The following is a 288,358-nucleotide window of genomic DNA, read 5'->3' on the forward strand; positions in this document are numbered from 1 at the left end:
CTGGCGGTCCTGAAACTTGTAATAAGTATGGCAATGCCGCAGTGCCACCACCTGCATCTTACAATGGCCCTGAACGCCGCGCCACCACCAGGGAATAGCAGTTCACTGGCTGAGTCTGCAGTCCATTATGGTCCGACCACCCAACTCTAAATACGGCGGTCGAACTGCAGGTGCCGTGGTGGCTGGACCACCACCGCCGTGCCACAATGAGTCTGGCGGTGCTCAGACCACCAGATTCGTAATTCGGCACAGTGATTATCTGCTATACCATACACAGAAGAGGATATTTGTGGACAAACTACATCACTGAATAGCTGAGAGAGGGTAACTATTAATGTCTAGGACTATGAACCCTCTAATTTTTGCAGCCATGTAGCTTTCTAAAAAAAACAAAATATATGATTTGTATGAAATGTCTTTTTATTTCAGATGAGACTGCTGCTTACTTCAAGTAACCTCGATGCAGCAGGAGCAGCAGAGCAGGGCCGGTCTTCAACAGAGCCAGCACACATGCTCAAAAGAGAGCCAGTCAGGACACAGGACAGCTCTTCAAGCCCTCCTCGGTACAGTATCATCAATGGTCATGCTGTGGGTGGGAGAAGTGTGAAAGGGGCACACACTCTGCCAAACTAAAAGTCCAAAATATATCCAATTACTATGTGGCTGCAAAATACAGTCAAAAAGTGATTAGACCAGGGATGTCTTAAGGATTTTGGGGGTCCAGGGCCAAACATATTTTGGGGGCCCCTGTTCCTAACAGCTTTGAATTTATGATCCAATTTCAGCTCTTTCTTGCCCTCTTTGGCTAGGTCTCTGACAGTGCATATTATGAATGTGTTTCCATCTAATATTCAGGGATAGTCACGTGGGTTTTCAATACTATAACAGCAGCAGCAGCTCACTAATATTACTGCAAATAATATCTGTGACCCTCCTATTTTCTCAATGTGAGGTCCTGTTGTGCTCTAAAAGAAACATTTTTTATGGATGTTGCAGGAAACATCAACACAACATTTCTCAGAAAAATATCTGTGATGGTCTCCAACAGATCACCCACATTGACAATAAATTAAAGGAAAACGTTTGTTAAATAACTATTCAAGGTCATCAGGGCAAGGCTCTCTGCTGAACAGAGTTGTCTCTATCAGGGGTCCCCTGAAAGGCTGGAGCCCTGGGCCAGCGCCCACTTTCCCCATGCCTTAAAATGTCTCTGAATTGGACATGTTGCAATTTCCCAGACCTGGCTATACTCATCAGCTATTTTATGCACATCCTAAAAGAATGCTTCTCTTTACTGAGCTAAGGTTCAAGCCAAACCTAATACTACTATCATGGGTTCTATCACAGTAGCATGAGAGCAGCACTAAAATTAGCTGAGCACACCAATCAGGGGCTCAGTTAAAGATGGGGAATGGTCTCTGCTTCCCCCAGCTCTCAGAAACAGTGAAGATGTGTCAGGCTGGGTCACATAGGATAGCATGCTATGACAACTGAGGGACACACCTCCACCTCCTAAGCATGCTTCTCAGATGGTGCAGTGCCTCAGATTGGTGGGCAATAAAAATGTGATTGTGCATGTTTATGATTGGTCTGCAAACCTTTGTAGCGAGCTTTGCCGAACCCCAGGTTCTGCAGACCACAGATTAAGAACATCTGGACTGGTCAGTGATATCGGTGAATAGACCTGTGTACCGCTATCTATCCACTTTAAAATGAGATTTTTGTGGATTGTCATACTAGTGCAGAACAACGTGAAACGCTCCCATTCCTCAACTGCTACAGGATGGAGGTTGAAGGTTAGCGTACATGGAGTAATTTTAGCACCAATCAATGTCCTGCGGTTGATAACTCAGTAAAACTGTCTCCAAGAGAGCTTATAGGAGTATGGGGCATATTTACAAGGTGGCGATATAAAATTATCGCCGCTTTTGCGGCCGTTTTCGGCCGAAAAGCGGCGATAATTTTATCGCCAAATTAGCAAGGTCACGCTAACGTGTGAAACCTTGCATTAGCGTCGGGATTCCTAATGCCCAGCTTTGCATCTCTAATGAGATGCAAAGTGGGCGTTCCTGACCTAACATGACAGGTGAAATGTCGCTAAGCGACATTTCTCCTATCATCAAGGCACACGCTATGAAGCTTAGCGGCAGGAAAAGTAGCGATAACCCCTGTTATCGCTACTTTCCTTACGCCTGCTTCAGGACTGACTTAGCCATGATATCCTATGGAAGGTGGATATCATGGCTAAGTTTGTCAGTCCCTATAAACAAGCTCACGCCACATTTTGTGAGATTATCGCTGGGCTTCCAGCGATAATCTCACGTTAGCCAGTTAGCGCTAGGATTTTTATCGCTTTTGAGATAAGCGTTGCTAATAGCACGCTATCTCAGCGATAAAAATCCACGCTAGCCGGCGATAATTATCCTAGCGCTAAGTGCGCTTAGCGATAATTATCGGCCGTTGTTGCTGATATGCCCCTATGTCCTGCCACTCTTTCTTTAAGTAAATTGTTTGTAATGCACAGGACATCGCATAGTGCAGAGATGTGAGTGCTAAGGAGAGAAAAACAATTCAGAAGAGACTGAAAAGAAACTTGCTTTAGTACTAGAATCAGAAAGACCATTGATCAGGCAAAGTAGCTTAGTGCTTGATAGAAAACATGGTTTTCTCTCTTAGCCACCGTTTTCACTATATCATTTGTTTTCAGTGAAAATAAGCATAGTTAAAAGTGTTAATAGCAGTAGGGAATCAATTTGGGACATATTCACTCACTCTCTATGCTTAACGTCTTGGAGATATATCACACCGAAGCAAGCTTTCAGGTTTGAAAAACTGTGGCAGCATACCAGCAAGATACTCGTGGAATGAGATGCTGTAATAATCTTTTTTTTATTGGTGAGGGCAGTGCTTTATTTGTGCAAGAGGTTGTAGGTGCTGGCAGTGCTTGATTTGTAAAAGAATGAGTGGCAGTGCCGTCCAGTGCTATTAAGGGGACAATTGCGATGCTGGGCGGACTTGCGTCAGCCCAACACTGTCTCGTAAATGTGACCGACCTCCAGTCGGCGGTCTCACCCACCTCATTAGGATGCGACCGAACACTGTTCGCCCTCATTCAGACATTTCCCTATGGAAGCATGTCTTACGCCCATAGACCGGCTGTAAAACATGCTTCCATCGGGAAATGAGAGGTGGTGTTAATCCCTGCACCCCGTGGCAGGTACCTAAACCTGAGGCCGCGCACACATGGGGGCCCTGCTAGGGGCCCTCAAACACGCTTTCCTACAGGGTTTCTATGTCAGAAAGGCCAGCATGGAAACCCTCCTGGACACCGTGAATTGTAATCTGAAGGGCAGAAAGACAGCCTTGAGCCCGTCTGAAGCCAGCCGGAACGACCGGCCGATTTTAATTCCGAGTGGCTGATACATAATCAGCCGGTCGGAAATTATACCTATGATGGAAGCCGGAACTTTCCGAACTCCATCGTATTAGGCCCCTGAATGTCATCATGCCAAAGCTGCACAGTGTTGAATTTATCCCAGGCATGTTTTTCCTTTGAAAAAGTGTACCCATACACCAGTGACAACTATTCTCCACCGGAATTTAACAACAAGGGCAGGAGATACGGCTCCAATTATTCATCCTCAGGAAGCGATGACTGCTCGAGCGACTCAGACTTGGATACCAACAACGGACCACAACCTTAAAGGCCAAGGGCGCAACAACAGAAACAATTGGAGGAGTGATCCACCAGGTCCCCACCAGGCACAATGGTGGCCTCCCACTCCTTGGGGTTATCCTAACCTGCCATTTCAGCCGCCCTTGTTACCATACCAGCCTCACCCTCAATTCTTCACTAACCAGCCTTTTTTAGAGCCGGGCTGAGGACGCCCGAGAGGCAGAAGAAGAAACCAGCAGGCGCAAGTGCACTAGACCTCTGCAACCTGGGAACAGCAACAAAATGATTTAGTAGGCAATTGATCGACCATGTGCTTACTTTGGAATAACAGACCGCACTCAATAGAGGACTAGGATTTGTTCCCACATATGAAGGGGATTCCTTCCAAGTACAACAGGAACTAGCACAATTCTTCCGGAGAATACGGTTGCACTTCTTCTTCCAGAACAAAACCAGCGAAACCAGCGAAGTAGGACCTTCGAATACCGGCTTGAAAAAATGTCTACCTTTCATCCACTTTCTTACCTGGTCCCCGCCCAGGAGTTGACTTTTGAAAAAGCGGTAACTACGGAAGTGTCTGCCCTGTGTGATAGCAGAAGATGACATTTCCAGAGCCTCCCCAAAAAAGAACAGAAGGCTTTATAAACATTGGCTGTTAATGAATCCATCACTATCAAGCCGGCACACAAGGTGGGCGCCATCGTCATTATGAGCACAGCATCATATCGCACTGAATGTCTGCACCAACTAAAAGCCAGACGCTTCTATTGACCACTCAAGGCGGACCTGACTAACAGACTCACTCAAGAGATCGCCAAACTTACAGAAGAGGCCAAAGACAAAGGTTGGATTACACCTCAAGGGGCAGGCTATCTTACCACCTTACACCCAGTGACGCCTTACTTTTATGTTTTGCCGAAAATACACACGGTACAAAGGCCTCTGCCTGGGAGACCTATCATTTCCGGCATTGGGTCTCTTCTTGAGCCCCTCTCTACCTTTGTTGACCATTTACTCCGCCCGATTGTGCATGAGATGCCAACGTATCTCCAGGATACCAAAGATATCCTTAGACTGCTATCAGACACTCCGTTCGATGTCACCAGAGACTACCTAGTCTCGTTCGACGTTGAGTCACTTTATACCCACATCCCCCAAGATGAGACATTGGCTGCAGTGCGATCACTTCTTGACAACAGAGAATTTGATACGATCTCACCGGTGCACTTCATTATGGAGTGCGCCCCGGATAGCCATGAAGGAGAACTTCTTTCGGTTTGAGAACACTCTGTACTTGCAGACGTCAGGCACTTCTATGGGCAGCATTTTCATGCCCAGCTTGGCTAACCTGTATGTCCACCTATTTGAACAGGAGCATATATTGACAGACAACAATCCATCCATAAATCATATTCTCCTCTGGAAACGCTATATTGATAACGTGTTTGTCATCTGGAGAGGAGAACCTGACACTATTTGTAATTTCCATCAATGGCTCAGTACTAGGAATGAGTTCTTTAAATTCACCTTTGAGTTCAGCAGAACCAGCTTGCCCTTTTTGGATATACGGATCTTCCCTACTGAGGAAGGCTTAGGCACTGAGGGAACCGATGGCACAAAACTCTCTTTTATCTTACAAGAGTTGCCACCCCAAGGTCGCTTTGCAACAACTTGCCATATGGGCAATTCCTCCGCATCAGAAGGAATTGCTCGTCCACAGAAAAGGTTATTGAACATGCCGAAACTCTGTCTACCCAACTCAAAAAGAGGCACTACCCTACTAGACTCATTCGCTGATCTCTAAAGAGGACAGCTAACAGCAACAGAGAAACACTGATGGAATTACCTGTTCAGAAAGTAGAGATGTCAAGGATCACGTGTGTCAACACGTTCAGTAGCCTCTCCAACGGAATATACAGAAGTATTCGTAAAAACTGGAGGATTCTCAATGTAGGCAACAAGCCGATTCCTGAACCTCTATTCGCCTTCAGAAGGAGCACCCATTTGAGGGACAGCCTAGTTCATACTAGACCAAGAAATAAGAAACCCCTCACTCAGGATACTCTGTGGAGTCTACCAGAGATCAAAGGACACTTACCGTGTGGTACATGTGCAGCGTGTCCTCAGACCAAACACACAATCTCTGTTGATATAGGTACAGATAGACCATGGTCTCTGGTTCGCCATACCAACTGCAATAGCGAAAGGTTCATCTACTTGGTCACATGCCCATTTGGACTCCGCTATGTGCGCATGACGACTCGTAAAGTGAAAATGAGGATCTTGGAATACAAAAGCACTATTGGGTGCAAGAAACAAGCTACCAAACTTACCAACCATTTCCTTGATCTTAACCACACAGCGGACGAACTCGGCAGGACAGTTCTTGAACCATCATACATTCCAGCACACATTACGGAAATAGCAATATTTCTATTTATCAGAGAGCAGAAATGGGTTCACAAATTACGCAGTGATAGCAAGGGATTAAATGATTACATACCCTGGACTGCATTATGATCTCCCTTGTTTGCACCCACTAAGCCTTAGACGACTAGCTGTGGATTGACATCTCTCTCACCGCACTTCACATCTCAGACTGTTTACCATAATGAGGCATTGTCCCACTGACTGTGGGACTAGGGTCAAGATAATGTATTTTACACAATGATTGAATTCCATCCAGACATCAACTGTCTGAGTTAGCATACAGTGCGCAACAGGTGCTGAACATTAAATTCCTCATCAAATACTAGCTCATACATGAAACAAACCCGATCTGCATGATAGGCTTCATGTACTGTGGCCAAGTAGTACTACACATGCTTCCCGTATCTGTGGCAATACTCAGGATTGTTATAGCCAGTTGATGCGAAGCATCTATCAGACTTCCATTGTTAAATTTCATCAGGAACGAGCTGCACACATCTGCTTCCCACATGCAAGTCATGGAAAACTAGTTAGTTGATGTGAGGCATTCATAAATGGCAAGTCACCAGACCACACTTCCCAGCAGCCTTTGCTGCAGCGAGACGTCTGATGTACACACGCCCACACGGTCATTGAACAACCGCTGGTCACCAGACTACACTTCCCAGCAGCCTCTACTGCAGCGGGACGTCTGACATACACACGCCCATATGGCTGTTCTGAAGCTTACTTATTCACCAGGAACATGCCCATCCTTACCTCCAGTTGCAGCTCTTCTATCGCCCGGGGTACAAACGGGCAGGTAAGCCGATCCAGCCGCGTGTTAGCCAGTAGTATTATGCACTCGTCCGCCTAAGCGCTCTTATTAAGCTTCATACTAGCACACGCCTTGCACTGTACGCTCTATTTTTTTGCCTAATACCAGCCCATACGTTACAGCGCTAGGGATTGTATTGACATTCTGCCTTTAGTTAGGTACAATTCTGAGCCTACTAACGACTTAGTTGTTTACGGGCAAACTTAGCTACTGCCTTTGCGTGCCTGTATGCTTGAAGTTTTTTTGCACTTGCATGTGCCATCAAGCTCGCATTGCATTAATCTCGTCATAGATTTATTTCACTAATATGACTGCAAAAACGTACTTGTTTGCTTTAGCCACATGGTACTGTATGCTACTTCTAGCCCACACGCTATAACGTTGGGCATTGTGCCTACATCCTGCCTATAATGTTGGGCATTGCGCCTACATCCTACCTATAGTGAGGCACGTTTGTAGACCATGGAACGACGTTGCTGTTTAAACTTATACAGGCATATTTTGCAACTGTATTTGCATTCTAGTACGCTTAAGCTTGTCTGTACCTGTAAGCACGCATTGTACCAAGCTGGCCTTTCAAGGCACGTTTCTGAAGCCACATAAGATCGTGGATATTACAATATATGCATGCAGCTATGCTAGCAGTTTTTTTGCTTGGAGAACTTTGTTCCATTCTTCCACTTGATTGATATGCATCATTGAGACCGGGAACCTTGGCCCCCGATGAGGTATATCATGTTCAGGGGTCAAACTATAATGCCATAACTCTGTTGTCACAAACACAGAGGTGTGCCAACTGTAAATCTTAATAACCACGCTAATCACTACCTTGAATTGGCTTCCCATCCAGTTTATTGAGTCATATATTCGAACAAGGCGTATTGTCCACAACACACTATGTACGCCTCCCATTATTAGAAAGTCGACTTACTGGCACTTCAGTGCCCTGGCCGATACTGTGAACAGTTTTCTCCAATGTGCATGCATGATTGGAGTTGTGTCTGACTGAATATTGCCATATTGGTCTGATTCTTTTAAACATCCTTCATTCAGAGTGTTGCCTCTCCCCTGAGCTGCTGCCAGGCTGAGGTGAAACCTCTTATCTGTAAACAACGTGTAGGACAAAGTTTGACCTTTTTATTATTTGCACTATGGCGGCATGCCAGTGATGAGGACATACGACTCACACGTTTTACAATTGTGTTGACATATGTTTTGAGACACATGCATTTGATTTCTCTTGTTGCGTCTGTTTCCTACAGGTAAAACCAGTAAATCTTGTTCACCAAAAGTGGGATTACTGGTTTTGTATCTATCTCTCATTAGCTTTCACTTTTTCACCTAGTCTATCGCAGTGGCACATTGTTTAGGTCCTGACGAAGGCTGTGACATCTTTGTAACATGCAGTTACTATCTTTCCCATATTGCAGGTGCACTGTTTTTAATCCTGACACTAGGAACGAGCCAATAAAGTTTTTTTTGCTCCCGGCATTTAGTTTTAGTATCACTTACCTCACGTTTTGAGATTTTTTCTTTCTGCACTGCGCCCGTTACCCAACCAGTTTAGTGTTTCACATCTCTAGGATTTAGTATATCCTTTGAAGAGTAGGAATCATAAAACATCCCTGAACTCCTCCCTCACAGTGAGGGGGTTTTAGCCATTGGCAGGGCTAGGAGTCTCCGCCAAGAGGAGAATCCTAGATGATGAAGCATGCCACCTGGACGGGTGATGGGATTTCATCCAAATTAAAGGACTCCCCCCACTAGTGACAGTATCATTGCTGTTGTCTCTCCTGGTGCTATTCTAGCATTTAGACCTGGAGGATTTCTTGTGTTTTATATTAATATTTGGGGAATCTATCCTCGCTGGTCTTTAACCTTCCCTCGTACCCCCTCCCCTTTTGTGTCACTCTTTAATCGACTGCCAGACACCCCCTTCTTCTCTAACTCTTGCAGGTTCATGCTTTCTCCCTTTGTGATGGTTTTTCCGTCTTTCTCCTCCTCTTTCTTTCTGCTTTGTGTGTTTTCCCTCTCTTGTTCTCATGAATTGACTGAAAAGGAAAAATAAACATTGGTCCACAAAAATGTCTGCTGGTGACCTTCACCTAAAACTACCAGCTGAAATTAAGCACTCGATGCTGGAAACCAGTGTTGAGTCTCATGAGTTTATAATGAAAGAATCTTTGTTGCTCCTGACGGACTCTGTAGAACTGTGACATAAGCATTAGAGCATAGTGAATTGAATGCAGGCCTAGAATGTTGAGTTCGCAGTTACCCTCAGAAGAATAAAGATGTGTTATTCTAAGCTCCGTGTGTGGAGTAGCCATTGAAAAATACCCAGGCTGGGGAGGATGTTACAACTGCCAATGAGATAGGGGATAAGTGACCCAAAGATTAACAGTGCTCTCCCAGAGAGTTTTTTGTGGTCCAGCAAACTGCTTGTGTATGCTACATGTGCCTTCGTCAAATTGCGGAATAAACGTTTGGAGTATAAGGAGTCAAAGCGCAGCTCCAGTTCTGTGTAAAGCATTTGACGTTACTGAAAGCTTCACTGAAAATATCACACATCGGTGGCCAAGAACCTGTTGGGAAAGCTGCACAAAGAGGTACTGCACTACTACACAACTCAAAACCATACATTTATACAGAGTGATAATGCTGGGAGGTAGAGAACAACCAGGTGTTACACAGCACAAAGACAAGCTTAAAGGTAAAGTGAAACAAGAAATGGTCATCTGTTTACCAGTACTGAGTAAATAGAGTTATCCTGCCACAGCACTGGAGGGAGTGACGCCAGAGAAAGCACCCAGGATTTGTGTTTGCAGTGCCGTCCATATCTGAAGTGGCACCCCATCAAGGCAGCTGAGTGGGGCTCAGAACAACTCCAAAGTTTTCCAAATTGCAGAAAGCCAAGAGTAGCGATCGGATTCGTGACAGTTTGCTTCTCCAATGGAGTCCAAGAAAGTGGCCCCATTTCCTGTCTTTATCAAAGGTGCTCCAGCGGCCAGCAGCTTGCAAGACCTCAGAGACCGTCTGCATAAACAAGATCACCAGCCAGAGTCAAACAGAACTATACTCTCCATGTCAGTAAGTTCCACCAATAGTTACAATGCTGCTGCCTTCTTGAAACCACCACTGCCATCCAATACTGCCAAAACTTTGAATATTAACAACATATGGATTGTCTGGATAAATACATTTGATGATTTCATTGATGCGATTGAAGAAGCAGATAACAGGAAGATTATCAAGTACCTTAAGAATCTTGCTGGTGAAGGTATGAAAAAAGTCATATGAAAAATGCTGCGAGCTGTATAAATCACATACAAACAAATCAAGGCAGCCTTGAATCCCACGTTCAATTCAATGCCAAATGTAGATTACGACAGGTACATCTTCAGTCAAGAACAACAGAAAGCTGGTGAGACCATCGACAAGTTTGTTGAGAGACTAGAAACTCTCATCAAACACTGTAAGTTCAATTAATTTAATGATGAGGAAGCCATACACCTTAGAGCGATTGATGGATGTTTGTCAGATTTGTTCAGACGACGAAGTTGAGAGAAACTCTTACTCTAAAAGCAAGTTCTCATCGCTGCCAGAGCTGAAGAGCGTGCTGATCGACAAGCTGCTGATTTTGAGTCTGGAGTGACTCAGTTGTGAATCTGAAAAGTAAGCCAAAGCACAAGACCAAGGGACACCAAGTGAGTTCTCCGCAGATAAAGAAGTTTTGCTTCAGGTGTGGATTTTTGTTTCCACACAAAGGAAAATGACCTGCCATTGGGCAGCTCTGCAAAGGCTGTAGAAAGGAGAACCATTTTGTGGCGGTGTGCAAGGTGAAGGAAAAATTAAGCTTGTCACGACACGAAGACAAAATGGCTGCCCAAGTGTTCCGGGAAATGACATACACGCACACCCATAAGGCCAAGATACCACAACAGGTGAGGCAAACCGACACCAAATAAGGTTGATCGACATCTAAATGTTCATCAAACAGCTGTTCTGTATCAAGTGAAAGTGAAGAGGATGGTTGTGCCATGTCAATGTTTACCTCAGAAAAGCATGCACATATTGGACTGCCCACCTGTGAGGAAAAAAACTGGTCCAAGAGAAATCAACGTGACAAAGCAAAAAAGTCATTCAAACATTGTCTGAATATCACACTAAAATCAATGGTTGTTCAATACCTTTCATTATCGATAGAAGTGCGTCATTAAATATTATGCCTGAGGACAAATATAACGAACTGTCTCCATTGCCTTGACTTACACCATAGGAAAATAAAGTGTATACGTGGCTGCATCGACTCCACTAATAAGTCAAGGTTCATTTGTAGCAATGGAGAAGCATAAGAAAACAAAAACACAAGCACCCATTCATGTACTTCAAGGTACGGCGTCAAGTGCCTGTTTACTCAGCTTCAGCACAGCCAATGATCTGGGACTCAACACAAAATAGTCAGTCATTTCCCATCCTCGCTTCATGGGTTGGGAAAACTCAAGACTATGAAGGTCCAATTACACATCAGTGAGAATGTCTGTCCCATTGCTCAAAGACACAGATTAATTGACTTTCACTTACAGGAAGCTGTTGAAAAGATCTTGAATCTTTACTCAAACATGATATAATTGATTGTTTCACTTGTCCAACTTCATGGGTTTCTCTCATAGTGGTCGTACCCAAAAAGGACAGTGAAGGAGCTGAATGCATCTGCATGGGTATGCGTCAAGCAAACAAATTAAATGATGCAAAGGTATTCTCTCACCTGGATCTAAATAAAGGATATCAGTTGGAACCTGAGGAGAATTGCAGGTACATTACAACCTTTTCTCCACATGTTGGTCTGTACAGTTACAAGAGACTACATTTTGGTGTGTCATCAGCTGCAGAGCTATTCCAAGATGTCATTCAACATATCATACAGCATTTCATCAATGCTTTCAATTACAGTGATGACATATTCTTTTTCGAAGCTTCACAGGAGGATCATGACAAAGCTCTTACACAAATGTGTCAGTTGCTCGCTGGTGCCAGTTTAACTTTGGATGCAGAGAAATGTGAGTTCCATAAGACAAAATAAAAATTCCTAGGGCATATCTTTTCTGATGGGGCATTTCACTCAATTCATTTAAAGTGCAAGCGCTTTCAACTGCCAGTCCCCCAAAAGATATTTCCATGTTACATTCATTCCTTAGCATAGCCAGCTATTGCTCTAGATAGACACAAGACTTTGCCACTATCAGTGCGCCATTAAGAGACTTGATGATAAAGAATGTTTATTTTCTTTAGTCAGATGAATGCTAGCAAAGCTTCCAGAAAATCAAGCTAGCTATTGAGAATGCTACTGAAATGGCATATTTTGATCAAGACCTTGAGGTTGTTGTTGATGCTAGCCCTGTTGGATTGGGTGCCATTCTTGCTCAGCGGACACCCAAATGCTGGAAGACATATCGTGGCATATGCAAGCCGAAGTTTGTCCCAAACTGAACGTGATTATTTTATGCATGAACGACTTCAATTGTAAGAGACAAATGGAAGCCTATACAGATAAGTGTTTATATGCAAAAGATGTCATCTTCACTAGAGAAGATCGAATTCTTGTTCGTCAGCATAGAAAACGAAAGTCTAATGCTCCTTTCGATGGTGAAACCTTTCATGTTGTGACCAGCAAAGGACACATGGGGAGTGCCCAGCATCCTGGGAAGTCCATGACGCAAGACTCTCACGACATGCGGCACATCACTTGTCAGGCACTGATGTCATTGTAGAGACTGGGTCTGGAAGGACAAGTGAAGAACTCACCTGCTGCTGTTTCTCTAGTACCAATGTCAGTCATGGACATTTTTACAGCCTGTCCCCAGTTTCCGAAGACATGTTTCGGGACGTGTGATCCAAGCACCAGGAAGACTCATTGAAAAGCTCTAATTGTATTTATTTGCAAAAAAAAAGTTTTTTTACATTTTACAGAGAGGGAGATGCAGTGTTGTGTGCGTTTGTGATGACTGAACCTTTGATGCTCCTGGTGGACTCTGTCGAACTGTGACATAAGCAATAGAGAATAATGAATTGAATGCAAGTTTCAGGAGTGGCTGGTGCCAGGGAACAGTGGCTGGGTGGGGGGTTGGGGGGACGACAATAGCAACACACACAAAAAAATAATTTATCTGCCACCAGCCGCTCTTCTGGCTCCACTGCAGCACAGGCTGAGGTTCGCAGACACACCTATGGCTAACCCAGATGTTGCTCTCATGCTGCTGGCAGCATGAGAGAAGCGCCAGGATTGGCCTGAGCGAGCTGGATTTGTGCTCCCAGAGAGACTGGTAGCCTGTGCCTGCTGTCCCCAACCTGGTAACGCAGCTCGTGTTGGAGACATCTCAGTGTGCATGTCGGTTTGGCCATCCTAAGATGGCCGGCCAAACCCACATGCGTACCTAGCAGCAGTGCCCCCCACTCCTCTTATGCCTGCCATTATGAAGGCCCCATCTCCTAGACTCCTCCCTATGGAGAAAAATTAAATGATAATAAACCTGTTTTTATCATTTATTTTGCACGTTTTGCATCAGCTGGCAGGAGGACCGCTGCTGGCATGTTTAGAATGTTGAGTTTCCAGTTAACCGAAGAAGAATAAAGACGTGTTATACTAAGCTCCATATGTGGCGTAGTCACATGCGAATACCCGGGGTAGGGAAGACGCTATAACTGGCACTCTTGTTAGGGTAACTGGGAACGTTTTTCATCATCAGACTTTAACAGAGCATGAAAGAGAAAGGCAAAAAAGGGTGCGAAAGGGAGGTAGATAAACGTAGGAAAAAAGTGGAAAAGGGAGAAAATGTCAAGACAGAACGTGACAACCCTCTTGGAAGAAAACAGTGGGATGATATTCAAAGATGGCAGCCTGCCCCTTTTGACTTTGCCAATGCTTGAGCTGTATTTCTACAGGGCGAACATTGGCAACGCACGGACGATTGGATTTGCCAATCCTTGTTTAGAGATGCTTTCTCAAAGCAGAAAGACAGGCACTTGGAATGTGACACTAAGAGATGGTTGTGACTATTAATATATTTATTTGTCTCAGGAAAGCTCTTGCAGTCAGCACAGACTTTGTAGGTAGCTAATAGCAAACATATACACTGTTATCTTTTTTTTATATATATATATACATACTATGTGCTGCTTGTTGGTTTTACATTTCAAAACTGCCTGATTCTTGTTTTTCGTTCGCCTCTTGGCATCAGCTGTGCAGAAATCCTGCTTCAAACCCTTATTTAATCCTGTTATAAATGCATTGCCTTTTCATGTAAATCCTTCCATGTAGTTTTTCCCCAGACAGAACTGCCAACCAATACACAATGAAGACAAACACACACAGGGCTTTATTTTCCGGTTTTTAACACTCCTGCCACGAAAATATGTCAGGATCAGTTGCTGCGCTTGAAATGGCTTTAAGAAGCAAACAATACACAGAACTGCAACAGAGGCGCCTCAATTCGGATGGCAAAGCTTTGGGTGATACCAAGATTAAGAGCTTAACAAGTGCAATGGTCTCCGGTTACCGCCTGAGCGTGTCTTGCTCCACAGAGCTATGAAAGAGAAATGAAAGACGGTGGAACTTTTCAAGATTAACTGGCACGATCTCGTGGGTGTTGTTTCCTGAAAACCGGAGGAACATTTGCATCTGGTACTTAGAAAATAGGCAGACTCTGCAGGCCACAGTCCTCCCCCGTAGAGCAAATTTCACAAGATATTGGGAAATGTTGAAAAGTCGTTTTATTTCTAAATCTAAACAATGCTACAATAACAGCACACGACCATGGGATATCTAGCTGTGTCAAAAGGCAGGCATTTTATAACTGTGCGGGTAACTGAAATGATTTCTAATGTAAAAGGTATTGCAGATGGATTGGCAACTACAAGCGTGAGGATTACATACAGTCACCAACTAGAAGGGCGGGCTGGCCAAGGCAGAGGACACAAAAAAGTGAAATTGCTTCCTGCGGGAAATCTCTCTCGTTGTAAGGCGGAAGAACAATAGGGATGCTTTGCTTCAGAAATAAGGGGCAGGCACAGATAAATAAGCAGTACATTTCAACACTGGCAGGACATAAAATAGAGTCAGGACATTCACTTCAAACAAAGGTGAATTTTATAAAGGTAAGGTTTCACCATTCATTGACATTTAAAAACATTAGCGCCTGGGCACGAAATCAGTCTCATTGGCTGTCTTGGAGATAGACTTTGGGGCGGGGATGTGCTCTAAAGCGGCTCCCACCCTTCCTGGACCTGAGTGACATAAACATGGTGGTAGTGAGAGGCAGATCCCTGATCGCTTGCCTGGTTAACTTCTCCTCCCGGGGCCATATATATTTCTACAAATGGATCAAGGAGGCCAAGAGTGATGGGACAGTTTTGTGCTACAGACAAACAAGATGTACCATGGGAATATCTATTTCATCTCTAATGTCAATAAAGTACATTTATATTATTACCCTTTTAAATAAGAAAAACAGGACATTTACAGTAGGTAACACTGTAAAGGACTAAGGGGCTCATTATGATGGGGGGAGGATCGCCAACCCCGGGCCGGCGGTGGCAATACTCCCGCCATCACAATGTGATTCACCCACCGCCAAATTAGGAAGGCGGTGGGAATCACATTGGGTCCGCGGCGGACGGAAGGTCCGTCCGCCATTGTCCCGCAAGGAGGTCTTTTTCCGACCGCCTTTCGGAACCTGGAACCAGGGCATGATTGCGGCGGTGCCGGGCAGGCACCGCCGTAGTGATTAGGATGAGCCCTTCCGCCAGTCTTTTTGTAGCGGATATCCCGCCGCAAAAAGGTAGGCGGAGAATGGCTTTGGGGGCCCATTGCGGGCCCCTTCTGTGGGGGGGTGCACTGGGGTGGTACCCATGGTACTCCCTACATTTCCATGCACAGGGTGGCAGGCACCGTGCATGGAAATACACATTGTGGCCTTTTAACATTGCGGGCGGTGCTGCTGCCAGCAGCACCGTCCGCTATGTTAAATGGCCAGGATGCACCCGCCATACTGGCGGGCGCATCCTAATTGGGCTGGTGGGACCACCGCACATGTGGCGGGTGGTCCCATCACCGTTATGCAGTCCGCCCGCCATTATAATGAGCCCCTAAATTCCAGAATATACTAACCAGTAAAAATATCTAAAAAAGGTTCAACCATTTAACAGATGTTTGGCAGCATTGAAAAGGTTCTAGGCTAGTAGGCCAAAATATGCGAGGTAATATGGGAGAAAGACTGACCACAAGAACATTTTCTACACTCTTATATTGGAGCTCATAGGGTCCTATTGAACTGGTTGTCTCATGTTATTATGTCTGCTGATAACGGTGACAGAACTGACCTGATGTCTTGATTGCAACCATGTTTGCACCAAGAAAATGTATTTTTTCGGCATGGTAGTCGCATATTTGGTCCTTCACTTTTCCATTACTTTGCAGCCATTTGTATTTCATAGAGAGTCCAATTTTCTTCTGCTTTTGAAATCCATCTCATCTCAGCTATAGGACCTCCACAGAGAAATTCTATCTTGCTATGCTTTGATTACTTAATGGTAATCTCATTATTCTTGTAAGAAATTGGATTATTAGTTGCAAAGGATGTGAGCAGTAAGTCCACAATTGTCTTTTTACTTAGAACCAAGTTCCCGCTTTGTAGCACATGATCCTCTCAGGGTAGCAAAGTAGAGTAGTTCAAGGGCTACTCAGGGGAGGTGCTGTGGGTTAGTAATCCCAGCCCGTAGGTACTAACCACAACACTCAATAAATTATTGTCAAATCCTTGCCTTTTCTTTTAAAAAGGAAACATATTTTTATTACACACACGCTACTCAATACTATGCATTGAGTTACAAATATGTACAGTCTACATGGCAGCAGAACAGTTCTTAATACATAGTAGGGGAATACCTAGTCAAGCAGATCAGATAAACAAGTCGAACAAAGCCCAAGAATACTCCAGTGGAAGCACACTTATAAAAATGCTTGGACCAAGTTTGTCATGTAAGGACCCAAAACCAGATGATGACGACCAGATGGTAGGATGCACTCTTGCCACTCCCCAAGGAATACCTATCCACTTCAGATAACAGATGAGGCTAGTCAAGTGGAGTACCTCCAGAAGAAAAGTCCCTGGGGGCAGAAAAACAGTGGATCACTTGAGGAAAGGAACAATGCAGCTGTAGCCACAAATACGTTCATCTCTGACTAGGCCTGGGCGAAATTTAAGAGATGACAGCATCATTAATTTAATTTTGGTAAATTTGTCTTTCACTTACTAAACAAATTCTTGAAACTCCACCAATATGCTACTTTGTGTAATGATATGCTATTTGCAGGAAAAATGTATTGTGAACACAAGGGAGCAACAGATCACAAGCTGCTGTTGTTCACTGTTCTTTTTTGCATTATTTTTTTAAGGCAAAGTGTCCTGACATAAAAAATTTAGAGGAGGATGCATTTCAGGGTAAAATATAGCACTAAAAGACAGATCTGAATCTTATGTAATTTTTTGTCATGTTGCCAACATTTTGCTCAATTTTGCCAAAGCAGATAACGTGGATATCGCACACCCCAACTTCTGACCAGTGCCCAAACAGAAAAACAAGCCAAATCATGCAACCAGACATTACACCAAATATGGACAGGAAAGATCAAATTTAACATGCTGAAATAAAAAGGGCTGCAACATTACCTCTTACTATCACCAAAATGGAGAGGGGAAGCAACAGACCCAGCAGGAAAAGGATCGTGAACTGCCAGAAGCAGTCCAGAAGTATGACCATAACATCCTTCACCCGTTCTCAAAATCTCAACAGACATGCAAGAGGATAGCAGTGCCCAAGCAGAGTGAGCATATGGAGGACGCAACAGAGACAGATCAGACTTGGTGAGTAGACAAAGACATCTCCATCAGCAAGGATCAAACAATGATCACAGGGATGGACAGACAGGGCCATCACTGAAGGCACCAGCACTGCAACCTCAGCAGACTACTGGATGATTAGCAACCTCAATAAAGCACTGGTCTTAGATATAGGTGAACCCACAGCCAGAGTTGCACAGCACCACTAAAAGACCCCCAACAAAGAAAGAGGATGAAAGAGGCTCCTGGGGGAAGCAGGAAAAAGCCACACTAAGTTAATTGCAGTACCCCAAAGCACCCTGAGGCAAGCATCAACAGGGGAAAGAGGAAGGTAATTCAAGAAGAAAGAACCACCCAAGGGACAAGAGAAGCAGACATTCAAAACCTCAGGACCAGAATGGTGCAATGTCATAATGGTAAAAGTTGTGCAGACGTATAACACACAAAAGATTCATGCAGCCGAGAACAGGGACGTCCAGCCTCAGCCAGATATTGGAGAGAGATGAAGCTCAAAGCCTAGAACAAAGACAACAGCCCAAAGGGCAAACAGGATCATGCAAGGTCTAAACTGGCTATGCAAGGCAAGACAGTGGGGCTCACCCCAAAGGTAAATCCTGACAAGGGGAATACAGGGCCAGTAAGTCCCCTAAGAGGTGTGTGGACAATGCTCAATATAACAAAAGGGCCATACCCTAGAGAAGGACAAGGCCCAACACAAATCACATGGTGAAACCCACAGGTCAATCAAGTGGGTGGGGGGGTAAAACCCAGTGAAAAATATGTACCCTAACGCAGTGTCACATGTCAAACCAGGAAAACAGCGCAGTCTCAAATTGCATAACACCATGAAATCGACACAAACATGGGTGGAAGTTTTATAAACGACACAAAGGAGCACAGAGCAATCAACCACAAGCTCCAACAGCAAGTGTGAGAAGTCCACACACAAGTGAACAAGAAGGCACAAGGAAACCCAAACAAAACATGGAAGATGTGGAAGATCTGTCCATACGGGAATTCCTGTGAAGTCAGGAAAGTGTTCAGTGTCAATTTACAGATCATGAGCTGCAGGGTCAGTGTCAGAATGTTACCCCTGACATGTCGGAAGTGAGAGTGGAAGGAGAGTGTCTGCAGCCTGAGGGTGTAACTCACCACTTTAAAACCCATGGGAAATTTTAGAGGCCCCAAAGAGGTTAATTAGCCAGTGAATGTGTGATAGATGATTTTTCCTAAAGGAAACAATGTCAAGAGTCACCTGCATTTCCCTCCCAGGAGACTTTCAAGAACCCTTGTGTGTGCCCAGTGGTGTCAGGCAAGAAGGCTGTCTTAGAACCTATGCTTGATTCTTTCTTGGAAAAATTGACACTGTGACATGTGGTTCCCCCCAGAATTGACTGTGTTGAGAGGGCCTGGACCTGCAGGTGACTACTTGTCAGCCCACAAACTGGAAGTGAAGCCTGCATAAGTAACTGAATTTGAGCATTTACTTGGATGAGGATGGCCAAAGACCAGGTACAGCACACTGGCAGTGTTAGTTTTGCTTGACTGCTGATTGCCCTGTGGACAGAACTGACCCAAGGTTGGGGGCAAAGATCTGACACAGAAAGCAGAATGAACCAGATAACCTGGTTGGCCAAGTGTAATTGTGTATTCATGTTGGTTCAACACTGACAAAATAGCCCAATAGAAAGTATGATATGAGCTGATATTTCCTTTGTTTCTTTAGAAGGTTAGCAGTCTTTCTTTTTAGCATAATACAGTACTTTTATCCAGGTTTTAACAAAAATAGTTTCACATACATCTTTTCCTTATTCTCTCCTCCAGTGGATCTACTGAACTCCTCAGCTTACTTCTGATCTCAGGAGGTTGGGACTTCCTTTTCCTTCCCACCAGGGCCACTTCCTTGGAACATAACCAGGTAAGTATAAGTTAGAAATAATAAATCAAGACTAAATCCTAAAAACAAAACAAAACCCATTTGTCTTTCTTTATGTCTTATTACACAGTTGCTGTCTACCCCAAATATTCAGTAATTCTATTGTTCACTTTTCTTACTTTTTTATTTCAATGTTTATATCTTCTTTATTGTCTTACTATACACTTCATCTAATTTCTACTTTTTCTCATTGTCAGTCCATCTAGTTCAAACAAACCTGTGTTGCTTTCACTTTATTTTTCATAGTTTCCAAACATTTGCAGTGAACGTTCAAGTAAATTTGGAAAAGTTACTCAAATAGGACAAAAAAGGAGAACATCTATTTTAATGTAGCTATAGCAAGAGTTAAAAGTTGAGGCATCCATCCTCCAGACACATTCCGTCCTTCCGCATGTATTGCCCGTGTATACATCTATCTAGTCTAGCCACAGCCATCCATTGCACCATAGTGGGATACTATGTTCACTGGTGGGAGGTCGGGGTCCACCACTCCTCATACTAGGGCTTTATCTCCTCCTCTTCGGCTTTTTTAATGTTGATGTTCCTCGTAGAATAATTTGGCTTCAGTTCTTTCATTCCAGACTCCTCTAATCTGTCTTCTCTATTTTCCTTGTTTTTCTTTATTTTGTAGTCTATAAACTTACTTGATTCCTTTTGATTTTCCATAGGTGGTTTTGGAGTAAGTAGATGCATGTTGTCAGGAAGCACTATATCCAGGAAGTAAACAATAGTGGCAATGTTCACATACTGGTTTTCATCTTTGAGTATGCCTGAGTATGTCCTCTCACTGCTGGGTTCTGGTGATGAGAGGAAGGGTCCCCAATGGACATGGTCAGTGGTTAGGGTAGAACTGACAGAAGGGTACTGGTGGTTCAGTGAGCAATAGAACAGATAAGTGCCACTGTAGAGGCAGTATATTGTCATAGTTCATTAGCATGAGCAGGGAAGTTCATCGAGTCATTGATTAGTCTACCATAGTTCTTGGCTGGAGAGTTCCTGTGTAGCAAAATCACTTTTCGGCATGGTCACAACAGGATGTTTGCATTACTGGGTGCTATTTTTGCTGCTCTTAGGACTCTATGCACTTTATCAAAACAAAACTGTAGCAAAGCATCTACACTTCCATCCTAAAACATGTCTTACACATTAGAACTCCCTCTTTGGACTGTGCAAATTCCCTCTAAGTCAATTGAAAATAATTCTGAAAAGGTGCCTATGGCATGATAGACAAAATCTCAAATATGGACTGCAGTTTGTAATAACTGTCTGGACGGTGCACCAAGGTGCCCTGGCTGGGATGCAGTTCAAATCAAGGGCAGTGACACATGGCAAAGAAAGTGCATTTGCCATGTAGGAAAATCTTATTTTTATATACTCATAAGTGACTCCTAAAGAATTCCTTGTAAACCCAAAGGGCAAGTGATAATTATGTATAAATAGGCCCAGCTACATATCGGGGTTAGTGTGCTCTCATAGTAAATCAAAATCCAAAGGCTATTTCACTGTTTGGCCTTGCTAGCTTTTAAGTGAACAGGCCTTGATGTAATTAAAGTTTTTAGGACCTTTTTACTAACAGCACTTTGTAGTATGCTTAGTGCTACTCACATACAACAAAATGTTATTCACAAACCTACATACAGAGGTCTCCTATCAGTTTTATGTGGAGATCTCCAACCCGCCTGCGGAGATCTCTGCACAAGTACGCAAACATTTTTGTAGTAGTTGCAGGATGGATAGAGGGGAGTGGCTGGAAATTGGGGAATACTTACTACAAAATGGAAGGTTAGGAAGGGCTAAGGTAGGGGTATGGGAGGGGTACAGATGTTTTTAAGTGAGGGACAAATACCTACCCATAAAAGAGTAACACCATTTATTTTCTAAAACTGCACTTCTAGAGATAATGTAACCAAAAATGAACCAAAGCCGCAATATCTACTCCAGCTCAGCCTTTGGAGTAAGTGCAGCACCACACACAGCCAATCACTGGTACTGCAAAACTCTCCCGGAGAATATAATGGAGCAATGAAATAACTGTAGAAATTTATTTGAAACTAATTCCATGATGTTCCCTGCCAGGTTACAGATTATATTGGATGGGAAAACCCATTTCTGTGATGATCCTAATGCTGCCTGGATTTAGCTGGAGGAGTATAAAATGGGGGCAGACCTTCTCTGGTTGAAACCTAGAGCCTCCATGACAAGACCGCAAATCACAAAGTGATCCAGAAGGACCTAATGTGGCGGGATTCTGAAAAACCTGTCACCATCTCAGCTAGAACAGGAATGGGTGGCGGTGCTGCTTGCTGTGGCTGAAGTTGCAATGACTCAACCACAAAGTGAGGAACCTTTCAAGATTAACTGGCACGATCTCGTGGGTGTTGTTTCCTGAAAACCGGAGGGAAATTTGCATCTGGTACTTAGAAAATAGGCAGACTCTGCAGGCCACAGTCCTCCCCCGTAGAGCAAATTTCACAAGATATTGGAAAATGTTGAAAAGTCGTTTTATTTCTAAATCTAAACAATGCTACAATACCAGCACACGACCATGGGATATCTAGCTGTGTCAAAAGGCAGGCATTTTATAACTGTGCGGGTAACTGAAATGATTTCTAATGTAAAAGGTATTGCAGATGGATTTGCAACTACAAGCGTGAGGATTACATACAGTCACCAACTAGAAGGGCGGGCTGGCCAAGGCAGAGGACACAAAAAAGTGAAATTGCTTCCTACGGGAAATCTCTCTCGTTGTAAGGCGGAAGAACAATAGGGATGCTTTGCTTCAGAAATAAGGGGCAGGCACAGATAAATAAGCAGTACATTTCAACACTGGCAGGACATAAAATAGAGTCAGGACATTCACTTCAAACAAAGGTGAATTTTATAAAGGTAAGGTTTCACCATTCATTGACATTTAAAAACATTAGCGCCTGGGCACGAAATCAGTCTCATTGGCTGTCTTGGAGATAGACTTCGGGGCGGGGATGTGCTCTAAAGCGGCTCCCACCCTTCCCTGGACCTGAGTGACATAAACATGGTGGTAGTGAGAGGCAGATCCCTGATCGCTTGCCTGGTTAACTTCTCCTCCCGGGGCCATATATATTTCTACAAATGGATCAAGGAGGCCATGAGTGATGGGACAGTTTTGTGCTACAGACAAACAAGATGTACCATGGGAATATCTATTTCATCTCTAATGTCAATAAAGTACATTTATATTATTACCCTTTTAAATTAAAAAAACAGGACATTTACAGTAGGTAACACTGTAAAGGACTAAGGGGCTCATTATGATGGGGGAGGATCGCCAACCCTGGGCCGGCGGTGGCAAAACTCCCGCCATCACAATGTGATTCACCCACCGCCAAATTAGGAAGGCGGTGGGAATCACATTGGGTCCGCGGCGGACGGAAAGTTCGTCCGCCATTGTCCCGCAAGGAGGTCTTTTTCCGACCGCCTTTCGGAACCTGGAACCAGGGCATGATTGCGGCGGTGCCGGGCAGGCACCGCCGTAGTGATTAGGATGAGCCCTTCCGCCAGTCTTTTTGTAGCGGATATCCTGCCGCAAAAAGGTAGGCGGAGAATGGCTTTGGGGGCCCATTGCGGGCCCCTTCTGTGGGGGGGGTGCACTGGGGTGGTACCCATGGTACTCCCTACATTTCCATGCACAAGGTGGCAGGCACCGTGCATGGAAATACACATTGTGGCCTTTTAACATTGCGGGCGGTGCTGCTGCCAGCAGCACCGTCCGCTATGTTAAATGGCCAGGATGCACCCGCCATACTGGCGGGCGCATCCTAATTGGGCTGGTGGGACCACCGCACATCTGGCGGGTGGTCCCATCACCGTTATGCAGTCCGCCCGCCATTATAATGAGCCCCTAAATTCCAGAATATACTAACCAGTAAAAATATCTAAAAAAGGTTCAACCATTTAACAGATGTTTGGCACCATTGAAAAGGTTCTAGGCTAGTAGGCCAAAATATGCGAGGTAATATGGGAGAAAGACTGACCACAAGAACATTTTCTACACTCTTATATTGGAGCTCATAGGGTCCTATTGAACTGGTTATCTCATGTTTTTATGTCTGCTGATAACGGTGACAGAACTGACCTGATGTCTTGATTGCAACCATGTTTGCACCAAGAAAATGTATTTTTTCGGCATGGTAGTCGCATATTTGGTCCTTCACTTTTCCATTACTTTGCAGCCATTTGTATTTCATAGAGTCCAATTTTCTTCTGCTTTTGAAATCCATCTCATCTCAGCTATAGGACCTCCACAGAGAAATTCTATCTTGCAATACTTTGATTACTTAATGGCAATCTCATTATTCTTGTAAGAAATTGGATTATTAGTTGCAAAGGATGTGAGCAGTAAGTCCACAATTGTCTTTTTACTTAGAACCAAGTTCCCGCTTTGTAGCACATGATCCTCTCAGGGTAGCAAAGTAGAGTAGTTCAAGGGCTACTCAGGGGAGGTGCTGTGGGTTAGTAATCCCAGCTCGTAGGTACTAACCACAACACTCAATAAATTATTGTCAAATCCTTGCCTTTTCTTTTAAAAAGGAAACATATTTTTATTACACACACGCTACTCAATACTATGCATTGAGTTACAAATATGTACAGTCTACATGGCAGCAGAACAGTTCTTAATACATAGTAGGGGAATACCTAGTCAAGCAGATCAGATAAACAAGTCGAACAAAGCCCAAGAATACTCCAGTGGAAGCACACTTGGACCAAGTTTGTCATGTAAGGACCCAAAACCAGATGATGACGACCAGATGGTAGGATGCACTCTTGCCACTCCCCAAGGAATACCTATCCACTTCAGATAACAGATGAGGCTAGTCAAGTGGAGTACCTCCAGAAGAAAAGTCCCTGGGGGCAGAAAAACAGTGGATCACTTGAGGAAAGGAACAATGCAGCTGTAGCCACAAATACGTTCATCTCTGACTAGGCCTGGGCGAAATTTAAGAGATGACATCATCATTAATTTAATTTTGGTAAATTTGTCTTTCACTTACTAAACAAATTCTTGAAACTCCACCAATATGCTACTTCGTGTAATGATATGCTATTTGCAGGAAAAATGTATTGTGAACACAAGGGAGCAACAGATCACAAGCTGCTGTTGTTCACTGCTCTTTTTTGCATTATTTTTTTAAGGCAAAGTGTCCTGACATAAAAAATTTAGAGGAGGATGCATTTCAGGGTAAAATATAGCACTAAAAGACAGATCTGAATCTTATGTAATTTTTTGTCATGTTGCCAACATTTTGCTCAATTTCGCCAAAGCAGATAACGTGGATATCGCACACCCCAACTTCTGACCAGTGCCCAAACAGAAAAACAAGCCAAATCATGCAACCAGACATTACACCAAATATGGACAGGAAAGATCAAATTTAACATGCTGAAATAAAAAGGGCTGCAACATTACCTCTTACTATCACCAAAATGGAGAGGGGAAGCAACAGACCCAGCAGGAAAAGGATCGTGAACTGCCAGAAGCAGTCCAGAAGTATGACCATAACATCCTTCACCCGTTCTCAAAATCTCAACAGACATGCAAGAGGATAGCAGTGCCCAAGCAGAGTGAGCATATGGAGGACCCAACAGAGACAGATCAGACTTGGTGAGTAGACAAAGACATCTCCATCAGCAAGGATCAAACAATGATCACAGGGAGGGACAGACAGGGCCATCACTGAAGGCACCAGCACTGCAACCTCAGCAGACTACTGGATGATTAGCAACCTCAATAAAGCACTGGTCTTAGATATAGGTGAACCCACAGCCAGAGTTGCACAGCACCACTAAAAGACCCCCAACAAAGAAAGAGGATGAAAGAGGCTCCTGGGGGAAGCAGGAAAAAGCCACACTAAGTAAATTGCAGTACCCCAAAGCACCCTGAGGCAAGCATCAACAGGGGAAAGAGGAAGGTAATTCAAGAAGAAAGAACCACCCAAGGGACAAGAGAAGCAGACATTCAAAACCTCAGGACCAGAATGGTGCAATGGCATAATGGTGAAAGTTGTGCAGACGTATAACACACAAAGGATTCATGCAGCCGAGAACAGGGACGTCCAGCCTCAGCCAGATAATGGAGAGAGATGAAGCTCAAAGCCTAGAACAAAGACAACAGCCCAAAGGGCAAACAGGATCATGCAAGGTCTAAACTGGCTATGCAAGGCAAGACAGTGGGGCTCACCCCAAAGGTAAATCCTGACAAGGGGAATACAGGGCCAGTAAGTCCCCTAAGAGGTGTGTGGACAATGCTCAATATAACAAAAGGGCCATACCCTAGAGAAGGACAAGGCCCAACACAAATCACATGGTGAAACCCACAGGTCAATCAAGTGGGTGGGGGGGGTAAAACCCAGTGAAAAATATGTACCCTAACGCAGTGTCACATGTCAAACCAGGAAAACAGCGCAGTCTCAAATTGCATAACACCATGAAATCGACACAAACATGGGTGGAAGTTTTATAAACGACACAAAGGAGCACAGAGCAATCAACCACAAGCTCCAACAGCAAGTGTGAGAAGTCCACACACAAGTGAACAAGAAGGCACAAGGAAACCCAAACAAAACATGGAAGATGTGGAAGATCTGTCCATACGGGAATTCCTGTGCAGTCAGGAAAGTGTTCAGTGTCAATTTACAGATCATGAGCTGCAGGGTCAGTGTCAGAATGTTACCCCTGACATGTCGGAAGTGAGAGTGGAAGGAGAGTGTCTGCAGCCTGAGGGTGTAACTCACCACTTTAAAACCCATGGGAAATTTTAGAGGCCCCAAAGAGGTTAATTAGCCAGTGAATGTGTGATAGATGATTTTTCCTAAAGGAAACAATGTCAAGAGTCACCTGCATTTCCCTCCCAGGAGACTTTCAAGAACCCTTGTGTGTGCCCAGTGGTGTCAGGCAAGAAGGCTGTCTTAGAACCTATGCTTGATTCTTTCTTGGAAAAATTGACACTGTGACATGTGGTTCCCCACAGAATTGACTGTGTTGAGAGGGCCTGGACCTGCAGGTGACTACTTGTCAGCCCACAAACTGGAAGTGAAGCCTGCATAAGTAACTGAATTTGAGCATTTACTTGGATGAGGATGGCCAAAGACCAGGTACAGCACACTGGCAGTGTTAGTTTTGCTTGACTGCTGATTGCCCTGTGGACAGAACTGACCCAAGGTTGGGGGCAAAGATCTGACACTGAAAGCAGAATGAACCAGATAACCTGGTTGGCCAAGTGTAATTGTGTATTCATGTTGGTTCAACACTGACAAAATAGCCCAATAGAAAGTATGATATGAGCTGATATTTCCATTGTTTCTTTATAAGGTTAGCAGTCTTTCTTTTTAGCATAATACAGTACTTTTATCCAGGTTTTAACAAAAATAGTTTCACATAAATCTTTTCCTTATTCTCTTCTCCAGTGGACCTACTGAACTCCTCAGCTTACTTCTGATCTCAGGAGGTTGGGACTTCCTTTTCCTTCCCACCAGGGCCTCTTCCTTGGAACATAACCAGGTAAGTATAAGTTAGAAATAATAAATCAAGACTAAATCCTAAAAACAAAACAAAACCCATTTGTCTTTCTTTATGTCTTATTACACAGTTGCTGTCTACCCCAAATATTCAGTAATTCTATTGTTCACTTTTCTTACTTTTTTATTTCAATGTTTATATCTTCTTTATTGTCTTACTATACACTTCATCTAATTTCTACTTTTTCTCATTGTCAGTCCATCTAGTTCAAACAAACCTGTGTTGCTCTCACTTTATTTTTCATAGTTTCCAAACTTTTGCAGTGAACGTTCAAGTAAATTTGGAAAAGTTACTCAAATAGGACAAAAAAGGAGAACATCTATTTTAATGTAGCTATAGCAAGAGTTAAAAGTTGAGGCATCCATCCTCCAGACACATTCCATCCTTCCGCATGTATTGCCCGTGTATACATCTATCTAGTCTAGCCACAGCCATCCATTGCACCATAGTGGGATACTATGTTCACTGGTGGGAGGTCGGGGTCCACCACTCCTCATACTAGGGCTTTATCTCCTCCTCTTCGGCTTTTTTAATGTTGATGTTCCTCGTAGAAGAATTTAGCTTCAGTTCTTTCATTCCAGACTCCTCTAATCTGTCTTCTCTATTTTCCTTGTTTTTCTTTAATTTGTAGTCTATAAACTTACTTGATTCCTTTTGATTTTCCATAGGTGGTTTTGGAGTAAGAAGATGCATGTTGTCAGGAAGCACTATATCCAGGAAGTAAACAATAGTGGCAATGTTCACATACTGGTTTTCATCTTTGAGTATGCCTGAGTATGTCCTCTCACTGCTGGGTTCTGGTGATGAGAGGAAGGGTCCCCAATGGACGTGGTCAGTGGTTAGGGTAGAACTGACAGAAGGGTACTGGTGGTTCAGTGAGCAATAGAACAGATAAGTGCCACTGTAGAGGCAGTATATTGTCATTGTTCATTAGCATGAGCAGGGAAGTTCATCAAGTCATTGATTAGTCTACCATAGTTCTTGGCTGGAGAGTTCCTGTGTAGCAAAATCACTTTTCGGCATGGTCACAACAGGATGTTTGCATTACTGGGTGCTATTTTTGCTGCTCTTAGGACTCTATGCACTTTATCACAACAAAACTGTAGCAAAGCATCTACACTTCAATCCTAAAACATGTCTTGCACATTAGAACTCCCTCTTTGGACTGTGCAAATTCCCTCTAAGTCAATTGAAAATAATTCTGAAAAGGTGCCTATGGCATGATAGACAAAATCTCAAATGTGGACTGCAGTTTGTAATAACTGTCTGGACGGTGCACTAAGGTGCCCTGGCTGGGATGCAGTTCAAATCAAGGGCAGTGACACATGGCAAAGAAAGTGCATTTATTTTTATATACTCATAAGTGACTCCTAAAGAATTCCTTGTAAACCCAAAGGGCAAGTGATAATTATGTATAAATAGGCCCAGCTACATATCGGGGTTAGTGTGCTCTCATAGTAAATCAAAATCCAAAGGCTATTTCACTGTTTGGCCTTGATCTCTGCACAAGTACGCAAACATTTTTGTAGTAGTTGCAGGATGGACAGAGGGGAGTGGCTGGAAATTGGGGAATACTTACTACAAAATGGGAGGTTAGGAAGGGCTAAGGTAGGGGTATGGGAGGGGTACAGATGTTTTTAAGTGAGGGACAAATACCTACCCATAAAAGAGTAACACCATTTATTTTCTAAAACTGCACTTCTAGAGATAATGTAACCAAAAATGAACCAAAGCCGCAATATCTACTCCAGCTCAGCCTTTGGAGTAAGTGCAGCACCACACACAGCCAATCACTGGTACTGCAAAACTCTCCCGGAGAATATAATGAAGCAATGAAATAACTGTAGAAATATATTTGAAACTAATTCCATGATGTTCCCTGCCAGGTTGCAGATTATATTGGATGGGAAAACCCATTTCTGTGATGATCCTAATGCTGCCTGGATTTAGCTGGAGGAGTATAAAACGAAGGGAGACCTTCCCTGGTTGAAACCTAGAGCCTCCATGACAAGACCGCAAATCACAAAGTGATCCAGAAGGACCTAATGTGGCGGAATTCTGAAAAACCTGTCACCATCTCAGCTAGAACAGGAATGGGTGGCGGTGCTGCTTGCTGTGGCTGAAGTTGCAATGACTCAACCACAAAGTGAGGAACTTGGGACTCCGTCCGAACATGAATCGGTGGCTTAGGATTCGGAGGCCTCCATACTCAATGGTGACACTTTGCCCCAAATTACTCCTCAGACTGCAGACGACTTGATTGGAGGGAAACTTTAGAGAGGATATGAGCCTTTTGTCTTCAAGTGGAGTATTTTTTTGCAACTGGGGGGCTCCTGAGCCCCAGATGGGTACCTGAAGAATCAAGATACTGCTTACACCTTTGGGCTTGTTGGTTCATTGTGTAGAAGATGGTGGCCTGGCTTGCTACATTATATATTTAAATATTGGGACTGGCCTCCATATCTTCGCACATCTTGAGCATTGGGCTAGTGTATTATCACGTCAGTCCGTTTTAAACAGCCCACACCACCCAGTTTAGCCCTTGTCTGTACTCTAGGGGTTGCATACTATTAATAATGTTTTTTCTTTACAGGTTTGGGTGGTCAGCCATTACTAGGCTGCTCTTGGGTTTGGGATGTTGTAGTTGGGGGTTTTGTTCATACGTCTCAGGGAAGCACTGTCTGTCATTTCTTTTGGACAACGGGATGGGAGGGAGGATGGGGAGGGGTGTAGAAACAATGCTTTCATAATGTTCACATAGATAGCGGGCCCTGCGTTCACTGTCACTTTCATGTCCTGGATATTAGGGGGATGAGATCAGACTCCAAACACCACAACATTCATAGATATCTGAAAAGGCGGGGAGTGCAACTAGCCATGCTACAAGAAACGCACCTTACTAGGGTGAAGTGGAACTCCTGAGGTGTTGATGGCAAGGACTGATCTTTTTAACCACTTAATTGGCATATGCCAGGGGTTCACTTATCTGGACTAGGGCAGGGACAGATTTTGAACACACACACTCCAACATCTATAAAGAGGGTCGCTATGTCCTGCTAAAAGGTAGATTGTTAAGCCAAGATATTACATTGGGGAGCATATATTCCCCCAACGAAGATCAGGTGTTTTTTATACAGACACTGTCAACCCAACTGGCCCCAATGGTAGTGAATGATCTCCTATTGGGAGGAGAATTTAATTGTGTGGCTGATGTTGTACTAGAATGCTCCACTCCCCCTCTGTCAAAAGCATTAGCACATACAACCTCGGAGGGCTTTAGAGAATGACTGGAGCATTGGAAGGTAGCAAACGTATGGAGGGTACAATATGGACTGAAAAGAGATGACTCTTATCACTCTCATATATATCACTTACATAGTAGACTGGACATGTTTGTCTGCTTCAATAGGTTTTAGTAAATGGACACTGAATATCTGGGACGCACGCTGTCTGATCTCAGTACATTCCTCTTGAAGTTCAGACCAATCAAGGACCGTGTGGTAACTTAAACCCCTGTCCCTTCAGGATACATGCTTCAGGGAAACTTTAGCAGCCACTATTACTGACTACTTCACAGGTAGTCAGGGGCCTGTCTCCACCGAGTCAGTTGAGCATTTAAGGCAGTAGTATGGGAACATTGTATTGGTCAGCCGGTTGGGGTACGGAAGTAGTTCAATAATGAGCTCCTTCAGCTGGACATCAGGCTACATTAACTAGACAATGCTAAAGGGCGGATGAGCACTTTGTGGACCCGACTCAAGGAGGCCAGGGAATTTTATAATGAAACACTCCAGCGCTTACGTTGTCATGGTTATAAAGATTACAAAGCGAGGGTGCACGATGAGGAAGGCAGACCTGGCAGGCTTCTGGCGTGGCTTATCAGCCCTGAATCTTGAGGAGCGCCTAATATCCAGATTCACTTGAGTGATGCCACAGTACTTTATTCGCCAAGTGCAATCAATATGGAATTTAAGAGATATTATGTACCCCTTTACGGGCTTCCGGAGCCAGTGGCCCCAGAGAACTTGTCTGCCTTTCTAGACAGGGTACCACTACAGATGCTGGGTCCGGAAGTGAGAAAAGAGCTGAAGTTTTCCAGCATTGGCGGTGACGGGTAGGTTAAGAACCACCTCAGACAACATGAAACTATAGCTAATGGGCTAGCCTGTGATACTGCCAAGAGCTGATTGAAGCACTAATACCTGTCGCTCTAGGTTGCTCCACTGCGACGATTGGCACACCTTAGTGGTGCCACACCCAGATAGTGATAGTATCACCCTCTGTACACTGTAGATAGAAACACACACAGGTCCTGACGAAATGCCATGAGGGCATGAAACATGTCGACCACTAGAGTAGGAGACAGTTAGAGACTAATATAAGTCATACTTACTGTCCATCTTCCTCTAACTTTTTAATGAGGTGGATAGCTGTCCTAAATAAACACATTTTACAGTCTATCCAACCTATTTTAAACTCACTCTACTCATCTACACCCCCTTTAGGCCCCTCACACCCACGCACTCAACAGCAAGGAACAAAAGCTCTCCGCTAAAGAGCCCCTTCACGGGTGCCCGTCGGGCATTGCACCGCCAGCCCGACGAGGAGCAGGCCCAGATGATGAAGCATGACACCTAGCTTGCAGGGTGTGTGAAGGCATTAGTTCCGAATATGGGAACTCCCCTTCCCTACCTATAGGTTTCTTGAGTCCAATCAATTACGACGGATTTGAGATTTGACCTCACTGACTAACCATCCTTTCAAGGAACTGCATACCCTTCTTAAACAAAAGATCTGGGATGCCCAGTGTCAGTCCAGGAAATAAGAGCCGCCATTAAAGACATGGCCAACTGAAAGACACTGGGGTCTAGTTGTCTCCCAGCAGAATTTCATGCTGCTTTCACTGGATCTTTGGCCCCTTGACAGAATGCCCTTTATGCTGAACAATAACGTAGGGGTTTCCTACCTGAATCCACCAGGGAAGCTATAGAAATTCCCCTCCCCAAATTTAGGGAATTGGATCCCCCATTTCAGCGTTCCGCCCATTATCCATGTTAAATATGTACTTCAAGCTCCTCAGTAAGGTCTTGCCACTCGGATTGCTGCCTCATATGTTGGCACTGATACATAGTGATCAAAATGGATTTAGTCCGGCAAGGAGTAGTTCCCTTAACCTCCGTAGATTGTATCATGTCTTGTATCACCCAGACATGTTAGCCTGCCATCACACTACTATTATGTCGATTGACCTGGAGAAGGCATTCGATTCAGTTAGATGGGATTACCTTTATGAAGTAATGCTTCAGATGAAGCTTGGTAAAAAGTGGGTGAAATGGATCTGTCTACGATACTCGCCCCCCACTGCGTGGGTTACAACAGACAATTATATCTCTGCACAGTATAATGTTTATTAGGCCCAGGCGGTAAACCCCATTCCACTCGCAGAGCTTGCAGAATTCGTGCACTCCGCGCTCCGCGGAGGAATGTGGAGTTCCTAAATTCTGCCATTCGGGTGCCAAGTAGAGTTTTTTTTCTGTTTATGCACTCAAGTAGTGTTTTGGCTCTCACCCGCGAGCGCCAAGAGTCTCGGGCCGCTTCAGAGCATGCGCAAGACTTCCTGTACCGCTAGTGAGCTCCCATAAGACTATGCGTTCACACGCACAGCTTCTGGCCACGACGGCACCAATCTAGTATTCTTAGTGCCGATCGCAAATGGAGCGGTCGAGCAGTTTTCTGCTGGAGATAGAGCTGAGAGGCATTTTGAGTGGATTTTCTTCTCAAACTGGCTGTGGAGTTATTTTTTGTGCCAGAAGCCATTTTTTTAAAACATTTTTTTCAAATAGAAAGGAAGTGTCTCAGAAACTCCAACTTCCTGTTCATGCAGGCTCATCACAGTGCTTTTTCCCTCTCCTGGTCACTTTTCATTGGGATTTGGAGCTGGAAGGATCACTCTCCTTGTCTGCTGCATATATACAATTGGATTTAAGTGCTTTGTATTTGAGATTTCACAAGTAAGTTGAAAAACTGGTGTATAAGGGAGTTCTTTGTTGTATTGGGGGTATGCACCTGCCTTTATTTGTACTTTGTCCGATTTTTTTAATTTATTCTGGTGGGTGGCCTGCAGTTTGAGTAGGGGCCTGCTATATTTTAGCATTTAATTTTTCTTCTTTTGTAGAGGAACAATGTTGCACAGTCCAGTACATGTTCCCCATGTTTGTTAAAGTTGCAATATTTATTTATTTTACTATGTGGCCTAGTCTGCCAATGGCCCATCCAGTCAGTAGGCCCTGTTCTAGTCACAGGTGCATGAAACAACTGTTTATGTGGTGTCTGTTGAATGTAAACATCATTTATACCCTGGATGGCATTGAATTAAAAAATATGTTTGTGGTATTTTAATTAGTTTTTTTCCACAAACAGTGTATAGGTGGGATACTGCCTTTGGAGGATGTGTGTTGTTGTAAACATTTTAGCTCTGTTAGTTTTCGTTTTCGACTTTGCTGAATTAATGCTGTGTTTTCCATGTTACCATGCCTCCTTTGTCTTGCCAGTGTGTGAGTGTGTGTCCCATAGGCCACCATTTGTCTTTGCTCACCATGCCATGTGGTCAGGAGCTATTTTAGATAGTCAATGTCGATAGGCCTGCTTGTGTTCTTTGTTTTCCAGGCCTTCTTGTTGTTGTTCCCATGTGGCAGGCAGCGATTTTGTGAGCCAGCCATTGTGCCATTACCATAGGCCTGATTGTCTTCTTTTTTGTGGCCATGCCTTCTTTTTGGTTGTTGTTTTTGTGACCATGTGGCTGGGGGGCATTTTGTGTAGCCAGCCAGTGTGCTTAGTTTGCCATAGGCCTGTATGTGTTCTTTGTTGTGAAAGCAACTCCAAACAATACCCAATGAGATAAGGCTGGATAGGAAATTCTGCTGGGAGATTTAGCAGCTTTTCTGCTTGAATCTTTGCTGCCAAATTTCCCAGCGAAATTTCCTATCCAGCCTTATCTCATTGGGTATTGTTTGGAGTCACTTTCATGAAATAGAATCCTACTGGAAATGTCTTTTAGCTCCACCTCTTCTCAAAGATATCTTTTGTTCTATCCGGATCATAGGCTACTTGGGCTCAAGTGCCTCATGTACCAAATCCACAAGCTACACTGTCTATCAATCTACATATTCATATATTCCATATCCATCTTGCTCTGACGACTTCATCATACGGCTTCGGCAAAGGATTTATTGTGGCTTTCCTGATGAAGGCTCTATGTACGCCAAGACGTGCGTGGACAATAAGAAGATTCATCATCAAATATACGGCCACTTCATTATATAATTTTCTGATCTATTGTGTTATTGATTTTTCTATTTTGTTTTGTGTATTTTTTTGTATAATCATAATTAGTTCGTTTTTATGATTGATTATTCTATATTATTATTTTTATAGGATACATGTACATGATTGTTGTATGTAGTTACTTTTTTGGTTATATTGTGATGTTGTTGTCTTATACATGTGTTTCATAGTAATATCGCAGAACCTACAATGGTCATTTTAAATGAATTTGTATTAATAAAATGAATTTTGACTGATTTTGACTATACGCTGAGTCTATAATTATCATGTATTTGTTTAACTAGGTCTTATATATCATATGGACCGATAGTTGTCTAGGGATCTTTCTACAATAATTGCATTTTCCCTGCCCTACGACCCTACATTAGTAGCAGGGGGTCCTTGTTTTGACATTATATGTGTTCTTTGTTGTGGCCATGCCCACTTGCTTGCTGTTTCACCATGTGGTCGGTGGTCATTTTGTGCAGGCAACCAGTGGGCTTCTGCCATAGGCCTGCATGTCTTCTTTGTTTGTGGCCATGCCCCCTTGCTGGTTGTTGGTTTTATTTTGCATTTAATTTGTATTCCTTTGTACATAAAAAATGTTGCACAGTTTACTACATTTTCCCCATGTTTAAAATAAATCTGCAAGATTTATTTAATTCACTATGTGGCAGAGTCTGCCAATGGGCCTTCCAGCCATTAGGCCCTGTACTAGTCATGGGTGCATGAAAAAACTGTTTCTCTGGTCTCAGTTAAATGTAAACATCATTTAGGCCATGGATGGCATTGGATTAAAATCCAAAATGTGATATTTTGTGGCATTTCAACATTTATTTTCCTGCAGACAGTGTATAGGTGGGGTAATGCTTTTGGATGATGTGAATTGTTGTAAACATTTTTAGCCCTGTTAATTTTTGTTTTTGGCATTGCTGAATTATTGCTGTGTTCTCTGTGTAACCATGCCTCTTTTGCTGGCCATTGTGTGAGTGTGTGTGCCATAGGCCACCATTAGTCTTTGTTCCCCATGCCATGTGACCTGGGGCCATTTTATATAGTCAGTGTATATAGGTCTGCATGGGTTCTTTGTTTTCCAGGCCTCCGACGTGTTGTTGTGACAATGTGGCTGGTGGCCATGTTGTGTAGCCAGCCAGTGTGCTTTTGCCATAGGCCTGAATGGTTTCTTTGCTGTGGCCATGCCTTCTTGCTGGTTGCTGTTGTTGTGACCATGTGGCTGACGGTCATTTTGTGTAGCTAGCCATTGTGCTTTTGGTATAGGCCTGCATGTCTTCTTTGTTGTGGACATGCCTCCTTGCTCAGTGTTAGTAGCTGTTGAAGACCATGTGGCACTAACTGGCAACCATTTTGTGCATCCAGCCAGTGTGGCCCTTTGCCATAGGTTTGCATGTATGGTTGAAAATGATAGCAGTTTAATAAATTCATATGCTTGAGGATAATGTCACTCATCTTTAAAAAAATTAAATTATTTTAATTTTAGTTTTATTTTAACATTTTTTATTTTTATTTTTTATTTTAATTTAATGTAATTCTTTTAAATTGTGTTTGTTTTTCTTTAAAAAAAATGTTAATTTACTTGTTTTAAATTTATTTTCTCTATTTTCCTAACATCTGGCATCAACCCCATGTCTGCATTCATTGTCTAAGGATTATTCCATTGTCACCTACACCTCCCTGGGTGCCACATCCCAAAGTGATGCACATAAAGCAAACAGTTACATCTGTATGTTGTTGCTGTTGCTCTTTCTGATCCTTCCTGAGTGTACTGTGTAGCATGAACGTTTATGTTGGTGTGGTTTTATGAATGGACAGTTAGACTGTATTGCTAATTATTTAAAATAACTTAAGTAATCACACTAAATGATATTGTTTGTTTGGACTACCAATTGAACTCCAACAATGCCATGTTTCACTGATGTTCTTCTTGCTTGTTTGCTCTTAGGTGCGCAAGAGAAGAGACATCACCCATAGCACTGCCAGACAGAAGGCCTGTGCGCGAAGTGACGTGTGACTGACTATGCAACATGGGCATCTCTTCAGCTTGTGAAGCTAAGTGCCACTGCCACACTGACAGCCTCAAGATGGCCCCAAAAAAAGGTGCTGCCAAGAAAGTGGCCAGTGGGGAGGAGAAGAAGCAGATTTCCACCACTGGCGTGCAGACCACAACCTTTTTCCGCAAAATAGTGCCTGCCGCAATGGCCTTCAGTGAGCAAGCTGAGAGCAGCACTCCTGCATCCACAGCACCAACCCCCAACCTAAGCCCAGGAGCATGTCTGTCAGTGAGGCAGCCAGTGCAATCATGTAGTCGCCGGCGAGTAGTGATGCTGAACTGGATTTTTTCCTTTTGCAAAGTAGTACACAATTGTTTCAGGAAAAAGAGCAAAGTGGACAGCAGCCGCAGCCAGCACTAGTACATTTGCCTGATGTTTGAGCAGAACAGGAGGTTGAGATTCCTTCTGAGCAAGAAGTTGAAGCTCCTCTTTTAGAATGATTGCCCCCCAGATCTCCAGCAAGGAAAAAGAAGGGTCTACTACACCATCTTCTCCAAGCACCACTTCTGATGATGATGATAGGGACATGGATTGGAACCCGGCAGAGTCCAGGAGACAACAGGAGAGAAGTGGGAAAAGAAAAGTTCCCGAAAGACTTAGATTTATGGAAGGGGATGATGAGAAAGATGACGAAGAGGAGGTAGTCATGGTGGAAAGTGTCACAGAGGAGTCTGACATTGTTATACAAACCTGCTCTGAGGGATGTGGCACAGGTAGCACCGCCACGAGCTCCCATATTTGCAAAGCCCCAGCTGAGACCTGCACCAACCCCTGCCTCAGGAGAAGCAGAGAGGCAATCAACAACACCCCCACCTATCTCTTTTTCATCTTCAGCCATTGGTAGGGGGACAGTAAAAAAGTACTCCTCTCCAGTTTGGGACTTTTTTATGGTTATCAAAGTAGGGGGGCACATTTCGCTGTTGCACCATTTGTCAAACGAATGTTCAGCGAGGTAGGCCTGGTATACATTATGGTACTGGAGGCCAGACGACCCATATAAAAAAAAACACAACATAATCAAGTGTGAGGAACACCGTAAAAAAAAATCTGAACATGGTTGTGGTGTGGAGGAGAGCTACAGGTCCAATCACAAGCATCCTGGGAAGCACCCCTCATGAGCCAGGCTAGATGAGCGGTGTTACCCTCAAATGGGTCCCAGGATGCTTGTTTCAGGTCCAGGGAAGACCTGGCTTGGCAGTTCGGGCTGAGTTGTTCCCATGAGAAACAGGGTCAAGACTGATTTGTATATGGCTGGGTCTGAACTGGGTTGGTGAAGTGAGCTAAAGATCGATGATGGATTCAAACCAGATCTGTGACTGGGGGTGAGTGTGTGAAAAGTTTCAGCGCTCCGTCCATCATCCCATTGTATTTGTTTTGTTCACCCTAAGTTGGCAGGGTATGTCCAGACGTGGGTCCCTCGCTCACTTTGTCACTGAATTCAAGCTAGCCTGGCTGATAAGGGGTGGTATCCCAAAGCCAGTCCCAGGATGCTTGTTTCCGTTCCAGGGAAGACCTGGCTTGGCAGTACAGGCTGGACTGTTCCCATAAGGAACAGGGTCAAAACTGATTTGCATATGGCTGGGTCCAAACTGGAGTGATTTTGACAGGTTAGAGAGTAAGTGGGCAAAGAAACAAGGAAAGAAAAAGAAATGCTTGGATAATAAAGAAGCGTATGATAAGTCACCACCCCCAGTTGAAGATGAGCCGTTAGCTTTTCCTATGAGGGAAATACCAGGTTGAGGGTATGTTCATGTACTGTGGAGTAGAGGTGATCTCGCAACATTTATCAACAACTTTCCAAAGCTGAGAGAGATTCCTGCACAGTGATATACACAAGTTGACAGATTTGTAAAAATATTCAAAGATTTTGTGGTACCAAGTGATAAGTGGGCCGAATGCAAGCAAGATGTGCATTGGCCACGTTCTGAATCTCCAAGGGATGTGTGTACTTGTGCAGCCTCAACTGTGGTAATGACCAAGTATGATTAGGTGATTCCCTTTTTGAGAGGAAAAGTTCCAGCGAGTGACATTGATTGGATAAATATCAATAGAGCTACCCACGTAACTAAAGAATCAGTGCATGATTGTTGCAGGTGTTTAAACAACACAGCAGACATGAAAATCCTGGAAAAGGAGAAATGGGTAATTGTCAGTTTCTTCATGGGTTACGACCAGAGCTCAGTATGCACATACAAAAGAATGTGATGTGGTGGGAGACAAAACCTTTAGATGAGATCTTGAGGTATGCAAAATACTGTAGTTATATCCAGGAAATGAAGCAGAAGAGACATAGCCAGAAGTTTATGATTGCACAAATAAATCTGGTTCAAAATGGCTTTCTCAATCAAGCAATCAAGCGAAAGGAGAGAATGTTGGTGGAATGCAAAGTGTTGGGTTTCAAGGTGGAGGTCAAATTGCTCAAGGTAGAGTTGGTGTTTCACAGGGTAGAGGTTGAGGTGTTCCTGTTCATTCACATTAAGGAATAGACATTGCAACTTTGAAGAAATTAACTTCTTGTCACTACTGAAACAGGCTTGGTCATTGGAAGAGAGAGTGTAGACAGAATCCAAATCGAGTGGGTGATGAGGGGTAATTCAAATGCAAATGCAAAATGTTCCAGTTCAGGTTCCAGCCTAACAAATGCAGATGTCAATGCAATCACAAGTTCCTATGATGAAAGTCCCACAAGCTCCTATGGCCCCACAGAATATGGGTGAGCCCAGATTCAATATGAAGCAGGCATCGAGAGAGAATTAAGGGTTGTTGGTGAACGTCACTCCGCCAGCAGAGCTTGCAGAGTTTTGCCAACTCCGTGCTCCACTGGGAACGTGGAGTTCAGCAAAAACTCTGATTCCGTGGTGTGGCGTAGTTTGCCCCTGCCACCCAACCCTAGCGAGGCCACTGTGGCTTACCTGGTGCATTCTCTGCCGTGCCCGGGCTGTCCTCCTCCTCCTAGCAGTCTCTGCTCCTCTCCAGGCTAGTCAGTGCAGGACCTAACCCCTACGCTGTATGTCTTCGGAGGATTGCACATGCACGCCTGTGTGCATGTGCAGTTGTCCCAAGATGTACAGCGTAGCAGTTTCATTTTAATTGATGAGACTGGCAAGGAGACAGCCAGGAGGAGGAGGACAGCCCGGGCACGGTGGAGAATGCACCAGGTAAGCAAAGCAGGTGGAAGTCTGGGGGTCAGGAACCCTCCAGGTCTGCTGCCTGCATCATGCTGCATGCCGGGGGTAGAGCGGAGCGGAGTGGAGCATAGTGGCACTCCGCCAACTCCTCCCACCCCTGGAGATAATTCAAATCCATTTCAAAACCAGAACCCATTTCAACAGTTCCCGATTTTGGAGAACACGAGTTTCCAATCTGGCAATTCACAAAGATGGTGCCTGAAAAGGAGGGAAGATTGCATACTTGGTGTAATTTCTTTTCGACACAGGAACCATACCTTCCACTATTAGAACACTGGAAGTCCCAGACCTACCACTCTCACGAAAGAATATCCAAGTTGTAGGTGTCACAAATAAACAAATACTGTTTCAAAGAGAGTGTCTGTAAAAATAGATTCATTTGAGGAAGAACATCAATTTGTGGAATGTGATTCAAGTTCTCTTAATATGTTAGGGAGAGATCTTTTCTACAACTTAAAAATCAATTGTTACTATACCCTGGATGATGTTGAATTTCAAATGCATGATGAAGATGCTGGATTTGAAATGGTCAAACAAAGAACAGCTGTAGGGTTGTATCGTGTGACAACTGTAGAGAATGTACCATCTGATTTGAGAGATTTAGTAGTATCTCTCAAATTGGAAGTATGGAATTTTTCAGGCAACGACAGTGCACTAATCAAAGGTGTTGAACCAGTCTGAATAACTATAAAACCAAATGCCATTTTTCTGAAAACACCACCTTATAATCTGACACCAGAGACAGTGGCTGGAATATTGCCAGTGATTGAAAATATATTAAAATAATGGATATTGAAAGAACTTGTCAGAAGTACTTGCAATTCACCTATCATGGGTCTACAGAAGCCAAAGGAGAAATATAGAATTGAACAGGATCCTAGAGAAATCAGCAACATAATTGTCTCATGTTGTAGCATGGTTCTGAATCCATACAGCAATACTGTTTCAGATTCCCTGCACTACGGGGTGGTTTGTCGTTGGAGATTTTTATCAGGCTTTCTTCTCTATTCCATTACATGAGGAGAGTTAATTGCTGTTCTCATTTGTGTTTAGAGATAGAATTTTGACATGTTGCTGAATTCCACAGGTGTATACAGAAAGTCCTTCAATATTTATGCAGATCTTGAAAAAGACTCTTGAGACTCTGCAGATGCCTTGCAATTCAGTTCTTGTACAGTGCATTGATGACTTACTTGAAGCGTGCAAGAAGCTTGTAAATAGGACACAATTGTTCTTTTGAATTATCTAGCTGAGAATGTACACAAGGTGTCCCCGAGCAAATTACAATACTATCAAAAAGAAGTTCTATACTTAGGACTTCTCATTGAAAGGGAATGAGAAATGTGTCACAGGAGAGAATAGAGACAATTCTGAAGATGAGTCCACCCATAACTCAGAGAGAAGTCTGAATGTTCGTGGGAACGGTTTGCTACAGTCATCAGGGGATACCAACACTTCCATTAAATCTTTCCTAGCACTTAGAGAAAGTCTCTGCCATGCCACGGCACTAGGAATGCCCGATTATGATAACATGTTCACATTGTTTTGCAGTGAGAGGGAGGGCGGCGATCTCGCAGTGCTTTCTCAATGCATGGAGACTCTCAAAGACCTGTGGCATATTTTTCAACTACATTTAACCAGGTTGTCAAAGGACTGCCTGACTGCCTGAAAGTGGTTTGTGGCAGTTGGAGTCAGTATTGAGAGATGCAAGAGCATAGTGATTAGACACCCGTTACAGTGATAGTCCCTCGTTGGAGCTATTGTTCACCCGTAAAAAGACGCAGTACCTGACAAATAGCAGACTTACAAAGTATGAACAACAAATACTTGCTGCCGAGAACATTGTTTTGAAAAGATGTCAGACACTCAATCCAGCTACATTATTACCATTGCCTGTGAATGAAATTAATGGGAATGAAATTGACCATGAATGCCTAGATGTTACGGATTTATGCATCAAGAACAGACATTAAAGATGAACCATCATAATGAGCTCGACAATGTAATTTTTGTGGACGGCTCATGTCTAAGAGACAATGAATGGACTTTGTGAGCAGCTTATCCAGTATTCACACTTCAAGAAGTGGTGGAAGCCTACTGGCTTTGAGGTGGTACCTCTTTACAAGTGGTGAAAATAATTGCCCTGGCAAGAACTTGCTGTCTTTCAGCTCAATTGAGAGTGACTATATTTGCAGATAGTCTATATGGCTTTGATGTGGTCCATGATTTTGGGCAGTTATGGTCACAAAGGGGATTTATGACATCATCAGGTTCCTCTGTTAGAAACGGTGAAGATGTCTTGAGATTTTTGGAAGCTTTGCAGTTACCCCTAAGAGATTGCAGCAGTTAAATGTGCAGCTCATAGAAGTGGCAATGACTATGTCACGGTTGGAAATTGATACCCTGCTGGAGTTGCACAATATTGTGCACTTGTGGCATGCACATTTAACAGAGAATACACTTGGGAAGAAATCAAGAGACTACAGGAAGAAGTTTCAGGGGCAGAACAGCAAGGGTGAATTCGAGCAGGATGTGTAAAAAATGCAAATTACATTTGGGTTTCAGCAGATAGAAGACCGGTGATGCCAGATAGTGTGTTGTTCCTAATGACATAACATTTCCATGGACCTGCGCACATTGGAAGGGATGCATTGGTTAGATTGTTTAGACAGAGTTGGAATGACACCAGATTCAAAGTTCTAGCTGAAGAGCTATGTGCTTTACATGTCAACGGCGGAATTCAGGAAGAAGAAACCATGTAACACTTAGCCACATTGTAAGAAGGGGGTAAACTTTAGCAGGCTGCAGTTGGACTTCATCAAAATGCCTGTCTGAAATGGGCTGAGATATGTCCTGTTTATAGTGTGCATTTTCTCCAGATTGGTGGAAGCCTATCCAACGTGGAGCGTCTGTTGAGTGAACTAATTCTGCGGGCAGATTCCCGGTTTCTCTGGAGTCAGACTCAGTGACTAATTTAAATAATTAGATCCTTAGAACATGGTGTGTGACTCTTCAGGTGAAGTAGAGAATACTCTGTAGGTATCGTTCCAAGGCTTCGGGATAGTGGAGCAGTTAAACAAAACATTGAAGTATCAATTGGCCAAAATCTGTGAATCTACTTCATTGAGATGGGTAGATGCTTTACCATTGGGTCTTTGAAGCACCCCTGACACTGCCTCCTGTACCTGCAAATGCACTTGTAAAGATCACAGATGACATGATACTTGATTACTGCAAAATATTAGCTGATGTGATGCATTCTGTTTCTCAACAGGTTGGAGCTATCACTGTCAGTCCACAACAGGAACAGTGCCACAACCTTAACCCAGGTGACTTTTGTTTGGAGCCAAGGTGGAAAGTCCCTACCAGGTCATTTTGGTTACCAAAACTGCTGTCAAATGTGCTGGGATACCAAATTGGGTACATGCTTCACACACTCAGAGAGTAAGGTGCCTGTACGAAGAAGTAGTGTTCTTAGAGCCAAATCCAGTGTGTCAGTTGAACGTATACCACAAACCATTATCGAAGAAACATAACCTAGTAGTATAAGCAAAACAGATACCAAGTAGATCCAAGAGAGCAAGAGTACCTTTGCGTAGGTATTCTGCATCTGAATGGACCTACTATGAGGAGAATGTGGCAAATGTGTCAGGTCAAAATTCGAATGAACGGAGATCAGAGACATTTGAGCCTCCATGGTAAGCCACACTGAGAAACAGCATTGATTAAATACAATTTCTGAAACAAATACTATCAAAATATTTGACAAGTACTATGTAGTGAATGCAAAACCAAATCAATTGAGATGACAAATGATGAACTGAGTTTAAAACCGCAAAATAAAAGACTAAAATAAATTAAACTGAAAAAAAACAATTAACAAAAGTGAATAAAAAGAATTAAGAAAAATGCCCTAGGGTCAAGGTTGCAGTACAAGAGTAGGGATAACACATTTAGATTTTTTTTTGCATGTTTGCACAAGTAGAAGTCAACACAAAATAATTAAACCTGTCTGCAGCTATATTCTATTATGGTCTGACTGTAGAAAAGCATGTGCATCAATACCAAAGCTGAGTGTAGAGTAGTAATTATTAGCTATTACAATCCTTTTAGTTGAAATGAGTTTTACACCAGAGATAGAAACACTTATGACTACACCTCCATCTACAACGTCTGCACGCAAAATAGACGCAAAGAAATAAAAGGCTGCCTTTCTAGATTATTCAAAAGAAGAGATTTGACTAAATCTTATTCTCGAATAGTTCCGGAGTACACTCAAGTTTTAAATACTAAAGACTGCTACGTTTACCTACACTTACCTTCTTCAGCTGCTGCTGAAGTGACATATCATCATATCTGACTGTCAAATTCAACCACATGTAGTATCTTACTTAGTTTATTTTGAACGTTCTGAATATTATTTTTCCAATTATGAAATGATTCTTTCTAAAGTTCCCCTTCATAAAAGAATTAATCCTTACTGAGAAGCAAAATATATGCAAATTGCATGGTATTTCTTTAAATCACCCACAGTCATAGACACTGTTATGGCATACAAAAAGAATCTAACCTCTTTAATGAGGCCATTAGAAAAGATGCTCATTTTAGAGAAAAGAACAGCTCACATTTTTCGTAGTGCAAAAAAAGGGGAAGATGTCTTGAATAATGTTTGGAAAAAGGAAGAAGAATATAAAAAGAAAATGGTTTACCCCAAATTACAGTTAGATAGATGACACAAAGGGAAATTATGTGTTTACAAAAGGAGAAAACTTGTTAGAAAAAGACACATTATGATTAATAATTGTGAACACACTTTTGAAGTTTTGTGAGGGCATGTTCACATTTTGACAGGGGAAGAGGAAGTTAATCCTGTAGTTTATTTTGTGTGTGGACAGGTTGCCTATTTCTAGTTACCAACTGATTGGGAGGATGTTTGCTATTTAGCTTTATTGTTTCCTAAGATGAATCATGTAAATAGCATAGTTGCCTTACCAATGACACCACCCCTTAGGCACCCAAATAGTACAAATGATGGGACACAGTAAGTGGGAGATATTTTTGGAGCAATCATACCACCTGTAGGAGCAGTCTTAAACAATGAGAAGATGATAAAGTTATCAACAGTAGTAGATAAACTAGCTACTAGAATATATGTTGCCTTACTAGCTGTTACCACAGAATAAGTGGTCATTAGATCAATGGTCTTGCAGCATCGATTATCTTATATAAGTTGTTGGCAGAAAAATGCAGAGTAGGCAAAATGCTGAAAGCTCACCATTGTTGTTCCTACATCCCTGATAAGAGTAGAAAGAGAGAAGAATTTGCAAAGAACATTTCTGACCTGAAACCTGAATAAGAACCTTAAGAAACCACTAGTGTATTAGGATGCTTAGGCAAAGGAGCTTCTACATTGGCAAGTAGTTTGCAACAGTGGTTGGAGGACTTTTTAGGGTCAAATTGAGAACTGTACTAATCATTGGTGTGAGAAGGCGGTTATGACCATCTAATCCACCTGGATTTTTTGCTTTTTGATCACCTGATTTCTGACCTTTTACTGTGGGAGAGTCTCACAATCTGGAACTCACCCATGGTAAACTAATGGTAAAATGGTCTGCGCATGTTCACCACCAGTGTCTGCCTTGTGAGATAAAGCTGCTGCAGTGCAGCCTGGGTAAGGGGCACTGGGCTTGTTACATATGGACACGTGTGCACATGCATGTGCACATGTGTGCGGGCTGCGCAATGTTGTCTCCTATCATGCGAAGCCCAAGAACTGCACACAGGTAGCCTGCCGCAGAAGGGACTATGCAGAGTTGGTTAGTGACCTGGAATAGGCCATATAGTGGGGTGATACAGATATAGAAAAGTTTGTGTGCTTTACTGTCTTAAATTTAGTGGCACTCCATTATACTCTAATGGGAAAGGTAGCCTTAGGGTGTAGCTTCAGTTTACTTTGGTCCACAAACTCTAGAGACGCACCAATATACACTGAAACCTGTGTGAAAAAAACATTTCTGTAAAGTCCAAAGGCATATCTGTCCAGCTCAAGTGATCATCTAGAAATGTCATGTTTCCTCAGCTCACATCAGGATCAGAGCCAAGGCCATTTGTGACCCTGCTGGTCTGGGTTAATTACTCTTCTCCTCAGCTGCAGAAACAAAGGCCTCACCCCTCCAAGGAAGCAATTACCATTGCTTGGGTCAACCATTGAGGAGTAAGGGAATGGGTGAAATTGCTCTGCATCAATCAGCCCACTCTCATCCTGTGCTATTGAGAGGGCCTGCCAAGGCCCCTCCACTAAGGAAATAGCCAAGACCTCTAGAGGCAGACCACAGAGGGGGGCTCCTTTCTGGATTTGGTGGGGAAAAGACCATGGCAGTGATATCAGCAAGGGAGGGAGCTGAGACGCCCAGATCACATGTGTCAAGTGACTCCTGGGTGATGCCATCATGAAGTATCCCAGAAGTCTTGCAGAAAGGTTGAAACAGGGGTGAAGATGGTGATGTGGCACCTCAGGATAGGCCAGAGGTTCATACCAGCTGACACCTCCCCCCCCCCCTTAAAAGGTCTTCCACAGGGGAGAGAGCTCTTTCTTGGTTGTGCTCTTCTGAGGAACACTGGGACTGGAGGCTGATGCCATGAGCAATTGGAAGGAGGGACTTTCTAACTGTCCCCTGGACTAAGGATCTTGCCCCTGATTGACCCCAGGACCAATGGGGTACATCCCAGGACCAGGGAAGCTGGTACTCTTAACCCCATGAGGACCAGTTGGGGGAAAGACTAAGCTTTGCACAAGGTTAAAGAGCTCAAGAGAGAACAAAGCAAAAGGTTGGCACAGGGAGCCAGTGAAACCAGCTCCCTGCAAGGTTCATCAACCATTTAGGCAAGGGGGCCTGAAGAAATTGCTCCAGGTAGCAAGGGCTTGCCACCAGGAGCAAAATGAGACCAAGATTAACAAAATTGTTATAATGCGGCCTGAGTTATAGGCGTTTGAATTCCTGCGACCTTTCATTTCATTCTCCCAGCGAAGAAGCGTGTGGGGCTTCGCTGCTGTCACCACCAAGGCCCCCGGGGTGGGCCAAAACCTAGGGACTGCCCTCAAGAAGAAAGCATGCCAGGGAGCTCCGTAGCACATCCCCCTGTAAGAAGAAGAAGACCGGGAGCGCCATCACTCCTCCCGCAAAGCTGCACGCTGGCCCATGACTCCATCCCTGGGCCCCCACGACACCAAGGAGTGCTGCCGGGCTCCCCCTTGCGGTCCGCTCAACCGGCCTCACAGCAAGCATCTGCCAGCTGGAGCGAGCAGACCACAGGGAAGTGCCGGCTATCACAGCAGCACCGGAGTGTGCTGGCAATGAGGAGAGCCAGCAAGAGCAGCCGAGGTGGGCTCCACAAGCTGCTCTCCAATGCTGTGACTGCACACGGAGTGTCTGGGTTTGACGGGCACCCTGAGAAGAAGGAGCGGCGCAAAGCTGCCAAATAAACCCGCATCACAGCTCTCCCAAGAGCAGTGAGAGAGCAGCTGGTTAAAGATGCACTTCACTCACGAGGAGCCCCCACAGGGCTCGTCAGTATTGTCTGCTGTGAAGATTTGAAACCACTCATTGGTGGCTTGTGGTGACCTCAGGAGAGCAAGTTCACCACCAGAATGGAGCTAAAGTGTGGAGAAGCTGCAGGAGAAGCTCAGCCTCCCCCCTTAATCATTCATAAGCTCCCCCAGCTAAAGTGTAGGGTGACTACACAAAGATAACCCCTCCAGGGTTTTGATGGATTATCAAGCACTACCTATGCTGGGGAGTTTTTACTATAGCGTTGGAGTGATATGCCCTCGAAGGGTAAGCACTACGACTACAGTGCGTGTTGCCTGCAAAGGTGCAATGTGAGTATTCATGTTGAGGGACACCCTCTGGGATGAAAGGCGGTAATTGCACCCGTGGGTAGTAACAAAAGTGAAGTCCTTTAGACACCATATTTAAAGTGCAGTCTTTTTATTTCTGAGGATAGAGTTTATGCTGCAAACACCCTCCAGGGGTGAAGGAGTATAAATACATAGATGTTGTAATAATAAATGTGCTTAAATTGCGTTATTCATGTTGACGGTTATGATGAGCACACCGCACTCCCAGTCATGCTGAGACATTGATTCTTGCTAATGCTTTATTTGAATAATGAGACTGACAGCCACGTGTGATTAAAGTTGCATCCATTATTGCCAGAATTAGGTGCCCTCGGTCATGGCTATATGTAATTACTACATCTATTTCTATGGTGAAATGCTTGTTGAAATAAGGAGGTGGACAGCCACTCGCTTTGGTGCCAGTATTAAGTGCTCTTATTCCAAGTTATTCCAAGTTATGTTCAACCTGTGGCATTTAGGGACAAGATAGTGTTTAAATGTGTGAGTTGTGGTACTAGTCCCCCACTTCCTTGGCAGGGGTAAGAATTATTATGCAATGTTATCCAAAAGTAATTGCATCAGGTTGTGTATATTTGTAAATTGATGCATAGTATTGAATAGTGTGTGTGTAATAAATGTACTTTTCTTTTTACAAAAGAAAAAGCACAGACTGGACAATCATTTATTGAGTGCCATTATTGTGTATCTGGGTATGATGGGTATCTGGGTATGATGATTACTAGCCCGTACCATCTCCCTTAAGATGGTCCTGGACAGTAGTTGCTACCCTATGAGAGCCCAGCGCTACAATTGGGTGTTTGGTTACCAGTGGAGGCCAAATGTGGCACCATTTCTTGTGCAGGCCACACAACGCTGCCACCTTGCCTTCTGTTGTGCTGGGTGCCCGGCCCCAATTCAGCGACACCGCTATGAGAATGGACATCACAGCAGCAATTCCCCGGAACACTCTGCCCACCCTGGAGCAGGCCTCACAGCTTTTTCTTTACCATGTATTGGAGACTCCATCCGACTTCCTGGTGAGGCCTGTACCCCATGCTGCCTGACATCCGCTGGCTGGCCAACACCTCATGGAGTGCCGGCTCAGTGCAGGCCACCACAAACCCCTGCATAGCTTCCTTCTTGGCCAGCCCCAGTACCCCCTCTACTTGCTGCTGGACAACTGCCTGAGATTGGTCGGGTCACCTCTGGGGTGCAACTCTGGGATTGAGTAATGCCCAACTCAACGATTCACAACTCTTGCTTTCCCCCCGCAGGGTTGACTTTTACTTTAAAGGCTCATACAGGCTGGTTGCTGCTGATTAAGAAGTGCTCCCCCAACACTGTTCTTTCGTCAGCCCAACCGAATGCTCCACTCATCCCTTATGGTTGGGCTCAGTGGCTATTCACCCGGGGCTGGACATCCTCCCTCCCCTTCTCTTACTTTGTTGTCGGTGGTCAGAACACAGACCTACCTGATTTTGTGACTACAGTCTCGCCTCACACCACCCCGACATGATGGGTAAGGACAGAACTGACCGCTCTGCACCTCCACAGACAAAAATGGACCAGTACATGACTGCTTTTCCAGTGGCCCTTCAGGCCCCCCTGATGGTGACAGATCTGCCTCCTCCGCTACTGATCTCACTGTGATACTGCAAGTGATCCAGACTTCACAGGCTGTGGTGGAGACCAAGATCGGTGAGGTTAGAATGGATGTGGCGTTGCTGCCCTAAGATCTCCATAACACCACAGCATGATTCATGGAAGCTGAATCCTGGACATACTCAGCTGAGGATGGCATTTTGAACCTCAAAACAGGTCTCCACTTTACTCACTCAAACTGTCAAACTTCACATGCATGCCTAAGATGCAGAAAACTGCTCTCAGCACAACAATATCCGAATGATGACAGACTTCGTGGAACACTGGACCAAATCCTGGATCCCTGCTGATCATCTATCCTCGTGGTTCGACATTGAGAGAGCCCACTGACCCCTGACCCCTACGCCCCCACGGTGGCTTCGCCCCACCCTATAATTCTTAACTACTGGGACAGAGACGCCATTCTCTGAGAGCCTCAACAGTACCCCGACCTCTGCTGCGGAGAAACCAAAGTTCTTCTTTTTTCGCGACTATACTTGTGAGATCCAACAACGCATGTACTCATACACAGAGTTTAAACAAAAACTAAGGGCTATGGGGCTTCAATACCAATTGCTCTTCCCAGTGTGACTCTGTGTTATCCACCTCAATAAGTCACACTTATTTGACACTCCCGGCTCTGCTTGAGGGTGGCTCATGGAAGATCACCCAGTGCATGTGTTAGACCTGGCAACATTGGAGTGGGTTTCCCCTGTATTTTGTGCCTCGACCTCCTGTGTTTTTGCTGTGTGTTGGACTCCGTTTTGCTGGTCTAGAGGCTGTGGGCACTTTGCCACTACTGTTGAGTGCCAAAGTGCAAGTGCTCCCTTTGTAAATTATTGTTATGGATTGGTGTTTCCATGATTGGCATATTTGATTTACTTGTCAGTCCTTAGTACAGTGCTCTATGTGTGCCCAGGGCCTGTAAATCAAATACTGCTTTTGGGTCAGCAGCACTGATTGGACTACCCTCATAAGCAGCTTGTAAATGTAATTCAGTCCTACCATTGCAGAGCCTGTGTGCAGTCTGGTACTACCATGCCGACTTGGCAAGTGCACACACTTGCCAGTCCCTAACCTTCCCTATTGTTAATCACCCCTAATATAGGCCCAAAGAACCCTTGTGGGCAGGGTGCAGTGCATGTGTAAGGTAGAACAGGGTCTGGTGTGTGTGGCATGTCCTGATAGTGAAATACTGCCAATTCCATTTTTCACTATTACAAGGCTATCTGTTCCCATAGGATTGGGGGGGTTTGCTTATAACATCTTATAAGCCTAACCACCCCTGGAAACAAGGTAGGAAAATAAAGTTTAGTATGCCTGAACTCAGAATGTTAAAATGCATCTTTTAGTGAGGGTGATTTCTACATTCTGTATTTTAAAATACCACTTTTAGAAAGTAGGTATTTTCTTGCTTATCCATCCAGCGTGGATTAACTGTCTGAGTTTGGAGTGTCGGGGGCTGGGGAGGTGCAGTGGCTCCAGAGAGTCTGATGAGTCAGGCCTGGTCTGAATAGACCTGTGCTGCATTTAGTGTAGGGGGAGGAGATTTACTTTCACCTGAATGGGCAGGTCTGCCTTCCACAATGCTGTTTCCAGCTCCTGCCAGGAAGCTGGACCAGAGAGGACAGAACTTGTTTTGACTGAGCACAGAGCTTCTCTGCCACCAGAGAACAAAGGATTTTGTAGTATAGACCCCAGAACTTTAGATCAATTCTGGGAAGTTAGAGGAACCGTTACCAAGAAGAAGAACCAGAGAAGCTGAGGAGGAATACTGCCCCTGTGCTGTTTTGCTGTCTGGGGTTGGCCTGCAATTGTAACTTGCTGCCAAGGAAAGGAGAAGGACTTTGCTGTTTGCTGGGTCCCCTGCTTGAGGAAGATCTCCAAGGGCTTGAAATAGAGCTTGCCTCCTGTTCTGAAGTCTCAGGGACACAAAGACTTCATTTCTTCTGTATTCTACATCTGGCACTGCTGTTTTAGCTGCAACAAAAGGAAATTGCAACACCAACGCCGGCAAGCGATGCCGTAATCTCTCACCGAGGCCGTGGGCACTGCTCATGAAGAGCACGATGCACCGCCCTGACTTGCACCGTCGGATAGACACAGGGCCTCATCGACTCCGAAGCTGTCACCAAGGCCGCTGCCTGCACCGGAGCTGAGGACACCACTAGTGACGTACACGATGCACCGTTTCAACTTGCACCGCAGCCCCGACTTTACCAACGCCGATGCATCATCAACATGGAGCCGATACTCGACATGGGTGGCTCCCGAATCCATTGACACCGCACCATCGTAAGGTGTGGTGTCCATTTGTAGTGTTTTCACTGTATTACTGTATGTGTTCACAATTGCTTTACACACTGCCTCTGAGATAAAGGGGGTGAGCAGGGGTTATTTTAGAAGTGTATCCCCCTTACCCTGACTAGGAAGAAGGGACCCAATTTGGATAAAGGCAGTGCTTAATTTGTGCCGGTGCTTTCCGGTGCTAAGCACCGGCACTTATTTCTCAGGGCCGGGTCTATAGAATTGAGAGCCATGGGTATGCTCCAGAGGAGTGCTGTAGGTGCCCACTTTTTAATGGTGTAGTTTCTTTTCATTGCTTAAGCCTCAATCAGAGTCAGTCATCTGCGGAGAAAGGAGAAGCAGTGAGCAGGTTGTGGTCGGAGGCAGCTACAAGGTTCTGCAGGGACAGGCAGGCCTCGCTGCGAATGGAACAGGCAAGCCTCACTGCAAATTGACTTCCGGGACACTCCAGGCAGCGCTGAGAGCTGATTGAGTGTCCCCATCCAAGACCCCGGATGCGGCAAGAAGGAATCTTTCAAAATACAGAAGGAGCAGTTGGACACTGAGCAAGTGGCAGAGGAAACCGTCGTAAATCCCCCTAAACCTCCTGTGAGCAAGAGAGCGCTGGATAAAAGGTCAGTGCAGTTGGAGGTGAGAGAGTTCAGACAAGCAATGCTAATACCAGAAAATGGATAAGCCCTCAGAACTAAAAACATCTGATGATCAGTCTTCTTTGTAAAACGGGGAACATGTTAAATTTATATTCATTTTCGGTTTTCGTCAAGGTGACCCGGCTTGTTTATGGCAGGAATATAAACAACCTTGATTAGCACAGAGTTCAATGCCATATCTTGTGTACGCATCAGGAAAAATGGTGCAAAGTAATTTTTGTACACTTGTATACAATTACAGTAATGCTGTTAAAATGGCGCCTTCTATGGATGCGAGGAAGATATGAGTGAATCATTGGTATCATCGTCTGATTCCTAGAGTTTGCATAAGTGCCTTGTGGATCTCCATTCATAATTATCCTCACACATTACGCGCCCACTAACAGTACTGTGTCACAATCAGCAAGCCCATACACAACACAATGCAATGAATGATATGACACTGTTATAATTAAATGCCACTCCGGGGAAGAGATAAGCGGGGACAATGATTCCATGAAAAGCCAAATGTTCTCTGATGAGCTCTTTTCTTTTGTGATGGACATATGTTTTAAAGTCTACTTTTGAAATATCTGATCAGCCATAACAAATAAAGACAAAACAATGTGTGGCATCACTCAGCAATTGCATAGGAGATCCTTTCTTTATACTTTTTAGAGTGGTTCACCGGAGAGAATAAGAATACACTTAATTAAGGAGACCAGAGGCTGCCAGAACAAGGACAACAGTTTATAATTTTGAAGTTAAGACATCTGTAATTGAATTCCTCCCCACTCTTCACTAAGTTGGCTGGCCTGTCATTCTTTCAGTGATTGCTCTATAATAATAAATTCCAAAGTATAAATCATTAAGGGCCCATATTAGCTCTCCGTACATCCAGTGGTCTCTCTGTATATGTTTTAGCCTGTCTTCTTATCTATCAGGCCATGCGTCAGCTTCATTGTATGTTTCTATGACTCCAGGTCTGTGTCCTAGTCCATTTTAGGTAGAGCTTTCAAGACAGTCCACACACTGTTGTGACGCATATTATGGGCTTTCTATGAACATACAGACGCTTAGAGCCCTCACATTGATTACCACTGATTGGCTTTCCTGCCATTCTCTTTTGCCTGCTTCTTATTCAATAGATTTCCTTGTCCATCTTGTGTCTGCCCCTCCCAAGATCACTGCCAATTTATTTGCGTCGTTCCCAGTGCCTAATTTGTGCAGGTGGTGTCCCACAAGAAAGCCTAGGGTCTCGAGCTTACAGCAATTCCATCTCTGACACCGCAGGGTTTGGTATCTGCCCCATCCAATTGGTCAGCGATAATTATAACTCTAGGGAAAATCACCCCCTCTCTATGCTCCTCCTTTAAGGTTCAGTCCAAAAAGGGAGAAGCACATAACTCCATATCTCCTTAGTCGTCTCCTAGTGGTCAGAGCAGAGTCACAGGAAAGCTACACCAGAACTGTGGAGGGGCATGGGAAAAGAGGGATCTCCCTCAGTATCTGCTTTTCTTCCACCATTCACACCTCAATCCTTTGCTTCTCTCCATTCATCCTTCACTTTCTGTCCCACGACCACCTTTCCTCTTAATCGCCGCCTCCCTTCATTAACTGCTTTTCATTTTTCACCTTTCCATCTTTCATTTCCACTCTCCTTTTACACGCTCCCCGGTGTCTGCTCTTCTTCCCTTGCCTTTCTCTTCATTCCACTTTTGATCCTTGTTGGACTTGGCGCTTTTTGGCAGGATCACCCCTAAACTTTTTGCCTTTTAATGTGACCTAATATTAGATGTTTTTTGCCTCTGCGCACTTTAGCACTGTGGCACAGTATAAAGTGCGTGCGCACTCTGAGTGCATGTGGTGAGATTGGCCTGCCCTCCCATAGGAATGCATGGGGTATATGTGTGTCCATAGGAATTCCAGGGTCGAGTTTAGTATGTGCAAACTCTTGAGAATAAATGCTGCGCAATGGCGTGCGCAGATTTATTGTGACTGGTGGAGAAGTGCCACTTCTAGAAGCTGGCCTTTCTGTGTACTGTGTGTCTGCCTGCCTGATGTGGAGTGCATGTCTGGCTTATGATTGACAGGTGCTGGATGGTGTGGGGAATTCCAGGAGCCAGGGTGAGTCAGCCCAGTGGTGAATAAAGAGATCTGCATCTAGGTGGGAGGGAGGAGTTGCACCTGGGACGTGAATAGGACTGTGCCTTCCCTCCACAATTCTGGCTCCGCCCCCTATGGTGCGTCTGAGCACCTAGCCCCCACCTAATAAAGGAGAGAGGAGCTGAGCAAAACAAAGTACTCCAAAGCTCTCCCCAAACCAGTTGCATCTGGTTTTTCCCCCAGCCCTGTGCTGTGACACAAAGGAAATAAGTAGTATAAATGAAGGGGCTGTGACTCCATGAAAATGTTCTGCTGTGCTTGTCCTGATGCTGGGTGCTGCTGCTGGGCTCCAGGAGGAACTGCCACAAGGGACTGCCTCCCTGCTGGAGGGCCCTGTGTGCTGGCCTGCCTGAGCTCAGCCCTGTGCACCACCTGAACTTTGCATATATTTTGAAGAGCGCTTTGCTCTTCATTATTGCTTGGTGCGCTCCTATTTTTCATTTGCAGCTCTGGGCTGCTGCCTGGGGATTCCCCCGCAACTCGTGCTTTCTGGCGGGAGCCCACCCCGCATCTGCCACAAAAGGAGAGGAGTGCGTGCCTGCAGAGCTGAGCTGCTCTGTCATAAAGAGGGAATCCCCAGCGTCGGGATTCCCCCATGCTCAGCAGGGAAGCGAGAGCCCACCCCGCTTTATACAGTGAAAACGCGGGTGCCCACCCCGCTTTTGTATATTTAATTAGAGGGAGCCTACCCCTCATTGCTGCCAAGAGCAGACCCCCTGCCGCTGCGATCCGCGGCCCGCCTGGTTGTGGGCGAGGCCGGCGGACGGAAGCGGAAGAGGCCAGGAGCGTGAGTGGCAGTTAGAAACCTGGGCGGGAGCCTGCCCTGTGCCGGGACATACGGAGGAGGACGGGAGCGCTCCAGTGAAAAATTACTGGGTCCCAGGTGGGGGCCCGGGTGAAGAGGAGAGGTGTAGGGAAGATGGCACCTGCCTGCGCGGGGCTCCCGGGAGTGAGGGAGAGTCCCACGGGTGCCAGCAGCGAGAGGACAGAGGTTTCCCCCACCGCCTGCAGCGAAGTCAGGAGGTGCCGAGGGGAGAGCCTCCACGTGCCGCGAGAGCAGAGTTGCCGGCAGAAGAGGAGACCAGGAAGAGAAGAGTCCTCCCCCCGCCAAGAGCCGGTGAGTTGAGACGGCTAAGGGGGGGAGGCTAGACGCATGCAAAAGGTGCCGATTTACTGAGCGGGCCCGCAGCGGTGGGCTGCTCCAACGTGGGGCATAGTTGTTGGCAGAGCCCTGCGTGGCTCCAACGGTTGGCATAGTGATTTCCAAAACCATACGGGGCTCCAACATGGGCATATTTGTTTAAAGAGCCCCAGGGGGGGTCCCAACGGCCAGTGGTGCCCATGCCGCCACGTGTTGGGGGCAGTTGTTGTGAAGAGCCCTGGAGCAGGGCTCAGGCCATTTTTCCCCGCTGCCCCGCCTGATAGAAGGCAGCGGCCATGTTTGGCGCAGATTGGTTCAGGAGTCCCTGAGAGGGACAGAGAAGGCACAGTGGTGCCAGGCCTTCACAATTCTTCACAGCTGCCCAGGAAGTAGTGGGCAGCTGCAACGTTTAGGCCTGATCTTTTGCGCCTTCTGCTTTTGCTGCATGCGCAACCAGCCCGGACATTCGGGACATTGGGCATTTTGAGCCCCTGTGAGGGCCAGTTGGCCTTGGGCCAGTTTTAGTGTGTGTGCCCCCGATTGGGGTACACCGTGTTCATGTTAATGATTGCCTAAGGTGATTCATGTGGTCTATGCTAATGTGATCCATGCCTTATATGATGTAGGCATCCTATATTTTATGTTACAGGATCCAGTTCTCAGTTCAGTATTTTACCAATAGTTACTGGTTGTGCTCTACATTTACTATTTGTGCTACCTTTACAAGTGGTGATTGGTGATGGTTTTGACAGTGGCCCCATTGGCCCTGTCGCATGTAAATAGTACCCTGTAAAAATTGCCCAGTGCCAGTTGGCAGAGTGTATACTATGTGATTATGTTTCTAATGTGTTTATGACAATACAAAGGCTATTTTTATTTATAACCTTGTGTGGAGTTCCTTTTGTGGTGTACCTAGAGTGTTGTTGCTGTGTGTGTTGCGCAAATGCTTTACACATTGTCTCCGGGATAAGCCTGACTGCTAGTGCCAAGCTACCAAGGGGGTGAGCAGGGGTTATCTTTGGCATGTAACTTCTTTGCCCTGACTAGAGTGGTGGTCTCTGCCTGGCTTTGGCGCACGCCTTAGCCAACTAGAGATCCCATTTCTAACAATCCTCATCATGTTTCACTCCAATCTTGCACTCCCAATCTCTGCTTTCCCCACTTCTTTTCACATTCTTTGTCTACCTTTGTATCTTTGTATATATCCTTGCCTTCAGACCTCTCCTTCTACCTCCCTTTCCATTTTATGTTTTTCCTTTTTGTACATATCTTTATATCCACTCCAGGAATCTGTGTTTGATCTCAGGGTCATACATTTAAATCTTGGTGTCGCCACTCAGTCTTTCATCTTTTGGGGGTCGATAAAATGAGTGCCATTGACAGGATATCAACATTTTTAATTTGGTGTCAAGGCCCCCTCTGGAGAATATGTGCTTTACAAACATACGTGGTGTGTTAAGGACACAGAAATTATTTTAATCTTTTGTTTTTCAATTTCTTTGCAATATTACGCTGTCATTATTCCCTCTGTCCCTGTTTCATCCAGTTCCTTTCAAACTCGCATCCATTCCCTTGACCTCCTTTCTTTCCTTCATCCCGTCTTTTTCTTGTTCTCTTCCTCCGCACCTCCAGCCAAACCTCCTTTCTTCTTTCCATTCTTGCTTCCATACATCCTCATTCATTCCCCATCCTTCCTCCATTGGGGCATTTTTTCATCCATTTATTCCTTAATTCTTTTTTTTCCATGCTCCTTTCTTCACCCCTTCTTTCATTTCTTCTTTTCTTATCCTCAATCCTTCCTTCTGCTGTTCTTCCTCCTTTCCTTTCTTCTTTCTATTCATCCATTACACATCATTAACTTCTTGTCTCGCACTATTCCTTAATTTCTTCCTTTCACTTTCTTTTCTTTTTTCTCCTTCTTTCATCCATTACTTGTTTCCTCACTCCAGTACTCCCCTTCGCACCTGCATTTGTTGCTGTCTTCTTTAATATATTCCTTCCTTCATCCCTTCCTTTCTTTTGAACAGCGCACATTCTCTTTAGTTTGCAAAACTGCTTCAAGTCCTCAAATGACCTTTCCTGAAGCTGTATTTTGAGATTTACACACATTCTATAATTTGAGTTCATTTTTAAGTTGTTATCATTGGCTTCCTATATGTTAAATAATTTTTTGTATTATTGATTTGTATAGTGAACTAATCACTCAAGATGGTATCCAGGTGCTTGTGTAGGTATGAAGACCCCGAGGTGCTTATGTGAAGAGCCAGGGCTACTGCTTCTTGTGGAACTTAAGAAGTGAAGAGGTAGCTCTGATGTGTTGAGGCTTATAGGTGTGGGTGGAGCCAATACATGAAGTGGGTGTAACCTCTGGAGGAAGGGGGAGGAGCCGGTGAGTAGGTGTGGCCTCTGAAAAGAAATTGAGCACCTGCACTTAATATTTTACAAATTAAGCACTGGACAAAGGTTGCTACCTCTGCCAACTAGAGACCCCCATTTCTAACATCATAGATTTGTCACCTTCCCCTCACAGCACCGGAAGGCACCTGGCACCCTGGGAGCACAAGTGCTGCCTAAACAACGTAGACGTTGTACCCAATCACGGAGAGGGCACAGAGTTGGCCAGTCACTTTCAACCACGAGGTCCCCTCGGGAGCAGCCACACTTATCTTTGACATGCCTCAAATATTGCCTCTAGGGGAGAGGGTGAGGACGTGGAGACTGACAGACAGAGGGCCTCACTCCCTGACCCAGCTACCCTTCACACCAACTCGGATTCGTCCAGCAGCCCCTCCATTTGACTGCCTTTGACCTCTACTGGCTGCACATCCTCCTGACCCGGGCCTTGTCTGGTTTGCCTCCCAACTCATTTTTCAGTTTGCTCACATAGCCGCCAAGGACACTTCTCCGGCTGGGAAACGATGGCTGCTATCCTCAGATGTTCTGGTCCACTTCAGGGCTGGCATCAACAGAAAGAGATGACAATACGGAGTTGAGGGCTGAACGGCCTCCTTTATTGTCCCAACTGATCTGTATGTTGGGTCTGATCTGCTCTACAGCCCTGCAATTTGATGGTGCCTGACTCTACTGGCTATGCAACCTCTTGCTTTAGATGTTGTTTTACTCCCTTTTCTGCCATGATGTTTATCTATCTCTCTACTTAGGGGTTTCCTATTTGCTTGCACGATGGCGGCTATGGTCTTGTCTTATCGACTTTTCATGCAATGATGGGCTTTTCTTCCCTTGAGAAGTACAGGATGTTGTGTTTATTGTTTCCTCTAATGTACCTTCTTTACAGAGTGAAAGGGGCTTCTAGGGTAGAAGTGTGGGGAGGGTTGGGAGTTGGGGGTGGGTTTTTCTTAGTATTTTGTTGTTTGATGTATTTGCAAACTTCTTGCTTCTCTTCTTAGGCTTTGGCACACACATTTGCTTTGCTCCCACACACAGTCCTGGGGTAGCATCCCCGCGCAAAGCACCACTGGCAAGCTTTCCAAGGTTCCACCAGTCCCGGCGGGCCCCACTTTTGGGTTGGCCGTCATCCACCCCTTACAATAGTCTCCACCCACCACTTATGTGACCTTTCGAATCCTGTCTTGAAATGTTAACGATCTACTAGACTGAGTGAAATGAGTGACGATTTTTACTTTTGCTCACCGGCACCACCTTGTTGTCCTGTTGCTACAAGAAACCCATCTCATGGGGCAACACTGCCTCTGGTTGGGGCGTAAGGGCTACGATAGAGTCTTCCATGCTGGGTACTCCTAGGGAGCCGGGGGGTTGCTGTTCTTCTGCTCCATTCCCTTCTTCTTGTAGTCACATGAGGACAGGAAATCCACAGAGACACTTTATTCCTTGGAGCTCTCATTAGAGGGATGAGTAGTCCTGTTGGTATGTGCCTATGTGCCTCTCTGTCCCCTTGTCTTCAAGACCTTTCCTGTCTTCTCGCTTGCCTTCCTTAGGGGCTCAGAGTAGTAAGGAATGACTTTAACCTAGTACCAGATCCCAACCTGGATAGTACTGGAAGCCCCACTGCCTTCCGACGGATCGATGCCTGCCGTCTCACTGATTGGACCATGACACTGGGTCTCTGTGACAAGTGGAGATCATCACACCCCCAACATTGGTAATTCACACATAACTCGGTGGCTCACCACAATCACTCTCGAATAGACCTTGCCTTTCTACCCACCATTGACTGCCAATTGACTCCAGATACTGCCCCGCAGTATTTCGGACCACTCTCCTTTGCTCCTTCATTTTGAGTGCCCATCTACGGGACAGAGCCCTGCATGGCGATTAAATGCCTGGTACTTCCAAGATAAGAGGTTTGCCCACTCACTCAGGTCTGAACTCTGTACTTACTTCCACAATAAAGAGGGCTCAATTACGTGTATGGGAACCCTATGGGCCGCTAGTAAACCAACAATATGGGGCTCTGCTAAGAGCTATATTAGGGCTCAAGAACGTGATTGTTCTGATCTTGTTGCTCGGTTGGAGGCGTACACCCTTCGTCTTGAGCAGCAGTTTGAGTCTAACCCACAGGTGGATATTTCTCACCAATTAAGCCTCATTTGCGAGGATATTAGTCTGCAATCCCTTGAAGCAGCCAAACACCTCTGGCGTGCCATGATGACTAGGATTTACGGCTGGGGAAATAAAACAGGAAATTACTTTAATTGGTTGGTCTCCCGTCAGCTGGCCAACAGGATCGTCCCTGAGATTTTAGATGACTCTGGTCAGTCTCAGCAATCCCTTGCCGTGATAGCCAAAACTTTCACCCAATACTATCATACATCATGCGTGTAGCAGGGCCTGTCGCGGCTCGCATTGTGAGGAAACATCTCGCATCACCGGAGAAGAGGATCGACGTCGCAGCAGATGCTGCCGCATCACCAGGAAGCGTGTCGCATCAAGAAGAAAGCGCCATCTTTGTTTCTTTGCACCAGATCTTCAACACATCACCATCCTTGCAACACTTTCGTTGTTGTGCGTTACGCATCTTAAGGTACATTGAACCCTGAGTGTCGCATTTAACATCTTAAGAGAACTAAGCTAATTCTACCATTTTAAAGTACAGTATTGTGGATTTTTGTCGTTTGTGGTCTTGTGATAAGTCCATATAAAAAATACTTATTTTTTATATAAAACTGGTGTGGTGTCTATCTGTAGTGTTGTCACTTGATTACTGTATGTGTTCACAAATGCTTTACACACTGTCTCTTAGAGAAGCCTGTCTGCTCGTGCCAAGCTACCAAGGGGGTGAGCAGGGGTTATTTTAGGAGTGTACCCCCTTACCCTGACTACACGCAAGGGTCCCTATTTGTCACAGGTACCTACCTATACCAACTAGAGACTCCCAAATCTAACAGTGGCCCTTCGACATGTACAGTGGGAGGCCACACTTACACCACAGACACTGCTTTGGCACGATACCTGGTTGAAAGAAGTGGCCGCACTTAGCGGTTTCTGCTCCTGGGATTTTATCGGTATTACACGACTAAGCGATATATGGTCTGGGACACACATGCATTCCTTCCAAGACCTTTGACATACATACAACCTCACATACACCCAATTTTATAAGTACCTCCAACTCAGACACGCTCCCATGCTTATTCCCTGCCCGCCTACACTATCCCAGAGTTTAATCCCCTGGAAGACAAGTAGCTCGTGGGAAGCCTGGGCCATGGAGGAATATCTCAGATCTACCGCACACTCATTATCAACTCCCCTGGCTCACTGGACCACCTTAGAACCCATTGAGATGGTTGGATGGGCCCCGTAGAGGACGAGGACTGGCAGGACACCCTGACGGACCCTCATGAACTTACCACCTCCTCCAAACTATGACTCATTTTGACCTACTATCTTTATTCTGTATACCTTTCCCAATTCGCCTGTACCAGGCGGGCTTATGTCCCACCTCCATGTCATCGATGTCGAACTGGCCAGACCGATTTCTATCATATGGCATGTACCTGTGCAGTGGTGCTTCAGTACTGGACTAGGGTGACCCAAGAGTTGTCAGAGGCGCTGGGACAGAAGGTTCCCATTTCCCCCTTATTGGTTCTTCTTTGGGTGTTGGAGGGCTCTGGGGGTACGAGAGCCGAGAAGGCATTCCTGGGCATTGCCTTCCTGGTGGCGTAGCGAGACATCACTGCGTGATAGATATCCCCCAGATCCCCTACCCTGTTCAGGTGGAGACAGGGTGTGGATTGGTGTGCACACAACAGGAGTGCATGGTTTTCGAAGCCTGCGGTTGTCCCCAAAAACATGGACGGGTGTGGGGAAATGACTAGGTCAGTTTGCTTAGCTGAATATGGATTTGTGCTTGTGGATAATCTTTATATTTACTGTCCTATATCTACTGGATGTTCTGCCTTGTATGGACTGTATACCCCATCTTGTAATTGTCAAGTGTGTATCGCACTTTTCTCCACCAGGTCAGCTGGTCTAAAATTCGATAAAGTTTGTTTAGCAAAAAAATAAACAAAGTGCTGATTTAAGTTAGCCTCATTGCGATGCCATGTTAATTGAGAAATAATGTATTGAGAGACCTGTTTTTGAACATTGAATAGCTGTCTGCACACAATCTTTTTTTTTTTCAAGTTCAAATGCTGTATTTTCCAGAAACCTTCTGTTAGCTAGTGAACAGACATTTGTTATGTATTACAAGTGATAGGGATGTCTCATCAAGAGAAATTAAGGTAAACAGAAGACTTGTTCACGAGAAGATCTGTCTGGACCACAAAACATCAATGCTGTAACTTTCAGTGTCTGACAAAATGTCTGACACTATCACAAGTTCTCCATTTCAGTGTACTCCAGTGCTTCTATTCATCCTCAGTCTCAAATTATTACAGAGACAATGCATTAAATGTAACAGCTCCACCCGGTAAAAGTGTGGCCTTGGTAGTGTGACTGTCATGCTAAGACTGCGAAAGAGGTGCTTCGCTAAATCACCTCTTTGACGAAGACTGTCTCTGCTAGTTATCAGAGAAGTTAAAGGAAAACAGGGTAACAGTACTAGACCATCAGGAAACATATGGCCTAATACAGCTATACTCTAAGGGCCTGATTCAAAAAGTCACTTGCACACTAAGCTGGATGTTGTGATTGTAAATCCACATTTGGGATTCATGAATCTTGATTTTAGACTTGCAAAGTGATTTATTCAAACATAATGTTCCAAAAGTACGGTGTCATATTATAGCATTATACCCCACTGCAGAGGGCTATAACGGTTAATAAAGGCCCCCTTCCCATTTATAAACCTGAGCCATAGAAAAGGCATTTTACGTGGGAGCGCAACTTTAACAATAGTTACAGCCAGAATCATGTCTTTAAACTATTAGAACATTCCATTCACTGAGTGCAGAATATTTTAAAATGAAAAGGGACAAACAGAAAGACGAGCATTGCAGTGGTGGAGCAGCAGGTATATCCCAGCACCTGTACGGCTTTGCCACTCTATTTTCTTTACTGGAACTCCCCATATTCCAATGTTCTAATTAATTTTAGCACATCTGGTCCAGGATATGGGTGTAGGAGCCTTGAAAAGTGAGTTGAAACCATAAAATTGATACGTTTTTGGGGTATTTACAACATTGTGCAAGGCACTTCCCTGCTCATAGCATGGTTGTAGAATTACTAATGGGCAAGAGTAAATCTGTATCCAAGGTGTAACTGAAGTAAGAACACCCTCTAAATTGGCTGGGGTGCAGAGAACAGCGTTTTCACACGTGTCTCTTTGAAGAATAAACAGCTTTATGGTGAATTTACACTATTGTGGGGTGCAGACACATGCCTAAATGTACACCTCTTACATTTGTATCTGCGAAAGTGACTTTGCCTTATAAGGATTTGGGAAATCAAATCATAAAGAATTCCAAAACTAACTCCTAGGAAAATGGGACTGATACATCATTCCATACGTACTACTGAGATCCTCTCTGAATTTCAAAATTGAGCGAGATTTGCTCCAAACATAGGAGTAAACCGTGTAGGGGACATTTCAGAATATTATGAATATATGGACTCACAATGATTGGCAAATTAGAAATAAATTCACCATCTAGAAGTCCCAGATAGGAAAATGGAAGCTTTCATTTATTGTGGGGTAAATTAAAATCTCTGAAATCAAACGAATGATTGAACAATATATTTCCCCTGCCAAACTTACATTTGAGCGAAGCATACTTGTTGTTCTTCCCAGAGGTGTTGAGTCAACCTGTCAAGATCATCTGATACGCACGTTCTTCTCTCATACCAGTTTACCTGATACCTTTATACCCAACTCCTACCTACCTGCACAAACATACTCAACCCCTTACATAAGCAAGTTACATTCTTAACTTTAATCTATATTCATATTTTTTTCTAAATACATTTGTTTCTATTTCCAAAGCTGCAAAGTGGATAACTGTGACAAACTCTCTTAGACACTGGAGAATATATTACTGGAAGTTCTATTTCTACAAAACTACACTCCAGAAATCTTTACTGTTAATAAAATCTATGGCTTCAAATTTGTATTGATCAAACAAGGAATTGTTGGAAATTCTGAAGACATTCCCTTGAAATGTAATGCACTCAATGGAAAACCAAACAGACCAGAAATATTTTGGGGAAAGCATTTTTAGGATAAAGATACTTAAAAACGTTTTTTATCGTAAGCCTCCGCTGTAACGTATTAATTACATATCTTCAAGAATTTGAAGATGTAAAAATGTATTGAAAAAATAAAACCTCATGTTTGCATTGACAGTTTTATTGTAGAGCATCTACATAATAATACTACTGTCTGTAGATAAGTCAGTCAGTATGTTGTTTCAAGCTGCTAACAAATTAACACAGGAAAATTACCACACAAAGAAGCCATTTGCTTGAAAACATAAATGGGGGAAACCTTTGATTAGTCAAGTGAGAATCATGTTGACAAAACCAATTATTTAAAATGTACATTATGAATTAAATCATCATTACTTTAGGTCTAATGACTGGAAACAATGTGTTATTGTGATTACACTACACGCCTGAGAATTTGCATGGGTTTTACAGCAGAAGAGCCCTGGTGGCCCACGATGTAATGATGTATTATCTGATGACATGCACATGTTCTCTGAATGTCCTAATTTGCATGCGCATCAGCAGGGGATCTTGTCAGGGATCACCAAAGTGATTACCAGGACATCACACCTGGAAGTAAACTTGAATTTCAACAAATGCACACAAATGTGTGTTCAAAAGATTACTTCCCCAACCTCCACAAATGGAACTCTAAAATATTAAATTATTGGTTAATTGAACGATTTGGATATTTTCCATTTAAGTGATCCATTAAAAGATGATGGCAGCACAAGACACTAATATGGAGCTCGGAAGCAACTGAAAATCCTCTAATTCGATCCAACTCTGAAAAGAAACTCTGACTACTGCTGGGAACCCACTAGCTGAACCTCCCCCCTCCATACTACTCCCTTAATTGAGGAAATCCAACCAGTGAATTTCACTCTGCAGTTAGGGTTTCTCCAGGAGTTTCCAGTACTAGAGTTGGGGTGGGTGAGGAATTCTTGCATGACTCTGGAGAGCTTCAATGAGAAGCCCAGTACACGCAGCCATCATGGATGTGAGCACTTTTGAGACCCAGAGATGGTCTCTGTTGTCAGAGGGGCACACCATGTGCACTCTTCTTTGTATGGGTGTGTCTACTATTAACTTGCCTGGCTATACAGGACTAACAGTGGTGGGAAGGATATGCTTCTAGAACAGGGGTCTTCAAACTGTGGGGCGCGACCCCCAGGGGGGCCGTGGAGCGATGCAAAGGGGGTCGCGCCTTCCCAGTCAAACTTCTGCCCAAGGGCTTCAGCCCCCCCCCCTCTTCCCCCGTCCTGTGTTTCAGCCCGGGTGCTGCAGTGCAACTCGAGCTGCTGGGGGCTGGGCAGTGTCTGGAGTCTTATCTCCGGCGCAGAGTTTTTCACAGGTCTTTAAATACCATTTGCATATTTACATGCCTTTGTAAACTGGTTACAGAGGCTTAGTTTTTTTCTGGGTTCTACAAGGAGGCGCCATGAATTGCCTAAATCCACATGAGCCGTACCCATCTTCACCTCTGATTTTTTTGTATTCTTGACTTACCCTGACGTTTCGTACTCTACATCCTTCTATCATATTCTCTGGTTACGTTTTCTTTACCGATTCTTATTTGATCCTTGATTCATTTGCAGTTTTTCAAATGTTTCCTCTACTAATACTTCCCTCTCCTCTCTTTCATTGTCAGCCACCGATTGCCATTCCACGGGCACCCCATAATTTCACTTCTCCTCTCAAGACCCAGGGATAGAGACAATGCATTTCCTGTGCACCACGATATTAACCACCGACTTGAGTGACAGAGGACTTTGGTCTAAGAGACCAAACGAGCTGCAACTAATGCAGAAGATGCAGTAGCAGCCACACACAGCGCAGAGCATGGCAGACACGACGCGGAAATAACAACCCCTGCATCTAAAGCACATTTAAAAAAACGCAGCATAAACTTCAATGTCTTCATTTTCAAAACATATAATGGGCAGAAATTAGGATGGAGACGAGCTGTTTGCTTTGAACCAGACAACCAAATCCAATCAGAGGCAAAAGCACGACTAAATGAACCGTTTTTCAAAATGTGTTGAATTTATTGGTGTCAGAAGAGAAGAGTCACATCTGTGAGCCGCTGCCTTGCGACAAAGCTTCAGCAGAGCCCACGTTTGACACTAATTTCAAACTCCTTTAACCACTGATGTGCTGGAGGGCATTTAGGGGCACTCAGTGCTGCATGAGTAAAAATAAATAAATAAAAATAAGCACAGAAGCCACATTTGTTAATGGGAGCCAGCCGCCATCGTTGCCGAATGCCCGAATTGCTTGATACAAAGACTGCCTAATGTTCATTCCTCCTCATGCCTCTTTCTTCCACCCCTTCCCCCCCTCCACTTGCTCTCTCTCCTTGTTGCTCCTTTTCATTCCTGCGTTCTCCTCGGCACTGTTATCCTAACTGTCTCTTCCTACTCTCCTCTCTTTCCTGCCTTTCTCACTCTTGATCTCGGTCGAAGTCAAATGATAATAAAAAATAAGTCCTAACCCCACAAAAATGAGTGACGCTTCCCACCACCTGCAACTTCCAGCAAATTGTGGCATCTCAACAAAGGAGCCATGATAGAAGTAGTGTGTAGAGATAAACAAAAAGACCTACATTCTCATCGAATGCAAAATGTAGAACATGATTAAAGTAGAAAAAAACTTTATCAAACTTGTTCAAAAATTCTCTAGCTGGTTTTCATGAACGGCTTAATGTACTGCTGAGAAGTGGGGGGCACTGGTAAATGCAAGGGCTTGAGCAATCCTGGAGGATCATAGGTATGTCTCTGTTCAAAACGGTCAATATTCCATTTTAATATAGATTTGGAAAGTTTGCAGATAAACTTATCTTATTTTACTACTAGAAAAATTGAACCAATGTTCTCTTGCATTGGCAAAACCTCACAACATCATTGTACTGAAGTTACGATGCACCTCAACGTTTTCAGTTTTAACTAGTATCTTTTAAGATGGGGTGGTAGGTGTGGGATAATTGGTGTTTACCGACAAGCACCTTCAAGAGTAAAATTTTCTTTGGTCCTTTGTGTTGAAACCTTTGTGAAAAAGCGGATTATTAGTTGAAGTGGATGGTAGTCCAGTTTTGTGCAGGAAGGAGCACCTTCCAGCACAAAAACAATCAATTGAGGTGATTTCTTCTTCCAATGCATGCTGTAGAATGTAGCACACATTGGAAGAGGAAAGAAACAAGGAGAAATGAAAACATTTGCACCTCGCAATGCCACCCCTAGGGTGGTGTAGCATTCTGACGCATTTCCAGATTCACGTTTGCTCATTAATCTGGAAATGTATCAGAGGACATGGGTGTTGCATGGGAACACCCACAGGAACACCGGAGCGACATTTACAAGCAAAGGTAAAGCCACACAAGGTGGCTTTACGTGTGCTTGTAAATATCACTCAGCAGGTTGCGCCGCCTGTGCGACACACTACGCGATGCAACGGTAGTGCAAGGGGCTTGTAAATCTGCCCCCATGGGGTTTACTGTAAACTATCACAGAGTGCCCCTTTCTACCTAAAAGAAATATGGCAGGGCCTTTATTCCCTTGTGCAGAGCTTCCTGGGCCCCTCACTGCTCAATATGCAACTCACTCAAACAAGCCCATCAGTAATCATACATTCATTCATCCCATTCTGAACTTGCATCCGCACCCAAATACATACGCCACCTCACTCACCCTGCAGTCACTCCTCTTACCCTACTCTCACACTGTTGCATCGCTCACCGTGCACTCACATGGACACTCTTGTCACCTACACAGTGCAGATCACAGAAATGAGTGTGAGTAAACTATGAGTTGCGCTATAAAAAAATGAAATGCTTATCAGAAAGGTGCTATTGAGAGATGAGGTGCATTGTTGGTGAGTGGCAGTGAAGGAATTCATGGAGAAGGAGGAAACAGGGGTGGGGCATCAAAAAACACTGTTGCACGGTGTGCGACCAGTGTTAGGACCAGCCCTGGCTGGGAGTGTTAGCCCCCCCCTCCGAAGTTCTGGTCTAGTGACTCCCCTGCTTCTGCCTATTATTTACATTTGTAGTGTGCTACTGTTACCAAAAGGTGTCCTGGGGCTAATAACCATCTGCTGCACGAAGGCAAATGAGCAACACACAGAAGGGGAACCAGCCAAATGGGGTAACCTACAGAGCATAGAGAAAGTTTTTTATATCTTCCTAAAGAATAATAGATACTTGGTGGAGCGAAGCAAAGGAGGGAGCAAGTTCCATAACTGCGCGGCCTGCATCAAAACAGCGAGACAGACAACTCATGCCTTCTTGAATTAGGGAACAATAAGCAGAGTGGCACATGCCGAGAGGAGCATACGTGTCCGACCCGTATGCTTGGTGAGGAGAGATGAGAGGATGAGAGAGGACAGCAAGGGAGTGAGAGAATTTGATTGAAGAGGTCAGGGATGACGAGATGTGCGAATTGCCGAAGAGAACTGTGGACACGCAAGAAGTGAGTGTGAGCCAAAGGTGGGGGCTTCTGTTAGAACAAAGGGGAGACGTGAAAGAGGAATGGGGGGGACTGGAGAGGTGTAAGATACAAATAGACAAACATTTGAATGGAGAGACTTGAGGTGAATGAGAAGTGCTGCGGGGGCACGGGAGGTGACGGGGCCAGAGAGGTCATGAGATAAATGCGAGAGACTGTTCGAGATGAGGGCAGTGAAAAGACAGAATGGCAAGAGGTGATTAAAGGTGAAGTGAGAGGCTGAATGGGGAGAGTTCAGAAGTTGTAAAAAGGGGTGAAAGAAAATGGCCTGCAAAGTGAGAGAGGGATCTGGGGTTAGGAGAGGAGAGAGGGATGAAAGGGAGGGGGTGTGAGGAAAGCTGCATGGGTAAACTGCTTAACTCTGCACAAAACCGCCAGAGTTTTAAGGGACCCCTGCTTCTCCCGGCCAGGGCCAGGTGAGCTTCTAATATGGCAGCACATATTCCTGCAGAGTGGAAGGTCCTTCACAAAGGTTGACTAGACATTTTTCTGATGATAATTGCTGTATTTCTGTTATAAACGGGTACTGATTGGGTGAAATCTTTCCTTAGTGTTACTGTGTGTAAAAAATGTCAAACTAATGAAGCAATGCTATCCCAAAATACGCGGCATCACATAACCTCATTTACATTTTCATCCCACGCAATTTAGTCAAACCTGTCGCCTAATTTGGTCCTCACCTGCCTCATAATTCCAGTAGCCCTGCCTACAGGTTTAGAATTTTTTGTCAGGAGGGGGTCCTTACGCCTCAAAATGTTGACAGGGGGGTCTTGGCATCCAAAAGTTTGAAGACCTCTGTTCTAGAAGCAGAAAAGGCAATTGACCTGTTGTCTGCCAAGGGAGGTAGCTTACTGTCAAGATCGCACCAACCACGTAATCTGGATTCAACAGGCCTACTACTAATCTCTTTGCCTCCCTGAACCCACTGTAATGTAATGTGCACTTATAAAGCGCTCTGCAACCCATCGGGTATCCTGGCGCTGACATCCATGCAAAGAATATTATGCGGTCAGTATTAGATTCAGGGAAAGGGAGGGGAGCAAAAGAGAGAAACAGACACCCTGGAGGTCTTGCTATTTCACTTTTGGCTCAGCTTACACTGCAGAGGCACTGCTATGTAAAACAAGAAATAACGTGTTTAGTAATTTACCATTTAAATTCCAATTAATTATTCCTAATATGATTTATGTTGTACCTTGCCACAATCTATGTATTTCTGACTTCTTTTCACGGGTGGTTCAAACTCTGGAACTTCCTAGAGCTGGAATACAAATGAAATATTTATAATAGATGTATCTACATTAACAAGCATTTTCAGCGAGCTATGAATAATATTCTGGGCTCTGAATAAGTTTTAATTTAACAAGTGTATGAGCTGCAACATTATGATCAGACATTAGTAATGTGCCTTTCATCTTGACAAGAATCAATCACTTCCCAACCATTGTGAATACCTTAATAGCAGTTAGTGGTTCTAAAGGAAATTATGTGGAAAAACTGTTCAAGGTGAAGTTTAATTCTAATAAACCAGAAAGTGCAATTAGAGTTCATATATTGGTAATAACAGCAATATTAGCATCCTAAATAGGTGAGTCCAAATATTCTTCAGAGTACTTTTCTCTCTGTAGTAAGTCTTTCATAACTTCAGACTCAGAGGTCTGGGTTCTAAACTCTGGCAACAAGAGTCTATGAAAAGGATATTGCACCAGTCAATGGTAGAAGCATATGATAGTTACATTTAGCTGGGAATTATAGCAACAGTAGTCACGCAGTAATAAGGGAAATTTAGAACCAGCACTAAGTCCAATAGAGCTAATGACAGTAATCACATTTAGAAGATGGCGGAAGCGGGTGGTTCCCACAACTAGAGCTCCTGAAAGTGGGAAATTCTGTATATGAAAAGGAAAGTAATTGTGTAATTCACTTGTAAATGCATGCAAATGAGAAAATGGCTTATAGGAGGAAAATAGATGTTCAGTTAAGATTGGGAATGGTCTGTGCAAGAAGCAGTGAGGAAAACACGAAAACACGAAAATAACATTCAGGCCCGGAGGTGTGGGATACAGGAAGTAGTTTGAGCACAAGAGGAAGGCTTGGGAGGGTACCGTATTGGAGCAGTGTGATCTCGGTGTGTTAGCATGTGAAGAGTCCCAAAGCAATATGCAAAGCTGAAATATCCATAAGGATGAGATCAAGTCATAACTAAATTACATAAAGAAGGTTTTTCTGACGTGTATTGCTGTGTTAAAATGTCAGTAGCTACAGTGGAAGGGAAGTAAAAAGGCAATGAGGCAAAGAAGAGAGACAGATCTATGTTTTATCAGCAACAATATTTTTGTCTGAGACTTGTCAGCCTCATAGTAATAGTAAGGTTAATTCCCTTGACACTATTGTAAAATGTAGGACATAAAAAGTGTAGAAGGAAACGCAAAGTGAAGAAAGGTTTACAGAAAAAGAAGTCCCAGAACTAATGTACAGACATAGCGTATAATGCTTGGTGGTCTAATGAGTCTCAAGACCCTTAGCCACGTTTTGGGAAAAACATTTGAAATTCAGATAATAAAGCCCAAGAATGTGATGGAAGCCATATTATTAGTCCTTGAAGTAAGCATAGCCTCGGAAGCAGATGTGAAGTGTGAGATTTCCCCCAGAACATTGCTGGGATCCTTTCTAGTGGGTCATACTGGTGTGTTAAGGAAAAGATACAGCATGCCCCTTTGAAGCTACATAGTTTCTCACTGCTGTTTCCTGGTCATTTTCCTCTGGATTGCTGACCCCCTACACGTTAACACATAGTTAAGTTGGGCACCTTCTTCCTGAGTCTAGAGGCTCAAAACCAGTTGTGACTGAGAAACACTGAGATCACGTGTTGGAGGATTTTCTTCTAATTGCCATTACTTGGTTTGGGACCAGTAATCTGAGAAAATATGACCATTCTACCATGAGGAAGCACCGGGACCCACTGCGTGGGAGAGAGCAGACTGACTACTCTGGCAGGGCTTTGTAGGAACACTTGCACAAGAAAGACAATACTCTGAAAGAGAGTGACTGCAAAGGAGCCAGGGTGAGAGGAATCAATGATGACGCAGAGACAGAGTGAGAGTCCTGCATTGCTGTGCTGAGGATGACATCCAAGAACCCTGAGATTGTTGTTGAACCTTCTAGGGTGTGAATTCTGAAATGGCCATCCATCACTAGAGGAATGTGAGTGCTAATTAAATTCTAACTACAGTTTGAGGGTGCACTGTAAAGTACAATTCCCAAAATAAGATTGACGCCAGCCAAGAAGACTGAGCCTGCAGTGGGGCATTCACAGTTTAGGGCCAGATCAGCTCCTAGCTTGTGTGAGTTGTACTTTTTTTGCAACTGATCCTGAGCAAAAACTCAAGCAGCAGGATTCCCAGGACCAGAAGTACCATGACCCCACCGCATTCCCGTCTCGACTGGTGATGATGCTACTGATGTTGACCAGAATCACTGATTGCCTGAGCCCTTGTCACAAAGCAGAGCTATGTTGGCTGTGGTGAAAGTCACAATTCCGCTGAATGGTGGGCAATGCAGAAAGCGTACACCTAGAGCGGCAATGGCCTGATTGATCAATAACATCCACAGGCACAGAATTACTAAAATATTAAATGGGAGAACCAAGGTACTCTACAGCAGATAAAGCAAGCCGATATAGCCAAAAGTGGGGAAGGGGGAAAGTAGATAAGCATCAGCAATAATTACTGATAGATGCCACTACAGATAAGTTTTCACAAGATCTCCCCCAAAGGGATTCCTCAGAAACTGCAATTGTCTTCTTGAGCAGAGTACCGAAGACAAGTTCCCCATGAGAGCCATCATTCAGCCATCCCAGAATCTGTAACACATATTGCTACCTGACATTATGTACCGCATTTTGTTGGGTATGAGCTGAGACAAAATACTTCTTTTCTTATGAGTAAGTATTTGCTGGAAATTGATTTGTTGACCTGCATAGCTTGTCTTTTTCAGTTCTGAGTCTCTAACCCCTAACACCTCCCAGAGTGAGCCTTGAACTGCTTCACTTCAGTATGCTGATGGTCAAGTGCTATCAATGTGTATTTGGTGCTCAGTTTAAGGCTCAATAGTAAGATTAAGCCTCAAGATGAGTGTAGTGAAAGGCTTTGATTATAACAATGGAGCCCAGTAACTCTTGTCTGCCCTGGGACTCCTGAAAAAATTCCCACTACCATACCAATTTTTATCAATCTCTGAGGCCGTAATGCAGAGATAGGTATCAATGGAAATCCCCCCAATTCAAAGAAGAGGTAAGTTGACAGGAGAATCCGAATCTTCTGGAGGACTTTCCTCTATCTTAGAGATAGACTGCTGGAGGAAGTTGCACAAGTTGACTTTATCACCACCCAACTTTTAATCAGGCATTCATGACTATAGGGGGGGATTTTGCAATGGGTCCAATGTAGGATCCAACAAGAACAACTGATGTCCCATTCACCCTATTTAGAAAGTAATTCACCCTATTTAGAAAGTACAGACATTATCCTTGCACTCTATACAGGGTGGCTGGAACCTCTGCCACTTTAAGATAGATGCTCGCCATCCTTCAAACTCTGAATCAGCTCCATTATTTGACAGAAATTATTGTCTTGCACGGTCCCCACTGCCTGTATGTTGTCCTGGTGAAATAGCAGGACCAGTGTGTAATGACTGCACCAGTAGTTAATCATATTACCATGGAACCGAGTCACTTGCAAAACAGAAGGAGCAAAAGAAGTATTTACAATCTACTGGTTTTGCCCTGATTGATCAATTTTGAAATTTGTCATTATGCAAGTTTGTGATCAATTTAAGTTGCCATCGTCTAAAAAGAGATATTTCTTCATTGGTAGTCCTGATTACTTTTACATGATAACACCAATAGGTGGCTGGAGTTCATGTGTCATTTGGCTAGAAAGATTCAGTGCTGCTGCATTCTATTCACGTCTTGTAGCACGTGTGGCTACATGAAAAGGGCTTCATGGAGCTATCTGCCCTAGCTAGAGTGAAAATATTTAGGAATAGAGGTATGTTTTAAATTGTTTTCTGAAGCTCGTTAAGTAATCATCCAATCTCAGGCTGGTAGGTAAAGAGTTCCAGAGTTTTGGCACAAGAAATGTGAACAATTGACCATTGCCTCTAGCTCTCTTGACCCTGGGTACAATGAGAAGGCCTAGCTTGTTTAACCTGAGATCTCTGTTCATCCGATGGGGGGGTGACAAGCTAATAGAGACTACCTGGGCCTACTTTATGTTTTTCCCAGTGTGTAATACATAATGTTTTAAATGTCATTCTATAGTTTATTGGCAGCCAGTGAAGGGTTTTGGGTGTTGTGTGTGCTGATTGAATTTTAGGAATACCCAGCAGTATTCAAGCCGCAGTGTTCTGATGATCTGGTGTTTTGTAATGACAAAAAATGGGCTTCCCAGGTAAAGTGAGTTGCCAAAGTCAAGGTGAGAAAGAATTAATCCTTTAATCACTGTCCTTTGGGCCTCCATTGGGAGCCATTTCAGAATCTTTTTTGAAGCTCCAAAGAGGCAACCTTCTTTCCCTGGGGTGTCATGGCGAGATGTTTATCCAGAGTAATCCCCAGACTTTTAACTTCCAACTAGGGGAATGGATGTTCCCCTAGGGACAGAGGACATTTAAGTTGGTCCCAAAGTGATGGATTGTTGCTAACTACCAAGACCTCTGTTTTGTCTCCATTTAGTTTTAAGCAGCTGGCTGTCATCCATGTGGAAATCTTCCCAAGACGACTATTACATCATAAAGAGGTGGATCCAAAGATTGGGAGATAGAGACACGATAATCTGCATAACATCCACATAGGATACCATAGTGAAACCTAATTACCAGATGATATCAGATAGAGGGCTCTCGTACAGATTAAAGAGCGAAGGCTCAAGGAGGAGCCCTGTGACACCACACATTTTAGCTGATGAGATGCAGAATGGAAGGGCCCCTCACTAACCTAAAAATTCTGCTTCTCCAGAATTGATTCAAGTCATTTGAGGGTGCTACCTGTAATGCCTGCTTCTTCCAAACGATAGAGCAGGGTGGGATGGGAAACTGTATCTAAAGCTGTACTTAACCTCTTCTGTGCCCATGACGAGATAGTCTCGTCATGGAGCACGGTTGCGCTGTGCCCATGACAAGACAAGACTATCTCGTCATGAACCCCGCCCGCTAATGTAACGCCCGGCACAGGGCGGGGAAAGGGCGTGGCACTGAAAGGGTTAAGTCAAGAAGAATCAGTGCCGCTGACCCATTCTGGTCTAAGACCTTTTAAGATGTGCCTTTAGGAGTGTTGTTCCCATACTGCAGCCTGTGCGAAATACTGCTTGGGTGGGGTGAAGGATATTTTTAGCTTCCAGGTATTCTAAAAGTTGCCTGTTTATCACCTTCTCTAAAAAAAATGTTTTTATTGCACTCGGTTATTGGTCTTTCTTTGGTTTGTATTTGCAATCTTACTTCTATTGGTAATATCACATATTTTAGAGTGGTTTGTCACACACCATTTTTTATTTTAGCACTATCTGTACTGGGTCCTGTTTTTGAATAACCTTATCCAAATCTGGATTTGTAAATTGCTGATTTAGTCTTATTTTGTTTTTGATGTTTTTCTTTTGTTAGAAATGGGGGTTCTGGTTGGCTAGTGTATGCACCTACGCCAGGCAGAACCCACCACTCTAGTCAGGGTAAAGTAGTTATACACACAAGAAGTAGGCATTTCTGTGTGCTTATTATTCTTTGTGCCCTGCCTGGTTGTGTATTCAACGTCTGGTTTAGACTGACAGGAAAAGGGGATGTGCATTCACTCTAGACAGTCACCAGGGGTGTTGAGTTGTGTTGCTTTTCCTGGGTGAATCAGCGCTAGACTGAATAGACCTTGGCTACATTTAAAGTGGTGGGGAGAATTGCACCTGCACCTGAATAGGGCTGTGCCTGACTTTCACAATGCTGTCTCCGCCCCTCTGTAGTGTGTCTGGGTCCAGGGCTTGGAATGTGAATAGGGGTGTTGTGCATTTCTAGAAAGTGTTTGAAGTGCCCCCAGAACAAAGACTTGTGGAGTAAAAATGCAGGGTCTGTGGCCTCATATTTTTAGAGACTGTGTGGGACTTATAAACAGACTCTGCTGGCTCTACAGACTGCACCAGAGGATTGCTGTGCATAAGGAGGAACCACCATTTGGAGTGCTTGCCTTGTTGAATTTGTCTGCTGCCTACTGATCGTTTGGCTGAAGAAGGGCCTGCCACTTTGCAAATTGTTGCCTTATGTGCTGGCCTGCTGCCGCCCTCTGCCTGTGCTCCCAGTGCTCTCCAAGGGCCTGATGGCCCTTGCTACCTCAGCGCTTGGTGAGCGCTGCTTGTGATCCCTACTTATGCCAAGAGTCTTTTTTGAAGGTACTGTAAGTCGGCCCTGCCCGATTGTCAGCTGGGCTCAGCTCACCATAAATTGAGTGCTGTTTTGTCTGGTGGTATTCCCTGAGGAGTGGCCGGGACCAGAGCATGCAGGAGTACTGGAGCTGCCTCTGAGTGCAGGGGTCACACTCTTCACTTAACGAAAAAGACCCTTCCTGCCACCCCACGGAGAGGAGAAGCAGCATTCATGCCCCAGCCCTGCCTGCCCCTGTGGACGAGGTACTGTGTGGGGAGCCATGTAGGCCAGAGGATATGGCCTCACCCACTGCCCAAGGAAAGTACAGCGGTGTCCTTGTTAATGCCGCAGAAGCCGCACTCAAAGCCATTATCAAGCAAGGCTGCCGGCCGCACAGCAGGAAGCCAAATCTTTCAAGCGAAGGTGCTGGGACCATGCTGCATCCGTAGTAGCTGAGCTGCCGGTGGGAGACGGAGAGTACCGGGCACATCACTGGGCTCATTTCCTGTGTGAGGGAAGGTGAAGCCCACCACAACTGTAGGAAGTCCCCGGGGGAAGCAGCTGCACGGCACGTTCGCGGGCAGCTGCACTTGTTGGTATCCTGCCAGGGGGGACCCAGGGAGGTCTTCCCATTGTCATTGGCAGGGTGGCTACCTCTCTCTGTGCCCTGGTCACGACGCCTGGTGAGCCAAAGGAGAGCTGGCCCTCTGTGTTGGCAGCCGCACTGAGTGCTTGCAGGCAACAGCCTTTGGTTATTCAGGAGCAGGCAGCCAGGAGGGACAAAGAGGTATCCCTTCCCCGCTACAGGCGCAATTCCCCTCACCCGTGGTGTGCACATACCTTGGAAGCATTTCTCTTGTTGGATGCCCATCCTGGGGGAATCCTCGATGGCGGTCCTCCCCCCCCCCCCTTCTGGGAATAAGGAACTTTCTGAGAAGTATCATAGTGTCCCTGATGGAGGGCAGGTGTCACTGCACTCTTTCAGGAATCTAAGATTACTATATTGGCTGTAGTCACATGGCAGGTGTTCCTGCACTCTCTATGTGAACCTGGGACTGTGCAAGAGCACTATCTTCACGGTAGTGGCTGGACAGGTGCCCTGTAACCTACCCTTGGTATTCCCATCACCGCAAAACATATGAAAGGGTGCATGACTAGCGGTTATAGGCTTTCTGACCGACATTGTAATCAGCCCCTTAATATGGCTTAACGACACCTTTTGAATAAGGCCCCCTTTCACAAAGCACTTAGGGTGAAAGGGGCATGCAATGGGTGTTTTGGTGGGTGTTCCGCAACACCTATTGTTTTTTGATGCTGCCCCCTATTTACAAGTGTGGTGTAAATATGGGGCAGCATCAAAATTAAGACCAAAAAAAAACCTGGTCTTAACATGGCAAAATGAGGAGATTTGATTTATTTATCATTGTTTTTGCTGTGTGATGCATTGTGCAGCACGCATAGAAACAGCAAATCGCCATGAATTATTGTTTATGTGCAGGAAGGTGTTCCTTCCTGCACATAAACAAACATTAAAAAAATGATGTTTGCATCTTCTATGTGTGCTGCACAATGCACCATTATTGATTGTTTATGTGCAGGAAGGGACACCCTCCTGCACATAAACAATCATTCCCTCAATGCGTTGGGGCTAGGCAGCTGAATTTAGCACCAGCCAAAGGGAAAACGCAGGGGTATGCTGTATCATTGTAAACATGGTGCATCCCTGCGTTTTCAGAATGGTGGAGCGCAGCATCACCAACTTTGGCTTAACGTCATGCTCCGCCATTCTCTTGTAACTATGCCCCAGTATGCTTTTAGGTCTGGCCCAGGACAGCTTTAACCTTTTCACCAGCTTCATGTGTTCCAAAAATTTTTAATAAAAATGCATTGTGTCACTTCTCTTCAAATGTAATTCATATTTTGCTTCTGCCCACAACAGCATGCTGGATGGACCATGGGTCAGCCACTTCAGCTATTGGCAATCTTGACGGTGAGTGATGAGATAGTGAGTGTTGATATTTTTCTTGTGCACATGTGTTCATCCTATTTTGCAAACATGTGAACTTTAGATGATGGCATGCTTACTTTTTAGTACTTTACATGTTTATTGTCTATTGAATATATTTAATAGAAATAACTAAAATAAACATGACAGGCTTGCCGAAGCCAGAACTACTCGTTTGCTAATGGTTTTTTTAAAGAGGTACTACCCTTGGGTTACTGCCCTGACCTGTTTGCATACATGCTAACATTTTGTGGACAGGAAAGTGAGACATTTTGAAAATAAGACTCAGGTGAATTAATTTTTCCCATTGACTACTTATGAACCAGAGGCAATTTCAGGCGGGAGATGGCTAAAATAAAGTGATTTTTTGCTTTAAAAGTCAGGACTCTCCCACCTGAATCGGGTCTATTGGCATTATGTAAAAATAAATAAAATAAAGCAGAGACATGCAGGTTTATTGTTTAACCCCTTCGCTGCGGCGCGAATTCCGTCGCAGCGCTGGGGGGGTTTGGGGGGTTTGCGGCGCCGCTATGCTCATGACGGAACCACGCCGTCATGAGTCACGGGCGAGCTGTGCTCATGACGGCGTGGTTCTGTCATGACTCCACCCACTGCGCTAATCGCCCGCACAGGTGGGGAATTAGCACCGCGTGGGAGGAGCGGCCGCCAACGGCCGCAGCATGACGGAACCACTCCGTCATGAGCACACAACGCCCGTGGCTCATGACGGAGTGGTTCCGTCAAGGGCATGCAAGGGGTTAAAAACAGAAACCAAAGTCCTTGATCTGCAGAAAGGTTTCAGGGACCATGGAACCATGAATCATCTGAAAACGCAGGTAATTCCAGTTTATCAAGATTAAGGGGCATATTAACAAGGAACAGGGAAAATTAACGCTAAGGGCGCTTAGTGTTAATTTTTTTAATGCTCGCTATCGCTGGATAATGTTGCCTGGTTAGCTCGTTATTAACAACGCTAACCGCCTAGGCAATAAAAAATCCAGCGATAGCAGCATTTTGGGAGGTTATCGCTGGTAATGCAGCGACAAAACTACAAGGATAGGGATATCCTTGTTGATAGCCCATGGTGGACTTAGCCATGTAATCCACCTCCAATTGAATTACATGGCTAAGTCTGAAAATTAGCAGATGTAAAAAAGCAGCGTTAACCGTGGTTAGCGCTTCTTTTTTTGTCTCTAACAGGGTTAGCGTGAAGCTTGATAATAGGAGAATTGTCACTTAGTGACATTTCTCCTATTATTTTGCTCTGGAACGCCCACTTTGCATCTCATTAAAGATGCAAAGTGAAGCGTAGTGAAAAAGGGTGCTAACATACGATTTTGCATGTTAGCACCCTGTTGTTGATAGGGCGATATTTTTATCTCTGCTTCTTTGGCTTTTAAAGCCAAATGAGCAGAGATAAAGCCCTTGTTAATATGCTGCTTAGTTCACTCTGGACTCCAGTGCACCACACAGTCACTGTACTGCACAATCTGCACACCAGCATCCATGCAACAAATTGTGACCTGGGTGACAAGACAACTCTGGCTTGCGTTATCCACTTGGTTACACCCACTTCCATTTCAAGCCATCTAGCCAAAGGAAATGCATTTGCCTGCTTTTGTCTGCATTTGTCTGCTTGAAAAGCAGCTTTGTAAAACAATTTAACTCAAGTGTGCAATGCTATCAAATGAATTTATTAATGCATGTGTCAAGGTTTTATACGTTTAATATTTAAATGTATTGGAATGCACTTGAATTATAGGCTAACAGTGTTTAATAAATAATCACATCGTAAAATAGCAACTATTATGTGTGTGCAATAAATTTGGTGGTTTATCGAAATGTTCCACATATACAACCTGTGAATAAGAGATTCTCTGACAGGTTTTCCTACTCTAAACTCCACCTCCCACTCAAGATTAGCTTAGTGGGGGTGGAGTGAGAGGCACTTGGCAAATGTTCTTTCCTCCACAAAGGCTGTGTCTGCTTATAGGGCTTAGGGTATCTCCCATGTGTGACCCACATACATTGGGTGTAAAATTCAAATACCGCCACTGTAACTGATTAGATTTCTGAGGAAGGTTCAAAAGTTGTTTGGATGTTTTGGCTGTCCGGACTCAGTTCCAGAACCTTCCTGATTTTGTTTTGATTATTGGGTATTATGCAAAATTATAATCATCTGAAATCACATATTAAAGCTGATTCACAGATATACTCCTGTGAGCAGGAGGGCTTACTCTTGAAGGACTCCTGGCTCACTTCTGAATTCCAGGAATAAGCTAGGTACTTCAAAAATAAGTTGCTGCAATTGTTTATGAATTAGGCACAAAGGGGCATATTATCAAGGGGAGTATCGCCGCTTTAGCGGCACTTTTTGCCGCTAAAGCAGTGATATTCTTATCGCCCTATTAACAAGGCGGCGCTAACATGCATCAGCGCATGTTAGCAGCCGATTTTCTAACGCTACGCATCATAGTGATATACAACGCTAATGAGATGCAAAGTAGGCATTCCTTACAATAACTTCATTGAAAAACATCGCAAACACAACTTCGCTGTATTATCAACGCTGCCCCTGAACAGCGAAGCGATGACAAAAGGCGCGCTAAGCCCCCATTATCGCATGATTCTAACGCCTGAATAAAACCTGTCTTAGCATTATTGCCTATGGGAGGTGGATTGTAGGGTTAAGTACGCACTCCCCTATTACCAAGCTTTTCATTAGCGCTGTGAAATCATCGCTGGATTTCACACGCTAATGCATCGCTGGATTTCACACGCTAATGAGGATTACCACAGTCTATCGCTGGATTGTACTTCGCATGTTAGCAAAGCGTTGCTAATACGCCGCTAACACAGCGATAGAAGGCGATACTGAAAAACACGCTAAGCGTGTTTTGCGATATTTATCGCAGTTTGTAGATAATATGCCCCCAAGTGTTTTTCTACCTGCATTACTTTGCACGCATGGCCAGAGGGACTGCTTTCATTAGACATACACCTTTGAAAAACGAGCCAAGTGCGTCTTCAGTGTGTTGAGTTAAACCAAGCTGTGCATGTCTTATACCAGTGTGTTTGGAAGGCACAAAGCAGCTAAGAAGGACACTGTAGCAGTGATTCACATTCATTAGTTTAATCCCGAAGGTCCATACTTTTGTCACACAACCTGCAAAGCATCGATATTTTAGGGGCACACTCCCAGATGGCAGCAGTTGGCTATACCCTTATTTCTGATTATGCCCTGCTACAGACCTTCAATTCATGGCTACACAACCCTTAACACTAATAAACAACATGAATAATGCTCCTTCAAGGAGCTGTCCCAGTTACTCGGAATTGTGTGGTTGCAAGAATCAATAATTCTCCTGAGGATGTCTTTTGTCATTTCGCCTGGCTTGGCAGGTAACTTACACTGAAACCCAAAGTTTACTTACAAATAGTTTGCACCAACAAAGCCCACTGGAAATTGACTGCAGGTAGGGGTTGTCTTGCGTGGTCAATATGACCGTACATAGGACATGTGCAGTGCTCACAGAAGCTTTTACTCTGTTGAGCAGGGCGAATGCTACCTTATGGCTGCAGGAAGCAGTTGAGTAATGGCACCAAAATAAGAGTCCACAAATGGGCACCAGGTGGCAACAAAACCCCTTGATGCTAACTGAAGGGTTGTGCATAAATGGCAAACTGTTATATTGCCGGAATCTCCAAAAATCATTGCACTATAGTTCCCATTTTGTGTGATTGTCCTTGATCGCAGTCTAGATTATTGAGTAAAGTATATTGTTAAATCCTAAAATTGTATTTTTGTCATGGGCGAAAATATCGAAGGGTAAGTGCATATAGGAAAGTATAAATCTACTATTCTTAACTCCTCATTCTACGTACCTTAAAGATATATAAACCATCACGCACAAGTATTTGAAGTTAGTCATAGAAAATGTATATATACTTACTTGTTGATATTTTTACCCTCAATATTATGAATATGATATTAAGGTATAATGATAATCCCTAATCCGTATGCCGGGCCCTCACCACTGCCGACAACTTCAGAAGAAAAAGACCCACCTCCACAAACAGATAGGCATGTACGTACAATCAACTGTGTATGACGAGAAGCCGAGAAGGAATACTTGCATACACTGCTACCTTTCACTCACATTCTGAAAAAGGAGTTAGTTGCTCTCATTGGTAGGCCCCATGTTAGAAATGGGATCACTGGTTGGCTAAGGATTGCGCCAAAGCCAGGCAGAGACCACCACTCTAGTCAGGGCAAGAGAGTTACGCGCCAAAGATAACCCCTGCTCACCCCCTTCGTAGCTTGGCACGAGCAGTCAGGCTTATCCTGGAGGCAATGTGTAAAGCATTTGCGCAACACCCACAGCAACAACATACTAGGCACACCACAAAATGAACTCCACACAAGGTTATATCAAAAATAACCTTTGTATTATCATAAAACACATTAGAATAGTAATCACACAATATACATTGTGCCAACTGGCACTGGGCAATATTTACAGGGGATTATATACACATAACAGGGCCAATTGGGCCACTGTCAGAACCATCACTTAGTAAATATAGTAAATGTAGAACATGTAATAGATGTAGAACACAACCAGTAATTACTGGCAAACACTGTACTCAGCATCATCCTGTAACACAAACCATATTTTGCACAGTATCACATTAGGCGTGAAATATGTTCTGCGCCAGCCTCATAAACCTAAACATATTAAACCATAACCTCCTAAGCATAACTCATGTTTGAAAATATTCTCACTAGAATAAACCACAGTAGGCAAATAACCTCATACCTAAACCACAGTAGAGAATAACTCAACTATAAACACAGTATGCAAAAACCTCATAATCATAAAACCACATTTAGAGGCATAAAACAGTGTGCGTAAATCATACTACATAAATCACATTTCCTAGCACCACATAAATCACATTAGGGCCTGGCGCCCTATAGACCTAACAGTTCCCCTGGCCAACTGGCGTGCTGCCAATGCAGCAATATCCAAAAGCGCGTCCTTGCGCTGGGGCAGGAGTGTTTCTCACTCCTATCTCTCACAAAGGTGCCCCCAAAGAAATGCCTAAACGTTGCAGCTAACGCTAATTGCCATGCAGTTGTCAATGAAATGTGGACACTGGCACCTCTGTGCCCTCGGGGTACTCACTGGAACTCTCCAAGACCAATATGCCAATTGATGCAGCTGCTCGCTCTGGTGCGGCCCAGCTGAAGTGAAGAAATCAGAACTGGCGCAATGGTGCCGCCTGAGCCCCTGTCTGGGACTCTCTAACAAGAATGCTGCCCAATGGTTGCAGCTGCCCGCTATGGCGGTGCATCTGTGACTACACAAAGAGGCCCTCTGCTCTGGGGCTCTCTAAAAAACACATATGCCCCTCAAGCACTGGTACAACCATGCCTTTGGAGCCCCAACACCCTGTGAGGGTGCAACTGCCCCCAACAGGAAATCAGCACTGGAAGCTCTCTTCACTGGGCTCCTTCCAGTGCATTTCCGGGCCCCCACGAGTCCCTCGCGTCGGGGCCCTAGTCATCACAGTGCCCCCTTCCCCTGGGCACCTCTGGGGCACTTCCCTAGAAGAACTGGCTCCTATACAGCCCCACTCACTGGGGCTTGGAACGGGCACTCCTCTCCCTCTCCGGCTCTTCTCCAGTGCGGCGGGGGCAGGCTCTCACCTCGGATTTCATCCGGGCCGCCTCCTGGGACCTGGGACCTGGGACCTGGGACCTGGGACTTCCACATCAGGCTTGCGGGGCAGGACCACGACGGCGGGGGTGGGCTCCCACTGGACCCACACTCTACTGCTTGCGGCCATACGCAGGGCTCTCCTCGTCCTTCCGGAAGCCCCGCCAACAGCAGCCGCACCTCTCTGCTTCTGGTCAGCCCGCCCACAATCAGACTTCTAGGATGCCTGACTTCCTGTTTCGCACCGGGCCGCGGCGGCGATTCCCTTTCCAGCGCAGAAGTGCGTGGTGTGCTCCCGCTGCTTAAATTAAAGATAATAGGGGGGTGAGCACTCGCTACAACAAGAGGCCATGCGGGGTGGGCACCCACTTTTCTTCATGAGCACCACTGCGGATACAATCGCGTGGTGGGCACCCGCAGAATAAAAGGTGAATGCGAGGTAGGGTCCCACTTATGAAAACGGCAACTGCGGGGGAATCCCCATGGCCGGATTCTTGCTCAAAGGGGGCAGCAGCTCCATGCTGCAAAGCCCCACGCTCCCCTCTTTCCTGAGCAATTAAGAAATAAAGCCCAGCGCCTATGATGCAGTCCAGTGCTGCAGATGCCAGCTCTTCCTCTCTGCTGGCAAGTTAGGCATGAAGCACTCCCCGCTGTTTCGTCTGCCAGATCAAAATATTGGCTGCAGGAATTATCAAAAATCAAAAGATCAAGGAGGCCGCATTGAAAATAGATACGCCACAAGATTTCGGCATCATTGCTCTGTCAATAAAGATACCAGAGCAAGGCCAGGAGCACCAGTGAGTGCCTTTGGAGTCCATATAATACTGTCAAGGTCTTATAGATTGACCGGTTTGTTAAAAGGGTCATTGGTAAATGCAGATTCTGTTGTCCTGAAGATGGTCTGAGGGATTCATACGATAGAAGACCGAAACGTCGACTGTACTGTCCATTTCCTCACGTATTGATGTACTTCAAGTGACTGTTTATTTATGAAGATATATGTCACTTCTTTGGATTGTATTAGAAATGGATCTTTTTACTTATGAATTATAGGTCAAAGTGTATTGTACCTTTTTCATTTGTATGCATTGAAATCAGCTTCAGTGTTGATTGTACCCTATGAATTTTGAATTATAAATGAAAAAAATTTATTGATCAAAAGATATCCCCGTGTTTGTTGTTACTGATTTGATTCTTTACGCATTGATTGCATAAGTTACTAAATCTATTTGTATTGGTTCAATATTTATAGACATTGAATTTCCTTTTTTTAATTTAAATAGGAATCACTCTTTCTGAACAAAATCCCTGTACCTGATATAACTTCTAAAAGTGGCATTTCTCCACCAGTCATCATAAATCTGCGCACACCATTGCACAGCATTTATTTCAAGAGAAATCCGACACCAATTTATAAAAATAGCTTTGATTTTGATATATTTTCAGAAACCAAAACTAAATCAATACATACAGTATAAACGGAGTTATCAATTTAAAGCATTAAATAAATCAGTACTTTTCAATGTGAAAACATTAGTGTTGCAGTCAATGGAAAAAGCATATATATGCAATTGTTTACTCAGAGAGTAAATTCACTGGAATCCACTCAAAGTTAAGGTCTCGTGGGTCCCTATACCAGTTCACAGCAGCTAGCACAATTTTACCTGGGTCAGAGAAGCAGAGTGCAGTGGTGACTTTAGCTGTCAAACAGAGCTGTCAATCAGGCTTGCGGTCTTGGAATGGTTACCTTAGCAAAAAGGTACTTGCAGGTCAGTTGACCAGAACTCTTTGGAAACAAAACAAGGAGCTGGTACTGGACAAGGAGTCTCCAGGCAGATCCAATCTACCTGTCTTGGGGTACTCAGATGCAGAACTGCTCTTGGTATCTGTGGTGCTGAACTGGATCTGATGACAGAAGAACTGGCAGGCATACCAAGAGAGGGTGAAAACAGATGCAAGATATTCACAATGGAGCCAAAGGGCTGGTTGGTCATTCATGCAGGTGATTCTATTCTCTTGAAGCTTCGAGTAAAGCAGGTTGTTGTCAGATTGACCACCAACAAGCCTTGGTACATACAAGCACTCAGGTTGAGGGAATCTTTATCTAAAGGATCAGGGGAATGATGTAGAAAGCTGAGCCTCACTGAGGGTCAGGACTACAGATCCCAGAAGGCACCTGCCAAAGGATTTTCAGTGGGCACACAGGGCGACTCGAGGAACAGGACTCCAAGGTCGTGGACTTAATGGCTTGTGCCTGGCGACTTCTAGGGACTAGTACCTAGTACCTAGTACCTCTAGTCTGAGCGAGTTTTTGAGAAATCGTTAGACTGAAGAGGGGTTCACCTTTCTTTTGAAAACAGTCTCTAGTATTGGGCGAGTCATAGTCCAGCGAGTGCAGGGTGACAGTACTTCGTGTCTTTCTTTTTGTGCAGTCGTGCTCTTATGCAGACAAGGATCTCTTCTTGTTTCACATCCAATCTGGTGTCTGAAGTGCCACTTAAATCCAGGATTTAGGTGCTGTTAGATGGTGTGAGGACTAGTAGCCAATGGGCATCTAGTCCTGCGGCTAATCTGCCCCAGTAGTGCCGATATCCTAAGTGTATGTCATTAAACATAGTCAGAACCTGATTTTAAGGCTAAGTTCAAGCTGGCCAAAACCATCCTCAATCTTACACCTCAGCTGCCAGCCCCCTGAGGAGTGGTCAGCCTTGTGGGGGTGGACACCTTCTGCATAGCTAATTTCCAACCTGCCTGCAAAACACATTGGTCTTTTGTTTATGATCTCTAGGGGAGGCACACACTCCCCAGCATGAGGTCAGACTTCTGTCTTGGCGGTAAGCCTTCGAAAAAGCCCGCCAAGGCACGAGAACACTGAGTTAATTTAGTGGATGCTGTCTTAAGTGCCACCTCGGTACATGCTGGTTAAACCTCGACACCACGATCATGTCATGGTTAAAAAGCATGATGTTTGACACCAAATACGAAATGAAATCTGCTGTGCCATCATGAAGCTGGACATGTACGGAATGCCCATATGCTTGCCCATAGGCCACCCCATGTTATCTGATGGACCGCTAGTCAATTCGAGTAGAATTACATTTAAAATGCTACCAGAGGGCCATATATGCTTGCACACATATTTCCATACATATAATAAAATGCACCTTGCCTCCTGGGCTATATAATAGGCCTACCTTAGGGATGACTGACATATATTGAATGCAGTGAGGGGACTTTGTCACACATGGTGTGTGGAGGGTCCAACTCGAGCAGGCAAGTAACTCGTGCAGGGCTGACATGGCAGACCTGCAGACGATGGGCCTCATTTATGAGAAGTGACGCATCGCTGCGTGAAAGCAGCGATGCGTCACTTCTCAGTGCGCCCTCCTTGCGACACCAATGATGCGTCATATTTATAATATGACGCATCATGTCGCAAGGAAGGACAGATACGTCAGTATAACTGACGTATCTGTCGGTGCAAAAAGTGGCGCATTGCTGGAGTTGTGTCGGAAGCCTGACGCAACTTCAACAATTTTCCTTTCACATGGGGCAAGCCCCATGTCAAAGGGCCTGGGTCACCCTTATGCCTGCCATGAGGCAGGCGTAAGGTTTGACGCATTGGCGTCCTAGAAGTGGCGCAGCAAAATCTCATAGATTTTGCTGCACCACTCCTACGACCCTTTCATGCGGGGGTACGCCCACCCTGCATACATTATACCTGGCGCAGGTATAATGTAGCGCAGGGGTTTACGAAGTGACGCATCTACCTAGATGCGTCACTTCGTAAACATGTTTTACGCCACTGGTACGTCACAAAAAGTGACGCACCGGTGGCGATAAAGTGACGCAGGGGCTCATAAATGAGCACCTTTGTGTTTAGTTGGGTCATTCAGGGTGGCACAATAAGTGCTGCCGGCCTGGTACCTCTTTTACATCCATGCCCTAGGTAAGACTGATACAATATACTAGGGCCTTTCAGGGGTGTACAGGTACTTTCCAATTGGATGTATCAATTCACATTTGCAGTTTTGAGGGAAAGGACACTGGTGCTGGGACTGATTAGCAGGACCCAGGACACGTTCAGATCAATTGCCTCAGCATCTAGAAGTTCAAAATGGGGCAAAAAGTGGGGGCGGACATCTGCAAGTAGCACGGTTTATTACACACTGACTCCACAACTTGTAATGGCGAATAACAAGGGCTACTAGCTCCCATTCCATGGTGCATTTATATGGGCCAGTAAATAATGAAATCAACATAATCGGTTTTAACCAAGCGTGCAATTTACGACCCATTCGAGATAAGACCCAGTAATTAGGAAATGAAAGTACCAGTATATAATGAAGAAGCAGAAACCAACATCCACGAAGTGGATGTAAAGGAGGGAAAATTAGGCTGAGAAAGTGAATTCAGTGGTAAAAGAGACGATAGGGAAAGAAAAAAACTCTTGGCTTACTGTAACATATGGCATAATTATAAAAAAATGCAACATCTGGCAATGCTCATTAATGGGTGTTCTTCTTCACAAGTAACTTACAATTACCTCCTCATTTAGGTTTTATTACATTTCGTTTGAGCTTTTTATGTGTCTGGTAGAATTTGATCCTCGAACATTTTGTGTTTTTTACTGATCATTTGCCACAAACATAAGGATGAATATGTAAACTAGGCGGCACCGAATCAATGCTGTCATTCGTTTGTAGGACTAATTACTCTATATGACTTCTAAAAGTTTGCTGTGAGAGTTAGCGTTTGCCATTTGACTCCAGGGCACTCTGATGAGGTCTCATTATCCTACCCGTTTTGATTTAATGAGATAATCCAGCCATCTGGCTTTATCTAAGGCATGAAGCTAACGTATACCTAAATATGTTAAAGTATGGGTTCAACGTATACAATTCATGTAACACAAAAAGAAGCACATATTAACCGGTCTCACTCCTTAGGATGTGTTTTCCATAGATTACAGTAAAGAATAACTTTTTTTCATATCCTTGTTTGAAGTGCTAATCTCTGTCGTCTACAGACGTGGAAGAGATTATTTCAATTTTGGGGGATTTGACATGTTATTATGGAAGCAAATTAGGTGCATTTTTTATGCTTCGTCAAAATCCTTTTAGCCAAGAATACCAGCTCTTTATAATTAGCATTTTAGGTTGTACAGTAAAAACTCATAGTCAGCATAAAAAAATGCTCCACAGACATTATTTAAGCCTGTCACTGTCAGTAATTATTATACACAGGGGCGTTGAATTACCAGAGGCAGAAACATGCATAGGTGGCTCTTGTAACGATGACCGCCAGCAGATAGACCCCAAGCTGTAAGGGTTATTGAAGCTTGGATCCCATAAAAAAATCACGCTGAGGGCCAGCAACTGCCTTTCACCTTGTTTATCCTGACCTGTTGTGCCCCAGTGTGAGGGGATCAAACAACGATGCTTCGACATGCTGTGGAGCGCACCGACGGCTCACGTAGACACAAGGAAGTGGATTCAAATTCAGCTCATGTTGAATGGCCAGGCGCCCCCTTTTTAGGTCTCGGCTAGCGAAGGCTGCGCTTGCGCAGTCTCGCTCGCGCGATTTAATGACTTTGAGAAGAGGGGCTTGCACCCGCCCCTCTTCTCTCCTGTTCTCCATTGGCTGGCCTCTTAAATGCTGGCCAGCCACTGGAGAAGAGGTCCCGTCACTCCGATTATGCCCCGTCCTTTTCGGATCGGGGGGCGTGTTTTTTGCGAGAAGTCTCAGGGAGGAGACAACAGCAAAACACGCCCCCAAATCCGAAAAGGACGCTCCCTTCCTCCGAGGCATTTCTGCTGTGCCTCGGAGAAAGGCGGTGGTGTCTTTCGGTGCCCTCCATTAAATTCGATCATTTATGTAGCAAAGAAAATAAAAGTAATTGTCGCTTGCAGATTTTAACTCTTAATGTCTTCAGTCTCTCACATCAACATTTGTGCACGCTCTCTCGGCTCGCGGGTCATCGTTACACAATTCAAGCTGTTTTACCGAGCGCCAGGCACGTTTTACGAAACCCACCCCCTCCCTCACGAACATTTATTTTATAGAACTCTGGTTTCTCTGCCACAATGAACCGTGCTTGGACTATGGTCTCCGCCCTGGCAAACAGTACTTCGACCTTCTTAACTTCCTTTTATGTTGTGGTGCTACAACTCGGCGTCTTGCCTCATTTCCGGTTCTAGTTTTCTTCCGGTGCCCTGGGCTTGTTTTACACTATCCCGCTTTGTGCTCCTGCGGAGATCCCACATAGGCAAATAACCAAAGATTACGGCCGTGTCAAGCCGTCCTATGTCGACAATCACAGCCATGGCTCGTCTGCCATTTTGCGACGAACCGCGTACTTCCACCACAGCCTCCGAGTGCAATGGCCAATCCGTCCGGGTTATTACATGACTCGGGACCAGCACGTCCCCGCACTGTCCCCTAGTGCACTTCAGTGCGGATCCGACAAGCTCCGCAGTCCGGGTCCGGAATCGGCAGGCCCAGCCGATAGCTTTACATTCGGCCGTTCGAGGCTGTAGAGTCAGCGTTGAATGCCTGCACCTCGAGGTGACTCGGGTAATTTGCTCTCCAGGTCCCGCAGCAACTTCGGTCCTCTGGGGTTGCTGCTGGTACTTCGCTTGTTGTTTCAGGCCGCAAGCACTCGCAAGTTCGTATCCTTTCAAAGTTCCCTTTTCAAACAATCATTATCAACGCCAAGTCTGGCCCTGGCACGGTAGTGCGATTTTTGTTTAGTATTAATAAAATGTGACACTTCAGACAGCAGTTTCAGCAGAGAGGACAAAGAAGGAATGGGCATGGAATCCAAATACAGAAACTGAAACTTCTCTATCAAGGGGAAACATCACTGCCAAAGTTCAGAGCTTGTGAAAAAGCGACCAGCGAAATCACTTGCTAGTTAATGTTCGGGGGGGGGGGGGGGGGGATAATCGAAAATTTCGGGGGGGGGCTGAATCTTTAAACAGTAGGCAGAGTGGCGCTGATTTTGGGGGTGGGGGGCTGAATCTAGGCAGAGTGGAGCTGCGGGGCTTCTTAGAAGGGGTGAAGCAACAGCGAGGCCTCATTAACATGCAAATGGTCTTTTTAAAGACCTGTGAAGTGCTCGGCGCGGCTTTGTGTCTGCCCGGGAAGCGGTCTCATCCCGGGCTGCCACACACGACGGGGGGGGGGGGTGGGCTGAAGCCCTTTGAGTTCAATGGGTGTTGTGCGCCTGATCACAGGTAAATGCGGGAGAGAACGGGGTTGTTGAGCAGGGCCGGGCTGGCTTGCCCGGGCATCGGGCGTTTCCTGTAGCAAAAGTGCTTCACAGTTAACCTCCCCCATGACCCTCCAGCTGGTCCGACATAATTGCCAGGCCTACTTTGGGGTTCCAGTTCGGCCCTGTTGTTGAGTATCCTACCCAGGGCTTTAAGTGGGATACAAACAAATGGGTGGGGGTGGGGGGCGGTGTTGCGCGGGGTCTATACGACTTGTATTTTGCTGTCTCTTTTGTCATTGCATCCAGGCATAATGATACAACAAGTAACATGATACCTACAACAAGTTAGGACTATTGGCTTTGTCAATCGTTGTTAGTTGCATAAGATAAATTAGCAGTAACTGTGGCTTGTATATAATATTGAAAAAGCATCCACTTGAAGCCCTAGTGACACCACGACAATGTTACTGCTCATGAGTTTCAAAAAGAGACAACAATATAATCATGCAGTGGCTGAACTCGACAGATTAAGAAATATTCAGTGAAAAAACCATAGGTTTCACACATGGTATAGTTAGCTGGACATTTTACTCGTAAAAAACCAATGAAATTCCCCCGTTATAGTTAGTTCAGCTAACTATAACTCGCGCGCCCGCAATGCACTGCTGATGACGTCACATATTACATCACTCATGACATGGTCAGTGACATCACTCATGACATCACTGATGACATCTCAAATGACATCACTGATGACATCACTGATGACATCATCCAGTGAATGTGTGTTTTTCTGAAAATTAAATATGTTTTATATATGTACATCTCAAGGTCGATGGAAGAATAAATGGGTATATAAGTGTCTAAATGGATGATTTTTTTTTGAAAAATTGATTGTGTAACTGACTGATTAAGTGTATCATAGTGAATACATGGCTTAGTGAGTAATGTTTAAATATTTAAATATCTGTATCAGTCTCTCTCTTTGTGTATAAGTGGCTGCATGGGTTGGTGAGTAGCTACATGAGTGTCTATATAGGTTATTTGTTGGTTTTTTGAGTATCAGTGTCTGATGTCTGTATGGTTTGGTGGGGGGTATTACGTAGTGCATAGGTGCATGAATGAATGACTCAGTCTTTGTATGTGTTGAAGACAGCATGTGTGCAGGACTCTATGGGTGCATGAGTGTGTGCATGGGTGTGTTAGTGAGTGAATGACTGTCTCAATAGTGTCTCTATGAGTAACTACATATGTTTTAAACTAGTATATGTGACTATTGGTGTATATAAGCGAGTATATGTGAGAGTGAGAGATTGAAAGAGTTCCTGTATGAATAAGTGTTAGAGTCGGGGATCTCTGGTTGGCGCAAGGTTGCCCTTGTGTCAAGCAGGAACCCTTTCCTCCACGTCAGGGCGCAGGATAACCCCTCGCGAATGACCCTTGCTCACCCTCTAGGTGCGTGGCGTGAGCAGCCAAGGCGATTCCTCAGGCGTTGTTGGTTAAGCACTTACAATCATACACACAGTAAATACATCAATCCCCCCAGAAACGGACACCAGCCTTGGATTTATATAAAAATACGATTCTTTATGTAAAAATAAGGTATATATATCTCAGCAGACTTATCACAAGACCAATAACGTTTTCGCTAGGCCACCAGGTTATACAGCAGGCAAATGTTCTTGGTTCGTAGTTTCAAATGGATAGTTTGTAGTCTCTTGCAAATGTTTACTTGTGGTTCCAGTACTCACAGAGATCGGCTCCTGCGAACGGGGAAATAAGGCGTTGCGGGCCCCGAGCCCGATACTGGAACTTCTTTCGTGATGTGGAGAGTCGGTACAGGTCGGTGCGACTCTCAGCTTGGGACGTGTTCTTGGGTCCTCAATCAGCAGGTGTGGGCAAGTAGGCAGGCGCGGCCCGCGACCCTTTGGCACGGCGGTGCAGGAGGGTCTCCACAGCGGGGGCGGCGCGGCCTGAGATGTCCGGGGATAGCGAAGCGGGGTCGCAGGGCACGGTCAGTGCAGCTGGATGACCCGGCGTAGATCACAGTCGTCGGACGGCTTCCGGCGGGAGGGGTGAAAGCGCGGTCAGCGCGCTCCAGTAGCAGGCGGTGACAGGGATGCAGGCGGCCTGGCCCGGGGACAGAGAGCGGCTCTGGACGGAGCGGGGCTCTCACGGGTTTGAGGCAGGCAAGCTTCTGAGTGTCACGGCCCTAGGAGGGGCGATGAGGGGCGCAGTCTCTTTCCAGCGGGATGCACACACGGCTCGAATTGGAGGACGAGCAAAAGCACAGAGAACCCACTGTTCCTGGGGTTCAGTTCAGGGGGCAAGCTCAGATCAAGCCCTTGGAGAATGTTCAAGCACAAAGTAGCAAAGTCTTTTCAGTAAGTCTCTTCCTCTCCTTTCTCAGCAAGGCAAGCAGCAGGCCAGCTCCTCCGGCGTCTTCTTCTCCTTCTAGTCGGGCAGAGGTTCTTTGTGGTAAACAGGATTCCGATTTCCTAGGAGCCAGGCTCCTACTTTTATACCATGATTCTTTTGTTCTTTAGCGCCAGGGGGCCTAGGCCTGGCTCAGTCCAGTTCTGGAGCACTTTGTTATGGTGACTCTGCTCTTTCCTTTCAGCAGCAGGGCAGAGACATCAGCCGCCCCACAGGGGGTGGCGCCGGCTTTGTGGTGGCAGAGCACAGGTCTATTCAAGAGTCAAGGTGTACTCCTCCCACCCATCCAGGTGTAATCTCTCTACCCACCACCTGGCAGCCAACCTGTCTCTGGGGATTCCCCAACCCTGCTCCTTACTGTTGCCAGGCAGAACACATACACACAGCAGAGGCGGACTGAGATGGTCAGGTCAGTAAATACTAACTTTCTAAAAGTAGTATTTACAAACCCAGGATATTAAAATAAACTTGACTACAAGAAGTATTTTATCATCCTGAGTTCAGGCATACTAAACTTGACACTTCTACCATGCTCTCTGAGTCCACTGGGGTCACAGCGTTGGCGGGATCCCAGCAGCCCATTCTGGCCTATGGAGAGCAGGTAGCCTTCAATAGTGAAAAACGACAAGGGCTGTAATTCACTACTAAGACATGCCACACACATCAGGGCATGTCCTACCTTATGCCTACAATGCACCCTGCCCTTGGGCCTACCAGAGGGGTGGCTAATATGTAGGTAAGGGAAGGTTTAGGGACTGGCAAGTGGGGGCACTTGCGCAGTCAGCGCGACGGTCCCGGACCGCGCACAGGGTCTGCGGTGGCAGCCCCTAGACACACTTTACAAGGCTGCTTCCGTGGGTGGCGCAACCAGCGCTGCAAGCCCACCAGCAGCATTGGCATTCACAAGCCCTGGCACCCTCGGTGCACTTTACTGGGGACTGACAGTGAATCCAATAAACCAATCATGAACATCAATTACAGGTACATTTTACTTTGGGAGCACTTGCACTGCGGCACGGATTAGCCGTGGCGCAGTGCCCTGAGCGGACAACACCAGCAAAACAGTCGAGGCACACCATCAAAAGTGGAAGGGAAACTCACGCCAAGGTGCCAGGTCTAACACGTGTCCCCTCCAGCTGAAATGTGGGGAGAACTACCCTTGCCCAGGGGGTTCCTCGTCACTAAGGCGGAAATACCTGGACAGACCGTCAGCGTTGGCGTGATCTGTACCAGGACGGTGTTCCACCGTAAAGTCCATACCCTGTAGGGAGATGGACCACCTCAACAGCTTCGGGTTTTCACCCCTCATTTGCATCAACCATCTGAGGGGCCTGTGGTCCGTCTGAACCCGGAAGTGAGACCCAAACAAGTAGGGTCTTAGCTTCTTCAGCGCCCAGACCACAGCAAATGCTTCTCGCTCAATTGCACTCCACCTACTTTCCCGTGGAAGTAACCTCCTACTGATGAAGGCTACGGGTTGGTCCCAGCCCTCCTCAGTCATCTGCGAGAGAACAGCCCCTACACCATGCTCTGAAGCGTCTGTCTGTACTAGGAATTCCTTGGAGAAGTCAGGGGCCAAGAGCACGGGCGCCGTGCACATGGCAGTCTTCAGGGTGTCGAAAGCTTTCTGACAGGTGTCAGTCCAAATCACGTTCCTGGGCTGCTTCTTGGAAGTCAGCTCTGTCAAGGGGGCAACGATCGTTCCATAGCCCTTGACAAACCTCCTGTAGTACCCAGTGAGCCCCAGGAAGGCCCTCACTGCGGTCTGCGTCTTGGGGGGTTCCCAAGCCAGGATGGTCTCAATTTTGGGTTGCAAGGGTGCCACCTTGCCACTCCCCACTTGGTGTCCCAAGTACACCACGGAACCCTGCCCGATCTGGCACTTGCTTGCCTTGATCGTGAGGCCTGCTCGGCGCAGCGCCATCAACACTTCCCAGAGGTGGCGCAGGTGTTCAGGCCAGGTGGCACTGAACACTGCGATGTCATCCAGGTAGGCGGCACTGAACGCATCCAGCCCAACCAGTACCTGGTTGACCAACCTCTGAAAGGTGGCAGGGGCATTCTTCATCCCAAATGGCATGACTCGGAACTGGAAGTGCCCATCTGGTGTAGAGAATGCTGACCTCTCTTTGGCCCCATCGGTCAAGGCGATCTGCCAGTACCCAGACGTTAAATCAAACGTACTGAGGAACCGGGCAGCCCCCAGCCGATCAATGAGCTCATCAGCTCTGGGGATGGGGTGCGCGTCAGTCTTCGTGACTGAATTGAGTCCTCTGTAGTCCACACAGAACCGGAGTTCAGGTGTGGCTCCCGGCGCAGCAGCTTTGGGGACCAAGACCACGGGGCTGGACCAAGGACTGCTGGAGGACTCAATCACCCCTAGCGCAAGCATTCTGGAGACCTCCTCCTTAATGCAAGCTCTGACCCTGTCAGTTACCCTGTAAGCCTTGTGCTTCACAGGTAAGCTGTCTCCGGTGTCCACATCATGGACGCACCAATCTGTGACACCAGGAACCAGGGAGAATCGGTCGGAAAATTGTCCCAGCAAGTGGCGGCAATCTTCCTGTTGTTCGGGCGTCAGGGTGGGTGAGAGGTTAACTCCATCCACTGACCCATCTTTCTCAGAGGCCACTAAGAGGTCAGGAAGAGGCTCGGTCTCCTCTTCCATTCCATCATCAGTGGCCAGCAGCATGCCCACTTCGGTCCTCTCTAAGTGGGGCTTAAGGCGGTTAACATGTAGGACCCTCAAAGGGTTCCTGGGAGTCTGCATGTCCACCAAGTAGGTGATAGGACTTTTGCGCTCCACAACCTCAAATGGACCTGTCCACTTATCCTGAAGTGCACACGGCTCCACTGGGGCCAAGACCCACACCTTTTGTCCAGGTTGAAGCTCTACCAGAGTGGCATTCCGGTCGTACCACCGCTTCATCTCCTCCTGGCTGGCTTCCAGATTTGCCTCAGCAAGTTGCCTGAAACGCCGAGTCTGGTTTCGGAAGGCCAGCATGTAACTATATACATTCTGGGGAGGTTTCCTGGGAGATTGCTCCCAGCCTTCCTTTACCAAACTCAGAGGTCCTCTTACCGGGTGACCATACAGAAGCTCAAAGGGGCTGAACCCTAGAGACTTCTGTGGCACCTCGCGGTAAGCGAAGAGCAGGCATGGCAAGAGGACGTCCCACTTACGCCTCATTGGACCGTCCAGGCCCATGATCATGCCTTTGAGGGTTCGGTTGAATCTCTCAACCAACCCATTTCCTTGGGGGTGGTAAGGAGTGGTGAACTTGTAAGTTACCCCACACTCCTTCCACAGGGATTTCATATATGTGGATATGAAATTGGTCCCCCTGTCGCTCACCACCTCTAGAGGGAATCCCACTCGGGAGAAAATTCCCATCAGTGCCCGTCCCACCACGGGGGCCGTCACTGTCCTCAGAGGGATGGCTTCAGGGTACCGGGTGGCATGGTCCACCAAGACCAGGATGAACCTGTTGCCCAGGGCTGTCTTGGGGTCCAGAGGCCCCACAATATCAATACCCACTCGTTGGAATGGCGTACCGACCACAGGGAAAGGTTGCAGAGGAGCCTTGTGCTTCCCTCCGCTCTTACCACTTGCCTGGCAAGTCTGACAGGTTCTGCAGTAGGAATCTGAATTCTTGTGCATTTGGGGCCAGTAAAAGTGGGTGACAAGCCTGTCATAGGTCTTGTCCATCCCCAAATGTCCTGCTAAAGGCACATCATGAGCCAGCCCCAGTAGGAAGGTTCTGAACTTCTGGGGTACCACCAGCACACGGGCTGACCCAGGTTCAGCAGCCTTAGGCTCGGAATACAGGAGGTCACTCTCCCAGTACACGTAATGTGTTTTGGCCTGAACACCATTGGCCTGGTCTGCAGCCTGTTGCCGCATACCCACGAGAGAAGGGCATTCTTTCTGCTCCCTGCAGAATTCCTCCCTGGAGGGACCTCCTTCTTGCTGCCAATGGGTCAGCTCAGGCAAGTCTCCCAGTTCGGCAATCTGTTCCCCGGTAGGCTCCAGAGCATCCCCCTCAGGGTCTACTTCCTCCTGGGCCGTGGGAACTTCGGGGGCCGGTTTCCCGCGCCTCCTGCGCCTTCTCCCTAAGGCCGGTTCCTGGACCTCTCCCTCAGGCTCCAGGACCCTCTCAACACCCCTACTAGCTGCCATGGACCGGGTGGTCACGCACGCCCAGTCGGGTAGACCCACCATCCTCAGATGCGTGGTCTTCTCCACCTTTTCCCAAGGGGAGCTCTCCAGGTCGTTTCCTAGCAGACAGTCCACAGGCATGTCAGTTCTCACAGCGACTTGCAGAGTACCAGAAACCTCCCCCCACTCAAAGGGAACTTGAGCCATTGGACAACGACTCTCTACGTTGTCAGCATTGACAACCCTACAGTAGGCATTGGGTACAATCTGCTCTTGAGACACCAGGTGTTGCCTCACCGAGGTCACGCTGGCTCCTGTATCTCTAAGAGCCTCAACCTTCTTTCCATTGATGGTCACCACCTGCCCATATTTCTTAGTGTTAGAGGGTAGGTAGGTTACAGGGACCATCTCACTGTCTCCTAGCGAGACTAGGGTCATCTGCCCGGGACCCCCACCCTCCTGGACTGCTACTTCCTCCCCAAAGTTAACACTAGCTACTTGCCGGGGTGGAGCACCAGTGGGTGCGGTCTTACCAAACAGGCGACACTTAGGATCAGAGGCAATGTGACCCGGATCACCACACTTATAACAATTGAAGGGCCCCTTTGGAACAGGTCTACCTGTCGGGGCCCCGTTCTGCTGCGGGGGTGGGGGAGGCTGAGAACCCTTCTGCTGGTTCCCTTGGGAATTACTTTGGGGGCCTTTTTGGAACCCCTTCTGTTTACCCTTGTCCCCCCCACTCTTCTGCTGGGGACCCTGCCCACCTTTGGCGGAGTCTCCCACTTGACCCTTGTGGACCCTGGTGCTGAGCCAGCGGTCCGCCTCCTCAGCAAGCTTCCTCGGGTTGGACAGCTTGCTATCTATCAGGTGCTGGCGTAGCTCAGGAAAACATTGACTGGACAAGTGCTCCCATGCAATTAAATCAAGCAGCCCTTGATAATCATTCACTTTGCTACCCTTCACCCAACCATCCAGCGCTCTGCAGAAAAAGGTCACATATTCCACATACGTACTCTCAGGGATCTTCTTGGTCTCCCTGAACCTCTGTCGATATAGCTCCGGAGTTAACCCATACCTGGTCATTAAAGCTTCCTTCATATGGGGGTATGAGGTTTGGACTTCTAAGGGCAAATCTAACAGTGTGTCCCGCCCTTCAGCAAGGAACCTTCCCCACAACCCCGCTCCCCAGTCTTTCTCAGGGACCCGGTGTGAGGACATGGCCACCTCGTAGGCCCTAAACCACTGCCCTATGTCATCCTTTCTGAAATACTCCTTTACTACATCTTTGGGGATGTACACCTTGGACTCTACCTGCGCTGGTGGAGTGCTGCCACCAGAAGGAGCGGTGTCCAAACTTTTCGCCTTCAGCTCCAACTCCTTCAATCTGATATCGTGATCCATTTGGCGTTGTTGTGCCTCCAGGGCCAACTTCTGCTTTTCCATTTCCATTTGTCCTGCCAACTTTGCCATCTCCATTGCATGCGCCCTGTCTGCTGCCCTGTCGGCCAGCTCCTCTGGCGACCGGACTCTGCTGGGCTCCTCAAGGTTGTCGGGTGGAACGATGTCCCCCGCATTCCGTAGGTCTCGTGACTCCTTCCAGGCTCTCAACGCCTTGGTGTACTGGGGCTTCCTCTTGCATCCAGCATGGGGGACTCTGAATTTTACACTGTAGCCTTTCAATTGCTCCATCGTGTAGCCTTCCAGTCTCTCCCAATCCACCTCATCTATTCCAGAAATCACAGAGAGCGCTCTTCCAGCAGAGAGTGAGCCAGGCATGGTTGCAGTAATGGCAGATGTTTCAACAAAGTTCAACAATTACAAACCTGTGGCCGCGTTATTTGGTCTGCTCTCACTATCTGGTGATTAATAATTCACTGTATGCAAATTACAAGTGCAAATCCGAAATCCCAACCGCTGCCAACAATGTTAGAGTCGGGGATCTCTGGTTGGCGCAAGGTTGCCCTTGTGTCAAGCAGGAACCCTTTCCTCCACGTCAGGGCGCAGGATAACCCCTCGCGAATGACCCTTGCTCACCCTCTAGGTGCGTGGCGTGAGCAGCCAAGGCGATTCCTCAGGCGTTGTTGGTTAAGCACTTACAATCATACACACAGTAAATACATCAATCCCCCCAGAAACGGACACCAGCCTTGGATTTATATAAAAATACGATTCTTTATGTAAAAATAAGGTATATATATCTCAGCAGACTTATCACAAGACCAATAACGTTTTCGCTAGGCCACCAGGTTATACAGCAGGCAAATGTTCTTGGTTCGTAGTTTCAAATGGATAGTTTGTAGTCTCTTGCAAATGTTTACTTGTGGTTCCAGTACTCACAGAGATCGGCTCCTGCGAACGGGGAAATAAGGCGTTGCGGGCCCCGAGCCCGATACTGGAACTTCTTTCGTGATGTGGAGAGTCGGTACAGGTCGGTGCGACTCTCAGCTTGGGACGTGTTCTTGGGTCCTCAATCAGCAGGTGTGGGCAAGTAGGCAGGCGCGGCCCGCGACCCTTTGGCACGGCGGTGCAGGAGGGTCTCCACAGCGGGGGCGGCGCGGCCTGAGATGTCCGGGGATAGCGAAGCGGGGTCGCAGGGCACGGTCAGTGCAGCTGGATGACCCGGCGTAGATCACAGTCGTCGGACGGCTTCCGGCGGGAGGGGTGAAAGCGCGGTCAGCGCGCTCCAGTAGCAGGCGGTGACAGGGATGCAGGCGGCCTGGCCCGGGGACAGAGAGCGGCTCTGGACGGAGCGGGGCTCTCACGGGTTTGAGGCAGGCAAGCTTCTGAGTGTCACGGCCCTAGGAGGGGCGATGAGGGGCGCAGTCTCTTTCCAGCGGGATGCACACACGGCTCGAATTGGAGGACGAGCAAAAGCACAGAGAACCCACTGTTCCTGGGGTTCAGTTCAGGGGGCAAGCTCAGATCAAGCCCTTGGAGAATGTTCAAGCACAAAGTAGCAAAGTCTTTTCAGTAAGTCTCTTCCTCTCCTTTCTCAGCAAGGCAAGCAGCAGGCCAGCTCCTCCGGCGTCTTCTTCTCCTTCTAGTCGGGCAGAGGTTCTTTGTGGTAAACAGGATTCCGATTTCCTAGGAGCCAGGCTCCTACTTTTATACCATGATTCTTTTGTTCTTTAGCGCCAGGGGGCCTAGGCCTGGCTCAGTCCAGTTCTGGAGCACTTTGTTATGGTGACTCTGCTCTTTCCTTTCAGCAGCAGGGCAGAGACATCAGCCGCCCCACAGGGGGTGGCGCCGGCTTTGTGGTGGCAGAGCACAGGTCTATTCAAGAGTCAAGGTGTACTCCTCCCACCCATCCAGGTGTAATCTCTCTACCCACCACCTGGCAGCCAACCTGTCTCTGGGGATTCCCCAACCCTGCTCCTTACTGTTGCCAGGCAGAACACATACACACAGCAGAGGCGGACTGAGATGGTCAGGTCAGTAAATACTAACTTTCTAAAAGTAGTATTTACAAACCCAGGATATTAAAATAAACTTGACTACAAGAAGTATTTTATCATCCTGAGTTCAGGCATACTAAACTTGACACTTCTACCATGCTCTCTGAGTCCACTGGGGTCACAGCGTTGGCGGGATCCCAGCAGCCCATTCTGGCCTATGGAGAGCAGGTAGCCTTCAATAGTGAAAAACGACAAGGGCTGTAATTCACTACTAAGACATGCCACACACATCAGGGCATGTCCTACCTTATGCCTACAATGCACCCTGCCCTTGGGCCTACCAGAGGGGTGGCTAATATGTAGGTAAGGGAAGGTTTAGGGACTGGCAAGTGGGGGCACTTGCGCAGTCAGCGCGACGGTCCCGGACCGCGCACAGGGTCTGCGGTGGCAGCCCCTAGACACACTTTACAAGGCTGCTTCCGTGGGTGGCGCAACCAGCGCTGCAAGCCCACCAGCAGCATTGGCATTCACAAGCCCTGGCACCCTCGGTGCACTTTACTGGGGACTGACAGTGAATCCAATAAACCAATCATGAACATCAATTACAGGTACATTTTACTTTGGGAGCACTTGCACTGCGGCACGGATTAGCCGTGGCGCAGTGCCCTGAGCGGACAACACCAGCAAAACAGTCGAGGCACACCATCAAAAGTGGAAGGGAAACTCACGCCAAGGTGCCAGGTCTAACAATAAGTATGTGTTTCGTTAAGTGATTGTTTAAAAGACTAAGTATGTGTAAGTTTCCGTAGAAGTAAGTGTGGTGGTGTGTGTATAACTGTATATGCAAGTAAATGGATGTTTGATTCTTTATTAGCATGAGTGACTATGTGTGTCAGTAACTCTATGGATGAGTGGCATTGTGTAACAGGGTGTATAGGTGTATGAGTACATATGATGAGTGAGTACATGTATGAGTGACTGTATAGGGCTGTTGGTGAATGAGTGTATGTGGATCTTAGAATTACTGTATAGGTTGTTGTAACTGGTATTGGTATGTCCATTGTTTTTAAAATTGTAATTTCTATTTTTGAATGTGTGTATCAAAGGTTATATTAGGGGAAGAGGAGGTCTGCCACTCTATCACAAGGATGATGTCATCAGTGATGTCATCAGTGATGTCATTTGAGATGTCATCAGTGATGTCATGAGTGATGTCACTGACCATGTCATGAGTGATGTAATATGTGACGTCATCAGCAGTGCATTGCGGGCGCGCGAGTTATAGTTAGCTGAACTAACTATAACGGGGGAATTTCATTGGTTTTTTACGAGTAAAATGTCCAGCTAACTATAACATGTGTGAAACCTATGGTTTTTTCACTGAATTTCTAAGGTTTTTTAAATGCTAATTCCTAACTATAACGTGTGTGAAACCCATGGTTTTTTCAGTGAATTTGCAAGGTTTTTTAAATGCTAATTCCTAACTATATCGTTTTTGAAACCTTTGGTTTTTTCAGTGAATTTGTATGTTTTTTTATATGCTAAGTTATGTATTTTTAATTAAAGATATTTTTTTTTATTAAAATAAAATTACTATATATTCATTTATATATTATCTGTATTTTTTAATAAAATATTTTTTTTAAAAATTCAATTAGGATATTTTTTTTTTTTTATTTTTTAAATAATTTTATGTCCACTTTTTTTTTTTTTTTTTATAAATTCTTGGGGTGCGCGCACTGAGCGCGCTCCTAGTACTATTTCGTAAGTTTTTTATGAATCCCGGCGTACGTTATTTACGTGCGCAAATATACTTTATGGTGCGCGCTGGGAGCGCGCACCCAGTACGTATGCGTACGTACGTACGCATGCGTCCAACGCGCTCGACGCGGTTTACTTCCGCATACGCTAAAATTATGCGCAATAACGGTCGCGTATACGCATGTTCAACGTATGCGCGCTAGGTACGCGCATATGACGTATGCACCTGCGCGCTTACGCGTTCGTGCATACGTCATCACGGGGTGCGCGCTCGGAGCTTGCGCAGTGCGCGCACCTCGGGTTTATACATAATAAAACAATATTTCTTATTGGTTATCATTACTTTCAGTTTCTAATTGTTTCAATACCACACCCAATCCCCTCATGGCAAGTCATGTGATCAAGAATCATCACTTTTGATTGGTTTGAAGTACTTTCTGTTCCAGATTCTTCCCAAACCACACCTACTCCCCTCATTATTAGTTCTGATTCCTTTGGAGAAGGAGCTATTCTGTTGTTGAGAGACAATGGCTGAACAGCAACCTACTTCAGAGAGTGACCAGGACACTCTTGAGAGGCAGAGGAACAGGAAGCAGAAAGACAGCTTTATATGGCAGTTTTTCACTTTTCCAGATGATGAGAAAAAGGTAAATGCACCAAAAGTTACATGTGTACTTTGTAAAAAAAGTCTTATCTCGTGGGAATCCTAACAAGAAATATTCTTTTAGCATTCACACTATGTTGAGACATGTTTACAAAATGCATCCAGTAACTTATCGTCGAGCTTCTGGAGAAAACCCTCCACCTGCTCAGCCGACGACATCAGCAGCAGCTCAGCCGAGCACATCTTCGGCAGCTCAGGGGAGCACTTCAGCTGCGATGGTGCCTTCACCCGTTTCTATTCCTCTTGTTGGTCCACCTTGTTTGGCGAGGTTGTCTACACGGTGCACTGATTGCGGTTCTCTTATTTCTGTGGGGGAGACCAGTCTTGATCTCCTTCAGAGAAAATTTGATGCGCATCTGTGCACTAGGCCATAGATGTTTTTTCTTTTTTTGCGTTTTTCTCTTCCTGTTTCCCTCCATTAACTCAAGGGCTCTTTTAAGAGCCACTTATAAACTTAACCAAACAAATTTTTTTTTGAAATTTTTTTGAGGTGCGCGCACCCTGCGCGCACCCAAGGTTTTTTTTTTTTTTTTTTTTTTTTTGAGAGACTACAATTAAAAATTGAAAATGTGATTGTAGAGAAGTAGAAAAAAAGGAACCATGATATTGGTGACTTACCATACCCACTCAAAAAAATATTTTTTCTTTTTTTTTTCTAAAAAATTGCTTTAAAAATGGTTCTAGTTTTCGTAAATTTTCTATATCAATCTGAAAAAAAAGAAAAAAGTATTAATATTTTTTAAAACATTTTATAATACAGTACACATATTTACATATTTATCAAAAAATATTTTTGCCTTATTTTTGCTGTTTTCAGAATATATTGCATTTCACTATAAATTGTGAAAGCAATTGCATTCATCATTTAACAGCGGGCAAAAAAAAATAACAATCTCAAAGATTGTATTAAAAAAGCCCAGAATCTCTTCTCACTTAAACTTATCATTACAGAAATGCATAATATTCCAAAAAAAATCATCAAAAAACAATACTTATTTCTTTAAAATACCGTCTGATATTTTTGTTTCAGAAGTATAATCACAATATTATATCTCAAATAACTCCACAATACATCGGGTTCCATTTCCTTTAGGCCAAATAGTAATTTTAAAATTCTTTTTTGATTAAATTTCCAATGGTAATCCAATAAAATTCTAAAGTTTAATTTGTACAGATCTCACCGATTCACTGTAACATTTTGGTTCCCGAAAGACTTATTAATAATTTATTAAGTCCACAATAGAATTGGTTACTTTTCCGCATGGCCAAATAGTAATTTTAAAAATCTTTTTTGAAAAAATTTCCAATGGCACTCCAATAACATTCCAAAATTTAAATTGTGCAGATGTTACCGATTTTCTTTAAATTTTTGGTTTTTGAAAGTTTCATAAAAAATTATAAAAGTCCACATTACAATTGGTTATCTTTCCATTAGGCCAAATGATAATTTAAAAAATCTTTTTTTTGAAAATTCCAATGGTAATCCAATAAAATGGTAAAATTGTTTTGTCCAGATTTTGCCAAGTCTCTCTAAAATTTACTTGTAGGTACCAAAAAACAAACAATAAACACAAGGGCTCTTTTTAGAGCCACCTTATATCTAAACACTTAAATGCGATTTTTTTTAAATTTGTTTTATTAAGTTTTTTTTCGGGTGCGCGCTGGGTGCGCGCACTCGGCGATATTTTTAACAAAATATTAATCTTTTTTTTGCCCTACAAGGTCCTACTTTGACCCCCTTACAATGCCTACTGGGTCTATGTCTACCAACTCTGCCCCCTTTTCAAGTTCTCCCCCTTTGTTTATCACCCCCTCTTTATGCGATAGACAAAATGGCGGCCGCCGCTTCCTGATTTCCACCGATTCGAATGTTTACTAAGATCTAACAACCAATCAGAATTGCGCTCGCGCACGGCGAGGTGCGCGCACCCAGCGCGCACGGAGCGCGCTTAGATATATATATATTGATTTAAAGGCTATTTTCTCATAATCTACTGAACAGATTTACACCAAACCTACAAAAGGCACTTCCTTGACCTGGGGACTACCTCTCTGCCAAATTTCTAGTAATTCTGTTCAGCCGTTCGGGCTGTAGCCCTGTCTAAAGGTCCTATGGAAAAATGCATGGGAAAAACGCGTTTTGGGACCCCCCTTTTATCTCAGCCCCCGCTTCACGAACCCCCCCGAGACTTTCAGGGTAGGAGCGGAGCGTAGCGCCCCACCTATTTTGAGAAATTCGCGAGGATTCGTCGACCGGCGCAAAAGTTATTCCAAATAGAATGTTGCGGATTTCCTATGGAAAAAGGGTCCTAACTATAACTACCTACTGGCGACCGCCAGTAGGTAATATCCCAAATTATATATAACAGTCGGTAGACGCATGCCTCTACAGTGTTGTCTTATATTTTGAAACCAGAATTGTTCAAGTTCGTATCCTTTCAAAGTTCCCTTTTCAAACAATCATTATCAACGCCAAGTCTGGCCCTGGCACAGTAGTGCGATTTTTGTTTAGTATTAATAAAATTTGACACTTCAGACAGCAGTTTCAGCAGAGAGGACAAAGATGGAATGGGCATGGAATCCACATACTAATCATGCATATTAGTCTGGGCCACTGGCATTTTGCGATGCTGCAGCGTTTTCCTCATAATTATGGATTTGCCAAAATTCCCAAATAATGCTCGCATAATAAATCTCGCTTTTGAGAGTGATTAAGCTATTGACATTGTAAATAACAATGCCGTTTCTTTAAATGTTTTAAAAACATAAACAAAAATAATGTCACGAGCAATGCCAATAGCTCTAACTTTAACAATGCCGAGACCGTTGCATTGTAAATGCTTGTTTGCCTTCTGAACAGCTAAATCTGTTAACTATGGTGACTCGTGAGGTTAAAAGCTTTTGGAGGAGTTAGAAGCACATGTGTGGCTGCAATACCAATTGCAAGACATCTCTCGCTCGCATCAAAATGTTAGCCACTCGAAACCATTATCAGTTAAACTAGAAATATTTGTTTAACTAATTGACAACTGTCCCTTTTAAAGGTTCAAAGCAAACTTTGTCACTTTGTTTCAGATGTAGCTGAACAATCTCTCAAAATCTGGATGAGATGTATTTGATTTGTAAAAGGTGAAATTGGTTTTATGGGGGCCGATTCCGATCCGGGTCGGAAAGCTCACCGACCGAGCATGATCTGGAGTGTTTTCCGACTGAGCCAGAGTCCTGCAGTCCGACCGAGTGAGTCCAATGCGGCCGTATGCTGCCAGACTCGGTTCGGTTGAACTCCCATAGAAGTCAATGGGAGCCGGTCGTACGACGCGTACATGGGCTCCCATTGACTGAATGGGTACGTCTCGCACAAGGGCGCCCCCTACAGTGGGTACGCCTCGGTGCCATCTGCACCGTACATGCCTGTGTTGGGGAGACCCTTGGATCTCCCCCTGTGTCCGAGTCGTAGGGCTGCGGGTACCAGGGGGTCTGATGCAGACCCCCAAAAGCAACTTCCCGGACGTTTTGCGAGCCGGACACTCCTGCTCACACCGGCTGTCCGACGCGTGCATCGTACTGGCTCGGTCGTAAATCGCATCCATTGCACGCCACGGTTAGCTTACGGCCGAGACGTGCGGAGCGGTTCGGACCCGGGAACGACTCGGTCGGTGAATTTCACGTAGCTCGCATCGTACAGCTGTACGAGTCGGGCGGAAAACACGCGTACGGCTCGTAGTTTTTCCGGCCGGATCGCGTTCGGTGCCCTTCTGACCCGGATCGGAATCGGCCCTAAGTAGCATATTCAGTTTATCATTTTGTGCAGCATTTATAAAGTCAGGTCCTTGCTTCAAACCATTATGCTCCCACACGCCCCAACGCCCACACCTAACATGACAGGGGAACCTACTTTATGGGGGCTACTTACACTTTGCTAGTCAGTTACCAAAAAAACTTGGAGGTTGGTAACTTTTCAGTGGTTTGCATCCACAATGGCCTTTCTCATGCCCCCTCGTCTTTGTGAATTTTAGAAGTCAGAAAACATTTCCTGGCTCATAAAGTCCATTTAGTTATTGCAATTTCCTGTTTTGCGGCCATAGGACACGAAAACATACATAATGTATCATATTACCATATACATTTCACTTCAGCAATAACTGCTCTTTATTCCCATTCACATTAAAGGGAAACATATGATAAGGTTTTGGCAACATTTCCTATAATGGGGTGATGTAATTGCCTATGACAGCCAGGCTGCCATGCGGTGGTAGTTAGGTCCATTCAAAAGTAATATGTTAATGAACCTAACTCACATGGCATGACAGCCTAGCTATATTTTTTTATGCTGTCTGAAATTATGATTAGTGTCCTGAGACATTGCTGATATTGGATTGCTATGTAGTATTTTTATAATGCTTACAGTGTAGAAACAATTCAGAGCGCACCCAGAAGCAAGTAATGCCCACAATACTGAAGCTGGTGAGTGATGACTGCAGCAGCTAGCAGGTAACAGCAAAATACAAGGATAGCAATCGGATCAATTCTCAGATGCAAAAAACAAAAACAAAAAAATGACAAGAAAGCATAAGATCCCCCAATGTTTAGCAGCTCCATAAACACAGCAAAACGTTGCCAGATCACATGGGTACATTGTTACTTTTGGAAAAAGAACCCTCCTTTCCGTACTCCGTGTTACACATCATGACAATCCACTTATTGATATTTCTTTTTATCTTTATTTCCTTTACATGCTACAAATCTAAGAGCCATCGTGTTTCGTTTCAATTCGTGGAACTTCTTCAGGGCTGCGGAAAATATAAAAATCTGAAAATATATAAATATATTAAAAACCATATACAATATTCCCTTCATTAAATGTTTATCAGATTAACTTTCTTTTCTTTACTTAGAAAACAAGATACAAAATATGCCTAATTCTGGACAGCCCCCATAAGAACATTCCAAACGTAATTAAACTTACTAGGTATTACCACATGTCAATTTATAAATGAATTATAATTAATTACATCATACCATACTGTAAACGAAAACATTTCGGAAATATGGACAATGGAAATACCCTGATGTGTCAGGCTGATGTGTCGGGAAGTTCCAGGAGGGGGAACAAATCGCGTTGGATGTTGGGTTTTGAAGCATGTAAAAGATTTAAGGATAGAAAGACATATCAATACATGGATTGTCATGATTTCGGAACACTGAATAAGGAAAGGAGCGGACTCTCATCAAAAGTAAAAGTTGTATTTTTCTGCATGAATCATAAGTAGAGGTACCTTTGGAGGATTGATACCAGGGGAATGGGCTCCTCTAAGTATGATCAACTAAGGGGCTAATTGTGAAGAGCGTTGACATTCATAATTGTGGCTTCAGGTGCCCATGGTTTCTACATGGATATATTAAATGTATTCCTGTTGAGCAAGGTCATGAAGTCAGACTAGGAGGAGATCTAGCACTGGGTAATTGTAAAGGCCAACACATTGAGCCATATTACATGTACAAGTTAAAAGTATGGGCTAGCATTTAGAAGAAGGCAAAGAGAAAGGAAAATAATAGTAGAGAAGAGGGAAGCTGCACAAGCTGCCGCACCCATCTGATCACACCAGATTGTGTGAGAGGACTTTATATTAATGTCCATCAAATTGGGGCAGCTGACATGACTCTATCATGTGGAGTCCTCAGTACGTCATTCATAAACAAAATGAAATTGCACATGTTGAAACCACAGATTTCATATTGTAACACTGTCGCACTTGGCCCTTTTTGGCTAAAGTTCCCTAAACTTTTTGCTTTACCCCTAGACCTTTTTTATGACATGGTTGTGCCAACTTAGATGCTTTGGACACTTTGCCACAGCTAAACAGTGTCAAAGTGCAAGCCTTCCCTGTATAAACTGTAATGATAATTGGTTGTCCATGATTGGTATGTTTGCCTTGCTAGTAAAGTCCCTAGTAAACTGCACTATGTGTGCCAGGGCTGGTAATGCAAATGCTACTAGTGGGCCTGCAGCATTAATTGTGCCACCCACACACGTAGCCTTAAACAGGGAACTCAGGCCTGCCATTGCAGTGCCTGCACGCAGTTTGTTAAACTGTCATGTTGTTCTGACAAGTGAACTTACTTGCCCGACCTTAGCCTTCCCTTTCTGTGCACATTAGACACCCCTATGGTAGGTCTAGGGAATCCCCTAGGCAGGGTGCAGTGCATGTGAAAGGTCGAACATGTATTAAGGTGTGTGCCATGTCCTGACAGTGAAATAATCTCCATTTTGTTTTTTGCTGTGGAAAGACCATCTTGCCCATACGATAGAATGGGAAGGCTGTGTTATATGTTTTCCAGCCTCTCTTCCTAAAGGTTTAAGATGGAAAGGTGACGTTTAGTATGCCTGAACTCACAAAGTAATAACACATCCTTTTATGAAGGTGGATTTTGCATTGTGTGTTTATAAGCCACTCTTTTAGAAGTGGCTGGGTTTTTGTGCTCTAACATTTCTGTGTGTCTCTGCCTGTTTATGGATTGATTGTCTGGATTTGAAAGCGATAGGATCTGGGGAATGTCTTGACCCAGGGGAGTAGGTGAGACAGCAACAGGCTGACCTGCATCTGGAGTGTAGGGGGAGGAGTAGCCCTTAGAGGTGAAGAGGCCTGGGTTTCTGCCATAAAACAATTGTCCCATCGCCTGCTGAGTGATTGAGAATCCAGACCCCCACTAATTAAAGGAAGAAGGTGTCACTGGCAGGGAGGCACCCAGAACTGGTTTGAACAGGGGTCAGTGCCCCCTGAACACAAAGACTTCAAAACCATTGAGGGATATAACTATGAGAGCTGAAGCCCCTGAACTTTGGAGAATGGCTTGATCAAGATTGAACAAGACTGGAGCTATTTCATGGTCAAGAGGAACCTTTGCCAAGGAAGGAACAACTGAATAGACTGAAGGAAAGGACCGACCCTTGCTGTGTGTTCTGGGGCTGGCCTGCAGTTTGCTGTTTTAACCAAGGAAAGGCTGAAGGGACTTTGCTGTGTGCTGTGTCCCCCTGCTTGAAAGGACTTTGCTGGGCTGTGTCCTGAAGTAACTTATCCCCAAGGGCCTGAGGTGAGCTGGCTCCCTGTTGTGGAAACTCAGGAACAAAAATGTTTCCAGGAGAGTCTCAGCGGTGCTGTGAGCGCGTGCTTGTTGCAGCCTGAGACCCTCGTAAGCAATGCCCTGTGATCATTGGCACCTGGAGTCCAAGCGAGGATCAGTGACACTGTGTGAGTGTGCTTTTTGCAGCCTGAACCTTTTGTGAGGATTGTCCAGTTATTGTGTGCACCGTAATCCAAGTGAGTCTCACGATGCTGTGTGCATGTGCTTGGTGCAGCGTGAGACCTTCGTGAGGATTGCCTTGTTATCGTGCACCCAGAATCCAAGTGAGTCTCATCGACATGGTGTGCGTGTGCTTTGTGCAGCGAGGAACCTTCGTGAGGATTGCCTTGTATCGTGCACCCGGGATCCAAATGAGTCTCCACGATGCTGTGTGCCTGTGCTTTGTGCAGAGGGAGACCTTCTTGAGGATTGCCTTGTTATCGTGCACCCGGAGGTAAAGTGAGTCTCAGTGACACTGCGTGCGTGTTCATCGTGCAACCTGAGACCTTCGTATAGAGTGCCAGGTGATTGTGCACCCAAAGCTCAAGGAAGTCTCAGCGACGCTGTGTGCATGTGCCCTGTGGCAGCCTGAGATCTTCGTAGCAGTATCTGCCTGGACCGGCAGCCCCGGATTAGCTGAGCTGCCAGACCGAGCCTGCCATTGCCAAGTCCCAAAGACTGCATCGGAGGCACAAGCCGCTGGACGAGGAGAGGAGAGTTAGTTCATGCCCCCCAGGTAACATGTGTCGACTCCTGGGGCGGGGCGCAGGCTCGGAGGGAGACGCTCTTGGCCTTTATCTCATTTCAGCAGCGAGAGCCTTTGCTTCGGCTCGCATCGCGGCCGGTATTGCCAAGGGAGTGGCAGTACCGGGGCCGGAGTGCGGAGCTGCACTTTTTCTGTTATACCATACCCGTGTGGGGGGCAACTGTTGACAGACGCTACCTGCGAGTCATCACGAGTGGCGGAAGGACCCCCTAAGGCACTGTGATCTGTGCCGGAGTGTATTACGGATTAATCTATTTCTGCATAACGGGGTACCAGATTGTCGTATTACACATAGCATCATTTCTGCATAACAAAGTACCTGATTAGAGTATTATGCATTGCATTATTCCTGCATAACAAACTACCTGATTAGTGTATGACGCATGGCATTATTTCTGCATAACGAACTACCTGATTGTCGTATGATGAATTGCATTGTTTCTGCATAATGAACTACCTGATTAGCGTATTACACATTGCATAATTCCTGCATAACGAACTACCTGATTAGTGTATTACGCATTGACTTATTTCTGCATAACAATGTACCTGGTGGTTGTATTACCCATTGCATTATTTTTACATTGCAATGTACCTCATTGTTGTATTACGCATTGCATTATTTTTACATTGCAAAGTGCCTGATTGTTGCGTATGCATTGCATTATTTTTACATTGCAAAAGTGCCTGATTCTAGAATTACGATCTGCATAACATGGTGTTAGGATTACAGTAGACTGTTTAGAAGTGCTCATTATTATCGCCAGAACTTACAAGTGCTTGCTGACATTACAACCGGCCAGAAGGAATATTACAAATACGCATATGTTAGATTTATATTGTGTGGTCTTATTGTATATCTTTTTATATAAAGTTTATACTCGTTTTTATAAAACTCGTGTGGAGTCTATTTGTAGTGTCATTATTGGGTTGCTATGAGCGTGGTTGCAAATACTTTACACATTTGCCTTGAAGATAAGCCTGGCTGCTCGTGCCAAGCTACCAAAGGGATGAACGGGGCTATCACAGAAGGTGACCTTCCTTTCCCTGACGTGGAACCGCGGGTCCCTATTTGGCCTAAGGTACCTATCTCAGCCAACCAGGGATCCCGGGTCTAACAAACTCATTATTAGCATGACTTTGACATATACAACCAAGATACATGGTCATATTTCTTAGAACACCTCAGCACGTAGCCCAAGCATAAACAGCCCCTCAAAATCATTCCTAAAGTTCCTCAAAGTAGGGTCAGCTCATCGGAGAAAGTAATTTTTTTTTTTGCAGTTGAAAATAGTGGGAACTTTACCCGAAGGTAATGGAGCGCTTTACATGGCACAAGGCCACATTCACCCTTTAGGCACCGTTAGATAAAGTGAGTTGCTCTGAATCATAGGTTGTTGAGCAGACGCAACACTGAAACCTGGCTTCCCGCTTACAAAGTTGTCTGTTCAATGAATGTACAACATAAGAATATTTTCAGGAATTGAGTCCCAGTTCTAGGTGATCGTCGCTGCAGTGTGCATTAACAGGAATCTCCAGGATAACTATTTCCTTTCACCCCTCTGTACTACATACACAACACAGCAAGGCTCTTAATGTGGCCTTTGAGTGAGCTCCGAAATGCAACCTTGTATCCATCAAATCACACTGGTAGTTTTAATTGAAGCACCTCAAACCAGTACTCCTTCTTTTCCTTCTGAGTAATAAATGAACAACACCATATCTTTTCTACATAAGAGTCACACAGCATTTCGTGATTGCAAAGCTCAGGTAGTTAGAAATTGTCAGTTTAAAGCAAACTTAACTTCCTACTTTATGAATGGATTTCATATGGACGAAGGCAGCATTTGCATACCCTGGGTGACTAAGATTTCAAAACCCACCACTAGCCATCAGGAGAATAAGGTGGGGTAAACTCCTAGCACAAAGAGTGGACCTTCCTCATACTCAATAGACTTTCTCCTCCACTGGGAAGATAGATCACTAGTTGTTATCTCCAACCTGCCCTATCAGAGGAGGGGAAAGCCCAAAAGGCACATGGGATGAGCTTGTGGCTCGCAATAGTACATACACAAGGGGGCCAGTCTGTAGCACCCTGTGCATGCAGAATGACGCATGCCATACTGATGGAAAGGGTGCCCTTGTTTCTTTTTGAAGATATCACTCCAGAAGGGACTGCTTCACAGCGATTGCCGCAGGATCACAGTCCCCTAAGCAGAAACACCTCAAAAAGGCATCAAGTCACTAAAATAGGACGTGTGGAGGACCCCTAGATATGGTACCTGACTTTCAACCATGTCCGCAGACTCAATAGACATTCACCTTTCTTGGAGAGGCAGACCAATGGATTATAAGGGATCTCTCTTCCCAGAGGAGGAAAAATACGAGCAGAACCAGAGACTTGCTCATAGTACCATAATGGCACCAATACAATGAGTGTTTGATATAGATTCCAAGGATTAGGTCAGTAATGCAGTGAAAAGAGTAGAATTTGCTTCTTATTGGTAACTTTCCTGATGATAGTCTGCTTGGGGATTGCATCGGCACCATAAGCTGCGAGCCCTCCACTCAGTACCAAAGAATTAAAGTGAAGAGACACCAAACGGATTTTCACTTCGCCTGAGAAGACATAATAATAGAGATCCATAACCCATAATATGCCCTTGCTATGGAAGGAGCAAAGAGCCTCTGCAAAAAAGAGTTTTTATAGTGTCACATGCAGTGGCAGCTCTGAGAGGTAACGCTGTGGGGCGGTGAGGTGAGGCGGGCTAGGTGAGAGGTTAGTGGAGTTCGACATAAGACGGAAAGTGGAGGGTAAAGAAAGAAAGAAATAAAAACACTTTCCTTGTGCTCGCCGCATCGCCAAGTCAGAGATGCAGCGAGTGCAAGATAAGAGTTTTAATGTATTTATTTATTTACTCTCCACTTTACCATCATATTTTGAACTCCACTACCCCCCACCCTGCCCACCCCTGCCTCAATGCCCCACAGCGTTACCTGTGCGATCCGCCACTGGTCACATGAACGTTCCCTGGGCATGCAGGCATACAGCAGGCATAGCCCTGGAAATCCGATATTTACCCTTTGCAGTGGTGTATATTCTGAAGAGATTCAAACATGGGAATCTCGGAAACATTGCAGTTCCCAATGCAGGAAGCCCTGCACTAGCCACTGGAACAAAAGTATGAGTATTGCCTCCCAGCACAGATTTGTGTTTTTTCAGTCTCACCAGACACACAATTGCCCCATGGGACAAGTGATAACTCATGTGGCATCAGAGACATTTTTGTACTTGGTTGATGGGCAGTTGTGGGTCCATTATATTCATTCATTCATTTCCAACTTTATTTCGACTAATTTAGTCATAAAAGCTCATACAAAAAGTAAAATAGAATAGGATATTTGTCACAAGAGCGAATACAGAGACAATCATTTCAGACCTCCAACCTGTAAAATACTATTAATCGGATGAGTGTTAAATTATACGGCAGACATTCATCATATTAATACAGAAGTCAAGTCATCAAAAAATTCAAGTTGGAGACAGTTGTAATCTTCTTATCCTCCACATTGATGCAAGGAATGAAGAGACTGCAAATACTATTTGCCTAGGTAGGTCTGATTTAAGGACCCTGTAGGCTTCCATGCAGTTTGTAAACCCTAAATTCCTGCAGATAGGTAGGATCCAATATTTCCTGCTCTTTTTATAGGCGGGACAGAAGAATAGCATATGTAAATCAGACTCTAGTTCTGCATCGCAGCTAGGACAATTTTGCAAAGTGGGATAGGACCATTTAGCTGTGAATGCTCTTAAGGGGAGTGTGCCGTATCTCCACTGTAAGAACAATTTCCTGGTAAAATAAGGTCTAATCTCACTTAGGGTCTCTTCAAAATGATAATTGTCTTTAACTTTTAAAAACGATTGGGTTAGGATAGAGGATTGAAATTTAGAAATGGTCTCTGCTAGTTTAAACTCGTAATAAGTATGGGTAAGTTTTGTACGAGAGATAGTAGAACAGGCCATCGCTGGGGCTGACCAAAGATCCGATAGTCCTAGTGCACCCAGTTGTTTCTTTACATACAGTAGCCAAGGAAATTTGGCTGCACTTGGGAGACTCAATATTTCCACTAATTCATTCCTGTAGACCTCCAGCTCAGGTGTTGTCCATATCCTCCTCCAAAAGATCAAGGGCTTCAGGCCAAGAACTTCATCTATTGGTCGTAAACCCAATTCAAATCTTAAGGGGAGTAAAGGGGTACTTTGGGGTAGAGCTGTCAGATGTCTTAAAAACTTGGATTCAACAAGTGGAATCTCAGTGCAGCATTTAGAACCCCAGAGTTCTGCACCATATAGAATCCGGCCACAAGCCTGAAGTTTATAAATTTCAAGAGGTGGCGCTAGCGGTTTTTCAAAGGAGGAATTATAAAACATAAGGATCGCGCCAATCGACTGGGCTAGTTTTAGATGGGCCTTAATTTGATGCGAGGTCCAAGATAATCCTTCGTTTAAGGTAAGGCCTAGATAGTCGAAGGTATGGACTCTCTCCAGGGTGATGCCACCTATGGAGGGGTTTGGGCGTGTTCTAGTTGGAGGATTGAAAATCATGAATTTGGTTTTCAACGTGTTAATTTCCAATCCCTGTTCCAGACAAAATAGCTCAAACCTGTCCAATTCCCTCTGCAAGCCCAAAGGAGATTTGGAGAGCAGCAGGGTATCATCGGCGAACATTATCGCCGGTATCCTGCTGCGATCCAACTTGGGAGCATCGCTATTTATAACCCTATTCAGATACATGAAGGCTCCATTTACATAAAGACAAAAAAGGGTAGGGGCAAGGACGCAACCTTGCCTAACTCCCTTCTCTACAGCAAATCTTGGAGTGAGTGTACCAAACTTCCCGTGCCTTACTTGTGCAAAATTCCCCTTATGTAGGCGGATTATAATGTTCAACAAGGGGGCAGGGACTCCGAGGTTTGCTAAGACAGTCCATAGTTTTGACCTGGGGACCAAATCAAAGACCGCCCGAAGGTCAACGAACACGGTATAAAGAGAACCAGCCTCAACGTGGACAGTCTTCCAGTGTAGAAGCATGAGCCGGAAGATTTGGTCTAGTGTAGATACCTTTTTCCTAAACCCAGCCTGGTAAGGACTGAGGATGGAGCGGTCCTTCATCCAATCTTGTAGTCGATTTAGGATCAGGCGAGCAAAAATCTTTTGGGAGACGTCTATAAGGCTAATTGGCCTATAATTACCAGGAAGTAAAGGAGAGCCTTTTTTGTAAATTGGAACTATCTCTGCTCCAAGCCAAGTAATAGGGATTGCCATACCCTTTAGGATTGCATTGAATAATGCAGTTAGGTAAGGAGCCCATATTAGCGGCTCGTTTTTAAAAAGATCTCCAGGGAGCTTATCTAAGCCCGGGGCTTTCCCAATGGGGAGGCTATTCAAAATGTCTACAACTTCAAGGATCCCAAACTCGTCAACAATTTGGTGAAGACCGGAGTCCTCGAAGTTAGCCTCCAAGTTAACCTCCTCACTCGAGGCATCATGGGATGGGAGAGTATTGCATGCATAAAGAGCTGAAAAATAAGCCTCCCAGACACTAGCGGCTACATTAGGAACAACTGCTGAAATAGGGGCCGATGAGCCCGTATTAACAATTTGCCAAAATAATCGCGAGTCGTTATTTTTTAGTGCCTGTGTTAGATTGTCCCACTTATTAGCATCCCACTCCACTTTAGCTTGGGCAATTAGTGTTTTATATTCCCTACGTTTCTGTTTTATTAATATTTTGTTATTTGTGAATTTAAGTGCAGCCAGGAGCTGGGTTTTCGCTTCCCTACATAGTGCATTATACCAGTTTGGTGTTACGGGGCATTTTCTTTCTTTGCGAATTATGGGATTAAAGACGCTGGCCAGTGCAGTGGTTAGCTCAAGATTTAATTCCTCGAATTTTTTATATGTGCCCTTGTTCGGAGTTCGAAGCGGTAAATATCCAACTGCTTCCAATGACGGAATTACCTTGAGGTAAAGGTCATCAATTGCACCAGGCATGTCGACCAGTTTTTCCCACCTGACCCTTCTTCTGTTGGTAGATAAGAAAAGGCCTGTGTCAATACTCAACATGTCGTTTTCGCTATCCAGAATTGTGCAGACCCCCTGGAGAAAGAACCATAGCTGTAATGGGTTATGGTCACTTTCAGCCCTCGGGTGGACCATAAAATCATGAACCTTGTCCCAAGAGCGGGTCTCCACAAATATATAATCGAGCAAGGACTCATGGCCGGGTTTATTGAAGGTACTTTTTGCGGGAGCATCAGACTTAGTACGAACGTTGCAAGCCCTGAGAGAGTGTTGCAAAGTTAAGGCCATAATCTGGACTATCAAAGGGGTCCAAGCCCTTGGGGGATTTCCAGCAGGTGGTGGTATTTTCCAGTAATCATCCTCCTCCTGGATATTGCCATCTATCATGCCAGGAAGAGGCTCAAAGTGGCAATTAAAATCACCGCCTACTAACATGGTAGAGCACTTGGAAAAGCTGTTTAGAAATAGCGAAAGCTGAGCAATAGTTGTCGACTCCGCAGTCGGGTTTACTGGTCTAGAATATACGTTGACCAGAGTGAGCCGAACATCATTCGGCCAAGCCAGAGTCACACACTGGATATCCGGGGATTCTGAGTTCACTTCAGTCACTTTACAGCCTAGGTGTGTACGAACCCAGATGGTCAATCCCCCTGATGGTCTTCCTCGGCCCTGCCACTGGGCTGGGATTGAAAAGGAAGCAAAAGCGTTGCGGAACTGTGGGGCCCTTGCCCACGTTTCTTGAAAAAGACAGATGTCCATGCTGTCTATGTATTGGACCCAGTCCGGGCACCCTAGTTTATTGGCCAGACCAGCTATGTTCCAAGATAGAATTTTCAGTTGGGCGAGTAGAGGTGGTGAGTCTAAAGTTGCAGTTGGATTATCTACTTCAGTTATACAATTACTGGGGCATGGGCCGGTCTTATTAGCCCCATTATAGATAGCTGGAAAGGGATTCACGTGGGAAGAGCTCTGCGATAGAATGTTGGATGCCTGCACCGCTAACAGCTTATTACTTGCTATGGATGGATTTAAGTGCAAGTTGGTGCTTTGAGGCATCAGCGATGTAATTTTGGCAGCTCCCATTCCGGTTACACCCGGGGTAGGTGGGTTATTATAGTTTGATTTAATGACTGAAATTCCGTAGGAATGCCCTATGAGATCAACCTGGGAATCCACTGTGGAATGGTTAGTAGTTAGTCAATCAATCTCACTAAGACACCTAAATCGATTGTAATCTCTAAGGTATGATATAGGGCCCTGAGGGTCGTGGCCAATTCTGTGCCCAACTGAAAAATCTCTACGTCCTACCCGTGTCCACCCTAGTTCGAGATCTTGTTTCTCGAACTAGGGTGGACACGGATGAAAGATGAAAGAGACTGCACCCTTGTCCCTCATATTAATAATCACGCAGTCCCCATTAAGATCCTTCTTGGTTGGGCCCACCCATTGAACCCTTCGGACCATTAGGATTTCACCCGAAAATTTTAGCGGAAGTAGTCTATGTTTTGAAAGCCAACTTACCACTTTGTTCTTGAGTGAAGCGAAGGATTCAATAGTTCCCTCAGTAAGGTTGGGGACTCCCGCTAGAACAACAACGAGTGGCGCTGCCTCCGGGGGGAGATTTAGATTTTGGTAGCCTCCCGTGGTGGTCGCATTTATAGTAATAACCTGATGCAAATTTTCCACTGTCCTGGGTTCGGGATTTTGGGTTTCTCGGGGGGAAAAAGAAGAGATAGAACTACTAGTGGGAGCAGTGACAACATGGCAGTGCAAAGAGGGAATTTCCACAGATTGTAGGGGTTGTTGGAGTATGGAGACACTTTGGCTCTCCTTTGCAGCAATATTAGTCCGCCCCCTAACTACAGATGGAAGAATAGGACGGGGGTCGGGCTGCAACTCAAGTGCCCTTTCCAGGTTTGCTAGTCTAGCCTCTATTTGGTCCATTTTAATACAGAGGGGGTTGAGTAGAGATTTTAAAAGGACCTCCAGATCTTGAGTTTGGGGTTCAGTCATTGTGGCCATGTTGACATTAGTAACTACAATAGGGAGGTGTTGGGCAGGAGATATCTGGGCAGAATAAATGGTTGGCGTAATTATAGGCTTGTGTGCTGTGACAGAAGTGTTATTCGAGTTTGCAATACTCCCACTAACGGGATCTATGTGGGAGGAGATGGGTACCTTACGAGTCTTATTTCTCTTTGGTGGTGGGCCCATTTTCCTCTTTGAAACTGCCCCCTCCCTAGCAGCTCTGGAGCGCTTACGACCAGCATCAGGAATTTGTAGTGAAGCGGGGGTGGAGCTAGACCCTTTGGAAAGAGTTAGTGAAGCGCTATTGATACCAGGGAGACATTCAATAACTGGGGGAGAAGTAGGCTCAGAAGTAAAGGTGGGAGAAACATGCATGCGGGACATAGGTTCTTTGTCGGGCGTTCTCACATTAGCGATATGCCCCAAGGAGGATCTTTTAACATTTTCAATGCCTACTGAAAGGCGTTTCTCCAGGATAGTTATCTCGTTAGTGAGTAAAGACTTGGCTCTAAATAGGAAAGAATCTAGCGTGCCTGAGATGGGTGCGCTAGTCAAGGGACATTTACTACGAGTTTCCCTAGCTGCCATTCTAAGGGTATATCACAGTCCTGATAAGTACAGGGTAGTTTAGGGAAAAAGATACACAAATCAAGACCCTTCAGCACATGAACGAGGAATAGCCCAGTCCGGTCTTACCCGGTCTGTAACGGGCTAGAACGGGCCCGCCCATGGCCCGGGCTTCGCCCCGGGATGCGCCCCGCACGCGTCCCGCTCACGCGAGAACAGGTGCGGGTTAAATAGGGAAGGGGAGGAGCCGGGAAGAGGAGCCTGGTGCGGGAGGTGAGTGAGTAACAAAGCACCCTGGTCCTCGCAGTCCCGTGTATGAGGAATTGCACAATATAATCCCTGTGCGTTTTAAAATTGAGTTCGTCGCCAAGCGGAGGTCACATCTGCAATGGGGGCCCAGTTGGTGAGTACAGCAAAGTCCAGAGCCTACGAGCGGCGCCCGCGAAGCGGGGGCCGCGAGGCGTTGAGTACTTGACGGGGGAGGAGCCGGGAAGAGGAGCCTGGTGCGGGAGGTGAGTGAGCAACAAAGCACCCTGGTCCTCGCAGTCCCGTGTATGAGGAATTGCACAATAAAATCCCCGTGCGTTTTAAAATTGAGTTCGTCGCCAAGCGGAGGTCACATCTGCAATGGGGGCCCAGCCGGTGAGTACAGCAAAGTCCAGAGCCTACGAGCGGCTCCCGCGAAGCGGGGACCGCGAGGCGTTGAGTACTTGACGGGGGAGGAGCCGGGAAGAGGAGTCTGGTGCGGGAGGTGAGTGAGCAACAAAGCACCCTGGTCCTCGCAGTCCCGTGTATGAGGAATTGCACAATAAAATCCCTGTGCTTTTTAAAATTGAGTTAGTCGCCAAGCGGAGGTCACATCTGCAATGGGGGCCCAGCCGGTGAGTACAGCAAAGTCCAGAGCCTACGAGCGGCACCCCAAGTACAGCAAAGTCCAGAGCCTACGAGCGTCAACTTTGCATATAATCAGAATTAGGGGTCACTGTTGCAAAGGGGCAACTCTGTTAAAAGGATTAATACTGAAGGATTGTTTGAGGATAATGATTCCTGAGCAGGATTCTATGCCAGGACCACCCTATAGGCTTTCCCAGAATGTCTACTCCTTCCATCAGTGTCTCTCCAAAACGCCATCAACCCTACAAATCACCTGGGAGTTTACCTCCATTCTGCCAATTTCATGGACATAAAATAAACCCTGGACTCTGTAGATCAATATATTTTGAGAATGAAAAAAGGGAAATAAACCAGTTAGCTGGGCATAAGATATATTTTCCCTGAACTCCATCTACAATCCAGATTTGAGCTCCTCTGGCAGCACAGACCAGAGGTATTTCAATCGTATTCAACTTCTTCAAAACAAATACATTTGTAGGAGGCGCCTGAGGTAGAAAGCATGTCTCTCTCCGACCTTCCCCTATCTTCTACATTTCGTCTCTCCTTTAGCAGCAGGCCACGGGTTTTACACCCTGATCCAGTGCTTAATTTGAGCCAGTGGTTTCCAGTGCTCAGCACCAGCACTTAATTGTCAGCACCGACTCTAGTGACAGTACACCACATGGTGGCACTGCCCGAGATGAGCACAATAGCCGTGTTTATTAAGTTAAATGGCATTGAAAATGATTAATTCAAGCCTCTCACAACATTATTATAGCTCTGTGTGGCATAAAATAGTCTGAATTGTCACACTTGCAGGAGTGTGATGGTTAGGTGTTAGGTTGGTACTGGCACTGGAGCCCTGACACTTCATGGTTACAAATTAAGCAATTCCCTAATCTGCCTATATGCTCCATCCTCTATTTGGCCACTTCACATCTCCCTGAATCAAAGAAAATATTTTCTTTCTCATGTTTTATCAACTTAAATGCTGTGGGTATCAAAGCTTCCTGGCAGAGAGTGTATACTTTTTTTAACCATCACCCATTACCCCTCCAAGGTGATTAGATCAGACTTTTACTGCTTAATCTGCCTCATTCAGTAGAACTGGAATGTTGCCTAAAAAACGTGAGTCTTTATTTAAAAACAAAGAAATAGCAACAGAGTGGAGAGCTAGGTCACCTGCACATGTCATGTCTCACTGGCATTCAACCACCATCTGCATGTCAGCTTCCTTGGCAGAGCAGATTGGGAGGGTGAAATCTGGATGGAGCCCCTTAGGGGTCCTGCAGTGCCCCTGGACTCAAGCTTTCATTTTTATTCAAATGAAAAACATAAATGTAGTTCGAGGATGACCTCCTAGTAGAAGGTGTGTCTCTTACACACCTCCTCCCAACACCTGCATTTTATCTCCGTTATGGAAGCTGGTCAGGGATGTGCCCCTAGGAAAGCCTCAAATTGCCTCAAGCACCAAGTAAAATGGAGTGGGTAGTAGGGCCTACTGTTGTATCTCTGCACATCTCCGCATTTCAGCTGCCTTAAAAGAGTAGACCAATAGGGTTGTTCTCCTAACCTGTCTATCTAAGAGGCCTAAAATGTTCCCTGGAATAGAAGTATCATTTTTTTTTTATAAAGAGAGAAATAGATACAAAGGGGACAAAGGGCCTTATTTATGAGGTCTTGCGACACTTTTGCGCCGCCATTGAGTCATTTTTGTGATGCACCAGCAGCGTGAAAAATGCGCCACATTACGCCCTATTTATCTAGGCAGATGCGCCACTTTGTAAAGCCCTGCGCTACAGTATACCTGTGTCAGGTATGATGTAGGGAGGGTGGGCGTTCCCCCACAAAAAGCCTCGTAGAAGTGGTGCAGTGAAATCTATCAGATTTCACTGCACCACTTCTAGGACGGCACTGCATCAAAATCTTATGCCTGCTTCACAGAAGACATAAGACTGGCTCACAGAAGGCGTAAGACTGGCAGACAGGCACATTTAACATGGGACTCACCCATGTGTAATGACCCATTGCTGGAGTTGTGTCACTTTTGCGACACACTCCAGCAATGCGTCATTACTGCGCCTACAGATACGTCAGAAATACTGACGTATCTGTAACTTCTTGCAACATGGATCGCTGTACATTAAATATGGCGCATCCATCGTGTCGCAAGGAGGGCTCTGTGAAAACTGTTGCATCGCTGTTTTCACGCAGCGATGCAGCAATTTTCATAAATGAGGCCCAAAGTGAGGACCAGGACCTTATAGCAGAGTTTGGGCTCTCTCTAACTACTACTGACCATATGCCTTCCAAATCCTGGGGAGGAGCAGATTGAGGTGTTATCCTCTAAAGAGCCTCCTTTATGACACCTCAAATACCACCTGACTCCAGTGATCATGTTTCACTCATTTGAAAATGAATCCTGTAATCTATCACCAGGGTTAGTATAGTATTGTATAATGTTGTAATATGAAACAAGTGGCCATTTAGCATGTTGTCTATTTCTTCTGCCTCCATATTTCACTGTCAAAATGGACAAAAGCCTGCCTTCGTTACCCTTTATTTATAAAATAGTAACAGTTGCTTCTCTCAACCTAAGTAAGTTTTATATTAACAAAGGTGGGTTATGTTGGTCCTGCAAAGCCGAAGGAGGCAATCTTTCTTGCACATTTGTATTTGCAAGTACATATATTTTTGGCAAATTATTTGGTGCTAAGAGCATAACATTTTCTACTCAATTAATTTTTTTAAATAATATATTTCTAGGTTATTTGGTTGTTCATAATAGTATTGGTACTAATTATGTTTTCAGTTTCTATAACATCATTTAGGTTTAGTTTAATAGTTTAGCATAAATAATATATTGTTGGCATGAACACTCTTTTAATAAGTATATCTCCCTGTAGTCTTCTATTTTTCGTATGTATTTAATATTTCATCTTTACTTTCTTCTTTCTGTTAATTCTCTCACTGTTATCCTTGTATTCCCTCGATGACATTGGTATTATGTTATTGAGCCAATTTAATTGATTATTTGATTTTCAATTTTACTTTTGGATAGTTTAATATATATGACATCTTTTTTTAACTGAGTTTTATATTGCGCCACCTTGACCCGAATCGGGTATCAGAGCGCTCTACATAGCACCAGTTGCATTGCATGATGATACTTCATCACATGAAGATACATTCAAGACTTCAAACTAACTCACTATATTGTTCAACATTATTAGTCAATACCTAATAATGTTAATCTATTATGACGATATTTCATTTCTGCATCCTTTTAAGTATTTTTTATCTTCTGCTATGTAATTTGCCTTATTATCATTAATGACCTGCCCCCAGGTAGCTGTGAACTTTCATCTGCTCTGGGGACAGCTTATTCAGTGAAATACAGAGCAGCTCCCTGTTTCACAGTGCTGGCATCAGCTGCCTGCATTTTATTGAGGTGAAATAGATTCCCCTGGAGGTGTGCCCTGTTGGCCTCTGCACTTGCAAACATAATATGACTCAAGGGCAGATGCAAAATGATGACCTACATTTGCATGAGGTCATACCTCCATGCAAAGGAGGGAACATACAAGCATCTGTGGCCCCTTCTGTAATACCATAGTGCTACAGGAGTGCACAAAGTGGACGCACATGCCCTTTGCGCCCCAGGGGCAAAATGCATAATAAATCCCCTGGCATTCTTGGAAACATACCCACACTAGCTATTTATGAATAACTGCAGGTTCAGGGATATCCAGGGATGTGTGACTTGCTTGAATCAAACAATTTGCTTGCAAACACGCTTTTAAGTCTTAAAAACCCACTGTGTCTTCATATTTACATGCAGTAAACACAAATATTTCCTGCCAGTAGTAAATGTCCTTCAATCATCTGTTCCCAAACTTATTTTGAAAAAAACGATATTGCATTTGTGTTGATGCATTAAGAACCACAGGAGACACCCATTGTCCCAGTAGAGACCAGGGTAAATGTAGAAACATGCAACAAACTCTCAACAGGTATCAATGAGGGGATAAGATTCAGGAAGTAAATTAATTACAATGCAAACGTTAAAGTATGACATATAGTCCCAGGAACATGATTGAATGCAATTATATTGTCAGCTGATATATACAAATTGAAGTTCACAAATCAAAATGCAGCATCAACCATGCCTTAAAGTTGTGTATTAAGTGAAAGTGTTGAACACTTTGTGCTTGTGAAGAAATATTAAAAGGGCGTAACTGAAGAAAGTGAAAAGGACATAAAGTATGCTAGAGCATACCGGACAAGAATTCAGAACAAAGGGCCTCATTACAATGGCAGATGGACATTAGTCCATCCGCCATCGATACGGATTTGGAACCTGCCGCCTATGAGGCGGCCTCCCCACAATCCTAATTAAGATGCGACTGCCACCACAGCAGTCGTATCACCTATATTTTGTATTGGGGCCGGGAGGAGGTCAGCAGCCCCCGCCTCAATACAAAATAGAGGGTGCAAGCACATCCCTGCATTACGTGGTAGGTACCCTGCAGTGCCTGCCACATAGGGCAGGGATATATGGTGCCCCCTGTGTACATATCAGATTGAGGGGGGGCCCGATACGGGCCTCAAAATCCATTTCCGCCATTCGTTTTGTGGCGGGTCGTCCGCCGCAAAACGAACGGAGGAAAGGTATATTATAATCGCTGCAATGGTGCCAATGTTTTTGTTCTGACAGGCGGTTGGAAAAGGACCGCCTGTCGGAACCGTGATGGGCGGTCTTTACGACCGCCACTCTTCACCAACGATTCCCTCCCACCATCATAATATGGCGGGGTAAAACAGCAGCATGATGGCTGGGGCCCGCCACTGACCGTCTGACGGTGGCGGGCGCACCACCATCGTAATGAGCCCCAAAGTTATGCATGAGACAAATCCATTTATGAAGGAATTTGTAAAATCATGTCATAATTCAAAAGTCCAGATGTAGCGTGTGCAGATCGATGACATTTCAACCTACATCACAGGAGGTCGTTATAAGGACACAGATGACACAACATAGAGTGATAGCTGTCTGGATGGTTTCATAGGTACATGTTGGGATTCTACCAGAAATTAAGAAGCCACAAGCCCGGGCAACAATCAGTCACTGTCGTCTGCACAGCTATGGTCATTTGCAGTCAGGCCAATTTTAAAAGGTTCCAATTAATGGGATTGGCTGGAGGGAGAGCTCCCCTGGGGAGGTGGGAGTACACAGAAACAAGAGCTATGTTCACAGGTTCTTCGCAAGGTCCGTTGGCACCTGGCAATAAATCTGGGTGTAGGTACCAGGTCTACAATCCAAGTGGATCAACAACATTTGGGATAAAGACGGGACCACATGTTCAATGCAGGAAGGATTTTGAGGTCAGGGGTGAAACCAATCTACCTCAGAGTACAACTATATCAGTGTATCAGCCGACGTGTCCTGACATTGTTGAATGTTACTGCATTTGTGTTGATGGGCACAATTATGAGAGATTAAAAAGCTAAAATTACACACTCATAAACTCCATTTTATGAGGTCTTCAGTTTGAGTCTAACCATTTCTATATGATATGTGGAATGCGATTTGTATTGAAAACTATGTGGACATGTAGAATGGCAGGGCATCAGTAATTGGCAGCTGATGTCTCTTTTTAAGTGCACACGCATTTGAGAAAATATTGATTTTCGGTATCATTTGCTAGTTGCAGGAATTTTGAGAACAAAAATGAGCACCTTTCTTACTTTTATTTGGTTTCTGTTTTTCAAAATGTCTGAAAGCTGTTAGGATTTGGTGGGTGCCCTCAACCTCAGGGACTGAAATTGCAGTCATCCTGCATATCAAAATTCAGTGAAAGAATGGTTAAAATTTGACTTGTTATATTTGAGATTTTGCCCCATTCACTGATGTGCCACCTGTAGTCTTATTTTTATGAGGACATATGGAAACTGAAGCTCGTCGGATATTTGAAATGAACATACAAATTCATGTTTTTGTGGACCTTAAAAAAGGAAACACCGTTTTTTAGCTACGGTTTGCCATTATTGTTAAAACAAAGTGGTACAATTGACACAAGTTACACCTTTCTGGATCACCCTGTATTTCCAGTTCTCCAGAAAAGATGCTTTTGAAAACTATAATCAAGCTTCAGAAAGAGCTACTATTGTTCAAGTGCTGCTACGTGCTATAACCTACCTAACAAAATAAAATAAAACATTGTACCTGGAGCACAGTAAGATCAGTGACCAACAAATCAGCATGAGTCAACATCTAGGTGTGCTTTAAAGTTTTAAGGACCTTCAAGAAACGTGTACAATCAGATGTTGTTGAAAGTTTGAGGGTGAGTTTCAGCATTAATTTGGACTCTGGAGACTTAAGGGCCTAAAAGACAGATGACCCTATGAACATGCATCATTGAATCCTTTTGAACATAGGAAGCCAGTTTAAATGCTTTAGTTTAGCTGAGAGTGAGTTAGTTCTGGGAAGATTGAGGAGTAGCCTAGCTGCCAAATTTTGAATCAGGTGGATTCTAATTAGTTTGCTCGGAAGGGCCACGTACAAGAATTGGAGTGATCCAGCCTAGAAGTAGAATACACTTGTTGACACTCTAATTAAAATAATTAAGTGGGTTGAGACTTACGATCAGAACTGATCAGAACTGCCTGAGTCTTCATAAGACTTGGTCCAAGCCAAATCAAATAATCTTATACAAGACTGAATTCCAAGATAAACGTTATAGGTTAATTCAAAAGTAGATCATTAAAGAAGGCAAAATTGAGTTAGTTATTTAACCATGAATTTGTTCAAATAATATAGTCTAAGTCATATTCTGTGAGACAAGTAACATAGTTTAGAATCTGAAACAAGTCAATAGCCAGAGTCAAATATAAAGTATATAAAGAGACTGGCATAAGAACCAGCTCAGTTAGAAAGGCGAAGCAAGTCAATAGCCAGACTCAAACATATAGTAAATAAACAGACCGACTAGGAGTCTGCTCAGAAAGGCAAAGAACGTTTAAATATAAATCAATAAGCAGACTAGCATATAGTCTGCTCAGTTTAAAAGCACAACACCATCTTTTATAGGGTATTAGATCGAAAACCACACTCTATCAGTGGTAATATGTAACATCATAGAGTTCAACTAGCAATGTATTATTCTAATATGCCAATGAACATACTAATACGTAACATTCATACAGTAAGATACATCTATAAACACCTATTCCTACTAAATATTCATGAATGAGCTCTGATTAGGGAATGAAGGAAAGTATTTACATTTAAATACTGCAGAAATATAATACACAGATCAACTAATGAATGGTCTACAGAAAAGACTCAAGCAAAGAAATTTGAAAGTTGCAAAGACAGAAACATCCTGTACATGGCTTCCTTGAGAGTAACCCATATTAATACAATTTAATAATACAGAGACCTTCGTAGCACAGGGAGTGAGAGCCAGCAGCAGGAGCTTGACGGACTCCATTTCCCAGGCTTCCCCACACCGTTGTCACACCATCTTGCGCCCAGAGGCGCATATAACGGATGGAGTGCTCCCGCTGCGCAGGACGCGCTCGGGCCACGCCCAGGCAGAGCCCGGGCCAAGGGCGGACCTGTACTTGTCTGTCACTGAACGAGGTTGCCAGTTGCTTGTGACTCCATACGTCTCCCTTTATAAGTCAAGACCATAACACAGTGTTTGGCCAGGGACTGTGGTTGGGAGCGCCTCATTTAGGAAGGAACTGGTGGAAGTCAAGTACGCTAATGACCTCTATTATTGAGAAGAGTAAGTCCTACTCCTTTCATCTTATTTTTGTACTCTTGTGCGTGCAGACAGGGTTAACCCTTATTATGGGCAAAACGAAAGCTGGCAACCTAATTAGAACTGAAACTAGTGCTAAGAAACCACGGAAACCAGGCCATAAAAAGCAAATGGTTGACTTGGGCCCTAATACTGATACATTGGCTGACATTGATTTACTAATCGAAGAAGTTGAGTCCCTATGAAACCCAGTAGACTCTTGTTAAACCTGGTACCATTGGCGTGAGTCTCCCTTCCATTTTTCACTGAACGTCTCCTCTGTTTTTGATATGTTTTGCTGTTTTAGATGCTTTGGGCACTGTGCTACTGCTATTCAGTGCCACAGTGCAAGTGCTCCCTATTGTAAAATCATGTATTGATTAGTGACTCTATGATTGGCTTATTTGATTTACTTGTCAGAACTTAGTATAGTGCACTATGTGTACCCAGGGCCTGTAAATCAAATGCTGATGGTGGGCTTGCAGCACTGGTTGTGCCACCCACAGAAGCAGCTTGTAAAGTGTGTCTCAGGCCTGCCATTGAGCCTGTGTGCAGTCTGCGACTGCCATGTCGACTTGGCAAGTGCACCCACTTGCCAGTCCCTAAACCTTCCCTTTTCTACTTATTAGAAATCCCTAAGGTAGGCCCTAGGGCAGGGTGCATTGTATGTAAAAGGTAGGTCATGCCCTGATGTGTGTGGCATGACCTGATAGGGAATTGCAGCCTATTTAGTTTATCACTATTGCAAGGCTACCTCTCTCCATAGGCCAGAATGGGCAGTTTGATTATAACATCTTATAATCCTAACTGTTAGACCTGGCATCATTGGCATGAGTCTCTCCTCCATTTTTTTCTGTTTGCCTCCTCCGTTTACGATGTTTTTGCTGGATTATTGCTTTGGGCACTGTGCCACTGCTGATCAGTGCCACAGTGCAAGTGCTCCCTATGTTAAATTGTTACATTGATTGGTGTTACCATGATTGGCTTGGTTGACTTACTGTTCAGACCCTAGTCTAGTGCACTGCGTGTGCCAAGGGCGTGTAAGTTAACTGCTGCTGGTGGGCTTGCAGCACTGGTTGTGCCACCCACAGAAGCAGCGTGTAAAATGTGTCTCAGGCCTGCCACCGCAGCGCCTGCGTGCAGTCCCTGACTGCCATATCGACTTGGTAAGGAAACCTACTTGCCAGTCTCTAAACCTTCACTTTGCCACATTTCAGACACCTCTATGGTAGGCCCTAGGGCAGGGTGCATTGTTGGTAAAAGGTAGGTCATGCCCTGATGTGTGTGGCATGACCTAATAGTGAATTACAGCCATTTTCGTTTTTCACTATTGAAGGGCTACCTGCCTCCCATAGGCCAGACTGGGCAGACGGATTATTAACTCCATTATAATCTATCTGACTCAGGGAGCATGGTAGCGAGTCGAGTTTAGTATCCCTGAACTCAGAATTTAATAACACACCCTTTAGGATGGATGGTTTTTAAATTCTATGTTTGAAAATAGCACTTTTAGAAAGTGGCTATTTTCTTGTCCAACTATCTACCGGTCTCTGCTGGGGTGGTGTGTGTGTCAGGGGCTGGGTGGCTCCAGAGGTCTGAGTGAGTCAGTGTGGGGTGAATGGGGCGTTTACACGTAGAGTGAGGGAAGAGTAGCCTGCCCTGCCTGACACAATACTGGCCCCGCCTCCTGCTGGGCGACTGATAGCCCTGCTCCTACCAGTGACAATACTGGCTCCGCCTCCTGCTGGGCGGCTGAGGACTCTGCCCTGCCCAGTGAATAGGCCAGGTGCCTCTGCCTGGCAACACCCACAACAAACCTGAGATGGTGGGAATCGCCCTGCTTGGACAAAGGGAACAAAGGGAAAAAGGGGTATAAGAGAAGGACCCCTGAACCAAGAACTCAGATCACTTCTGACAAGGAAACCTGTACCAAGGACAAGAAGCCTGCTGATCTAAGGACTTGCCTCCCCTTTCTGCCAGAGTGCTGTTTTGCTGTGGAGGAACCTGAAAGCTGCTTCTTTATTTTTGCCAAGGAACAAGGAGAGAGGAACTTGGTGTGTACTCTCTGAACACTTGCTAGGAAATCTCCAAGGACTGGAAGAGTGCCAGTCTCCTGTTGAAGTCACAGGGCCAAAGGACTTCACCATCTACTGAATTGCTGAATTGCTGGAAAGTGTTGTTTCCAGTACACAAGGGAAAATCTGCAGTCTCGACGCCGCCGGGCCTGATCGACGCCAGCAGCAACGCCAGTGAGCAGTGGGTATCGGCCCCGGCTCCAAGTGACCCCGTCTCGACGCCGGTATCGACGCCAGTGAGGAGTGAGTATCGGCTCTGCCTCCAAGCGACCCCGTCCCGACGCCGCTGCTGATCGCATCGACTCGACGCCCTTCTCGACGCCGTGAGCGCTGCTCCGGCCCGACATCCCTCGACGCCGCTGCGGATTGACCTGACTCCGAGGCACGATCGACGCCGACCTCGACGCCGACATCTCGACGCCGTGGATCGTCGTTTTCTTCGTTTCTCAAGGTACTGTACTTGTGGGGTCTGTTGCGACTCCAGGCTCGACGTAGCGCTCCTCGCGGTCGACGCCGAACCTTGGGAATCTTGTAGACTCGACGTCGTGTGACTCCTGTGGGGGTTACATTGTTGCCAAAGAACTGTGCTCAGAAGAATACTTTGCTAAAGAACTATTTGCCAAGAAGAAACCTTACTTGAACTATTATTCTTCCTTCCAAAGAGTATTTATTAAGACTGTGGTATATTTTTGTCGTTATTTGGTCTTGTGCTAAGCCTTATATAAAAATACTATTTTTATAATAACTTCTGTGTCGTGTCCATCTGTAGTGTATTCACTTTATTACTGTATGTGGTCATAAATGCTTAACACACTGCCTCTGAGATAAGCCTGTCTGCTCTGCCAAGCTACCAAGGGGGTAGCAGGGGTTATCTGAGTGTGTAATCCCCTTGCCCTGACTAGAGTTGGTTGGTCCCTATTTGTCAGAAGTGTATACCTCTGCCAACTAGAGACCGCCGGTTCTAACATTGGTGGCAGCGGTGGGATTTGAACTTTGCATTTATGACTCATGTGCAGTGATTAGTGTACGCTACATAGTGAAAGCAGACCATAGCGCAGCCACAGTCTGTTTGGTAGGATTGCCTATTTTTGTTCTCCGCTTTCCTGGAGCTTATTTTCTTAAACACTGCCAGTTTTGACCATGGAGAGTGCCGGAGCTGCTACACCTGTGGAGAATGTTGTGGGGGAATTCGATAAGGAGAAGATAGATTCCTACACGCTAAAAGATCTAAAAGGATTTTGCAAGCAGTTTAAAGTTCCTACCACAGGTGTCTCAAAGAAAGAGGGCTTCCTCAAAGCGCTGAAGGCCTGGTTAGAGGCCAGAAATCCCTCTGATCCGGTGGTGGTACCGGAAGAGGAAGAAGAAGAGGAAGAGGAAGAGCCCACAGGTGGGCCAGTGTCATCTCCAGGCAGTAGTGCGTCCTCTAGGAGCCTTTCCCCCGAAGAATTAGAAGACAGGGAGAAGGAGAGGGGGTACAAGTTAGAAATGGCAAAACTTAAATTAGGAGGGCAGTTGGAATTAGAGAATGCAAGAAGCAAGAGAGAAGCTGAAATGGAGAGCAAAAGATTAGATTTTGAGAGAGAGAAATTAGCGTTTGAACGTGAGAAGATGGTGAGGGAGATGGAGCTTAAAACTAAGAGTTTAGAGTTGAATCCCTCTGGTGGCAGCACTCCATCCGTGCCTGCAGAAAGTAGGTTTTATTTTCCTAAAGATGTGATCAAAGATTACAGTAAGAATGAAGATATTAGCCAATGGTTTAAAGCATATGAGTTAGCGTTATTGGCCCACCGGGTCCCTGAGAAGGATTGGGGAACGGGGTTGTGGAGCCGCTTTACAAACGAGGGGAGAGATACCTTGTTGAGCCTTCCTGCTGAGGATAGGATGTCTTATACTCATATGAAAGATGCTTTAATGCTGAGATATGGCTTAACTCCAGAAAAGTACAGACAAACCTTTAGAGAATGTAAGAAGTTGCCTGGTACTACGTGGGTTGAATATGTGTCTTTTTTCTGCAGAACCATGGATGGTTGGATAAAGGGTAGCAAGGTTGATAGTTATGATGCTCTTTATGATTTGTTTGCTTGGGAGCACTTGTCTAATAACTGTTTTCCAGAGCTACGCCAGCACCTTGTTGATAGCAAGATATCTAACCCTAGAAAACTTGCTGAGGAGGCGGACCGCTGGGTCAGTACCAGGGTCCACAAGGGTCCAGTGGGAGACTCAGCCAAAGGTGGGCAGGGTCCCCAGCAGAAGAGTGGGGGGGACAGGGGTAAACAGAGGGAGTTTCAGAAAGGGCCCCAAAGTAGTCCCCAAGGGAACCAAGGGAAGGGTTCCCAGCCTCCCCCTGTAAAGAAGCCAGAGGCCCCGACAGGTAAACCTGTTCACAGGGGCCCCATGACCTGCTATGCCTGTAAGCAGGTGGGACACCGTTATTATGATCCCCAGTGTCCCATGAAGGATTCGAATGCACCGCCGCGTGCACCCCCTCGTCAGGTAGCGAGTGTAGCCCTGGGAGGGGAGGAGATGGGTGCCCCCGGTGGGTGGGGTCCCGCAGAAATGTCCCTGGTCTCTTTAGGAGACGTGGAAATGGTCCCTCCAACCCCTCTGCCTAGTAACACTAAGAAATATAGGCAGTGGGTGACCATTAATGGCCATAGGGTGGAAGCTCTCAGAGACACCGGAGCGAGTGTGACAGCTGTCAAGTGTCACTTGGTGTCCAGAGAGCAGGTGGTCCCTCATGCATTCTACCCCGTTGTAGCTGCTGACAACTCACAGAGTAAGTGTGAGGTAGCTCAAGTTCCTTTTGAGTGGGGGGGGGTCTCAGGTACTCTTCAGGTTGCTGTGAGGCCCGCCATGCCTGTTGATTGTCTCTTGGGCAATGATTTGGAGGACTCCCCTTGGGCTAAGGTGGAGAGAAAAGCGCATCTGGAAATGTTGGGTCTGCCTGAGTGGGTGTGTGCGACCACCCGGTCCATGTCAGTCAGTAAGGGTGTTGATGGGGGCCCGGAGCCTGAAAGTATGGCCCAGGTCCCAACCGTGAAGAGAAGAGGCAGGGGGCGCGGGAAACCGTCCCCCATCGTTCCCGCGGTCCAGGAGGGAGCAGACCCTGAGGGGGATGCCCTGGAACCGACAGGAGAACAAGTGGCCGAACTGGGAGACCTGCCCGAGCTGACCCATTGGCAGCAGGATGGTGGTCCCTCCAGGGAGGAATTTTGTGCTGAACAGAAAGTGTGCCCTTCTCTTGTGGGTATGAGGCAGCAGGCCTCAGCCCAAACGACAGGTGATCAGTCAGGATCACATTGGGTCTACTGGGAGAACGACCTCCTGTATAGCGAGCCTAAGGCTGCTGAACCTGGGTCAGCCCGTGTGCTGGTGGTACCCCAGCGCTTCAGAGCCTTCCTACTGGGGTTGGCTCATGACGTTCCGTTAGCTGGACATCTGGGGCAGGACAAGACCTATGACAGGCTTGTCACCCATTTTTATTGGCCTCAGATGAGAAGGGATTCAGATATCCATTGTAGGACCTGTCAAACTTGCCAGGCAAGTGGGAAAAGCGGGCGGAAGCAGAAGGCTCCCCTCCAACCTTTTCCCGTCGTCAGTACCCCCTTTGAGCGAGTGGGAATTGACATTGTGGGGCCACTGGACCCCAAGACAGCCATGGGCAACAGGTTTATCCTGGTCTTGGTGGACCATGCCACCCGGTACCCGGAAGCCATCCCTCTCCGAACAGTGACGGCCCCCGTGGTGGGACGGGCACTGATGGGTGTTTTCTCCCGCATGGGGTTCCCCAGAGAGGTGGTGTCAGACCGAGGCACCAACTTCATTTCGAATTATATGAAGTCTCTGTGGAAGGAGTGTGGGGTAACCTACAAGTTTACCACTCCTTACCACCCTCAAGGTAATGGGCTGGTTGAGAGATTCAACCGGACCCTAAAAGGCATGATCATGGGTCTTGAAGAACCAATGAGGCGTAAATGGGACGTCCTCTTGCCATGCCTGCTGTTTGCTTACCGTGAGGTGCCACAGAAGTCTCTAGGGTTCAGCCCCTTTGAGCTTTTGTATGGTCACCCGGTAAGAGGACCTTTGAGTCTGGTCAAAGAAGGCTGGGAGCAATCTCCCAGGAAACCTCCCCAGGATGTATATAGTTACATGCTGGCCTTTAGGAACCAGACTCGGCGCTTCAGAGATCTTGCTCAGGCAAATCTGGAGGCCAGCCAGGAAGAGATGAAGCGGTGGTACGATCAGAATGCCACTCTGGTTGAGCTTCAACCTGGTCAGAAAGTTTGGGTCATGGCCCCTGTGGAACCTTGTGCGCTCAAGGACAGGTGGACTGGACCGTTTGAGGTTGTGGAGAAGAAGAGCGATGTCACCTACTTGGTGGACTTGAAATCTCCCAGGAACCCCTTAAGGGTCCTGCATGTCAACCGGTTAAAGCCCCACTTAGAAAGGTCCGAAGTGGGCATGCTCCTTGCCACAGATGCTGGGATGGAGGAGGAGAGTGAGCCTCTTCCTGACCTCCTGTGTGCAAAAGAAAAAGATGGGTCAGTGGATGGTGTTGTCCTCTCTGACACACTGACCCCTGAGCAGCAGCAAGATTGTCGCCATCTGTTGGTACAATTCCCTGATCTGTTCTCCTTGATCCCTGGTGTCACTCAGTGGTGTGTCCATGATGTGGACACTGGGGACAGCACTCCTGTGAGGCACAAGGCCTACAGGGTGACTGACAAGGTCAGAGCATACATCAAGGAGGAGGTCTCCAAGATGTTTGCCTTAGGGGTGGTTGAGTCCTCTAGCAGTCCTTGGGCCAGCCCAGTGGTCTTGGTCCCAAAGGCTGCAGCGCCTGGTGCTTCACCAGAACTTCGGTTCTGTGTGGATTACCGAGGACTCAATTCGGTCACCAAGACTGACGCGCACCCCATCCCCAGAGCTGATGAGCTCATCGATCGGTTGGGGGCTGCCCGGTACCTTAGTACGTTTGATCTAACGTCTGGGTACTGGCAGATCGCCTTGACTGATGGGGCAAAAGAGAGGTCTGCATTCTCCACACCAGATGGGCACTACCAGTTCCGTGTGATGCCCTTTGGGATGAAGAATGCCCCTGCCACATTCCAGAGGTTGGTTAACCAGGTATTGGCCGGGCTGGAAGATTTCAGCGCCGCCTACCTGGACGATATAGCAGTGTTCAGCGCCAGCTGGGAGGAACACTTGCGCCACCTCCAGGAAGTGTTGTTGGCCCTGCGCAGAGCAGGCCTCACAATCAAGGCTAGTAAGTGCCAGATTGGGCAGGGTTCAGTGGTGTACTTGGGGCACCAAGTAGGGAGCGGCAAGGTGGCCCCCCTGCAACCCAAGATAGATACCATCCTGGCTTGGGAACCGCCCAAAACCCAGACTCAGGTGAGAGCCTTCTTGGGTCTCACGGGTTACTACAGGAGGTTCGTCAAGGGGTATGGCAACATTGTGCACCCCTTGACCTCGCTGACTTCCCGGAAGCAGCCGAGACTTGTGATCTGGACTGACGCCTGTCAGAAAGCCTTTGACACCCTGAAAACTGCAATGTGTACAGCACCGGTCCTCCAGGCACCCGACTTTTCAAAAGAATTCATTGTCCAGACGGACGCTTCAGAGCATGGTGTGGGGGCTGTTCTAGCACAGATGAATGAGGAGGGCCGAGACTTACCTGTAGCCTTCATCAGCCGGAGGTTACTTCCCAGGGAACAAAGGTGGAGTGCGATAGAGCGTGAGGCATTTGCTGTGGTCTGGGCGCTGAAGAAGCTAAGACCCTACTTGTTTGGGTCTCACTTCCGGGTTCAGACGGACCACAGGCCCCTCAGATGGTTAATGCAGATGAGGGGTGAGAACCCAAAGCTGTTGAGGTGGTCCATTTCCCTACAGGGGATGGACTTTACGGTGGAACACCGCCCTGGTACAGATCACGCCAATGCTGATGGTCTGTCCAGATTTTTCCGCCTTAGTGATGAGGACTCCCTGGGTGAAGGGTAGTTCTCCCCACATTTCAGCTGGAGGGGACACGTGTTAGACCTGGCATCATTGGCATGAGTCTCTCCTCCATTTTTTTCTGTTTGCCTCCTCCGTTTACGATGTTTTTGCTGGATTATTGCTTTGGGCACTGTGCCACTGCTGATCAGTGCCACAGTGCAAGTGCTCCCTATGTTAAATTGTTACATTGATTGGTGTTACCATGATTGGCTTGGTTGACTTACTGTTCAGACCCTAGTCTAGTGCACTGCGTGTGCCAAGGGCGTGTAAGTTAACTGCTGCTGGTGGGCTTGCAGCACTGGTTGTGCCACCCACAGAAGCAGCGTGTAAAATGTGTCTCAGGCCTGCCACCGCAGCGCCTGCGTGCAGTCCCTGACTGCCATATCGACTTGGTAAGGAAACCTACTTGCCAGTCTCTAAACCTTCACTTTGCCACATTTCAGACACCTCTATGGTAGGCCCTAGGGCAGGGTGCATTGTTGGTAAAAGGTAGGTCATGCCCTGATGTGTGTGGCATGACCTAATAGTGAATTACAGCCATTTTCGTTTTTCACTATTGAAGGGCTACCTGCCTCCCATAGGCCAGACTGGGCAGACGGATTATTAACTCCATTATAATCTATCTGACTCAGGGAGCATGGTAGCGAGTCGAGTTTAGTATCCCTGAACTCAGAATTTAATAACACACCCTTTAGGATGGATGGTTTTTAAATTCTATGTTTGAAAATAGCACTTTTAGAAAGTGGCTATTTTCTTGTCCAACTATCTACCGGTCTCTGCTGGGGTGGTGTGTGTGTCAGGGGCTGGGTGGCTCCAGAGGTCTGAGTGAGTCAGTGTGGGGTGAATGGGGCGTTTACACGTAGAGTGAGGGAAGAGTAGCCTGCCCTGCCTGACACAATACTGGCCCCGCCTCCTGCTGGGCGACTGATAGCCCTGCTCCTACCAGTGACAATACTGGCTCCGCCTCCTGCTGGGCGGCTGAGGACTCTGCCCTGCCCAGTGAATAGGCCAGGTGCCTCTGCCTGGCAACACCCACAACAAACCTGAGATGGTGGGAATCGCCCTGCTTGGACAAAGGGAACAAAGGGAAAAAGGGGTATAAGAGAAGGACCCCTGAACCAAGAACTCAGATCACTTCTGACAAGGAAACCTGTACCAAGGACAAGAAGCCTGCTGATCTAAGGACTTGCCTCCCCTTTCTGCCAGAGTGCTGTTTTGCTGTGGAGGAACCTGAAAGCTGCTTCTTTATTTTTGCCAAGGAACAAGGAGAGAGGAACTTGGTGTGTACTCTCTGAACACTTGCTAGGAAATCTCCAAGGACTGGAAGAGTGCCAGTCTCCTGTTGAAGTCACAGGGCCAAAGGACTTCACCATCTACTGAATTGCTGAATTGCTGGAAAGTGTTGTTTCCAGTACACAAGGGAAAATCTGCAGTCTCGACGCCGCCGGGCCTGATCGACGCCAGCAGCAACGCCAGTGAGCAGTGGGTATCGGCCCCGGCTCCAAGTGACCCCGTCTCGACGCCGGTATCGACGCCAGTGAGGAGTGAGTATCGGCTCTGCCTCCAAGCGACCCCGTCCCGACGCCGCTGCTGATCGCATCGACTCGACGCCCTTCTCGACGCCGTGAGCGCTGCTCCGGCCCGACATCCCTCGACGCCGCTGCGGATTGACCTGACTCCGAGGCACGATCGACGCCGACCTCGACGCCGACATCTCGACGCCGTGGATCGTCGTTTTCTTCGTTTCTCAAGGTACTGTACTTGTGGGGTCTGTTGCGACTCCAGGCTCGACGTAGCGCTCCTCGCGGTCGACGCCGAACCTTGGGAATCTTGTAGACTCGACGTCGTGTGACTCCTGTGGGGGTTACATTGTTGCCAAAGAACTGTGCTCAGAAGAATACTTTGCTAAAGAACTATTTGCCAAGAAGAAACCTTACTTGAACTATTATTCTTCCTTCCAAAGAGTATTTATTAAGACTGTGGTATATTTTTGTCGTTATTTGGTCTTGTGCTAAGCCTTATATAAAAATACTATTTTTATAATAACTTCTGTGTCGTGTCCATCTGTAGTGTATTCACTTTATTACTGTATGTGGTCATAAATGCTTAACACACTGCCTCTGAGATAAGCCTGTCTGCTCTGCCAAGCTACCAAGGGGGTAGCAGGGGTTATCTGAGTGTGTAATCCCCTTGCCCTGACTAGAGTTGGTTGGTCCCTATTTGTCAGAAGTGTATACCTCTGCCAACTAGAGACCGCCGGTTCTAACACTAACTAACCCAGGGAACATGGTAGAAATTCAAGTTTAGTATGCCTGAACTCAGAATGATAAAATACATCTTTTAGTGAAGTTGGTTTTAACATTCTGTGTTTGAAAATACCACGTTTAGAAAGTAGGGAGTTTCTTGCCTAACCATCCAGCCTGCCTTTGCTAGCTTGTGTATTGTATGTCTGGTTTTGTGAGTGACAGGGGCTGGGGGGCTCAGGAGACAAGGTGAGTCAGCACAGGGCTGAATAGACCTATCTGCATGTAGAGTGGTGGGAGGACTAGCACCTGGGCCTGAATATGTCTGTACCTGCCTTCCACAATGCTGGCTCCACCTCGTGGGGTGTGTCTGATGACCCTGGCCAACACTGACAAGGAAGAAGGTGTGCAAGGGCAGGATGCACTCTGAACTGGTTTGGAATAGGTACAGGACCCTGTGCCTTCAGAGAACAAAAAGAATAGTAGTATAAATATGGGGCCCCAGACCCCAAGACTTTAGATCACTTCTGGGAAAACAAGACAAACCTTTGACAAGGAGAAGAACCAAGGAAGCTGCAGGAGTTTGGACTGCCCCTCTGCCAGTGTGCTGTTTGCTGGGTTGGCCTGCAGTGGTTTCTTTATTGCCAAGAAAAGGAGTAGGAACTTTTAAGGAACTTTCATCATCTTGCAGAATATTTCTCCAAGGGTTTGAACTTGGGCTTGCCTCCTGCTGAAGTCTCAGGGCTACAAGACTTCACCACCAGCTCCCCTCTGAATTTCCTTGCTGGAAATTCTGTCTGCAGAAGCCTGCGTGTCGCTGGGAGCTGGAAGCACAACTCAACAAGAAGAAGCGTGTCGCTGTCGCAGCTCTGTCGCAGCATCACCAGAGAAGCGCGTCTTTGCCGCAGTTGCTTGCCGTCGCATCACCAGAGAAGCGTGTCGCCAATGCAAGCGTTGCCGTCGCATCACTGGAGAAGCTTGTCACAGGGCCTGTTGCGGCTCGGAAGTTGTCGAGTCACTGCACGGCCATCAGGCGTGCATGCATCGTCTTCACGTCGTCGCATCGCATCAAGGGCACCATCTTATCGCATTGCGCCAGATTGTCGCATCGAGGCGCCATCTTGCCGCATCATAACCGGAACACAGTACGAGAATCAATACATCACCTCCTCTCCGGTAAGGAACAAGACGCATCCCCTACTCTGCGCAAGCATTGAGGAGCGACGCATCGCCTCCCCCGAAGCAAGGAACTGACGCATCACCCTCCCTGCAAACCTTGTGTTTGTTTTGCGTTACTCATTCAGGTACTTTTGTGAGAAACGTGTCGCATTTATCATCAACTTGAACTAAATTACTTCTACCATCATTAAGTCTATTTTGAGTACAGTATTGTGGATTTTTGTCATTTGTGATCTTGTGTTAAGTCTATATAAATAATACTTATTTTTAAACAAGCAGTGTAGTGTCCATTTGTAGTGTTTTCACTGTATTACTGTATGTGTTCACAAATGCTTAATACACTGCCTCTGAGACAAGCCTGTCTGCTCGTGCCAAGCTACCAAGGGGGTGAGCAGGGGTTATCCGGGAGTGTAATCCCCTTTCTCTGACTTAGAAGCAAGGGTCCCTATTTGGTCAAAGGTGTATACCATTGCCAACTAGAGACTCCCAGTTCTAACAACTCTGATAAAGAGAAGGGTGATGCTTCAAGGGTTCCGGATATGTTAAAAAAATGTTAGAGCTAAAAAACTGAAGAAAGCAGTCACTAGAGGGCAAATATGCCCTGCTGCCTCAGGCCACCGGCGTGCAACAATGGAACCTGTTGAGGATGTAATCCCTCTATCACCCAAATCTATGCTTAATGATAGGAAAGAAGATCCCACGATACCAACTTCTAAAACCCCTTGTTAACTGTTTCCCGAAGTCAATATTGCCCCGAGTATTCCCTGCCATAACCGATTTGAAGCCCTCAAACTCAAGGGGATGTTGAGCGGCCAAATCTACCCCAGTCGCAACCTGAAAACAGCCATGCTGATCAAATGGTAAATGGATGCCAACCAGGTCCGGTGATACCTACTGAGCCAGCGTCTCTATCAATATTAACACAAAAGCAGTTTGATTGTTTCCCTGGGGAATCAAGTCTCTTTGCTACAGCAAAGAAGATTGATGTGCTGCTGTAACAAAGAACTAGCTCAAACTTTTTTAAACTCCCAAGTGAACCAAATCTATTCGAAAGCGCTAGCAGCCACAAATAGATTGGATCAGACACAAAATTCTGCTGCCACCTCAAGCACCCTCGATTTACAAGTGTTTCTTCTAGAAACTACTCAGCATGATCTGCAAGGTATCATAATCAAACAGCTGTCAATAGTATGACCACAAGAGTAGCGGATGGTGATTTGCACAAGAGAGCAAGGGCTGGTGCTAATGCAAACCTTTTTCTCCACCGGGGTGTTTATATGAGCCTACTCTTCAGCTCCAAAAAGACTATTCATTAAGAACTCTAACTGACTGTAGTCGAAGAAAATCAAATCAAGACTTTAACAATTCAATCTATATGACGCGAGTGCCCAAACATAAGTCTTGAGACTATAAAGGTACTGGTTAATTTTCAAAGTAATATTCTGGCTTAGGGTAAAGCGCAAGCGCCTCTCTGTAATTATATCAGATATTCTGAGTGCCAGACGGTGCCCTTCTGACTCCCCATACTTCGATTGCATCCAGGTTACTTCTTTTTTTTTAAAAACCTTTATTCAGCATAGGATAACAGTACACAGCGTAATGCCTACAACCACAAGTGGCCGGGTTACTTTATGTGATAGCCAGTTAGCTGAGAATCTTATTAATTTTGAAATTCGGACCTGCCACCTTATGAGAAGTGATGCGATTGGAATTAGATTAACGCTGTCTCTTCCAACTAATAGACCTTTGAGAAGCTCCCTAACACAATCTGATAACTCAACCTTACAAGCTAGTCACCCATCTTCTACTTCAAACCTGAATGCAGTCGATTGACTGAGTGTAAAGCACGCACAGATCAATTGTGGTTCACCTAGTATAGAAAGGTTAGGCACAATATCTGACACTAATGAGGCCATTGATTTCACTGACAATAGGAGGAGAGAGGCAGGGGTGTTGAGGATGACAAACTATGTGTCCCCTAATAGAAATACTTCTACTTACCTGAGTAGGTCAGCTGGAAATCTGGGTAGTGATAACACGGAGGGTGGGAGTAGGCCAGGTGCCATAACTACTATACCTTTGGATGTTAGCTTATGTTCTTTGCATGCATCGGGTCTTGCAGGCATCCAGACATAAGCTGGTATTAATTTCATTATCCTAGAACCTGGGAGGTATTGCTTCTAAGCTGGACGATCCTGAGTGGCTACTGTACATCGGAGAGCATGATATTTGTATATTTCAAGAGACCTGGGTAAATGAAAAAACAATTATTGATGGGTTTACCAGATATAGTGTCGAAACTAAACACCCCAACCATTACGGGAGGGCAATTGGAGGTCTCTTGATTCTTGTCAAGAATAATGCATTTAAATCATGCACATTGTTGCAGATAACATGCTTAGACTTAATGGGGATCACTGCGTTGCTACCATCAGGAATTGTCTTGACCCTCTTAAATGTATATGTAAGATCTACTGCGGCTAGTATTAAATCCCCCATTTTGTCAACCCCGGAAAAAGTGTTGGACTCCCTTCATTCGAACACAAAAGCAATACTGGCTGGCCATTTCAATACATCTTATGAACCATCGGCCTCTATTAATGAAGTCACAGAAGATGAAGATGAGCAGCAGGGTATTAGAGCACTCTGAGTAAATTTTACGGAAACTGGTCGTAAGCTAGGCTCCCTAGTAGGGGGGAATAGGGTTGAGGGCATGTAACGGTCGCACTAGATCCGACCCTGATCTAGCTCCTACCTTCAAAAGCGGTATTCATGCGACTGTTATCGAATTTGTTATTTTGGATGTGAGACTCTGGGCACTTTTGAATGGTATGAAAGTGGATAGGCGAACTGACAGTGACCACGATTCCCTGGTGGTCACACTGGGCGGAGCTTCATTGGCAAGACTATCGAATACACGCTACACAGAGGTACCTGATCCTGTACTTTCTAATTGTAGGCGCTATGTCTCCTGGCCCAAAATTATGACAAATCAAACATTGTTGTCACAGATATATGGGCTTTATGTCATCTCACTGGATAATTATGAAGGTGTGATTGAGCAAAAAATCCCAATTCTGAGTATACACAATCTACTCTTTAAAGAACTCCAAAAGATTTTTTATAAAGACATGACCAGCGTTGGGGAAACCAAAATATCTGGTTTGATTCCCCTTGGAAGCAAGCTAAACATCTACTAAGGTATGCTGTCCTGGAAGGCGATAGGGACCAAATAGCCCAAGCATGCCGCACGTGTGAAACCTCTATAAAAGTGGCAAAAAAGCGATGGGATGACAGAATCTGGAAGGATATGCTGCACCCTGTAAAACCAAATGATAAGTGCTTATTTTGGCACACAGTGTCGCAAACTAGAGTAGAGAATACTATGAACCACCAACATTTTATATCAGCTGACAGGTGGGTGTCCCATTTCTCTGATCTCTATGAGCCTAAGGAAGACAACCCACTGGTCTCCCATACAATGGCATCCAGGGGCTCGTCCTGCTGCAATATGTTACACCTTGATGGTCCAGCTGTCACCTTTAGCTTAGAAGATGCCATGAATGCCATCTCTGCGCTAAAAGCACCTAAGGTACCAGAACCTGATAAAATCCCTGGGGACCTCTATAAATCGGAACCCCAGATTTGGTCTCTTTATTTTAATCTCCTTTCCAATGCAATAGCGCGAGGGGGGGAGATTCCCGACTCTTGAAAAGGGGCTGAGATTGTCACCATATATTAGAAGGGTGATGCCTAATCGACAATTCCCAGAAGATTTTCGCTAAACAAATCCTTGATAAATTACATCACTGTATAGACATAAATAATATAATGTCAGATCTCCAAGCAGGATTCCGCTCCAAGATGGGCACTGTAGACCAGATTTTCAGATTTACCACACTACACTGGAAATATACTCTACTACAACAGCAGAATCTTCATGTGGCATTTGTTTATCTCAGAGCCGCCTTTGATCTCATCCCCCATACAAATCTGTGGTCTGTTCTAAATGCGATGGGGGTACTAGGGAACTTAATCTACCTTATGTCCCAGGTACATAACATAACAACAACTTTGCCATGGAACGATGTGGGCATGTAGGAGAGTCAACTAAGCGTATACCCATACAGCGGGGTTTATGCCTGGGGTGTGTCCTTGCTCCTACGCTCTTCACCCTCAACATAAACAATGTGGTTGATGTCTTGAAAAACTGTACAAATGACTCCCCTTTACAAAACGGTAATAAAGTACTGATTCTTTTATTTGCAGATGACTCCCTTCTCATTTCTAAGACCCCAATGGGTCTCCAGCTCCTCGTCGACAAATTTACAGATTTTTGTGTGGCAAGGGGCTTGGAGCTCAATGCTAAAAAAAACAAGTATATGGTATTCGGTAAGGGAGGGGATAAAAATCCAATCATACGGGCTGGGAGAGAAGTACTTGAGAGGGTCAGGAGCTTTGATTAATTAGGAGGTAACGTAATGGGGAGTATGAAGTGGAATGACCAGCTAAAGAAAAGTTTGTTACTACTAGAGCACAGAGCAAATGCCATCAGTAGGCTGCATAGGCAAAGAAGCTCCCGTGCAGTATCACCAGCCCTGGAAGTCTATCATGGCAAAGCACAAGGGGCAGCCCTATATGGAGCTGAGACCTGGGGATGCACTGATGTTTCTCAACTTACTACTGCAGAAAATAGATTTGCCAGAAGGCTGGCCTCTGTGCCAAGTAGCACACCATTAATTCCCTTGTTTCATGATTTAGGGTTTAAATGAATTGCAGATTTGGCCGCCCTTAGACCATTTGTCTGGTGGATTCGATTATGGGTCATTCTCGACACTGAAGGAATTCAGAGATTTCTTGGCTGAAGTGTTGTGTATAAGGGGTGCCAAATCAATACCTTGGGCCAACTTTGTCTCAGATTGGTTTCATAAGTTAGGATTGACAAGACTATGGATTAATCCGTGAAGAATGTGTAAGACCGACCTCAACTTCTTAAAATCTAGGTACTGGACTCATATCCAAGATATTCATTTAAATAACCATTTAATTGGCAAATTAACAAACAGATTTTCAGATATTAAGCCGTTTTCTCGTTACGAGTAATTTTTAGATTTCATCTTCTCCCCTCTAGTCAAGAGTCTTTCCATCTGTTTCGACTTGCCACTCTGCCCTTGAGATCAGTAACGAGTCATTAGTGCAAGGCCCTCCAATTGAAGCTCAGGTTAGATGTTCTTCACATCTAACATGGGCTTCAATTGGAATTCCATCGAGCATATTATCAAGCCCATTATCGCTGTTTTAGCAGCAGTTTTCTGCCGCTAAAGCGGCGAAAATTTTATCGCCTGTCTTGATAATATGCCCCAAAGTTCATTACTACTACTACTACTACAGAGACCAAGAATTAGGCTTCCATTTTACAGATTTTCTAAAATGGAAATGCACACAGGATAAGCAAAGGCTTGTTCACATAAACAAAAAGTGCACATTTCTTACTGCAAAATCGAACTGATGTCTACAATGCACGCTGAAGCCTAATCATGCCAAAGTACGCTTATCTGAATTAGGCCTTGTTTTTCTAATTAAGGAAAGCACTCTAACACACTTTACAGGTTCACTCTTTTTGCCTGTTTCTTTCTCGTGCCCTTTGTCCATCCATAAATATACGGAACCATTCTTATTGACATTTACTTTCATCACTTGATTTTTAAAAACCTATTAGCAGTGTGTGAACAAAACCATTTTTTGCTAGAACATGTTCATAAATGCAAGGTTTTATGGTTATTTCAAGTGTTTTGGAAAAACTAATGTAACCGTTCTTTGAACTCTAGAATCTATCAATTGATGCATAGTCTGCAACCAATAAAAAATCATTGTAAGTGATGTCTTAGCATTTTCTATGTATACCTCTTGTTTCCAGAACTATAATGAGAGTTATATATCCATGTGACTAGGGAAGCTAGTCAAATATAATAGTCTATTGCGTTTATAGACCTACCATTCAATACACAATATTACAGATGCAACCATGGTCGCCAATGTATCTTTTTTCTAAGTTAAATTGGCTTTTTTGTGAATTCAATGAGAATCGTGCACTGGGAAACCTTCAACAACCCACATAATTGAAAAATATCTTTCTGCAGTATTGACATCTGTACTATATGATAAAGAAGGTCTTTTGCTTATAGCAGCGCTTCATTGACTTTCTCGACTACTCGTGCCACATCAAAATTATTAGTAATAAAAATCCTGCCCTCATCTATTAGCTTTTTTTTAAAGGGACACATAGAAGGATGACGGCAGCGGCACTGTTGTCTCTCAGGCTGAACCTCATCGATGTCTGCTCTGCCAGTGAGAGCAAGCCAGTGTGTTGTCACTGAACTTGGATATTCACTTCCCACAGACTCCTCCTGACACAGCACTGCAGTTCACCCACACGACCTAGGACTGATGGTAGGAGCTAATAAGTTGGCCTTCGGTAGGAGTTGAAAGCTAAAGGCCAGTCTCTGCACCCAGACCTTCCTCCACAAGGTCCAAATTTGTTAAATCCGCATGAAGGTGGGCACACAATTAGTGCATACAGCAACATTTTGGTATGACAAGATTTCTCCAGATACATTCAAAAAGCAAAAGGTGTATGTGAGAAATTGGGTTGTTGGTTGACTGGAGTAATGAATTGTTAAAAACTTTAAGGTAAACACTAGTGGTGCAATGGGCTTGGCAATATTTACAAGGCCATGTAAAGTCACCTTTGGTGACTTTTCCAGGCCTTCTAAAAATGTGCCCCTTTCATGCATTAATCTGTGTGAAAGGGGCCTTCCATGGGTGTTGCTGTGGGTGTTCCCACACAACATCCATGGAACTTGACACATTCCGAGATGTACAACATTTAGTAAAACCGGGAATGCATCAATATCCTACTCCTCCCTAGGTAAGGTGTAGGAATGGCGCAATGGGGAGAAATACTTTTATGTCTCCTCATTTTTTCCTCTTTCTTTGTGTCCTGATAGAAAGAGGAAAATGCCATTAATGATTGTTTTTGTGCAGGAAGATTTCCCTTTCTGCACAAAACAATCATACCCACAGCGCAAGCATCATTGCAAAATGACACAAGGATGCCTGCACTGGCACATGCCAGCCAATTGTGCGCCAGCACACGGGAAAACACAGAGATGCATCATATTGTTGTTAATATGATGCTTCCCTGTGCTTTGAAAATGAAATAGCATGGCACAGCTAAATGGCTTGTGGAGCCTCACTGCATCATTCTATTGTAGATGAGGCCCACAGTGCTCAAAAGTTCAAAGCAGCAACCATGCACATCTAGTGGTTCAAGGCCTGGTCAAAGAAAAAAATATGACGGACTATGATGGTGTGCGAGTTGGATACAAGAAGTGGATTGAGCCGAGTCAGCGCTTACCTTCGGACTTAGACGAAATTTTGAAGGAAATTTTCCAAAAAGGTAAAGTTGGGCAAGGCTGTAGGTAGCATCTTCATTGAGGAGCCGCTAGATGAGGTCATTGTGAAGATTTCCATGTTCCGACTCCAGTTTTTGGAAGTCGAAAATATCCAGCTGGACTAGGCAGGAGGGTGTAGCCCATAAGAGTTCCACAAGGCCAGATACCCCTTGGAGCAAGAACCGCTGAACAGGATTTGCTGCTTTAGAGAAGAATGTAGTGGGATCTACTAAGAAGTCAGGCCATCTGATGATGCACCTTGGAGGGAAAAATGGGCAAGTTGGTCCCAGTCTTCCCTTAGTTCTCAGAGCAGTATTCAGCCAAATAAATTGTGATTGTGGCTATCTGGGCACCTTTAGCACCATCACCGAGGGTATGGGAATGGCGGGGCACCACTTCGGGGGGTTAGAACTCACTCAGGCTGAGTCCCGGTACGCTTTGAAGATGGTTGGAGCCTTTTCTGTCATGAGGCTTTGATTAGAAGGTCAGATAATTAGGCCTTGGAACCACTCTCGTAGCTCTAGGTTCAAGTGATGGAACAGGGCTCAAGCAGCTGGCCAGGCCTCTGAGGGTTGAAGGCAGGCTCCAGGCAGCAAAGTACTCCTTTTAGGTGCAGTAAAGCAGCATTGTAAAGTACACAGCAGGCCACAGAAGCAGGAAGCCTTCCGAGATTCCTTCCACATGTCCAGAAAGTGAACTGAAGAGTGGGTCTGAAGGTATATTATTATACCTGGTGTCTTCTTTGGAGTAGAATTGTTTTCAGAATTTCCATTGAATGGTTTGAAGTTTCCTGACTTTCCTGCCCTAGCTGTCTGCATGAACAATGCCCGAGTGACAAGTCCTTTGTGTGAAGGTTGGGCACAGTCTATTCACTTGCAACTGGGACTGTGCCTGCTCCTTCCCCCATCCTGCCAGTTAAAGGCCCATCCAGGCACACCAAGTCCCTCTAGTGTGTGGCTGCCTGGGAGGGATAAACAAAGACCAACTACCAACTAAACTCAGTCATATGTCCTAGGACAGGCTGCAGGCAGCAAGTAGTCACAGCAGGCACATGCTAACTTTCTAAAAGTGGCTTTTCAAAATTGTAAGTTAAAATCTGACTTTATCATTAAGTAAGATATAGAATTACAATTTCTCGGACACCAAACACAAACTGTTTACAAGTTCCCAATCAAATGTTAGCATTTATTAAATGTAATAAGGCAACTCAATGTTAGCATTGAGATGTGGAAGGCCTCACAGCAGTGACACAATATTTTTGAATGTTTTCATTACCAGGACATATAAAACTTGAACATACATATCCACATTTTAATTGCAATGCACTGCAATAAACAATCATTTAAAACAAATGGCATTGTGCAACTTTTCAAAACGCTGTTTCAGATTGCTTATGTACATGAAGGGACACCTTCCTGCACATAAGCAATCATTCCCCTCAATGCAGGCAGCCTTGCACTATGGTGCAAGGGTATGTGCGTTCGCGCTAGGCAACTAAATTAGCACCAGCGCAGGGGAAAACGCAAGGCTACACTGTATTCTTGTAAATACAGCGCAATCCTGCGTTTCAGAAGTGGTGGAGTGCAGCATTAAGCCAAGGAGGCTAACGCCGTGCTCTGCCACTTTCTTGCAAATATGCCCCTAAATTTAAATTGAGGGTGTGACAGGAAGAAAGATCTCAGGAAATGTAAGCAGTATGAAGGTGAAACAGGAAGGTCTCAGCATAGTGAGGATTTCAGCAGAATTCCTCTGAAAAGGGAACAAGTGTATAACATATAGCTTTACACTTTCATGAATAGGGCAGCAGGGAGGTCTGTACCTCTCAAAGTCCAAGGGTATCTGCTCTAATCTGTAAGGGGGAGATTTACTAAGATTTTGCACCATGTTTGTGTCACAAAAGTGAGACAAGTCAGTGCTAAATCTTTTTTTCCCGAAATTACTTTCTGTCGCTAAACATGTTTAGCACTGGAAATAACGGAAAGGTAATGTGAAGCAGGGCATAGCACTGCTTTGCATTACTTTGCGCCATGGGGGCGTACCAAGGGTGGTGCATGGGCATTCCCATGCAACCACACACGGTTTCTCAGGCTAAACCCAATTTACTAAATAAATTAGATTGGGTTTAGAGTGAGAAAACTGGTCCCTTTTCAAGTAGGTACAAGGAAGGAGAAATCTAGCAAGGAAGGAGAAATGCTTTAATTTCTCCTTCCTTTTATGACTTTGCTTGTGTGCTGCACTTTACAGAACACAAATTGGAAAAATGGTTAAAGTAAGTCTGTGCATTGTATTTTGTACTAGAAGGGTTCCTTCCAGAACAAAAACTATGCTAGACTCACAGAGACACCCTTGCACCATGGCGCAACGGTGTCTCTTTGGCGCACGCTAGCTGATTTCAGTGCCGGCGTTAGTGAGAGCAGAGGAGAGTGTCTTATTTTAGTAAATAAGGCCCTCTCCTCCTCTCTCCTTTTCACGTATTGTAGCACAGCATTTGAGGCTGCCGCAGTGCATACGTGAAAAAATAGTAAATGTTCCCCAGTGTATACATTAATTAAACCTCACAAATATATTCTCAACATCCGATCTTCACACCACCCTTTCAAGGACCAATGGTGTTGCACTTCACGTATACAATGACAACATCTCCAGATTTTTTCATCCTCCGAAACTTGGACATTCACACAACCTTGAGTAGTACACCATGATTGATATGTGATGAAGAGGAAGTTTCTTCAGCTACTGAAGACTTGAAACTGCTTCTGCAGAGGAGAGAACATGCAAGGCATACTGTTAAATAAATTCCAAAATTCAGGACTGGTTCAATTAACTTTCTTAAACACTACAATGTACACTTTAACTGCATGATCTTATGTGCACGTATGACTTCAAAATTAATGCAGTAATATAAATGTAACTTATGTAAATGAGTTCCTGTTTACATTGTGCAATGCACTGTCAAATATATGCAACATCGCTTAAGACATTAGTATAAATAGGTATGAGAACTACATTTCTTCATGGTTAGACTAAACATGAATGGGCACACATTTATAAATCTCTAGTTTGTACCGGGAATTCAATTCAATAATACAATTGAATACTTTATTTGTCATTAATAGAGTTAGGCACACAGAGTATATGGTGCTAAGTACAGGTAAATATTATGCTTCTGTGATCAATAGGGGTGGAGCCAAAATTGCACTGCTCCAACTGCATTGAGGCTGCAATGACAGACCTGTGATACGTTTTAAGGGGCTACTTAAGTTAAGCGGGTGTCACAATAATTGCTGCATTCCCACTAGTAGTATTTAATTTACAGGCCCTGGGTACATGGTACACCATTATACAAGTGACTTATAAGTAAAATAAATATGCCAATCAGATGTAAGCCAATTTTACCATGCTTATAGGGGAGAGCATGAGCACCATCGCACTGGTCAGCAGTGGTAAAGTGTACAGATTTCTAGAGCCAACAACAAAAATCCCAGCAGGAAAGTGGATGGTAAGAGCAAAATGTTTAGAGGTGACCCTGCGGAGAGGACCACATCTAACAACCATGCTCTTAGGCACAGTATTGAGAATAGGACAGACTACCCTGCTCTTGCCCATGGCATTGGTATGAAAATTAGATAACCTCCCATTCTTGGGCAAGGTGAGGACTGCCCTTCTTGTCATTGAGTATTCTGGAAGGTCTTAAAACATATCATGGCTCCACCAATTGGACAAGGCAGGTTTCAGAGTAAAAAACACCTATTTGTTATACTCCCAGTGCTCCCAACTCTTGTAAACATTGGACAGCCGCAAAGAAAATAATGTAAATCCTCCTCATCCTTGAGGCAGGTATAAGGGGGTTTATTTGAAAGCATTCCCTATAACTGCCATAGATGAAGGCAGTTGAAGGGCATTAAGGCAACTGTATCAACATATACAAAAACAAATTCAATGCTATTGTGCCCATCTCCACCTTCCTTGATGGAGGGATTGGAGGGCACACTAACAACCTCTCCTCTGTGACCAACAGTGAGGAATTGGGGTCGAGATCCTTGTCATTCACTAACATCAGAAGTTACATTAAAAAACATGTAGGGGATCAGTACTGTTTCAGACCCATCCAGTAGAAGGGGCAATATATGCTTTAACCTGCTTCCACTGTACAAGGGACTAGAATTCTTCATATACCCCTTCTAACCTAAGAGGTGAAGAGATATTTCTTATTTCTAACCTCACTTTGTCCAAGGGTAGGAATTATGTTCCTTTTCATTGCAGCTACAAACTGCTCTGCTCTCTCTGTTTTCCAGTGTAGGAAAGTGCCCCTTTTTGACATGGTCAATCCCATGTTTTGCCTGGTATTTGATGCAATATTGACAGAAGTGCAGTGGGTTTCTGCTATCCACGGCACCCGTGCCCAATCGCTTTCCCTAAAACTGTATAATTGTTCCCTCAATTAGCAATACCTTTAGCATACCCTGTAAGTCCCTTTCAAATGGTACCCCTGGTACTTAGGGCAGGGAGGCTAAAGAGAGTCCCTAAGGGTTGCAGCATGTATTGTGCCACCGTAGGGACCCCTCACCACAATCATGCGAACTGCCATTGCAGGCTGCATGACATGGTGCGGAGAAAAGTGAATACATGACATGACACCTGTGTGCCATGCCTGCAAACGCTGCATGCAGTAAAGGTAATTCATCCCACAGCAGGCCTTACAGCCCTAAGGCAGGGTGCACTATTCTACATGTGTGGACATGTCTGAATGAGCAGATATGCCCCTGTGATGTCAAAGGGGATTTTTTATTTTATGAGTGACCATCGGAGCCATTTTAAGTGCATGTGCTGGACACTGGTGATTAGGAGTTTCCCAGCTACAAGATGACTTTACTGAAATCAAAGATGTTTGTTCTCGTATTAAAAAACCCACACTGATTCCAATGATGGATTTATTAATACATGCACCCAGAGGGCACCTTAGAGGAGCTCCCTGGAAACTTGCCAACCTCTAGTGTTCTGGATGACCGGTGTAAACCAGCCTGCTACAACAGACAGGTTTCTGACACCCTGCAGAGTGAGAACCCATGCTCTCAGATCGGAGAAACAATGCCTGCATATCAAAGCAGGAGGCTTCAAAGGTCTTTGCCATCATTAATATACTACCCAGTCTTCCCCCAGACAGGAAATGCAACCCCCGACTGTCCTTGGCAGGATACACAACTCATAGTGCAACAAGAGAACACATTTCAAAGAAATGATACTTTTAAGGAGAAAACAAAATCAGAAACAATAATCACCAAATCTGTGATTATCTAAATACAGAGTTTGTAGTGCAACCGGTTGTCGCTGTGGTACTGCGCAAACGCAAGTCCTATCCTCACCGCTGACAACCAATGTTAGAAGTGGGATTTCTGGTTGGCTAGGGCTTGCGCCTAAGCCAGACAGAAACCACCACTCTAGTCAGGGCAAGGGAGTTACACGCTGAAGATAACCCCTGCTCACCCCCTTGGTAGCTTGGCACGAGCAGTCAGGCTTATCCCAGAGGCAATGTGTAAAGCGTTCGCGCAACACACACACACAGCAGCAGCACACTAGGCACACCACAAAAGGAACTCCACATAAGGTTATATTTACAAGCCCCTATCGCAACTGGAGCATCACTTTTTGTGACTCTCCGGTGGCATAGCGGCTTTTCCCATATTTACAAGGTGGTGCTAAGCCACTTAACATGGCTTAATACCACCTTATAAATATGCCCCTTTCCGCTGAAATCCTCTGCAGCAAATGGGTGTGCAATGGGAGTGGCAGTGGGCGTTCCACCTCAACACCCATTGTTTTGGACGCTGCCCCAGATTTATAAGGCTGGGGCAGCGCCAAAAACAAACGCTTGGGAATACCTGGTTTTAGGATGGTGATATGAGAAAATATTAATTTCTCCTAGTTTTTTTGCTCTTTCTATGTGTGCTGCATCATATAAAAAGCAAATCACCATGAATGATTGTTTATGTGCAGAACGGTGTCCCTTTCTGCACATAAACAATCTCTCCTATAGCTCAGGCACCCTTGCAACATTGCAGCACGGTGCCTGCAATGGTGTTAGGTAGCTTTTTTTGCACCAGCGTCAGGGCAAACACAGGGGTGCACGGTATTCCTGTGAGTACAGCATGTCCCTGCATTTTAATAATGTCGGAGCGCAGCGCTAGCAAATCTGGCTCAGATCCACTCTCCGAATTCTTTTTGTAAATATGCCCCTTTGTCTCTTAAAAACTCATCTTCTGGCAGCTGTCAGTTTGTAAAAATCTGGTTCAAACTATGTACGTGTAATGTACAGTAGTGATGATCATTTCCATCTAGTTGCCAAGGCTAAAGATTTTTGTTTAATAACAGTAATAATTGTTAATGTTTAGTTTTGTGTAATAAAATTGGTATATTAAAATTGTACGTTGGTAAGATTTAAAACGTATCAGGAGATCATTTGCAAAGGGGCTCTGACATTTCAACTGCCAAGAAGCCACTGCCAATTTGACAATTTTTCTCCCTTCTTTGACACAATTCCTATATTGTTTTTAGATTTGCCCTTACTGTAGTTGTTGTTCCCTTGAGAATGCCCCACATCAGTTGAAAACAAAACTGTTTTTCCTCCATTGCAGCTGCACTGAAGCCTTTTTCGAACATTCCCTTCACTTTCAGCTGAGGGTCAAACTTTGATTCGCCCCATCTGATCACTGCTCTTGACCTGCTTGTCCTCAGAATGCGAGTTGACGTCTTTTGCCTTCGAAAAATAGAAGTGTGCATTAGATGAGACATTGCGTCAGGATGAAAACAGCATTGAAAAGGTAAAAGTACACACGAGCAGAGCAGTTTCGCTGACCTTGAGTTCAGTTTGAAGATCAGCGTGCTGAATAGGAGGTGAACGTGACAATGGAGCTGCAGTCTTTCATGAATAAAATGTCTCTGATTGAGGGGCTAAACAAAAGCCAGCCATGATTCACATTCGTTTTTCAATCTCATGTTTCTTATAGAAAGTGTCTAACCTTGAGGTAAAGACCAGTAGTACACAAACTGTCCTCACCCTGCACTTCAAAGTGAAATGTTCTTCTTGAATGACTGACAACATGTTCTAAAGTACTGTTTCAGGGCTCACTGAAGGAAGTACGTTTGTATATAATTATTCTAGCTCGCTTGTAAATAATTAAGATTTACAGTGTGAATATTTTTATAGATTATCCAATAAAAATTTTATTAAAATTCAATATAAGTAGTTAAGAAATAATTTCTGATATTTTAAACTGCAAGTGATCATCCACAGGCATCACAGAAACCTAGCGACGTATGCCCAGAATGTGAGCATTTCATAAAAGAACAAATTAAATATGTGGGGCCTGGTGCAGGAAGTGATTGCACGATTGCTAGAGGTGACCGTAATGTGCGACTCCGTAATGCAAATACGCAATGCATAAAGGCACAGCATATCATGAAAAATAAGGATTTACGGTGTAAGGCAAGTGAGTGCTTGTGATGAAACTTCTTTACCGAAATTACAAACCAATGTCGACTAGAACTCGTCTTCGCACATAGGGCCTCATGTAGGTAGCATACAAGTTACCACTTCTTAAATACCGAACGTTACCGAATCGGTATTTAAGAAGTGGTAACTCGTATGTAGGTAATCATTCGGAAAAAATTACCGAATCGGTAAAAATCGGTAATTACCGAATCGGTATTTACCGATTCGGTAATGAGGCATACCTTCCCATTGATGGGAAGGTATGCCTCATTACCGAATCGGTAAATACCGATTCGGTAATGGGGGGAACACATGCAAGGGTGGCAGGGTGTCACATTGACACCCTGTTGCACCCCTGATTCGGCCATGTGTGCACATGTGGCACACATACATACCCTAAGGGCATGTATGTCTGCCACATTGCACACTTCTAAGCGCTTAAAAATGCTTACACACATCCATTAATTATTTACCACCAACTATTAGTTGGTGGTAAATACCGACTCCTAAAAACACCCACACACTCCCCCTACATCTCATTTCTGTATTCGGAATTTACCGAATCGGTAAAATTACCGATTCGGTAATTTTACCGATTCGGTAAATTACCGAATACAGAAATGAGCCCCCTACATCTCAAAAGCCAAAATACCGGTCGGTAACGGTATAATTACCGAAAATCGGCCGTTACCGACCGGTATTTGGCTACCTACATGAGGCCCATAGCCTTTAAAATGCAAGACAAATACTAATTTAAGAAAAAGTGCAAGAGGGTGAAAAGGTGAGAAACTTTTTAACTGGCCAACCTAGACACAAAAAAATGCACACCATGGAAGGCGGTTCACATTAAATAAATATTCAATATCGCTGTACTCTACTTAGTGGTAAGACGCTGGTGCTGACAGGCTGCAGAGAAAGAGCACAGACACGCAATTATATAGTTTAAGTCACATTGTACTCCTGGAAGAATGTTGGGTTAATCTGCACAAAATATAGATTCACAATGGTGAACTTACTATATTTCGTTTAGTCTTTGTCTCAACTACTAATCCATTACACATACACACAGTAAACACACTGCCACCGCATGTGTGGGTATATTCCTTACTATATCTATATGTCACATGCACATATCAACCTGTTCTTGCAATGGCTGGTATCTCACAGATTGCAGTATTCTGCTCTCACCATCAGTTCCTAGTGCCATGGCCATGAACATTACATATTTACTTCCTTGTCACTCCAGATGCCTTACATGTACTATATGAAACTAATTCACAACATAGGAAACTTTTCCATATGTCACTATTCCTACCATCGGCCAACCAACACACATATAAGAAAATAATGGGGTAATACTTAGAGCTTATATGATGTATGACATCATTACTGACATAGTAGCTTCTCCTCATACATGATGTCCAAATGCTCATGCAAAGTGCTATTCACCAGCAACTTCAGTACACCACACATGTGGGGGATTGATGATTCCTTTGCAAGGCTACATGGAGGCATGAGTGGAAATGTCATAACAATATACACAGTTGTAACGTGAACATGAAATACCTTGAAAAAACAAGAGACAAGAGGCTTTTGGCAAAACAGGAACAGTTTGTTTAATTAAACAGTACGGCCAGGCAAACAGTTACAGGTACAGGGTCTGAGAACTGTCTCAACTTACAATCGATCTGAAATGGGTGTATATACAATTCATTGAATGACATAAACAGCACCGGTGATCCCTTTTTTGGTAAGGAATGTGAACCATTGTCTGTAGCGTTATCAATTAATTAATAACTGATAGGGAATCCAGGTGGGCCTTGAACTTGCGTGGACACAATGCGGCCAGTGGGTAACATGTCCAGATGACCAACATGGGGGGGATACGTGATCAGTGTGTGTACTATGTGTGCTGTGTCCTGATTGGCTATATGTTCCTAACTTTATGTGATATCTGACTTTTTGGTATTTTGGGAGTGATTGTTCCCCTCCGCCCTTATGTGCTTTATTAGGGCCACTCTCCCTGGACCATTTTGGTGTCACTGTGCCTATCTGTGGGATTTATCTGGGATTTTCTGTTTCTCTGCTGGCTACGTGTCACCCCACCTATGACCTGTCAATCAGTGACCTCAGGCCTGGGTCACGGGGCCTGTCTAAATATATATTTCTGAGTCGGTGTTGACATGGAGTTCATAACAGGTGAATTCATTAAAAAAGATACAATTTCGTTTTTATACATAAATGTGTCATTATTTATATTGACTTTGACTTTCTCATTATTAACCCAGTTTTTCACGATATACAAAGCAAGTTTTGTTAAAAACTTATATCACAATATAAGTTTGCAATAAATTACAATTTGCACATTTGTGCGATCATATTTACAGAACAGATTATGTATCAGATTATGTGTCACCTACCAGAAAAGGTTTTCACAAAAATGAGCAAGATACCTAGGATCTGATAGGAAGCTAATGAGAGAGCAGAGACAAATACCCCCCAACATATTATACATTGAGCTGATTCATCTTGGAGTTCTGTGACCTGTGTTTCTTATAAAGAACCTCAATGTGAGATTTGTTTCTTTACATGGACATGTACTTACTCATTTACTTGTAATATCAAATTAATTTCTAATGGGGTTACTTCATCTGAGATAGGCATTGGTATTGCTAAAGTACAAACAGAGATGGGGGACAATATAGGGCTGAAGATAGCAGAGGGGGGCTAGAATATATGAGCATGAAAAATAAAGGATAGTATGGGGTGCATTTAAGCCTTCTTTGGAACCATCAGATAATTCTTGGACTACAAAATGCTGTCAACATTCTCTTCAGTCTATAAAGGTTTGACCATGTCACGAACAACCAAAGACAGGTATATTTTCTTCCAGTTAGTAAAAAGATCCAATAGAAATCAGCCTCTCTCGTCAGCAAAGTGTTCTATAATAAAGCCACTAAATTTTCAGCAGACAAATTTAACAAGTACACTTGTCATCATCTTGTCAGGTCTGCAAGGTCTTGATGTGAAAAACTCTATAAATGGGGGTGCTGAATTCATTCCTGTGTAATTTACTGTCTCTTCACCTGAAAGTTGAGCCCAATCTGTTTGAATTCTGAATGCTCCTCAAACTCTGGGTATTTTCTCAACAGACCTTTGCTAGTACCGCTCAAAGTTATGTAGAACCATTTGTGCGTTCCTCTACAGCTCCTGGAGACGTTATATTATGAGTGTCAGATAATGGTGATACGTCAATGAAAAAAGGATATAGGCCTGATTTGTTCTTTGGGAACAGTTATATAAGATATCATAGGTGTGATCTGTTTATTATACAAATTTACAGCAAAGGCAATTATCCATTGTGAAAAACATTTGTTAAAGGCAGAAGGCCTTTAAGGGTAGATTGTTACTAGCCCATGTTAAAGCCTACAGACTGGTATTTTGTTGCATGGAATCTCAGAGGTTTCCTCAACGGGTAACAATTTTGGTATTGGTTATCCCTGGGGAAAGGGTTAGAATATTTGTGCTGAGATAATCCTTGCTAGCACTTCTTGGGAGAGCATGGCAAGTTTGGTTGTTTGGCAGAATCTTGTGGTGAAATAATACTTTAAAACATACTTGCATATGTATACACACCTTCTGGAGGCCATTGAGCTGTTAGAGTGCCATTCACATTCTGCCTCTGCTCATGACTGCATACAGCACGAGGAAGTGGTATAGCCATTCAGTCGTTGGCTCTAGTTCCCTTTATGTGACACCATTTTGCCTAGTTACATGTGCACATCAGCTTAAGTGTGTGGGGGTCAATGTTAGGGTGTGTGGGGGCAGCTGTTCAGTTTTCCAGTTTCTTTGATAGGGCTCATAGCCAGTATTGTGAGTAGATTAAACACCAATGAATTGTTTCAACATGTACCAGGGCAGAGTATTTTGATAGCTGGAGACCAATATTAGTTTGATGAAGGAACAAGATATAGGTTGCATTTGCTGCACAGCTCATCTGATTCGAATGATATTTTGAAAGAAAGATTAGAGCGTTAGTTAAACCAAAAATCTGTTTCCCAATGTACACCCTGAATAAGAGGAGCACAAGGACATAGACTTTCTACACACAGCCAATGCGCAAAATCAAAGTATTGAACTACTTATTTTGCAATCTGATTTGTTCCCTTGTATAATGAATCTCAATAAAAATTGGCGCCCTGAAAATTTTGTGACACCAGTTTTTTTCCATGATATGGCTTGGTGCACTGAATCAATAGGCATGGATTAATGCACTGCACAATGGAGAAACCACACAAGCACCTTTTATCTTCCCAGAGTAGTTAGTGTCACCACACTCTATGTCGTGGACAAACCTACAGAATCCAAATTGGTAAAATGACAAAATACCTGATTAAAGGTCAAGTCTTTTATTTCTAAAAATAGTGACATACATTTATGGCTTGGCGGTCAACATACCTAGTGCCATAACTATGAATAAGTAGCGCAGCACAGCAAATCACGTTGCTGCACTGCGCTGCGTCACAGGGAAAGGGCAGGAATGCACTGTATTTAAGGCAATATTGTGCATTCCTGTCATTCCCCTGCGCTGAATCACAATGGGCTGCCTAAGGCCAATGCAAGCACCCTTGCACAATGGTGCAAGGGTGCCTGCGTTGCATGCATGATTTTTTTTGTGCAGTCAGGGACACCTTCTGGCCCAAAAACCATCCTGAAAGGCTTTTTCCACTTTCTATGTGTGCTGCAGATTACACACATATAGAAAAAGAAACAACGAGGAGAAAATAAGACATTTCTCCTTTTTATACCTCTCCTGGGTAGGAGTATCTTTTTGGCTCATTCCCAGGTTTACATACTCTTGTAAATCTGGGAATGCCTCTAAATACATGGATGTTGTGTGGGAACACCCATGCAACACCTTGCACAGAGTAATGCAACTCAACAATTTGCGCTACGTTACAGTACCGAGATTTATGAAGCCTTGCTAGGTTGGTGCTATATAATTGTGTCACAACAGATTGGATTCTCACTAATGGGATCATCAACAACACATTAATTGCCACCAAATTAACACAATTGTGTGTGGACTTAGAGGGATATTCATAAGAACGTGTGCTATACATCACCAAAAAATGCTAACGCAACTTTACACATCGCAGCCTATCGCGGGAATATAACTGCATCTCAACGTGGAATTCACAAAAAGGTGGTACCATGCGATAGTCTGCCGAAACCGCGGCCAATGTCCGCGATACAACCACCTCGATGGAGATAAAAACACAAACCACAGCACAAAAAAAATGCAATGAGCCCATTTGTGATGAGGAAAGCAGGGATAAGCACCGCCAGGCCCGCGACACACACGGCAGGCGGGAATAAGCACAACAAAATCCTGAGAAAGAAAGAAAAAAAAAACAGAAAACAACAGCTAAGCACAATGGAGGCAACCCGAGCCAGCAGATAACTCTACAAGCCCCACTGGCAACAAAACATTGTACATGGCAGGCCATCTTGGACAAGGGGAATGCGAGCCGGAGAGTGGAGGAGGATAATGGAAGAGAACCAGAACATCTGGAATGATGCGAAAGGCACAAACAATCAAAAACACACCAACAACAAGAAGGCAGCAATGCACACCAGAGGTGGGAGTCCAGCGCCATGACAAGGAGGAAATGGTATCCACCACATCAGTCTGGAGATGGTGGCAGGACTCGGGGACCGGAAACTGCCAAAAACAACAGACACTGGGGCGACGGGGAGATGGGCACAATGGCACACATGCACAATTAAGCACAGCACAACTGCAGACAAACCATGCCCAAGAGTAACAACACCAACCAGAAGCACAAGTTACACAACCCGGCAAAATCACACCACTGAACAAGCGCAGAAATGAAAACCACACTGCCTGAAAGGAAGAAGGGTGAGCCAAATCAGAGCTGAAGGGACATCTCACACACAATGCAGCACACACACATAGGAAGCAGAGCACCCCAACATCGAACACAATGTGGTACGAACACCAACATTTGCACTACCGAACACAGGACACAAGTGCACCTGCCTGTGGCTGGTAAACAGCCATACGCATCTGGCTAAGTACGAAACAAGGACATGATAATGCACAAGTACAAACCCACAGTGCTGATGGGCTAGCAATGCACGCATGGCAGTGAGCCGGAGAGTCTGTGACACACACATTGGCATACAAATCAAGACACAACACAGTTGGAGACAAGTGAAAGTACGGAAACTTTATCAACAAGTGCGTGTCAGTATGGCCATGAGAAGTGCCACGATATGCAGACCAATGCAGCAGCGTGTCTGAATGACGAACGTAGGAAAGCGCCCATGTCCACCTCGGGGGAGTCTATCACCAACACAAGACAGTGGCAAACCCGCGTTGGTTGTCTGCGCCTGGATCATGAGTCCAGACCAATGCAGCCATGTCCACTGTCGGTTTGGGACATGTGACCAGATTCCCAACAAGCAACCAGACGTTGGGACATGTGCAATTGGTCACATCAGGTTGTGGCTGCAGGTACCTTGTCACTCGTCCATGACTGCAAGTGCAGCTGCGTAAGCCAACATCTCCAATAAGCAATCGTTGGTCACCACATCTGACATGTCGTCGACGTAATCCATCAGCTGACCCGGACAGATGTGCTGACTCCAACCACTGGACCCAATGTGCACCAAAGCCCAATCAGGTAGTGGCTCAATGTGCTCACTGCACATGACGACTCGTGCAATCTCCCAGGTCCAGCTTTCAGCCTGCATGCCAAACATCCATGCATGCTATAAATGGGCATCACAGTGACACTCCTGGTCGTGGGACAACAGGGGGCGCACACACACGTCGTATTCCAGGTCAGCTACCGTTACGTTGGAGAGGCAGAAATCCATGGACCACTCGAATGTGCACGAGCGACAGTGCAACACAGGCAACACAGGCTGAACGCAGGTGACGTCCGCAAGGCGGAAGCTCAGCCGGTAACTGATCTGCAGCACTGCCAATGGCATTGCCCCAGTACATGCAGCAGACGTGCATGGTACAGGTCCACATGACTGGAGTCGAGCATGTGTCTGGGATGGTCCACCATTGCGTCAGTGGCTCTGCTTGAAGCGGCACTGGTTTGCCCTGTGCCAGTCCTGTGGATGAAATGGCACAGCTCGGTACAATGAGCAGTGTCTGTGTACAACGGGTGCAGGCCTGGGGTGGGGTGGTAGTATGTGTGAAGGCCATTTAACGCACGCTAACTACGACCAAGGACTTCTGCATGTGGGATGTGTACAGGTTGGTAGCACGTCAGGCAGTGTTTAGTGTGCGAGTCGCAAGCAAATGCTATCGTATCTGTCAGGGGGTGCTGACCACATGCAAGTTCCTGCTCGGAGCTGCAGATGTGCTACCACCTGATACTCCAGACAAAGGACCTTTCATCCCTAGAGTAACTTCACCATCTGCATGCATACAGGAGATGTACAGAGGCATGTCCTAGGTGTGGTGGGATGTCTGAGACCTTGGGAATCATGGATGATATGCCCAGCACATCTCACATAAGCAGCCTCACTGTGTGTTACGTTGTCACACAGCTGCTCCTCCCTCCCAGGAGCCCCCACACTTGTGTGCGCTGCGGGGTGCATTGCGTGCACTCCTATGGCACACCATTGTAATGCCTGTCCACGCATGTCCAGCGGCATGGCAACAACACAGTGATGCTGGCCTTTGAAGGTGTGCGGCCACATGAGTGTAGGCCAATGGTCCGGACAGTGCGGACACAGGTGTACAGCCCATGGCTGTCTGTGATCACGCTGCGAATGAGGCCAGGCAACTGACTCATGCATCCACAGGACTGATACACATAACGCTTGGCATGTGGTCTTGCGCTCCTACATGTCTCCGTACATGCGGGCCCGCCCTCCTGGTGCATGCCACATTGCAACATCGACTACTTTGGCCCTGATGGCAACAACACCCCAACACAGAGACACACTTACCGCACTTCCTGCACAAGGCCAGGTCCGAGCCACGCCCTGCTCCTCCTGCCAAATCAGCACACCCCTGCGCTGAACTAACGTACGCCGGACCAGCACACGCCGCTTGTGCATGCAGGGGGGTGCGTGCAAAGCTACATGTCCAGGGTCACTGCTAACGCTGAGGTGACATGGTAACATTCGCTGATGACAGCCCACTGTGATGTTGCAGGGCCCGTGCCCATCATGCTGACACAATGACCACACGGACACACTTGCTCAGATGGCGTGAATGGCTATGGGCACGTGCGCACGGCCACATTTATTAGCAGGCACACATACCAAGTGACACCTGTGTTGGATGTGTGTGAGGTGTGTGCACACCAGCCGGCAAGGGCTGCCTGGTGCAGTCAGAAATCGACAAAAGAGTACATCGTAAAGGACACAAACATTCAACCATAAAGGCCCCATGACTTGTGCTGCACAGAATTAGTGGCCCCGGATGCACAGCGTCCTGCACGGGCCTACCGCCATGGGCCGCTGACTTGCGGTGAACAGGGTTGATGGCACCAGATCAGTTGTTGATAGTGTTTGATCACCTCCATGACTCTGAGCCGCATCTTCTTCTTACTTCTCTCCGTGCCTTCACTGGTGTGGACTCTGCCATTCATGATTCACGACTATGTGCTGGATGTGGGACCTTCTGGTCCGCAGGGTAGGCCTGAGCCCTCATCCACGTGTCGCCGGCTTGCATTGAACAGGGTTAGTGGCACCACATGTCGCCGGCTTGCGTTGAACAGGGTAAGTGGCACCACATGTCACCGACTTGCGTGGAACAGGGTTAGTGGCACCACGTGTCGCAGGCCTGCGATATGGAATTATGCTTCACTGATCGAAGGGAGTCTGGTGCTGTGGCCGCTGCTGCTGCCCACGAGGCTTAATTTCGTTGTGATTAATTTCACTTTTCCCACCGATGGTGCGCCACGGCGTGTGACTTTGGAGGTATTAATTTCTCCGGTGCGACTTTGATCATAAATGAGTGTCACTCACCCCACCCTCAATTGGAGCCTATCTGCCCCTGCGCCATTTGACGCCAAGTCAACATTGACTATATGTCCACCTTTGAATATGGTGCCATTCCTCCGTGTTACACCATCACCCTTGTCCTGAAGAAGACCCCGTTAGTAAGGAGCCAACTAACCTACCCATGTCTTGGGGTCGAAACGTCGACAATATGACATTGCCAGTACTCTCAACAGTGTAACTTACACTGTGTTCTTCTGTTTTGTACATGGTTTTTGTAAACAATCTATATTCAAACTAATGAACTTCGTCTGGATTTTGTGGCTTAAAAATTGTTTTGCCTTACAATTAAGTTGTGACAGTTTGATATAATTTATATGTCACTTCCCCCTTTTACCTCACCTGAATTCACTACCCCCTTCCTTCCCATGGCACCCCGCACTATTTGACAAATGCCTAATCTATTTATAAAAATGTGTATCTTGCCAACGTGTGATTAAATAACACTTTGACATCATTTTTTTGTATCCTTTGATATCGATTCTGTGTTAACTCTAAAAAGTTTATATATTCTGGGACCATCTTTCCCTTATACTGTCTAAATACCCAGGTCCCAGCGATTTTTGGGTTTACCCTTTGCTTTAACGTTAACGCCACAGACTTGGGGTCACTGCCATTCAGGACTCAGGACACAGTTCCACATGTGGGACCTACTGGGCTGAAGGGGACGCTGGTGGAGTATGTCAATGAGAAAGGAGTAATGTGGGCCAGCGTTGGGGGGGGCCACTGATGGTCTGCGGAGGATGCAGTGGTCGTGGGACTGGTGCTTGGAGCTTGCACCGGCACGTAGTGGGCCCTCTTTGACACATGCCGGTGCAGGCAGGTGAGCGGAGCCTCGTTGGTGCGCTGTGGCTGGCATGATGGGTCTTGGGACCAGCAGTCTGTGGTGCAGCAGACACACAGGGACGCAGACCCCACTGCGCTTGGTGCAGGACTCGTGGCGGGCTGAGAGGCGCTGCCCTGGCAGACACGTTGTCCATTCCAAATGAGAAACACGACCAGTGCGACGGACTTTTTGTTTACACACCTACACAGGCCTGGCGTACGCAGGTCCAACCCACTAGGCAAGCGCATGCAGGGGCGGACGTAACGTGCGACATTTCCGTGTTCACAGCCTGTTGGGACATGGTAGTGTCCACTGGCCACTACACTTCATGCATCAGCAGTGGATCTCCACATGGCAATTTCCGTGGTTTGCACTCTGTGGTCTGTCCAGCACCTCCACGCCACACCTTGCATTGGGTAGGTTCACATTCCTTAGTTACTTGCCGCTCTCGCACATGTCTGCTCCATGCCTCTCCTCACATCCTGCTATTGTGTGTCTGTGGTGCCATGCCGTGGCTAGGTTGTGGGCATGGCAAGGCCAGATTCCCAATGTAGTCGTGTTGTCGTGTCTGGTCGGTTGACATATTGTGTGTCATGTTGAATGTAGTTGTGCTGCGTGTCCATTGGCAGTGTCATGAGTTGCATAACTGTGGGCTGGAGGTGTGTGGTGTGTTTATTTTGGACTTACCAACGGGCACTGCATTTTGATGTGTGCCATCCTGGGAGCGCTGGGTGATGATGGACTGTCGGGAGATGTGAGTTTCATGCACTCTGGTTCAGGAGTTGGCCACGACATTGTTGAGGAGTCCCGGACAGTCCACTATTGCCTGCACATTTATGGTATGCGTGTGCTTTCTGTTGTGGTAGTTGTGTGCAGTGTGGGCAGGGGGAACAAGGAGTACATGTGTGCAGTTGATTGTCCCTGAAACGTGAGGGAATCCAGCTATGGCGCAGGGGCCTTGCTTGGTCTCCAGCTGCTCCTGCGCAGTATGGGTGATGTGGGGGTGCTGGGGTTCCAGGCTGATGTTGGCATCCAGGACAGGTGTGATGACCTTAGATGGGGCTGGTTGTGTGACTCCTCCAACTCTGGCAGTTGTGGGTTGGATGGTACCAGAGGCCGGTATGTGCTGTGCAGCCGGCAGCTTTGTCTGCAGAGGGATGTCGGTTGTCAGCAGGTGGGGGATGTGGGTCAGGATGCGGGATGATGGTTGTACCTTTGGGCCTGTAGTGGGCAATGTCCTCTTCTGGCGTTGGGTCTGGGCGGCAGGTGCGTTTCAGGTAGGTCCACTGTCTTCGTGTACGCTGCCCCTGTGGTGTTCCCGGGGGGGGGCAGGAAGGGTTTTGGGGGTGGTGGCGGGCCTGGGGTGGTTGCAGTGGGTGCTGTGACCCTCATGGGTATCCGCTTTGCATGATTATTGTCTCCATGGCATCTGTGGGTCTTCCGGTGTGGCTCTTTGCTGGGCTCACTTTTATGCTGCAGGTAGTCATCCTGCTTAACACCAGCAAAAGGCAGGTGTTAATTCCCTGCTGCTACCATGGCTTATCGCCTATTTTTGGTTTACATCGTAGACCTAGCAGTTCGCTGTGAAAGTGGTGTTGTGGTTTTTTCGTGTGTTTTTTGCACGGGAATGCCTACTCTGCATCTCATTAGATTTAGTTGGTGGTGTCCACCATGGAGATAAATCTTGGGGCAGTTATCGCGGGAATACTGGCGATGTCTGCAGTTTGCACCAGCTTGTGAATGGGGTGTTAAATCTAGCTCCACTTTTGATGTGTTAAGGTGGAGATAAATCGGAGATAAGTCCTTGTGAATATCCCCCTGAGAGAGAGACTTACAAAACATCCATACATACGGAAACCAGCCAGATTGCAGACTGACAATTTTCACCGTGCTGCTGTCTGACATTTGATATTGGTTCCATCCACACAGTCTCCAAGTGAAAAGCCAACATCGCACATTGGAACAAAACATTATTTGGGTACCCCTGCAAGCAGGGGGGTGTCCAGCTTGTAGTCAGATGCTCTGAACAGCGGATGTCAATTACGGGTTTTGAAACCTCCGCAGGACATCTGCAGCAGTCTCAGAATTTTAGTTTTTTTCATTCCTTTAAGTTGGAGAAGAAAGAAATGCCTCACATGCAGAGCTCTTGCAGCAACAACAAGGTGATGGATGGAATGCTTGAGTTAATCCCAGCCACTGGCAACCCCTCGGACCGCATCCCAGTTCATCCTTCTTCACCCACAATGCCACCTCAGTTTGGACCAGGCATATGCAAATTAGTGTTGATGCTGCTCCAATAACAGTCCAGACCAAACTGCAGTCTGCATATGGCTGGATCCAAACTGAGGTGGCATGGTGTCTAAAATACCAATGGACTCGGATGCGGCCCCGAATAATTAATACCAGTAGCTGGGATTATTTCAAGAAATCCATCCATACCTTTTGGTATACTTTCTATTGTAGAGTTCAGCATAAACGTGCACCTCCTCCAAGTTATTGCCCCCTCTTATCACGTAGTGAAAAGATTTCAGAAGTTGGCAGGTCTGACATAAAGAGAAATTTCTAATAGCTATTATCAAAGTTAATATTTGAAAAGAGAATGGGATTGTCCTCTCGTGTCAGCTATGAATGCCTACCTACTGCTGTGTATCATGACAAATTAAGTGCACAAATTAATAAACTATGAAAAAGTAGAGAATTCACTCATTCTCTCAAGTCATTGATTGTAATATGACATTAAAAATTGCTTGATTAATTGCAAATGCTTTAGAAATGAAATGAAACGACTTTAAATTAAAACAATGTACATTTTAACAGGCTTGTTCGAGAGATTTAATGAAATGATGGAATACCTAAGAGTTTGGTAATTGAGGAACTGACTGAAAAAAAGGCAATTCTATTAAATTGTCATATAAAGACAAATGAAACACCCTGAGGGTGAGATAATAATATTGAGGATTATAGGCGTATAGGTAGTTGTGCTTTAAATAATACAAACAAATATGTGTAATCACAATTATTTTGACAGAAAATACAAAACACATTTTTATTAAATTACTTACTTTCATTCTTAATCAACTTAGCAACTTGCTGAAAACACAATATTGTGCCATTGAGTAAAATGTAGCTGTTGGCCTGGGCTGTTCCAAAATTCAGGCCAGAAATTTGATGGTGCAGAGCTTCCTAGTATGACAAAGGATATGCAGCCTGACTTTGGACAATGGAAGACCAGCAGCCTCCTGTTGGACATATGTATAACCCACACCAATTGAACAACAACGTCGCCCACTTAGGCACAATTGTAATGGTTGTTGCACAGTCTGCTAATAAACGAGCCAGACAGCAGCCATTTTGCTGAATGATTTTCTGTGCAGATATTTACGGGTGCATTGGGCATCGGCCACACATCATCATTTGGTTTGGTTTTAATATTTGGCCTCGCCATGAACCCACACGACCAAGGAAATCCGAAATTTGTGATATTACAGTTTTACTTTTGAAGCAAATTTCTAGTATCAGAATCCATAAATAATTCCAGAAGGGAACTTGTAACTGTCAAATATTCCAAGAAGTAATGACCTGCATAAACATTTAAGCATTGCAAAATGTAGCAAATATATGTTTCTGAATGTCTACATTCAAGGCATACTTGTATTTTCACTTTCCATGTTATCTTTTTTTATGCAAGGAAACTATTTTTTCCAGTGAAACAGCTCTTCCACCACATTGCCAAAGTTTTAGAGCCACTCCGTTCTCTTGCCCAAACTAAAAATAAATTCCCGCTTTCAAAGGAGTATATCCACACTTGTTTCAGTGTATTATTGTGACTTAACAGAAAAGTGTATGTTTGTGAATATTCTCTTGCAAACATTAATGAACACTGGCAAATCTGCACCCTGAAACACCTACAAGAGTGTGTGTGTGTAGAGACAGTGAATTTAAAATTTCACCTTAACAAGCCACGTTTCTGCATAGGTATACTAATTTTTAGGTGTAAAGTTTCATTTGTGAATCATAAACCTAAAGTCATTTTGAAGGGCAAATTATTTTGAATTAGGCCGTACATCCGCTATGCTAATGGTGACAAGATAATTTACATCTTCAGATATGTAAATTTGAAGACCAGAATCTTTGACCTAATTAGAAACAACCTACATTTTTGCTCACTTTGCCTGAAACTGTACTTCTTTAATAATATCATAAGTAAAGTGACACGTCTGGTATTTCAGTAGGGAGGGGCTATCCTATAGATCGATACGTTTTGACTCACACCTCATTGCAGCCTCATTAATACTGTGACACCCAAGTGACAACACTGCAGCTGGTTTACAATCTTATCCTTTTGATGAACACCAGCTCCATTTAATGAACCAGGGTAAAAGACCTTAGGAGTTATAAACTTCAATACATGAATATGAAGCACATTTGCAAATAGTCAAAATGGGCAAGGTGCTTTGCATTGTGCTGTATCCTTCCTCAACCTTTCACTGACCATTTTAAGTGGAGGAGACGGCAGCGAGTACAAGCCAAAATGGCTGCTACGGTTTAAGCTCTGCGCTTCCCTACAGATACCACAAAGCTTTCCGAAGATTGGGGGGCATGTTGTCAGCTGTTTCTGGTAGTGTGCAAGTCCGCCTTAACCGCATTATAGGCCCCTGGGCAAAGCAGTGCACTGGGCCCTGCCTACACAGCCACTCACAGGAATAAAAATGTTTAATGGAAAATTAGTGTTAAATTCTGGTGTGCATGTGGCCCCTATGCTTGTGGTGCCCCCAGAAAACTGCCCAGCGTGCCCATGCATGGAGACGGCACTGGTAGTGTGGACCAATTTTTGTTCATGTTTGCTGTGCTGTTTCTTTTTTTCTATGCAAGTGTTGATGAAACTGGTGCAGCGCTCTTGATGGCTCCAGATCCTCACCGACACAACACTCTTCAGATCTGTGAGTAGAGGCCGGAAGATTGGAGGTGGTCTTTCCTCACAGAGTTCTTCCCCCTTTTTCCAAAAGGGATTTATCTATGATAATCTTACTTGGCTGCCTTAAATGCACAGTCTTTGCTGTGTGTTTATGATGTACAACGAAACAACATACTTTCAGCCTAAATGCTTGCCTCATAGACTCTCATTCCTGTGTAACAGTGCCACAATATTAATGGTAATGCAGTTTTTTTTCTCAGCAATTTACAACAGTTAAACCCATAACATTATTAGTAGTAGTCTTCATGTCATTCGAAATTACAATAATGTAATGTAAATGTAACTTGCAAAGTGCAACTGTTACTCCGTAGAGTGTCCTGGCGCTCTGCACTGACAATGTCGAAACCGTGAAATGAGAGACAAAAGGACTGAATTGGTTATTCATGAAGAGCCATGCTTTCAGCTTCTTCCGGAATAGAGTTGTGGAAGTGAGGCATCTTAGATCTAGCGGGAGGTTATTCCATAAGGTAGGACCCAGAAATGAAAAGGACCTACCTCCCATTCTAGATTTACAGATGAGAGGACATTTTAGTCAGAAAATGATTTGCTGAATGCTGATTTCTAGGAGGGATAGAGGATCCGATTCTTGCTTGCAGGTAACTAGGACCTGTTCCTTGCAAAGCTCCATGGATGAGTAGTAGAGTTTTGAACGCAATCCTCTTCCTTACAGGGAGCCAATGCAATTCTCTGAGGACATGGGTTTTTAGGGGTAGGCTGAGTGTTGTGCGTGCAGCCGCGTTCTGGACCACCTGCAGTCTATTAATCAGGTAGTCTGGGAAGCCCAGGCATACGGAAAATAATGAGAGTACAGTGTGAAATAAGGATACAATATCTGCTCAACCACTTCCATTCAAAAGGAGACAAGCAGATTCTCCTCACCATTCGAGTCTTAAGTGGTAGATTTACAAGGTATGTCACTAAGCAAGACTCTTGAGGAGATTCTTTTTTTCCTAATTGTTCATTGGTTTTCCAAATATTAACATTTTCACATACATATATCAGTTATTATCATCAATGCAGTTGGTGCCGCTTCAGATGTACATATAGATTTTGGTCTTACATTAAAAGGGAGCTGTCATAGTTTGGTACTACATTATAATCATAACTTATAAAAGTTTTAAACAATCTCAACACAACACATGTACACCCATCACCCAACCCACTATGTCCTTCGTGTGTAGACTACTGGTACTAATTGTCGGATTATATATTGCCCACTTTGGTGTTACAAATGATTAATGCGATAAGTAGTAGTCCTGTACCATTACAGACATCTGGGGCCATATTATACATACCGCGCATTTTTCAGTGATTACCCTGGGAGCACCTGTTAAAATGTCTGCATGGTGCAATCAAGGAAAATGCGCCGTATTAGGGTGAATGCACTGACCTGGGGGCAGACCATCCAGATAAAAAACATAGCGGCTGCTTTGAAGCTGCTCCGTGTTTTCACACTGTAAGAGGCAACCCACCTGCACTTTGAAGGGGGATTAGAGATCCCCTTGCAGGCAGGTGCAGTAAGTGACTGCACCTGCCTACCCGGGGACGTCTGGGACCCTCTTCCCCCTCTGCCAGAGGTCTGCAATCAGGGGGTGCACTGTCAGTGTCTTGTGAAAGCACTGGCACTGTATGTGTGCCAGTGCTTTCAGCATTACAGAAGGGGACGCTAAACCATCTGTGGCCCCTTCTGTAATACCAAAGTGCCCAGGGGGCACGCAAAGCAGGCACAAACACCTGTTGCGCCCCCGGGGCACTTCTATAATACAGCCCCTGATGCCGGTATGTGCCAGCCCCCCCTGTCGGTATGAGATGATCAAGTGTATATGTGCTATTTATCAGCAAGGCACTGTTGTGATATAATAATGTACTTTAACCGAGCTCAGTGTGCAGCAGTCATGTGGGCATTTTGTCAAATTTGGCCTGCAATGTCAGGAGTAATGTTCCCCAACTCGTAATCACGGATCCACTCTTTATCTTCTGAAATGCATGCATCATAGCCTGTGTTTCTGCTGGGCTCCAGTTAATTACATCTCGTAGCCATTGTGTGATCGATGGGGGCACCAATATCTTCCAATGCATAACGACCGCTCGCTTGCCGAAGAGCAGTGCCAAGTTTATAAACTTGGAGGTTGTGTTTAGCTGTCTTTTGGCCTTGAGAAGCACCCTATCAGGCATATCCCAGCATTATTGGTCAGTGGCCTGCCAATCAAATAAGTCAACAATGCAAGGATAGTGGTCCAATCGAGAACAATGCGTGGGCAACCCTATACCATGTGGATAAAATCTGCCATCTCAGTTTGGCAGAAGAAAGTCCCTGATATATCCCCTGATACATGTTAGCTAGAGGTGCAGGGGCCAAATATGTTCAGTGTAAGACCTGGCTTTTGCAGCGGGTTTATCCCTAGACTTTTTGCCTTTTGACCTCCTGTTTTGGACCCTGCTTTTGTTGGTTTTAGGACTCTGGGCACTTTACCACTGCTGACCAGTGCTAAAGTGCATATGCTCTCCCTGTAAATTATATTTATGGATTGGTAATTCCATGATTGGCATATTTGATCTACTGGTAAGTCCCTAGTACTGTGCACTGTGTGTGCCAGGGTCTGTAAATCAAATGCTGCTAATGGGCCTGCAGCACTGATTGTGCCACCAACATGAGCAGCCTGTAAATGTAACTCAAACCTGCCACTGCAGTGTCTGTGCACAGTTTGGTACTGTCATGTCGACCTGGCAAGTGCACCCACATTCCAGGCCCTAACTTCCCCTTTCTTACATGTAAGACACCTCTTAGGTAGGCCCAAGGTATCCCTGTGGGAAGGGTGTAGTGCATGTGAAAGGTAGGACATGTAATGGTGTGTGTGACATGTCCTGCTAGTGTATTTCGTTTTTCATTATTGAAAGGCTATCTGTCCCATTGGTTAGAATGGGAGTTTATTTATAACATCTTATAAATATAAATGTGAATATAAAAATGCATCTTTTAGTAAAGATGATTTTTATATTGTGAGTTTGAAAATACCACTTTTAGAAAGTAGGTATTTTCTTGCTTAGCCATCCTGTGTGCCTCTGCTGGTTTGTGAATTGACTGTCTGGCTTTGGACTGGCAGGGGCTGGGGAGGTGCATCTCAGACAGCCACTGGGGAGGTTGATGTGTGTCCTGCCTTTCCTGAATGAGTCAGGGCTGGGCTGAATAGACCTGGGCTGCATTCAGAGTAGGGGGAGAAGTTTTCACTAGCACCTGAATAGACCCGGTCTGCATTTAGAGTAGGGGGAGGAGGTTTCCCTTGCACCTGAATAGGCCCTGTCTGCCTTACACAATGCTGTCTCCACTTCCTGCTGGGCAGCTGCACCAGGGAGGACAGAACTGGTTTTGGATGGGCAAAGACTTTCTCTGCCACCAGAGAACAAAGGAATTTGTGTGATAAAAAGTGGGGCCCAGACCCCTGAACTTTGGATTACTGCTGAACTAAGGAACCTGCCAGGAAGAAGAACCTGGAAATCTGGTTGAGGAGTACAGCTCCTGTGCTGTGTGCTGTTGGGGTTCGTCTGCAATGGTTGCTTCTGTGTTGGGCAGGGAAAGGACTGGACTGTGCTTTCCTTCTCCTGCTGTTAGAGTTTTCTACAAGGGCTTGATGTAGAGCTTGCTTCCTGTTGGAAGTCTCAGGGATAGAAAAGACTTCAGAGATTACTTAGGAATTCAAGGTGAACCTTTGCCAAGGAGAAGAGCTGGAGAAACTGAGAAGAAGTACTGCCCCTTTGGTCTGTGCTGTCTGGGGTTGGCCTGCAGTGGCTGTTTCTGCCAAGGAAAGGACAAGGTCTTTGCTGTGTACTGTGTGCCCTGCTTGAGGAAGATCTCCAAGGGCTTGAAATAGAGATTGCCTCCTGTTCTGAAGTCTCAGGGTCACAAAGACTTCACACCCAGCTTCCCTGAAATACCTTGTTGGGAGTTCTGACCTGCTAAGAGGTGCCTGCTGCTGTTTTGGACCTCTGGAGGTTGTTTGCTGTTGGGAGCTGAAAAGGTAACTCAACTTTGAGATGCACCACACATCCGCATCTATTTCCGACGCATCGCCAAAGAATTGTCGCAGCGCCTGCCGCGGCTCAAGAAATTGCCGGACGCCGAATGCCATGCACCGATCTCTGAAGTCCGAGATCACAGCAATGATTCCGACGCAGGCCAAGCTGTGTGGCTTCAAGAACCAACGCATCATGGGACAGCGGCTGGAGAGAGCCACGCAGTGTTGTTACCACCGCTGGATTGAGAACCAACGCATCCTCGATCCTCACGCATCGCATCTGGGTGCCACGCCTGCAAGGTTGCAGTCAGAAACTGACGCATCACCGCCCCTCACAGTAAGAAACCGATGCATCACCGCCCCTCACAGTAAGAAACTGATGCATCACCTCCCCTACAGTAAGGAACCGTGTCACTACCCCTGCTTGACAGCAAGTCACGACGCATCACCTCCCCTGCAGTAAGGAACAGACACATCACCTTCCCTGGGTGTAAGGAACCGACGCATTACCTTCCCTGCAACAATTTTTGTTTGTGTGCACGACACAGCCAAGGTACATTGTGTGCAACATGTCGAATCTGCAATTTGCTTTGAACAGAACTATTTTCACCTTTTAAAAAGGTCATGTCTTGATTACTGTATTGTGGATTTGTTTTGTTTTGGTCTTGTTTCGTTTAGATAAAGATTACTTATTTTTCTAAGCTGTTGAGGTGTCCATTTGTAGTGTTTTCGCTGTATTACTGTATGTGTTCACAAATGCTTTACACCCAGCCTCTGAGATAAGCCTGTCTGCTTGTGCCAAGCTACCAAGGGGGTGAGCAGGGGTTATTTTAGAAGTGTATCCCCTTACCCTGACTAGGAAGAAGGGTACTTAGACAAAGGTTCAAACCCTTGCCAGCTAGAGACCCCCATTTCTAACAGTAAGTAATTGAGTTAAGTATACTTAAGCATGGGTTCCTGTTCACTACTTTGATATATTCAAGTATTTCCCCCATTCCTTATCTGATAGGTCCATTCCAATCGTTTGACCCTATATGAGTTTCAAACGTTATAGAGACATTAGGAAGGTGGGTGCCTGGGCACAGTACATACATGTCACCGCCTTTCGTTGTACCCCATGAGTCAATAATACAGTTAGCACTTCCGAGTGTGGTGGTTCCACCGCATCACCACCCCATGTGCTTCGGAGCACTCTGCAAAGAGCTTCAAAGGTCAGAAACTGCCCTCTGTGTAAGCCAAATTCCTCAACGAACGCTTCAGATGGGAGTAGTTTGCCATCAGTGTATATGTTGCCCAAAGTGTCAATGCCCACTTGTGTCCACAGCTGCACCGCATGGTTCCCCCTATTGCTGACAATCCTGACACCTCCCACAGTGGTAGGTAGGTGGAGCATGGAGAGGTTCCTCCTAATCTTTTAGTATATTTGTCCCAGCAGGACTTAATGACCCTTTCTACTCTGGGGTAGGTGCGTCTCGCCTTAGTCCAGTCATAAAGTGAGTGCAAGAGCTTCCCTTGGTGTAATAAAGTCACTAAGTCCTGACACTCCTAGTCAGGGTCTATCTCTAACCATTTCACCATCCGTGCTTGTTGAGCGCCTATATAATAAAGTTCTGGGTCCGGGACTCCCTTTCCACCACTATTCAAAGTCTTTTGCCAGGCACCTAAGCTGTGTTCCCTATATCAGTTCTGAAAATAAAGATCTCAGTTCCCGGATGAATATCTGCAGTAAAGTCAGGGGTAGGGCCATAAAAAAAGTAAAGTAGGCGAGGGAGTACAATCATTTTTATGATAGCCACCTGACCCAACGGAGAAAGCGACAGCCGGTGCCGGAATGGGAGGGTGCTACATATCCCAGCCGCATATTTGTCAAGGTTACAATCCCTTCAGCTCTGAATGTGTATTATATCCCCAGATATTTGAATGTGACAGGTTTCCAGCACAGTACGTCCCTTAAGTACAGAGGTTTATCTGCTGATGGGGGCTGCTTCAGCGAATAAAAACAGGACTTCTCCCAATCAACCCTAAGTCATGACACTCATCCGATTTCAGTCAGTATCGGGGTGAGCAGGGGTAGTGCCCCCTCTGGGCATCACAGAAATAATAATACGTCAGCTCCATACAATTTCTCCAACGCAAGGACAAATAGGATGGGAAACAGGGGGCAACCTTGCCGGATGCCCCGTTGCAGTTGCCATAAGTCTGAATAAACTCTGCCAGTTTTGACCCTGGCTTGGAGTCGGGCATAGAGTAATTGTATGCATTTCAAGAAGTGACCTCTGATCCCCATCCCTGATAGCACTTGCAACAGGTATGACCATAGTAAAGTATTAAAAGCCTTTTCGATAGCTAGAGACGGCACATATGGGGCCCCCAAGTCCTCAGTCACCCGCTCCATTATGTTTAGCAGGCAACAAATATAAATGTGTGTGTTGCACCTGAGGATAAATCCACATTGGTCAGGGTGCACTAACTGTGTTAAATAGGGCAAAAGTCTGTTTGTGATGATCTTTCCCAAAATTTTGAATTCCGTGCTCAATAGTGAGACCAGCCTACAGGAGTGGACATCTAAAGGATGTCGTCCTGGCTTGCATAATACTACAAATGTGGGCTCTCTCATAGACTCGGGAAGCAAACCTGTGCGCAATGCTACTACATACATCTGGTGTAATTAGGGTGCCAGTATAGATCGAGAGGTAGAATTGAATTCCGGTGCAAACCATCCACCCTCAGCATTTTCCCCCTTGTTAATTAGTCTATGACTGCCGTCACCTCCTAAACTTTCAGGTCTGCCTCCAGAGCCCTCGCCTGTGTGTGTATCCCTGGTAGCAGGACCTTGAAGAGAAAGCGGAATATGTGAGCGCTCTGCATGGTGTCTGTAAAGGTGTATAAAGTTATGTAGTAGTCAACAAATGCACTATTGATGTCTGTCTGTATCACAACAAATTGGACTGTACAAATGGGCCCTATCATTTGTAATGATGTCTCTGACTCAGCAGCCATGCCAATAGGCCGCCTAAACGGTTGCCTTCCCAGTGCTGCCGTGCGAGGTATTCTTAGAGCTTGATATGTTTTGTCAGTTCTAACAGACGTGCTCTGGTCTGTGGTTTCTCTACTGTTGCCATTGTGAGTTCTCTATGTCACTGTTCTACCGCTAATATTTCCCTCAGAAGTGTTAACTTGACCCCATAAGAGGTCTTGATTCACGTCCCTCGCATGCCGACTTTGAAGGAGTCTCAGTCTATCAACCAGAATTCTCTGCAAAATAATTGTTGATCACTTCACCTACTATGCTCGAAATGGGGAGTCTGAAACTGCCTCTGGTTGCAGTCACAACGTGGGCATGACCATTACTAGTCGCCCAAAAATTAGTGTTGCAAGGAGGGGGCTGTGGCCTGAGTCAGGGCAGCAGAGGTATTCAGTGCTATGTCTGCGTTGTAGTGGATCCAAGTATCCTATCCAGGCATGTGTTAGGGGCATGTACAGTTGAGTAATAGGAGTATTCATGGGTCTAAGGGTGTGTTTAACAGCATAAGTCTTCCAGGTCCCAGGTTGCGACCCATTGTGAGAAACCTCGGGCTAGTGGCATGATTGGGGTGGACAGTAGGGGAGGTAACAAGTAGTCCAGGGCCAAGTCAAGGACCAGATTATAATTACCTCCCGAAAGCCTATGAATATTTATAGTTCTGATAAGATGAGGGGCTAAAATCTAAGAACTGCAGTTGGCCAGTATTAGTCACATATATGCTTACTAATGAGAGATCATCCCAACTAGTGTCCTCTCCAGCTGCGTAAACCTGCCCTCCGTGTCTACCACTGTTCAGTGTTGTAGGAAGGGTACTCTCAGGGCCATCCAGATCAACATGCATACGTGCAGTACTTTGTCCTATATATTTACTCTCTCCAGCGCTTCACTAAATTCTGCAGCTCTGCCACTGTCATATGAGTTTCCTGCAGAAGAGCTTTATGGGCATGGCTATCCTTCACAAAGGCGTATACCTCATGGCATTTTGCTGAGGAACCCATCCCCCTCATGTTCCATGTAATAAAGTTATATTTGTGAAAATCATCGGGGGACCAATGTCATGGTACCCATATGCTATTTGTAGTGACAAGAAGTGTGGGTTACATTGGCAGTAATGGCCGTGCTGTGCACTTCTGTCAGAAAACAGGTGTTAGTGTGTGGATGTGATTGCATACCCCGGTCCAAGCCAAACATGCTTCGACCATGTGATAACAAAACAATCAACACAAAAACAACAGCAACTGAACCATAATGTGGGTCTGCATATGCAGGGGCAGTTCGTTGAGGGGTAGGATTTTAACAGTGTTAACCACACCATGATTCTCACAGCCATCCTCACAATCTCTAAGTCTGCATATCAGTGGCCCATTAAAGAGCAGATTGTGGTGAGCGGATTTCACACCTCAGTCCCCGTGGGCCATACAGAAAGTCAAATCAGGTCATCTGACGCGCATTTGATAATTTGCTCAGCTGTAACGTGAAGGCTCTTTCTTTGCTCTATTTTAACTTTATGTGTTTGAATTTACCTCTGCACTGTGCCGCTTCTTGTTATTTTAGACTAGCCCTGTCGTTGCCTAAAAGATAAAAAACAAGAACTCTCACTGCATTTTACTTTGTGTCTCTGCTTCCTTGCGTCTACTCCCCGGTCCACCACAGCTTGTGTTGATTGCGTGGAGGGAGTATCGACGCGATATTCTTGCCCCTACTTCCGGAGGGACAATAATCGGCCACCATCTTGTAAGGGTGACGGTCTAGCTTCCCGCAATACCATTCCCATCACTGTATAAAGGGAAGGAATGGCGCTGGCGCGCATTTGATAATTTGCTCAGCTATAACGTGAAGGCTCTTTCTTTGCTCTATTTTAACTTTATGTGTTTGAATTTACCTCTGCACTGCGCCGCTTGTTGTTATTTTTAGACTAGCCCTGTAGTTGCCTAAAAGATAAAAAACAAGAACTCTTAATTCATTTTACCATGTGTCTCTGCTTCCTTGCGTCTACTCCCCGGTCTACCACAGCTTGTGCTGATTCCGTGGAGGGAGTATAGACGCAATATTCTTGCCCCTACTTCCGGAGGGACAATAATCGGACGCCATCTTGTAAGGGTGACGGTCTAGCTTCCCGCCATACCACTCCCATCACTGTATAAAGGTAAGGAATGGCACTGATGCGCAGCGGACGTGAGCAGCGGGCGCGCCGGTGGTGCGCCAAAGGCACGCCTAAGGCAAGCTCGTCTGCGCCCGTCCGCGCCCGATACGTGACCAGCGCCAGCCACGCTGCCTGTGGGCTTCCTAGAAGAAATTTGACCGCTTGTTACTTGGAGAAATAGAATAGTAGCAAACAATGCGGACATTTCTTAGATGTTAATAACATCAGAGGTCCTATAAGTTGTTGGAAATGTCAAACACAGATAATCCTAGATGACCACTATATCACAAATGATTCGGAAAAGCAAACCTGTCATCAGGTTTCTATTCAAGGGGGTCTAATAAATGCACGTTCTTTCATTAAGCATGCTTTGGACATCAACGAATAATTACTGATAATGAACTAGACTTCCTATGTATTACGGAAACGTGGTTGAAGGAAGACTGTAATCCGGATATAGTGGCCGCCTTGCCTCCAAACTTCACTATGTGCAGGAAAGATAGAGAGGACGGCAAGGGAGGGGGAGTAGCCATTATACATAGAGAGACCTTACAATGGAAGACCTTTACCCTGCAAGGATTAAAAGGAGTAGAAAATATGGGCTTTTGTTGCACCATAAATCACTCCTTTTCCTTTTCTGGGGTCTTGCTATATCGTCCTCCAGGTAACTGCAATGTCTTCCTTGAATCTTTAGGAGATGCTCTTAGCGAGGCAGTGCTTAGATACTCAAATTTTTCACTGCTTGGGGACATCAACCTACATCTGGAATGCGATAATAGCCCAGGAGTTTCATCTTTTCTGGAAACGGTCACCCTACTTGGCCTGAAACAAGTTGCGCAGTGACCAACACATTGTGCGGGGCATACGCTGGACACGGTTTGCACTAATCCTATGTCATTTCAGATCGGAAATCCAATTCCACAGGTGTGGTCTGATCATAGCTTTATCCCTTTCGTCTTTCCAATTCCTAAAAAGGTCGGTGTAGGCATAAGTAACAGTAACATTATCAGTGCACCCAGGCGGAAATGGCAGTCTTTAGTCTCCAACCCCCTCTTATTAGTAACATCTCAAGATACGGTTCCAAAACTCATAGGGGAACCGGGAGAAGACTCGGTTAGATTACACAACTGGTTAACATCCATAGGGAACAAATTAGACCCTCCCAAAGGCGGAATTTGTGCGTCCAAAAGGAAACACCACAATGACCCCTGGTTCTCAAAAGACCTGGCGGATCTCCATCTGCGTAGTAAACAGCTTGAACGCAAGTGGCGAAGGGGATATGAAGTAACTAACCTGCAAATTTTTAAATCATTTAGGAAACAATATAATTTGGCTATTAAAGCTGCTAAAAAAGAATATTTTCACAATCGAATCATCATGGCAAAGCAAAGTCAAAAAGAAATATTTAAAATTGTAAAATCTTTTACAGATCCTAAAGCTTTACACTCCGTGATCCCTCCGTCATCAACACTTTGTAATGAAATTGCACTTTACTTCGAAAACAAGGTTAAGAACATTCAAAGGAATTTTGAGACTTATAGACCTCAGGACCTCGCCAATGGAAAAGTATTAGACCATGGAATGGACTGTCCCGCCTTTCAATCATTTCAAACCGCCTCATTAGCTCAGACGAAAGAGGCTATATTAGCCTGTAAATCAGGTTCACCATTGGACGCATGTCCTCCAATTCTCCTACATCATATTATTGATGTTGTGAATCCGCTGATCAATAGAATAGTGAATTCCTCCTTAGCCTTGGGCATAGTACCCGATGAATGGAAATTTGCTATTGTGAAGCCCCTCAAGAAAAAACAGAATGTTGAACCATCTAATCTGTCTAACTATAAGCCTATATCCCTTTTAGCAATTCTGGGTAAGATCACAGAGAGAATAGTCTACAAACAACTCTGCAGCTTTTCTGAGTCTACATCTATCTTTCATCCCCGCCAGTCTGCATTTTTGTCAAAACACTTGACAGAATCAGCCTTACTTGAGATATCAGACACCCTAAAATTCATAACGGATAGTGGCAGGAAGGCAGTCTTGATCCTTTTGGATCTGTCTGCCGCTTTTAAAACCATCTCCCATGACATCCTGCTAGCCAGATTAAAATCATGTGGCATTTCCAAACTTGCATTGGCATGGATTACATCCTTCCTGTCAAATAGAAAGCAGGTTGTCTCTCTGGGCTCCTGTCTATCATCTGAACATAATGTGTCTACGGGTGTCCCACAGGGAGCTTCTCTTAGTCCTCTCCTGTTGAATATATATATGGCTCCACTCATCTCATTGATCTCGTCTTTTGGGATCGAAATTACATCTTATGCTGACGATACCCAACTAATTCTGTCATTAGAAGAGAAATCGACGAAAGCTGAAGAAAATTTCAAAGCTTGTTTTACGGCAGTCATCAAATGGATGAATAACAACCATCTCTGCTGTAATACCGATAAAACAGAAATCCTTTCTATTGGAAAAAATAATATTTTCCAACCCAAGGCTTGGTAGCCAGATGATACTGCAGCCCCCCCTCCAACGGTAGAGATCGCAAAAAATCTGGGAGTACTGTTGAATTTGTTTTGTCCTCATTAAAACATTGAAAACATTTTTCAATCTCATCCCGCTTGCAGCAAGCAAAACGGTAACTGTTGCTCTTATATTATCACGTCTAGACTACTGTAATACCTTACTTGCAGGGATGAATAAGGCCTCCCTGAGGAAACTTCAAGTAGTTCAGCATGCAGCAGCCAGATTGGTCTTAGGGCTCCCACGTAGAGCGTCTGCCTCTGCTGCATTGAAGATCCTACATTGGCTTCCGATCCATAAAGAATCCTGTTCAAATTACTGTTGACAACCTTTAGAGCATCTCGCGGTTTGGGTCCTGCTTATTTTTCCACTAGATTTAAATCATATAGCACAACAAGGACACTCAGATCTAGCTCTGCAAATTTACTTGCAATAGCTAGGTTCAAATTGTCAACTAAAGGAGGGAAATCAGCAACGGTCTTGGGCGCAAAGGCGTGGAATAGCTTGCCAAAGGAACTGATAGCGATTCAACGGGAAGAGCTGTTTAGAAGAGCCCTTAAGACTTGTATCTTCGGATTAACAGATGTTTGCTCTCTGGCCCTGATTTAGCCTATATAGTTACAGTCGGACTTAGTTATCTGCAGCGCCAGGAGACTCCGTCAGGAGTGACAGTAGCGCTATATAAGCCACACTTTTCATTTCATTTCATTTCATTTAGTTGGTAAGTCTCAGTCATCTGAAAGTGATCTCTAGGTGACCACCTCTGCGTGACTGGATCCCAAATGAGTGCCTGTCTCCATCCTAGAATGGATGTCTGCATTCAGAGATTCTCTTTCTGCTGCTGCACATGCCCTCTTGGGCATTCTCCACTGTCGTTGTTTAAGAGGCGCCTCCATTTAGACCCTATTGTCGTAGTGCAGTTCCAAGAGACATCGTGCCCCTCTTCCTCGAGCCATGTCCATACCTCATCAGGCGTGGTGAAGAAATGAGACTTAAAGTTCAATGTGACCCTCAAGTTTTCAGAGTTAAGGAAAAGCCGTAAGTGATCCCCATGGTCCTTAGCACCCTTTTGTCCGTCAAGAAACTCTGAAGTTGTTTCTTCACTGTGGCTGTGTAATCTGGGACAATATGCACTTTCTGGCTGGACAAATCCCATGGGCCTGTGCCCTCTGTATGTCATCCCAATCTCTGTGATTCAGTAGCCAGAGCACCATTGGTATTGGTGGTGCACCTGGAGGGGGGAAGTCTGGCTGGCACTCTATGTGTCCGACCCACTGTGAAAATCGTAGACTGTGTGTTCATAAGCACAATGTGGAGCAGCCAGCCCACCATGAATAGTTCAACGGAAGGGCCCTCTGCCCGTTCTGGTAAGACTATCACCCTGATATTGTTGCGGAAGGATCTCCATTTTGCATCATCCACCGTCTCCTGCAGAATTTGTAGGCCTTTTTGAATTTCATTGAGCTGGAGTTACAGCCTGGCCACCGATGGTCTCAAAGTGGCTAAAGTAGATTCTCTTTCATCCGCAATGTCTGTGAGTTTTTTTGTGGCCGGTGCGTAACAGACCTACATCAATGGCTATTACATCTATTATCTTCTCCAGGGCAGCTCTGGAGTCTCGTATGGCCTGCAGAATTGTGCGATCAACATTCGTGGGGTCATTCTCCACTTGTTTGGCAGGGTTCACATTTCCTGCTTCTGCTTGGTTGTCTGTGTGTCCGTCCTTTCGCCCCAGTGCATTCTGTGTTGTGTGTCAATTTGCCCATAGTGGTTGCCGCACCTTGAGCCAGGGAGCCGTGTCCACCACTGTGTGGTCGCTACGGTTGCCTGTAGCTGTAGCGTACCTCTGCGGCCACAAGCAGACACCAATGCAGCTAACCCGGGGCAACCCCATTCAGCCCACATCCTCTCCTGCTCCGCGGAACCCAGTAGCACGAATGCAGGGGGTACCCAAGCTCCTCCATCTCACCTGCCCAAGATGTTGCCAGGATCCTTTCGATCACTAGATCCAGTTAATCCAAGCGCTGCACAATTGTAGTGACAGGAGGGGCCTCATAACTCCGTCCTTCAGGTCAGTGAACTCACAGGCTTGGTATAGCAGACCCTCATCATCACATCAGCTGAAGTGGGGGCAGGTGAGTCAGAATCAGGGGGTTTCGTCGCCACCCATCTCCACAGTCTAGAGGCCCATGGCTTAAGGCCGGCCTAACCTGATAGATCGGAAGCCTGAGTTCTTGCAACACAGGGCATCACTCAACTTCTGTTGGGCTGCCTGCCACCACTGCTCCGATGGATCTTGTGGGCTACGGCCCACCTCTGCACAACACAATTTGCTCCCTTGATTGGGCCATCTCTGTTCCACAGTGGAGTGGAACTCACTCTGCCCGACTCTCAGTCTGCCACAGGTGCTGGTGGGTAGTCCATGGCCCACCTCACAATCACCAGGCTTCACCGCTCATCCAGGCCCACTCGGCTGCTATGCACATCACCACCACACCTCCGAAGCCCCGAAAGTGGTCCGTTACAGAGTGTGGATCAATTGCATGCACATAGAGGTGCCATTGGCAGGTCTTGGCTGAGAGATACTACCAGGATAACTGTGATTGTTCTGGAGCTCTGTTCTTACACATCCACCATCTCGCCTGGTAAAATCATGCCCCGACACTTGAGGAGATTTAGCCCATACATATAAATAGTCAGACCATATGGTCTGATATTCAACAGAAGATTTAGCTGGCCTGTCAATGGAAGTACCTGAAAATTAGATTAAAATAAGAGATAATAAAGTGGCAATTGAGAACATCACTCATATTGTGGTGTGGCTTGCCTTTACTCTCCATTATGAAGGGAACTCCTTATCTCTTTCTCAAGGTGCATTTTGCCACACTGTTCTACTTTTCTGCTAATGTGTGAATGAGCTGTATGTGTAATTGTGATAGTCACTGACACCCTGAAGTCTGTACAGTTAGTTCTAGGGTCGTACCTGAAAAACACAATGCCACCGTTTATTTTCTTTCTGTGCTCATTAGGAGATACTTCATTTTAGCGAGACAAAACCAATTGAGCTGCTCTGTGCCTCAGCCATTGTTGATAAGAATAGCGTTTCAATATATAAACAACTTCAGTGCTAAGACTCTTTCAGAGGAGCACTTCCATCCTGGGAATCATCACGGAACTGCTGCAGACTGTGACTGAGATGAATCCCTGCTGACTCTGACCTCCATCCTGCTAAGGAAGATAACCTGTACCCTGTGACCGGCTACCTGACACCTAAGACCAAGGTATGGGGCTAGACTTTTCCAATTGATCTTGCGGACTAATGCTATCACTATGCTCTCTTTAGTATAGTGTAGGTACAGATAGGAGTAGGCAAACATTAGCAACAATTAACATGGTTGAATTGTTCATAGAGTTTACCATTCTAACAATGTTGATTTCCGTATTGTAGGAAAGTGCTTCTTTTAATATAATTAGCCCCACTTTTTGCTTGATGCTTGATGTGATTTCAAACTGTAAGTGTTCTCACTGGGTCCCTGCTAACCATGGTTCCAGTGTCAGATCTCTTTCCCAGAACTGTACCAGAATGGCACAACTTCAGCCACCCATGTTAGTCCCTAGTAAATGGTACCCCAGGTACCTAGGGCATGGGTACTGAAGAGGGTCCACTGGGGCTGCAGCAATAATTGTGTCACCCCAGAGACCTCTCACCAAGACCATGCAAACTGCCACAGCAAGCTGTTTGTCTTGATACAGAGAAAACCAAAGAGTCGACAAGGCACAGTGCACTGTGTGCCAAGCACTCACACACTGCATTAGATTTAGGTAGGTCACCACTACTGCAGCCTTAAAGCCCTAAGACAAGGTGCACTATATCACATGTGTGAACATATCTGCATGAGCAGATATGACATTGCAATATCTGAGCCATTCTTGGAGATTGCAAGTGCACATGAAAGCCATTAATAGTATATGGGCTGGATACTTGTCATTATGAGTTTCCTAGCTCCTTGATGGCTTCACTGTACCCTAAGATGTTTGGTACCAAACATCTTGTCTTAATAATTCCTCACTGATGCTAGTGTGGGATTTAATATTAAATGCACACAGGAGACCCTTTCGTTGGCCCCCTGAAAACCTACCAAGCTCTGGTGAGGCCTCTGATTAGTCATAACCAGTCTGCCACTACCAGACATGTGTCTGACCTCATTGGGTGGGAGCCTGCGCTCTCAGAGGTAAGAAAGAAAGTCTGCTCTGGGCAAAGTTGCTTCATACCCCCTCCAGGCCAGGATGGCCTTCCAGTGCAAGAAGCTTAAAAGGAGTTGTGTTGGACAGGCCACATGAAGGGCTTGCTCCCTCCCCGCATGACAGGGCCCAAGCCCCGGCCCTCCAGGTGTTACCCACAAGAACAACCCGCACCCCGTCTCCCGACGGAACTCCTGCCCCCGGACATCCATGTATCATGGGGCCAAACCACTACCGGCTCCCCCGGCCGGACCAGCCGCCATCTTGGACACTGCACCACGAGGCCGCGTGGCCTCAGCTCGACCCTAACCCTGGGCCTGGCCAGGCCCCGACATCCCGGCACCACCATCCACCCAAGAGGTGAACGGACCACTTGGCAGGTCAATGGGAGAAAGAAGTGTCGATGGCTCTCCCCCGCCAGGTGCCGATTGCCCTCCAGCTCCCCCGGGCGCTGGCTCCACCCCCCTGCTGGGTGTCTGGACTCCCTCATCCCGGACCTTCCGACCTCCAAGTGCGAGGGTCCGGACATCAAAGGGCGCCAGACCTATAACTAGGGCAGCTCCAGAGCAGGAAGGCAGTTGTATCCTGGAGTCGAGAGACACCGAGAAGAACTCAGCCTTGACGGACTACCGGCGCTGCCGTAGCCCTGCCTTGTGAACTATCGTCCTGCCTGCTGGCGCTGCCGCGGCCTTCTGCATCCTCCATCCTCGTCGGGACCTGCTGGCGCTGCCGCGGACCGTTGTAACGACCACCTTCATCGGGACCTGCTGGCGCTGCCGCGGACCGTGTAACGACCACCTTCATCGGGACCTCCTGGCGCTGCCGCAGACCGTGTAACGACCACCTTCACCGGGACCTGCTGGCGCTGCCGCGGCCCGTCCAAAGCTAGAACATCGAGTTCGAGGATTGTGAGCTATCCATCATACCATCTCAGCTACCAGATTGGTAACCAGACTGTCCCGCTACCCCCTTTCCCAAACCAAGAGACTAGAATCGAGGGGACCCCTGAGTCCAGACCTCCTTGTACCATTCCATCGTACCTTAAGAAATCGCTTATAAAGAACGTTAAATCCTATCCTTGTGTGGTGTATATCTGTGGGGGGGAAGTTACTCATCTGTACGATCGCTGGAGACGGCTCTCCCCGGAGACCTCTCCCCTTGTCCTCGTCCGACCCTCCCGGTCCGTCTAACAAGTTGCCACCTTTAAAGTTCAGCCCAGTCTTCCCCAGATAGTGGGCGATGCCAACCACCCTGTCCTGCTCCAAACTTCGGTGGGAGGACAGGTTTCAAAATTAGTTAGATGAGGTGGAATGTCCACATTCAACTGGCACCACACCTCAGGTGTGGTTGGTGATTGGAGCTTCTCTCCTGAAAATCTACCATCTTGAGATGGTGGAGAAACAACCTATCAGGGCTGGGTAGTTCCTCTTCCCAAAGGAAGTGGTCACTTAGAGGGTGTAGGCACTCTAGAGGTAGGTAGCCCATTGGCTACCACCTGTCTCCCCTGCAACACCCCTAATTTTAGAAGTTAGGTGGGATACCTAGAACTTGAACCTAGATTCGGTGGAGAGGAAGAAGAAAAGGACAAAGAAGACTCGGGGCCCGATTCACAGAACTAACTTAAGACAAAATCCTAAACTTACTACTTTTGGTATTCACAGAAGGCATTTAGTAGTAGTAAAGTTAGGATTTTGTCTTAAGTCTGTCTTAAGTCTGTCTGAAGTCTGTCTTAAGTCTGTCCCAAGTTTGTCTTAAGTTTGTCTTAAGTCTGTCTTAAGTCTGTCTTAAGTCTGTCTTAAGTCTGTCCTAAGTCTGTCTTAAGTCTGTCTTAAGTCTGTCCAACTACTTTTGGTATGTACAGAAGGCATTTAGTAGTAGTAAAGTTAGGATTTTGTCTTAAGTTTGACTTAAGACAGACTTAAGACAGGCTTAAGACAGAATTAAGACAGACTTAAGACAGTCTTAAGACAGACTTAAAACAGACTTAAGACAAACTTAGGACACACTTAATACAGACTTCAGACAGACTTAAGACAGACTTAAGACAAAATCCTAACTTTACTACTGCTAAATGCCTTCTAGGAATACCAAAAGTAGTAAGTTTAGGATTTTGTCTTAAGTTAGTTCTATGAATCGGGCCCTCGCTGTCCGGGACCTGAAGCCTTACTGCAGAAGGAATTGGCCCCAAAACCTGCCTGATGCTCCTAGGACTTGACAATCAGAGAGTGCCATGTTGTCCTGAACCTGTGAAGACTCCAAGAACTCTGGAGTTCCTCTAGACTTTGAGAAATCACCAAGAACCTCCCTTGGATCCTGCACACCGTAGGCACTGATTCAGAGAGTCCAGTTTGTTGATGTGCTAGTCCCCGATGACTTTGAGGCAGCATCTGCACCAAAATAGGTCAACAGCTCTGGAGGGTCAGCTCTGTCCCATCACCAAGTCTGGAGACTCCAGGACCTACCAGAGATGCACCATACCAATACCCAGGGTACTGGACCCTCTAAAGCAAACAGCAAGATGAAGAGTCCATTCCGGACTCCAATGATTCCAGAAGGAAGCAACTATTGAGGGACCCTGACATCCACATCCTGAGTGGCCCAGCTGTCCCGAAATCTCCTCTCAAAGTTGCCTGCTCCAGCCGCAAGGACTTCTCGACGCACGACTCCTGCCTGATCTATATGCTCAGTATAAATCAATAGGGATACCCAGTATAGTGCAGAACCTGGGGACAATTACATGAAACGAACAGTGGTTCTGCCACAACACACTTCTCAAAGCTAAATGATTTCTACGTTTATTATCCCTTTCTACGTTAGGATATCAGTCAGTGTTACACATATCTGTCTAAATAACAGGCCATACACACATTATTATCTGGGGAAAAGAGTGAGACAGAGTGAGATAAAGTGTATAGTTTTTATAAATCACAGGACACAACAAATCCATTGAGTACATGCATAAACGACCTTAACAATAAGGCACAGAGTAAAAACATTTAGTTATTCTCAAAATGACCTCAAAATATTCCTAATCAATTAACTGGTCAAAATGGAATGTAGTGCTTCTGATTTTGCGTCAAAGTTTCGACCCCTGTGTATCTGTGCTACATTTAAGCATCAAATGTGGGTCATCATCAGGACAAAACAAGATAGACTGTGTGTAGACTTATCGATATAGTTCAAAAGGGATCCAATACATGGGCACTTGATTGGATTCCAAGTGGGGCTCCTAAGTAGCTCCTAGGTTGATGACAATCAAAAGTCGGTGGGCACAACGTGCTCTTCAACCATCTCTGGCATCACGCGCTCAGTGTCATCCTTTAATAAAGTAGAGGAAGCTTCAGAGTTTATCGTACAAGGCGACTGACTCATTAAAACAGAGGGAAGTGGAACAACCCTTCCTCTACTTTATTAACTGATGACACTGAGCGTGTGACGCCAGAGATGGTTGAAGAGCACGTTGTGCCCACCCACCTTTGATTGTCATCAACCTAGGAGCTACTTAGGAGCCCCACCTGGAATTGAATCTAGTGTCCACGTATTGGATCCCTTTTCAACTATATTGATAAGGCTACACACAGTCTATCTTGTTTTGTCCTGATGACGACCCGCGTTTGATGCTTAAATGTAGCATAGATAGACCAGTTAATTGATTAGGAATATTTTTAGGTCATTTTAAGAAAATAACTACATGTTTTTACTCTGTGCCTTATTGTTAATGTCGTTTATGTATGTACTCAATGGATTTGTTGTGTCTTGTGATTTATGAAAACTATACACTTTATCTCACTCTGTCTCACTCTTTGCACCAGATAATAATGTGTGTATGACCAGTTTCTTTTTCTTTTGTAAGATGATACAAAAACCTTTTCACTTTAAATAAATTACAGAATAACATAATTAGTTTAGACCTTCACCCGGTCACTCCACTCCGCACGGCCCCCGTGTGCCCAGATTCTGCTGCTGCTGCCTTCTTGGCCTCTTTTTCTGCCGCCTCTCCTTAAGGCCCCTGCTCTTCAGGCTTGCCCAGGCTTGCCCAGGCTTGCCCAGGATTGCCCTCGCTCTCCCGCTCCGTCTTCCTGCTCTTTCCACCCCCCCTTCTGCTCCCCGCCGCTGCTCTCCTGCGGCTCCGCCCCCTTCTCTTGGCACCCGCTCCCCATTCGCCGCCCCGCTCCTGCCTCCCAGCTGCTCCTCCCTCCCACTTCGCCATATATGGCGGGGACCGCGCATGCGCGCAGCAGCCACGCGCAGCGGGCGCGCCGATTGCGCGCCGAAGGCACGCAAAAGCAAGCCCGTCTATGCCTGGACCGCGCCCAGCGCCAGAAACCCTGGACCCTGCCGGAGCCAGCCAACCCGTCAGAGATAAGACGCCGCCACCCTCCACGCACTCAAAACCGGCCGACAGCCAGCCTGCTACCAAGCCAACCCGAAACGCACCCACAGAGCATTCACCTGCCACGCCTGCAACTTCACCTGCACCCGATCCTGCACCGCATCCACCAAGCCAGGCTCCAGCAACGACCACCTCAAGTGCATCTCGCTCAACACCCGCTCCATCCACAGGCACGCCGTCGAACTCTGGAACCTTCTCGACACAACATCACCAGACGTCGCCTTCCTCACAGAAACATGGATGAACGCCTCCCCAACTCCCGACATCGCCATAGCCATCCCGGATGGCTACAAGATCGCCCGGAAGGCCCGCGTCAACCAAGCCGGAGGAGGCATCACCATCGTCCACAGAAACACCATCCGAATCACGACCAACTCCGACGACACCCTCACGGCCGCCGAACACCTTCACTTCCAGATACACACCGACCCCAAGACTACCCTCAGAGGCACCCTCATCTACAGACCCCCAGGACCACGCACACAATTCAGCGAAGCCATCGCAGACTTCGTCAGCCTGCACGCCCTTACCTCCTCAGACTACATCCTCCTAGGAGACCTCAACTTCCACCTGGAGAACAACAATGACAGCAACACCACCACCCTGCTAGACAACCTCGCCAACCTCGGACTCAAGCAACTGGTGAACACCCCCACCCACATCGCCGGCCACACGCTTGACCCCATCTTCTCCTCCAGCAAGCACATCTCCTTCAGCCACTCCACCGGACTGCACTGGACAGACCACAGCTGCGTCCACTTCAACATCAGGAGAACCACGACCCACAACCACCCTCAAAAGGTTCCCCGCAGAAGCTGGAGCAAGATCACCGCCGACCAGCTCACCACCTCCCTCAGCCAGAACCCCCCCACCAACACGACGGACCCCAACGAAGCAGCCCGCAACCTCACACAGTGGCTCACCAACTGCGCCGATGACCTCGCACCACTGAAGAACCCCCCCAGCAGACACGGCAGCAAGAAAGCCTCCTGGTTCACCAACGACCTCAAAAACTCCAAGAAAACCTGCCGTACCCTCGAGAAAGCCTGGCGCCATGACCAGACTACAGAAAACATGACAGCCCTCAAGAACGCCACCCGCAAACACCACCAACTGATCCGCACCACCAAAAGGACCACATTCAAAGAACGACTGGACAACAACTCCCACAACAGCAAGGAACTCTTCAGCATCGTCAAAGAGCTCTCCAGCCCCAGCGCCTGCAACAACGACATCACACCCTCGCAGGACCTCTGCGACTTACTCGCCTCGTTCTTTCACCGCAAGATTGCCGACATACACAACAGTTTCGGCGCACAGACCGCGCACCCTACCACCGATCCAGCGCCCCCCCCACCACCACCCTCCACACCTGGACGACGGTCAGCACCGAAGATACCACCCACACGATGAACACCATCCACTCCGGCTCCCCAACCGACCCCTGCCCACACCACATCTTCAACAAAGCCGACTCCATCATCGCACCCCAACTCCGGAACATCATCAACAGCTCCTTCGCATCCGCCACCTTCCCAGAGAGCTGGAAGCACGCCGAGCTCAGCGCCATCCTGAAGAAACCCACCGCGGACCCCACGGACCTCAAGAACTTCCGCCCCATCTCGCTCCTCCCCTTTCCGGCCAAAGTCATCAAGAAGATCGTCAACAAACAACTCTCCGCCTTCCTCGAGACCAACAGATCCCTCGACCCCTCGCAGTCCGGCTTCCGAGCAAACCACAGCACCGAGACCGCCCTCATCGCAGCCACCGATGACATCAGGTCCCTGCTCGAATGGGGAAACAGCTGCCCTCATCCTCCTGGACCTCTCGGCAGCCTTTGACACCGTATGCCGCCGCACCCTGATACAGCGCCTCAGCAACATCGGAATCCAAGGAAAGGCCTTGGAATGGATCATCTCGTTCCTCGCCGGCAGAACCCAGAGAGTCCGCCTTCCCCCGTTCCGGTCCGTGGCCACCGAAGTCATCTGCGGCGTCCCGCAAGGATCCTCGCTCAGCGCCACCCTCTTCAACGTCTACATGAGCCCCCTCGCAGCCATTGCACGCCAACACAACCTCAACATCATCTCCTACGCCGATGACACCCAGCTGATCCTCTCCCTCACCAAAGACCCCGCCAGAGCAAACCTCCAGGAAGGAATGAAAGACATTGCGGAATGGATGAAGCTCAGCCGGCTGAAACTGAACTCAGATAAGATGGAAGTCCTCATCCTGGGAACATCCCCCTCCGCCTGGGATGACTCCTGGTGGCCCCCTGCCCTGGGCTCCGCTCCAAAGCCAACGGACCATGCTCGCAACCTGGGCTTCATCCTGGACTCCTCCGTCACGATGACCAAGCAAGTCAACGCTGTCTCGTCATCCTGCTTCAACACCCTGCGCATGCTTCGAAAGATCTTCCGGTGGATCCCCACCGACACCAGGAAGACGGTCACCCAGGCCCTCGTCACCAGCCGACTGGACTACGGAAACACCCTCTACGCTGGAACCACAGCCAAACTACAGAAAAGACTCCAGCGCATACAGAACGCCTCTGCATGACTTATCCTGGACACCCCCCGCTTCAGCCACATCTCTCCCCAGCTGAGAGACCTGCACTGGCTCCCCATCAGCAAGAGGATCACGTTCAGACTCCTCACCCACGCACACAAGGCTCTCCACGACATGGGACCCACATACCTCAACAACCGCCTCACATTCTACACACCCACCCGCCACCTCCGCTCCGCCAGCCTCGCCCTCGCCACCGTCCCTCGCATCCGCAAGACCACCGCCGGAGGAAGATCCTTCTCCTACCTGGTGGCCAAGACATGGAACTCCCTCCCCTCCCACCTACGACTGACCCAGAACCATCTCTCCTTCAGGAAACAGCTCAAGACCTGGCTCTTCGAGCAGTAGCGGATCCCCCTACCCCCAGCGCCTTGAGACCCTACGGGTGAGTAGCACGCTTTACAAATTCATTGATTGATTGATTGATTGAGTTTATGCTATTCACTTGGAGCATGGGTTTAGACAGATATGTGATCTATATGCTCTGCACACGGCCCCACCGGCCCCGGTAACGACACACCATCTGTGCTCCCATGGTTCTGCGACCCTTGCAACCTCCTCCCTCCAGTGGGACCCATCGAACTTACCTCTAAGTCCTCCGGTGCAGTGTTTTCCCAAGTGGCCCCCTTCATCATAGCGCACCAGCACCCTGCTCCCGGCCGACTCCGGGACTCTCTCCATCTTCTGATGCTGGATCTTTGGACCGTGTACTGCTATCAACCTAAAACTAGGTGAACTTCAAGAAAGCATTTCATGATTTTATATGCATTTGTCTGCTTTTCCCCCATGGACTTCAATTGTGTGTAATTAAGCATAAAAGTGATATATTTTCTAAAATCTTAAATTTTTTAACTACTAACGTGCTTACTGTAGATCAAAGTTCTTTGTTTTAAAATATGCATAAAAATGTATACCATTTTCATAAATTTGTCTCAGATTTATTATTGAGTGTGTTTCGCATTTATTGCCTCTGTGAGTACAACAAATGCTTAGCACTACCCTCTGATAAGCCTAACTGCTCACCCACACTACTACAAAAAGAGCACTGGAATGATCTCATTTAACCTCTGTGTACCAGTAAAGGATCCACTGGCCTCTCTGCACAGTGTACTTCGTTTTAGTACACTATATAGAGAGTTAGCTTCCTACAAGTAACATGCCTCATCTTTCTAATAATCTCAGCTCATGCTTTTTATGCAAGAATACGATCATTTCAATAAATGTTGGAAAATGCATTGTCGTACCTTTCTTGTATTTACCTTGGGCGTGCATGAGTGACAAACAAAAGGGTTAGGTCTGTTTCTACAGATTCATTGAGAATCATAGTTTCTTATTTACAAGCTCCCTGCTCCGCAGACGTGTCACTTTTAAAATGGAAAACAGTGACATACAGGTGGCGCAAGGGGCTTGTAAATAAGCCACAGAGTGTCATGTTTGAGGTTGCCAACAACATCTTTTACCCTGTTTGTTTTAGGGGTTAGATATGGTACTGTGAACTAGTCAAAGCCCACCAACACTCATGGACAGAATTTGTGGACTATGTCCCTATACTATGAAGTTTGTGTTGGTCTAATACACTGTCCGGCTATATTTGTAGTCAGAGTCACAATGTAATCTACACATTTTTAATACACCTGAAAATGTTAAAGGTCAAAGCTAACGAATACATAGGAGAAGTTGCTAAAACTTGTAAATATTATATTTCCTGAATGATCTGAGACTGACAAAGCTCACTGCACCCCTCCACTTCGGAAACCTAACCAGTGCTAGCCTCGTCAAAACATTTTCAAAGTTCTGAGGAGTCATCATCATCATCATCTCTTGTCCTCATTGAAAAAGGTGCTAGAGGAAGTCTTTTATTACTTGTGGAAGGTAATGTTAGTGTATCAAGATTTGAAGGAAACTGTGAACATTTATAAACAATTTTCAGATCGGGCTTAGACTTAAAGGTGCTAGTTATAAATATAATAAATATAGTTCTTACGATCCATCAACAATGTGGTAATAGGAAAATTATTTCTCCCAGTCATTTTCATCCCCAGCAGATGTAATCTCCAACCTAGATCAACACAATCCCATTATAATAAACTCTCAAGTTGCAGGAAATGCCAGATATATGTAGTATTCCCATTATATCAATTCCCAACAGCTGGTAGTTGTTGTGTATTTTTCCCTGGTTCATAACTCCATACTTCAGTACTTTATTAATATGTAGTTACTATTTAGGAACTCTGTATATTTATTATGACATGTTTGTCTGTTTTCATGACCTACTTGTGTGTTTGATACATTCCTGTTATCTTTTGTTTTGTTATTTATATCTTTATTCACATGCTTGACAAGTAGAATGTAAAAATTACTTTGTTAAATGTTAAAGGTCTTTGTCCTCCTGCTGCTTAGACTGCTGGTAGGCTGCATGTGTTTTTACCTCAATGCTAAATCTTTGAACTGTATTTTATGCCTGTGCCGCTTCTAGGGATTACATTGCCTTCTTCTAAATTTTAATGTAGATTCTTCCCACCTCCTTTGTTGCGTGTCCCCGGTCCACCGTGGCATTTTGCCAATGGAGCGGAGGGAAACAGAACCTCTTTACCTTGAGAAACAGCACTTCCAGCTGGGTTAGCAGCCTAGTGCTTCAAGTCTGCAGCCCCCATAAATTCAGCATGATGGGCCGGATGCGCAGTGGACGCATGCAGCGCATGTGCCAGCGGGCATGCCAAAGGCAAGCCCTTCTGCACCCGTCCACCCCTGGACTGTGCCGTGCACCAGACCCCTGGTTCTTGCACCTGGGAAAAACATAATTCACTAATCTTCTCTAAAAAACAGATTCTTGACTTGCGGCAGCAGGGGAATATTGGGTGTCAGATCCCCATAAGTCCAGAGGCACTCTTGAATTACAGCATCATTTTCTGCCCTGGCTGTAACTAATGGTCAATTCCTTTAAACCGGAATCTACATTAGTCCAAATTCCCCTTTCTCTTCCTGGCCCATGTGGGACTACCTTCTCCGGATTTCTAATCAATGCTAGTTCTTTGATTAGAAATAAAGTCGAGTTTTCTAACTTTGTTTTTCATCAAAAGCTGGATTGGGTGTTCATCACAGAAACTTGGGCTAAGGAATCATAGGGGCCCAACCTGGTTGACGCTGTTCCACAGGGTTATACCCTTTCCCGATTCGATAGAATAGGCATATGCGGAGGTGGGTTAGCTAATATTTATAAGGACTCCTACGCCTGCCATATTGAACCACTAACTATAACTATGGACTCTTGTGAAGCATTATTTTCTCATTAAAGGTATTTCCGACAGAAACTTTTGCTGGAGTCCTGACTTACCGGCCTCAGGGACCTAGGTCTTCCTTCATCATGGAGATATCAATCTTATAGATCCTTACCTTGGTAAAAAAAAGCCTTACTCTTTTGGGAGATTTTAATTATCATCTGGATAGTGCCTCTTGTAAGATTTCAAAGACTTTTAAAGATACTTTGTAATGTTGTGGTTTTTCCCAACTAGTAAAGACTGCCACTAATGACGCTGGGCACATTCTTGATGGCATTTTTCTAGTGATCATCGCATCAGGGTGGGCGAACCCCTTCCTCTCTCTTGGTCAGATCATCATGCTGTTCCTTTTTCCCTTGAGTTCCCAGTAACTTATGAATGTGCAGGAAGGGGAATAATAAGGTGATTAAAAGAAACCATAAACGTATAATCAGTGAATCTCTTCCTCGGGCCCTTAATGATCGACAATGGAATGAATATTATGATCCTGATCTGGAAGCCACAGAGTACTCTAATTGGCTTAGGGCAGCCATTGACTCTCTTGCCCCTCTTAAAGATATTTATATAGATATAAAAAGCCTATGGCTCCCTGGTACTCAGAAACACTTAGAATACTCAGACAAGCCTGTCGCAGCTAAGAACGTATCTGGCGTAAACACTATGACCAATTGGAAACAATAAATCATAAGGCCAGGCTGGCAAAATATAAAGCAGTAATTAATTCAGAGAAATCATCCTTCTACAATCAGATGACATCATCACTCAAGTCCTCTAGTGATCTATTTAATTTGATCAATTTAATATCTACTCTGCCTGCCTCAGCATATAATGAGAGCTCGCAGGATTTTTGTGACGGTTTGGCTAAATATTTCCACTCCAAAATTGCTGAGATTTACTCCTCTTTGGACAGTCTTAATTCTGAGTTTTCCATCTCTGCCCAAAATATTAATCTCCCACCCCTTACTCATCCTCACACTAAGAAGAGGGATGACTGTCTGTCTGCCTTCCTCCCTCTTTCATACAAACAGACCAACTAGCTTCTAAGGGGGATCAAATCAGGCTCCCATCTGGAACCCTGCTCCCCGAAGCTGATGAAGTTGAGTAAGGATATTATTCCTTATTTTACAGCAACTCCTAATCTGGCCATTTCCTCCGGATACTACCCACTTAGCTGGAAAACAGCTGTTATCAAACCTCTGCTACAAAAACAACAACCTCGATTCATCAGAATTTAAAAACTACCGACTCAACTCTCTACTATCTGTTCCCGCCAAGAACCTGGAGAAACATCTTAATGCCCAGCTGAGTACCTATTTGGAGAAACAGCATGTGATTGATCGTTCTCAGTATGGATTTAGAAGTTGCCATGGGTCTGAAACTTCATTAATAACTGTAGTCAACAACATTTGCATCTAGGTTGATGCTGGACACACTGCGCTGTTGATTCTGTTGGACCTATCCGTGGCATTTGATACCATCTCTCCAACAAGGCTGAGTGACCGCCTTCAGGAAATTGGGGTTACAGATTCTACTTGATATTGATAGTTATTAATTTGTAAAATGAATCACCCTGTCAGGGGTATCTCCGCGCTATAGCTACTACAGCGAACCAAGAATAGAGGTGAATCAGAACAGTGAGGTTTTCAGCAGCTTTCTGAACTTCAAGTAGTCAGGGCATTGACGCAGATGAATGGGAAGTTGGTTCCAGTAATAAGGGGCTAGGTGGGAGAAAGCTTTACCACCCAAGCAAGATTTTTTGTAGCGCGGAGTAAGAAGTAGAGATTTTGACCCTGATCGAAGGGACCTAGGTGGCAGATATTTGGTGAATGTATCTGATAGATAGCAGGGACCTAGGCCATTTGTAGATTTGTGAACAATGTCACAGATCTTAAATCTGATCTGCTTCCGCACCGGAAGCCAATGCAATTTTTGCAAAAGAGGGAGGGAGGCCGTTTGGGGAGGAGCATTGGAGACCAAGCGATCCGCAGTGTTCTGGACTACTTGCAATCTATTTAAGGAGACTTGATTAGCAGAGATCAACAGGGCATTGCAGTAGTCCAGACAGCTTAGCACTAGTGCCTGGATCAGAGTTTTCCGAGTGGTTGAAGGTAAAAAAGGGAATACTCTTCAGGGAAGACTAAGTATGTGGAAGCATGCCCCAACAGTGGTTGTGACATGCTCCTTTAATGTTAGTTTCTGATCCATACGGACTCCCAGGTTTTTAACCACCTGTTTTGGAGTTGGTGAGGAGACTAGTTCCTCTGGTCACCATCTTGGGGACCACCTCACCGCATTAAACTGGAGGAAGTTATCCCTCATCCAGCCAGCAATGGCCGTCATACCCTCCGAGAAAGTGGACTGAAGATTGAAATTGTTTTTATCAAAGGTAAATAGGAGCTGAGTATCATCAGCATAAGAGATAGGAATAAATCCTAAATTCCTCAGTAATCCTGGGAGTAACATATATGTTGAATAATGTAGGGCTTAAACAAGAGCCCTGAGGTACTCCCTTGGTCAGTCTTGTGGTCTTAAAGTGGAAAGGGCCCAAATTAATGGTCTGAGTTCTATCAGCCAAGAAATTCAACATCCATTTTAGAGCATTCCCTTGGAGGCCAATTTCCCTAAGTCTCCTGAGCGGAGTCTGGTGAGAGATTGTATCGAAGGCTGCAGATAAGTCAAGCAGCACAAGAAGCACTGCTTGACTGTTGTCCAATGACATTCTGATGTTATCAGTAACTGCAACAAAAGCAGACTCTGTGCTGTGTCTGGGTCGAAAGCCCGACTGAAATAGATCAAGGCAGTTCAAGGTTTAGACAAATTCAGACAGATGTTTATTAATATGATTTTCCAAGATCTTGCTCTGGCGAGGAAGCAGCGAGATGGTACGATAGTTGGATAAGTCCTCCATGGGTGCTTTAGATTTTTTCGGATGGGAATTATTTGCGCCACCTTCCACTCATGGGGAAGTCTGCCTTCTTTCACGGAGCAATTGAGGATTGAGCAGATGGTGGCAGTGAGTTGTTTGGAGAGCAGGGAGGTGGTCTTAGCAGGAATGATATCTAGCAGAAAACCAGATTTAACTATCTTTAGTAGTGACTCTACCTCTTCGGGCGTGAGTGCAGGAAAATGATCCAATGTCCGAGCATTCAAAGTGATCATTGGATGGTTTATCTTAACGTCTTTATGTACTGCCAGCTGAAGTAATTTTATTATAAATCAATTACATTTTCTGAGTGATATGATTTGCTAAATTATCACATAAGGCTTGAGATGGGGTTTCCTCATTGTCTCATGCCTTAGGGTTAGTGAAAGATTTTAAGATCTGGTATAGTGTTCTAGGGGTATTCCCTGCCTGTTCAAGCTGCAATGCAATGTGCATTTTTTATGATATTGAATGAGCACCTGTTTATATCATTCTTTGTCCTGTATATCATGTGAGTGGTGCCAATGTCGTTCCAGTTTTTTACAGTGAGCCTTTTCTGTCCGGAGCTTTGGAGAAAACCACGCTGTCTGATAAGATGCTGGCACTGTTTCAAGGGGGCTAACTGGTCAATGGTGGTTTTCATAATAGCATTAAAACAGACCAGGTGCTCCTCCACACTATCTAGGTCAGGGTTCAGAGGTGTTGGATTTATGTCCAGGAAATGGTCAGGTGTACGTTTATGCCACTGTCTATGCCACCACACAGAGTTTTATTGTAGGCAATTTGTGTCCTGCGACCTCTGATTTGGAACTCAATTAATGAATGGTCTGTCCATGTCATAGGGTAAGTGGCTCCACAGTGGATATTAGGGGAGTTGGCTAAATCAGATCTAATGTATGACCTGCAGAGTGAGTGGGGTCGTCGTTGATCCTAATTAGCTCGAGTGTGGCAAGATCTGCCAGAAGTGAGGAGGCATCTTGATTAGGATTGTTTTCACTATGAACATTAAAATCTCCTAGAATCAGGAAGTTTCTATTCGAAATCCCACATAGAGAAATAAGTTCCATAAGTTGGAATGTGAAGTCTGAGAGGGGTCCGGTGGCCGATAGACAAGCGCGCCTTTCAAACTGTGTTGAGAGTGTAAGTCAACTTTAAAAACTAAAATTTCATGTATATCATTACCTAGTTGATCTAATATGGAAATTTTAATAGAGTCTTTATGAATGATGGCAATGCCCCCCCCCAACCCCGCCTTGCTTGGTCTGTCCAGTTTTTGAATACAATAGCCTTCTGGGAGGGCCACCGCAATTGAAGGAGTGGAACTGGGTTTAATCTAAGTTTCTGTCAGAAATCCAATATCGGGGCGTTTAAAGAGAACAGATCCCAGATGTTAATTGCATGTTTGCGCAATGATCTAACATTGCTCAATAGGCAGTTCGAGCCTTGATTGTCTGGAGGGGTCTGGAGAGAAGGATCTATTTAATTGGAGCAGTGGGGTTGGCTATTACCGAAGTGGGGTGTCTTTCATTTAATCAAGAACTGTTCCAGTTTCATACACTGGAATCTGCAGGACCTGCACGTGAAGGGGCTTTCCAAAACTATGGGGGTGTTAAGCGCGGCATTTACCAAATGTCTGCAATTGTTTGTGTGACTTTGTCTAATTTAAAAAAGTTCATAACTAGTATAACTGCATGAATCGCCAATTCTTTTACCTAGATTTGGGACAAAACCTGCAGGGGTCCTGGAACGGATGGGTGTGGACAGGTGCAGACGGGCTTGCTTAGGGGCGTGTTTGACCCGCCAGAGGCGCATCTGCGCGTTGTGCCAGGCATCATTTTAAATAGTGAGGCTGGCAGCTAGACTGCTAACCTCACCTCCTGTTTCCACCGGAAGTGCCACAGAGTCACTTCCGCTATAGCGTAGTCTCCTTCCACACAAACGGGAAAACCCGCGGTGGACCGGGGAGGAACTCAACCAAGAACAAGCTTCTTTCCTCATTTCTGACAGATAGGTCACAGAAATTAAAGATGGACCAATTCTACTCTGACCCCACATTCACTTTTCTGGAGTCCCACAGGGCTCTTCCTTGAGCCCAATAATATTTAACGTATATGTTTCCTTGTTGGCTAAGCTGAGTAGATCATTTGTGCTGGAGCAATATCCTTTGCAGATGATACACAATTAATTGTGTCCATCACAACGGATATTGAGGTTTTAGCCGCCAACTTTAATAACTGCATGAAGACTGTGGCATCTTGGATGGTAAATAACTACCTTCGACTGAATGGGGACAAAACAGAGGTTCTGGTCTTTGGTAGCCAACAGTCTATGTGGATCCATTCATGGTGGCCAGAAACGCTTGGACCATGTACTTGTCCTGTCGCCTCTTCAAAGAATCTTGGTGTCCTAGTTAAGAACAAGCTGTCCTTCAATCTCCAGGTTAATAATTTCATCCTGTCTCATCCTGCTTCTGGGTTATAAGGACCCTTAGGAAGATATTTCCATTTCTCTCTCTCTTACCGCGCGGAAACAAGCTGCTGTCGCATTGATTTTATCCAAGATAGATTATTGTAATGCCCTCTGTCTGGATATAAATAAGACCTCTATTAGTAAGCTGCAACTTGTTCAGAATGCGGCAGCAAGACTTGTCTCGGACGTTCCGAAATCTCACTCAATTTCTGCTGCCATTCAGAAATTGCATTGGTTTCCAATTGAGAAAATGACCCTGTTTAAGGTCCTATGTTATGTTCATAAGGCACTTCATAATTCGGTCCTGGAGGGAATCAGACACCTCTTCCAACATTATGCCCCCACTAGACAACTGCGCTCCGCCAATAAAAATCGGCTGGTTGTCCCCAGGTTCAGAAGGGTAAGATGGGGAGGTAGAGCCTTTGCTGTAGCAGACTCTAAGCTTTGGAACAATCTCCCCATATCGATCAATTGTCTTCTGTCACATCTTACTTTTCATAAGTCCTTGAAGACCTAGCTTTTTGCCTTGTAACTGTTTTTCACTGAGGCTTGTTGCTCCTGCCCTTTCGGCAGTCGAACCGCTTTAGCTTTATAACTTTATAAGTTGGTCATTCATTCATTCATTCATTCATGTTAAGAGGCGTAACATTTCTGAATATCTAAATGAGCATAAAACTGATATATGTTTTTTTTAAGACACTCGTATAGATCATAAGATGCTCCTCACCTGCACAGGAATGGACATCCCAATGACAATTCACCTGGAATTTGTTATTGTGTTTGTATCTTTTTGAAATTGGGTATTCGGGCAACAAAAACAATGATAAGGTAACTGCATTCTGGTCTTGTATTGTCATGTTGTTTTTATTGTAATTTGAAGATGATCCATGTTTTCGGTATCAGGAAGTTTTAAACATATGAATGAACTCACTGTAATGGATCAAAGTGTCTCTTTATTAGAGCTCGGACATTATACATTTACACCAGCATCTCGCTGTTGTGTTTTTATCTAATAGTATTTTATATCTGTCTATACTATTTTGGTGGTTTTCTTTTATGACCTATATATAGGTCGAATAAAGATTTTGAATTGAATTGAATTGACATGCGTCACAATGCCAGAAAAGTAAGTGGCACATTGTGAATTGGACTTCGGGGAGATCTTGTAGCAGGTTTGTAAGACATCCTTCTGCTGCTCACAGTGCCAAAGATTGGCTGTGAGTAGGTATGACTCGCTTTTGCAGTACCTCTTGCTTTCTTCTAAAGTCGAGGAGTAGGTCAAAAGTGATACTTGCTTACACCTGGTTTACATATGGAATTGAGCAGCAAGCCCAAAGTAGCATAAGAATCAGCCAAACCACAAACGTAGTGAACTGGACTCGCAGCCTTCAAGCTGCACTTTACAAATTGCTTCCCCGTACTTTGGCTGTCAGTAGCCATATAGGGCCAGATGTAGGACCATGACATTTAGCGACTCGCAAATTGCGCCCAATTGCGAGTCGCTAAATGCCATGTACAACAATGTCTGAGACACTCTTAGTGATTCCTAATGGGGTCGCAAATTCCATGCCTCATGCGTATTAATGAGGCACTCGCAATTTGCGACCCTATTAAGAATGGCTGGCCCTCCCAGGTACGGTGGCCTGCTGGACTCAGCAGACCTCCATGTCTGGGACTGCATTTAAATAAAGCAGTTTTTTTCATTTAAATGCAGCCTTTTTTTCCTTAAAGGAAAACGTGATGCATTTAAAAAAAGAAAAAAAACCTTTTCCATTTCATTTTTTAAGGGGCAGATTGGTGACCCTGGGACCACTGCCAGCCCCTAACAAATATTTTCTCCTGCATTTGCAAAGGGGAAGGGGTCCCCAGGGGACCCCTTCACACCTTCCCATTTGCGAGTGCTTTACCACCCTTTTGAAGAGGACGGTACATTGCGAGTGTTTTGCGACCGCAATTGCGGTCACAAAACATTCTTATATAGGCCTCTGACTCGCTATTTGGAAGGGACGCCCTTGGAAGGCCACTTCCTAATAGCGACTTGCAATTCCAATTTAACGAGTCGCAAATAAATTGTGACTCGTTAAATAGGGATTGTACATGGCCCTAATAGATTTAGCATGCGCAAACGGGTCGCAAACCCGTTTATGCATGCAAAATAGGGCCGTACATCTTGTCCTTAATGCTTTGTTATCACAAGAGCAGTCGGAAAGCATATATTTTTTCTAATAATGTTTACAAAGAGAGGCTCTTTATCATCCCCATTGCATTACTATCTGCAAGAACAATGCAATGTGCACATATTAACAATTTCAAAATGTAAGACACTTCAGTGCACTGCGAATTGGTACTTTGCATACGCAAAGTAAGCTGAATTGATTTGCAAACGCTTTGTGAACCTGGCCATATATTGTACTTTATTGAAATACCTGCTCTAATTCAGCAGATTACCTCTGTAAAACTACTCATAGGCTTTCTATTTTTCCTTGGAAAGTATTTAATGTAGCGTAGTGAGTGGGAAGCATTCGGTTTTCGTTGACCTCATTTTCAGGCACAAGATCGCCTTCATTTTTATATCAAAAGTATTTTGTTTACCTGGGTTTGCCGACCTGCTTGATAGAGGTGTGTGTGTGTGCGCGCGCGCGCGCGCCATTGGCTGCCTCTTAATGTTGGTAGCCATTTTTTTTAAATATATTTCGTCTGATAGACCGGCCCAAAAACCGGGCCGTCAAAATCTACTGACCTTTATCCACAGGACGTGACCTATTATAGATATAACCATGTTGAAATTCAGCTTCAAGATAGAGATTTCATAGTCCCGTGGTTTTCTAAGATAAGATTTGATCGATGTCCTTCGTCTGCTCCAGGCCTTGTTTGAATTTCAGACACGTCTCGTGTCTCCTCTGTAGGGGTATGGATATGTGTAGACTGCAGATCGTACATCTCTGTGGAGAAATTCCTCCAAGTCGCATTCTCTGTGAGAAAGTTTCTTTATCGGTTTATTGTAAAAGGAGGAGGAGGTAAAAAAGGCAGAGGAAGGAACCTAAACAAGCATTTGCAATGCAGTAGGTCTCGCACTTGCGAGAGTTAGAGCTATTGGGAATGTAGATGGTTGTCATTTATCTATGTTTTTTTGTTTGGAGTGGAGTGTATGTATGTGGTTTGGAGGGGAACTGTGTGGGTTGAAAAGGATTTGTTAGTTGGGGAATTGCGTGGTGTGAAGTGTATTTGTGTGGAAATTATGTGGCATGGTACACAGTGGAATTATATGGATATTAAATTAGGTGGTGCTGTATCTTGTTGACCCATGCTGGGCTAAACAGTTCTGCACCATGCAGCGTTACAATGTGCTGTGCTGGCCTACAATGTCCTGTGCTATGATGTGATGTACGCAGCTGCACCAGGCTGGCACAGATTGTGCTAAACTCTGTTGTGCTATTTTGAACTGCAGTATGGCATGACTTAATCTATGGTATCTGCTTTACTGTTCACATGATATACTGTACTCTTCTGCTATGGGTTGTTGAACAGTGTTACAAGGCAATCATAGAATGACTGAACAGAACAACAGCGTGTCCGCACTTGACAAATTACACATTTGTGGTGTACTGCATGGAAATATAAAGAACTGTATTATGTTTTAAATGTTTCATCTTCTTTTGTATACACTGGCAAGTGACTACGACGAGCCTCTCTGATGTCAGAGAGCAGTACTGCAATAAAAACATGAGGAGGAATAAGATCGGGAGTAGGGAGGCCTGAGAACAGCGATTCTACTGGAGGTTGGAGGCGGAGTTTGTGATGGAGGGTCTGGCATTCACATATGTTCTTGGTTTAGTGAGTCAGCAGTCTAGCTGACTGCTCTGGCCTCCGTGCCGGATATGTAGCACCCACGCGCTGATGCTGAGAAGGCGGCGTGCATTAACATAAAGGGGCGTGGCCGCTCGAGGTCACTTGGAGCCCAAGGAGTAAACTGTGTGGTCTCCTGTCATTACGCTCAACCTCGGCACGCAACCCAGCGCGATTAGGCCCAAGGCAGATCGCTACGTTGGCGACGAGGAGCAGAGCCGGATCCACGCTCCGACTCCCCCAGCAGCACTGCGGGGAAGAGAAAAAAAAAGGAAAACGGTAAAAAGAAAGGGAAACACCCAACACATTCACCGGCCTGAAGGCCTTGTCGACGGCGGCAAAGCTGCAGAAACCACCAAGACAGCTCACGCCACCCACACGAAGGCGCAGCTGGTTTGCCAAGCCACCCCATATCACCTGGAATAAAACGCCAGCCGCTGCAGATGCATCAGCAAACCTCTGAGTGTGCAGAAGCGGCCGCCAGTAGAAAACAGCCACATGACCGGCTGCCCACGTATCTCGCAGCACGAGGCCTGCTCTCATCTTTACCAGGCAACAACCTGAGTCACGCCCATGCACACGGAAAGGGCACTCCTGACTAGCCCGGGAAGCAGAGCAGTAAAAACGAGGTACCTAGCATCTTCAGCGCCACACTAAGCGAAGCCACCTCCCCACCGCCACAATGAGAGACAACCCAGACGAGAACCAGGCGTTAGCCCGCATGACCCCACAACACCCCCCCACAGGAGTACTACCACCATTTAGTGAGGCAGTCAACCCCACCACTGTGTCCCCAAGATGGAAGATGTGGCTTGGACTTCTCGAAAATTACTTTATAGCCATCAGGGAAACAGACCTAGCTGTCAAAAGATCGCTTCTACTCCATTATGCCAGGGAAGAGATGTACCTGCTCTTCAAATTCCTCCTAGATGTTGGACCCCCGAACGACTATAACTCAGCAGTAACCACACTCAATGCACCTTATGACCCTCAACTGAACCCGGACTTCGAGCAGTTCAAGTTGAGGCAAGCTAGGCAAAGAGAGGGGGAATCAATAAACACCTTCCATGCAAGGCTGAGGGAGTTAGCCAGCATATACCTTGAGGACGAGAGAGCGGCCGAAGAAATCAGAGCACAGCTCATCCAAGGGATACGCAGTAAGGTGCTGCGTGGACTCATCCTACGACAACCAAATATACAGCTGAATGACATACTATTCATGGCCAGGTCGCACGACCTATCAGCAGCTCGTGCTGACGAAATGGACTTAGCCCTAACACGCTCAACCGAGAAGAGTGCCACCATCAAAGTAGAACGTGCCGATGCAGTTAGGACACCTGACGGAAGCAACAAACCAGAGAGACTGCCTGCCGCCAAATCTGAGAGGCCACTGTGGATACTGCGGCCATGAGGAACACCCCCTCCAGTCCTGCCCGGCCCAGGGGAAAACATGCACCAACTGTGGTATACTAAACCATTTTGCATTGGTGCGCAGGAGGAAATCCCCGAATGAAAGATGGACGACGAGCTGCACCTGTGCGGAAGATGGTGCGCTAACTTTTGAGCCTCTCTCTCGCATCCTGACACGGGGGAAGGAAAGGCAAACCACCTACCAGGTAGACACACAACCTCGGAGGAGGACGAAGGAGAGATGTACTTAGACTTTTTTGCTCAAACACTCAAAAGGAGGAGAAGGCCCCAGCTCACATGCATGGTGCGGGTCGCAGGGTCTGAAGTCAGCGCTGTAATCTACACCCGTGCATCAGAATGTCATGGGGGTTCAGCAGTATAACCGACTGAGGCCAAAACAAGAACACAGGCCCTCCAAAACAAAGATCTTTCCATATTGGAATGACATACCACTGCCCCTCAAGGGAAAGATAACTGTGCCCATACGGTCCGAAGATGACGAGATCATCACGGATGTCCGCGTAATAAATCAAGAAGCGGACACCCTACTAAGTAGCCATGCAGCAGATCTCGGATTGGTAACGTTAGCGAGGATTGTACAAGTGGACCAAACAAAGGACCTACTCAACCAATTTGCAAGCTTATTTGAGGGCCTGGGATGGATCAAGAGAAGCCCAATCAGGTTGCACATAGACCCTTCTTATTTTTTTAAATTTTATTTTAGGCATTTCTTAAGCGCACTATCACCATTGCAGGCATCCTGGCGCTGACTGGATCAGAGAGAGGCGTGAAAGTGAAACACAGGAGCGGGAGTTATCAGACAGTTGTTTTGGGAAATAACCAGGTTTTGATCCTTCTCCTGAATGGGAGAAGTTCAGAGATGTGCCTAATATCAGCTGGGAGCGTATTCCAGAGCTTGGCAGTTGTTACCTCGAAGGATCTGCCTCCGGATCTGACTCTCTTGAATCTGGGAACCACTGCCAGCTTGGCCTCAGAGGAGCGAAGCTGCCTGGCTGGAGTGTACCAAGCAAATTTCGATTGTAGGGAGGCAGGGCCAATTCCATGGAGCGCCCTAAATGCTATACAAAGGGCTTTGAATTGTACTCTCTGCCTCACCGGCAACCAGTGAAGTTTGCTCAGAGAGGACGACCCGTGTGCTCTTCTAGGAAGCCCCAAGGCCAGCTTAGCAGCTGCTGATTGGACCCTTTGGAGCTTATCCAGCAAGAATCCAGGGGATCCCAGCAGAAGGGCATTGCAATAGTCCAATCTACTGAGGATGGTACATCTTACCACTTGGACGCGAGCATGTGGGGGAAGGAGAGGAAGGTCTTTAAATAAATAAATAAATAAATAAATAGACCCTTCTCTCGCCCCGACAGCCCTAAGACACCAGAGGATTCCTTTCCACCTCAGACCACTAGTAAAACAAGAGCTGCAAAAGCTCAAAGGGTCATAGAGAAGGTGTCTGGACCCACACCATGGGTATCCCCCATGGTGATCTCAGAGAAACCCCGCCAGCCAGGAAAAATCATGCTGTGCGTTGATATTCGCCTTCCCAAATAAAGCCATCCAGCGTGAATGCCACATCACGCCAACGATGGACAACATTGTGGCTGACCTCAACGGCTCCCGGTGGATTTTGAAATTGGACCTCAATGCCAACTGGTGCTGGCTAAGGAAAGCAGGTACATTACTACGTTCAGCACCCACCTGGGCCTGCGGAGGCACAAGCACCTCAACTTCGGCATCTCGTCAGCGGCTGAGATCTTCCAGGACACCATAAAGGAGATCCTGACTTGGTTGCCGGGAGTACTGAACGTAAGTGACGATATCCTCATCCACTCGAGGACCGCCGAGGAGCATTACAAACACCTGAGGGCCACCCTGAAGCAACTCCAGGAACATGGAGTCACCCTCCACAGAGAGAAGTGCCTACTTTTCCAAAAGCAGATAGAATTCTTCGGATACACTTTCAATCAGGAAGGGATCCAAGTGGACACAAAGAAGTCTCAGGCCATGAAGGGCGCCCCGGCCCCCCTGACGGTGTCAGAAGTGCACAGTTTCCTGGGGATTGCCATATACTGTGGCAGGTTAATTCCCGACCTAGCCACCATACCAGAGCCCCAACGGAACCTCACACATGCTGATACGATGTGGCCGTGGGGAAATCTGGAAGAGACAGCGTTCCAGAAAATCAAAAACACCCTCCTCGACCACACCACACTGGTATACTTTGACCCGGCCAAGCAAACGGAGATACACGTGGACTCCAGTCCAGTAGACCTCGGGTCGTTCTCACACAAGAGCAGGAACCAGGAAGATGGGCCACCCTTGCCTACGCCAGCAAAGCACTCTCCCCCAAGGAATGGCGCTATGCGCAAATCGAGAAGGAGGCCCTAGCGATCCGATGTGCATGCCGCCATTTCCACCTGTATGTCTGTGGCCAAGCATTCCAAGTCATCACAGACCACTAGCCATTGGTGCCCTTACTGAAAGGGTTGGCACAACACACGCCCCCACAGATTGAGCGATGGGTCATTGGACTCCAACAGTATGAGATGGACGTGGCGTACCGGCCCCAAAAATCCTGCCGATTTCCTCTCGCGACAACCCAGCACGCAAAAGGATGAGGAAGAAAAACCGGACGCCGAAGCATTAGAGGCACACCTAAACATGATCTCTACTATTACCTGCCCAAAGGCCTTAATGCTGGAAGAAGTAGCCACATCAGCCGAAGGCACAACTTCTTGCAGTCTGCCAACGCCTGGTCAGGCCCGGAGAAGGAAAGTCTCATGCAGATGTGGCGGATCAGGGATGAATTGAGTGTAACCCAAGGCGGGATCCTGCTGAGAGGTGCCCAGATTGGCATCCCAACTGTGCTACAATGCCGGGCTACACAATTAGCTCACAGAGGTCCTCAAGGTGGGGAAAAGATGAAAGCCCGCATGAGAGAGAAAGCCTTTTTTCCAGAATTAGAGACCCAAGTCGAAGAGACAGTAAGAAAGTGTTCCACCTGCCAGGTGACAAGCGCCTCAGAGAGACCTGCCCCTGTTCACACAGAAGAACATGGAAGAATCCCATGGAAAAAGTGAGCAATGACTTCAGGAGTTTCCCCGATGGCTGAACGACCCTGGCACTCATTGACAGCTACTCAAAGTATCCCATCATGGAAGTTGTCAGCTCCACCACTTTTTCCCAGGTCATCCCGGTGCTTGAGAAGGTGTTTGCAATCTTTGGATGCCCAGAAGAGATCAAGAGTGACAATGGGCCCCTGTTCCAGGGCCACAAGTTCAGAGAGTTCATGCAACAGCACAGGGTATGACACAGGCGCATCACCCCACAATGGCCCCAAGCCAACAGGGAGATTGAAAGATTTATGAGGACTTTCAACATAACCCAACGCATTGCAGTGGCTGAGAATGTGGACCCCAAAAGACACCTACAAATGTTCCTCCGGGAGTATCGAAGCACCCCTCACTGCACCACCCACCAAGCTCCGTGGTCGCTCATGTTCAACGGCACTCGCCGTGACACCCTCCCCACCTGCCCTGGGTGGCTACCCCCTCCATTTGATGAGGAAAGCACCACAAGGAGGAGAGAGAAACAAAACCTAACGGCCAGCCAAACATGGAGCGTGACAACACGTACAGTGCAGAGAGGTGACACTGTCATACTGAAGGACCGGAGGCCAGGGGGTAAATTCCAGACCCGTTTTGAACCAGGCCAGTGGTTGGTGGTTAGCGTGAAGGGAACAATGCTAACATCAGAAATGGAAGGGGAAACCGTAACACACAACATCTCAAGGTTCAAAAGGGTTCCAGCTTCCCCCACTGAGGAAAGAGTCGGTGAAGATCCAGGTTCATGGGAACAAAGTGAGCCACAGCAAGAAGATCCCTGCGGGGGTCCGCCGGCGAGGCTGTAGCCCACTTCACCCCAGGCAGTGGCAACAGGAGAATTCCCTGAGATGATCTCAGCGCCCGAGAGCCAGCATCTCCTCTCAACATCCGGAGTGAACACCCCAGGTATGGACTGAGGGGAAATCCTCGCCCGAGCACACGTCTGAAAGACATTGCCTGCCAAGTAAGTGACCAGCAGAATCCTGGGGAAGGACAAAAGAACTGAGTTGGGATGGGATGTAGTGAGTCAGCAGTCTGGTCCGGCCTCCGCGCCAGATAGGTCGCACCCACGCGCTGATGCCAAGAAGGCGGTGCGCGTTAAAATAAAGGGGCTATGTGAGAAGTTGGCCTGGTATATGCTGACCACTAATTAAAGTGGGCACCTTGTACCAGTCCAAACAACCCTTATTGATAATTAGGTTAAAGACAACCTTTATTGAAAGCTATCCTAGTGGTAGCTATGGAGAGCAGCCTTCAGGCTAAGTATTGAAGGAATGTAAAGCAGCTTGTTTTACCAGTGTATAACCTCCCGAATGACCAAATGAAAGGAGAACCACACAAGGAATATATAAAATATATGTATTTATTACTAAACACTCTCTACTAACCTCTTTATGAGATTAGAGAACAAAGCACACAATATTAAATCACTAGAACAACAGTAAATAGCACAATACACAGTGGGCTCCAGGGGGAGACCAAACTATATACTAAGAAAGTGGTATAACACCCACGACTAGACGAGACACAGTGCCTAGAGCATGTAGAATTGCTGGGACCCCAAGGAACCACCCAAAGTAGTGACACAGGGGACCCACGGAGGACGGGTGCAGTGTGAGAACACAGACACGAGTTCCGTACAACACTATGGGAAAGTTGCGGTTTGAATTTTAAAGATTAAGGACACTTCGGAAAGGACTTCAAGCTAACCCAGTTAAACATGGAATGTTCTAAGGCCAGTACCCTTGAGAGTACCAAGATACCTGTGTTACCTATCCCCGAGGAGCCGGGTGCATAGGGGTCAAGTGATGTCGGAAAATGTCATTGTTTTCAATGCTGTCATGCGAAAAAGTGCGGCTGTCGGGAAGATGAAAAGTGTCCGGTGTGATCCAAGCCTGGATCAGAGATGAGAAGAACCTGAAAGCAGAGGGGACAGAGTCTGGGTCACTTCACAGTGACCAGGGGCATGATAGACGAATGCCCACCGATGTCGGGTGTTTCAGGTGAGATGAGGTGAAGCTTAACTCTGCAGCCACGGGGACCAGGAAATGTCAACGACAACCAAAGTCTGGAGGTGAGCTGTCCCACAAAGGATGTCGAGTGCTGGGGGCGTCAGTGTCCGGATTGAACACCAACAAGCCTTGGCAACTGCAACCCATGCCGTCAGAGGAAAGATGCTTCGGTGAGGACCAGCAAGGTCCTGGTGACTCTCCAAGCTATGGAGAGTCAGGGCACACCTGGAGCAACTAGGAAAGCCCACAGAAAATCAAAGTTACCTTCACAGGGACCCACAGGTCGGAGGACCAGGGATTGCGAAGGGACCTCGAGCTGAATCACTACATACCAGCCCACGGAACACTTGTGGAGTGTAGGCCGGAAATCTTTGATGGAATTACTGCTCGGGGTCTGGACTACAAGTAGCCCAAAGCAAAGCCTCGGGGATTGCCAAGAAGCATATGCTGCTGCAAATGTATGCTGTGCACAGGGGTTCGGGTTGCACGGTCTCCACGAGGGATACGGGCCTCAGAATTGCTGAGAGCGCAGATCAACCTCAGTGACATTGGGAACCCACCTCCTGTGTTGCCAAAATCTTCGGAGTCCTCAGGCGCTCGAGAGATGCAAACCCGTCAGATGCATTTTAGGTGCCTGCCTTACAGGGGAGTAACTTCTTTACTCCAAGGGAGATTCTTCAGTCATCCAGCATCGTACAGATCGTCAAAGTACTTGATTTCTGAAGCAGAGTTTAGTCCAGGTAAAATCTAAAGTCCTGTAGTCAGGGGTTCCTACTTTATGCCCAAGGAAGGGGTGGCACAAACTCTGGGGACCCACCTATGGGAGGGTCAGGACAGAGGGGTGGGTCCTTTGTACAGTTTCGCTCAAGAGCAGGAGCAAATGGCTCCTGCAACTGGTTTGAGCTGGACTATGCACAGGGACACCAAATGTGCCCCCAGTGCAGATATCAAAACACTCTCAGAGTGCACCCACCCAGCCCCAATACACTAAAGCCTGTCTGGGAGGTGGCCACACCTCCCTGTGACAGGAAACATATTGTCCAGCCTTCCCCTGTCAGAGTTTTGTCCCGCAGCAGGAGGGCATACTCGTGTCTGTGGCTGGTAGCATCCATTTTCTGATGCCAGGGTCAGGAAAGCTGGTACCAGGTGTACAGGTGCTATCATATTTCTCCCTCTAGTAGGGTGGAATCATACCTCCCACACCAGTTACTGGTGTGGAGGTATGATTCCAAGGTGTTTGACACCAAACACGACATGTTTCCATGCAGCCATTTTAAAGTTAGCATTTACCGTGAGGCTATAATGCACTTAAGTATATATGGATGGCTGCATCACAAACAACCCTAGAATATCGGTTCCGAAGGCTGCAGAGGGGCTCTGCTCATGCAGGTGCACCCTCTCACATAAAACCCAGCACCCTGCCTTCAGGATTGATAAGGCCTGCCATAGGGGTGACTGATAGTGTTGCAGGGATTCTGCTTATGCACAGAACTATGCACAGGAAACCAGGACCTCAGTGAATTGTGGTGTACCAAAAACTCACCTCAGAACCCAGAACCCCTTATCCGACCAGCATCAGTGTCCCATTCATTATCCGAGGTTTAGCTCGGCGGTCCCAATGTATAGACAACCCAGAACAAGCGACAGTGTATTTCTCAGGAATGGTGGGAGTCAGAAATACCTGTTCGTAATTATTCTCATATCAGTCCACAACAGCATAAACAGAGACACGGTAAAGTTTAAAGAGTTTATTTTATAAACCTCGTGTCCTAAGATGCAGTACTTTGGCTAACATAAGCAGACAAATGATTAAAATCAAAACCATCAGCATAGTTACAATACCATAGAAAATGAAAGGAGTAATCATACTAAAATGACAGTGGATCTCAGCCACCTTCCTTTCCCTAGCAAACTAATATTATTATTATTAGACTAGTAAAAGGTCTCTAGGCTTTAATGGGGAACCCCATACCGTAAAGATCAGCTCAGTGAGATCACATCACAGGATCAGCTAGGCTCTGCTCCTGGGAAAGCTCTTCTTCCGAATGTAATGAAAACATGTAACACTACAATATTAAAAGCACCCGACTTTCAGGTATTTGCAGCTGCGTGCGCGTTATGGCTAAATAGTGGGCCGATCAACCTGAACCCAACAACATGCACCGTCTAGCGACCCAGACTGTTTCTTTACACTATGTACAGACCAAGGTCGCAGCTCACTGTTTAGGATGTGAACAACAGACAGTTCTCATGTGAAGCAAAGTCGAGCAAGCATTTCTCAATTTAATAACATGTGACTACAGTGTCGTGTGCAAAAGCAGCAAAAGCGGCAAGATGGCTTTCTAACATCTAACGTGGTTGTGCTAACTTAGCATCGTACATATATAGATAACGATCTTCACTACACCCCCCTTGATCGGACCACTAACCAGTAGGGGCGCACTTGCAAGAACGCAGAGTTCAAGTTTGATAGAACGGAACCAAGGGTATGAACTATAAGTCCATATAAGGTAAGTGAAAATGTTCGAAGAAAAAAAGAAAAAAATTAAAAAGGATTGAAAAAACCCATTAAAAGGATTAAAAAAAAACATAATTGAAGGACGTGTGACGAAATGAAAGCTCACCAAAGTCAATCCATCAATGTATAATCACAATAAGTTGCGACAGCTTCCAAGAGTAAATCATTGGAACGTTCTGCAAAATTATCTGCCATCCAGTTCAGCACGGGAAAGGAACATACATGCTCCTCAACCACTGGAGCCTCCAGCACCATTTGAGGACAACTGGCGTGCTCTTCAAGATAACTTCTCGCTAAGAATTCAGTTGCAGCCGTTCCGATGTCCCAATTCCCAAGGACTCCATGTGCTGCTCCACAGGCCATAATCCCGACGCCATAACAGTCCAACTCATGAGCCACTAAGGGGCGCATCAGCTGATCATAATCCGGGGCAGGAGACACCGAGTTCGACAGACACAAATCCAGAGCCCATTGGAATGGATAATCTAGGCAATGAAAGACGGGCTGTACACAAGTAAAGTAGGGAAACCGGAAGGACAATCCATAGCTATGCTTAAGGTCGCCAGTGGTAAAGTGCCATAGTATTCAACCATCCGGTTACGAAGATGTAACAGCCGGGACCTGCTGTCGTGAGACGCAAGTTGTGCATCCATAGCGTAGTGCGCAGATCAACAAAAGTACCCCAGCTACGAGGGTGAGAAGCAAAGGGAGACCTCCGAAGACGCTGGAAAAAATAGAATGAAAAAATGCTGGGATCACACCAAAAATAGTTTGAAAGGAGGTCACGAGGCCGGAGCCCACAATTTCAAAAAAATTAGCCAGGCCACTTGTTGACGAGGCATTAAAGATAGTCTGAATCAGGGTCCCAAAATGAAGTGGGAGATCAGTATTCAAAAGCGCTTGCACCTCAGTGCGCGTGTTTGCTACGTGAAGGACAAATGTTTCCCGGGATGAAGTCAACGCGACTTCTTTTAGAGACAATAGAGCCCTCATTCTGCTCATCTTATTGAACTCTGCTTTCAAGGTTGGAATGGAAGGCCAGATGGATACATCGAGCCGTCCATGCGGGGGTGGGAAAAGGACGTTATTACAGCGAACTACTCTCTGTGATACAGTCACTATGTAGGGAATTCCCACTAACATCCCACAGCAAGCTTCATTATTTAATAGCAAATAACTACCGTTAGCAAGCAGCGTAAAAGACGGTGTTATAACTGGCACAGGGATCCCTTTCAGGACACAAGCTAAATTTGGAGCGTACACATTACATGCACCATGCAATTGAATGTGCCTACACACTACAGAGTGATCCGGAGTGGAAGTGCACTCTTCACCTTTCAAGTATACCTCTTTGCCGTCTCTCACACATCTATACATGAATGGGAGTGACCAAACTTCGTGCAGGAAGGCAGTACCAAGTTGTTCATATCTGCCAAGGGCATAATACATCTATACATGAATGGGAGTGACCAAACTTCGTGCAGGAAGGCAGTACCAAGTTGTTCATATCTGCCAAGGGCATAATGTTTCATGCACGAACTGAACTTAAACAGAGGGAACGGTAATGTGATCAACCCATGTATAAGCCACACAGCGGAATTTAATTCAGCAACAGAGAAAGGCAAAGGTTCTAATTTTTCAATGTGCAGCAATGAGTATGTAGCATCTTTCATGGACATGAACTGTTGTTTAGCAGTTAAATTAAAAGGAAGGAACAAAGACGAGGTGTTCATGTAATCCCAAGGGACTTTCCCAGCCTTCAACGTTTGCAACGTCCATGCAAACTGCATAATAGAACACAATTGATTTTGACCATGATACAATACAGACAAATCATCCTGCATAATGTCTACCACAGATGAAACAATATTATCTAAGGTATAAATTCTGGAAGACAGGGTGTTAATGCTATTATCTATTACAGCCAATACCTTTTCCATATTGGCTTGATCAATAGCACGTAATCTGGATGCAGCCTCAATTTGTGATAACTTCCAAACTTCGTTGTAAATAGCATACACCCATCTCTTGGACCTGCCAACCGCAGGACCCTTAACAAAATCATTCAAATCTATTTTGTCGTTTAATCGTGCTAAAGTGGAATGTTGCAGCCAAGATTGGCATAACTTCCCTACTGAGTAGGTAGTTACAGTGTGAGAAGATTCAAAACGGGGGTCTACACGAACTTGTGTATACCCCGGCCCCAAATCCAAAAACCGATGTTGACAGGAATCCGAACTCGTCTGCCACACCAACCACCCTTCTGGATTCAATTCAGAAACATTGAAGGATGTGTTGGAAACGTATATCTGCAACGTAGCAAGGGACAGATCTGTATGATTACCCCAATTAGGATAAGCACCCAGACCCGGAATGGAAGGAGAATTTAATTTTTTAGAAGTAGCCAATCCAAAACAGGTGGTCTGAAAAATTGACGAATTTAAAAATAACATGTGATTTGGGATAAGACAGGCACGATGCAAAGCTTCTGTTCCCTGTACCTGCCACGGTTTAGAACCCCAAACCGATTTAAGATCGATAGTAGCTTTCCACAGATCATATCCTCCAATTGCCAATTCGTCCATAAAGGACTTGGAATACAACAATTTGGTGTGTGTCAGCCTAACTTTAGAAGCAGACTCAGGCGCAACCCTAAAATAAAAGGAGGCCGGATTTGACACACTAAAGTCCGAAAAATAAGTGAACTTGTGCACTAACGTGGCGGAGCTGCCCAACCTAGGGGCGGGACAGTGTTCCCATTGTGTAAAATTTACCAAATTTCTAAAGTATTTGCTTTGTGTTGGAAATGCGTGCCATAATGTTGATAGCAGAATTGCTCATCATAATTAGCAGAATCTAAATACAAATCCTCAGCATCAAATGCAGCATAATATTTCAAATCAGAAAACAGTGCTTCTATGGCGTGAACATCCCAGTCATCTGAGTGGATGTTCTGCTTAACTACATCACCCATAGAAACACGAAATACATTTGGCACATTAATTACTTCAGTGGGGCCATGAATTTGAAATTTTACAGCATCCCAAGCGATCCCATCACGTACAGGCCAGGCAGTAATGTTCACAAAAGTCTGGTCCCTTTTCATAATATGTGATGAGGAGTGGGGTGCCAAAGTTCCCTCAATTAGTCGAATTGTAGATCTTTCTTTCAGGTAGTGTCCATTGATAAGTCTAAAAAACACTACCACAAAGCCAATGGACATAAACAAAAAACACATATGAGCACCAGCCAAATGTAAGTCCAAGGGGGAATTAAAAAATGTCTTTTGAACCAGGCAACAAAAATCGAAACTTTGGACGGGGCAATAGAAGTCATTGAATTAGAGTCAAAAGAGTCTTGTGAGTGGGCAACTGTGGTGGATTATAAAACAGGCAATGTAACATCCGCAGGAAAAGCATACTCAACATCTTCAGGCAGACCACCAGGTGACGGTGGCAATAAAGGACCAGTAACTGTATGCATCTCGACGGCAACATCAGGAACAGTGTTAGAAGCTTGGGCCACAACAGAATTCCTCAGCATCGAAGGGCAAGAAACTGCCGGAGTCATGCTAAGAAGAATCGGCCACTCGCTGTAGCTTGACATTGTCAATAGAGATGTACCTGTTATCCTTTCGACCAGGAGGTGGAGGTAAAATGACTGTTCGTGTACCCTGTACTCCAAGCACTGGAACTGGTGCACGATAAGTGGGGCCGAACTCCTTCTTGTTCTCCACCTTCTCACGGACCAGATCACCAACTCGAGGTAGCTAGCCGACTACCGGAATCTGAAGCGCAGCATCAGATGAGGAGGGTACGTGTTCCTTCGCTAGACTGGATCTGGCTTCTTGAAGATTCTGCAATACAGCACAGTGATCATCTACGTCAAAGGGTGCGGCTGACGCCGCCATGTCTAGACCATCAAGGTCCGGGACAAGCATTTGTATGCCAAAGAGCATCATGTATGTCCGCCCACCCAGAGACCTTCTAGGGAGATTATTAAGTGCACGTTGCACGTCATATAAGTGGCTAGCCAGTTCCGGCCAGTACCCAAAACCCTGGCTGTCAAAGATTGCTTTAAGTCACGGTTCATTTGCTCCACTACACTATTACCCTCAGGTCGGTATGGAGGCGAAAATTTGACTTGGACCCCCAAATTTCTCATGGCTTCTTTGTACACCTTAGAGGCGAACGCAGGGCCCTCATCAGAATGAAAGGTACCACATGCAAAACTTCCAACAAAGACACGCAAATCCTTTATGACAGTACGGGAATCAGCACTCCTTTGTGGCCACACACACAGAAAACGTGTGCACAAATCTACTGCAACCAAGATGTATTTGTACGCAGTATCAGAGGTAAATGGACCACAGTGATCGAAATAAACACACCCCACTGGTTTATTAGAGATGTACAACTGAGTTTGTGGTGGGCGCGCCGCAGTTGAAGGTTTTATCCGCTGGCAAATGTCACAATTAAGAACATAGGCTCGGGCTTGTTTATATAAACCGCACCACCAGTAACGTTGTAGTAGCAGAGATACAGTAGCTGCAACGCCGGCATGCGCGGACGCCATGCCCTCGTGAGCTGCTAATATCAAAGATGGTCTGCAGTCCGCGTTGGAAATAAATCTGTCACCAACATCATTAATCCTCACTAATGTGTGGTAAATAATTTAATTACCGGTACTAAATTTGATGCGGAAAATTAATAAGAATAGCTCAGAAAATAAGAGGCAGAATCCGTGGTATTAGAGGTTCGGAACGGGCTTTATTCCTATACAAAGGAACATAATTTGAATTATGGGCCTTCTATTCCATCACCACGAAAGTTCAGGAAGGAAGGAACAATACATTATTGACAGGTAATCATTTTTATAGAAAAGGCATTACAGTAAAACAGATGCAGGAGGCGTAACAGTTGATAACAGAGATAAAGGCATACATGCGTAACTAAAATGGGTGTAACTAGGCGTAACTAAAGAACGTCATTAGGTATGATGTCACAAATGGGTGGTTCCATGAAGGAATTTCGCAATGTCAGCAAGAATACTTGGCAGAGATGCGCGCGCAGCAGCATGACGTGTGAGTTGACGTGCAACTAGGGGGAGAATGGGACTTGACATTTAGCTCTACATGTGGAGACAAAAGTCTGGGGTTATGTCAACCTAATCCCAAATCATATCTAATATCCTATGTTTAAAGAACTGTGTTATCCAAAAAGAGAGGTCTCTTAGGATAGAATCTTATTCTATACTGACTATACTGACTGTTAGTGCGTGTGCAAGCGTCTAAGTGTCTACACTAGATGCGAGGGGGTAGGAATATTCCATGGTAACGGGGCTATGAATTACTTGCATGAGGGCAGCGAGGCCTGGCCCCTTTGCACGGTAGCTGGAGGAATGTTTACTTAAACTGCTAGAAAGGAATGCATCGGATGAGGAGCGAAGGAGATAATCTCGAAGGTGAAATACAGTTTTTGGCAGGCGACGGGCTGGATCAGGCACCGTTAGCCGCGCAGGGAGTAAGACAAAGTTCATGGTCACAGATGCAGGCTCAGACTGGAGCTTTCAGAGGCAGAAGGCAAGAAAAGGCTTGGTGGCAGAATCAGGGCCTACTCGCCTGAATCTGTAGAAATGTGGGAAGTGAACCATATAAAGCCGGTGGCCTTTTATACTTAGGAATAGAATATCCGGCCCATTCATGGCGGATCTGAAAGAGTACATGTTGACGGTGGACGCACATGTATTTGCGTCTTCATAACTGGAACTGGAGGGAACATACATGTACTTGTGACTTATACATGAAACCGTTGGGGTCCAAGATAGGGGACATAACCGACCATAAAAATCCATATTTCCACATTCCCTCCTTGTCCCCTACTTGCCCTTAGGAGATATCAATCTTCATCAATCCATCGATCTGTTCATATAACATCATTTGTTCTTCTTTCTTCTTCCGGGATCTTGAACGAAAACTTGGATGTGGGATACACGAGGTGGCACACAGACCACAAATCGCTGGCCCACATTGTAGACATAAGCAGCAACTGAATAGTATGAGAAAGCCAATACCTAGGAAGGATAGAATTCTCCATTCCCAGGCTGACAACACGCCCCAGAACCAACCGGACCAAGTCCAGGTGCCTGGACTCTGGTGTATCTGGCTTACAATCTTATGAAGGCGGGTTATGGCTTTATATACTGACGGTGAATTTTCTGGTATGAAAATGCAACAACTTGATCCGATGACCCTACAAGCTCCGCCCCTATCGGCCAGGATGACGTCAAGGACAAGACGATTCTGAAGCACAACAATCCGCATAGCAGACTGCTCTTCTGTTAAATTGCCTAAGGCGGAAATAGTTTCGTTCATTACTGCTTCGAGGGTTCTGGTTAATCTACGTATTAGCTTACTATTAGTAACTGTACCTATATAAGGAAAGAAACCTTTATTGAAATCTGTGTATTTTTCCCATGCTGTTTCAGTGTAATCGACGATTGGGAGATCTCTCTGCTGTCTATTGTGTACTAAATGAGTATTTCTATGATAATCAGGAGGAGCTAAGAAAACAGGTGGTAGGAGGAATGCTATATAACAGGTACCATCCCAATCTAGAGGTAGGCGTATATATGCGGTCTGGCCACATATAAAGTAGGAATGACGAGAAGCTCTAAATGTAGACTTGCCTTGATCACTAAATTTTATCACAGTGGTGCATTTACTATGGCCCATGTGTATGGAGCCATTCTTTCTTATACATAGTTCCCCTTTTACTGGGAATACCGACATGGCGGGCAATATGGGTGTAGCTTCAGATTCAACGTTCAGGATCATGAGGTTAAGTGTAAAATTACCTAATCCATATACTTCATTTTCTAGATCAGTTCCTGTTCTTTTGGGAAGTCCCTCCTTGTTAGGGTAGCAGACCTTAAGCAAAACTAAGTTCAGGTTTCCCCATACCCAGTTGTCTTGATAAACTGCGGAATTCGAGTCTAGGGAATTGATCAAACTAAACCATGCTCCACAGGAGCCATTGTGTGTGAACGGATAGGGAAAGAGGGGCAAAACTCCCTTATAGTTCTGATAGGGAGGGAGTCGGCCACATATCCAACAATTTGTAGCATTGCTAGTTTGATGGGAATGATGTAACATACTAATAAAAGTGTTGTTGCGCAGCGCAAATCTATATGACAACTCATGCGGGGGTAATTCACTAAAAGAATGTTCAGCAGTAACATTGTAAACATGTTTAGAAATAGGATAATATATGTGCAACAATATACTTGCAGTGATTATTAAAAGACTTAAGAAAAACAAAATTAATAACGTCACTGTGCAATGACTACGCAGTGATTTACAGTACGCATGTCTTTTGAGCAGCATTTGATTATTTCTTTCTCTATTCCGGTCCAGAGGATACATGTCAGAGACAAATTCAACCGATTCACCTTGGGGAGGACTTAAACAATCAAATTGTCTGACTGACTGGACCTCAATTTTAGTCTATATAGTTCTGAGTTCGATTGCTCAACCAAAGGGAGCTTTGAGTCTGTCTTTGAGGAAATACAGGGTTTAGTCTCTATATCGGATGGTAGTCCATAAAATTTCTTGATATGACTCGAGTGTATCCAACCTTTGCGACCTTCGATCTTCACGGCTGTCCTCGTGGTGAGCAGTACAAGTTGAGGCGATTTCCACCTAGGATCCAGCTGAGTCTTCCGGTCAAAATTACGCACTAACACCAGGTCCCCGGGAACTACGTCATGGGGTTTCACCTCGGTGTTGTCGGGAAAGGCTGCAGCTACCTGTGAACGACAAGATTGTAGTGCAGACATCAAGGAAGCCAGGTAATCTGTCAGCATATTACAGTCAACGTCAGTTATTTTACGAGGTATAGGCGTCCCCCACATATTTGGTGGTCTACCGAAGATCACCTCATACGGGGATAGCCCTGTTCGAGAGTGCGCTACCATTCTCATGTAAAAGAGTGCAACTGGTAAGGCTACTACCCAATCGACACCTTTCTGTCTACATATTTTGGACAATCTAATTTTCAGAGTTTGATTATGTCGTTCCACGAGACCTGCTGCCTCGGGGTGTCGGACACAGTGAAATCTCCATTGATAGCCTAACAAAAGTGAAACGTGTTTCATTAGTTCGGATGAGAACGGCTGGCCGTTATCTGAGTAGACAACACGTGGTAAACCGTACCGTGGGAAGAATTCTCGAACTAACTGTTTGGCAGTAGTCGGGGCAGTGTAATCTGAGACCGGGTATGCTTCTGTCCAACGGGAAAGAGCACAAACAACTACGAGAACATATTTGAATCCTCGACATCGTTCCATCTGGATATAATCCATCTGGAGGACTTCAAAAGGGTGATCAGGAGGCTGAAATCCACCCTGTTCTACGGGAATGCTTTTACCTGGGTTAAACTGACAACAGATCATACAGGTACGAACTTTTTGTTTAGCTGCGGCTCGCAAATGTTTGTTGAACCAAATGTGTTGAATGCTGTCTAGCATAGCTTTTTCTCCTAGGTGCGCTGGACTATGTATTGTGTTAATGATGACTTGGACCATTGAGTCGGGAAGAAACCATATAGATTTTTCCTTCGTCATCCATCCCTGATCTGTTTGGATCCCTCCTAATTCAGTCCATTTCTTTATTTCATCTGGTGTAGCGTGTGTCTGTATGTCAATTACGTCAAGAGCAGGATCCTTAACCGTCATGCAATGTGTTGGTGTCAGAACTATTGTCTTTGTCATGTCAGATGTGTGAGTTTTATTCTGAGCAGTCTGTTTAGCTGTTCTGTCAGCTAGGTCATTGCCTTGGGAAATGATATCAGTAACTTTCGTATGAGCTTTACATTTCATAATTGATATTGCAGTAGGTAGATGTATTGCATCTAATAAGGCATGAATGAGGGGTCCGTGCTGAATGTGGGCACCGTGAGAAGTTAAATAACCTCTCTCTCGCCACAGCACGCCGAAGTCATGTACAACTCCGAATGCATAACGTGAATCAGTGTATATGTTGACTTTCTTATTTGTGGCTTGAATACAGGCTTGTGTCAGAGCGATGAGCTCTGCTGCTTGAGCTGACAAGGTATTTATGCAATATGTTTCAATGACTTCAGTGTCTGTTGTGACTGCATACGCGGCCACTAGCTCTCCTGTACTTGTTCTCATACATGAACCATCTACATACAACGTCAGGTCTGGATCTGTCAATGGGACGTCTGTTAAGTCTTGTCTGGGTTTCGTCGTGATAGTAATAACTTCAATACAATCATGTGCTAGTGGGTCTGTTCCGTTTACTGGCAAAAGTGTGGCAGGATTTAACGTATTACAACGTCTGATTTCTATATGTGGCTGAAACAATGTTAATTCGTAACCGGTAAGTCTTGCTATAGTCAAGTGTTGTGTTTGCGTTCGGTTCACAAGAACCTCTACTGCGTGTGGTACTTGTACTGTCAATGGATGTCCTAATACTATGGCATCGCTTTGTCTGATTGCTAAAGCTGTCGCTGCCACTGATTTCAGGCACGCAGGCAGAGCCTGAGCTACTGGATCTAATGTACTAGAGAAATAAGCACATGGTTTAGGTGATCCTGCTTGTTCCTGAGTGAGTACTGACAAAGCAGTACCTTCGCGTTCTGTAACAAAGAGTGTAAACTGTTTACTGTAACATGGTGTTGCTAGGACTGGTGCTTGACATAAAGCTTTCTTTAGGCTTTCAAAAGCTTGTATATGTTCCTGAGTCCAAGGGAGGACAGTCGATGTGGCCGCCTCCTGTGTTGTCAACTGAATGAGTGGTTTTGCTAGAAATGCATACTGAGGGAGCCACTGCCTACAATATGAAGTGAGGCCTATAAAAGCCCGTACCTCCTTTTGTGTCTTGGGTATTGGCATGTTAGCGATTAACTGGATGCGATCTGACGTAAGCTGCCTTCCCTCCTTGGACAGCGAGTGCCCAAGGTAAACAACTCGCTGGACACAGAATTGCAGCTTAGAAGGGGACACCTTGTGCCCCTTTTCGGCCAAAAATTGTAAAACCGTCAGTGAAGCTTTTTCACATTCAGGTTCGCTTCTAGCGGTGATCAGCAGATCATCGACATATTGAAGCAGGGCAGTGTTGACTGGCATGTGGATACTGTCAAGTTCTCGTTTCAGTGCTTGGCTATAGATGCTGGGGCTTTCTGTGAATCCTTGAGGTGCGCGTGTGAATTTAAAGCTTCGTCCATTTAAACTAAATCCGAACAAGTATTGGCTTTCCGGATCTATTGGGACGCTGAAAAAGGCATTCTTGAGATCAATTACAGTAAAGAATGTTGCTTCGGAATCAATGGCTGTCAGTAATGAAGAAATGTCTGGAACTACGGGGTATTGTGGTACAATACATTTATTTAATTCGCGCAGATCAATAACCAATCGATATACTGGCGGGGCTTTTGGATCAGTTCGTTTAAGAATCGGAATTATCGGGGAATTACATACATTGGAGTCGGTTTCCACAACCACTCCTTGGGTAATAAGCTCGTCAACGATTTGCAGTAAAGCCACTACAGCATCTGGGGGTAACTTGTATTGTCGCATTCGTGGTAGTACCACTCCTGTCTTTAGTGTGACTCGATATGGTGTAATGTTCATACAACCAACATCTGTAGGGCCTTGTGCCCATAAATGTGTGGGTAAAGTCTGCAGTCGGTGATCCATGTCTCGGGACACATAGTGCCCTTTGAAATCACGTAAAAACAGTCTTACTCCTTCCGGAGAACAACATATTATAGCTCCTAGAGCTTTCAATGTTTTTATACCTAACAAGTTTTCTGGACATGATTTAGTAAGCAATAAATCTGTAGTTCGTGTCAAGGGACCAATCGTAAGTGGAAGAGGCTGTGACACTTCGTTAATGATAGGTTTTCCTGAAAAACCAAGGGAAATATTCTGTGAGCCTGAGAGGGGTGCCCCTGGAACTTCACTACGTTTTATGGTTGTTCGGCTTGCCCCTGTATCAAGTAAAAATTTTCTATTTTGGCCTAATAGTTCACTGTGTACATAAGGTCCTTCTTGATCTACAGGGACCTCGATAAGGGGTAAACCAACTTCCCTCTCTAGGTTGTTTCATGAGTATCGTTGATAATCAGGGTAGTCATACTGTGCGGTCTGGTACATCTGTCGTGTCGTTGTTGGTGTTGCAGCAATAGGCTGCGGTGGTGGAGCTGGCATAGACTGTTGCGGAGCTGGCATGGCCTGTGCATGCTGCGGGGCTCCTTGTTGGTTCTGATCCTGTCTTAGTGGCCGTGGTCTTTCTTTTGTATTACCTATGGCGATATTATGTTTTAAAACCGGACAGTCGTGTACATAATGACCTGGCTGTTTACAATAGTTGCATGTCCCTTTTACAGAACCTGCTGAAACACTGGACTGTGTCATACCCTTTTTATGACCGTCAGCTGGAACTGTCTGGGAAACTAGCATTTTCATTTTCGTGTCTTTCATGCGTCTTTGTTCATGTTCTTGTTCCTCTCTAATTCTATTGTGATGGTACTGTAGCATTTGTAACATTTGTGACGGAGTGTTACCTTGCCAGGTACTCTCGAATTTCAATACTCTATTCTTAACTTGGGGCAAGGCATTTTCAACTAATTTTGTCACAAACAGATGTGGATACGATTCGCTACTTGCTTTTATTCCACTATTTATACCAAAACATTTTTCGAATCGGGCATAAAAGTCACTAGTGTCTTCATCTTGCTTTTGTTTACAGGCTGAGATTGCACCCCAGTCTTCCTTTTTCGTAGTTAATAAACGTGGCAGTACCTGTACTAATAAACCTGGTAGTATTTTGGTCTTTTCCCCAAGCCCTAAACCTGGACCTCGAGCTGTTTCTTCGTTTTCTAATGCTGTCCAATCTATCTTTTGGTCTCCCACCTCCCAATCCTTTTCTTTGAGTTTTTCATAAATGCCCGCAGGCATTAATACCTTTAATATTTTCATAATGTCGGGATAGGTATACTCTCCCATGAGCAACATGTCTTTAATTTCCCGGTGGAAACCCGCTGGGTCTTCCACCGGGTACCACTTTCTTCATTTCTAATAGTTCCATTTTAGATATGGGTGTGTATACAAACACACGTTTAAACTGATTGTCATCACCTTTTATCGGGTGCACTTCGCGTAAGGGATTCTGTCTATCCATATAATACGTCGTTCTTTCCTTGATGGGCAGTGAGACATGTTCGGGGCATACAAAAAGAATGTACTGCTTTCTGTATTCTAGTATTTCTCTAATTAACTCAGTACCTGAACCTCTCCATTTATTCGTGAGTAATTCGGTTAACATATCAGGTAAGGGACCAGGATCGGAGTGTTGGCTTTTATATAATATAAGGAGTTGTTGAATCATGTAGATACCAGCTAAACGCTGTTCATCTGGGGTGAGGTTCAAAAACGTGTGTGCTAGTGTATCATCACTATATTTTCCGGGACTGTCAACCCAGTGAACAGCTGACCTGGCTAATTCTTGTTCGTCCATAGAATCGAGTATATGATAACCCCTTCGTTCTCGGAGTAATTTGTCAGCGGCTTGGAACGAATGTTCGGGGGACCTTATATTTATTATAGGGCTTTGGAAATTTCTGTTATTTTCTGGACGTATCGGACGTATCGGATCAGTAAAGCCTCTGGTATTATTATGGGGTCTTCCTTTACTTACATAGGCCATAGTTTCTAACTGTCCTGTGGGCAGTTCTAATTCTTCCTCCTCCTCGTTTTGTTCAGGCTGGTCTACCGCCAATCTTTCTTCGTGTATTCGTTCTACTTCTTTGCGGATCTTTCGGCACATAGCTACTATACTTAATAGTCTATCATGTCTCCCCTCTGATATATTCCGACTCCATGTGGTAAGAATTCGCATTTCTTCCGGATTTACCCCTGGTCGGTCTTGATTTCTGACCACACAATTTATGAGGAAACGTAACAGTTCCCCCTGTATCTCCACTTTCTGGTACTCCATGGCTCTATTAATACTTTCAGAATCTCGCCCTGACTGGATAAAATGATATATATTTTCTAAATGTGTAGTCATTCCTGGTAGCCTCCCTAAATATATTGCAGCTCGTCGGATACGTAATGAGGCCAGCAGCATTTCATCCTTTTTGCCGGGCACAGGGTCATATCTACAATCTACTAGAAGTTCCTTAAGCATGTCGGGAGTTACTAGTTTGGGCGTACGTTGGTGGGCTAATTCTTGAAAGGAAAGTTTATTTACTCTGGGTGGCGTGGAAAAAATGTTTGTTGTACCTCCTGTAGCACCGCCTGGGGTGCTGGATGTGAAAGGATTCGTTGAACGTGATATAGCAACCATAGGTGTGGGTACAGCTGTAGAAACAGATGTGCTTGCCGGAACTTGTATCGGAGTTTGTTGTTGTGGAGGTACAGACGGAGGGTCTTGGCGTTGAACCCCCTCGGCAGGCGGTCTATGTGGTGCAGTATTAGCATACTCGGGAGCTGCGTCGTCTAAATAAGAGGAAAGAAAAACATCTTCTGCGGTTCTGGGATGCCCTTTGGGATGTGATTTTATCGGAAACAACGGAGGTGGCAAGTCTTTTGGTATCTCCGGAGTAGCCTTAGGTAACCCTTCGGCCAGAAGAGGATACATACCATTCATAAGGGCATTTCTTTGTCTGTCTACTTGTTCTGCTTTTGCTCGGGTACCTTCTTCAATTAATAGATTTTCTCGGACTTTATTTGAATTCTCCTTACTCTTCTCTTCCTGTCTGCGTGCTTTTTCTGTACGTCTATACGATTCTTTACGCCATAATTCAATGGCATCTTTCTGTGATTGTCTAGCTTTCTTTTTCCATAATTCTTCCTCTACTTTCATGATGCAATCTGCATCCCAGGTCCCAGCTGCGGGCCACCTCTGACTTTCTGGTAATTCCTTGGTGTAGTCTACCCATAAATCAAGAAATAATATGGCGTCTAGGCCATGTTTATGATACATGAAGTACCCTGGAGTGTCCCTAGGAGGAATGGGAACAGCTTCTTCGAGTACCCCTTTTCTAGTTTTGATCTGTCTTAATTTCGAAAAGAGCGGCATATTGAGAACTGATCTGATACCTAACTTTGAACACGTTTAATGCAACAAAACACAATAATGAACAGTCATTCACACCACAATATGCAGAACGTATTTAAAACATTTAACATTTAACATTTAATGAACAACAATGATGGCCATTTAGGGATCTAGTCACTAAGCATAATACTCGGCACTAACTAGGTATTCTGAATTATATACTAGATATACTAGATATACTGCTAAACAGTACAGATACACTGCTGAAACAGTGCAGACCGGATTTGTGTACCCAAACCCGTCTTGACCGGCACAACCTATGTGCACGTCAGAACGCCTCCCCGGCAATGGTACTCACCGGGTAGCTCGGAACGGAAGGCCTCGGAACTGAACTTGAACTGGACTTGGACCGGACTGGACTCGACTCGATACTTCGGAACTTCGGAACTTGGTGGGCCTCTGTATACCTCGGATCTTGCTCTCTCAGCTAGGCTCTGGTCGGGATACTTCGCACTTCTCACCGCCTCGTCTGGGTGTTGATCGCAGCCTCAGTTACCCCCGCTCGGCAGGAGGGAGATACAGGAAATCCTGTGGGTACGCGTTGTTGTCCGTCCAGCTGTGGCAGGAGACCGGGCCTGCAACGCACCTCCGGCGCGTGAGATGAGAAAGTGTCCCTGTTCGGGCGCCATATATGTGGTAAATAATTTAATTACCGGTACCTAATTTGATGCGGAAAATTAATAAGAATAGCTCAGAAAATAAGAGGCAGAATCCGTGGTATTAGAGGTTCGGAACGGGCTTTATTCCTATACAAAGGAACATAATTTGAATTATGGGCCTTCTATTCCATCACCACGAAAGTTCAGGAAGGAAGGAACAATACATTATTGACAGGTAATCATTTTTATAGAAAAGGCATTACAGTAAAACAGATGCAGGAGGCGTAACAGTTGATAACAGAGATAAAGGCATACATGCGTAACTAAAATGGGTGTAACTAGGCATAACTAAAGAACGTCATTAGGTATGATGTCACAAATGGGTGGTTCCATGAAGGAATTTCGCAATGTCAGCAAGAATACTTGGCAGAGATGCGCGCGCAGCAGCATGACGTGTGAGTTGACGTGCAACTAGGGGGAGAATGGGACTTGACATTTAGCTCTACATGTGGAGACAAAAGTCTGGGGTTATGTCAACCTAATCCCAAATCATATCTAATATCCTATGTTTAAAGAACTGTGTTATCCAAAAAGAGAGGTCTCTTAGGATAGAATCTTATTCTATACTGACTATACTGACTGTTAGTGCGTGTGCAAGCGTCTAAGTGTCCACACTAGATGCGAGGGGGTAGGAATATTCCATGGTAACGGGGCTATGAATTACTTGCATGAGGGCAGCGAGGCCTGGCCCCTTTGCACGGTAGCTGGAGGAATGTTTACTTAAACTGCTAGAAAGGAATGCATCGGATGAGGAGCGAAGGAGATAATCTCGAAGGTGAAATACAGTTTTTGGCAGGCGACGGGCTGGATCAGGCACCGTTAGCCGCGCAGGGAGTAAGACAAAGTTCATGGTCACAGATGCAGGCTCAGACTGGAGCTTTCAGAGGCAGAAGGCAAGAAAAGGCTTGGTGGCAGAATCAGGGCCTACTCGCCTGAATCTGTAGAAATGTGGGAAGTGAACCATATAAAGCCGGTGGCCTTTTATACTTAGGAATAGAATATCCGGCCCATTCATGGCGGATCTGAAAGAGGACATGTTGACGGTGGACGCACATGTATTTGCGTCTTCATAACTGGAACTGGAGGGAACATACATGTACTTGTGACTTATACATGAAACCGTTGGGGTCCAAGATAGGGGACATAACCAACCATAAAAATCCATATTTCCACAAATGGGGCGTTATCAGGACTTAAGCGATAATGGTAACGAGAAGGGAAACCTCTTGGAAATTTTGTTCCCGTCTCTGTAGCAGCAATAGCCGCCAAGATGTCATCATCGATCTTACTTTTGGATCTTGTAACTGCTGCTACCAAGTATGTCGCCACTGCTGTTTTTGCTGCCTCGTCAGCCAAGCTGTTGCCGACAGCATGGACACCAACTCGTTGGTGACCAAGAGTGTGAATAACATTCACGAGAGGCAGACGTTCTTTAAGTTCTGCCACTCGAACCCAAAGCGTTTTATGCTTAATCGTGCTACCTTTGGAATCATGGTAGTCATTCTGAGACCAAAAATGTAGCTCCGCCAACTGCGCGGTACAATCACCCAATGACTGCGTATGCACGACATCGGACTGGAAATCACCATTTACGAAAGTACCGACCACAATTGCGCAGGCCGCTGAATAGGCGTGCTTTGATCCAGTTGCCGGTTGCGCAGAACCATCAGTGTAAATGACACAATGGTAATCTTCGAGCGGGCGCAAAGACAGAGGAGCTGGATGAACGAATTCATACTGCAAAAACTCCTGAGTCTGAAGTGCTGCGTCAAAGATATATGTGAAGTCAGGCGATGTCAAGGAAGTGGCCCATTGTATCCACCTTGGATGCAAAGCCTTAGAATTTGGTACACTAGCCTTCGTCACCGCCTCAAGGGCAGGATATGGTGTTACCACCAACATGCGTTTACCTTGCAACAGCGCTCGTTCTTTCACAATCGCCATCTGCACTGCCGTCAGAACTTACTCGACAGCGGAAAATCGCAGTTCAGCCGAAGTGTACTAGTGAGATTTGTAGGCAATGGGGACGGTGTCGCCCTCATTGAACGTTAAGTATGTGAAACCCACTGCATCTGGCACAATTCTTATGACCAGGTTAGTGTGGTTATCACGCGTCAGTAAGTATTTAGAAGCAAGAAGATCAGCTTGCAATGACTGCAATATAGCTGAATGCTCTGGCAGGCAACAAGATTTGGAAAAAGTAGGTTGTATCAAGGCATAAAGCGGCTTGATACGCTGGGCATAGTCCAGAATGTAAGTTCGACCAAAATTCTGAAAACCCAGCAGAGATTGAAATTTTTTCAGTGTCATGGGAGCACGTAGGCATGCGCATTTCTCTAGGAAGTGCGGAGCCAATCCTCGACCCTCATTGTTGAGTTTGTACGCCAAAAACAACACTGTATATTCCGCAATGTGTGACTTCGCAAAGTTGAATTCGTAACCGAAGTCTGCAAACAAAACAATAATGTGATCAACGCGACGGAGATGCGGTTCCAACTCGTCATCAGTGAGATAAATATCATCCACATACGAGTACGCATCAGGGTCTATGCTCTCTAACAGAGAGACCACGCAAGCGACAAAGACACCAGGGCTGTTCTTATAGCCCATTGGTAATCTTTTGAATTGTTTTTGTTTGCCACCCGAGGTGAATGCCGTCCACTCACTACTAAGAGAGGACAGATTATGGCTGTAAAAGCCATTGGAAATGTCAAGTGTGGTTTTAAACCTTTTTCTCACGAGACTGTCGACGAGAGCCGAACTGTGGTTGTTTTGTACTGCACATGTCTGGCAATGAGAGTTTAAATGCCGGTAATCCAAAACTAGGTGGTACGACCCGTCAGGCTTCTTCACAGTGAATAAAGGATTATTCATTGGTGACACACACGTTTCAATTACTCCTTAATATTCCAATTGTTCAAGGATAGACGCAACGTGAGGTCTTGCTTCACGACGCATGGGATATTGGGGTTGTGGCTGGAGCGTGGACCGCAACGGAATTTCGTGGCTGGGGGACAATTTATCCCAGCCTACCTGATTACGATACAACGCAGGTGCGAGCAGCTGTGCCCACTCCTCGGCGTACTTTTTAGCTTGGACCTTCGGCACTGTGTGTGCAAAGGACGGGAGGATTATCTCCTCCCCTCTAGGTGCATCTAAAATGAAAGCCGGGGGCCAATCTGCCTCCGCCAATAGAATATCATAGGAAGTGGTCAGATTATCCCAAAAAAACCCTTGAATTGTACGTTGTATGTCACCTTCAATTAACAGGACTATCTTATACAGTCTGTCAGGGGGAGCCACTCGAGTGTCAGCAGTTTCAATATTTACGAATGTATCAGTTGCTGTCGCCACCAGAAATGGACGCAGTGCTCGTCGCACTACTGTAACTTCCGCCGCGCTGTCGAGCAGCGTTAGTGCCCATGTCAGGTTCTGAAGCTGCGTCCATACTATCTGTGGCATACCTCGCTGTTAGTGCAGCAACTTTCTTCTTTTGAAACGGGGGTCTTTGACGCGCAGACTCGTCCTGCTTGCCTTTGCCGTCAGTCTGGCGGGGTTGCTCACGACCTTGGGCACCCCTTCCTTTCCCATGGTCTCCGCCACCGGATTGTGAAGCCGATGTTTCCTGTGAAGAACGAGGAGAGTGTTGTTCAGAAACCTGAAATCTATCAGATGATTTAATACGAGATCGATCGCGCAGATCATATGTGCGTTCGTTAGACGACTGTACGGGTGAGGCAGGACGAGACCCCCGTTTCTGTTGCTGCTTCGCCTGTTTCTTTGCTCTCCAACTTTGCTTAGGAAAGTTGGGGCATTCGTCTTTAGTAGACGAGCTCACCTTAGTTTGCTGTACTATATCAGGAATGATCACAGTCGGTTTTACACCCAAGGCACTACGACCCACGGTCCTGTATGCCTTCGCAATTATTTCAGCGACCTCCTTGGGCTTGTCGGCGTCATCCACGCGGTCCATCATATTTGCAACTTGGAACAGCATGGCATCTCCTTTGAGGTTGCCCATTACCATGGAGCATACCACATCAAAGCTGTCGACAAGCCTCATTCCCAATTCAATAGCAGCCTCCGCACCGTGATTCTCTTGAACCTTTTTGATGACGGACGGAAGCAGAGACATAGACGGAGTGCCATAGCACTTCGAATAGGTGGCGGCAAAGACCTTGCCCCAGTTTTCACAATCGGCCATATCCGGGACCAGGTCTTTCGGCAAAGTAATGGTGAGGAGGATCCTGTGTTTCTCCACAGAAGTGGTATGCGGAAAAACCGCCTCCAGTTGGTCAAATTTCTCAGCAAGCCAATAAGGAAATTCATCCTTATTTTGGGGGCGCTTGCCGGCTACTGAATTAACCATAACCGGACTAATAACCACCGTGTGGTGGTCCGTTGTTTGTCCCGCAACAGCAGGTGCCCCCACCTGCATGTTGCGTGACACGTACTGCACCAAAGCTCTATGGACCGTAATCAGGGCTGTGTGCAGTAAGCGCAACTCAGCCACCGCCACCGTGAGATAGTGGGGGTGAGGAGTAAAGCCGGCCAGCACCGGCCATGTGGCCCCTGCAATGGACAACGGGCCCATTCTCGCCGGTGCAACCGCATGGGGAAGGGCAGCATTAAACCAAATAGTATGCTGCCAGGCAGAGATTGGAATTTCTTGTGTCCTATACGGGGTATAGACCGCAGGCAGCTGTGTGGGAGTAAAGGTATGAAACGTATCACCGTCATCTACTGCCGGAGAAATCACCCATGAGTAAAACAACTCATATGGGTATGACGCATCAGCGCTCACCACAAAAATAACAGCCATCCCATCATCTGGCACCCCATACGTCGTCAAAGGACGGCGTAGAGGTGCACGACTAAGCACGGCTATGTCCACCGCCATTAGGACACACAAAAGAGTATCAACGATATCAACAGTAGCACTAGGGTTCAGTATAAATAACATTTTTTATGATCAAGCTTGAAGGAACCTATTAGTCGAAACACAGGTAGGTTAAACCGTCACTCCCGTCAACCGGAAACCAGTGTGAGGGTGTTGTGGACTAATAGAAGCACTACTAAGGCGTTTCAAATCAATAGACCAAACGTTAGGTGCGCCATGTTGCAGGGATTCTGCTTATGCACAGAACTATGCACAGGAAACCAGGACCTCAGTGAATTGTGGTGTACCAAAAATTCACCTCAGAACCCAGAACCCCTTAACCGACCAGCATCAGTGTCCCATTCGTTATCTGAGGTTTAGCTCGGCGGTCCCAATGTATAGACAACCCAGAACAAGCGACATAGTGTATTTCTCAGGAATGGTGGGAGTCAGAAATACCTGTTCGTAATTATTCTCATATCAGTCCACAATAGAATAAACAGAGACACGGTAAAGTTTAAAGAGTTTATTTTATAAACCTCGTGTCCTAAGATGCAGTACTTTGGCTAACATAAGCAGACAAATGATTAAAATCAAAACCATCAGCATAGTTACAATACCATAGAAAATGAAAGGAGTAATCATACTAAAATGACAGTGGATCTCAACCACCTTCCTTTCCCTAGCAAACTAATAATATTATTATTAGACTAGTAAAAGGTCTCTAGGCTTGAATGGGGAACCCCCTACCGTAAAGATCAGCTCAGTGAGATCACATCACAGGATCAGCTAGGCTCTGCTCCTGGGAAAGCTCTTCTTCCGAATGTAATGAAAACATGTAACACTGGAATATTAAAAGCACCCGACTTTCAGGTATTTGCAGCTGCGTGCGTGTTATGGCTAAATAGTGGGCCGATCAACCTGAACCCAACAAAATGCACTGTCTAGCGACCCAGACTTGTTGTTTACACTATGTACAGACCAAGGTCGCTGCTCACTGTTTGGAATGTGAACAACAGACAGTTCTCATGTGAAGCAAAGTCCAGCAAGCATTTCTCAATTTAATACCATGTGACTACAGTGTCGTGTGCAAAAGCAGCAAAAGCGGCAAGATGGCTTTCTAACATCTAACGCGGTTGTGCTAACTTAGCATTGTACATATATAGATAACGATCTTCACTACAATAGGTTTATATGGGCAGTGATATAGAATAGATATAGTGAACCAATATCTAAATAAGGGGTGCATGCACCACAGTACACAGGCTGCTGTAGCAGACCTGTGGTGTCACTTTGAATGGTTTCTCAGGGGTGGCATAAGACATGCTGCAGCCCCTGGGAGGCCTCTGGGGTACCTAGGCCCCGGGTACATAGTATACCATATACTAGGAACGTATAAAGGTACCCCAGAATCCAATCTGGAGTGTACCTAAAGTACATGCAATCAATTTAGGGAGAAAGCAGATAAACTGGGGTCCTGATTACCAGGATTCCAGTCAGACTAGTCGAAAACCAGCAAAACACCAGGAAAAAAGTGGGGGTAACCATGCAGTCAGATTCCACCTTCCTACAGGCCTTGCCGCTCGAGGTCACTTGGAGCCCGACGAGTAAACTGTGTGGTCTCCCGTCATTGTGCTCAGCCGCGGCGAGCAGCCCAGCGAGATTAGGCCCAAGGCAGATCGCTATACTTGGAGCCTGCTCCGCTAAGGAAAGCGGGTGGTGGGATTTCTTACAGCTATCTTAGGGAATGAAGCTTTCATTTGTTCTAGGTACCCGGGCAGAGAGGCGTCATCATGATTTTACAGTGTAGAAATGCATGAGGTGGAAAATAAAAGAATGGCGCGCGGTTGCAGTGATTAAACAAAAACCATGGAGGCTGTGAATGGGTCTGAATGTGTAGCGTAAAGTACAGCATGTTCCTTGATTAGCAAGGAGTGCTGCATGTCCTACACAAACTATAGCTGCTACTTGGGGAAACGGAGCAAAGTCACAGAATGTAAACGTTTAAACACTGACCGCACGAAGTAGAAAGTAAGGCGAGCAGCTCCCGGTTGCTGTGCTGGGTTGATTCACGGGGATAGGTTTGACACTCATATTTGTCCCGGGCGGTCATCCTATTTTTAAAGTGTAGGAGTGCCACGCCTTGTAGAACAAAACAAATGTGCGCTGCCCTCATGCTTAAAGATAAAGCATGGTTTACCGCGCTTGATCAGGGCTTTAATAATGGAATGCATATTAACTCCTATAGTGCAAATTAACGTACATGAAGTTGTAAATGTGGGTGAGAAGGCAGACACTTTACCTTTCGGCTTGTAGGAATGCCGCGCTGTGCAAAATGAACGAAAGCCGCGCGGTCGCCTTGATTAAAGATTTTTTTTTAAAACATGACGCGTGTGAATCAGTCTGAATGTGTAGTGTGAAGTACAGCACAAGGAGAGCTGCAGTCATACACAAACACAAACTGCTACTCGGGGAAACGGAGCAAGGACACAGACTGTAAAACACTGACAGCACGAAGTAGAAAATAAGGCAAGCAGCTCACGGTGTTTGTGCTCGGCTCCGTCATATTTCAAAATAAACCTCGGCATTGCCACATTGAATCAATAAGAAAAACAGAGTTCTCTGATACAACAGATGTAGAATGGAAGTGGAAGGAAACCGAACTTAGGTGGTGCTGCTCTATTAAACAAGCATTGGCATAGCCTATAGGTCTCGCCTTTGGGACCTTACAAGTGTTTAGCCATGCAACAGTTGCATAACTAAATACTTATAAGGTCACAAAAGCGAGACCTATTGGCTATGCCAAGCAGCCATGCGGACGCGAAAGTGAAAGTGATCGCGATCACGATCAAACATCAAAGCGGCCGCGAAAGTGAAAGTAATCGCGGTAAGCGCGGCGCGTGCGCCCGCACACATGCACTGTAGCTCTAGGCTGGCCTGGTAGCACTTTTTGGAGCCCTCTCAATAAGTCTCGCCAGACCAGCGCATGCGCTGGGTCAGGCGAGACCTAAAAACTGAAGTGACATTACGCTGCGTGAACCAGTTAGGCAGCAGCAAAGAAGAGTGACTCTGCAATAAACTGATGGGAAGGCAACTTGCAGGAGCAAAGTCCTTTATCGAAAACTTCAGGTCTTCCTGACAGCGCATGCGCGCTGCCTAGGCTCAACCTAAGGAAATACCATGGAATATTCAGAACATGGCAGTTAGTTAAACACTGCACAAAAGCGCAAAATAAGTAACACAAATACATTAGGGTGATTGGGAACATATCAACAGAAAGAAAACTCTCAACTCTAACTACAGTAATGGTTAGCCCACACACAGATATATGGCTTTAGTGGGGCGCGCCTACCTGTATATTTCTGTGGAAGAAGTCATCTTTAATAACTTGGACTGCAGTCTAATTCCTTTTCTTTAAAAAATATATACAGACCCTTCAGTAAGCGAAGAAGGCATCTGAGGAAGATTCCCAACTGGAGCTGATGATAGGGAGACACTTAGCAAACAAGCATTTTGGTACCTAAGGGTGAATGTTGGGCTATATGATGACCTTGAGGTGGTCTGTAGAGAGGCAAGTTTGTTATTATTTTTGCTGGTGCGCAATCTCTGCCATCTCACCTTTTGCTTTCAAGTCTCGCTACATGTTTGCTTTGTGCAGAGTTTGTGCAAACTGCAGATATGGTGTTCCTTAGAGATGAGATATCCTTTCTAGAGTACTCAGAAAAAAGAGGCCTTCCATTGTTCAAACCAGACTGTATGTAGCCATAAGGGAGTGGTCTCCATTTCTCACCCAGGAACAGACTCTGGCTGGTGGAAGCATGCTGTAAAGATTTGAGTGTAGTCGCTGTATCCAGTGGGGTATTGCCAACTGCCTATGGCACTTGCGTTGAGGTCAGTGACCTGGGGCAGTTTAATTATTTGGAAACGTTCATGAACACAATGTACATTGGATATGCGAGGAAAAAGGTGAAAAACAAAATGTGTATGCATAGCAACACACGTAATTTCAGACAGGCTTACATCACAAATATCTAAAAATTTGTGACAACAAGATGGAGGATGAATGCTGCTCACAGAGAAAAAGAAGTACAGCCCCATACCACACAATCACTTTCTCTTCTATTTTCCAGGATATCCAGTAACTTTCTATAGGCATCAGACAGGGTTTCTGAACATCAAAAGCCGGGAGATTGTACATGAGCAGCTGGAAGAAGGACTTGGCCACTATAAAGCATTATGGGAAGAAGGCAAGTTGTGTCCTTCCCAGAAACACGTGAGGAGGGAAACCCTGATCAAACCTGGATATTGAAACTGCATCACGAGGCCATCGCCCCTCCAAATTAAACAGGCTGCGACAGAGGAAACCAGGATAATGAGGGTAGAAAAATACATACTTAGTATCAGAGGAAATATGTGTGCATGGAGAAAGAGATAAACGATAAGCCTATGGGTCATGTACTTGAAGTAGAGTGCAAGGGGACTGAGACCCAAAAAAATCTCCCCAAGGGTGGTAGCTGTGTCCATCCCTGAGAACCTTTCTGCTCCTGCATCCTAAAGGAATTTGCGGAGATGAACCAAGGATGTAGGAGAGTGGCTTATGCATATGAGACTGCACAGTAGCCAGTATGCTTAGTTCTCATGGCAAGGAGACAGATTCCTCTTGAATGAAAAGGAATGATAATGGAGCTGGATGTGGGCAAAAGACCTAAATATGAAAGTATTAAAGATATAAAAGATTGAAGGATGCATTGATCAGACGGTTTGTCAAAACTCTTAGCCCACACTCCATCAGGTCATAGATTTCTTCTAAATGTCTGGTGAATATAGACATATTCAGCAGCAAAATCAATGCAAGTGCTACAGCAATTACTTTTATACATTTTGAATAAATGTAATGATACCATTGGTAGATTAAGAATTAGGGCTGATTACGATGCCGTAGGAAACGACTCCGACCCTAATTCGGAGCCGTTCCTACAGCATCGTAATCTCCTGTCTGGATTAATTTTCGACCGACCCATTTCGATGGAGGTGGTCAGAAATTAATCCCGACAGGATTTCCAAACGGCTTTCAACGGGCTCAGAGAGCCCATCTGCCATTCGGAAAGGGGCCAGAAATCCCTCGGGTGACTCTTTCCGGCCGAGGGATTACGATGGCAGAATCCCACAGCCTTTCTGTGCCCGGCTTTCCGACACAGAAAGGCTGTGGAAATCTGACTTTGGAGGCCCCCAGCTGGACCACCACGGGTGCAAGACCTCTGGATGGTGGCCTAGGGGCCACCTATGGTGCCCCCTGTTAATCCCTGCACCCGGTGACAGGCACTTTGAGGTGCAGGGATGAAATGCACCTCAGCTCTTTACCATGAGAGCATGCATTTTGTTCGGAATGCATGCTCACTCCCATGGTAAAGAATAGGAGTGTGACCGAACAGTGTTTGGTCGCATCCTAATTGCTGAGTTTGGACCGACGACAGGAGGTCATTCGGTCCCAGTTCCCAAATGATGTCGGGCAGACTCGGGTCCGTACGACACCGTAATCGGCCCCTTAAACTACCAATTGTCCTAAAAGTAGCTACAGTTATGCCTACACAATTACAGGGTATGTCTGATGTTGGATTCACATTTCAGCATCGAATCAGGACTTTAGTTTTGTGATGTGATGTCAGTAAACTGTAGATCCCAAGGGATCAAAACTGTTTACTATCATTAAGAGGTCTATTTTCTTTGCACAGCCCTAATGCCTCCTTATGTGAGGTTCATTTTGGCCTTGGTGTACGAGTTTTACAAGATTACCACACTTGTTTAAGTTCTTCCATGTCAAAATAGAATTATTTCTGATTTTCCTGAAAACCTTTAGCAGGTGTGGCTTTTCCTCGCCTACCCCACTTTTTGACTCAAACCAATGGTCAAGCTGCCCCATTAATTCTCTGCTTTTCAAATTTATGCCAAGAAAAATGCATCCTCTTTTCACCCATAAAGTGTATTAAGGTTAACTACAATAGGAGCTAAACTCTTATCACTTGGCATATTTTCCAATAGTAGGCTCCAATAAGCCTAGAAATTATTTTTTCCCTATGAGTTTTAGACTATTTTACTAGTCTCCACATTGACACAGGCCACGCGGTCTCTTGTGTACAGCAAGGGCCTTACAGACTAGGACCAGACCCATAGGATCAGTATTACTCTTAAGCCTTTTGATCACTTTCCTATCATGAAAATACTCCCACATGTGCTTTTTTGAATCTTATAATCGAATAGTCTCTGGCAAAATCCAGTTTTAAATATAAAATGTACAGCATTTGATTAAAGTCCTCCAAAATGTTTCCAATACAGACCCTTTTGCAATGTTTTTCTTATCACATAAAACAGTAAGTAGAAAAGATTGCACCCTAGTTCTTTCCTTTTAGTATTACCTTGACTTAGGAAGGGAAGCTTTATATTTACCTTCAATTAAAATCCAGAGGAAAATGTTAATGAAAATAATTTTTATGCTCAAATCAAACAGAGAATATACATGTTTCTATAATGCTTGAGGTGACTGTTTCCTGCACATGGCAGACTCAAAATTCATTCACTTATCAACTCCAGTGATTTTCCATCTATATATCAGCTATGCACATCGAAAGTGTTATCTTTATTGCAGTCTGCCAGTTCACATGTTTGAGACAAAACTATTGTCTGAGCGGTTCACAAATTCTGGATTAGTGCTAATAATCGTTTTTTGCAAATTTTCCAAAGACTCTTACTTGAAATAATGAGTAGACAATAATCTTAGTTTATAATAAATGAAACACACCTAAGATATCACTTTCTCCAAACATAAGTCATTTTGTTAATATTCTACCTGTTGTAATAAGAATTGATTTGAGGGAAATGATTTGTTTTATTGCCAAGTTATTCTCCAATCCATTCTGACAAACTATATTAACAAATTAAACACTTTTATGAGGAGTAGGATCTGTCTTTCAAAGTATCATTGAAACCATGAAGAGACAAATAGGGAATACAAGCTTTGGAGCATCAGAAAAAATAGAACTGGCCCCAACATTAATTCTTTGCACATCTTCTATGCCCATTCTTAGGATGGGTTTGCCCTTATATATATTCCTCAACTTTGTCTCTTAAATAGATTATCTTTCATCGTAATTGTCATATGATAAGACAAGAAAGTTTATCATATAAGTCATTCATTTTTCTAATATAGGTACTTCCTTAGTATCTCTTAAGTGTATAATGAGCTGTGTCTCCTGAGTGTTATACAGGTGTATCCTGTCACAAATGCTTCTTTACTGGTTGTATATATCACTTTGTTTGAACTGTTATGTTCTGCTTTATCAGCTTTAATTTCCTATTATCTTTGACATTATCATTGACAGTAACTACTGGAGTTCCTAGCAAAGCCGTGGGTCCTCATCCAGTTTCTTTTATTGGATTATCACTCCCCCTAGCATCTTTGGGGCATATTCTCAAGGATTTATCGCCGAGTTAGTGGCACTTTATCACAGCCAAAGTGGTGATACATTTATCCCCCTATTCACAAGCTGGTGCTAACAGCCCATATCACCAGTTTTCCTGTGACAACAGCCACAAAAAACATCCCCACGGATGACACCGGCAACTAACGCTAATGATATGCAGAGCAGGCGTTCCTGTGCAAAAAGCCGCGACAACACCACTTCACAACATTCTCAACGACCAGCCAGATCAGCGATAACATCACAAAACATGCAATAAGGCGCGTTAGCAGCAGGGATTTAACACCTGCTCATACCTGGTGTTAAATCGGACGACTACCTGCAGTATGAAAGAGATCCCAGCCCAGAGCCAGACCTGAAGAAGATCAGATGCTATGGAGCCACTGATCATGCAGCTCAGAGCCCCAAGAGGGACACAACACCCACCGCCACCACACCCAGGCTCGCCACTCCAACCATGTGCCGGTATACACTGCAGTCCACCAGGTCTCTTATCGAAAACAGCGTCCAGATTTATGAATGGCAGAGTTTATATCATTGCACACGCCATCATTGCTTGCCCGCCCCTGCCCACACAGGCTGCTGCACCCAGCCTCTCCCAGCGGTGATTGCCCGCCCCTGCACACCCAGGCCTCACTGCTCATCTTTCGCCACCGGTGTGTCTCCAAGAGGGCCCACCACGTGACGGTACAAGCTCCAAGCCCAGGGCCACGACCTTGGCTGCCTCCACATCATACCGCCCTGCACCGCATGCCACAAGGTCAGACACGTGATTCTGGGTCTTGATTTCACAATGGCAGATATCATATCAGTAAACACGGCATCATCGCAGGCTGCGCACCCGCCCAGCTCTTTAGATGCCACTAACTCTAAGGACCGCGAGGCAACGCCACATGGTGGTAGGCCCGCACTGCCCGACGACTCAGGCCTACACTGCGGTCGAGCAGGGCGCACACAAATCCTCACCAGTCCAGCCCGCCAGGACGGCGCGTCATCACAGGCTGCACACCCGCTCAGCATTTAAGGTGCCCCTACCTCAGTGCACCGAAAGTCACCGTCCTGTGGCGGTAGGCCCGTGCCGGCCGCAGTGTATCCAGTGCCACCAAGTCTGTGCAACGCAAGTCATGGACCCTCTATGATTGTGTCTCGTGATATGCTAGGCGGACGCAGCCATGTCACCTCCGGCAGTGGGGAAGCACTGGGATACGTAGCATCGTCGTCGTCCCCTTTATACGTAAGCCGAGTGGGCTGGCTCTGCATACACCAGGCCAGTGTAGGGGTGTGAATAATTATCCCTGGGCTCTGGGTGTGGGTCATTTCTGGGCTGGACAGCAAACCAACTGATGTGTTTGTCCCTGTCGCAGTGTCGTCACCACATGGCTTGCAATCGACAATGTTGCAATGTTGCATGCACCCTGAGAGTGGCTGCGCATGATGGGAAGGTACAAGGAGCGTAAGACCGCTCGGGCTCTTGGCTCATACATGCCAACTGGTGTGTGTGTATCGCTATTGGTGCACCATTAGCCTAAGGCCTAGCCTCAATTACAGCACGAAAGCCACATCACATTTCCATAAAGCAAGCAGTAGTCAGACTAAAATTAGGGATGAAAGCACCTTTGTCTCAATACACAAGGCGGAAGGACATCAGCACCTCCGACCTTGGCCTTGCATGCGGCAGGCACCCCCTGAGAGAGATACCATGGCAGATGATGACGACTTCCACACTACGCACAGCGCTAATGAAAGACCAATGTATCCACACCCCACACACAGAAGTCCTTGCTCGAGGTACTCTTACATGGAATGCCCTTGACACTTACGTACACAACAGCCCATACGTCCAAACGTTGCACACACATATGACTCATTGCTCCGAGCTGTGGCATATCATCCACATAATTGCTGCAGGTCAGAAGAGTGCCGGTTCTACGTGAGCCACCAACGCAAGGGCAGAACATCCCGGGCACATGCACAATGCCTGTCACGTGAAACGGTACCGTGTCCGAATGCTGCCAGTTAGTGTCTGATGCATTGGTCTGCATGTTGTGGCCCTTGTCTTACCCTTACTGACATGCACATGCGATTGATTTGAAGAACAGAATACTTTAGCACAGGCTCCAATTCGGTTCAGCGGGCGGAATTAGCGGCAGAACTTTTCATTTAAGTATAAACTCAAATATCTTTGTTTTTACCTTGCGACAAACTACCTGACATTTTTTAACAATAACTCCCTAGTTTTTGCACTTGCGAATTCTGCACTTAATATTGCTCTGATATTTTTTAAATTGCGGCTAACTTTCTGGTTGTTATTTAAAATACCTGATTACTCTGACACTTCATACTAGAGAAACAGAGGGAAACGGGGCCAACACTCACTAATGGAAGTCTGTAGCACCTCGCGCCCTGCGATCTCCCCGGTCCACCGCCAGTCATTAGCGGACTGTTCGCAGTGGAGGGAGATCACTGGGTACGACCATCATTGTTGAGGTGTCCTACTTCCTGGTTGGACCATCTAGAACCGCCATCTTGCTTGGGCTTGCGGTCTAGCCTTCTGCTACTCAAACAGGCCGGGCAACATAAATGGAGGCAATGGCGCGAGCGCGCAGCAGATGCGCACAGCGGGCGTGCCGGCGGCACGCCAAAGGCAAGCCCGTCTGCGCCCGTCCGCGCCCAGACCGCGCCAAGCGCCAAAATCTTTGGTCTTGGAATTGCACATCATAACCACATCATTGAATATTCTCGTGAAGAATTACTGGCATTAAGACAAGGTAATACATCTGACATAGTCGATGTCACGCCTAATGCTCCTCTAAACACTTGGCCTCTGGCGCCAATAAACACACTTCAACCATCAACAGACAAAGCTAATATTCATTGCCTGCTTCTTAACACCAGATCCTTGGTGAAACATCAATTAGAGTTTCATGAGCTTGCTCTCACACTGAACATAGACATTGCCTTTTTAACAGAGACATGGGCAGATGAGAGATCTGACCCTGATATTATTGCTGCCACACCTCCCGGCCATATTATTGCTAGATCAGATAGGCAACATAAAAGAGGTGGAGGTTTGGCTATTCTACACCGGGATTACTACAAAACTAGATTTGAACCACTACAATTGTTGGACCTTGAAGCTATGACATTCTCAATTGAACCCCCAGACTCATTTGCTATCAAAGGAGTTCTGATATATCGCCCACCAGGAGATAGGAACTGTTTCATGGATAAAGTCAGCTCCATTATGGAAACTGTTATTACTAATGAAAGTTATACGGTGTTGGGAGACTTTCATTTTCATTTAGAGAATATGGAAGATCATAACTCACGTAAAATTATTGACCTTATGGATTCATTTGGACTGCCCTTAGTTAGTAAAGGTCCAACACATAAAGCTGGTCACATGCTGGATGGCATATTTTCCAATTGGGAACATTTTAGGTTATCCCCATCCCTCCCACTAACCTGGTCAGATCACTGGGTGGTCACTTGGTCTATGATGACCACAAATTAGGACAACATAGACCAACAACACTACACACTACCAGTAGAGCCTGGCATAGAATTCAGCCAGACGTTCTGGCGGAGGCAATTACCATTGCCCCTTGCCAACTCGAGCTGGGTGAAGACGCAGATCGCAATATTGATATCCTCTCAGACTGGCTACTTACCACGTTGGACAAAATAATTCCCATCTCTCGAGCATCGAAAAAAGAAAGGAAGCTGTCCCAACCTTGCTATAATGATAATTTAAGGCTGTCTAGACAGGAATGCCGCAGACAGGAACAAAAATGGCGAAGAAATTACGAGACAGATGAGGAAATAGCATACAAAGTGAAATTTGCAATACATAAAAAAGATATAATAACAGCCAAAACAGACTATTTTACGAAAAAAATAAAAAACGCTTGTGGCACCAATAAAACTCTATTTTCGGTGATCAATAGATTGGTCAAATCTAATAAGACCAACCACAATGAATCTAGTCAGGATTTCTGTAATGTGCTTGCAAACTTTTTTTTAGAAAAGGTGACAGACATCTACGATATGTTCACTGGCATTGATTGTCAGAATAATCTCAAAGCCAATCTCAAGAAAGATCTAACCAGCTTCTCTGAATTTACTCAGCCTCTAGATGAACAACTATCAGACCTTATTTTATCAAGTCAGGCTCACCCTATGATCCCTGCCCGCCCAATATAATGCATTTAATTCCTACACAAATGGCAATGTGCTTGGGTCCTATCATCAAGATAGTATTTACCAGCGGAATCTTCCTGACTCAATGGAAACGGACTTCCATTCTCCCTCTCTTGAAGAAAGACAACCTTGATAGTTCAGAACCCGGTAATTGCCGCCCTATTGCAAGACTACCCTTTGCTGCTAAATGTATTGAAAACTTAATGAATAAACAAATAACTCAACACATCGAATCCAATGCCCTGCTAGATGAAACACGACACGGATTTAGAAAGAATCACAGCACAGAGTCGGCCCTAATTATTGCCACTGAGGACATTCGGTCTATTATAGACGTAGGATGTACGGCCGCTCTGGTGCTGCTTGAACCCTCAGCTGCCTTCGATATGGTCAGCCATGAGATCTTGGCTGTCCGTATGCAAGAGGCAGGAATAAAAGGCTCGGCACTTGAACTTCTGAAATCCTTTTTGAGCAATCAGCATCTTAATGTAGCAATGGGGTCGGCAATCTCTAAACAATTTTCATTGCCATGTGGAGTTCCGCAGGGCTCAGCCCTGAGTCCTACACTTTTTAACCTTTACATGGCACCGCTTGCCTCGATAGTAAAAAAAGCAGGATTTGTCTTGGCCTCCTATGCTGATGACACACAGATTGTTGTGTCTTTGACAACGGAAGGAAAGCACCCGGGTGAGGCATTTAAGATCTGTATGAAGAATGTGAGTGATTGAATGGATGTCAACTGTTTGCAACAAAAACCGAGGTAATCGTCTTTGGTAACAAGCCCTCCCTCTGGACAGCTGATTGGTGGCCACCTGTACTTGGTGTGCTACCAACACCCGCTGCCAAAACCAAAGACTTGGGTATCATTATTGACAATGAACTTAAATTTAAAGCCAAAGTCAACAAAGTCACAGCTATTTCTTTTTGTGCCATCAGGCAAATTAACAAAATAAAGCAATTCATACCAGAGGATCTCTTAAAAACAGTGACCTTGACTCTGGTCCTCTCCCGTCTAGATTACCGTAACAGCCTCTATTTTACCATCAATTCAGGCGTGATCAATAGGCTCCAGATTGTACAAAATGCGGCGGCTCGCCTCATTTTGAATATCCCCAAGAACGTCTCAGCCAAAAGAAGCCATAAAAAAACTGCAGTGGCTTCCAGTCAGGCAGAGATGCAAGTTTAAGGTCCTATGTCTGGCTTTTAAATCACTGCACAATCTGGGACCAGCACAGTTCAGGAACAAACTAAAATGGTATGTTCCCAATAGGACCCTACGGTCTGAAACAGCCATGAACATGGTAATTTCCCCCTTTAAAAAAGTCACGTGGGGAGGCAGGAATCCTTTCAGATCAGTAGCTATGCTATGGAATACACTTCCTACCTCTTTAAAATCAGCTTCCTCATTAATTCATTTTAGGAAAGGTCTGAAAACCTGGCTGTTTACACAAACCATCTAACCCGCTCAACCAGACCACGACCTTGTGCTTACTGTTTTCACTGCTCTTAGATCAGGCATAGGGCCAAGACGCCTTAGGGTATATGCTGCGCTTTATAAATGTAACTCAATTCAATTCAATTCAATTAAGTCTACGCAACTTCACTAGTTAGGTCTCGCCTGATCCAGCGCTTGCGCTGATCTGGCCGAGACATTTTGTAAACAGGCTTTTCGAAGTGCTGCCGTGGCCTAAAGCTTCAGTGCACGTGAACGTGCACGCGCGCAGCGCCATGTGTCTTTCCTAGCACGCGATCGTAATCGCGATCGCGATCACTTTCACTTTCGCAGAACCAAGCAGGCAAATTATGCTTGTGTACTGAGCTGGACTTGCGTCTCATAGTATGTTTTCAGCGCCATGTGTCTTTCCTAGCACGCGATCGTAATCGCGATCGCGATCACTTTCACTTTCGCAGAACCAAGCAGGCAAATTATGCTTGTGTACTGGGCTGGACTTGCGTCTCATAGTATGTTTTCAGTGCTCTTAGCCTTTGGTACAACAGATAGGGTTCACATGCCAGCTCCATTGTTCGCATCATGCTACTGCCACATTAGCGTATTCAGGCCTCGCACTACTGCGATGTGTTACCTGCGGTACTGCGAAATACAATAAGAACAGATGACAGTGAGCTAGATGCTAGCGGCCTGTGCTTTTTACATGGGGAGGGAGAACCCCGCACAAGCTGGGTTAACAAGTGGTCCCTGCTAACGTAATATGGCCATAAAACGCCATCTTGGGGTTGACGTGACATTACAAAAACCTCTGGGTTTTTACCTCCATCATGCCTCAATTTATGATTGTTTCCAGAACACCGATAACAGAGGGTTATCCTGTGCACTGTCTGTGTGCTGCCCATAAACCCAAGCCCTGCTGGCGCTGGAAACCTGGTCGTATATAGCCAACACAACAGGTGTTATTCCACCCGGCGATATCCCAAATCACCCCCATAACACCTGCATGTGCCATTGACATAGAATGGCATGTACGAGATACCCTCCCATCACTCCGGGAATGGAACTGCACCAGTGGGACCCAACGCAAACCACCCCGCCAACATGTCTTGTACCGCAACCTTGGCGGCTCGAGTTCGCCCAAACGGACACAGGTGACAACTACCCCACTTGCTAAAAACCGCCCGGGTCGGCCCCTTAAAACGTGTGCAATGCTCTAAGCGCCACTTGTTTGTATAGGCACTGCTTGCTTGTACCAGGTGTCTAGAGCAGAGGGACAAAGCAAAGGGGTTTAGGGGGTGACCCTAGGCACAGCCTATTTGTGGCAGACACTTAGAACAGGCAGCCGCACACAACACACCGTAGGCCCTGCCTGTTTGTAACCGGTGCCCAACCCATGAAGGCAGGCACCGAGAGGGACCCTAAACACTGCTTGTTTTGTGTCACCCAATACCGGCAGATACAAAATGACCCAAGAACTGCCTGCGTGCATCGGGTGCCCGGTGCCGTCATTCCTAGAGAGGGGCCCTAAGCACTGCCTCTTTTTGGTCACACGCATAGACAGTCAGAAATACCCTAAGCTCTGCCCTCTTGTATCCCTTGCCTAGAGTAAGTATGCACACAAAGCGCCCCGAACGCTGCCGGATTATATCCTGCATTTTTACACCACAACGTACTGCCTATTTCTGCACACATACACCCTGCCTATTCGTATCCCCCACTTGATGGGGCCAGAAAGTCCGTAAGCCCCGCCTGTTAGTATCACTCGCTTGGAGCAAGACTAAACGCCACCTTTGTATCAGGCACCTGGTACAACAAAAAACCAGGAGGGATCCCAAGCGCTGCCTTTGTATCGCACGCTTGGGACGGGCAGACTCAAAGAAAGTCTGTAACGCTAATTAGGTGTATGACTCTCCTAGTATATGCAAGCACACCGTGTGGATGCCAAGATGGAAATAGCATAAATGATAGGTATGCAAATATTTGTTTTCATAATGAGGCATTTATTTCCATAACAAGACAGCTCACCTGGAAGGATTGTTATCGTACAGCAGGAAGCTCAACTATCATCGACCCCTAGGCCCCAATAAACAGAGGTGTTAACCTGGGATGGAGCTGTCACATAGTTCTTCTATAAATGAAAGAACAAATAAATCCGGATGAGCCAGAAAACAAGCACAGCCAACTGGAAATCAGCAAGCTGTAGCTTGTCACGGACCAATCGCACCGCCGCTTACATCTCAGCTCTGCAAACTGCTTTGCATCTCGAGTTTCAGGATTACTGTCCTCCTGACAGGGACAACTCGAGGTACCCCTCGGCCAGCAGCCAGCACCATGGAGGGTGAAAATGCAAGGCGGACTATAGTTCCCTTGCCTTCAATACAGTCTTTTGTTTCCATTTATATGAACGACGGCTGTAGTTGTAAAGCAATACCTCCTGTAGTACAAAGGATAAACACAAACAGCCAATAACATGAGCAAGGCATGATTGACAGCCATGCTGTCAAAAACTAAACCTAAACAAGCATTTGCAATGCAATAGGTCTCGCATTTACGCGAGTTTAAGCTATTGGCATTGTAAATGACAATGTGTTTTATTTATTTCAAAAACCAAAACATAAATAAAAAGCATTTTCATTTACAATGCCAATAGCTCAAACTCGCGTAAATGCGAGACCTATTGCATTGCAAATGCTTGTTTTTAACTGTGATGAGTGTTGATTAGAATGACAAATCTTGTGCCTCAATGAGCATTGTCCATACACAGTGAGGGACTGACTGACGCATGTCACTTAGGGGTGAGTCCCTATTGCCAGCTCCACCTCTGTGAGCCAACATTGTTGTTGGGATAGTTGCTGATAGACATGTGCTCTTACGTGTGTTCAGCAATGTGAGGATGGTGTCCAATTTCTTGCCAAGTGGATCAATGTGATCCATCACTACAGGCTGTGTCCACCCAGTTGAGTGTGAGTAGGTATGTGAAGAGATGTCCTGTTGTCAAATGTGATGGGGGACACTACTTTAGGCCTGCCAACTACTTTGACATTTCACACACAGCCCTATTTCTAACATTGGGTGGGGAAAAGTTGTGAAATTGCGCGATTGTTGTTTCAGAGCAATGAGGCCACAGCTAGTGCACACATTCCCAATCATCTCACTGCCTCTGTATGTTACGGTCACACATGCACACTGCTTTCATTTCCCATGGTGTACCTTTTTTTCCAAACAATGTCCTTACATTCATCCATACTTTCATACTTGATCGATTATGGACATGACACATCTGTGTTATTTTGACTGATTTAGTCACATTCGGTTGGGTGTCGGAGCTGGAGCAGTACATGGCCAAGCAAGCCCCACATTACATTGTAGCCCAGTGGAGGGCCAGCCAGAGTCATTTAGGGATTAACAAGTACATCGGAAGAGGAAGAGTAGAGTTTGCAGTCTGATTGCTCTGTCATTGTTAAGCAGACAAAATATGGCAGTCAATGTCGAGGTCCAAGGTCAGTGTCACAAAGTGTGTCGGCGGACAGTGGGAGGTGTTGTTACAGGGCATGATGTAACGGGCAGAACCAAGCTGAAACAGGGCATATGGCGGAGAAGATTGCTACTGGCTCCTTCTTAATACACTGGTGGAATCACCCGCATCTTCGTCCTCTATGTCATCTGTCTGGCATGTGGGTGCTGATGTTTGGTCTGCAGCACTGTGTGCCACTGTCACATCAGGGGCCGGAGATGTGTGTGTGGAAGTACCAGCAGCATTCATCAGCGACTGCCTTAGTGGCAGCAATGCAATGATGAGGATCTGCAGGGCAATGAAGATACCAACAACTTTTAGCTGGTGTGCATCCGTGGCAGCCCTTCTTTCCGCATGCATCCGCTCCATGTTCTCCATTGTCTTTAGCATCTGTGCCAACTCTCAGCTGACATTGCTGAGGCCACTCTGACTAGACAGTTGTTCTCCTATCAGAGGCATGACTCCAGCGGTGCCGAGCATGGATTGTTGGACATAATGGAGCAAACTGTGGGTGTACGTTAGGGAGTGTAAGTGGTCCCTGATGTGACATAGACACCCATGTATGTCATCTAGTTTGGCTGCTATGTGGTCGAACCCCACCGAACCTGTTCAGCCACCTTCTTTGGCAGTTTAACACCTGTCCTTGTAATGCGATGTGTTCTTCAGTGAGGTACTGGGAGCCAGCCATGGTGGTGGGTGCTTCCTGCTGTGTGGTCTGTGCAGTGGGTGGGTTCTCCTTGATGCAGCTGGGCTGCCCTGCTTCTGGAGATGGGTTGCCGTAGCTGGCCATGAGCTGTTGGAGGGTGTCGGTGTCGAAGGTGGGGAGGTCCTTTTTGTCATCAGTGAAGAGTTGTTGGGTCTGCTCTGCAGCAGTTGTTGATTGTCCCTCTGCAATATGAATGGGAGATGCAGTTTAACATTGTGTTAACATGTATGTTGACGAGTTGTTCAAGTTTACATACAGACTGCATGACAATGTACATTGTGACTGTTTGGGAGGAGCTGACTATATAATGCGGGACAGTGGACATTTGAACTACATCACGGATGTGAGGTTGTACCCGTACATTATCATCTCACAGTTTCCGGCTATGCCAGATGTGATTGGCCAGTTTCTGCGCACAAGCGGCACCAGTTGTGTACTCTGTTCTGTAGTGAGAGTGTTACACTTTGTACCACATTGTCGTCAATGTTGATGTGCTGTTGTTGCTATGTGTGTGTACTGCATTGTAGGAGAGTCGCCCCTGCAGCTGTAATTTTGCTGACCCGTATCCCTTTCATGCTGTGTGCCTTTGACTTCTGTACTTTTACGGTGCTGAGATGTTGCAGACTTGTGTAATTTTGACTCTTGTTCGGTTCTTGTGCTCTTGGGCATGGTTTATCCGCAGATGTGTTGTTGACGTCAGGAGTTGCTTGTGCATGTGGATGTGTCAGAGAGTGACCTGCTCCTTTCCGAATGTGTTCCACACTCAGCCACCTCAGTGTTGTGGTGTGCACTATGTCATGATAATTGGACTGTAGCTATGCTATTTATCATGCAGTGTCACTTGCATTGTCAGTGTGGCTCACAGACACGCAGCTTTGCAGGATTTAACACGTGTGCAAGGGTTGGTAGTGAGATTGGTGCTGTGTGGAGAGGGACCCCTTTGTGCCCATAGTGGACATGGGTTTGTATGTGTGCTGCAGTGTGCCAAGGGGATGAGGGACATGATCCAGAGTCATTGTGGGTGTGCAGTGTGCTCTACTTAATTGTGCATGTGTGCCATTGTGCCCATCTCCCCTGTCCCCCAGTCCCTGTTTGGTACTCACCCTGGTGCTGTTGTGTCAGGTCATGTTGAGCAGTGTCCGGACCCCCAACTCCTGCCACCGTCTCCCTACTGATGACTGTGGACCCCATTTCCTCCATCTCATCCTACTCCTGGTGTTCCGCTGGACTGCCACCTCCAGTCTGCATTGCTGCCTGATGGTTCTCAGCGAGTTTCTTCTTGGTTTTGCGCTTCGCGTCATTCTAGCCCCTCTTGACCTCTCCAATTGTCCTCCTCCGCACTCCGACTGCATTCACCTTGTCCAGGATGTCCTGCCAGATTGCATTTTTATTTGCCAATGACACGTTGGAGGTGACGAACAGTTGTTAGTGGTGTTCTAGCACCTCTGTGATGATGATCCTATTTTCCTGCGACTGAACCTCGTCTTCATCGTCTTCTCCTTGCCCTTCGGTGACCCCGAGGTCCCAGGATGGTCCTCCTGGGGGCTTGTGGGGTTCTGGTCATCCTCTGTACATGCTCCGGCTTCCTCTATGGTGCTACACAGTTGTGTTTTTCGGTGCTTTTATTGTGCATTTTCCCGCATGACGCTTGGAAATTGCAGGCCTGTCGCTGGTTATTGCTGATTTTTGTATCGCGTTTGGCCACATCCCAACTTTTTTTCGGCCTTGCGTTAATTTTAACGCAGTCATTTGACACGTTGTCGTGAGACTATTGCATGGTACCGCCGTGTTGAGAATACAACGTTAACACGGCATTGTTTCTAGACTGCGATATGCAAAGTTGCGTTAAGCTAATTTTTCGATAAATATCACACGTTCTTGAGAATATCCCCCTTAGAGTGAAACAAATAGAAAACCTCTGCTACGCATAGGTCAAGCTTGTTTGAGTTATCTATAAATGCATGCGTATTGTTTTTCTAACCCATCAGTATAACATTAATTTCTGGGTTCAGTTCCTTTTTACACATGTGGCCGTACCATTTCTTTCTGTGACCAAATCACAAGTAGTTGACAACATAGGTCCAGTGTTCTTACTATTTCTTGGTCCATGCTAACATGGTGACGAGTTTACTTCATCACACGTTTGATTGGCTTTCCAACTGAAATGTTGCATGCACATTTTGTCTGTGTTTGACCTATACCTTCAACCTATTCTTTAAATTTTGAAGACCATTGTAGGTGGTGACACGGACACTTATTTTCGGGTACCATGACTTCTTTCTCTTCATTAGACTTTGACCAAAAGAGAGAGAAACTGAAAAGGGAGAACAAGGGAGGAAAAGAAAAATAGGAAAAGAGCCACTATAGCAAACAGAATTTCTATGAAAGATAACTTACAAAAGTGAGATAAAGACAAAAGAAGTGTAGAACGAGAAAAGAATGATGCACGAGGTCTAATCAATAAAATGCAGATCTGGTATTCAGCAAACCCAGCATTAGTCATCAACGGCAGTAGGTTTCTAATGAAAACGCTGGGCTGTCACATTTCTTACAAATAAATGTATGTGTTGTTGAAACACATAGGGGCATATGTGCAAGGAGTTAACGTCACGTTAGCTGCACTTTTCTGCCGCAATGCAGCGATATATTTATCGCCGTATATACAAGCTGTCGCTAACCACTGTTAGCAGCAGTTTTCCTGCAAAAACGTCAATTTTAAAGATCGCTACTTCTGTTAGCGATAATACATGCAAGGGAGGCGTTCCCCTGCAAAAACGGCCGCTAACCCTACTTCGCCATATGTACAAGGGAAATCCTGAACTTTGAAGCATCAAAAAAACTGCCTCTAACTGCAGTTAGAGGCAGTTTTTTAAGACCAGAAAATAGCTGGTCTTAAAAATGGAGATAACCCTTGGGGCCTCATTTCAGCAAGTTTTGTTGCTGGACCGCGCTGCAAGCAATGTTGCTGCGCTGGCCTGCTACAAAACAACAGGGCAGGACTGCACATCCATCAATAAGATAGTGCGCATTACTGGGCATCACTCATGAAAAGTGTTGCAGCGCTGTGACAAGACAGCATTGCAACACTTTTCACTACCCCCTTCTTGCGACATCACGGATGCGCTGTATTTACTGGACAGCGCTACATGACGCAAGTAATGACAGATATGTCTGGAATCCTGACGAATCTGTCTGCGCTAAAGTCACCCATTGCTGCAGCTGCATCAGAACCATGATGCAACTCCAGCAATGCATGGGGCCAGCTTATCCCTGTGGCACTGTGTCACCCATATGCCTGCCATCATGCAGGCGTGAGATACTGACGCAGTGCCGGTATTGAGAGGTGCTTGGGTGTTGGCGCAGTTGAAGATCCATCGGTGGAGGTTGCGCATGGCTGCACAGCGGCTGCCATTGAGGAGTGCTGCGGGGTGGACTGGACAGCTGGGAGGTAGGAAACGCCAGAAAGAACACTGGATGGGGAGTGGACGCGGGGGGGGCTATGTGTGAGCGGGTGTTGTAAATATTTAAATGAGAGAAATCTTACCTTGAGGCTAGGTCCTGTGTCTTCGTTGCTCCTGCTCTCCTGAGTCTGCCTCCAGGAACAGGAAGTAGGTATTGGACATTGGCACCAGGACGAGGCGTTCAGCCAAGGGCTGGATGTGTGGGCATGTTCTCCATGCAGGCGTTAATGCAGCCTGCAGTGTAACCAGGACAGTGCGCATGACTGCTTTGTGCAGCCTGAGCGTGCCGATCAAACTGTCACTGCACTCTTGAGTGGGCATGCCACTCCGCCCCTGCCCTGCTCCATGAGTGGAGCAGCCCTACCCACCCTTCCGTCCGCAAAGGAAACATGGCACGATAACATCAGGAAGATATCATGATGTGATGATTGTTCCTCTTCTTGCAATGCTTGGAAGCAGTGAGGCGAAGCTCTTCTGCCATAGGGGATGAGCCGGAACTGGGGGTGCATCATCTACTGGTGGGAGACTTGGCGACTCGACCACCGGGCCTCCTCCACTACATGTCCCACCTAATCCTTACCTGGACATTGACACTGTGGGGCAATCCGCTAAACTCTCTCCAAATCTGTGACTCACCCAGCAGGAACCTCAGCCAGGTGGGATTTCACAAGCATGGGTACAGCAGTCGCCGCCAAGTTCACTGGTGAACCTCCCAATGCAGTTGATGCAGCAGGGCCCCCTTAGGCGTGTACTTGCAGCACTCATGCAGCACAAGTTTGGCGCAGCTCAGAGGCCTCACCCTTAACAGCGTCCGGCCAGCGCAACCTCATCCGGCCTGTGATACAGAGAGGTGCCTCCCACTGTTGGCAATCCTCTCTGTGCACCCCGGTGTAGTGGTGGATCGTAGTATGCGATGCAGCCCTCCCTACATTGGTGCGCAGGAGTGCCTCTACCGTTCACAGCACCAAGGGGCGCAAGGCAGTCTTCTCACACAGCTCAGCAACGTGTCTCCATCCGACCGGCCAGAATTCGCTATCAGGTACAGGCAATCGCCGTGCCTCAATGTCTACAACCACAGCTCATCGACTCCACAGCTCCTTTGCATACCACTCCAGGCTCCAGACGCAGGTCCAGCAAGGCATCAAGGCTCCAGACACAGGTCCAGCAACGCATCCAGGCTCCAGACACAGTTCCAGCGAGGCATCCAGGCTCCAGACGCAGGTCCAGCGAGGCATCCAGGCTCCAGACGCAGGTCCAGCGAGGCATTCAGGCTCCAGACGTAGGTCCAGCAAGGCATCCAGGCTCCAGATGCAGGTCCAGCGAGGCATCCAGGCTCCAGACGCAGGTCCAACGAGGCATCCAGGCTCCAGACGCAGGTCCAACGAGGCATCTAGGCTCCAGACACAGGCCCAGCGTGGCATCCAGACTCCAGACACAGGTCCAGCGAGGCAACCAGGCTCCAGATGCAGGTCCAGCGATGCATCCAGGCTCCAGACGCAGGTCCAGCGAGGCATCCAGGCTCCAGACGGAGGTCCAGCGACGCATTCAGGCTCCAAACGCGGGTTCAGCTACGCATCCAGGCTCCAGACGCAGGTCCAGAGACGCATCCAGGCTCCAAACGCAGGTCCAGCGACGCATCCAGCCGGTCATCCTGGTCATCCTGGTCATCCTGGATGTATGGTGGCTTGAGGGGGTTGTTGATGTGTGCTGCGCTTGGCCGTGGCTGCTCCATTCTGCATTTCATGTTTTTTTGTTGCCTATTTTCTTTTGGGGGTCGACTGATAGGCTATTTTTTCCATTAGAGGCAAAAAAACTCATGTTAGGCTGACTAATGTGCGTGTTTTTGCCGCTAATGGACCTTTCGTTGGTTTTCGCCTGCTAACGCTGGTATTCCTATCGCCATCACGCTAATGTTAGCTGCAGTTTTCACCGCTGATCCCTGAAGCTATCGCCATGTAGCGATGTCTTGTACATATGTTACTAACAAGGCGATAGATTTCAGCGGTACACAGCGTTAAGAAAACTGCTGCTAACTAGCGTTAGCGGTAGTTTTTGCCAGTCCTTGTACATATGACCCATAGTGGAACCTTTTGTTAAGATTTTGATTGTTTTATGGGGGATTTGCACCTTCCTTACTCTTCTGTGAAAGTAATTCTGTAATACTATTAGTCCAAGGGAATGAAACTGCTGCTATTATAGTATTGTAATTGCCCGTAGCAAAGTGTTCAACCAACTTTAGTAACTTTAAGTTTGTCCATATTTAGTATCCAGCTCCTAATAAATATATAAACATATTTGAATCTAATTAAAAACTTGAAAGATACTGTCACAATAAAAAAGTTATTAATCAACTCATAACAAGTAGAGCCCTTGAGAGCAGCCGTGCTACACTATCTATGAGTAGATTCCTACTAACCAATGTTCTTATTGTGATGAGAGGACTTAGCTGCTTTATTGAGTAGCCTACTCAAGTTTCTTCTGCCATTGAAATGAAGCAAAAATGGCACTGCCAAAACATTTACACACCAGATGCTGGTGAAATCTCCTGTAATAACAGTGAGTGTAAATGCAATGAATGACTGCATATAATATGTAAATAATATCGGGAACTATTTTAATTCCACAAATATTGAAAGTACATATTTTAAAGATTCTGGGATTCAGACTCTTTAGCAAGTATGCCAAAATAAAAATGTGATCCTAAATCATTTTACACTATAACCCAAGGAAATGTTACAAATATAGCTAGACCTGACATTTATGTTAAACAAGTATTGGCGAAGCCGAAAAGTCTTGGGTGGAAAAATGTTTTGGCTTGGCCAATGCTCTTTTCATCCCAGATGATCATGGATGGATTTGGTTAAATTTAATTAAATACAATTAAAGATGGCCACTGGAGATGGTCGCCCTCAACTGTATGCACATACTTGGGCTGAAGACTCATTAAATAACTTTTGTTTTATTTTTAAAAAGTTTGTTTTCAAATATATCTGCATGAATTCATGGAGGCCAATTTGTGCATGTTATGAAGCCCAATTTAAAAGTTGCTGTGATGGATACTGGCATATCCATGGCAGGCCCCTTTTGAGTTCATTTTGTTCTAATTGACAAAAATCTACAGAGAGATTTTGGACATAGCAGTGTGTGTACCTACCATCTTTGAATGGTATTTTCTAAAATAAAACAAAATCCATTTGAAAATGCCCACAGCTCATGCATTCAATTCCACATGCAAGGGTTACCGTTTTGAAATTGGTGATAACACGTTTTTAGGATAACATATGGATGCTCATCGAAAGCAGAGAGGCCAGCGAAAATTAGCAAGGGTCTTTGGTGGTTGTAAGAAATTGGGTTATTAGTCAAAGCGGATGTAGAAAGTTGTTTTTACATGATCAACCCAATTTTTTGTTGGACAGACGCTTCTGATTTTTTGACTCTGTGCACTGGGACACTGTGACGAGACTCCAGTGCATGTGCTTTGACCCCTATGACATGTTGAAATTGGTTATACTCCTAATTGGCATATTTGACTTGCCTCTAAGTCCCTAGTATACAGTGCAAAGTATTCCCAGAGACTGGTATTTACATGTAACTAGGGGAATGATATTCCCTACTGTGATAGTATAAACATGACTTCAGGCCTGCTACAGACGTTTGGCAGCTGCAGTTTACAACTGCTACAACTCCTGTCAAAATAAACCCTTTTTGACAGAAGAAAAACTTAATTTTAAATATTAATAGGTCAACCCTGTGTAGACCTTGTAGCCCACAAGGCAGGGTACATGGTATCTAAAAGTAGGACATGTAGAAATGTAAAGTTAACATGTCCTTAAAGTGACCAGCACCTGAAAGCATATGAATTCTTGGACTCTTGATAATATTTATTAAATGTTATCCCATTTAAGCCATTGGTTCTAGGCGGGAAAGCTCAAAGTAGAAGAAATTTGAATTTCGCACCCAGTGAAGACCTCTCACCAGCCAGATACTTTTAGTCCCTTCGACCAGTCATGATTTTATCAGGAGTTCAGGATTCTTTAGTGGGGCAAGGCTGCAGACCGTAGCCAAAAAGTGCTCCAGGAGACCAGATACAATCCTTGCGAGGTCCTTCTGAATCAGATTTGCTACTGCAGAAAAGCTCAAAGCAGGGGAATCCTGAATCTTCAGCTCAGCGGCAATGCACCTCAGTCAGATTGGCTTGGCAGGTTTGGCCTGGTCCGACAGAGGTCTTGAAATTGAAAAAGTGTCCAAAGACTCACATTTTCAGGGGCGGTAGGAGAAGTTCAAAAAGGGTTCCAGGACTTCAGGAAAACAATTGGGGGTCAGGACTTACTCCACAGGAGACCAACAGCAGTGTCTATGGCAGCTCCAGTTGGAACTGATCAGCTTGGTAGTTGCAGGAAAGGCATCTTGAAACTTGTTGTATCCATGTAGCTTGAACATGAAATCAGCCTTATGACCCTTGGAGTCTACTTCTTTGTCCTTGGTATAAGATGGAGCAGGTCCAGTCGTTCAGGGCTCCTCCCAGGTCACAGATAGAAGGCCCAGTCATCTTCTGATCTTCCTCAAATCTAGAAATTGTTCTGAAGAGGGTACCAGGGGATGGCACATTTATGCATGGCACTAGCCTGTAGGTGGGGTCTCCTGGCCCCTCTCTAACCAACAGGATAAAAGTTCCCAGGGATAACCCATGCTGCGCTTTCAGTAGATCCTGCCTGCCCTACTAAAACCGATTCCACAGTGCCTCTTTCAACCTAAATATAGGATTGTGAAACCCTTTTACCCTTGTGCAGAGCCTGTGCAAACCAGGAGATGTGGCCAGGAAAATCAGCACTCCGTCCTCTCTGGTCACCCAGACCAGTCCCGGGGGAGCTCCCCTCCCACTTGAATTGGTGACTGCCTGACTGTCCAGATATCATCTGACATCTGCCTGTGACAGGGAAGGCCCCATGGAAGTTATTAAGGTTCCTGGGCACAGTCCAAATGTTCACCCTTCCAGAGAAACAAACTTAACTCCTCACACTTAGGCCTTTGTCTCTGCTTTAGGAGTAGTTTTCACACCTCATCAGTGCTTGAGCACTTTGATGGCTACAGCTGGAGGCTAATGCAAATTAGATTCCTGAAACTTTAGGCTGACAAAGGTTACTTCCTAAAAGTCAATTTCCATTAATATTTGTCAAAAATCCAACTTTACCATTGAGTTGGGCTTTTGATAAATATTAAAAAGAGTTATTGAATTAGGTTTCTAGCTGCTCCCTATCTTGAGATGGAGGAATGCATATTTAATATTGCGTATCAGTGTCTCTCTGTGAACTAGTCAGCATTTACTACAGTAAAAATAGCTGTTGGGTGCTATTCACTGTAACAGAAATGTGGGATTTCATTTCACCATGAAGATAAATACATACATACAAAGGCTGCTGGAAAGTAAACCACTTTGTAAGTGTCCACAAAGAAAAAGAGAAACGGAACGCATCACAGCGAGAAGAGAAAATGGGCGCCAGAAGATTCCAGAAGCATTCTTGCCACGCCCCGAAGGCCAAAAAGCAACATTAGTTACGACAAGTAGAAACCAAACAAAGTCAATCACCATCAAGTTCATCTTACAAAGGCTCTTCAACATCATTATCTAGCACCAGTGAAGAAGATGGGTGTACAATCATTGTATCGACCGAGGAATGACAGGCACATGTAGGTTTGGCTGCTTGCTGGGAAGAACAAAAGACAAAGGCAAACCACCAAACAAAACAACTGAATTCATTTGGACACTGCCTCAAGATTACAGATTACAATAAAGGTTAACCGTTGCCTCATAAACTTTATCATAGACAGTGGTGTGTCGAGTAACATCATACCAGTCAAAAAGTTTGTCATGTGTTCCACACCTTAACCCATCAAACATGCATGTATACACGTGGGCTGCTTCTAAACCATTGTAGAGCTGAGGGTCATTCACAGCGACAATGCAACATAAAGCAGTATCAGTGCAAGCAGCAATTCACTTTATTCATGGAACTTTGTCCAGTGTGTGCTTTCTCAGGTTTACTACCGCTGCTGACATGGGTCTGATAGCTCCACAATCAAACGGAAATTGTGGGTCAGTTCCTGTTGTTGTTTCATGGCATTGGAAGGCTCAAGACAATGAAAGTGCAACTTCATATCAGTGAGGACATTTGCCCTGTTGCCCAACAGCACAGCAGAGTCACTTGTCACTTGCAAAAAGCCATTGAGAAAGAGCTAGAAATGCTTTTGAAGCATGACATAATTGAACAATCCACTGGTCCTACACCAAGGGTCTCGCCCATAGTGGTGGTGCCAAAAATGGACACTAGAGTTGCAGTGCGTGTCTATGTTGATATGTGCGAGGCCAACAAAGCAATAGAGAGAGAAAGATATCCTTATCCACGCATAGCGGATATGAGCATGCAACTGCATGGTGCCAAAGTTTTCTCCAATCATGACCTGAATAAGGGATACTATCAACTCAAGCTGGGAGAGAACTGTAAGTACTTCACCACTTTTCTGACACATGTTGGTTTGATCACATACAAAAAATTGGGTTTTGGTGTGTCGTCAGCTGGAGAAAAACTCCAGTATGTACATCGAATACTTTAACCTGTCATGCATGTTTTTAATTACACTGATTACACACTGGTATTTGGTGCAATGCAAAAGGAGCATGACAAAAGTCTTATACAAGAATGCCAGTTACTTGCTGATTCAGGTCTCACTCCAGATGCAGCAAAGTGTGAGTTTTACATGACCAAACTTAAAGTTTTTGGGCATGGATAAAGTGCAAGCACTGTCAGCTACTTGTCCCCCCACAAGGTGTCACCATGCTGCGATCCTTTTTAGGCATGCCCAGGAATTGCTCACGGTATATCCGTGACTTTGCTACTGTGAGTGCCCCTTTGAGAGACTTGACAAAATGAAATGTCCCTTTCTAGTGGTCTGTTCAATGTGATCAAAGCTTTAAAAGAATAAAACATGCGATTGAGAATGCAACCGAGGTGGCCTATTTTGACCCCAAGTTACATACTGAGATCACAATTGATGCATGCCCAGTGGGACTGGGGTCAATTCTTGCTCAACATAATGGTCACCCAAATGCTCAGAGAAATATTGTGGCCTATGCCAGTTGAAGGCTGTCTGACGCAAAACATGCCTATTCTCAGCCAGAGTAGGAGAGTCTGGCTGTGGTGTGGACCTGTGGGCATTTTCATGTATGTCTTAATGGAAAACGTTTCACTATTATTACAGAACACAAAGCGCTGCTAACTATTTTTGGAAAACCAATATCCGAAATTCCCCCTCGCTTTTAGAAGTGGGGTTGTGACTGCAGAAGTATAACTGTGCAATTGCACACAAGCAGGGTGAAGATCAGAACCCTGCTCATTCATTTTAACGAGTACCCATATATCGTCACATTCCGACATCCAAAATGGCTGAAGAGTACTTTATTTCATTTTAATTTTCAAGTTCATCATGCTAGAGACCCTATCCATTGAACAGATTATTGCTGCTACTAATGCTGATAAGAACATGCTTATCCTCAAAGACATAATTTCAACTCAATCATGGAAAAAGAATGATTGATCTTTTGCTGTCGATGTTGAATTCCAAAAATTCAAAAATGTACAGGAAGAACTGTCTATGACCAGGGAAGGTGTTGTATAGAGAGGCTCAAGAATTGTCATACCTGAGAGCTTAATACAGCAAGTCACTGAACAAGTCCATGAAGGACAGCGTGGCATTGTAGTCACTAAAAGATTCCTAAGAGACCGAGTGTGGCTCCAGTGCCTAGATGAGCAAGTTGAAAAGGAACTAAAAGAGTGCCATATATGTGACTGCCTTACCCATAAAGTGATGCAGCATCCGTTGACAATGTCTGACCTTTCTGCCCATTCTTGGGAAAGGGTTGCAGTTAATGTCTTTGAGCCCTTAGGAAACGGACATCATCTCATGGTAGTCATTGATGAGTATTTGTGCTTTCCTTTAGTAGAGGAGTTATCATTAACACCCCATGAAAAGGTCATTGAGTGGCTGGATGACATCTTTGCAGCATGGGGTATCCCCGGAATTCTCAAATCTGACAATGGTTGGCCATTACAGAGCAACAAATTTAAGGAGTTTTTAGTCAGACTAAAGGTCAAGCATCAAAAGAGTACACCTCTGTGGCCCCTAGCCAATGGTGTGTGGAACAATTCATGGGTACCCGCAAAAAGGTAATTAAAAGAGCAACGAAGGAGGTAATTGAGTTAAAACTGGCCCTGTGTCAAGCTCTCCATGCATATCTTTCAACTCCTCGCTCCACAACTGGTGAGAGTCCTGCAACCTTGCTATTTGGGAGAGCCATCATAACCAAACTGCAACAGTAGACAGTAGACTTATCTTTGAATACTGATAAGGTTTGTCCCACAGACGCTTTTCAAAAGTGCAAGATGAAAACATATGCCAATCAGCATCAAAGAGCTCAGGGAAAAGTCTTCGAAGAAGGTGACTGGGTCCTGGTCAAGCAGAAACGAGAGCGGAAAACAGACACTCTGTTTGCCGTCAATCCCCTGAGTGTTGTGCCATGCACAGGACACATGGTGATGGCACATTGCCCTGGAATGTCCATCACATGGGATATTTCACACTTAAAACCCTTTATCTCAACGTTCATCAACAGTCAAGATCAAGCACCAAAACCTGTGCCATCTGTGCACAATCAGAGTGCATCTCATACCACTCGATTTAGCCAACTACTGCGAGCGTCTTGATGATATATTAAAGAAATATGATGTGTCTGTTGTTTGTCCTTTTTTGACAAAGGGAGAGATGTAATGTCATGAGGCTACGTGCACTAGGACCCTTGCAGTTCTGTGCAGACTCAACAGAGGAATTACATGTTAATGGTAATGACATAATGAGTGGGTTCTGTGTGATCGTATGCTGTGGAATAAAGTGGTCTATTACAGAGCTCTGTGTGTGGTGCACTCATTTCATTCTCCCATGGCTGGGGAGGACGCAACTCTAATGGTTGCACTGTTGGCCCTTGGTGGACTGAGAACCAAACTCTGCATGCTGGGACTCATTTTCCTAATGAGTAAGAGGTTTCTTCTACTGCTAGTAATTATCACATCTCGTGGTGTCAGTATTTATCAAATGTAGTAAATATTTCACCCCCTTCCAAGTCACTGGAAATCACAATCCATAGAATAATACGATCCCCTAAGAATAGATCTAGAAATGAAAAAAGAATATTACTGGAAATATTTTTGCATGCCACACTTGCATTTAAAATCCCTTTACTATGTAAGGATGCAGACCCTTTTATTGATTTGACTTTTTTCCCTTTGAAGTGAAGTGTTATTACATGCAAGTCGGAATTCAATCATTTTCTGTCTAAGCAGTCTGAGTCCTCTCCAGACAGTAACAAATGTTTCACAGTGAAACCAGAGTTTCTATATGTTTCAAAACCCAGGGGTTCTGATTATCATCTGAAAAACATAAAGGGCAGAAAAAAGGTCAGATTTGCATATACAGCAGTCAAATCTGGATATGAACTCACAGAAGCAAGAACACAATGTATCGGTGAAGTATATGTGCATGTTTCTGAATGTTTAATATGTAGGTCAAAATAGCACTGACAAGCTCAATTCTCTTTTGATTCTGTTTTATTAAATATTTAGGGGCAGATTTACAAGCCCTTTGCGCCACAAGTGGTGCAAGGGGCTTGTAAATCTGCCCCTTGGTTTTATTGCAGTCTGCGCATCATTTACATTTTGCTGGTTGCACATGTATGAATTTGCATACCCATGTTCCTGAGTCACAGAATTTGAAATGGTGGGATTTTTTTACGGATAAACTACATTTCCTCACACGGAAAACCTGATGGATTGGGAACATTTTTGTGTGCGCTATTCTACTACAGGGAGTGGGTACAGTGGGGTTCTAGGGCTTGCCCACCGGCAAAATTAGGTGACCACCCAAAAACGTGTAGGTTTTTGTAAATTCACAAACATTTCCCAACTAGTTTCCCGCCCTTAAAATGCACATTCATTTGTTCAAGTCAAGTCCATGGCAGAAATAATTATGTTTTATGGAATAAAGGTGTAGGGTAATGGATTTCCCCATGGTGAATATATGGAGCTGATGGTAAAACAAAAATGCAAAAGTTCTAATACAAAATATGTGCCTGGGATCTGCATCAGTTGCAGCTTCCCAGGAGTACTATTAGAGCTCACTCACAGACACACTCATATACTTATGCAATCACTCACAGACCCACTCAGATACTCACACACCCACTCACAGAAGCATTGACACACTAATAAACCCAGTCAGATGCATGTTGTTGAAGAACACCCTGTTGCTTTTATCTGTGAAGTGAACTCCTTCACTTCTATAGATACCACTCATGTCAAAGCGCAAGTTGTTGTTGCAGATAGAGCCCATGTTATGGTCTCTGAGGAATGCAGAAGTAGTTTTATTGACATGTTTCCGGCCTTTGTCTATCTGTGGACAGAACTCCCTTGACCACTTCCATTTCTGCCTTTGGCATATGTTGGAGAATCGCGATACACAAAAAGTAGCTCTAGAGCGAACAATACCAAGGGTGCCCTCCACTCAAAAAGTTATTTTGAACAAAAACCCTTGGTGCAGCACACACATCTAATGTACCATATTTTGGAGACTGCCAAAGCAGTCTGAGGGAAAAGTAGCTCTATTGAGCAACGGTATCATTAATTAGGATTATCAGTCCTACCCCAGTAAGTATGTCTAGGTCATTGATGCCAAAGTTCACATTCATGAGGTCAGGGTGTTGGCAATCCACAATGCTTTCAACCAAAGGCAGCAATTGATGCCACGTTACCCTCTCTGGCCAATCCAAGTAATGTCAACATAAGACAAACCCAAGTCCCTGCCAATGCCACTCTTTCTAGCACACTCTCTAGCTCAAAGCACATTGCTGTAGCCACAGTACACACTCTAACCAGTTTGAAGGCAAGGAGGAGTGGCAGAAGAAGGCAAACTTGGACATGCTTTTAATTCTGAAAAGTCAACCACCTGCTGCTGTTCAATTTGAAACTAGTATGTTACTTCTAGAATGTGTTGTGAACTTGCAACCTACTGTTTCAAGACAGTGTTCCAAAAGGAGTTGTTGTGGAAACTAAGCTAAGAGACCTTGGGAAAAAATGTATTAAACAGACTCTAGTGTACTAGTCAAATTGAGAGTTGTTTAGACTCATTATTTATGAAGGAGAGTTTATTTTCCTAGCCAGGAGTTTCTTCTGAAGTGTAGTGTAGTCATAACGTATTAAGAGTACAAAACACTATGGTGCCGATTCTGATCCTGGAGAAACCGGGTACGAACCATCGGACGGAGCATTTTCTCCGTCCGACTCGTACCCGGCCAAAAAACATTACAAAAATGCAAGTACGATTCGCATGAAAACACTATTTCCGTGCGAATCGTACAAAACACCGACTGACGAAAATATACATACAAATGTGATCCGGGAAAGCGCCGACGTGACGTCGGGACGCATTCAGGCTGCGTTTCACGAACCAGGAAGTACGATCCGCACCGACGTCACCCCGCACGGATTATATTCTCCGGCTGCCAAAAACTGCCGGGAAATCAGGACGACGCGCACAAGGAGCACCTGTACGTGACGGACAGCCATGGACCCCAACCTACGCATCATCCCGGCCCTCATAGCAGTCCACCTGCTCTACAGGAACCGACGCAGACGCCGCAGAAGGTCAGAACAACACCCAGGGGCAAAGGGGGGGGGGGGCAGGTCACATAACCCCCACCCAAGTCCCAAATCAGACATACCTGACCTGCAGGACCTGGTCACCTCGAGGGGGTGGGGGCGTGTCCAGCAACGCAAGCGTCCGCCACAACGGAATTGGATGTTGACGCGAACCGGCAACACAACAATTCCAGTACGTACCATACCCACGCCTTAAGAGCGTGGTCACGGGTCGTACCACGCCCACCCCTGCGACACCCCAACAATGGCGGTACGGCCGGTACCCACGTTCTAAAGGCCTGGGTACGGCCCGTACCAGCATTGTTGGGGTGATGTAGGGGTACGCGTGGTACGACCCGTACCCACGCTCTGAAGGCCTGGGTACGCTGCATACCCCTACGGCACACCATTGGGGGTCCGCACCGTACCCAGGCCTTAAGAGCGTGGGTACGGGTCGTACCACGCGTACCCCTACATCACCCCAACAATGCTGGTACGGCCCGTACCCAGGCTATTAGAACGTGGGTACGGGCCGTACCGCCATTGTTGGAGTGACGTAGGGGTACGCGTGGTACGACCAGTACCCACGCTCTTAAGGCCTGGGTACGATGCGGACCCCTACGGCACCCCAACAATGGTGGTACGCACCGTACCCACGTTCCAAAGGCATGGGTATGGGCCGTACCCAGGCCTGCAGATCGTGGGTATGGGAATGTACGGAGCGTACCCCCACCCGTGTATGTATGGAGCGTACCCCCACCTGTGTATTAATGGAGCGTACCCACATCCCACCAGTGTATGTATGGAGCGTACCCCCACCCGTGTATGTATGGAGCGTACCCACACCCCACCAGTGTATGTACGGAGCGTACCCCCACCCATGTATGAATGGAGCGTACCCCCACCCGTGTATGAATGGAGCGTACCAACACCGCACCAGTGTATATACGGAGCGTACCCCCACCCATGTATGAAAGGAGCGTACCCCCACCCGTGTATGTCCCGAGCGTACATGCCCAGACACAGGAGGGGTGGGTGCAGAGTCCACCCAGCAGTGCCCAGACACAGGAGGGGTGGGTGCAGAGTCCTCCCAGCAGTGCCCAGACACAGGAGGGGTGGGTGCAGAGTCCTCCCAGCAGTGCACAGACACAGGAGGAGTGGGTGCAGAGTCCTCCCAGCAGTGCCCAGACACAGGAGGGGTGGGTGCAGAGTCCTCCCAGCAGTGCCCAGACATAGGAGGGGTGGGTGCCTATCACTCCCAGCAGTGCCCAGACATAGGAGGGGTGGGTGCCTATCACTCCCAGCAGTACCCAGACACAGGAGGGGTGGGTGCAGAATCCTCCCGGCAGTGCCCAGACACAGGAGGGGTGGGTGCCTATCACTCCCAGCAGTGCCCAGACACAGGAGGGGTGGGTGCAGAGTCCCCCAGCAGTGCCCAGACACAGGAGGGGTGGGTGCAGAGTCCTCCCAGCAGTGCCCAGACACAGGAGGGGTGGGTGCAGAGTCCTCCCAGCAGTGCCCAGACATAGGAGGGGTGGGTTCCCATCACTCCCAGCAGTGCCCAGACACAGGAGGGATGGGTGCAGAGTCCTCCCAGCAGTGCCCATGGAAAGAAAAGGGTGGAGTACCCACAGATACAATGGCCACAAATGTCAGTCCGGTGCCCAAAGACCCTGCAGAACACGTAACACATGTGTGCGAGGCTGGGAGTACACACATGCATAGTGTGTAAAAGGGAACATGTCCACATGAAGTCATGTCAATAAACGCCATACACAAGTACAGTGACCACCAAGGATGCCACTAATGATGCAGGTGGAGACATTGCCCAGCATGCATGGCCAAAGTTGAACGGATCCGTCACACACCAAGGAAATGTAGACACAGCTCAGCACAACATATTGGAAACACCCTGCAGGGAAGATGACAGGGTCCACAGAGGAAGGAACACACCTTGGGACAATTTCACCATACAGTAAGAACACACATGACCAAAGATTATTTGCAGAGCCCTTGTGATGGCACACAGATACCAGGGTCCACCCCATGAGCAGCACACCACAACATTTCCCAGACACCTAACACATTATCACCACCCCAAATCATGGAGCAGCACCACCAACAGCAATACCAGAAAAGCAGTAGTGTACAAAGGAAAAATAAAACATTGCTTTATTCAGCATGAGAAGAAAAAATTGGTAATAAAAGTTGAATTTGTACAAGGCCCATAGGGCAGTCCATAGTTCAATTCCTGGTGGGGGACACATAGGGACGTGTGTCCCCTAGCTTGCCTGCACAGTTCATACCTCCTTTGCTTCCACAGGGGGAGGGCATCATGTGGGGGGGAAGGACCAGGCACCGCAGGGACAGGAGGGGCAAGGGTAGGTGTTGTGGGAGCAGGGACGGAGGACTCCACCACAGGGGGTGGGGCAGCGCCAAAGGTGGTGGTGAGAATGGCGTTGCACACGGTTGCAAGGTCCCACAGCGTCTCCCCTGCACCAAAAGGAACCACAGGCCCCAAGGAGGGGGGGGTCGGAGGGATGGGTCACAGCACTACTGGGGGAGGGTGTGGACAGGGGGGGGGACTCAACCACCCTGACCGGGGACTCCTTTGACCGCTTGCGGGGTGGTGTCACTTTGGGGCTCAGGGACAGAGCGGCCATGAAGGAATCTTTGTTGGAATCTTGGCCAGGAGAGCTGAGGGGAGTGGAATCGGGGGGAGTGGGTTGTGAGGAATGTGGACTCCCACTGTGGCTGCGTGTCTTCCGTTTGCCCCCCGACCCAGTGGGTGTGCCTACTTCACCCTGTGTGTGCGTGAGAGGAGGTGTGTGCTTGGCCTTCCCTGGTGGTGTGGTGCCTGTGTCTGGTGGGGTGCGTGCATGGTGACATCTGGGTGTGTGTGGGACAGGCATGGGAGTGGGAAGTGTGGATGGTGCAGGGGTGGGGGGGACGCAGTGCTGCAGGAGATCCACTGCTGCAGTCAGTGTTGAGTCTATAGACCTCAGCAACTGGCGTTGGTCAGACTGCGCAGTTGAGATGCCCTCCATGTATGCCTCCATCTGGGCGAGCACACGGGTGTGGCCATGGAGGACATTAAGCATCGCAGTCTGACCAACCTGCAACTGGCGCAGGATGTCCACAGACTCGGCATTCGTGGCAGCAGTGGAGACAGGGGCAGGGGGTGCGGTGCCTGGCAAGAAGGAGACACGTGGTGACTTAGCACGGCGGGAAGGGACCCGAGCAAGTGGGAGGCCGGTGATGGTAATGGAGGGGGCGGGCAGAGACTGAGTGCTGCTTTCAGCTGTGGGAGCTGCCTCCGCCCCCTCTGGGAGCTCAGCCTCGGACCCGTCAGCGTCATAGTCGGTGGTGGGACAGGACAGGTCCTCTGCCTCACTCCCCTCGGCCTCCGTGCCACTTGATGCGCCAGACAAGACAGCACTGGTGCTCAATCCCTCCTCACGGTCCGTGCCAGTGTCTCCCTCGGAGTCCCCCGACGATGCTGTGGGCAAGGTGAAGAGACAGGAAATAATCAGACACCTGTATACATATGTCACATGAGTCAAATCTACATAGGTCACAGTGCATAGCCTGAAAAGCAATATGAGTAACATCTACAATACAAGGTACATATGTAGGCCCTGCAACACACAGTTGGTTGACCCACCATGCCACTGAGAAACAATGGAGAGCATGACACAACAGCAAATTACTTTATATCAAATTGGACAGAGGAGCCAGGCTCTGGGGACAATCGTGCACAGCATCAGCACCACACAGCGTTGCCAAAAAAGGGATGAGCAGGAACCATGTCTATTAGCTTTTTGCACATGCTGCAAAGCTAATACATTAAACCATGGCCAACATGACTGGGTCACTGCACCTTGAGTGTATGTCCAGACAAACATCACACACAGGCCAGACCAAGCAAGGAGACTTCAGATTTTTACATGTAGGCCTTGCCCGCACAAACCACCCCCTACCTGAGACAATGTGATTGAGACAGAGGAAGTACTTACACCTCTTACTCTGGGATAAAAACACATGGCCTGCACTAAATCCTGATTGTACACAAACTTCCCCTGGTGCGCCTGTCCACATATATCATTGACAATCAACCATCATCAGATTGTCGTACCAAGGCACACAGGCACTGCCCACTGTGAGTATGCACAAGCAAAATTGGGTCACACTGTACAGTGGACACATGTAGCACAGTTTACGTAAATACAGATGAGTCCAGGGTACAATGCCACAGAGCCCAACCTATGCCGAAGACACAGAGAATGTCCACATTGTTGGATGACACACATGATACCTAGGAAAAGGTGCCCCAGGGCACGGTAGTGGCCACACTCCTCCATGGTCCTGGATGGATATGACTGCAACTGAAGCAACCGTCCCTGCACTATGCATTACTCCCACTCATGCACATCATGTCAGAGCGCACAACATTGGACATGCATGCTGTAAGGCAGTACACTTTTAAGACATACTCCTATGTCGGGACTCACCATCAGTGCCAACTGACATGGACCCCACAATGACTGAACTGGCCAGGGCACAGGCAAGGTCCCGAAACCTGTTACACACCACCCCCACACATGATGCTGCAAGCATTGGGCACTTGGATTAACTGGCAGCCTAGATAACCTTGTGCAAGAGTGACTACACACAGACCAGGGAACACATGGCAAGGAGGGGAAGGGAGGAAGAACAGCACCGGTGTACTTTGGGGAACAGGTCATGCACTGCACATTAAAACCCTGGCAGTGTATCCATGCAACAGCGCACTTCCAAAAGCTGGTGACACACAACAAACACACATGTACCTACCCCCTTCCTGCTGCTGCTTCTCCCGTAAGCGCCTATCCAAGTCGGGGAAGACCACCGCCAGCACACGCTTATGGATGTGGGTCAGACGCCGGCGCCCACTGTTCTTGTGGCTCTCAGGTGAGTCCCCCAGCAGGACCCGTGCGATCCTCCTCGTCCAGCACTGGATATCCTGCCAGCGTTTCCTCACCTGGGCTAGGCGCCGCTTCCGACCCTCCGTCTTCCTCATGGCACTGACGGCTTGCTTCCATATCTCCCCCTTGGCATGGACGCCTACCTGTGAGGATGCAAAAGTGAGAATACTTTAATACACCTGAGCAATGACACAGAGACACACATATTAATAATTTGTCTTGTTTGAACAGGCCATGGTATGCAGGCAACTCATTGCACGTTTGTCATAGGGACATTATCCTCTGGGGAAGGCCAAATGCACTACGTGGCATTGAAAGTACACAGGTGGCATGAGGGGTGCCACACAACCAATGATCCTGGATCACACTGTGCATCACAAGCGACACCAGGATTATGTACAGCACCTCAAAGCAGTCACATGTCCCAGCCCACTGACGCAACCTCAGCAGAGTACACATACACACACAGGCACAGGACAATCACCTGCCATTGCCAACTGCGGGTACAAACCTCACTCTGCCCATGTGCCACTAGACTGGGGGGTGTCACAGGTGTGGGGCTGGCTCTGCACGGCAGTCACACAGCACTGCTCCCTGCTCACATCAGATGGGCAGGGTATATCCATCCCTCATGCAGCTGGCATGCAACACTCCACATATGCAATCACCCACATGACAGGGGACTCACACACACACACCAATGTCCAGGGGACGAACACATCATTTGGACACTCTCAGCACAGGTACACTAAACAAACACACATCTATGGGTACTGTCACCTGTCACACTGGGGGGACCACAGAATCACATCAGCACTGTAGAAACAACATTCCCAGGAGGAGTAGCCAGGCTGAATGTGGCATGCATCATGCATTGATTGTCACAGTAAGCACTATGCAAGTGAGGAGTGCACACAGGAACTACAGCATGCTCTGCATGGGAGACATGAGGCATTCCCCACCCTGGGACCCACTCTAAACAACATTGCATGTCTGTCACACATGGACACAATGCCAGAAGTCACAGTCACAAAAAAGGGGCACAGTCTAAGCTAGTGGAGTCAGCACCCACCTGCTCCCCTGGTCGACCATACAGCATGGTGTACTGTGGGAGGATCACATCCACCAATGCCAAATTCTCCTCCATGGTGAATGGCTGGGCCCTCTCCACAGACCTGGACATGGTGCCAGAGGAATCACGAGCAGCAGCAGTGTTGTGGAATGAAAGGATGTGCAGGCTAGTGCTCTCTCATGGGACCTGGCTGCCTTATATCTGCCTTGCTGGCCTGTTTCATTTACAGGAGTACAGAGTGATTGGTCAGTCACATTAGCATCCTACGTTTCCTCCAATCCCTTTAAACCTACCCCAGTGAGTGGCTTTGCGTGGTTTAAAAATTGAGCATGATGTCAAGTCAACAACCACTTTGCAACAAAGTATATTGTTTCCAACCGACTTCTGCTGGCCACCTGATGCAAAAATGCAAACTTTAAACTCGGTCTCCATGACAACCAGCATGCATTTTGGCCCTTATACTTGTCCCTCATGTGTCCCCTATGTTATTTCAATATTTACACACAGGTACGGTGCGTTCCACGGCCCTAGGGCACCCCAAATGCAGTGAAACGGACCGTACAGGCGTGTGTAGGGTCCCTATGACTATGGGAGTGCTGGCGTATGCGTACGCCATGGTAATACGGACCGTACACACGCGTGTACGGTCCCTATCACTATGGGAGTGCTGGCGTAGGCGTATTACTATGGCCTACGCATACGCCAGCACTCCCATAGTGATAGGGACCCTACACGTGCGTGTACGGTCTGTATTACTATGGCGTACGCATACGCGAGCACTCCCATTGTGATAGGGACCGTACACACACCCTCAGTGCGTATGTACGGTGCGTTTCACACCTGACAGTGGTGACAGGCAGCACACAGACAGGAATAGAGCTGTCATACTTGGCCAAGGCTGGACATCAAGGCATTGTCTGTGCAGTACTACATGTGTCGGGCACAGGTGTGTCAGGCTGTGATGTGGCACATTACTCCTGAGGTGTGAAGCAAATAACTGTATGATGAGCTGTGTACACATGTCATGTGTGATGGTGCACTATGTGCCACACATCCCCTTCACTCCTTTGACATGTGTGCATGTAGTACAGACTTGTTGAGCCATGCGTCACTGGCATGGCACAGTCACCGACACCCGCAACTGTCCCCTGATGCCAGGTACACGGAATGTTACACCTGAGATGTGAATGCCCGCGTTGCATGCTGTAACTATGTCATGTGTGTGTGATGTGTTCCCATGGGTTTGCTGTAGGTGTTTGGTCAAATGCATCTGCAGTTGCTGCAACCAACATGTGTCTGTGTGTAGATGGGCATGGCACACTGTTACGCACACCAGCCCACATGTGTAATCTGACGTAAGGTGTGTATGTATGCATCGACACGGATTTTCAAAACAAGGACATATCTGCATACTCTCAATGTATGTGTGATCAGTCTTGACATGTACCCCTTCATGGCAAGGTGTGTGGTCTGTCCTTTTTATATGACATGTGACCTGTGCCTCTAGTGTTCCGCAACCTGTCTGTATGATTAACATACTTATTCTGCACATATGCGGATGTCTGGCACTCCTGTGATGCGTCTGCCTGTTCACTCACACTGGCCCACCGCTAGTTTAATGCCATGTCATGTTGAGCTTGAGAATCCACGTTTGTGGCTGGCTCTTGGTAGGAGTGTCACCTGCCTGGCATACGTGTCCAGGGCATATTGCACATACCTGACTCTGTATATAGCATATGTGTATTGCCTGTTGAACATGTGCTCAGTACATTGACATTGGTGGTGTACTGTACTCACTCTTCGTTGTCCCTTCAAATTCACTGCAGGGCTCCGCCTCTCCATCGACCAATTCCGGACTTGGCTGACCTGAGGGAACATGACTGTATACGCCGCTACCGCTTCCCCAAAAGTTGATTGAGGACTTGACGACACGGCTGGCACCACACCTCCAACCGCTACACAGGTATCCTACTGCACTGACACCCAAGATGAAGGTGATGGCAGCCCTACATTTCTTTGCCATGGGTACCTTTCAATATACCATTGCTCATGTTGGTGGCATGTCCCAAACCATGTTCAGCCGTGTTCTACATGTTGGATCACCTGGATGAGTTCATTAAATTCCCAACTCCTGAGCAGTTGACAGGTGTCAAGCGTGAGTTCTATGCCCTGGGAGGGATGCCCCATGTCATTGGGTCCATAGATGGAACACATGTGGCTTTGGTACCACCACAGGCACAGGAGGTAGCGTATAGGAACCGCAAGCATTACCACTCCATTAATGCCCTTGTGGTGTGTCTTGCCAACATGGTGATTTCACATGTCTGTGCTCGTTTTCCAGGATCAGCACACGATGCCTACATCATGAGGCGTAGCAGGGTGCCTGAAATCATGCTGCAGCTGCGCAACGAACGAGCATGTATTGTTGGTGGGTATACTCTGGCAGTCCTGTATTTAACATCATCTTCCTGTCTTACTGCTTCTCCTGACCCACTTTTGTCCATGATGTTTCCATGTAGGGGACGCTTGCTATCCCAACATGCCATGGCTGATCACGCCTCTCCGCAACCTCAGCACGGCTGCCCAGCACCGCTACAACAACGCCCATGGGCGGACCAGGCGAGTGATAGAGAGGACGTTTGGCCTCCTGAAGAGCCGATTCTGTTGCCTCCACAAGACCGGTGGCGCACTCCCATATGCACCGGTGAAGGTCTGCAAGATCTTCCTCGTGTGCTGCATGCTGCACAACATGGCAGTGGAGAAAGCTGTGCCACTCATCCTGGATCCGGATGAGCAGGACCATCTACCCGTGGAGGATGAAGGGCTTGGTCACGAGGCAAGTGATGTGGAGGAGGAGGCAGTAGAGGACATCCGGAGTCGGCTCATACACAACTTCTTTGTTTAGTGGTGAGTTCCAGTGTCTGAGTGTGCACGCATTGGGCCGTGTGTGGCATGTGTTGCAATGTGTGTGTCCATCTGCATGTCTGCCAAGTGAGTCAGAGGTGTGTTTGGATGTGTCACTCGAGTGATGGTGCAATAGAAGAATGTTTTTCCAGAGTCATCATTGTCACCTAGCATGTTGACAACCTTATACGTGTTGAGTACATGCACATGCATGCGGATGTGCTTCTTTTGTCTGACTTCTGGTGTGTCTCTCATCCACAGGTACTTGCGCATGCTGTCTGCTGGTGGCATTGTTGTGCTCCTGCTATTCCTCATGAACACAGCAACATGTGCTGAATCAGCGTTACATGCACGGACAAGTTTGAAAATCTCCTTAGGGTAAGGGATGCAGCACGGCTTTTTGGGAGAGGTATTTGTTTGGAATGTGTGTGCACTGCTCCTATTCATGTTTGGATACTTTACATACATGTAGAATCACCATGGGGCACATGACATGGAGCTGAATTCACCTGAATTGATGGTCAGACTTGGTGACAGTCATATGTAATGGGATTGTGGATTGTTATGAAGCCATCAATGTGTGTAACACTGCCCTCGGAAACATACGGGTTGCACCGGGTTGACATGGTGTGTGAATTCCCCATTAGAGGCTCAATGGTGTATAGCAGCCTCTCCGTGAGCAGCAGGGGCTGTTTAGCTGTAGCCCGTCACTTGTGTGCCAGTTCTATGGATTACCAGCATCTGTGGTGCAAATGGGGGTGCCAGTGTTGGTCCCACGTGTTCATCCACTTGACCTGTGTATGTGTTGACAGAGTTGCATTAGCATTTCAACACACATGACTAATAAAGGTGTCCCTCTGCCTCCAAGGTGCCTCATCTCTGTCAATGGTGGTCTGTTGCCACTGTGCATGCGGTATGTCTGGCATAGTTCTCAGAGATGGTGCATATGAGTCTATGTGTAGAGTAGCAAGATGCAAGCTGTTTGTCAGGGATTAGAATCTGTATTGTGCATGATGTCCATGGCTGTGTAGGTATTGTGGCATGTCAGTCTCCACGACAGCCACTGTGCTGCATGTGCATCCATTGTGTGTGTGTGTGCCATGTTGAACCAGACATTCCTTCCTTGACATACACCTTTTGCATGGTTCCTTCCTGAGATCCTTGTCTTTGTGTGCTACTTGTGGCATTGTTTTCTTGCCATGGCGCATGCTGCTGCAGGCCCTGCAGCAAGGGCACCCAGTGTCCACGCAAACGAGCTGGTGTTCATCATGGATTGCTTGCTGACATGTGCTATGCAGATCAGCAGCATCTGTGCCTCATGCTGCAGCACACTTTGCATTATGCACAAGATCCCCAGTTCCATCCACCTCAAGGCAAGAGAGACCATCCCCCAGGTCAACTACGACATCCGTGTCTAATCCTACCCTGCACTCTACGGACATGTGCGTTACAACTCCCATGATACTTGTCCACATCCAGGGTGCATCTGCACAGCTCTGCTTCTACATCCGGCGACCAGGCCACATCAACGTCCAACAGAAATGGGGGGAATGGATCACTGCTAGCTGCAGGATGACCTTCTCAATCCACGCACACACTCAGGATGCAGCCCACAACTACAACACAACCTTGTGGCACTGTGATCCAACACCCCATTGTGCCATCTCCATGCATCCAACCTTGGCCGGCCCACCATTCTCCACATCCACCTGACTCAAGCATGCAGGACATGGTTCTGCCACGTGTCTACACATACCTGGGAGTAGCACCCCAGGACACTCCACATGATCCCTGACCTCTGCGCATGACTGTTGCTCTTCTAAATAGGTCTGTAGGCACAGTTGTGCGGGCACCCCCTGAGCTGGTTGGGCCCATCACGGGTGAGTATGGTGCTCCATGTCTGTATTGGATGATACATTGTGACCCATGTGTGTCCTGTGCCAGACTCAGACCCCAGGGTATGGATGGTTGGAGTTACTTCTGAAATCAGGCATGGTTTGACTTTACAACACACACATGTAGTGGAATAATGCAAAATGACGGCATCATCTTGTGATTGTGATGATTTTTATTTGTGGTGGGGTACGTGTTTGGGGGGATGACAAGAGGTGCTTGGCGGGAGTGTAGAATCCAAACTTCACAGGGGGAGTTGGTATCCTTGCCATTGAAAGTCATCAGAGTCTATGCCACAGTCTTTGTCAACATTGGTCAGACAGTGACCAGCAAGGCCATGTGGCAGAGAATGTCATTTGCTGATGTGCTGCTGTTGGGCCAGAGGGCCAGGTGACCTGGGAGATGGTGATGTTCCGCTGACTCTCACGGTCTTTTGCGTGGACGACCCACCTTCCTGCGGGGACCCTCAGAAGCAGGCCATGACGATGCTTGTGATGCTCCGTCGGATGAATCCTCCTCCTCCTGATCCCTCCCTGTGGGTGGTGATGTTCTTCGCCTGGTGGCACAGGGAGGGTTGCCCATGTTTTCGGCAATCCGACGGAGTACACGGGTCATGTCCGTTTGCACCGCCACGAGCTCAGCCTGTCTTGCCTCCATCCGTCCTTGGTGTCGCTGTTGACAGGCATGTTGCTCGGCCTGCAGGGTCTTCATCTCCTCGAGGGTCCCCTTGATGTCTGTGAGGGTGGACGCAATCTGGACCATGCCCCTGGCGTCACGCCGGTATGTGTCCAGGATGTTGCTGACGTGTGACATTACCGGTTCCTGAGCCAACTGGTCAGGTTCGCGCCTCCGCCGTCCTCCACTCCCACCACCCCTGCCGTTGTGGGCACATCGGGTCTCCGGGACCCCTGAGGGATGGCATTTGCGGTGTCGCCTGCCTCCTCCTGGTTGCCCGGAGAACCTTGTCCCTCCTGGACAGACAGGCTGTGTTGTTGTGTGCGGGCAGGGCTCCTGGGTGTCTCCTGGGATGTGGCAGGAATGGGGGTGGTGGTTGGCACAGTTGTACCTGACGCAGGTGCTGCAGGTGGTTGGACACCAGAGGGGCCAGGTTGGTCTGGGTCATCCACGGAGTGGTGAGAGTCGTCGCTGCCGGTGGGGTCCTCTTCACGCAGAGCCTGGTCCTGTGAGTCTTCCCCCCCAGTGTTGGGGGAGATCGACAACGTTGACCTGTGTGTGAGAGAGACAATGTTAATTGTGTTACATGCGACATCCATGTTTCATTCATTTTTGAGTTGGCACAGTTCCTCTGGGTGGTTGGATTTGGCTTGCATTCCTCTCACAGTGCACTCGTGCATGGGTATGTCCCTTGGCCACAGCTTTCAACACTTTACCTATGTGTGACACAATCTTAGTTGATGCAGCTTTTTGGAACGCAGTCAGCAGTGTAGTGAGCGGGCATAGCAAGCCATGCAGAGCCGCCTTACGTGTTGCACTGTACGTGGCCAAATGGTGTTTTTTCCATGCTATTTGAGAATGCAGGTAGGTAACTTAAGCATTTGTGACAGGGTTCTGACAAACACAGTGGGTGGGTATACTGGGTGTAAGTAAGGTTAGTTGTGTGCCTGCAGCACGGATGTACTCGTGCACAGATTGACACATGGCCCAGTGTTTATCAAAGGTTGAAGGGGGGTTCACGCACTGCCAAACCTTGTCTACATGCACACAGTCCACCTGCTGACGAGCGGACATGGCCACAACACCCAAGGGTGATTTGTTCTCCCTCTGTCTCCCTTTTTCCCTCCCACTGTCAGCCTCCTCCCTCTGTCCGCCACCCTCTGTCAACCTCCTCCCTCTGTCCGTATCCCTCTGTCTTCCGTTCTCCCTCCCTCTGTCAGCCTCCTCCCTCTGTCCGTCTCCCTCTGTCTCCCTTTCTCCCTCCCTCTGTCAGCCTCCTCCCTCTGTCCGTCTCCCTCTGTCAACCTCCTTCCTCTTTCCGTCTCCCTCTGTCTCCCTTTCTCCCTCCCTCTGTCAACCTACTCCCTCTATCCGTCTTCCTCTGTCTCCCTTTCTCCCTCCCTCTGTCAGCCTCCTCCCTCTGTCCGTCTCCCTCTGTCTCCCTTTCTCCCTCCCTCTGTCAGCCTCCTCCCTCTGTCCGTCTCCCTCTGTCAACCTCCTCCCTCTGTCCGTCTCCCTCTGTCTCCCTTTCTCCCTCCCTCTGTCAACCTCCTCCCTCTGTCCGTCTCCCTCTGTCTCCCTTTCTCCCTCCCTCTGTTACCCTCTTCCCTCCCTCTGTCTGTCTCCCTGTGTCCACCTCTGTCTCCCTCCCTCTCTCTCCCCCTCTCCCTCCCTCTGGGTTTCACCCTCTGTCACCTCAGCCCAGCTTCCTGGGCACACACAGTTTGCAGGTCTTTCAAAGGCCATTGGCTTGTTCATGTGGGTTTGTTTCTTATCTCCGGGCACCCATTGGGCGGAGTGTCTGAGTCTGCGCTGCTGCTGTGGCGGTGTGTGCTGACACTCTTTCAGAGTGATGCGTCTTCATTAGCTGCTGTTATGTGCAAATTGTGCCTTCATACCCATGTCATCCTGCAACGCGGCCACCATTTGCAGGCAACAGAGTACTGTGTGGGGACACACTGTTTGTATGGCTGTGCCCTAGGCCATATGGGCTGAGGGTATTGTTGCGTGCTTCAGAGTTGATCTATGTTAGTTTTGAGGCCCACCCTCCCGGCATCAGGGACATCCTGTCTTTTGTTGGTGTTTTCTGTGGCCTGTGACTTGGCATGGCCTTGCTTGGGGCAAGGGTGTGTTTTTGGAGTTGTCCGGTGCTGGCTTTGGGGGGGTTGCGTGCATGATTGGTATTTTGGTTTTGTATGGCGTTCCCCCCATGTGAGGTGAGTTGTTTGTGTACTCACCAGCCTCTCGGACTCCTTCTACTCCATCTACTCCCACCGGCGGCAGCGTGGCCATCACCTTCTCCTCCCAGGGATGGTAGTGTACCGGTCTGCGGGGCGGCCCTCCTCCAGTGATGTTACCCTGATTGTGATCGTCCGTAATTTTGCGGTGGACCATCCTCCGCAGATCGTACCACCTGGCTTGGCACTCATGCCTGGTCCTTCTGGTGGACCCAACAGCATTCACAGAATTGACAATCCTCTCCCACATGGCTGATTTTTCTGATATGCTGGTCCGTCTGACCAATGTTCCAAAGAGCTGTGGCTCGACTCTGACGATTTAGTCGACAAGGACCTCCAGCTCCTCCTTTGTGAACTTTGGATTCTTGTTAGTGGGCATGGTGTGGGGTGTGGGTGTGGATGGTTGTGGGGGTGTGGGTGTGGATGGTTGTGGGGGTGTGAGTGTGGTTGTGAAGGTGTGTGTGTGTGAATGTGATGAGGGGGTGTTTGTGATGGTGGTTGTGTGTAGGAGTGCAAGTGTAAGGTGTATTGATGGATGTAGTATGCTGCAGTGCGTTGTCTCTGTGGTCTGGCAGTAGTGGATCTGTTGCAAAGGATCATGGTTTGTGTGTGATGGGCCATTCTTATTGGTCCATTTGTGGGTGTGGCTGTGTTTGAACTTTGGGTGGGTGTGTTATAAGGAGTGGTTGTGTTTTGGGCCTCTGTTTAGCTGTTTGGCAGTTGCAGGTCAGTGTATAGGATGTATTTGAACTTGTTGGACATGTTTTGTGGTGTTGTGTGCATCGAATTGACTCTCCTTGTGTTGTTTTGGTTTGTCCTGGGTCAGTACGAGTGTTTTTTGCGTCTGTACGGTGCGTACATGGGCCATGTTGTTGTACAGTGCTGTCCTTTGCTATGGCTTAGTACGACTCGTACATGCGCGATGTTGGGTGAGGGTGCTGGTGTAGGGGCCTGGGGTAGGGTGCGTACAGACACGGGCAGGGTGTTGGTCCGCACCGTCCATCGGTGGTGGTGTTTCGCACCGTACATACAGGGGGGGCTGGGTGTATGCTCCGTACATACACGGGTGGGGGTACGCTCCGTACATACACTGGTGGGGTGTTGGTACGCTCCATTCATACACGGGTGGGGGTACGCTCCGTACATACACGGGTGGGGGTATGCTCCGTACATATACGGGTGGGGGTACGCTCCGTACATACACTAGTGGGGTGTGGGTGTGCTCTGTACATACACGGGTGGGGGTACGCTCCGAACATACACTGGTGGGGTGTTGGTACGCTCCATTCATACACGGGTGGGGGTACGCTACGTACATACACGGGTGGGGGTACGCTCCGTACATACACGGGTGGGGGTACGCTCCGTACATACACTGCTGGGATGTGGGTACGCTCCATACATACACGGGTGGGGGTATGCTCCGTACATGCACTGGTGGGGTGTTGGTACGCTCCATTCATACACGGGTGGGGGTACGCTCCGTACATACACTGGTGGGGGTACACTCCATACATACACGGGTGGGGGTACGCTCCGTACATACACTGGTGGGGTGTGGGTACGCTCCATACATACACAGGTGGGGGTACGCTCCGTACATACACTGGTGGGGTGTTGGTATGCTCCATTCATACACCGCTGGGGGTACGCTCCATTCATACACGGGTGGGGGTACGCTCCGTACATATAGTGGCGGGGTGTTGGTACGCTCCATACATACACGGGTGGGGGTACGCTCCGTACATACACTGGTGGGGTGTTGGTACGCTCCATTCATACACGGGTGGGGGTACGCTCCGTACATACACTGGTGGGGGTTTGGCGCATACATCCGCGGCCGGGGGGCGTTTGGTGCGTACATGCAGGGGCTGGGGGGGTGTTCGGCGCGTACATACGAGGGCTGGGGGGGTGTTCTGTGCGTACATACGGGGTCTGGGGTGGGGTGTTCTGCCTGTATGCGGGCACATGTCTCCATGGTTGCTATAGGAGTTCGGTCCGTACGGTGTTTTTTCCATACGGTTGTGAAATCTAAAGGACGGAACTGATCGTACTTGCGTGGTCGGACTTCGTTTTTCCGATTCATACGGTAAATCATCCGGGGAGGTGTCAGACACATTTTCCGACCCGAGGACGTGTGGGGAAATTTTCCCACTGCGATTCGAATGGACTTTTTCCCATGCGAATCGTACTTGGCAGTTTGTACGCTACTTGTACGATTCGTACGGTAAAAAATCTGGATACGATTCGTACGGGGGAAATTTTTCCAGGATCGGAATCGGCCCCTTTATGGTTACAGACTCATGTACATATTCGCGAATTTGACGTGAGGTTACACAGAGGGCTGCGCTGAGGGTCACAATGAATTTGGGAATATGTCCAAAACCACTACCAGATTGGGCTTCTTTACAGAAGTGCAAGAAACACTTAAGAAATACTGACCATTGAGAAGTACAATAAGAAAGTAAAATATGAAAGGGATGTTTTGATTTGCTAACTTCGACAATATCACTGAGAGCAAAATTGAAAAGGTTACCATTAATGGTTGCTTTGCATGAGAGTGGTGTACCATTCTGATGCTTAATTTTCACAGTTTCTCTGGGATTACAGTCTGACAACATCCAAAACAAATTCCTACCAAAAAACACATTTTATGCAAATTAGAGTATAGTTAAAAAAATGTGATTGAAAAGGTATGTGTGTACATGAGGTTGATGAAAATGTGTATGATATCTGCAAAAGTATTGAGAGTGCATGAGGGGATTTGTGAGTGGGTGTCTGGGTGTTTTTGTGGGTTTATGAAGGGGTGTGTGAGTGTCTCTCTGGGTGTGAGAGAGAGTGTCTTTGTGGGTCCCTATAGTTGCAGATATTTCTCTGTATCCAAGTAATAAAAAGTAATACATAAATAGGAAAAATATTGTTCAAAAAGCCCTCCTCTAAATGCAAAGAGCAAAACACATCCAATAAAAAAACCTCATAGCAATCAAAAGTGTATAGGAAACATAAAAACCCCGAAAAAAAGGGTTTTAAAAAAAAACCTTTAGGAAAACAGAAAAAAATAGTGTACAAAAACACAAACTTTTCAACTAGTGAGAAACTAAGGTTTATAATAAACCAATGCTTTTCAATTTGATTTTACTTTGCATATGGCTGGGTCTAAACTGGGGTGGCATGTTGAGCAAAAACATGATGAAATTAATCCTGATCTCTTGACTGGGGGTGAATGTATGATTTATTCTGCATTCCATTCATCTATTGTTTGCGTAGTACTTTTTGTCCTAGGTGGGATGGGTATGGCCAGATGCGGGTCCCTTGCTCACTGTGCCACTGGATTCAAGCTAGCCCGGCTGATGAGATGTAATACCCCAAAACTGGTCCCAGGATGCCTATTTCTGGTCCAGGGAGGTCCTGGTCTGGTTGTTTGGGCTGGACTGTATCCATGAGGGTTAGGTTCCAAAGTGATTTGCATATGGCTGGGACTAAACTGGGGTGGTATGGTGAGCAAAAGAATGATGGAATCAACCCAGATCTTGTGACTACGATGAATCCATGATTCATGTCGAATTCCGTCGATCAATTGTGTACATAGCACTTTTCACACTGAGTGGGAAGGGGATGCCCAGACGTGGGCCCCTTGCTCATGTTGCCACTGAATTCAAGCTAGCCTGCTGATTAGGGGTAATACATCAAAACTGGGCCCAGGATGCTTGTTTCAAGTCCAGGGAGGACCTTGCTTGGCAATGCAGGCTGGACTGTTCCCATGAGGAGCAGGGTCAAGAATGATTTGCGTATGACTGAGTCTAACCTGGGGTGGTATGGTGAGCAAAAGAATGAATAAAGTTAACCCAGATCTCTTGACTGGGGTGAATGTATGATTTATTCAGCATTCCATCCATCAATTTTTGGTGTAACAGTGATCATTTAACGACACATAATGAGGAATTTTTCCTTTCACATTACAACCTAAACAATGAAAAACAAAACTGGTCTTGCTGAGGCTAGACTACGGCAGCGCTGTGCTCTGTGGCCTTTCCAAATACACACGGGCTCCACTAAGGGCATCACTGAATGCTGTGGCCAGGCTGGTCATAGGTACCAAACAAAATGAGCACATATTCCCAGTCCTAAAATCTCTCAAATGGTTACCCTACGAAGCTCGAATTCAGTCGAAGATTGCCGTTCTGGCGCACAAAGCCCTGCATCTCAAAACTCCCAGGTACCTAGCGCAAAAGCTTGAATTATCCTGTGGTGGGAGAGCTTCAAGAAGCGCTAACATTTTCCTCCTGAAACCACTCATCCTTAACAAAAAGAGAACATGTCATTGAGCCTTCTCCGGTGCTGCCCCAAAGATATGGAACTCTCTTCCACCAGAAGTACACAGAATCTCCTCAACGACTGCTTTCAAACTGGAAGCCAAAAGATTCCTAATGGACAAATTCCTACCTTAATCTGGGCTAGGTTCGAAATCATTGATCCTACAACCATTGTTTCATTATGTGATGCTGCTCTTCTTTACCGCATTGTGTGCCCCCTTCGTAGCCCGCTATATACCTGTTTATTGCATTACTCTCCTTTGTATCATTTGTCTGTGAATCATGTGATTATTCATGTTGTGTATTCTTACTTGATGTTGATATTGGGTTTATGACCTTCCTTCCACCCTTTTGCAAAGCGCTCTGATATCCTTCAGAATCTTGTTCGCGCTATATAAAACTTTATAAATAAAATAAAATAAATAATATTCTCTACAGCAGATAACTTACTAAAACTTAGCCAATGTGAAACGTGGATGATGGTTGGGACCTTCAAAATGTGTCCTAAACTGTTCACTCAGCTATACAACATGCAATGCAAATATCAAGCCACAAATGTCTCTTTTATATATGCCTACGACCAAATAAAAAAGCAGCACTAACTATGACCTCTTAAGCCATATCTAACATAAAACAAATAATTACTACCTCCAAAAAATAATCATAGACATTGAGCAAGGCACGATTCAAAGCATTCAAAGAATGTACTAGCACACAACCCTAAAAGGCTGTTACAATCATTTCAATCAAATTATATCTGCACTTTGTGCCCGATTACGAGTTATTTGTGGTCTGGCAGTCGGTGGTGTGGCATTCCCAGGGTAGTGCCTCTTTCAAAGGCTGCGATGACTTTAAAAAGGGCACTGCAATGGGACCACCTCACAAGGTTCCTGCATGTCATAGACTGAAAAGTGTATGTTGTGCAAGAACTGTTTTGCATGCACAAGTGGAGGAGGCAAAGGGGGGCTTCTAGGTCCCCATTTGTTTCCTCTCCACCAGGTTTGACATGGAGGAGCAACCTCTATGTCATCGCAAGTGGAGACGAAACTCGCAGCATGCTTAGTCCCGCCAAGCATATTGCAGCTCTTGACCACTGCACCACCTCCAGGGAATGGTGGTTCCCTGGTGGCACCAACAGTCTCAGTTCGGTCCGACCGCCCAACTTGTAATGGGGCGGTTGGACCCCCGGTGCAGCAGTGGCTGGATGCCACCACTGCGCTACCACGAGTCTGGTGGTCTTTGGACTGCCAGAACTCGTAATCAGGCACTTAGGAGCTCATTACGATGTCGGACGGAAAGCCTCTGCCAGACAGTCGGAATCTTCACGGCCGCGTCATAACCCTTTCAATCGACTCGGTTGGTTTAGAGTCCGACCGCCCTTTTACGATGTTTGTGGTCGGAACATAAACCAGTTGAACATTCCGACTTGCTTCCGATCGACTCGCGGAGTATTCCTGATGGTTGGAGCTACACCATAACCCTCTATGGATGAGGTTTAGGCTGTTGGGTTTATGATGTTGGCTTCTAACAGCCTTTTTGCATCGGCCTATCTGACACGGAAAGGCTTTCGGAAAGTGACTTTGAGTGCTCCTAGCAGGGCCCTCTTGCCCCCGCGGCCTATGGTTGGTGGACGAGGGGGTACCTGAGGTACCCCCCTGTACAACCCCGCACTGCGTGACAGGCAACATTGGATGCCTGCCACAGGTTGCAGGGTTTTCCACACACACCCCATTTCCCCATAGGAGTCTTTGTAACAACCACACCACACAGGAGACAGACACAAACCCAAATTACAAATAATATGGTGGAATGCCTATGACAGCACCTTGGCACAGGAAGCAGAAAACAAGCAAACGCAGTGGACAGATAACACAATGCCTTTCAATCCACATTAGGCAGAACCAAACCTACACTGTACAAATTTATAGAAGCATTACAAAAAGAGCGAAGCTACCACCAGCTAAACATGGAGCAATCAGCTGCCAAATGAGCCCTAAACTTAGCAAACAAACCAATGTCCGATATGCTACAATATAATGACACTCTCTTCATAAATAACAAATTACTATATTACTCACAAAGATCTTGCCAAAAGCAGATTATATAATAAATAATTAACTTACCAAAGTCCTCAAAAGCTATGAGAAATTCTAAACCAACAAACCAAATATTTTCTATTTTAACTACAAAATCAGTCAAAAAATGTATTCATTAAAATTCTATTGTTAATGAAGACTAATATAATAAAACTATATATAAATTATTTAAAATAAAATGTTACCATCACTAAACAAGAAAGTAGAAAACAAACTCAATCCATCACATAAACCAAACAATTCCACATAATAATCATGTAATGTTTACACAAACATTATAAAAGTACATTTCCCACCAAAAAATAATTAAAATAAATAAAACATACTGTTCTGTAGTTGCAGATATTTCTCTGTATTCTTGTAATAAAAACATAGTAATCCAAAAATAGGAAAATATTGTTCAAAAAGCCTTCCTCTAAATGCAAAAAATGAAACATAGACAATAAAAATCCCTTAAAGCAATCCAAAGTATATAGGAATCATAAAAACCCTGAAAAAGTGTTTTAAAAAATATAAACACTTTAGGAAAACAGAAAAAAATAAATCAAAAACCAAAAGCATTGGTTTATTTTAAATCAAAAATGATTTTCTTGAAATAAAACCACATACATTCACACTGTTCTTAGAATACGTTCGTAGACAAAAACATGTCAATTTAACTGAGTAACCTACCAGCAAAACCCATTACACTCCCAAAAATACATACACATCAGAGATAATCCTCAAAATATAACTACATAACTTAATTTAACATAAAATAGCGATACATTACCAAAAAAGTGTACAAAAATGCAAATATTAAACTAGTGAGAAACAGTAACAGTAATACATCTAAATATATTAGAAGACAATAACTACCTTCTCGACTTCCCCCTAAACTCCTCCTACCTTGAAATTCCTTAACAAATCCTGAGAAAGGACTTTCCTGTCCCGATAAACAGCAGCACCTTACTGCGTACGTCTCCTGGGAAAAGACACTAAAAATAACACAGATAATTTACAAAATAGCAGGTAGCAGTAACAAAATGGCAGCTAAATGAAACTAAATAGTAAGAAAATCTCTTGATAGAAATTAATGCAAAATATTGTCAAATGTTGAATAAATGTATAAATAATGTCAATAAATAGTAAACATGTAAAACATCAAAAAAATTGAATTTTTTTTATACATTTATAAAGTATAAATTAAATAATAGGCCAACATATGTAGAATTACTTCATATAAATTGAAAAAAATATGTGTAAATGATGTTGAAAATATGTAGATAAACAATGTATGTAATTATAAAAAACTGCTTAAAATAATTTACAGGTTTTTTGTTTAAAAAAATAAAAATAAAAGTTTTATTTACTTAAATTCATAGAAATGTTTCTTTTTGAGATGAAATAAATATTAT

Source organism: Triturus cristatus, chromosome 5_2, assembly GCF_964204655.1.
Source record: "Triturus cristatus chromosome 5_2, aTriCri1.1, whole genome shotgun sequence".
NCBI classification, from domain to species: Eukaryota; Metazoa; Chordata; class Amphibia; order Caudata; family Salamandridae; genus Triturus; species Triturus cristatus.